This window comes from Toxotes jaculatrix, chromosome 9 (genome assembly GCF_017976425.1).
Source record: "Toxotes jaculatrix isolate fToxJac2 chromosome 9, fToxJac2.pri, whole genome shotgun sequence".
Taxonomy (NCBI): Eukaryota; Metazoa; Chordata; class Actinopteri; family Toxotidae; genus Toxotes; species Toxotes jaculatrix.
Genome location: NC_054402.1, coordinates 4,756,581 through 5,032,986, shown reverse-complemented (window position 1 = coordinate 5,032,986; position 276,406 = coordinate 4,756,581). Strand labels below are relative to the sequence as shown.

The 276,406-nt window shown below is 41.1% G+C and overlaps 6 protein-coding genes across 6 annotated transcripts in view; 4 read left to right on the top strand and 2 right to left on the bottom strand.

The window, feature by feature from the left end:
- slc13a5b (solute carrier family 13 member 5b) overlaps positions 1-6,248 on the bottom strand; it is a 7,504-nt gene extending 1,256 nt beyond the window's left edge. Inside the window, exons 1-12 of the mRNA XM_041047200.1 lie at positions 6,118-6,248; positions 4,901-5,029; positions 4,681-4,817; positions 4,194-4,414; positions 3,874-4,054; positions 3,655-3,777; positions 3,323-3,535; positions 3,094-3,200; positions 2,854-2,975; positions 2,116-2,277; positions 894-1,031; positions 1-171 (exon numbers count right to left, since the gene is read on the bottom strand). The exon at positions 1-171 is cut by the window's left edge and continues 1,256 nt beyond it. Of these exons, the coding sequence (XP_040903134.1) occupies positions 46-171; positions 894-1,031; positions 2,116-2,277; positions 2,854-2,975; positions 3,094-3,200; positions 3,323-3,535; positions 3,655-3,777; positions 3,874-4,054; positions 4,194-4,414; positions 4,681-4,817; positions 4,901-5,029; positions 6,118-6,216 (1,758 nt within the window). The 5' untranslated portion in view covers positions 6,217-6,248 and the 3' untranslated portion in view covers positions 1-45. The remainder of the gene's footprint in view (positions 172-893; positions 1,032-2,115; positions 2,278-2,853; positions 2,976-3,093; positions 3,201-3,322; positions 3,536-3,654; positions 3,778-3,873; positions 4,055-4,193; positions 4,415-4,680; positions 4,818-4,900; positions 5,030-6,117) is intronic.
- Positions 6,249-10,830: 4,582 nt separating this feature from the next.
- On the top strand, positions 10,831-23,403 carry wdr81 (WD repeat domain 81). Its single transcript, XM_041045603.1, has 12 exons — positions 10,831-11,070; positions 11,912-12,416; positions 12,679-16,223; positions 16,308-16,415; positions 16,542-16,741; positions 16,956-17,137; positions 17,293-17,458; positions 17,792-17,957; positions 18,078-18,911; positions 19,026-19,171; positions 19,334-19,516; positions 21,643-23,403. The coding sequence occupies exons 2-12, from the start codon at positions 12,055-12,057 to the stop codon at positions 21,967-21,969; spliced, it is 6,219 nt and encodes a 2,072-aa protein (XP_040901537.1). The 5' UTR covers positions 10,831-11,070; positions 11,912-12,054; the 3' UTR covers positions 21,970-23,403.
- A 569-nt stretch (positions 23,404-23,972) lies between these two features.
- Positions 23,973-27,816, top strand: serpinf2b (serpin peptidase inhibitor, clade F (alpha-2 antiplasmin, pigment epithelium derived factor), member 2b). The gene is made up of 10 exons (XM_041045605.1): positions 23,973-24,124; positions 24,521-24,624; positions 24,824-24,892; positions 25,000-25,074; positions 25,204-25,504; positions 25,670-25,813; positions 25,982-26,170; positions 26,371-26,513; positions 26,650-26,854; positions 27,013-27,816. The coding sequence occupies exons 3-10, from the start codon at positions 24,839-24,841 to the stop codon at positions 27,363-27,365; spliced, it is 1,464 nt and encodes a 487-aa protein (XP_040901539.1). The 5' UTR covers positions 23,973-24,124; positions 24,521-24,624; positions 24,824-24,838; the 3' UTR covers positions 27,366-27,816.
- An 842-nt stretch (positions 27,817-28,658) lies between these two features.
- rpa1 (replication protein A1) lies at positions 28,659-53,447 on the top strand. Its single transcript, XM_041045604.1, has 17 exons — positions 28,659-28,812; positions 29,144-29,191; positions 30,229-30,307; positions 30,457-30,565; positions 30,773-30,861; positions 31,030-31,104; positions 32,343-32,457; positions 33,770-33,872; positions 33,996-34,064; positions 34,394-34,586; positions 36,615-36,751; positions 37,735-37,883; positions 44,347-44,476; positions 47,497-47,673; positions 48,511-48,618; positions 48,910-48,996; positions 52,618-53,447. Exons 1-17 carry the CDS (start codon positions 28,783-28,785, stop codon positions 52,720-52,722), a joined length of 1,803 nt encoding a protein of 600 aa, XP_040901538.1. The 5' UTR covers positions 28,659-28,782; the 3' UTR covers positions 52,723-53,447.
- A 29,537-nt stretch (positions 53,448-82,984) lies between these two features.
- Positions 82,985-208,212, bottom strand: rtn4rl1b (reticulon 4 receptor-like 1b). The gene is made up of 3 exons (XM_041047132.1): positions 207,949-208,212; positions 85,431-85,882; positions 82,985-85,040 (listed from the first exon to the last, which is right to left on the bottom strand). The coding sequence occupies exons 1-3, from the start codon at positions 207,959-207,961 to the stop codon at positions 84,147-84,149; spliced, it is 1,359 nt and encodes a 452-aa protein (XP_040903066.1). The 5' UTR covers positions 207,962-208,212; the 3' UTR covers positions 82,985-84,146.
- A 1,564-nt stretch (positions 208,213-209,776) lies between these two features.
- On the top strand, positions 209,777-259,437 carry dph1 (diphthamide biosynthesis 1). Its single transcript, XM_041047133.1, has 12 exons — positions 209,777-209,877; positions 211,518-211,667; positions 219,230-219,293; positions 236,606-236,727; positions 240,691-240,845; positions 242,297-242,418; positions 245,109-245,177; positions 245,854-246,010; positions 248,578-248,678; positions 254,466-254,544; positions 257,241-257,375; positions 257,755-259,437. The coding sequence occupies exons 1-12, from the start codon at positions 209,802-209,804 to the stop codon at positions 257,833-257,835; spliced, it is 1,311 nt and encodes a 436-aa protein (XP_040903067.1). The 5' UTR covers positions 209,777-209,801; the 3' UTR covers positions 257,836-259,437.
- The last annotated feature ends 16,969 nt before the right edge of the window (positions 259,438-276,406 follow it).

Genomic DNA, 276,406 nt, shown 5'->3' with positions numbered 1-276,406 from the left:
GGAGGGCAGGGTGTGCATGGATCATCTCCTGTGGCAGAACCAGGCTCACACCCCAGTGACATTCGCCCAGACGGGGAAGGAGTCCAGGTGAAACATGGCCTTTCCCCAGCTGTTAATGGCCAGTGTAATGCATAGGATGCCGATGATGTTCATGACTATTCCTGTTCTGGCCTGGTGGAGAAGAACAGTACACAGTGATCTTAAAGCAGTAGTTCAAGATTTTGAGAATTACACTTATTAGTTTTCTTGAGTTAGATGAGAAGATTGATACCCCTGAAGTCATTTTCAATACCTGATGAGGATCTCTGTTGTTCTTCCTCTTTTAAATTAGATTTGCTATCAGACCAGCATGCAGATCTTTCTCCAAGCTTTTGCCTTCAGTTTGTTTATTGATCCAGTACTTAAAAGATTTTTGGATGCATGCACGCTACACTGTTTGTAAAATACATATATATATATCCATTTGGTAAATATAAGACTACAACCAGCAGGCAGTTAGCCAGTTAGCTTAGCATAAAAACTGGAAACATGAGGAAAAAACTAGCCTGGCTCTGTCCAAAGATAAAGTTGCACTGTTAAGGTGTGGCCACACCAGCTGAAATTGTTTCAGACTGAGCAAAACATATGCTTATCCTGATGCTTATGAATTTGCTTTTATAAAAAAAAAGGATATAGTCATATCCGAACACACCTTAAGAGTGGTTTCGATTGTCTAATTGGATATGTGTATTTCCCAAAATGTCAAATTATCCCTTTAATAGTTTCAGGTCACACCCACAAGTGACTGTGCGCGTGGGTTAAGAAATTTTAACAGTGTAACAGTGGCCTTAAAGTGACAGCATCTTCAACATGTAATTTAGTGAATAAGCACAGCAAATCACTGCCAAACTCACCATGTCGGCAACCTTGAGGTATCCATAAGAGAAGACTATGGCGTTTGGAGGCGTAGCAACAGGCAGCATGAAGGCAAATGAGGCACTCAGAGTACAAGGCACCATGACGTACAATGGATTGATTCCAATGGACTGAGACTGCAATAATCACACAGAAAGCTTCAACAGGCTGAGACAGGGATGAACACAGCCTTGATCACAAAATCCTTCACTCCTCCAGCTGACTATTTTTCTTAAACCGTAATCACTGACTCATAACTCAGGGTGAAATGTGTGCAATTCTAAGTGGAGTGAAAACTCTCATTAGGTGGGTGTAATTAAGATGTAATTCCTGCAAGCTTGGGGCTGAGTCATGATATCTAAAATAGAAAAGCACTACATATGTAGCGATAATGGCAGACTACTAAGATTCAGAAAACATTACTCTGTGGAATTTGCGCCTGAATTACATATCCCACAGCACAGTAGCTTACAAGTGCACAGTAATTTCTGGTTCTCAAAATAAACAAAGGTTGAAAAGACTTAAACTTTATACTTAGTCTTCTTTAAACTGTAGGCTGTATATCAGGTCACCACGATGACAGTGTTTTGTCTTGTCAGATGTTTCTTGTTTAAATCAAATGTAAAAGATTCACTTGACAGGTTGACACAAAAAGTGACATGCCACAAGCCATGATCGCCACAAAGTGTCATCTCCCCCCCTTTCAGCTGCATATAACTGAGCTGATGCTGTTCTCTGTATACTTTCCACCTCTACTTTCACGAGGGTTAGACACCCTTGTGCACCCACTTGACTTTACCCTCTATAAATATCTATGTGAATACCCCTGCTTGGCAATATCTTGTGCAACCCAGCTTTGCTGTTCTCTTGAGTGCTCAATTAGTGGGCACAGTAATGCCATTCTTCAGCAGTAGTGGGGTGGGCACTATCACAACTCACTGGGCAGAATTGGTGTGTTTGGCAGGTTATTAATGGGAGGAGGGGCCCAGGGAAGGGGACCAAACATATTCAGCCTGAATGACCAATTAGATGGGTGTCCAAAAAAGGGAAAAAGGGCTTTTTCCCACTGGGAGTGGTTTCAGTCCTGGACACCAATTGGATAGTTGGTTCAAAAGACATTACACTAAGGAGCACTATCTCACTGGACCACTGCTGCTTAACAGCATTGTCTGTTTCCTGTAGTCTGAGATTCTGCCTCCTTCACTCTCTAAGAGAACTTACCATTGAGGCCAAGACAGGTAGAAAGAGCGTCGCAGTGGCCACATTACTAGTGCACTCGGTGAAGGTAGCAATCAGTAGGCACAAAATGATAGCAATTGCCCAAGGAGGGATATTTTGCAGTGGAGTCATTTGATCGCCCATCCACTTTGAGAGTCCCGATTCCTAAAGAGATAGACATGACGTAAACATGTTCAGGGTTAAAGTCTCTCCTTTAAAAGTGCACTGTGTGTGTCTACAGCTATACAGCCAAGTTAACATTTGCTCATTTACTTTGAGTACATTCTAAACCAGGTTTGTGTACAAGATACAGTATCCTATGCAATTTTTTATAATATTTAATAAAACAAAAGCAACACATTAAGAGGAACATCTGAAGTGGCAGCAGGAAATGTTGCATTTGTATTAGCAGTAAATAGTACAGGTCTGATCCGGTGTAAGGAAACTAAACCCTACTAGTAAGTCTGATTTCAATGAGATGACATTAAAAGCAGTAACACTGTATTACAGATTACACATTTCCTATGAATCCCTAGTGCATAGGAAGGCAATCTGAATCTAGTGCCGGAGTGATGGACTCCACCACTAAAAAAAAGGTTCTAACGACGGTAACTTTAAACACAGTCAACTATGAAGTCATCAACACATTTTCCCTTCCAGATACATTACTATGCTTACCATATTGTATGTAAGCGCCTGACCCACTTTCCCATTAACATGATGACTGTCATCGCCACTTACTTCACTGCCCTTGGCCAGAGCAAAACCCCCTCCAAGAAGAAGCACGATGCCCCATGGTAACTTCTTTTGGGCAACTTTCCAGGTGAGCAGAGGTGGAGTTGGGCCAGCAGTTTGATGGGTTACTACAGATCCAATAAAATCAGTGTCAGCCTGGAATCACTGCACAGTCTCCGCATCTCGAAACTTGGATAGAAATATGGCCCATCATCTACAGTATAGTCTTCCAGCATATTGGCTCACCTGTGTCAAAACTTTGAGTCCTCCATGAACAGAAACGTGGTGGCTTAGAGGGCAGGATAAAGAGAAGGACAGCAATGAAGACTGCCACAGTGGCATCTGTCACATACCTGAGAGGTGGAGTGACGAGAGAATAAACAAATCCACTTATATGAAGGTTTTATCCACATAGATCAGTGTATAAGTAAAAACTAAGTGTAGAATTAGAAATACAAAAATTTTATATACAAACTCTGCTTTGGAGTTGAAGATATCTGTCGCCCAGCCATCGACAAAGCCTGGATCCCTTGTGAACCACATCACCACCAGCAGAGTGAAAACACCCAGAACACTGATCTCTCCAAAGGACATGGGCCCCAGCAGACGATGCTGCTCACGAATCACATTATAGGCAGCAATCTCCTTCTCTGTCTTCACAGACCCACAGCCCCACGTCTTCTTAAAGCTAGCGGGATCACACGGGAAAAAAAATCTTCGTGTCACACTCCCTATGCGGCAAAAGTTTCTTGATGTTGATTCAAGTTTCTGTCACTATAATTAGGCTTTAACCATCATCAAACTCACTTGAATCCCATGAAGACAAACTGCAGCCAAAGCCAGGCCAGTGTGAGCATCAGGATCATGTTAGGAAAGGCAAAGCCAAACCAGGAAGCAAAGTTAATCACATCTCCATTTTGAGGAAATAGTCTGGGGAAAACAAGACACAAAACACAAAACAAATATATTAATTAACAAGGTTGTAAATATTGGAGTTCTACTTAGAAATGATGAGAAAACACTCACTGGTTCATCTGGCCCATGAGCACCAGATTGGGACCAGTTCCTGTAAGTGTGGCGGTGCCTCCGATGCTGGCAGCATAACAAACACATAATGTCATCCCTTTACACATTCTCCGCCTTTCTGCTGCCTCCTTATGCCTGGCAGTCTCCACTGCGGCATCTAAGAAAGTCACCACCACTGGGCCTTCAAAGGAAGAGCAAGGAATGAAAAAAGCCACTGGCAGTACAGTTTTATAAGTATAGGAACTCAATGATGCTGAGTTCTTTAAGGTTTTTTTTTTTCTGTCCAAATGTTTAAGACATTGTACTCGGCCATGACTCACCTTGTCCCTCACTCTGTTTCTCTGTCTGTGGAGCCTGTTTGCTGTCAGTCTCTGATGTCTGGACATCCTCCTCTGAGCTGAGGATCTGAGGTATTTCTGCCTCACTGTTGTTCAGCTGTTCCAGCACTGCTTGGACAATAGGCACCATCATGGCTGTGGTAGCCGTGTTACTGATCCACATGGACAAGAAGGCTGTCACACCCATGAAACCCAACATCAAACTGCCAGTAAGATTAAAAAAAAAAAAAATGTTAACATGTTAGTGGCCTTGAATTGAAAGAGGGGACTTTGAGTGTTTCACAACAACCAACAACAAAGAAAGACAAAAACATTTATGATGGCAATGAAAAACTTGTACATGATTTCCTTATCTGTATCAGGTGTTTATGATGCCACAGCTGATTAGAAACTCTTTGAAAATGTAGATCTTAAAGATGATGAGCCAAACAAAGAATCTGCTGTAAAGGCGTGAAGCTGAGCCACTCACAGCGCTGGACGCACACCAACAAAAAGCAGCACCCTCAAGGCGATGCGCTTGTGCAGATTCCAGTGCTCCACAGCAACCGCAACCATCAGCCCCCCTACAAACAGCATGTTTGTGTCCTTCAGGTACTGCATGCACACCTGAAACAGCAGGGTTACACAGAGCAAGATGTGAGTGAACAGATATTAGAAATTCTGCACATTGCTGCGGTTATCTCACTTACGTCTTTGGACTGCATTATGCCAAACAAGGGGAAAAGGAGAGCTGGGAGGAGAGCTGTTACAGCCAGTGGCAGGACCTCTGTGCACCAGTACACAGCCATCAAGATTATCACGTAGGCACATTCTGCCTCCTGCATGAAATGTAAAACATGTAAAAACATACTATCAAATGCACAGACACAAACACTTTTTTTTTTTCAAATTATTTAGTTAAGATCCCTTCTGAAAAGGTGCCATGTAAGGTTCAAAAAAGTTTCTCTGATCATTAAGTATTACATATTTTATTAATGGGATGTTATGATGGTTCAAAGAGTAAAGATAAGAGTATTTTTGGTCCAGTTGTTTCTGGTCACCTGCTTGTACATTTGCCTTGACCATAATTCTGAGCTCAATAAACACTGTTTGTATTATGATTATTATTTTATTGCATAGTCATTTGCCATGTTTTATTTCCCTGCAGCCCGTTTGATTAAATTTTTCCAGCTAACGGGGTGCCTTGATTGCTTGTACATGACACTCATCAGAAATCCTTTATCTTCAGTTTTTGCAAAAACGCAAAAAGAATCATAACCTTTGTCTATTATCAGTCTGAGTCTTCATCTCTCCAAAGAGCCCCTCTGTTCATATTAGACTCAGGCATGCCTCTACTCTGTGTCCTTGTCTGTGCCTATCATAACATGCTTGCAGCTTGCGTGCATGTGTGTGTGTCACATGTAGCGGTAGCAACGTGGACAGAGCCCTTTGACTCTGTTTTCCCACGCTGGACATGACCCTTCATGTTAACAACAAGAAGTTAAAACAACAGAACTTCAGAGTGAACCAGCCTCAGTCAACACTGGACAGTTCTCATACATTTTGCCCCGAGTGCGCTGTGCACTTGTGAGCCGCATCAACAGGTGTCAGAGTGAACCAGAGCAGACTCATTCATTTAAAGAGCATTTTTAGGAAAAAAAAAAAAGTCTATGCCGCACCGAATTTGCGCATGAATTTAATTGCTTCGTGTGACAAAACTGCATGCACACAAAGTGAAATGTTCCCTTGATTGGATTTTAAGATTATAATTTAAGAAATTCTGAGTCGCGTGTATGTTGCCAAATAATTATTAAAAAAAAAAAAAAAATTATGCCAAAACGAAGAGCCGCCAAATTTCTTCACTTTTATCAGTGTGGCGAAGTTGAATCTAAATTAATGTATTGTTTAATCCAAATCATTTACATACCGGTGTCCCGATCACTAAAGGCAGTGGAAGAAGAAGAAATGGAGTTGAGAAGAGGACAAGCTCATTCTTAACGGAGCGAAGATATTTGAAGAATGCCATCCTGCAGGAAAACGGAGAAAAGGAGGCTTTCGCACCACGGATCGCGCTTTTGAGGCGCAGGGGAAAGGAGGAGGGGGAGTCCCACAGCAGATAAAGGAGAAGCGAATCACAATGAGGAGAGAGAGAGCGAGAGAGAGAGAAAGAGAGCAAGGGAGAGGGAGAGAGAGAGGGAGGGAGAGAGATGTGCTGGGGCACTCACACCAAAACAAAAGAACCGATTATTCATGAGATTATTCAGAGAACCAACAAAAAAGCAAACCTCCCAAAGAAATCCCAATCTTGAAAAAAATGATCAGTGATGCTGCCTGGACTGCCAATGAGTAAACTTCAGAAAATTTGAGATTCCTGCAGCTGCCAAGTCATATTGTCAGGTGCTTAACAGCTGAAGCCATTACTTCATTAACTTTTTCAGTATAATGAGGAGGATTCTGTCAGCAGTGACCTCACTGAGTTTACTCATATTGGTTTCCTTCTTTTAATGAGCATATGATGAATACTTAAATTAGATCAGACTATCAGTATGTCTGTGACACACCATAGTGTGAACTAAAATCTCAATGACAAAGAACAGGATTATACAGATCACTGTCAGGAACATATCCGCCTTTGTCTCGTGACACTTTCTCCCACTCAGTTTTCTCCAGAAGCACCAAAGCAATAGAGTTCCACATAAAGGTCACTCATTTGACAAACTATGATTAAGTCATTTGAAGCATTGTTACTCCACTGCTTTTAGTTTTATTAGAAAATAATAAATAATGGGCCGGGATTGCAAAAATACAGAGGTAATGAATTCAGATTATAACAGTGTGATCCCACCCACCAAAGAAAAAAAATATTGCATTAGTCAGCCAGTGCCAAACATGGTTGCTACGGCCCAGTGGATATTCTCCAAACAACTCTCCATCATGTAACATTAATTATAAAAAAATACTAATAAAAATACTAATGATAATAATCATAACAATGATACTGAAATTTCTGCAATAAAACTTCTTGTAATATGTGCACTAATAAAGTAAATTACATATCACAGTTGTTTCTGTAAAGAGTTTCCCCTCTTTCTTCTGTGTTTCTGCTGACCTGAATACCTCACCCCATTTACCCCTCACCAAAAACATCTCTCTTCCGCCACAGCCTTTCAAATATCTGCAACTCCAAGGACACACAAATTATCACCCTGAGTTTGTTGGTTTCAATCAGATTTAAGAGCCATTAAACTGTAAAAGAGATTTTCACAGTACAATGTGATAGGTTCACAATACTTTAATAAATGTGAAACTGGGAGAACTATTGTGAACACGCATGCAAAATCCTCACAACTTCCTAAAAATCATGAGCATTTGAATAGAATAGAATAGAATAGAAATACTTTATTCATCCCAAGCTGGGAAATTTCGCTATCACAGCAGCAATACACAGGCACTCAGCCTCCAAACATAAACCTCTAATGGTAAAAATAAACAGTATAGACATTATTTACAGAAATAGGAATTTAAAATAAGAGTACATTTGAGCAAATTGAACTGACTTCCATTTGTGTGTATTAATGTATTCAAGTGGCTGTTAAAAGATTCTGTAAGAAGCTGACAAATAATTTGAACTGATGATTTTATGTATGGGACATTCGGTAACAATGTAATGTCTCCTCATGCCAGGGGAAAGTGTGGTTTCCTCAAATGTGGTCTACTGCATGCTGTGTAATTACAGTTCTTTACCAGCAGGCTTCGTGTTTCCATATCAGAACAGTAGTGTGGATTTTCCTTTATTGCATTGTGTAAGTCACACAACTGGCCTGGTTGTAAATGCAACCCTGTGGTGTTTGTTCAACATTTTGTGGGACCTAGTTATCTTGGTTTAACTTCATGGCACACCTAACATTTTGTTAATTTGTTCAAATTACTGTGCTCAACTGTCAGTGAGATGATTTTTGGTACAGAAAAATCAATAAAATGGAAAAGTCCTGTGTTGTTTTCTTTGTGCTGGTGAACTTGAACCTCCTACTGGCAAAAATAATCTTTCATTCCACTTCTCCCATCTGAGATTTACCGTTTTGAAAAAAGACCTCAAACCTTTTTGTGCAAAATGTCAATTCTCAGAGTGACCATACACACAAGAGTCTGAGGGTCATCTGAGTCTGTTTGTACCAAAAATTGAAGAATGCTGGATTAAACTTGAACAAGGAGAGGAGAAAATAGTTTCTGTGCTATGAGGGGAAATATAAAGTGTGTGCTAAATGGCTACATGATGGTGCTCTCTGAATGAAAAAGTAGATGAACAGGCAGAAGATATAACCTTGCTGGCACAGGTAATAATGGCAGAGGAAACAACTTTTATCTCAAGGCAATGTGCTGTGAGAAATGGGTTTTCATCATTTACAAAATATGTCATTTTTTGTTTGAAAAATATCTGAAACGTTTGCTTCAACTCTATGAATTGTTTGTTTTTCTTGTTGAAAGGGGTATCAAAGGTCACCTCAGGCTATCTTCAAAGCCAACAGAAAACCATGTAACCCTTATACTAGTGAATTGATAACATGACAATCGCATTATTTTGAGTGATGTGATACAATACAAAAGTATTGCATTGTTTTGATTTCAGCGCTTTTGTAATGCAAAAGCGCTGAAATAGCGCACTGTGCTTTGGAGACATGAAACACATTGTGCCTGGCAGTTCTATAAAACAACTGAGAGCAGGACTGAGAGGAGAACATGAAATGCTGAGCCAAGGAATGTCATGTTCTTTGGCTGTAGCTTTTCTGTAAAAGTGCTGACAGTAATTATGCTGCATTGGTGGTATGCTGAGATGAGAGAAGCTTTTAATTTGTTTCCCTGTAATTGTGAGTCTACAACACAGTGTGGGATTTCAACATGCATGCCTATAGACTCATTTTTAGCAATTTTGAAGAAATGCAAAATTTGTTGAGCTTTGACAATAACTGCTCTCATTCTGCCACTTTGCTTAATCAGTTGTGCTTTTTAAATCAGTTTTGTCCACTTCTTTTGACCCTTCCTAAAATGAATGGCTCACCATGCCCCCAGCTAAAACATGTACATGAAAACATGCATGGTTAAATGCTGTTTAAAATGTCCTTTGTGCACAGCATTGTGGGCAGCATCCTAAAAGTACCTTTTCTGAAATTGAGTATTTTTAATAATCTGTGTATGGCAATTTGCTCTATTAGAAACTAATTTTCTCCAGTCTCTGTTTCACACATTTATTCAAATCACTGCAAAAAGCCAGCTTTAGTGTGAGTTTATGACAGAAAATAATGCAGTATAAAGGGGAACATCAAAGGAAATCACACATGCACATTAAACTTTATGTGATAGAAATCCTGATTACAGTGTTGAGCTAGTTACTCAGTGATCACGTTTGGCTACCAGCCTTCAGTTATGCACATGACAGCACCACATTGTTTCGTGATACACCAGTGGTATACAGAGTTCCTGACGCAGTAATATTTTTGAAAAAATTCTTGTGGATTGAGACAAAGGTGGAGCCACTAAAACAAAATAAACGAAGATCACAAGACTGCAAATATTCATACTGTATACTGTATGTCTGCACAAGACTGCTGAATACTTGTCTGAGAAATTACTGACATTATGCCACCTTGTGGAGATAACTCTCCCTACATCCCAGTCAGACATAAGACAAGTGATTATTTGTACTGCACATAACAGGCTCTGAACCTGAAGAACTGTCATTTTGGGAAGTAGTCTATGATGTGGTGGTTCCTAAAATAAGATGAAGAAGGTAATTTTCTGGCCAGAAAATTACCTCAGCTCAGCGAGCTTAACAGAACTCTGTAAAAGTTTTAGACGCTGAAAGTAAAGTGAGAATGCTTTCAAAAATAATAACTTGAATAGCTTTTATTTATCAACTAATTTCATACAAAGTGCAATAAACAGAAAAAAAAAAAACCTAAATCAAATCAATCAGACCACAGACACTTGGCACGTAGTTTGTTCCAAGCATCTTGGAGAAACTGTCACAGTTCTTGGTTGAATTTAGGCTGTAAAAGCATCTTCTGTCTGTAGTCATGTCTGTCATGTAGTCCCAAACTGACTCAGTAATGTTGAGATCAGGGCTCAATCACTGCTCTCCATTTCACACACTCACTGAAAAACCAAAGGTGATCGAGAATTTTCAGTTGCTGGCCCTAAACTGTGGAATATTTAGCCACAAACAACTAGATCTTCTTTAAAAGCCCATTAAAGACTCTGTTTTCTTTAGTTTCTCATTCATCATGAAGACCTGACCACATTCTGGTATTAATGTGTTTATATTTTATGTGTTGATTGTGCAGGGCTGTTTGTGTTATGCTTTTATCCTGATATTTTATGCTTTTATTTAATTACTGATATCCTCTTATCTGTGTCTGTTTATATTTGATTGTCTCTGTGTCTTTGTTTCTTTTGTAGCCATCAGATAATCAAATAATCCCACAATGTAATCTCTCTGTAAAGCACTACAGTGCTTTATAAAGAAATGACTTGACTACTGTCCGATGTTTTATCAAATGTTTTTGCAGGTCATTGAGCATGTGGAAGTGCTCCTGTCTTGCAGCACCAGTGATCACATGAGATGGGGCTGGTGTTGTGTCACGTGAGGTGTCGCCTCTGAAACATGGCTGCAAGTAACACAGAGCAAAACAACGCCGTTGTGACTGACTGTCGTGTGTCCGCCGGCACGCAGCTGTAAACACCAGAAAACGGAGCGAGTACACGCCGCCCCGCAGCATGTCTTCGTTTTAAAAAGTTAACGTGGTACAAACTCATTATGCGTGAATCCGGCGGTGCGCCGTTAGCTTAACGCTAGCTAGCTGTCAGCTGCTACAAGTGGAGAGAGGTGAGTTAAACATTAAACAGGCAGCGCCGTTGTTCTGCAATTACAGTGGAGTTACATTTAACATATATCACTGCTCTTATTTAATATGTGTCAGTGGTTTCAGTATCTGTATGATGGCTTTCTGCATGCCCGAGTTGGGTTTTGTAACGTTAGCCTCTTCGTTAAGCTAGCTCTTAGCACTAAGTTATCGATACTTCCCCAATTGTCTTTGAGCTTCTTCTTGAAGCTTTTGCCGCTCCGATATTTATAACGTTTAACAGGTCGTCATTAGCTAAATCATATTTACATGTTTAATTTAAGACTTAAAATAGGTACAGTGTTGGTTTAAGTTGGGCCTTATTGCCTCTTTGATGTTATTTATGCCAGCCAGCTAACAACCTAGCTAACGCTGTACAAAATTCATTCAAGACTTTTACTTGCTGGTTCTATATGAGCGTTTTGGGAACTTGTCTGTAGTAAAGTGAGCTGTGCACTTGATAAGAAGTACTGAACAATGGAGTGTACTTAAATGACAGATAAAATCAGTAAACTTAACATGTGAAGCTGTTTGTTAAACTTGCCACCAGGGTGTAATTTTGTTGATAGGGCAGTAGTAGTTCAGTCATGTGAGATAAGCTCAAACTACAGGAACTTGGAGAACAAGTAGTCATGTGCATTCTCGTACATCACATCACATCACATCACATCACATCACATCACTCTTTCATTGCAGCAACCTGCTTTTCTTCTCTGTAAAATACAGTCTCTCATTTCAGCATTAGCAGTATTACTGTTGAAGTGTAAACAAAACGAGTTGTTTCTCATCCAATTGTTTATTTATGCCTTTCATTGACATCCTCAGTGGGAAAGGTGAAAGAGGAGATTTCGTCTGCCCTTGATGACTTTGATTTCTTCCTCCATGGATGTCTGAAAATCATCCTCAGTGGGAGACAGTGAGGTGAACACATCCGGTCAGCGACTCTGGACAAGCATTAGAGACTCACCATGGATTGGCTGATGCGTGCAGTTGAGAAGGACTTAGGGATTGACCGACGGCAGCAAGGCCCAGGTCCTCGCCCCCGAGAGCTCATAGCCCTTGTTCCTACGCGCTGGGTGATGGGCCTGAGGGAACGGAGAGTCATGCGCTGCGCGCGTTTTGAGAGCGTTAGTGAGGCTGAAATTCGCACATACCTTCAGTGTGCCCAGGCAAAGTTGCCTCCTGGCTGGACACGGGTGTGCATTCAGGGTCTGAGGAAAAGCAAGCTGAGCTACAGACTGGCCAGAGACCCGTGTGATCAGCAAATGGAATTCCTGTCGCAGGATTCTTATGTCAAAACCATGCAGTGTGTGTCTCAGCATAATGTCAGGTACTGTAAATATTTTGATGTTCTTAAGTGTAGACTTTGGGAACATGTATAAAAAAGTTCTATCGTCAGATTTAACTGTTTGCCTTTTTAGTCAATTGAATTTTAAGAATAAGTATTAAATGTCTCTACAATGAATTTAAAGTTTACTCGTGTGCGATTTATCAGTTTAAAATACCTAAATGAAGAAAAAAAAGACAGCCACTGAGTAGAATATGTTTTAGATTGTAATGTATCAGCTTTTTGTCTTTTTTGCCTTTTTCAGAAATCTGTGGCGTGAAGCTCATGAAAAACTTGTGCAGCCATATTCAGGAGCCAATGAGCAGATGCATATTGCAGCTGTAGACGCAGTACGTCATGCGCTACAGAAGCTCTTCAATTCCACATTCATCTCATCTGACAGAGTGTCACCATCCCTTTCTCCAGCCAGAGAGAAGGAGAAAGAAAGCTACTTGCCATCCAGTTCAGACCTGTGTCCTAATGTTCTGTCTGCAGAGTGCCTGCTGGAGACGGTAGAAATGCTGTATGTGGTTCTACCATATACTCAATATTCACTCCATGATATTGTCTCCTTCAGCCCTGCCAAGCTCGCTAACAGCCATGCCAAAGTGTTGTTCATTCTCTACCAGTTACTGATAGCTCTGCAGGCATGTCATGCAGCAGGTCTGTCTTGTGGGGAGCTCTCTCTGCAGGACATAGCTGTAGATGAGCAGCTCTGCAGCCGTCTCAAGCTCAACCTAGCTCATTATGAGGAACTGGGGACAGAAGGGGATCCAAACAATGATGTAACTTGCAGACAAGTGCCAAAAAGTGTCCTGCCAAGGGAGAGTGTACGTGTGAGCCAAAAGAACAAAAGTCTTTGCAAAGACTGCTTTGATGAGCTCAAGTCGTTGGTTTTGGACTGGGTTCATGGACGAGTCAGTAACTTCCGCTACTTGATGGAACTGAACAGGTTAGCAGGACGCCGAGAAGGAGACCCTAATTATCACCCGGTGCTGCCATGGGTGGTGGATTTCACTGTGCCATTTGGAAAATTCAGAGACCTCAGGAGGTCAAAGTTCAGGCTCAATAAGGGGGATAAACAGCTGGACTTTACATATGAGATGACCAAAGAGGCTTTGGCAGCTGCAGTGGGTAATGGGGTTGGTGGGGGTGGTATAGGTGGAGACCTCTGTGGCTCTGTAGGTGCTGGCGGTGCTGGACAGTCTGACCACCTCCATGTACCTCATCACATATCTGATGTGCTCTCAGACATTACCTACTACGTCTACAAAGCCCGGCAGACCCCCAAGTCAGTGTTGTGCAGCCATGTTAGATCCCAGTGGGAGCCTAATGAATACCCAGCCAGTATGGAGCGCATGCAGAGCTGGACCCCTGATGAGTGCATTCCAGAGTTCTACACAGACCCCTCCATTTTCCGCTCTATCCACCCAGACATGCCAGATCTGGATGTGCCTTCCTGGTGCAAATCTTGTGAGGAGTTTATTGAGGTCCACCGGCGTCTTCTGGAGAGCAGAGAGGTGTCCCAGCATTTGCATCACTGGATAGACCTCACGTTTGGCTATAAGCTCGCTGGTAAAGAAGCTGTCAAAGCCAAGAATGTGTGCCTGCACCTAGTGGACAACCACACCAATCTGACTACATATGGTGTAGTTCAACTCTTTGACCAACCCCACCCACCCCGCTTGTCTCCTTCTCAGTATGCCCCAGCAGAACCCCCTCTCCTTGGCCTTGCTGCTCTTAATGTGCCTTCTCTACACATCCCTCAAATCGACACTGTGGCTGACACTGTGGATGGGATGGTGCCAGAGTCCACAGGGTGTGAGTCAAGTGGCTGGACAGTGGTAGACAGAGATGAAGAGCTTGAACAAGGTACAGAAGCTCTGGACTCATTAGCATCCACTGGCTCGTCCACTTCTGCATCCAGCTCTGTGCCACTGCCAAACGTCAGTACGGCAGGAGGTAAAATGGGAGAGCACACAGCACTTATTGTATCTCAGTCCCCGAGTTCATTCCCCGGTGATTTTACCGGTGGCTTGGGCCCTGGTTTGCGCAGTGTCATGTTACAAAGAGGTGGGCCAATGAACAAAAAACATGGAGAGGGAAGTGTAGCTGCCCCCAGTGCAGAGGAATTCAAAATCATCCTCCCTGAAGGTTTCAACCCATTGCAGCCTTTGGAAGAGTTGGAGAAGTTGAACAATTTCCTGGTGAAGAGTTTGCACGCTGAAGTGTGTCATCCTGCAGAATCTAGGGACTGCACAAGAAGCAGTGTGATAACTGAATCCCTACCCTCTTTTACACAGCTCTACCAAAGAGACATGCAGGCCCTTGGCGTTCTCATTGCTGAGGTATTCTACTCCTTCAAACTGAGGGGACTGAAACCAGGCACGCCCCTCAAACAGCGTTTCCAGGCTGTGATGAAGCTATGCTCTGCCAGCCTCCGTGACGTGCCGCTGTCTTTGCACCATGCTCTTGGGACACTGCTGCTGATAGAGAAACACTCTGGAATAGCACACAGAGAAGTGCCAGATTGCCCACGTCCACTCCTCTTCAAATATGACCCCATCTGCGATGGCCTCCCTCCTCCAAACCCCTGCCAGTTATTGAACCCAGTCATCACCCCCTTTCCCTTCCCCTCCTATTTTGCAGCACTTCATGATTTTATTTTTTCCTACCACACTAACATGGAGACTACATGTAGCCTTCAAGGAAGAGATGTTGTCTTTCACCTGTGGCAGCAACTCGAGACACTGTTGCGTGGTAGCATCACAGCTGAGGGCCTTGAGATTCTCTTGCCCTTCATTCTAGCCCTCATGCTTGAGGAGTCCACTGCCGTCTATGCTGCTTGGTACCTGTTTGAGCCCATCTCAAGAGTACTGGGTCCCAGAAATGCAAACAAGTATTTACTGAAGCCACTGATCAATGTATATGAAAACCCTCACTGCCTGCGAGGACGTTTCTATCTCTACACCGACTGTTTCATTCTGCAGCTGATTGTGAGGCTCGGCCTGCAGGCCTTTCTGTCTAGCCTACTCCCCCATGTGCTGCAGGTCATCACTGGCTTTGAAAGCTGCATCTCGGGCTCTGGCGGGGAAGCGTGCAAAGGGCTGAGGGCTGGCACATGCAATCTAGGAGAGGAGGAGGAAGAGGACTTTCAGTGTGGTGAGGTACGATCATCATCTGGGTCTGTTAGTGGAAATATGGGTGGTAGCAGCGGAGCCACTGGAGGAGTTGGTGTGGTGGGAGATGCAGGACTGGTCGACTACTCCTCTGGCATCAGTCTCAACGACCAGGTGTTTCTCTCAGAGGCAGAGGACTTTCAGAATGGGTTCTATGTCAACAGTGGAGCAGGAGTGGCTGCAGGGAAACAGCAGAGCCAGAACTCTACATCCAAGGATCAAGACCAGGAGTCTCTAAGTGTGGGGAAACTAAGTGACAAAAGCAGCACAAGTGAACTCTCACTGGGTGATGGAGACTCGATGCGGGATCGAGCCAGTCTCAAATCAGCCGACAGCAGCCAGGACCTGAAACACGCCAGTGAGGGAGAAGAGGGAGGAGAGCTGGAGGAAGAAGAGGTGACTGAGACTAATGAGGGTAAAGAGGGGACAGATGACCCTGCTGTACCCAACCTGGAGCTCACTCTCTCTGGTTGCACAGAAGCTTCAGGAGCAACAGTTGCCACTCTAGAGGGTGATTTTGTGAATGGAATGGCACTGGAAGAGACCGAGAAAGGCATTGTGGGAGAACAGGAGGAGGACGACCATGATCCATCAGAAGACTCTGAGGAGAAAGAGCAAAAGATTCTTTTAGGTGAGAGAATGATGGATGTTTATGGAAAGTATTTGTTGGTTAACTGATAATTTCTAATGTTTTTAAACATGTCTCCACACACAGATACAGTCTGCAAAACAGTTCGTTGGCTGTCAGCGAAGCTTGGACCCACAGTGACGTCTCGATACGTAGCCAGAAATTTGCTGCGATTGCTTACAAATTGTTACATTGGTGCGTACATTTACAGCGTTAAAGTTACATTGCCCCATTTATGCATTTATTCTGCATTTCCTAACCAGTGTTATGCATTACTGCTTGTGTTTTCTACACCTCCCTTCTCATGTTGTCTGCCTGTAGGGCCAGAGAAGCACCAGTTTGTGGCCCCTGCATCTGAGGAGAGCAGTCTGAACAGTGTGGCAATGGGCAGCGTGTATGAGAAGAAACCTGTGGTTGGCGATCAGACAGCAGGACCTGTGTTGGATTGTCTCATCTACATAGCTCAACTTTATGGAGAGCCTGTACTCACCTACCAGTACCTGCCTTATATAGGATATCTGGTAAGAGGAGATATATCATACTAAACAGAAAATGTACACTTGCATGTACATAACCACCATCACCACACCTCATATCACCCATTTTATTTCATTAAGCTGCTTTGCTTCTTTGTGGTGGAAATTAATGTTTGTACCAAAGTTTTAAGGTAGTTCTTTGTTCTGGATCATTACCAGAGCGTACTTTTTAAATTTTACCAATATGCGTGTTTTCTAGGTGTCTCCACCTTCTTCGCAGCGTCTTAACACACGTAAGGAGGCCAGTCTTCTTGGAGCTGTTGCACTTACACAGAAGATCATTGTCTTTCTCTCCGATACTACTCTAATGGACATGCTTATGAAGATCAATCAGGATGTGCTTCTGCCACTACTGGACCTGCTTACCACCCCGAGTATGGGGTAAATATGAATGTTTGCTTTTCCTTTTTTATTTGTCACACACTTTTAACTTTTTGAATGATTTTTTCATTTGTGTGTAAAAATAATCAGAAAATGTGCTTCAGTAGATCTGTCATTCATCATCTGCTTGGTTGTATCCGTTCTGCTGTACTCAGGTTCCCCAGCGGGGTGCAGACACGCTCTGCCGTCTGTCTCAAGACACTGAGCCTGATGGCTCTCATCTGTCTGCGCATTGGGAGGGAGATGGTGCAGCAGCATATGGCTGACACCCTGCGTCGGTTCTTTGCCGTTTTCTCTCTGCTTCATTCTCTGCAGCCCCAGGTATGCACACACACAGACACACTGTACATAAGGACTGACTGATGTCGTGTCATGCTTTCTACCAGCAGATCTGTCACAGAGAGCTTTATGTAAAACAAATGTCACAAAAGAAAATGAAAATATGGATGAAAATAAAAACAGATGACAAACTTAGAGTACAAACTGTCAGGCAGATGGAGAGAGAGAAAGTACATGCGTTTGTGTCTATGGCAGAATGGTTGTTCTCGGTGAATCAGATCATTTAAATGTTTATCTATGTCCTTAACATCTGCTTGTTTGTAAAATGAAATTGTGAGGTACACAGATGTGGTGTCTGTCTCCGTTATGCTGCAGCTGGACAGCGCCCCTCGCAGAGTTGTGGGGGAAGTCACGGTGGTGGATGTCTGTACAACTGGCGAGTCCAGTGTGACATATGAGTTGGGGGTCTTGGAGGAGCTGCAGACTGTATTTAACCCTGAGATGGCCCACGCCTCCTACATCCCCTTCTACTGTCTCATTGGTAGATAATGCTTCTTCTTGCGCCAAATACAAAATATCCTGTGCAGTTGGAGGAAGGCAGTACGCTGTGATAAATTCAAATACATTTTTCACTTACACTGTTTTGTTTTGATTTCTGTAGGTGACATGGCAATTCGTAAGCTGGTTCCCAACCACGAGCTGGTCTGGCAGTTGGCCCAGTCCTACCATCAGAGTGTGAGCCAGGGGAGTCCGGAGACAAACTTCAACACGGTGTCCAGGGCAGAGGTGCCTCCATCCTCTGTGGGTCTCTCTTCGGGTTTCGTCAGACGCGTGGGTTGCAGCCCCTTCCCTGCTCCTTCAAGTAGCTCCACCCCTCTGGGAGACTCCCTCCCTGAGTCAGGCACATTTGGGAGCCACCTAGTAGGAAACCGTATCCAAGTGTCCCGAGACACTGATTATGGTGGTAGCCCTAACCTGGGTTTGGCCAACTCCTGGGCACGCTCCAGTCATACCACCCCCATCATCACCACTGCCTCCACCTTCACCACTCCATCTACTGGCACATTGGCTTCCTTCTCCTCCTCCTGGGTGACAGGCTCCACCCTGGAGGACAGTGCTCTGAAGCAGGAGCTCCCTCGCAGTGGCCGCTCCCTGCAGGGCAACTGGCTGGCCTACTGGCAGTATGAGATCGGTCTCAACCAACAAGATCCACATTTCCACTTCCACCAGATCCGACTGCAGAGCTTCCTAGGTCACTCAGGCACCACAAAGTGTTTGGCACCGCTGGCAGGAGAGGATTACTTCCTTTCTGGTAGTAAAGACAAGACTGTGAAGCTTTGGCCTCTCTATAATCATGGCGATGGGACACAAGAGGTGGAGCCTAGGTTGACGTATACCGACCATCGAAAGTCAGTCTTCTATGTGGGACAGCTCGAGGCTTCACAAGAGGTGGTCAGCTGTGATGGTACAGTGCACCTGTGGGACCAGTATGTAGGTACGTGTTATCAAGCACAGTGCATGTCTGCTCAAGATTAGAGCTGTGCGTCTGGAGATTATCATTTTTTTCAAGTACTTTTCTATGTAACTATATTCTGTCTTTTGTCCTTAGGTAAGCAGATCCGCTCATATGAAGCTGTGGATGGAAAGAATCCCATTACAGCTGTCACTACCATGCCAGCTCCACACTGCAGTGTTGTGTTTGGCAGTGCAGATTCTGTTCTCCGCTTCATTGATCCTCGCAAACCAGGATTGCAGGTAGCGACTTCATTTAGCAAGCTCACCCTGTGGAAACCTGTGCCGTAAAACGTCCAGCAATTATCGGTTGTTACAGTGTTTGCAGAAGTGGTACCGCTGTTTACACTTCTCCACGATATTATTTTAGACTTGACAGTTACAAATCTTCCCCTCTATCCCCAGCATGAATTTCGCCTGGCATACAACAATTTGAGTGCTGGGCTCATCCGCTACCTGGCAGTGAGCCCTTCAGGGCGCACAGTGGCAGCAGGTTTCTCATCTGGCTTCATTGTTCTGCTTGACGCACGCACAGGGCTTGTTTTGAAGGGCTGGCCGGCTCATGAGGGAGATATCCTCCAAATGAAGGTATACTTGGAATGTGTATATATTTGTGTGTGTAGTTTTCACTTTATGTCTGTATTACTGAATAGAGCTTCCTCTGGGTAAGGCCTTAGCGAGTGCTGTTCAATGAATAGAAATAGTTTTATCAACAATTTGGGGACATTAGGAAAATAGTGTTTATGATTTCAAATTACAACAATGACAAACTGGGGGTAGTTAATGTTACTCACAGTGGATTTGTTGAATCCATAAATAAATTAGTGCTTTTAGAATAAGAATTGTTCTTAGGCTATGTATTAAAATCCCTGTTTGATGTCCAACAGTCCTTAAAAAAATAAGGAAGGAAAGCAGGAAAAGAGCACATAAAAAATGTGAATGAAAATTTCTGTTGGCAGCCAACACTTAGGTAGAAGTGTTTTAAATACACAGACAGAAGACTTAAGACGCAGTCCTTCCTGTACATTGCCTTACCACATCATGAGAATGTAGCATACATTTGACATTAAGGAGTCTTTTTCTGTTGATCAGTTTAAAAAAAATCCTAAACACTTCCACGACAGTTTAATGTTGTAATATGGAAAATATGAAAAACTCCAACTCAGTGAAAACTGAATACTTTCTGTTGGTTTTGTATTTCCATACAACATTAAAAGCATGCAGAAATATGTGTGATTTGCTGATTATTAGGTGGAACATGCTGCTTTTTGAGAACTCTTTATAGTGAGCACACACTAACTTGATCCCTCTTAGGACCCGTATTCAACGTGTGTTTCTCAACACTGAGCTGATGTATGGGACTTTTTAACGGTCGAGTTGTTGAGGATGTGGGCTATGCAGTGTGTCACATAAATGGGCTGGTTGCACTCTATCCTCTGGTCAAACTTTGTGTTCTGCCAGGAAAACTTTTTTTTTAACTTTAGGCCAAACACAGGGACAGTTTCTCTTTTCATGGTGTGATTTCTGAAATAACAGAAATCTTCAGGGGGTTGATTGAGTGGTGCACCATCAGATACAACAGCCTAAATGCTTTTGCTGTAAATAAATATAATTTCTTTCTGTTTATTTGTTACTTATTACGCAGTAAACACTTAGACCCTAGTTCAAGTATTTATTGTGTTTCTGTAAGAACCTCTCCATCGAGATGGAGGGGAACAGGAGGAGAATATTTATAGTGTGTTCATTTGCCAGCATCAACCAGCAGAATCTGGTGGGTATGAAATCACAATCCGATTGGAAATTGTTGGACAACCACAAGTGTTCACATAGTTCACAGTGCTGTTTGATGTGCATTCAGCTGGAAATTTGATAGGTGTAGTTGTGATTTAGTACTAATGTATGTAAAGACCTGAGCTATTGCATTACACCAATATAGTCTCAAAAAATCCACCACAAAAGTGTTATACTGTATTCCTGGGCCACATCACATACTCAGACTAGAAGGTGTGGCTGTACTTTTCAGTAGTCATGTGATAAATATTCAAGAAGACAAATCAGCCAAGTGGCTTTTATTTTGACATTCCCCAAATGTAGTGGTGCAGAGATGGTGAAAGTTGTACCCAGACCATCTGTTGTCAACAGAGCGCAAGGATGAGCAAACTTTATTTAACCCCAAATTAGGTCAAGGATTGTATCTCTAGTTTTAAAGGCACAAGTTTAGGCAAATATGGACACAGGTTACTCATTAGAAAGATGATGGTGGTTCTCATTGGCACATTCATATTACTCAGACTTCCCCCTCAGTATTTACCTTTATCAACCAGTGACTGTTTTCATATTAAGCTGAGAAATTAAAAAAAAAAACTCTAATCATTATCTTATCTTATTTGAACTATAATTTATAGTAAAGAAAGATGATCAAACACACTGAATATACTCCCAACTAAAAGTATTAGGTTTGTGGCTGATGTTTTTATTATTTTTCATTAAATCTCAAGCTGTGTTCTTTAGAATGGCATTATTATATTTATTTCACATGTTCCTTTCTCATTCTCCAGTGTCAGGGTATTTACAAGAAAGTTTTAATTGCATTGCTTGGCATTTAATCACAAATCCTGAACAAGGATTTTGGAAAACTTTCACTGGCAGTGTCTGGCAGTGGGATAAACATACATCAGCAGTCAGTGACTTCCTTTCTTTTGTTTTCTTTTCAGGCTGCAGAGGGAAACTTAGTCATCAGCTCCTCTACTGACTACACGCTCACTGTGTGGAAAGATCTGGAAAACAAGCCTGCGCGCCAGTACAAGTCGCAGTCCGACCCCATCCACGCCTTTGACCTTTACGGTTCGGAGATTGTAACAGGAACAGTGGCTAACAAGATCGGGGTGTACTCCTTGGCAGATATCTCCTTGAGCCCCATTAGCAGCACAAAGCTGAGCTCAGAGAACTTTCGTGGCACTCTGACCAGCCTGGCAGTGCTGCCCACCAAGAGGCTTCTGCTGCTGGGCTCTGAGAATGGTGCCATTCGGTTATTGGCTTAAATCAGTGGCTCCCAGCTACACTAAACACTCTTACCGCTGACCTTTAAAGTGTCTTATTTGTGAAGGCACCAGGTGTCTGAGCTCTCTCTGTCCCTTCTCCTGTGCTTGAGGTAAATTGTACCAGTAGGGCAGGTTGTTAGTTCCTCTAAATTGTTCTTTGAACAAGACAGCACAAATAGAGTAATTGTATAAGCTTCATATCTACTGAATCGTTCCACTCTAGCTGTTGGCACTGAATTGGAAGGACAGGAAGTGTGTACCACACTCCTGACATTTATCGTGTACAGTAAATCCCATGATTTTTTTTTAAAAAAGCCTATAGATGTATAGATAGTATATAACGGGAAATTCTTGAGAAGGTCATTTATTCTTTTGACTAGGTCAGTTATTCTGTTGAAAAGAATGAATCAGAAGACGTGCTCAGGAAGGTGGAACCAGACCTGGTTCTTAAGTAGTGTTTACACTTTCCAAATAGATGCATAACAACACCAAAAATACATTGACCTCACCTTTCATTTCCCTTGACGTCAGAATACTTGCGTATCCAAATGCACTGATTAAACTATGCAGTATTTGTGGATCAAATCATTTGTTTCTGTTAGCATCTGTCCATATTCCATGAGAGTTACCGATGCACAGCCTGTACTCTGCTGCACAAGTATGGCCTGAATTGTAACATTTAGATTCTCACTCAGATTTTAAAGACTGAATGTTTTTATCCACTACTAAATTACTTGAAGTTGCTTTGGGATTTTCTAAACCATGTTTAGGGATTCTTGATTTCGCAGTTAAAGCCTGTAGCAACATTATACTGGGAGTATAACTCGGCAGATGCCACTTTGACTGGGTATGCCAGTTAGTAGACTCACAACTTTCTAATTTCTGACTATAAAAGCTAACATTGGAACAGTCAATGCCAAGATAAACAGTTTTGTATTTTAACATTTGTATGTAACTGCATATGAATATGTTGAGAAAAGTTATACATCAATAAAAAAAAATGTTTAACTTGCTCCTTATTGTGTAATGCAAATTAATGTACAGTAGAGATTTTGGTTCCTTAAATCGAGCCCAGATTTCATTAAACTCTTAATCAATCTGAACAAGTTTTCAAAGCCCAGTATTATCCAGCGATCAAAGCTTTGCTCTTTGTATGATTTTACCACTGTCATGTTGTAAAACACAGTTTGCCTACTTTTCTAATTATTTGCCCAAAGCTCAAAATGCTCTGAAAAATGTACTACACTTTTTGATATTTTGTGTTTTTTGTAAACCTGGAGTGAAAGCTCAATCCTAAAACAACCAACTTGGTTTTAAAAAAGAAAGTTTGTAGTTGCACAACGGATGTCGCTACAAACTGATCCAGAATCTCTGTGAACATTTTAAGAGAAGTCCATGAAAATGCTTATTTATTAACTGGATTAATAAAAATTATTCCACGTTTTCTGTGTACCAGTTGTTCTGTGTGATTCACCCGGATTCATCATGATCCCCCATCGTTCCAACTGAGTCACTAGATTGGACAAAGTCCCCTCTTGTGTTTGCAGACGACTGTCATGTGATCTAGAAGTTATCACCTTTGTTTAGTGGTGAAATGTGACCAATTCAGCTGAATAGGGTGTTTTCTTGTTTATTTCATTGTCTTCCTTAAAGACAATACTGTTTATGATGTGTAACTGTGATTTTTAGACCAAGCAGTCAAGTGTTGCCATCAGTTTTCTTGCAGTTTTAGTACAGCAAAGCCAGGGGTTTCTGGGAAACGTGGGCTTGTGTACTGTCCCACATCAAATGTGTAACACTGAAGTCAGCAAGTTGTACCTTTTTGCCCACACACAGTTGGATTAACCACAGTTTTGAAATTAAGCTGTCATGTTTCCTGTCAAAGATATAGTTGTGTCATGATTTTCTCACCTGCCCATTGACGTGCAAAATAACAAAGCGTGTCAGGCTTCAATATTTAACCTGGGAAGAGTCTCAGTAGCTACATTTACAAACAAATAGTGGCTTAAATGAGGCCCCAATCAATGTAAGTTGATATTTAACAGTTTGCTGAGCAAATGCCAATCTTTTACTCTCAGGAATTCTGCCATCCACAGTCACTTAGTCGCTCCTTTTTTGGACAAGGCAGCAAATTTTTTTTCTATTTAAATTCAAGGTAAGATCAAATCTATTTGAATACTTTTATTAGGACTCTGTTGTACACTTGAATAATTTGAAGATTTAGTGGAATGTTCTAGATATTGTTCGGTTATTAATGGATTTTCATGTTTGTGTGGAGTCTGGGCTATACCAGTTAATACTTTTGGACATTAGATGTTGATTTGAATGCTTAATGTCTGTAGACACCACAGTACTCAAAATTGTCTCTGGCAAGACAAGTGGATTTTCTGTCCCATAAAGCGGATAGTCTATAATAGTGTTTTATTAAATAATAAATCTGCTATATTAGGATGTGCTTCAAGACTGCCTGGATAACTGAAAGCACACACTTTGCAGTTTAACCGTCACATTCTTGGTGCACAGCCTACACTATGTATCTTTTATGTTTTAGGTACATTTCCAGATGATCTGGGTTCCTTTACGAGAGAGGGCGACTAAGTAAAGAGAAAGTGTTTAAGACCTGCAGACAATATAGAAAGGAAACAATAAACGAAGGTGAGAACGTTATGTTTGATGACTTGATTTTATTTTTACTAGCTTGTAACTAAAATGGGAGGAGTGAAAATGTGGTCCTCAGAGGGGATATTGATTTATTGCACAATAAGGATTTTTGAACGAGAGAGGTATATTTATTGCTTCATAAAAGTGAACAGGTTAGACGCTTTTAAGCCAACATAATTTTTCTTTTCTGCAGTTACGTTGTAAGGATATGGACCTCCGTCTGACACTCCTGTTGATCTATCTCTGCAGCCAAGGAGTCACTGTAAAGCACTGCAATGACTGATAAATCACCCTCAAGATTATTCCATATGATTGTAATCTGTGCTTATTATATCATTTTTGTATTAATTGTTATTTTCCGCTGAACAGAATGCTGAGGTGGCAGAAGATGAGTCAGTCCCCTTGGTGCCTCTTATTCCTTTGACGCCCAGCCACCCCAGAGAGGTTAGAGCCAAATTAGCAAAGTTTTTTCTCATTGTGCTTATCATATCACAGCAGTATTCTGGTCATCTGAATTCACAGTTTAGTAAATGTGTCCTTGTGTGGGACATTTTCTCCTATTTCTGCCTTTAGAATGTAGAAAATGAAAGTACAGTACAACCAGCAACAGTACAACCAGCAACTGCAGATACCACAGAAGCACCTGTAACTTCAACAGCTTTAACTAATAGGCCCAGCGGGGGCTCATCAGAAGAGGAACAAGATGGGGGTTGTCTGTCTATCAGCCGAAGCCCAGAGTCAAGGGAGGCCATTGCTGCTGCCATTCAGAAACTGGGTGTGCAGCTACTGCAGAACCTGGAAACCACGCCAGAGCAACCAAACGTCATCATATCTCCTTTCAGCATATCACTAGCGCTCTCCCAGCTGGCTTTAGGTATACATGTCCTTCTGCAGCTTTTACATGACACATCATACTTAAGCAGCTTATGTAAATACCACATATGTAAATACCACATTTTATGAATTGAGTCAGCTACTTGGCATAGTTTACAGTCGTCTGGAGACTGTCACTACCCCTCTTTTTTTTTTTTTTTTACAGGTGCCGTAAATGAGACAAAGGAGCTGCTGATGGATCATCTCCATGAAAACATTCTCCCCTGCTACCACGAGTCTCTGCATAATGTCTTAGAGCAGCTCAGAAACAATGACCTGCAAATTGCCACACGCATCTTCCTGCGCCAAGGTTACTCCATAGAAGAACACGGCTTTTGTCAAAATTATTTTTAACTATACTAAAAGTTTGGGCTACACAGCTCCCGTTGCAGGAGCTAGTTACTTATTTTTGGTGACTTAGAAAGCAGGTCTAAGAGAAGCATAGTCTAAGATTATGTGTGTTTATTGTGTGTTGTAGGGTTTGCACCAAAGCAAGACTTTGTCAACGAGTCCCAGCGGCTGTATGACTCAGAGCCAGCAGCGCTGGAGAGCTTGCAGCAGATAAATGACTGGGTAGAGAAGGCAACACAAGGAAAGATGACTGACTTCCTGTCTGCTTTACCACCCAATCTGCTCCTCATGCTTATCAATGCTGTGCATTTCAAAGGTGAATGAGAAGTGAAATGTGACCATATTCATGTAATTTGGCCTGTTTTCTTAAATGTTATGTTTGCTGGGAATACTAATGTCCCAAAGATCCCAGTGAAATTAAACCTTTGTTTCCAAATTCTCTTTTGTCAGAAGCTACCGTATGTTTGAGTTAAGTTGCTGACTAACACCGAGAACCCTTTTCCATGTTTCCTACAGGAGAATGGAAAGCTCGATTTGACCCTCGCTTTACCTCCAGAGGTGTCTTCTACATTGATGACCAGCACATGGTTGATGTTGAAGTTATGGAAGATGCCAAACATCCCTTGAGTTTATTTATTGATAATGAACTGGATGCTCAGGTAAAATGCAGTTTAATCACTTAGTATTTAAGGTTTCATCACATCACATTTCCCAAAATACATCTGCCTCTTATCAAAGATACATTAGAAAGACACTTAGATCCCTTACAGGACTGCATTTCTTCTCCCTGTGCAGGTAGCCAGCTTCCCATTCCAGAAGTCCATGAGCTTGTTAGTAGTCATGCCTATGTCTGGCCAGGTAAATGTGTCTTCACTTTCTGCAAAGCTGAATATCTCAGACCTGTATGATCGTCTGCCCAAGGAGAAAGCTGTTCAAGTTAAAGTCCCCAAGTTCAAACTGGAGTATGCTCAAGAGTTACAGGATGTTTTTACCAAATTGGGTAAGACATTTTTTTTTCAGTGGAACTTTTTGCAGTGTTTTTTTTTTTTTTTCACCACAGATCAAAATGTTTTTACTTGATGAAAATTTTCAGCCTACTTCAAAAACTAACTAAAATTTATCCTTTAAGTTGAACCTGTGCTTTCTTCTCTGTGTTAGGCCTGGGAGAAATGTTTTCCAGTCCTAATTTGGCCGATATTGCAGACGGCCCCCTGCTGGTGTCCAGTGTGATACATAAGTCTAGCATGGAGATAAACGAGGAGGGTGCAGAGGCTGCTGCAGCTACCACAGTGGTCATCTCACGTGCATCCAACCCTGTTTTCCACCTTATCCAGCCCTTCTTCTTTGCCCTTATGGATGATATGACTCAAGTACCTATCTTCATGGGTGTGATCACCAACCCTAATCCTGGAGCTTCTGTCTTGCAGAGAGGAGAACTTGGTAGCAAAGATAAAGTGGGATTCCCAATTGACAAGAATCATGTTGGCTCCTTTGGAGGCCCACCTAAGTAGGGACCAATAACCTCCCAGGCTGTCCCCAGGAAACCAAGACCTTTATGATTGTACAGATTAAATGTACAGTATCACTTAGCTGGACCAAAATCAGTGTGAAAACATATGCTTCATTTGTTTCTTTATTTCGTTACAGGATAAACATGAGCCTGAGAAGTCCAGTATCCCCTTTAAGAGTCAAATATTCCTTTAAAAATAATTATAGTTTTGCTGCATTAGATGACATGCCCTGGTTAGGAAACTCTTAAAATTGTAATTAGATACAAGAAATGGTTTATACCCATAGTAAAATATCAGTTTTAATTTGGTAACATACATTTTTCCAGGGTGTCATCATGTAAAGCCAAATTAATCTGGTGAAATGTCCGTTGATTACAGCATCAGTGTGTATGTAGCTGATTTTTAAAGATGTTATCTAATGGCATAATAAATTGAATCGATCTGGATCACACGTCAAGGTTATGAGTTTTACTGCAAAACATCTTGAATGAAAAATGGGTCGTACCCAGGTTGTACCTTATAAAGGCATGTGGGTTGCTGCCTTCACAAAACATGGGAAAAGCTAAATAGAGGGCAACTCCAGAGAGCACTTGGAAATGTAACATTCTTACACAAGTAATTCCAGCAAACGCCAGTAATCTATGGTTGTAGCTGACAGGGTTGCCTTTGTCAACCCTTTTGTAACTAAATGGTATATGGTCGTCCTACCTCACCAGTTTTCTCCTTGTCTTTGTTACAAAAATAAAGGATTGAAGTTCTTCCATAATGACTGGCAGTAATAAATGAGAAGTTTACACTAACCAAATTCCTTTATTATATAGGATAATTAGAATTATTATTATTTTTTATGAATTGTTATCAATGTATAGCACTGTATTATTGTTTCCACCAACACAGAAGCAGTTATATATATGTAAAAATGTGGATTAATGGTCATTTGGTGCATATCAGCGTGATGGCTAAATTGAAAATGCATCCACTATACCATAATTTTCAAAAGCTGTAATTAAAAAAAAAATACGGCCATCACCGGTTATTTTTGTATCCTTTAAAAAAAAAGAGTTGTATTGGAGTCTGACATCTCCCATTTTCTCGGGGTCTTTGAACGCATCGCAGTATTTTCCTGACGTCACGTTGTGATTTGGCGCTGACTCTCGTGCTGCTGGTCTCCGGTCAGTTTTACCGTTTTAACCAGGCAATAGGACTGACGGTGTTGAGAGACTGCGAACTGAATTCAGATCTGTGACCGGAAACGGAAACTGGAGCAGCACATACGACGCTTGGCGCGTTTGTCCAAGCTGTTGGCGGGATAGAAACAATTATCAGAGCCGTGTTAGTGGAAGAAGCGACGAGTTTGCTGTGCAGCTAATATTTCAATAAATTTGTCTTTTCGGTGCTAAATCACCTCTCGGCAGACATGACGAAGCTCTCAGAGGGTGCGATAGAGGTAAGGTTCATCTTTTCTGCTAAAACGGGATTTTCAAAACCACAAAATAATGACGGTTTGGTGCAGTTTTGCTCGACAGACGTTGTTAAACTGGAGAAGCCTCCAGTCATTTCTGGTTTAACGCTAACGTTTAAGTCACGTTAACGTTTGTATCTTTTATAGTAACGCTAGCCAACAATAGTTAAATTTGAGGTCCAACGTTAACTTTAGCTATGAAGGTCAATTCACTTTGCGGGGAGAAGAGTGATTCTCGAAATGTTTACATGTGAAACATTATGCAAAGTACTCGACGGGAAATGTTTCGACGCTAACAAACGATTTGTGTTTACAGGCTCTGTCAAATGGCAACGTTAGCAACGACGCAGTGCTTCAGTTGGTGGTGAGTAATTAACAACAACAACAACAAAAACTGCCGATTAAGTTGTCGGTTTTTTTTCTGTATCTGGTAACAGTTCAGGTTGACACCACATAAACAGAAAAAAGGCATCAAAACAAGGCTGGGTCACTGATTTTCTTCAGGGTGGAACAATCTCTGAAAATGCATTTCAAATCACGACATAAAACTTTTAATTCAAACTACTACCATATGTTGTATGATACCTTACAATACTCTTTGTCTCCATGGGGAAATTTTTCCATGGGCCCAAGTGATGGCCACAAGTGTAATTGCCTCCATAGTAATAAAAAAAAAACAAAAACACAAGCAACACACTGTGTGGCAGATCACGACCACAAATTACACAGCCGGTAATAAGAACACCATGAGCTATCAAACAGCCCCCGCAGCATCAAGCAGCGTTATTTAAAATTTTAATTGAGGTAGGCTCAAGTGAGTTTTTAAAACAGTTGAGTTTACACTAGGGAACTATATCGTCTGCCAGAGGGTAAGAGCTCATACGTGGCATGAGATGGTTCGGCCAATAATCTCTGTGCTTTCCCGAGAACCGGCTCCTCATAATTTGACTGGAGGGACTGATATTCATTCCTCCGCATGACCTTCATGGCATGCCGTACCACATGAGGAAACTTAGTTTTTAACTGTACAGTGAAATTGCTAAACCATGCTGACATCCCATACCCGACTGTGCTCTCTAATACAGCCTAGTAGAAAAAAATACAATCTTCTGGTCCATCCTGTACACCCTGCATAGGAAGTATAATTTGTGCTGAACACGATTAGTAAGCAGCTATTTAAGGCGGATGCCACACCACACAAATTCAGCAGCAAGGGTGATTCCAGGAAACAGGAAACTGTATGAGAAACTCCATAGAGTTTACGTTTGTACCATACACCAAAACTAAACTAAGTGCTGTCATAAGATGCAGAACCACACAATCAAAGAAATGTAATGCTTGGTGAGACAAACATGTTTCTTTGAATATGCTGAACAGTGTCACTTGTAAATCACCTTTCAGAACATTCGCAAGATTGATGGGGGAAACGGTCCAGCTCGCTTTCGGGTGATGATGAGTGACGGACGGCACACTCTGTCCTGTAAGTTGTTTTATTAAACACTAAATGTAGGAGGGGCGTGGTGGGGTTAAAGATGATGGCCATTGATAGGGGTGGTTATTCTCAAGAGCCCCTTGGCTGAATCGAGCTGTGTGGCCCCTGCCTGATTCTCTCCTTTCTTTTCTCTGCAGCCTTCATGCTCTCCACCCAACTGAACTACATGGCGGAGGAGAACAAACTGGCCCCCAACTGCATCTGTGTTCTGAAGAGGCATGTGACCAATGTACTGAAGGATGGACGGTGTGTGGTGTTTCTGTGCATATCTTGACATTACAGAGTAGATTGCAGAGGAATATGTGACAAAAATTGTGCTAATACAATATTTGTTTTTACTGTAAACTTTAAATATACATACATTTGGAAGCATTTTGAACAGCTAAACATGAGGAGATATCAAAAACGCATACGAGGCTATTCGCTGCTGTTTATGGAGATGACTCATTACAGACGGGTGGTAATCATTTTGGAAGTCGATGTCATCAAGTCTGCTGAAGATGTTGCTGGGAAAATAGGTGACCCGACCCCTTACACTGAGGGTAAGGCTCCAAAGCACAATTCATAATGATAATGTTTGTTACTTGCTGAATAATCAATGTTTAACTTACTGAGCAGTACTCGGTGAATATGTTTGAGGTGCTGTTGATACTTGGATATACATTATTCATACATTTTGGTCCAATCCTAATGTCAAATCTTTCTTGTAGGTCAGGCTAAAGGCCCGCAGTCCGCTCCAACCCATGAAAGCCGCGCTCCACTGCAGCCACAAAACAGAAACGAAAGTGAGTTCAGGTTTTTTATTTTAAATGTTACGAAGTCACACTTTTTGTGGAAAAGCACTGTGCAGAAAAAGCTAATAAATACCCACCAGATGGCAGCATTTCTCTACTGCTTTCCATAATTTAGGTGACCCTTAGATTTACAGGACACAAGTAATTTTGACAGCCCCGTTGAGAAACATTTTCATTTTTAGCTTTCTCGGGCCCTTCTGAAGAGTTATTTTTTTCTCTCAGTGTTATTGACACTCACAATTCTGCAGAGCTCCCTCCCCCACCCCCCACCCTTCATGTGAATGCCTGGAATCATAAACTTTAACCACTATGAGTCTGTGTTGATGGGTAGCTGTCTCTGCCTGTGCATGTCAGTCGTTGTGTTTATTTTTTTTTTTGGAAGCACAGTAGAAGAGACAAAGGAACAAATATACAGCAGCACAGACTACTGGGGGAGTGTATGTTAACCCCATGAACAAACAGATTTATTTTTGAAACACTGGCAGTTGTTCATGTAAAAGATAAGCAGTGGATCACAGCATTGCAAATAACTTGGACCAGAAGAGATGTGCAATCTGGCTGTCAGAAGGGTTTTGCTGTCTTCCAGTGTGTCATAGCAGGTATTCATCCCTCTAATCTGCCATGTGGGAATTGAGGTTGTGGCAAGCACCCTCCTCATCAGCACAGTCATTGTTCATTTCTGTGTGTGTGCTGCTTGATCTGCAGGCTTAATTACCAGAAGTGCAGTGGTTGGCAAAGTGGGAGGACTTAAGTGGACACTTTGAACTCTAATCCTCCGCGTGAGATGCACACAAATCAAATGTGCAGAGCTTGTTCAAACGGAAAATCTCAAAGTCAGGCAGCACCACTCTCTGGGGGAAGAGCAGCTCTAGTTTGTTATAGCATTTCACACTCTGCCCTGATTCTGTGAAATGTGAATCATCCTTCTCGCCGAAATGCTGGATCACACATCTCCGACAACTTGGTTTGACGAGATTTTTGTTTCCTGTTTGAGTCTTTCTTCTCGCTCGACTCGTGTGATCAGCGGTGATAAATTTACATTAAGTCATTAGGTTTTTCTTTGATGAAACTTCCCTCATGAAGTGAGATAATTACAGTGATCACAGTTGCAATCCAAAGAAATTGGATTTTTGTAATTCGTCTCTGAATAATGCATGTGGCTCCCTCTTGACTCCTCTCCATCACTGCTCTTCATGGATCATTTATTTCTCTCTTCATTCCTCCAACAGTGAACAGAGGTTTCAGTAGAGACTTTGGGAAGAAGGCCCCATCTGCTGTGCCCAGTACTCCAGGGGGCAGCTCCAAAGTTGTGCCCATTGCCAGCCTCAACCCATACCAGTCCAAGTGAGTATGTTTCCCAGTCAGTGGGAAGTGTTATGTCAAAAGGTTGTATATTTGCCATCTCTGGAACAGTCACAGCACATTGCTGTAATTTAATAGAATAAAGACGTGCAGCAACAACCTGCTAAGCACAAACAGGACCACATGAAGCATTAAATTTTGAAGCTAGACATTGAAGAGGTAAGGCACAATATCACTAACACCTAAATAATTTAATGCAGTTCTGTACAATAGCCCTACACAGATTCATGCTATATGGTGCTGAATTAACTCTGGCCATTGTGAAACTATAGTTTGTCGTGTTGTATTGGGTTCTATTCTTTTGGAAATGGTAGTGAAAATATTTTTTGCATTATCTGTATAAACCATATCTTTAAATTGGCCTATAGTATCAGCTGGTACTTCCTCACTGCTGACATCTTGTTATTTGTGTATATGTTGCCCGATAAGTAACAGGAGATTGCTGAACAGAAATGTGAAAGATATTGAAGTCAGTGCCTACATAGTTTGTTCACCTTGTCTGACAGTTGCTACAGAGAATTTCCAAAAGGATAAAACTAGCGAGTGAACACAGAAACTTTAAGCTGTGCTGCAAAATGCAGATATCCTGCTTAGTACAGAACAAGGTCACAATTTAAAAAAAAAAAAAAAAAAAAAAAGTAAGAATCCTTACCAAAAATCTTTATTAGTTCGTGTCCAAAAGAGAAAAAAACTCTCTGTTGGCCAATATATCATTATCAGTTTGTGTATCGCAAGAATGTATGGAAGAGGTTTTGGAAGGCGAGATTCCTTAAAATGAATTATCCACAACGATACCGATACCACTGTGAAAGTTTGGGTAAGAGAGTTATTTCTTGCGACATATGTCAAAACCTGAATCCTGCACAGTTCTACAGTTTGGGCCTTTCTCAGAGCACATGTTGAATTGCCAAACACAGGTGTTCCTGATAACATAATTAATGATTCTCTGGTGAGGAATTCAAGTGCAGGGCTCGTCCTGGTGAATCGCTGGCATACTTAACTGTGACAGCCATTGTTAATGTCATTCGCTACACCTATGCTTTCCTCTGCCCTGAGTTATCCAGATGTCCCTTAAAAGCCTGTTGCAGAAGAGACGAGTAAAGATCAGTGTTGTCTTTACACATTGCCATTCATTCAGAGCGCCACTAGGGGGCAGATTATTAAAAGGTTGAGTTTGTAAATAAATGAGTGAATGGATGAATAAACAGATGCAAAGGTTTAAATTCACGAGGGGCCCTGGAAATGAGCGAGCGACACTGACGTGAATAACTTCGGCCTTGTCTCTGTCTGATAGGTGGACCATCCGCGCTCGTGTAACCAACAAGAGCACCATCCGCACATGGAGTAACTCTCGTGGTGATGGCAAACTCTTCTCCATGGAGATTGTGGATGAGAGCGTGAGTGTTAATGTGGTCTCATTATGTATTTTGATGTTATGTAAATAAACTACAAGATCCTGGAAAGCCTGTACTGTGCCTGACCTACTTTTAATATTAACCAAAGACTTTATTTTACGACAGGGAGAGATACGAGTGACTGGTTTCAACCAAGAGGTGGACAAGTTCTACAGCCTGATTGAGACTGGCAAGGTGAGATGTTCCTCCGGATAATGATGCAAGGTGTCCTAATTATCTGCCATCAAAACTTTCTTTCACTGCGCTGTTAAAGATGGATTTGGCTACAGACTGTTCTGTCAACAGCTGCCAGTACTTTGAGTTAAAACCACAGAGACTATGAATGAGTCATCTGGCTGCACTGTACCCATACAATAAGCGGCTTATGATCATCTGCCAGCCTTTGTTGATCCCCCCCCCTTCCCCAACTGTCTGAAGTCGTATCTTGTTTGCACCATTCAGTCAGGTGAAATTCTCCCCCAGATCTCTGATTAACACGTGGTTCATCCATCTGTATGGGCCAGGTCTACTACATCTCCAAGGGCTCCCTGAAGATTGCCAACAAACAGTACACATCGGTGAAGAATGACTACGAGATGACACTCAATGGAGAGTCCACAGTCATCCCCTGCGATGACAGCTGCGATGTTCCCATGGTGCAGTGTGACTTTGTTTCCATTGGAGACCTGGAGAACAGAGAGAAAGATGCCATTGTTGGTAAGGAGCACATGTAATGGTCTGCAGGGGGCATTTCTGAACCCAGGCCTGTGTCATTAAATCACATCAGCCACATGTAAGATTTTTCTCACGTTTTCAGACTGTATTTTGAGATTCAAGTAGTGAACAGCCTGCGGCCTTGACTACCTGTGCAGAGACATGGCATACCGTCTAAAAATAAAACATAAAACCCTGAAATTTAATCAGCAAAAAATGTGCAGAGTCAAGCTCCAGCCTGATGTTTTTATTAGAACATCAGTCTCCTGACATTCCAAGTTATGCTTTTTTCCAGTTTGCAGACCTCTTTCTTGGCTGTTTGTTACACAGATGCTGATAGATATTTATAGAGTGAAACAATTGACTTTAAACCCTCCTCGTACAATATAACAAAGAGAATGGGTGAATGCAACAGTATAAAACTGCCTATGTAAGATGTTTAATGAAGCTAGCCTACAGTCCTTAAATATACGGTGGAGGAATGAAAACATTGGATCTGTTCATCCGTGTTCAGCTTGTTGCCTCTGTAGCTGATTCAAAGTAGTTTTTAAATTTTTTTTTAATGGGGCTTAATAAAGATTTTTTTAGTTACAGCCCTTTCTATTCCTCCAAACCTGCTCTGCCTCCTAACAAAGTCTTATTTTACACTATTAAATACTGTACACAAGCAGCTGGTTAAAACCAAACTCTGATAATCCTGTCCTTTTTAACAGAGCACTTAGAAATGAAGGACTAGCTGGTAAAATGGCCTTGTTTTTCCACTCAATATGTAAGCCTAATTTGCATGACTTGAGAATCTGACTTTTGCTGTTGAGAAACCCATCGAGCCCTGCTACCTACTGTCCCATGTTTATTACTCAGAATCCGGCCGTGTAAACCCTTTCAGGAAAGAGCTTGAGGCTCAGTTTGTTCCTGTGCTGCATTGTTGTAGTTGGATGATCCGTTTAATATGAGCCGTTTGTTCTGTTTGAACGGTGGCCACGTTTTGCCAGCTAATTTCATGAGACATTTGTTTTGATGTCTTATGTATGCTGTGCCCTGAACTAATGTACAGTGAGCAGAGTTGTGTAATACAGTGCATAGGGGAGCGATAACGTCATTGCACATCAGTTAATGCACCGTGCATCAAACTACAGGTGGCTTATGTTTGTGTCTTCTCTAAATCCCGCTGTGTAAGTGCACATTGTTTTTCTTTATGGAGGGCTCGGGCTCCGTGAGGTGTAAATGTGTCATAATTCTCTCAAGCGCTGTGTATTGCAAAAAAAAGCACAAGCACAAACCAGCCAACCGATGGCCAGAGCCCCAACTCCAGATGAGGTGTTCCCAAGCACCCAATAATAAACTATCATAAGCAGAGGATAGAGTTTGTAGTGGAAAGTAGAGCGGGATATGCTGGGAGGTGGAGGTAATTACAGTATACGAGCAGAGAGATAAAAGTGGTATTAATAATACTGATGGCAGTAATAGCCTGTAGCGTAGATTGACTTTGGGCCCTATGGCAGAGCCGATGAGAAAATGAGAACCAGCTGTCACAGGTAAAAAGAAGTAATAATAAGGAGCCTGCTCGTAATTCTTTTAATGACGACTGCTGTTTGAGTAATTTCTCTCACGCATACCAGTCAGCAACAAACCTGAAGTTTTTTGATTGCATTAGTCAACAAATTAAAGCTTATTTCATGGATTCTCTCCTACATTATGGATGCAAGTGCCTGGTATACAGGCCAGTGACCTGTATGAAATGAAGGAATGACTTATTTCCCATGAGGCAATTTGTGCTGGAAACCATGGGACCTAGAGTGACCTGTGGGCATAAACGGCAGAATCAATATTTATGATATGTATATGTGAGACCGATCAGCTTGCCAGGAAGCATGAACCAAATGTAATTACGGGCTTTTTGACAATATCATAAACTGGGTGCGACACAGTTTAGGTGCCACAGCTGTACACAGTGAATCATTCAGGTGAGTAAAGAAAAATAAAGCCAGCTTCCTCTGCTAACGTGCAACACTTATTTGTCTTCCATTACAGATGTGATCGGAGTGTGCAAGAGTGTGGAGGAGGTAACCCGCCTCACAACAAAGACCAACAGGGAAGTGTCCAAGAGGACACTCAGTCTGTTGGACATGTCCGGGAAGTTGGTGACTGTCACACTGTGGGGAGAGGACGTGAGTATAGACATTAGACGGGGAGCAAACGAGTAATGGGGCGGGAGATGTTGTGTCTGAAGCTTTTTAAATGGCTGATTGAAATCAGCCTTACAGAGCAAGGATATGCTCACTGTAATCGTTAAGCCTTCTTCTCAGAACACCTGTCTTTCCAAATGTTAATAATCATCATCTGAAAATGACTGTGTTTGCACAGAGACGATCTGTGAAATTTTCTGATCTTTAAGACCCTTTTTTTATGTGACGTATGAGATTCTGAGGCCATTGAGTCTGGAGTCTTTGAAGCCGAACTAAAGCTAGAGTACACAATCAGGGGGTGAACACAGCGACACGAGCACCTGCTGTGCAAGAGCCTGTAATAGACACTACCCGTGTGACGCTTCTAATCTTCAGTTTTTGGTGATTCTGTCTCAGCAATGTATTAAAAATGTTGTTCAATGCCGTCACCAATCACCGTTCAGCAGTTTCAGAATCAGTGTTTGCAGTGTTTAATGGAGGCAGAAATCGTTGACTAAATTCCTTGTCACTGGGTGATGAAGTAACCGTGCTCCTGCAGTGGATTTTTACCTGTGGCTCAGAGGGACTGTGCAGAGTTTTCCTCCATTTCTTTCCTCCTGACAAGAAGCACAGTGTTCCCTGTTTGTTTGTTTGTTTGACAGATACCCCTTTTCCAGAGGGACATGCTGAGGCACACAAGATGTATAGTTTATAAAGAACAATGGCAATGCCAAACAGCAAGTGCTGGGGATATTTTTCCTCATCTCCGAAGGCTTTACTGTTGCCCCCTCCTCCCTCCGTTATTGTTTTTCCTCAGTTGGTGTCCTCGGGTTATTGTAGTGTTAGCACTGAAGAACTATGAAGCTGAAAATGAAGGAAACAAAAAAAAAGTGACACTAATCTTTGAACTGAACCAATTAATGTGCTCATAGTTTTGTATTTGTTAGAAGTTTTAATCATTTTCTACCCTTTGCTTCTTTGTGTAGGCAGAAAAGTTTGATGGCTCTGGTCAGCCCATTGTAGCCATTAAGGGGGCAAAACTTTCAGACTTTGGAGGCCGGTCCCTCTCTGCATCCTTCAGCAGCACCCTGATGATCAACCCAGACATCCCAGAGGCGTACAAGCTCAGAGGCTGGTAAGTGAACCCGAGGTTGATAGATAATGCAGTGCAGAAAATTGCTTATATGTCCTAGCAATAGTATACTCATGACAAAGTGCTTTTATGGCAGGTATAAAACATGGGTACACATTTAACGCCAGAGGGCTTTTTCTTATTTATTTCACCCAGTGGAAGCCGACTACTCACATGCAAGTATTACTGCTGAAATTTAAGAACTCGAAGGATTTAAACAGCGTGTTTCCATTTCCCAAGTTGTGAGAGTGCATGCTCTGATTCTCATTATCAAGATTAGCTTTCCCCCATTAGCCACAATGTGGGGGGGGGGGGGGGGGTACCTCAATGAAGCATTACATATAAATGGAAATCATACTTAATCTGTGGAAATGCGTTTTTTACTCCTCTAATCGCCTTTCCAGATGAAATGAAATCCAGACTCATTTCAGTGTGATTATGTTGATCGTAGCATTTCTTTTATCTCGGTGTGTGTGGTTGTGTAGTGTGTACATATGTTCTTTCATGTTTGTTTTCCCTTGAACACATAGGATTATGAGGAAATTAGCCAATATATCTTTGTCCTTAAATTCAGAGCAGTTATCTGTGCAAATGCACTCATGCGCACTGCACTATAGTTGAATTTATTAGAAGTACTGCAACCACATTCAGAGTTGCATTGTAATACACTAACACAATCAAGACATGTGACTCTAATTCCTTGAAGATTTTCTGTTGGCTTTTCTTGCAAAGGAATAGAGAAGCATTTAAGACTAAAGCTTTCATCTTTTCTTGGGGCTCCCGTGCCAGTTCCTCGATTCTTCATTTCCTAAATTATTTCTTCTCCCCGATGTGTAATACGACCAGGAATAAGTTTGCACTGTATCTGTTTAATGTCTTTGTGCCAGAGGTGTGGATAAAAGGCATTTTTCAAGTTTTTGTTGTCTATTTTTAAACTGAGACATCACCTGGTCAGTGTCAAGGTTTATAGGGACACATTGTGAAATGGCCGTATGAAGTAGTACAGGTTGGCACATGATTGATAGATGAGGTAGTGCTTACATGGACTTGGGGGGGGGGGGGGGGGGGGGCCTGATACTTAACCTCCCTGCAGGACTGTGGCAAACTGATTGATCCGTCCTCCCTAGAGATCCTGCTCAAACAGGCCATGCCTGCCCTTCCTCTTTGACACGGTGGCTGATGTCTGTATTTTGTGAGTAGAGATCCAATTGATTCTATCCAAACGCTTTCATTTATTTACCTCCCAGTGCCTCCTCCGCCCCGACAAATAAGAGACTGTAAACGGTTCAGATTTATTTTGCGACAGGTTTAGTGCAGTTTTTCTCCTGCCCCTTGACAAATGTGGCTGTTTGTATTTATACTTGATCACAGGACCTGATCTGCATAATCAGAGCAGTGAAATGTGACTCTACTTTGCAGGTGGGAAAGAAGCAAATCACAAAATACACTCAAATGTGCCTCTTTAATCAGATGTCTTGGCTTATGGTAATTTCTTGATGATAGTTTTAGCACTAGCCTCTGGCTTCTCTGAATATATATACACACACACACACACATATCATTTCCCAGCAACTGTGAATTGCTATTAACATTTTTGTAATGGGATTATTTTATATTGTGTAGTGATAGAAAATGTTCTGTTATAAGGACCACTCCTGGGTCTTCTGCTTTCTTTTACCTGAAGACCATTAAGTCCCGAATCAGTTTCCACATCCCTGCTGTAATATAGAAGTTTCACACTTCCTCTGCTCTCTTCTGCTTAATGACAGAAGGTTGTTCCCCACTTCCCCCAGTCGCTTCTCTGTTGGACAGCTAGAGATAATGATCCTTAAATCCTTGTGTTGGTTTATCCACTGCAGAAGAGGGGTTGGCCCATGTGGGTCATCTTTGGACACAGGGTTCCTGCAGGTTTCCAGGCGTCCACTAATGACCAGTTTAGAAGTCACAGATGGAGAGAGGCGAGACTGGACTCATTACTCTCGATCCAAGTCAATCCAAGTGAGGACCATGGTGAGGACAAGATCGTTATGCAGCGTGTCTGAGTGCCGTAACACAGCCAGCTTCATGCTGTGAAGAGAATGGAGAGAATAGCCTCCTCAGTTATTTATCTTTATTTTACGGCTGCATTACCGAGATGATACGTAGTGATGAGAAGTAAGTTGTCAGTGTGTGTTTTCATTGGAAGACTGCTAGCTGTTGAATACATAATGTGTGTTTTGTTGTGTTGGTGATAAGCCTGGGTTTCAGGATGGTAACAGTCCATGAAATGTGTTCCTTTAATAAATGTTCTGTCAGCCGAGGTGTGAGTTATGGAAAACAGAACAAGGAAGCACATCAGTTCAACTCCGAATCCATCTTTTGATGATTATATTTTAATCTCGCGCCGAAGAACCCAAACCCTTTTCTCCCTCAGCCAAACAAAAATATGCCTTTACTGTACAGCCAAGTCTGCTGAAACATCATTGTTTCACTCATGCGGAGGCGTCTTAATTTGATTGTGTTTTGGCACAGACCTTTGGGACTTCCTCAAATGAATAGTCTATCCTTGGTGGGCTGTTGACTCAAACTCATGCACAGCATTAGTGGTGCCGCTCAGCACTTTTCAGTGTTCTGCTATGGAAAGCTGAGTAGTATCCCTTTAATGTCACTCTAATTAATCTTGCAGAGATGGAAATAGCTTTAATTTCCTCAGCTAAGAATGCAGCACTGTGTACTAATTATCTTGATCCTCGGGTTAATCTGGGGTCTTATTGCGCTGTTAGCCTGCGTGTGCTGCATGCCCTCATACCCTGTTTTTGAGATTGCTTGACACAGGCTGCCAACTAAACATCTACAGCAAGTTCTTTATGAAAATTATCAGTATAAAAATCGGATTCACATTTACACTTTCATCCGTCTGGCTGTGTGGAGGCAGTTGTCCATTAGGTGGCAACAGCACATTTAGAGATGGCTGTGCTGCCTTTGCCCAGACTGTCAGGCAGGGCACTCTCTTTCCTTTTAGCGACACTTTTGTCATGTTTATTCTCAGTTCTTCGTGTTATCAACCTCAGACATTCACCATTAATTCATTTAGTCACACAAGTCCAAGCTGACACTTTCTTTCTTATCGTGACTCCAGTATTTCCACATATACAGGCCACGCAGCACATAGTTAGGGCAGTTATTGTGTCAGCCGAGAAGCAAACAAGCTCTCGTCCAGTGAACATGATGCCTCACTATTTAATAGACTGTTATTTTACCCAAATGTTTCACAGTGCCTTACTGATGTGGAGAAAAGGAGTAGAGTTGCTGGCTGAATTACTGAGTTATTAGCAGAATTTAATTAGTAACTGGCTTACTGAATGTCTTGAGCCAAATGTGGCAACAGAGGTGTCTGACAAAGTGAAGAATTCTGTCATTGCTGAATAATAGGAAGCAGCTTTTCTCCTTTCACTCACCACTGTCAAAGTACCCTTTAGCCAAAAAACACTCAGTCCCCAGAGATGCTGTACTGGATCGGCTCAGTGGCATACAGCGCTCTCATTTAATCAGCACTTTACTATATTATATGTTTTGTTTTTGACATTTGATTATTGATTCATTGAGAAAATAATCAGCGGATTAACAACCAATAGTGAAAATGGTTGTTAGTTGCAGTATTTCCGGTTTTTCACGCTCTATAGATAATTTATTCTTCAGCATACACTGCCCAGGAATAGATTTGCATTTTACTTTCAGAAGGTTTACAAAGATTTAAACTGTCACTCTGTCTCACAGATTAATAGCTTTTCCAATACGATATCCTTTATTAACACAGGTATTCTGAGGTCATGTTTATTCTAAAACGCAGCATAGTAACAGTTCGCATCGTGATGGCACCATTTAAATCCCCTTCAGTCAGAAGAATTTTCTGTCTCTCTGTGTTAGGCTTTCTCTGTAGAGCTCTGTATAGGACGAACTCATTTAAATTCAGCCATTGTCATACACAGTCTCCTGTTGCATGCGGAACGGTCCTAAGGTGCTGGGACGACATGTAAACATTGGATTGTATTCCTGCTCTGTTATTCTCCAACACATGATTTTCCTGTTGCAGCCTGTGCGATCTGTCCATTGTACGGAGAAATAAAACCACTGCTGTAATTCTGCCTAAATTAGAATAAAGGAGAACATACCTTTTATCCACTTCAACATTTGAATAAACTATGGCTCCTTGTAAATACGGAACTACTTGCTGCTGCGTCCGTATTTGACCACACGCCCGTCATTGCAGATGAAGTGGCTAACACCATGTCACGCACTACATGGAATAATCGTGTTTGTGGTGCGTTTGCCGCTCTCAGTTGAGGCATTAGAGCCTTAGCCCGGAGCTGAGAGCACCGCTTACTGAGAATTTCCCCTCATCCCTTCATACCTCCTCCTCTGACATGTCTCTGCTCCTGTTCTGTCCTTGTTCATTGACACATTGACATTTGACATGTCTATGGCATGCACGTGCTTGTCTGCCAGAATCCAGTTATCTACCTCTGTTCTCCTGCAGATAGTTTGTCTCGCTGAAGCCACGCTGCTCTAAGCTGTGTTCTGCCTGCTTTCAGTTGACTGTTGCACATTTTCTGCCAGACCTAATTTGTCCTCTTTTTGTCTCCTTCATCACAATCACTGTCTTCTGTGCCATTTCTGTTTCCTGTGCTCCTCGCTGACTGTGATGATGCAGAAGGTTTAAAACCGGATGCTTTCACTCTGGTATCTTGTTGAATCTTTTGCAGTTCTTTCTGGGTATCTGTCAAGTCAGAAGTCCAGAGCAGCCGTGTCACGTTGTGAAGCCCTACTAGTCTACTTGTCTGCAGGTTTACCTTTAAAAGTGTGAAACATTTTTAATCATCTCAGCCCTGTTTCTCCTCCGTAGAACATCTGTCTTAGGAGAGATGTTGAGCTATGACAGAAAATAGTATCTCCATTAAGTCTGATTTGATTTGATCATCTGTTTTTTTTTTTTTTCCCCCTGAAGTTTCTAACTGGGTGCAGGCACAATTAAAGCACCGCAGTGCAGGTACACTGGTGAGGAAATTGGTGCCACCATAAAGAATTGCTCACATTTGTCATTGGGAATGGGAAACTGGCAGCCTGTGCGTTGCTCAGGCCACAGTCTGAACCGTTAATGGGGGATATTTTCAATTAGTCATGCCTCCAGGAGCAAGGCATGCCCTCCCTGTATTTACAGCCCGACCTCCCCATTGTGTGCCACTTTGCCTTGTGGCCAAAAGATTAGTAAGCTGTGTTGATCTCTGTGACCATTTTAAACTGTCATTTTTTTCCCCCTCTACTACTGCATTTTACCTCCACACGTCTTTCCTCTCCTTCTGCCTCGCCTTCCCCCCTTCTTCTTCCTCTTCCTCTTGTCTTCCCTGAATTCTCTGGAACCCTGGGCAAAAATGGGTTTTTGATATCTCCGTAACAGCCCTGACCCCGGTGAGCTCATCTATCCCTTTGCTGTTGATTCATTTCACAAGCCTCTCAGCCTGCCGTGCTCTCAGCTGAGCCGCTCCTGCTTTGACAAACACAAATGGATGCTCTGCCAAGAACAAGAGGTTTTTTTTTCTTTTTAAGCTAACTGTTAATTGGATAGCCTGCAGTCTGTTGACAGCCATGTGAACAGCAGCGTATTGTGCCTCCTGTTTGGGTTCGGATGTATTAAAATTAATAGTGCTGCAGTCCAGAAGTGGACCTCTGCATACCAACAATACAAATCTCTCAAGTGGAAATACAGCTAGCTTAGGTTCTTATTTTTAGTACGTTAATGCAGTGAAGTACTATAGAATTTACTTACTTAAAATGGTGACTCTACTGATTTTACACAGTGAAGTCTCTTTACAGGTGGGAGCACAGCTGCATACATGAAAGAAGTTGTCTAAAGCCTTTTTTTGGCTCTGGAAAAAAAAAAAGTGTGTGTAAAGTTAGAAAGAAGTGAGCTTACCAGTCCTGCTTGAGGTTACATTAGCTGCTACTAGCATGACCCACCCAAGCCTGCGACAGAGATGTTGGCCGACAAGAATATGTGGAATAATATTAGGATTGGAGCACTGAGTCAGTGGAGTACTGTTTTATCTGTATGGAGCTGAAATGATAAGCTGATAAATGGATTGGTCAATTGACAAAAAAGTAATTGGCAGCTATTTAGATTAAGTCAATGTTAAAGCAAAGAGGCCAAATATTCAAATGTCTCTTCTTCTCAAATATGAATATTTTCTGTTTATCTCAGTCCCCTGTGATATTAAACTAAATGCCTGGGCTTTGGGCTGTTAGACAAAGTAAGCAATATGAATGTGTCAAATAGGATGTTGGAAAATTGTGATGCATATTTTTTTTTTTTTGCTTTTTTTCTGGCCATTTATTTATGGAGCATACAGTTAATCAGCAAAGTTAGTTTTACTCAGTTGACTGTGGCTGTGGTCAAATCAGCAGTAAGTGGTTTTCGCTTTATTTCACATAGGTATGACAAGGAGGGCCATGCCATGGATGGGCTGTCTCTGACGGAGTTGAAAGGTGGCAGCGGGGGAGGAAACACCAACTGGAAGTCTCTGTCTGACGTTAAGACCGAGCACCTGGGACATGGAGACAAGGTACACACACGCTCAGCCTTGCCATGCACTGAAACATTCAAGATATGGTAACCCCACGCATATTGTTATTCAAGGGTGACTCTTTGGAGATATTCAAGGACAAGCTGAAAGGCCGGTGTTGAATCCCAATCAACAAATATGAAAGTGCTCCCAGTCAAGCTGCATTTGTTATTTAAAAAACGCACAGTACACAGTGCAGGTCTATATAGGCTGTTGCAGTGTAACCTTGTCACCTCTAGCTCTGCTTTGCAAAGGTATTCTCGGTTGACAGTCAACGTGATGAATCTTCATAATCACTGATTCATAAAATCACTGCGCCACCAGGTATGTGTGCTTAAAATTGGATCCCACAAAGGTTCTTTATCTCCTGCCCATTAATCCTCCTGCATTGTGTGTGTCCTCTCACAGTCTTGGTGTGTGTTCTTGGTAAAAGTCACATTTATCTCTGGTATTGATTACAGAGATTACATAGGCTCTATTCTTTGCCCTCTGTAATGAAATTACTGCCCTCAGATAAGTAAAGTAATACTGGGTGTTCTTTTTAATGTGTATGAATTGACTGAGGCGGATAATGTGACCTGCGCAGGGATCTTAACTTGTGTAATTTACCGTAATTTAACATGCTCCGCACATTAGTAATCATCACAGTGCGATGAAAATATCCCATTAAGACCAGGACAATTAATAGATGCAAGTTTTCATGATAGGGCACCAAAGAGGCAGAAGAACAGCAATTATGCACTGGCTGTAAAAGAAAAGAGCAAGACACTGGAGGTGTGGGACTTATTGTTTAGCTGGAAGCTCAAGGAAGCCTTAAGAGCCCATTGTTACTTACAAAACAAAGAAATGCTAAAATACATGGATTAAACAAGAGCAGCAGTTATCTGTAAGCCTCAATTAAGTGAAAAATACATTTGGTGAGTGAATAATTTCAGCTTTTTTTTATTCTGTGGTTTAACTGTGCGTTCGTGTCAGCTGCCCAAGGCTGTGAGTGACCCCGTCCTACTTCTGGTGCCCTCATAATTCTCTTTTCTATGGCCAGCACTGCAGGATTCCTAGTCACAGATACTAAATGGCTTATTGCACCTCCTTATGCCTCTTTTAATGTAGCTATTCAGCAATTCTATCATCTGGGGGCCTTCAATTTAGCTTAAGCGTGTCATGTTGTTATTTTTTTTCTGTCTTAAATTCCACACCCCAAATCCTGACTGTAGTCATTAGCACCCCCCACCACCCGTCAGGTGAAAGGCTTCTCCTGGCTTTAGCTTCCTGCTGGTCAGGAGGAAAAGGTTCGACCCTGGGCCACAGAGGCTCCTGCTCCTCCTCAGCAAGGCATGTCATGAGGCCTGGTACTGACAAAGGAGCTGAGCTGAGGCTGTCCTCAACCCCTCTGAGACATCCCATACACAGGGGCACGGGGGGTCAGGCCTCTCAATACCCCCCCCCCCCCCCCCCATCCCCCAACCAAAGTCGGTTGCAATTAATTGCCCCTGTCACAAAGTCTTTGTGTCACAATCTCAAGTTTCGTTTCCACACTGCTCCTGTGCCCTCTCTGACAGTAAATAGTCACCCTTCTCTTGTTGGCTTGACACTCATTTGTAAAGGCCTATGACAGAGTCGAGAAACAAGACCCTCTGTCCTCCTCCCACTCAGGCAGTGCTGGTCAGTAACATGCTAACTGAAGAGGTATTTACTTGATTAATTGAACCTCTTTTTTTGGAAAAGAGGTGGATGTTTTTTTTTTTTTGGTAAATCAAAACAGCAATTAAAAAAAAAAAAAAACTATGACTGTGTGTGTTTGAACAGGATGTTTTTCCTTTATTTTGTTTGCTGACATTTACCACATTTATCCGAAGTGACATGAGGTATCAATTGTCCTGTTTTTGAAGTTAATTGGGGTCTAAAATCCTGTCTCACACTACATAATGGTCAGAGAAGAGAGAGAGTAAAGAATGGATTTCAAAGTACTTTAGGGATATGTTCTATTTTTGAAAATAAAATTGCATTCTGGTTTATTTCTTTAGTAAATGTTAGAAATATTAGCAAGAGTGTGTGTCTCTTGACTGTGTAGAAATTCTTAAAAAAAACTGTTCTTGACAGTGGAAATGAAACCGAATGGCCAGAGTGCTGAAATATTTGAAATCTGTATTTTACTTTTTTTTTTTTTTTTTTTACTGCCGGTTTTTCTGCCATTAGAAACTCTAATTACAGATGCCAGTGGCCTCGAGTGACTCTTCACAGTACATGTAATTGCATTTCCATAGCAACATTAATGATTGGCTGATGTACTTGGACACAAAGGCTGCAAGGTGGCAGGCCTGCCGCTCTGCTCCCTGACCCCGAACAGGCAACTTTAGCCTTTGTCAAAGTGTTCAGAGGCCTAGTCTCCTCTCTGTTGTCACAGTCGATGCTGAGGTCGGTAGAACGGGAGGCCTCTGTCCAAAACAATCAGCTGTTAGGGTGTGACAACTATCTGTTGTGTGCACTGGGGCCTGCATGAGGAAACCTTTCCAGATGAGGAGAGGTGATGTGACTCATCTGCCAACATGTTGAAGCTTTTCATCTCTTCATTACAGCACATCCCCAGCATCTTTTTTATATTCATCTATTTCTGTCCAATGTGAAATTCATGACGCTTGCTTGGGTGTTTTCCATGCTGACTAGGAATGTTTCCTGAAGGCTGTTTACATGCAGACGGTCTCTAAAGCTTGCTTCCTCCTCACAAAAGCAGCAGCTACCTCTCTAGTTTGCATTTGTGTCAGAGCCATTGGGATTCTGGTTGTGAGTGTAACCTGTGCATCTACTGCTTTCTGACTGTTCACATACTCCACAACACGCTCCTGAAAATGTCATCTTAATGTTAATTTCATGCTGTTTTATTCCTGGTCTTCAAGAGTCAACATATTTAACATACAAAACACAAAGGTTGACTGCATCTAGTAAGAAGCACATTGCAGTAATTTTATTTGGCACTGAACTTTTGTTGAAATAGATTTTTGTTTGTTTATATTCCTTTTTAGGCCGACTACTTCACCTGCATTGCTACCATAGTGTACCTGCGCAAGGAAAACTGCCTTTACCAGGCCTGCCCGAGCCAAGACTGCAACAAAAAAGTGGTAGACCAACAGAATGGCATGTTCCGCTGTGAAAAGTGTGACAAAGAGTTCCCCAACTTCAAGTATCGCCTCATCCTTTCTGTAAGTGACTCAACAGTGGGTTTCCCAAACCTTCTGACTCTTCTTCAGCTGTGCCAGACATGCACGCACACACAAGCATAAATGCTGATGCACATACCTTCAGTCCCTGCTCTCCCCTGGTAGTCAGCCCTCTAGTCCTTCTCATTGCCTTGTCTTTCTCCTGACTCGCTGTCCTTATTCATCTTCCTGTCTCCTGGGACTCAAGCCATTCTTTTGCCTTATGGTCCACCCCCTGTGGTTCAACATTGCCTCAATTTGCTCTTTGTAGTTAAACATTTAAAGCCAGTGCTGCTGTTTCTGTGACAGGGTGTGATGAGGACTTAATTTTAGATTATCTTTACACTTGCGTCAGAGCTGTGTCGGGTTAATTGCTGCAGCTTTCCATACTGTGCTCCCATACTGTCATTTTACAGATGATCACTAATACAGACTCCTTTTATCAGCTCCTTTGCAAACAAACATTATTTAAAAAACAAAACTAAACATTTAATACAAAAACTCACTTAGTCAGCATCAAGAGCAGTTGAAGCCAGGCATCTGAAATAAGCAGCTTTTGTTTTGTACCACTCAGCAGTCGACATATTGTTATTCTTAACAAGCTGTAGCATAAGCTGTGAATTTGCTTCCACTGTATGTATCACAAGTGCACCACGTTTCTGCCTGTTTTGCCAGGCTTGCAAGCAGGATATAGGCTAATTAGAGGATGTAATGATTTGTTAAATGCGGAGAGACGTGTTAGTTAACAACACATGATATATATAAGCACCCAGCAACAACTCTGTCAAACGGATTAAGACACCTTGACTCTTGCCTTTTGTTTTCTGTTTGATCCATCAGGCCAACATTGCAGATTATGGGGACAACCAGTGGGTGACTTGCTTCCAGGAGGCTGCAGAGGCCATCCTGGGCCAGAATGCGGCTTACCTGGGGCAGCTCAAGGACTCGGTGAGACTCCCCTTCCTGAATATAATACTCTCCTCAGGAAATAGCCAGAGAAAGACCTAAACCTCAGCCTTTGTAACTGCCAAACATCTTATACAAATTCCTGTTAAAGACACCTACTGTGTTTTGTTCCTTCCAGGCATAATTACTTAGAAAATCACAGGAGTCAGTTATCAGTTATCAGACACCTATTTTAGTTTGCACTTGAGACTAAGATGAAACCAACATTTGATTAAAAGAGCGTGTGTGCTTCTTGCAATGAAATTGAGGCAATCATATTTTTCTCAATTTCAGAACGAAGGCGCCTTTGATGAGGTCTTTCAGCAAGCCAACTTCAACACGTTTGTCTTCCGCAACAGAGTGAAGCTAGAAACGTATAACGTAAGTAAACCAGGAACGTTAATTGGTCTGATAAAATGCCACCACAGCATGATTTCTGTCGAGACGGTCGTAAAGTGCAAAATAAACTTGTGTGGGGAGGGATAAAAAAAAGATCCCTTAAATCACAGTCATTCCTTTTGTAATTTAAAAATGCATAGCACGTAAACAGGTTCTTTGTGTTTTAGCTGTTGTGTTTTTTGTCTTTGATAGTTTTCCCATTCATTAACAAAACTACTTAACTTTCATTTTGACTGACAGAACCCTCTCTTTAAAAAAAAAAGAAAGAAGAAAAAACGAGTGTTTGCCCTCGAATGCTGCTCATTTTCAGTGGCTTTGTGAAGGGTGCATACGCAGATTAGTCGCGGTCACCATTTCCTGTAGGCCACACAGATAGAGGTTTGTTTTGAGGGAAGCACATAAAAGAATTGATTGGGCTGGGACTCTGAGCAGGAAGTCTGGAGCTGAGCCAGAGGCTGCATCCGCCTTTAACACACAGAAGAGGCCACTGTGTCTGTCACATTCAGCTCAGCATCCTAACTGCCAGTGGCACTGCTACAAGCAGGTATTGGCTGCAAACCCCGTATTCCTTAAACAGAGACACCTGCAACTCCTCCTTCTGTTTATTTTCTCCTTTTCCATGCAACAAGCCAGCCATTGTGACATGCTCTCGTATGTTGTCGTGTGAACAATGTTGTGCAGGCTTGATGTGGGATAAAGCAGGTGCTTAAAAGCCATCCACCCTGTTGTATCAGAGTCAGACTTAGGTTTTGACAAAAACTCTCTAACAAGGTTTAACAGAACATTTGAGAAAATTATAGTCTTCATTTATATGTGAATCAAGAACCTGCCAGTCACATGAGGAGTCTGAGGTAATTATCACCTTTAAGCCCACTACAGCTTTAGAATACACTCAGTGCTTTTAAATTCAGATTTTTGGCCATATGTATGCACTACTTTAAAACTGACACGGTCAAACAGTTGAAAGGAGATCAGTTAGAAATTTTGATAAGGGTGAACTGTTAGTACTTTCTAAAGCAAGAATACCAAACTTTCACCTGGTTCCAGCTTGAAATGGGAGGATTTTCTGCTTTTCTCTAAATTTAATATCAAGCAATACAAGCAACCTGAAGACGTCAAAATGTGATGGGCCTTTTTCCGCAGTTCTCTGGCATTTTATACAATCATTCAATCAGTGAATTAAAAACAATCTAATTTAATGATTAATTAATAGTGGAAAATAAATTTTAATTGCAGCCCTATTCAGCATATTACTAAGAACTTGTTTTCTGTCATTGTTATGATAGTGAACTGTTAAATAGGAGAAAATGACCCTGCAGTTGTCATCAAGAAAGATCAAGATTTATTGGGCACTGGTGTCCATCAGACTGAGGTGTTGTGATGCATTTGTTGCTCCACATCACACTGAACCACATTGACATGAAGTTCTTATTAAAGCTTAAAACTTAATGGAGGCTACTAACGTCCCATAGAGGATAAAGTCAAAACCTTCAAGTGTGTCCAGCTATAATCAATCTCATTCTGGCATCAGAAAAGTCTTTTTAAGCATAGAAATACAGTGGCACGGAGAAGCTAAAACTGTGTCACTTAACGTGCTTTACTTGATGTTAATGAATCAAAATAGATGATTAATTACAGTTTATTTGTAAAAACAGGTGCGATGTGCAGTTGCTATGTGTGGGCGTGACGCACAGTGTCATTATTTTCCCACAAATCAACACTAATGTTGTATGCAAGCATTCAAAATATTGACATTCATTTTGATCTTGAGCTGCAGCTGTAATATTTAAACTGATGTTATGTTATTAAGGCCTCATTGTCCCTGTAGGCTGTATCGAGACACTGAAACTGATTTACGTATCCATTCCTGTTGCAGTATTTCTCATGCCCCGCTCATAAATCCTGACATGATGCGGCCGTCGCTAATTATCCGATGGAGTCTGTTACACTATTCTTAGGTTACAGTGCAGTGTGAGGGTGTGAATGTCAAAAGGAGTGAAGTACTGCTGGCTTTGTATTCCACCAAAGATCAATTGCACTTAACCAGTTTGCAAGGCTGGGAAAGAACCACTGGTGTAGCAGGGATCAAATATATAGGTTGTATGTAATATAGGGATTTAAGGAGAAAATTTCGGAGTTACTCATTAGATGTTAGTGTGTGAGCGTCTGTGTGAATTTTCACTCTTCATCCCAGCTGCTCTCTTTTAAAGACTATATAGGAGATAAGATGCCTTGTTTTGCTCGCATGAATTGGCTAGTTTCCTTGGCTCTTGTTTGCTGCAAGTGTTTCTGGCAAGTTTATAGTTGTTAGAAAAAGGTCACAGTGCAGCAAATTTGTGTGTTGTTCTTCTCGTTCTCATGTGTATACACACTCGCAGTCATAGCTGTAGGGGGCCCAGCACAGGTTGTCCAAGTGTGGATCAACACCCAACTTGGCTGTGTGATGTTGGATGCTTAGATACACACACACACGCACACACACACACACACACACACACACACACACACACACACGCACACACACACACACACACCTCGTCTAAACTCACCCACTCATCAACTGCAGTCAACATTACTGTGAGTGTATATGGTGGATCTGGATTCAACAAAATCACTAATAATTCTTTGTCCTTATTCAGCGTTGTTTTTTTGTTTGTTTTTTTTTTTTATGTTATGTTTGATGTTGGGGGAAGAAAATCCTGCTTTTATTGTATCAAAAAGCTAACTTTAATAGTGTAATAGTGGGAAACTGGTGGTAGGAATGTGTATTGCATTGCTCACATTCATTTGTTTACTCATGTACCTGCATGACCCAAACTTAAAAAAAAATAATCCATAGCACTGATACTGGTCACGGACTCCACAGGCTATATTTATTTAAGTGTTACAGTTGATTCTTGTTCTTTCTACTGTCAAACTGTGATGATGAAATTCCCCATTATTTCATATTTAGGTCTTTAGCGTGAATACTTCTCTTGCATCATACAAAACAAACAAGAGAGGACTGGTATAGAACAGGCTGTTCTTCAAGAATGTGGGCACCAGTTCAAAGGAAGATGATGTACATTTCACCCACTTCAGCTGCAGAGGTTTAATGGAGACAAAACGAGTGTAACCTCTGTTTAAATGCAGAGAATAATGGCCCTGGTCGAAACGACCTTCCCCTGTCTAGACAGCTGTAGAGGTGGTTATGGCTTTAAAAGCTGCCTTTTTTTTTTTTTTATGAAACATTAATTTGAATGCCAACACAATTCAGATATCCAGTACAAACGTCTCACTTTTACCCATTTTGTCACAGAAGATGGGAAGATGTCCGCATCTGTTTCCAGATGATTATTAATGTATCCGCTGCAAATATGATTTTTTACAATTTGCAGCTTGTAGGATACACACACACACACACATATATATATATATTTTGCATTTAAAAAAAGCTAATTCATACATTCTTTTATGCTCTGCATAGCCTTATACAGGTCAGTGTTAAACACAGAGAAAGCACGTCTTGTTCTGTGACCCTGGGCTTCACTGTGAAAGAAGTGAATTTATGTCATACCCACTGCTTTATTGTTGTTTATTATTATTTATTGTTTTCTCCGACAGGATGAATCCAGGATCAAGGCTACGGTGATGGATGTGAAGCCTGTTGACCATAAGGACTACAGCAAGAGATTGATCATGAACATAAGGAAACTGGCTGCCCAGTAGGAGCCTGTGGTCTGTGTTTTGGTTTTGCTTGCGTTTGCAAGTTTTCTTTTGTTTCTGTACAGCCAACAAACAGCTCTGAATTTTTTCTTTGTGAAATATTTGTGTGTTTTTTTGTTGTTAATTTGCTTCCCTGTGAAAGACTAATTTTCAAAGTACTATCGAAGTACCAATGGAGTGAATGCTCACCTTTCCTTTGTGAAATAATGATTGGTGGCCTGATTTTGGAAACTGCCTTTTTGCTGGTACACATAATGGAAAAGGATATTTTTCTTTCTTTCTTTCTTTCTTTCTTTCTTTCTTTCTGTTATTTAGGGGAAGCAGAGCAAAGAGTGGGTCAGTAAGCCACATAAGAAATTATCACTGTGTCTGTCTTAAGTCAGCCAGTTGTTCCTGCGTATGCTGTGGTCCTGTGGGGGGTGGTTGTGGTGGCGGCTGCTTTAGGCAGAAGACCAGCACAGTAGCGAGCGCTCTTTTCACCCTCTGACGCGCACTCAGAATGGCTGGGCTGGACCTGCACATCCCTGATAAGACCGTTTACTCTTCCACTCTTTCTTGCTCCGTTTCTCTCATACTTGCAAACATAAGCACATATTGGGGAAATGTACTGCATTCTATTTAAGTAGACACAGGGTGTATTTTCAATGCCTGTAACTGTTTGTGAGTTCTTTAGTTCAGTTTTCTTTCCATGATAGTTAATTGTGAGAATAAAGGTTTTGTAAACAAGTTATTGTCTGTTAACAGTGGATACCTGTCTCTCTGTCATAAGTGTATTTGTATTAACTGAAGGACATGGAAACATGTTTAGGTCACAGCACCTGATCCTAACCTGTGCCTATTAAAAGCATATAAAAAAATATATAAAAAAAACATGGGTTTCACTATGTTTAGGGAAATTTATTCAAGGACTGGCACACAATGCTCTCTATCTTCTCAGGTTTTGCTCAGATGTGCAACAGATTCCCCCTGCAAACTTGACTTTCATGTTGTATTAAAGCAGAACATCAGTGAGGCTGCACCTACCCATTTTTCTTCTGATAACATCTCGTTTCTGCTGAGCACTGCATCTGTTGCCTGTAGTGTGCTGAGATGGATTAAAACTGCCTTTAACGGTAAGGAGAGGTAAGTTTTTCTTTAGAACACAAGTCAGATAGTGTGGTAGGTAGTGTCAAAGGTTGCCAGTACTACTTCACCCCATTCCTCCCTTAAACTCCCAGTCAATCATACAGCAACAACAGAAAGGGCCTGACAGGACCCAGTGGTTCTTCAGCCGTCTGAATTGAAAACATGTTATTTAGGGATGCACATAGCACTGCTGAGAAAAAAAGCTCTGTACTTCTGCCAGGGTAAATCTAGCAGTTTCCCCAGGGACTCGGGTCTTGAGAGTTATTTTCTGCCTTTATCTACATCTGGCATCCCATAATCTTTAATATGAAATGGGAAAACTGTAACTTCAAGCCTCGGCTAAAGTGAAGTCACTTGATAATGCAACTCTCACACCTGTTTTCAAGTTCTGATTAAGCTGATTACACAGTTCCTATAAAAGAATTAGATTGTAATGAATTTCTAATTGATTTAGCATTTGTTAGAAATGAGATAGGCTGACTAACGACTGAATTACATTTGTTCCTCAGCAATAGTTTGCTGTTCCTGTTTTATTAGCAGAAGATGAGAATGGCTAAATGATATGGTCACAACTTAGTCAAAATTAAAAATGTGATTATAATTTGAGAGATGGAGCTCTGCTCTGCTGGGGCAAAGGGACCGTTTCCATCCCTTCACCATCCTGAGTATACTGACAATGTAACCTCATTCTATTAAAGGCACTTCTGATAAAATGTTTTGACCAAAGCTCATATCAGTTCACGGATGTTAAGCTTGTTTTGTTATTTTCTAACAGTATGCATTGTACTCCTGGTAAGTATGACATCTGTTCTGAATTTGTTTGCATGTGTGTTTTTTTTTCTCTCTGCTTTTCTGATGGGTAGATGGTCTGAGTCTGTGTAAAGAACATTTCTTTGGGGTAAATGTTGGAAGTATTTTTGTGGTCTGTTTATTCAGCATTATTTGCCAAATGTTCTTACATTTGAGTGTCACCTCATTGTGGTTGTTGGGGGCAGTGGCTCTTTGTAGGGTCACCAATGCAAATTTGATCCCAGATGGAAGGACTGACAAAGAGTGATTCAAGGACCTCCATGGATCCATGGCACAGATGTGAACTCAAATATAACCAATTCCACTCCAGTTACAAACTAAAAACATGGACCCCAAAAAACCCCTGGTTCACTGGGTGTTGATGGATTTTGGTTTGTATTGGGCTAACTTGGTGCATGTTCCTAAATAAAGTGGTAGTTTATCAAATTACCTCAAACTACCTGACAAACTGAAAACCTGGGGGCAATAAGTTTTATTCCAGCATATGAGTAATGACTGGTTTCTGGGTCACTGTGCATGTGGAATTTGGAGGTAGTAAGGTACATACACAAGCAAGAGCCCCTCCCTTAAAAGTAAATACAGCCACAGCAGTTATTATTCAGTTGCAGTTATAAATAATAATAACAATATTTATTGGCCATAGGTAATGATTAAAATAATATATGTGGTATTTCAATCAATCAAACTTTATTTGTATAGCAGTCTTCATACAGATGCGTTGTAAACCAGTAAAAGGATTGTAAAATCAATCAGTCTGAAGCAGACAGGAAGCCAATGCAGAGACTTTAAAATTGGTGCAATGTCTCTGTCTCTGTCTGTCTCTGTTTTGGAGCAGCTGTAGCTGAGATAAATTCTTCTTAGGGAGACCAGAAGGCAGAGCATTGCAGTAGTCACTTCTGCAGGTAAAAGCATGCAGTAATGTCTCTGCATCAGCTTGAGAGAGAAACAGTCACACTCTGGCAATGTTCTTCAGAAGATAAAAAGCATTCTTAATTACATTTCTAAAATGAGGCTCAAAGCTGAGATCTGAGTCAAAGATGAGTCCTAGTTTATTTGTTTGTTTTCTTTCTTTTTTTTTTACGTGTTTACAGGGGTTTAGTGCCAGTGCTTCAGTTTCACATTGAGTTTCTCTCTCCCTCAGCTTCAGTACCAATGACCAAGATTTCAGTTTTGGCCTGATTAAGTAGAAGATTCTGTCATCCATAACTTGATGTCTGATATACAGTTAAAAAGGGCACCGATTGGCCTTGGGTCATCAGGGGACATGGAAACGTAGTGTAAGTGTCAGCATAGCTATGGAAGCTGAGGCTGTGCCTCCTGATGACATTTCCAAGTGGGAGCATGTAAAGGTTAAAAAGTGTAAGACCTAAAATTGAACCTAAAAGAGAAAGTGCCATATTCAGGGTCACTGGCAGAGCTTTCTTAAGGTGTGGGTTAGCAGTTTGGTGGTTTATGTGTGTATATAGATAGGAGATTACTGAAATTCACGCTATAAATTTGTTTGCTATTGTTTGTAGTGTTATGTCTGGCGGTGATGAGAACAGGAATTACTGAGCTGTGAGAGGTCTCAGAGGGTCCGAGTCCGGTGGAGCACGTACAACTGTTCGAGGTGGAACGAACGCAATAGTGATTAGGACCTCGGGGGACATCAGTCTCTGTGGGACCGGTCACCTGGCGCAGGTTGGCAGCGTGGGAAGTTGTGGTCCCTGGTAGATGGAGTTGCCTGAGTGTGCTGTATGTCATGATGGCGCAGAGCAAACGGCTGCCAGATTTAAGCGCAGCCCATCTGCTCCGCAGAGATGCGTCATGTCCCAAAACCATTTAAATTGTCTATGAAGGCCAAACTGTGGGAGTTACAGACGGAGGAGAGCCAGGTGTGGAGGCTGAGCAGCCTGCTGAACCGCCCCATTCCCCGCCAACAGGTGGAAGTTGGGCCGGAGATGAAAACACCGTGGTGAGAGGCCAGCGGGCAGTGGTGCATGGCCGGGTGGAGAAGAGTTAGGATGGGAGCGACAAGACCAGCGGGCTGCTCATCCAGGATGCTGTACCTGTTGCTCTGTTCGAGTTAACTGGGAGGTGGAGGATGATTTTGCCCCGGCTGTTCTTATGGACTACGGAACACGACATCTGCGCTGGAGTAACCCCCTGGAGCAGCCAGCGGTCCACGGCCAGGTGCCGGCCGACCCGGCTTGTGGAATCCAGCTCCAGCTGCACCTTCAGCCGGACCAATGGCAGCAGCACCGGCTGCGACCACATCCTCCCTGATCTGACAGAGAGTGGAGATCCGTCCCTTCAGCTCAGCGATTGTTTGACGGAGACACCTGTCGCACCGGGATGCAGAGGTGAGTGGTGGCATGTTGGGGGTTGAGTTGTCGGAGGAAGAGTGGGGAATGGATTAGTTCTGCAAGTGGCGCGGGTCCAACAAGTTTCGGTTGTTAGCAGGTAGAGTAATGCCACGTGCGTTCTGCGGTCTAACTAAAGACACGGGGGACACACGGGGACATGCTAGCAGCGAGTCTGGTAGCCGCCAGCAAGTTTCTAACTTAAAGTCGGAGCAGCAGATGACTAAAATCCTTTGAACTAAACTAAAACAGATTGGTAAAACAACCAGAGTCTAAAAGCTTTGGCATCCATGGCTGCTTTCAGGTTCCACTCAGCAAAGGTGGAAGGGAGAGTCTCATAAGGGTCTGTTTCATTTTAAGGTTAAGACCATGTTGTGCAGATCAGGGCTTTGTTTGACCGTCTGGTGGAGGCTGGTCTGGTGGCCTGCGTAAAGGTGAGTTTGGCATAGGAAAGGTGACTTACCTGAGGCATCTGGTTGGCTGTAGGGATCTGCTACTGAGGGCTGCAAAAGGCCAGGATATTCTTGAATTTCGTGTTCTCCATATTGGGTATGTGTGTGTGATTTTTGTTGTTGTTTTGTATTGAACTTTGACTCAGTTATTGCTTCCTTGACAGAGTTTCTGATTAGTGCAGACACTTGTGATTTGGTTGTGGGGTGGGAGAGCAACAGGTTCACACTGGGCCAGACACAAAGGTAAACCAGTTCCTTTGTTAGTCCAACAGCCAACACCAGTGTTTAATGTTCACATATGGCTCGTGGCCCAGGGTCCCCTAGACTCTTCACTGCTCTGGCAACTTACATGTTTTGACAGTGTAAGAAGGACATTATACATTTTCCGTGGCTGGTATTATGTATGCGGTTGAAAAACAATTCTGACATTTGAATAATTTTCTAATTAAGTTTTTCTGATTAAGACCCTTAAAACCACTGTCTATGCTATGCAAGAGTATTGGAATTATCTCAATAATAAGTGCACCACTGGCATCAGTTTGACCAGTCTCAGTTTTATTGCTGCTTAAAGTTATTCTAAGCATGGTAGACTTGATAAACCACTTTCATTGTTGCTGCAGTATCAACAGATGCCAGACTGTTGAAGCACTGATTGCTATGTTGGTGAGCTCATTTGTTTTACTGAGGTGTTTATGGGTTTGACATTTTCTGTCTTGGCATGGCAAGATATCATTTGCAAATTTACACGTCTGCCTTGAAGAATGACATCAAGTTTATTCTAATTGTAATTGCCCATAAGATTAATCTACCTCTGTAGATGTGTTGATCTTGGTCTGCAGCTTCCATCATTTCGAGATCAGATGCTGTGTGGTCAAAGCGATCTTTACTTACAGAGACACCTCCCATTTTGATCAGCTGTTTTTCACATTGGCATTCTTCTTCACATAATGACAGATGTGTTCACTGTCACAAAAACCCCATCAGTTTAATTTTAAACCCATTCTCAGGAGGAGTGGAAGGTGTTGGAAACAATAGCTAATACATATTTCAGGTGTGCCGGCTGATTGCTCAATTACATAAATTAGACAAATGATGTCGCACACTTTGAAGATTGAATATTAACACATATACTGTGAATCAGCACTTTATTAGCTATTAGGATACTGTGTAACTATAATATTGACTTTGTGTAGTACATTCTTAGGTTCGTTTATTTGACATGCCAGCTATTTCCCATGTTGCCTCAGCAACAAACTTGTTTTACAGCGTTAGGAAATTCTCCAGGTCTGAATGGTTGCCCTTGTTCAAATCACACACTAGGCGTATTTGGGAATGAAGCAATTATTCCTATACAAACTGAATTTCATTCAGTAGTGAAATGGTGACATTACAGACATTAAATGTGTTGCGGCAGTCTGTATTGCAGTTACCTCAATGTGAACTCAGTCTCACCAAGGGGGCCCAGTCAAAACAATTACCGGCGTAGTCTAACATTATAGAGTGCGTGGGTTCTGACAATGCATTCACAGACTTCAGGATCTTTTGAAATGAGCGTATCTGCACATCATTAAGAGTTATTGTGACCTTATACGATCTGCAGTGCCTTAGCTGTGACCTTGCCCAGTCTGCCGGTTGTTTCGTTTTATTGCTGGTGCTTCTCGATTGGACTTGTGCAGCTTGTGGAGACTTTATGCATTACTGAGTGTAGAAAAGCCTGTGGCCCTGACACCGTGGAGACAAATTGGCAAGGAGGAGGACCCCTGGGGTACTGTTGTAATGAATGGGGGTAAGCAATGTGTGTATTTCTCAAGATTCATAGGTCTTGTTCCTTTCCTGGGCCAGGGGTATTTGCTTATGTGTATGAGAAGGGACAGGTGCAAGACTTGGTTTGTGTTTGAATACATAGCAGCCACGTCTAGTTGAGGCACCTGTTGAACAAAAATTGGTCATGTGGATGCAGCATAGCTTCTTTTTTTTCCCCCATGTATTTATTTTTATTTTTTTGACTGGCCTCAGAGAGCAGTGCTGGTGTGGGAGAGACAGAGAGAATAAGTATGTCTGGCAGGGTCTGAGCTCTGTTTTCAAGTGGGGCACAGAAAATTGCACTGACAGTCAAAACGTCTGGCAGGTGGAGAACTGATTGTTACAATAATTGCTGCAATCAAATAAAGTAATAATCCATTGTTGCTCCTGGAAAAACAGTGTAGATTGAATCTGTAGATACAAATGTGTCTCAGGCCCCTATCCTGTTTCCACCTGAATTGGATTTGGATATAGATAAAGTTCTGTTTGTCTTCTCAAGCAGTAGATTATAAGGCCATGTAGTGAGTTTGTATAGTCATTTCCTCTGCAGTGCCTCCTTGTTTTTCAGGGCTAGAAGCCCTGAAAACCAAACTTTGCTTTGATTCAATTTCCATGAGCTGTTTTCAGTTCTTTGTTTTGTTTCCCTATCACAACTATTGCACTATCACTAGAATAAGGATGGAGTTGCTCTGCACCATTCTCACAGTAGCAATCTGTCTCTAGTCTGTTTATATACTTTCAGTCACCACGATCTTCTTTGCACTAAACGGTTCGGGTAAGAGGATACAAAATGGATGAGATGTAATGGCTTGGTATTTTATAGCCTGATTTGATCTCTGGGTTAGACTCTAAAAAATAAAGTAAGCAGGTGCTTTCTATTGTCTTTTTTCTACTGTCAACCCTCTACTGAAATACACACAGGTTGCTTTTTATTTATTATCTTGTGTAAATCCTTTCGCTTGTGCAATATGAATTGTCAGTTCTCAGTGTAGTTCACCTAAAACATTGCTAAAGGGAAGAGTTAGATGTAATAACAGTTTCAGTTATAACCATACTGAAGGTCCAGTGCATCTACTCCTGGTACTCTCCTAAATCTAAAAAAACATAACAATTTTCTTTTTCAAAATGAACAATACACGTGACACAAGACTCTCTATATACTGTACACTGTATATTTGTGTATAGTTTCTGTCAGGGACATGTGCTTTGTTGTTGTTTTTTTTTTTGTCATTAAATGTCTGTCTGTCCTTTGCTCCATTGCTACTGAGCAACTGGTTTCTTTGGCTGCTGATTAAAGATCCTCAAAGGAGGCTATTTGTGTTGAGTACACAGTCCAGTCTCTTGACATAATTACTGCATATATATATATATATATCTCCTCTGCAAAATTAGGGGGCCAAAAAGCTCTAGAGCACATGTGTTTTAAAGAAGCAACATTTTAATATAATTCAAATACAGTTAGATTTGGCCAAGCTGAGTCATTTTCTCCATATGCTATAGGGCTACTGGCGCATTATCCCTTAACCAGGATTTCCATATGTATTAGGAAAACAATGGTGAGAGTTTGTCCTGTAGCATTTTTTTTTTTTTTAATTTAAGGACCAGAATCAGCACCACAGGGGGGTTTTGAATGGTGCTGGTGTATTTTTTCAGATACTCATTACACTGAAGGAGGAAAATAAAATAAAAGGAGAAACATCAAAGGTTCAGCACGTCACTGAAATTACTATTCCTAGTATGGTTTCCAATATCAAAATAACTTTGAAGTTTCATGTTTCTCTTTTGTAAACCTCACAAAGGAACTGACACCCCATGCTATGAGACTGGCTATTCTTCATTCTGTATGTACAGGTGCGGATGACCTTGTCTAGGTTCTCTTTAATTGGATGACCCATTGCTTTGAATAAGGGCTTCTCATCAGTGAATCCTGAGGAGTGGTATCATCTCTGAGTTCATTGAAGTGTCAAGATAACAAGTGATTAGACAGTGCAAGGAGACATGGTGTGAAACTGTCAGAGCCCATTGCCATACTGAAAATATCCAATGTATGTGTCTGTTTTTCTTTCCCCTCTGGAACCACTTCTGTCTCCCTGAAAGAACAGAGAGAGCATCATAAACAGTAATTTATTGTGATGCTGATACTGTAGAGTTCAGTTCTTGTGCATCATCACTTCTCTACCCTCTCTGTCCAGTTCCTTTCCTCACTCCCTGCCTGTCCACTTTTACACCACTTTGCTTTGCTCTCCTTTCCAGCATCTATACAGAGACATTTTTAATAGTCCCTGTGGTGTGGGATTTGGACAGGCGTTTTAGTTATGTAACTGGGCCTCGCTTTTACTCTTTCTGTGCCTCGCTTTCTCTCCCTTCTTCTTTTTTTTTTCTCTCCCTCGTCTTCATTTTTTTCCATGCATTTGGGCTTTAATTTTTTAGAAATGCTGGTGGAGTTGCCTTCAGGCGTGAGTGTGTGACCTGTACTACATTACATCTGTGCACTTTCGCACGTGCCTGTAGAAAGGCAGTTCTACATCAGTCCAGACTCACTCGCTCCCATCCTCTATGCTTCTCTCTCCCTCTTTGTACACTCCACTCAGTTTCTAAATTTATAGTATTCCTCAGTGTGGAGCTTCACTTTTAGCATTTCCCTTTTTTCTTTTTACATTGTTATCCTATGTTACCTCAGTATCTATCTTCAGTGAGCGCCTGCACATTATCTCCTCGGTGCAATGGGAGTCCAAGTAGAACTCATGCATTCAAGGATGTTTGTTTGAATTTATGCCAAGATCTTGCTGGGAGAGCAAAATTTGCGTACTCCTCTGTTTCTCCCTGGGATACAGATTATATCTCCATGTCAAGTAGGCTAGGCTGGGCGAAGAGTCACCCCTTGAGGGGACGCTGTAGCCTCAGGCCCTGATGCAATATGTCTCAGAAGTCCAGTCCTCTTGATCCCCTGGGTGATGCAGTGCAGTGACAGAGTAATTTTTTCATCTGCACAGTATTCCATTTACACAAACCCTTTTCAAGTTGCCTTCCTCCTACCAGAGTGAAAAGCAATTGGCTTATTTACTTACTGTCAGTGGAACCTTCTCCTGTTTCTGGAACAAGATGAAAAAAGGGGAAGTCAGGGAGAGCGACTGCGCTGTCTCAGGAGCTGACAGACTGCCTGCACAGGCAGCTTTACACGCTTCTTACTGGAGATGATATTTTGACATCTTTTTACAGACCCCTTCAAGACAAGGCTGAATCTGGAGAAACCCTTTAGTCAGTCATGTGAGCGCAATGGAAAAGGAAAAAGCAAAGCTGCCCGAAGAATGAAGGCTGAAGTTAAATGAAGAAAAAAAAAGATCCTTTTGGAACTATTTTCATTGGTTTTGTTCCAGTTCTCCAAATGTGCAGCCCTGTTCATATCATCACTGTCTCATTTAAAGTATTTCTGCAAGAATATACTGTCTAAATTTGCATGGAGCTTAGTACTAAGATGATGTATGTGTTTGCAGTTACTGAAGTGAAACCCACACGCTCCAGACTATAACAATTAGAGCTCTATGGAGAGACACTTGAAAGCTGGAGTTAAGTTGAACACATATGTGAAACTGGCAGATCGTACTATCGCTCAAATAACTAAGTTGAAGAACGCATTAAGGGAACGTTGCTGTGTCACACACTGTGCTGCCACCTCTTTGGTCAAAGGCTTAGTGTGTCAGTTTGACAGATCAATACTGTCTTCACACCAGCACAACAAGCAGAGCCAGCAGTGGGGAAGCCTTGGCAACACCAGTGACTCTTGCTTGTTTCTTTTTTTTTGGTGTGGGACTTCAAAATGATAGTCTCTTCTACCTCTCACTGATTCTCACATTATCATCCTGGAAAAAGTAAAGATACTGTGCCACTACCATGACACACTATCCAGCTGTCAAGGTGTTACGCTTTAATTCAGCAGATGCCCTGCAGCTATCATTTCACATCATTACTTACAAGCCATTGTTCCTCGTGTTTGACTAATAAAATCAACAAACTGAAAATACGGGCAGAGGGAAGCTTTATGGCAATCATTAATGAGGGAAAATTAAGGTAATGTGCAACATTACTCTGAAGAGCTATAATTAAACAAGAACGTCCAGTGCCAACTGTGAGTCTTCTGAGGAGCTCCAGGCAATGCATGCATGTCTGTAGTGGCAGAGATAACGCTTCTGTGTGGGTGGGAATGTCTCCTCAAGCCAGTAGTACCCTGAACTAGCACCCATTGTTTTTGCCTAATTAAAGTCTTGATTTGGCCAAGCAGTGACCTATGTGTTTCCTGGCCGGTGTTTGAAGTTTTCGTGGTGAGGTAGCTGCAGGGTGGGGGGAAAGTAAATGGTCTGTGTGTTTGGGCAGAATTTGGACTGTTTATCCCATCAGCAGCTGCACCATTGAAGCGCACAGGAAACGTAAGGAGTAGATGAGCAGGAGGAAAATATGTCACGTATGAACCCCAGGATATGTGCTGGAAGCTTTGCAGCAGGAAGCAAGGTGGTGGGACAGTGCGGTACCAGGCCTTACTAACAGGCGTCAAAGCCAGGTGGAGAGATGTTTGGGTCAACATTTAAATCCCCTCTTTCATGCCTGTCAGTTCTGGACTCGACAACAACCCCTTAATACTGGGGTTTACACTCGAATAAAGACCCCTACCATGTTCTATACCCTGAGCGATCCTGATAAAGAAATAAGCCCAGGATCTGGTGTCACTAGGAGCAGTGCTTCAATCACTGGGGATTCTGTAAGATTGTTTTTTTTTTTCTTTTATGAATAAACAGTGTAGTACAAGAGCTTATGGAGAGAGAAACAGAGAGGACAGAATGTCATTTTCAGATTGGGAAGTGATACAGTTTCTCTAAACAGTGAGGCACAAATGATAATTTTACAATTATAGTATGAAGTGGGAGGAACTGCTGCTTCAAGAAATGCATTTCCTCATTCTGTATTCCTATACCTATACCTCCGATACCTTCAGTGTTTCTTTATGTGGAAATAATGAGAGTCTTGGGTGATTTAACAGTCACAGGTTTGTGTCATGGCTATCAGTTTCAATTATTTCTTATGTTTTGTTGTTCAATTTACATGGCAGACTCCTCTAAATACGACAGTACCTGTTAGCCCCAGCCACTGTTGCCATGGAAACAAAGCCAGTCAAATACGCAAGTACAAAATACTTTATTGTTGAATTTGTGAACAAAACACAGGATTCAAATGTGAATTAATTTAAGGTTAGGTGTAGATTGTATCTTTGGTTTTCTCAACTGTGTAATTTTTAGCATCTGCCCCGTGTATGTAACAGAATTTTTATATTTGGTGATTGGCTGTTGTTATATACATTGGCTTACCTTTGACTTTTTAATCAAAGAACCAGATATTTTCTTTTGATGATTCAGCTGTCTTGTACCCATCCAGGCTGAAGTGCTCCATCTGTGAGTCTTGTAAATGTTTCTATGGTAAAAATGAATGAGGCTTTCACATCTGCAACCAGGGATACCTGAAATAGCTCTGCCCACTTTGTACCTCTGTTGAATTTCAGTTCATTTCCCAGGTTTCCCTTGACTTTAGTTGCTTTAAAGAGTAACTGAACACCCCCTAAAAACCAGGTGTGGTCAGAAGTGTGAATGTTAAATATGCATAAAACTTTTAACCAGAGAAGGAAGCAAAACACTGCTTTTCAGCCAGGTGTTAAGTTACATCATCAACAGGCATTTTGTTTTTATAGCAGGAGAAACACAGGTGTAACTAATATTAATTAATAATGCCTCTGCCCCATTTAGGTGTGCCACTTCCAGGGCTCTGGTATTGTACATTATGGCTCATTGGAGACGCTGACAACTAATGGAACTGAGTCATTGTAAAGGTTGTTACTCACACGTGCTTTTCTCTTGATCAATCAAAATAGCTGCTGTGGAAAAGACCTTTGGGACCTCAAGCAGTAAACATGTCTCCTGGTGAGATACGGTGTGTTTACTTCTCAATATATTTTTGTAATAAAACTACTGAAATGTTTGCGAGTGACAAGCTAAATAATCTAACAGTAGAAAACTCATAAAGTCAACCAGCTGACTCAGGAATGTCACAATTATATCTAGCCCCCTTTGCTAACATTAGCCACCATAAGCTACTAGTTATACTATACCTCTGAGTGTATGGGACTCAGCTACAGTGGGGTGTGTTTTATAATTTATGAGTTAAACTTTTTAGTATGCCTCTGCACTGGCAACAGCCGTAGCCAGAGGCATTATGCAGTCGTCCGTCCGTCAGTCCGTCCCATTCTCGTGAAGACAAAATATCAGGGACACCTGGAGGGAGTTTCATTACATCTGGCACAAACGTCCACACTTTTTGGTCATAACTCAAGAATTCAGACTGTAATTATGACAACATTTCACACAAATGTCTAAGAGGAAAAAATGATGACGTGGTGACATTTTATATCCAAATGGTCAAAGGTCATCTTCACTGTGAAGACACGATGTCCTACAAAACACTTCTCTGGCCATTATTCAGTGCCATAACTCACGAACAGAAGGGCAGATTGTGACCTTGTTTCACATTTGGTCAGACACTGAACTGGTGCTAATAATCTTGGGTCCCTCCCTTGAAACTGTGGTGATTGTGCTGGCGGGTTAAAGATGTGTGTGAAGCATCATCCATTTGTTTGTTTTCAATTGTCTGCTGTTATTGCTACAACTCTGTGTTCTGTCAGAATCCGCTTTATTGGCCAAGCATGTGAACACATACACGGTTTTTGAAGATTAAAGATTAAAGTCAAGTCAAATCAATTTTATTTATATATATTATATATTAATATATTTATATATATTTTTTATTCACTGGAATCATACATGTCAATATAGTGATAACTTTCATTTTAGCATTTCAGCCTTTAAAATCTTTACTACATATATTACTTGAGTCTGGACGTACATGAATATAAACTTCAACAACCTCAGGGTGGTAATTCTAGTTTGTAAAAGGAAGAATATGCAATTTTTTTCCAAATATTACATAGTCTTGCTTCAAGGCAAATTTACAGTATATGTATAGGATTTTATTGTTTGTGTGTGTCTACAGACATTGCTGTGAATTGTCTAATGGGGGCCGTGTTTTCAGGAGAAAATACTTTGAATGAAAACAGTTCACAGCGAGGTCTGTAGATTAACCAAAGAACCCCAGACATTGTTTTTGGAAATCCGCGGCACTGCTGAGTTTTTTGAATTTCATTGCCAATTTTTTGAGCTACACAGACAGAATTCCGCTCACCTCCATTATTGTGGGGTGAGGCACGAGTCTGAGCGGTGGATATCTTAAAACCTTGGAAATAAAAGGAAAACTATTTGCATGCCTAGACATCACAAAGAGTAAATGATAAAATATGTTTATATGATTTGGTGAACTGACCCTTTAAACACCAGTCGCTGCATATGCAGAGATGAAAAGGAAAAGCACCGAGGAGTCTCTGAGGGAGGTCTTTGTTTTGTTCACCTTTTTTGGAAATGCCAGTGGATAAAATATTAAATGCATTGTAAAATATGCAGTCCAACACAACACTGCAGAGGATAGCCTCAGCAATTACAATTAAATGCCCTCCTTATAGTGTCAAAAAAGAAAATATGAGGAGCTTGATAAAGGGTTTATTTCAGGGCTAAATTTCATTACATTGCATATGCGTAGGTAATACATTGACCACACACTGTATTTAAAAACAACAGTCTATTAATATTTTCTGTAGCTCCCTTTCAGGTAACCTGTCACCTGCAGTAAAAAAAATACCCAGAGTATGATTTGAGAAATCAGTAGCTGCATCTTTCAGTTGTAAACAGCTTTCAGTGAAGGCTTTTGGGGCTTGTTTCAAGATAAATGGGAACCCCACATGCCACTGTGAACGCCCTTACAAATATTGACATATCTGTCAGCCTGTCTAATCCTTAATGATGGCTTTCTGAGCCTATAGGGACATCATTTCTTCACCTAACCACATGTCAGTTTCTTCTGAAAAATACAGCTAAGTAGAACTAGTGGGGTGTGGATTCGACAATATTTTGTGACTAATTTTATTTGCAGGTTCAGTCAAGCAGTGCTAATGATATCAATGGGGCAACAAATTGTACCAGCCATACTGATGCTTCACATCAAACAGGTCTGATGCTATGTCATCTCATGGGGCAACTGCAGAACTGGAAATTTTGCCTGTGTTGTGTGTAAATATACTACTTGGAGAATGCTTACTGGTGAGCCAATATGCCACATGCTGTATCTATTGGAACATTATACCAGGTGTTGCAATGAAGCTATTATTTTGAAGCTATATTTTTATTTACTAAGCTATTATTGCTACCGTACATTTTAGACTTTTGTTTAAACAACATGAATGAAGCTTTTGTGGTTGGAGATGAAGAAGTTTTTGTGTCCTCGTCTCCACAAAACCCACCAGACGCTCTGTATATACTGTATCCTACCAAACGGGTATTGGATTGGCTCGTTTTCTCCTACAAGCTTCATGAATATGCAAGCAAAATCTATTATTTCTGTGAGACACTTGCAGCCTCCATTAACTCATACATCATATTGGCCAAAACCCACATTATCTGTCAATGAAATACTGCAGTGCTGGATACAATAAACAAACACCCTTCCTACAAATATCAGAATTGTTTAATGACACAATTTGAATTATCTTTCTCTGTTTTCCTGGCCTGCCAGTCGGAGTATCATGGACAAAAAAAAACAAAACAAAACATGAAGCTAAACCTCCAGCGGCGAGTCTATGCTGCTCAGTGAGAGTGAAAAGCAAATACATTTTGTATTTTCCATGGTAATGCGGTCGTAAAAACAAATGTCAACATGTGTAGTGGTGATTAAATCGTTTTAAATCACATTTTTTCATTGGTTTGTAAACAGTGTTGACTTTAGAAAAGAGTATCTTGTGTGCAGTGGAGCTGTGAAGTGAGAGTTAATAAAAAGCAAGCAGCGTTCAGGGTGGTACGTAATTAAAATCAGTCTGTTGAGAGGGAATTTTTCCTTGAAAGACCGATATGACAGAGCACTGTGTTGATACAGTTGTGCGTGTTGTGATCATGTGCGTGTTTACTTGCTGACTAGATAACATCAAGCGGCAGACAACAGAGCTGAGCCAGATAATGGGCAACAGAGACTGATAGAGCAAACTGAGTGACAACTCAGTGAGAGTGAAGTCCCCATTTTCTTCTTCTACCAGGAGTTATTGATTTAGCTAAAACTGATTATGACTTGAAATGGCTTTTCAGTGGACTATGGGCTGAGTAGAAATGGAGTGATTGGGTTAAGATGTATTATTGGTCATTAGGTTTGAATAAAGAGAGGGTGCTGCCAAGACAGCAAGTAAGCAAAGGCCATTCTTACTGTCACAGGCAGCGGCTAAGTGATGATGGCAAGACCAAACCTGGCAGAGATTGCTCTTTGCAAACACAGATCAGCACAGGTCAGTGGTGAGAGTTTCTTTTAAAACACAGAATTTCATCTTCCTCATAATACCACCATACGTGCATATGTGTGTGAGCCTTCACATAGTTAGAGCTACTTTGCAGCCTTGCAATGCTCTGTAATTCTTCTGCATCAGTGGTTGTTGTAATTACTCCCTTCTCTGCTTTCTCTTTCTCACAAAAAAAAAAACAGATATGAAAGGCAATCTCTAGTTATGATGGTGCTCGCACACAGTGACCCTGACTATCCCTACTGATCACTGGGCAACTGGGTGCCAGATTGTGTTTATTGGCACTGTACACCTAGATTGGGTTGGCTGCATCTGTATTGTTACTGTAAACGCTCCCTCATTAACCAAAATCATTTATGCACGGGATTAGAAAACTCCGCCAAAGCTGCCCCTTAATTATTGCAGCCATTGATTACTTTGTGCCATTCTTCAGTGGCTTTGGTGTTTGTGTGTGCACGCTTGTGATGCAACATTATACATGAAGTCTATATGACTAGTATATGGATTGATTCTACGCCTCTTTTTCTCTGAGGCATAGAGGCATAAGTTTTACTTAGTTGACAAGTACTTTATTTATGACAAGTATAACTTTACATATGAACACATGCTACGTCTATAAAACCTTTTTTGGCCACTTGGGGGGGCAGCAGAAAACACTGACGTGATCATCTTAAGTTGATAGGGCAGGCTTATCCTCAAACAGTTTCTTCTTTACACATCCAGCAAGTACAGAGCATCATTAGCATTCATTTGGTGCCATGTTTCTGACCACTGGGAGTGTAAGTCCAATATTCATTTTCTTTTTAACTCTGTTTTGCTCTGGACAAACTCTTGAGGGAAATACAGTATTTGCCTCTTCAGCTGCCAAATGCTCAGCTATGTTCACTAGCTAGTTGCTATCTTTGTCTGTGCAGTGGGTGTTTGGAGCCATTTTGCTGAATTAGCTGCCTGCTGTGTCGGGGAAACAACGGCGAAGGGGGTGGTGAGAGTGACTCAAAACAAAGTTATGGGTCGGAAAACCAAAACAATTACCTGAAAGACGCTAAAAAGCTTTGCAGAGTTGAAGGCAGAGTCTGTGACAATTATCTGCGGGTGCATCACTCCAAAAGAAACTCCTTTCACAATACACATAGTCAACTCATCCATTGCTGATATAAAGATATGTAGTATAGCTGTTTTAAAAATACCAGTGTTGTCATGAGTTAACCAATGATATATTTCTTCTTCTGCATGCTAAGTGTTTATCATAAGAATATTTTTTCTTAATGTGCAGTTTGCAGTAAGTTTGACTAAAAGCCTTAAACGCTTGCATACTGTATCTCCACCTTGTTAGTGTCTGTAAGTTGCAGTTGAATTCCATCACAGCTCTTGCTGCATGCTAATGCCACTTACTTGTAAGCAAACCTAAGTAACCATGTTGCGAGCCAAAGTTTTGCAGTGATGGAATTACAAAAAAAAAAAAAAAAAAACTCAAGACCTTTGCCAGTGAGCTTAAAATGTATTACAGTCACATTCAGTGGTCCATATTAATTACAACACACTGCTTCAAACTTAGCACTCCTCAGTATTAAAACATGGGTGAATAAACCACCTGAGCAGCAGGCTTTAAAAAAAACGTTCCCATGGAGAATACCAGACACTTTGTTTTCTGTCACAGGAAACTGAGCAGGGAATGTGTTTCTGTTTATTTTTCATTTAAATTCTCTTTTGCTTGGGGGAAAAAAAAAGTTACTCCTTGTATTTTTGATGTCAAGAGTCCATGAAATAGGTAGAAGAGGGGTGGGCTCCTCTGAAGTCAGTGTAAACTGTCATCTTGTTGATAGTACTTTTTTGAAAGGCCCATGAGGAGAACTGAGGACTCTCTCTTTTGTACACTGGAAATACAAGAGCGCTCTTGATTCACTCTTTGCACATTATTGCCCCTTCTGAGGGAGGAATAATAAGTAAGATGCTGCATAAGCTGTGGATCATGACTGGGAATATAACACAACTTCATAGTTCACAGCATCACGATCATATTTTTGTTTTGAGCCCCTGTCTCATCATGTCAAGTGGCGGATGTCTGATTAAAATTAGCATCGTAGTTAGCGGATATTATACCCTCTTGACCCCATACATCTTCAACAGGGCAAATTTGGAATTATGAGTGGCAGAGAGGAAACCCCTCACCTCTGGGTTGGAGGCCTCTGTCATGTTGATTGTATGTATTTGTGACACATGCTGACAAAATGCTCAGTGCTCTGTGAGGATGCAGAAAGACATCTGACCTGATCTCTGTCAGTATGAGCAGATTATGGCTAGAAAGTTTAGACTTCTTTGATATCGCCCAGGTGTGTCATCCTGTCCTGAGCAGTGACAGGAGAGTATGAATTTTGCTTGGTCATTCAGGAGAGCTCATAGCTGTTGTTGTTTACCTTTTAAGCGTGCTGCGGCATTTCATTTGCTAATTTATTAAAGTCTCAGGAAGAGACAAGAGGGTGTTGCTGTCCTTGTTGGATTCTAAGTCAATGAATTGAACAAACAGCAGATATCAAAGGTTTTTTTGGGGCAGAAACATTTTAAGCAATCCTGCTTTTATTAAACTTCTTATTGTGCACTGATCTCATCTGCCTACCTTGTCAAGATAACAGATGAATCATTATGTGCAATTTTTAAGAATTTATAAGATTTTCATTTCACCATTGTCTGTTATATTCATCTGAGTTACAGAAATTGCTCTCGGTAAATTGAACTTGTTACTAGTCCAGTTCAGATATTTTTCAGATGCACTAAGCTCAGATCAGGCTGGTCTGTGCTCAAGTAAAATCAGTCATTCACACACTGTGACGCCTCTAACAAAACAGAATCATAATGGACAACAAAGCACATAAAGTGCTAAACAGAAAAAGATGATGTTATGTCTGATGAATGTTGACATATGGTACATGCGTGTGCCCATGTAAAATAAGTTAAAGAATTTCAAGGACATTTTGGAGTGAAATTCTGAATCAGAGAAATTGCTCGGTGTTCCATGGAGACCATGAAAGAGTACAGATTACACTTACATGCAAGGAACAGTAATGGTGCAGCAGTAGTGGCGCAATCATGCAATAAAATAGATGATATTCGGCACTGAAAGCAACAGTATGTTCCCATCTTTGTAGTGCAGGACTGTGAGTGCCTATGTGAGCACTTTGTTCTTGCACTCACGGGTGGGTGTATGTATTGTATGTGTGTGTATGTGCCTGCGTGGGTGTTGCACAATAAATGCTGAGCCATGTCCAGGGCATATGAAAGCAGATCAAAGGCTTTCATAGAGCATGTTGTTAATTGAGTGCACTGGACAGCGTGCATGTGCGTCAGAGCATCTCTGAGCAGAACTGACGCTTGTCCACAAATGTCAGCTTTCTTCTCCTCCCCGGGATTTAAAGGCATCGCCTCTCTTCCTTGTGTCCTTGTGGGGGGTTGTTTTGTGTGTGTGTGTGTGTGTGTGTGCGCCCGCAAAAGGGAAAGGCAGAGTAAGGCTGTCTGATCTGACAAGCTTGAATTTAATTGTCTGTGATGGGGCTACAGAGGACATATGAGAAGAAGAACGGACGAGGGGCAGAGGTGGTTCTTTAACAATGTTGACAGGGAGGAGTGCAAACACTGGTGTGGCTCTTGTCACTTTGAACCACAGCAACAGTCTGTGTTTTACTAGCTTTACAGAGGAAAGTATGAGTTATGTAAGTTTGAAATCAAGTTTATCTGCAGCCACAGAGCTCCCAGGTAGGCCTGAAAAGATTCTGTTACCTATCAAAGAGAGCTGGAGCTGTTTTCCACTGCCTGAATTCACAGGAATCTCTGTGTTGTTTTTGGTTTGGGTTCACAAATCATGGCATCACAACCATCCTGAAATATTTTGAAGTCTTTGATCAGAAACCTACCTTCATGAAAAGACCCTGAAAAGATGTATCTCCTGCACACCACCCTCCACGCTGACTGATGTGAAGCTGTACAGAGGTAATAATTTCAATGCATAACACTGCTTTTTTAGATTCTGACAGTTGCCTCCCTAGTGTCTGTGGGATAGAGAAGAGTTACACCAAAGCTGATGGCATAGATGGAATCTCTTAGACTCTCCCTGTTGAGACGACTTAGCGAACGAAGTGATATGGGAGGCAGGTTTTTCGAAGGCTTTAACATCTTATTTTTAGCGGCGAGGAGAGAACGGCACGCTGACATGAGTTGCGGTACCACTAGTCCCCTGTGACGGAGTGGCACTCACACGACTGCCTCACCGTTTGCTGTCAGCGCTGTGGGGATGTGACGTGGGAGCTTGAAACTCCAGCTCAAACCCCCCAGGGAGATGGCAAAGGACACTGCTGGGTACATTTTTACATTTTTATATCACGCTCCGCAAACGTTATTCCAAAAGATGGTAGGCCATTCCCCACGTTAAATGAAAATTAAAAAGAAAATCTTTACCATTGTTTGTTTCCTTTGTACTCTATTCATCCATCTATCTTTCCATTTATCATACCTGTCACTGAAACCTCCCTCGCCTTTTTTTTCACGTTTTCCTTCTAGCCAGTTAACCACCTGTCTTCACTGAAAATGTATGAACCAAATCATTTTTCCTCATTGAGGTTCATAAAAGCTCAGTCAGTCAGTCAGTTTTTCCATTAGGATGAGCTTTGTTTTTTTTTTTGACATTCCTCAAAAATCATTATTATCTTAGAGCAGTGCTTTTTGAAGGAAATGTCAATTAAAAAACACGATGCATCCCCTTATTCTTGTGCAGGAGGTGGACAAAACAATGCAAACACTTGGTAATGGGATCAAGTCCAGAAGAGGAACACCAGAAACTATGGTCTCAAAAAGAGAACATTACAAGTTTTCTTCTATTTCAGCTGATTGTATTTACAACGTATCTGCCTCCATAAACAGACAGTTGGAAGACTGATTGGAGGTATAGAAGTTCTGTGGGATGCTAGCTGTATTAGAAATCCACAGGGCTGTTGATATTCCTCTCCTGTGCTGTTATCACATGCTGCATTAGATAATGGACATTTGGGAGCAAAGAGAACTCTCTCACATGTTGGTTGCGCATCTGTGTAGGCCAGCTGTGCTCTCCCAGAGCCAGGAGAAACATGATAGCCAAGGTCGATAGAGGCTGTTCTATGCAAGGAGAAGCTGTACACTCCTGACTGAGGAGACGTAAAGGTGCCGTGTGGAGTTTTTAACCTTTAGTAAAGGTGCTGAAAAACGATTTAATGAGTGGGCCTGCATTTTATATGTATCTCATGCTCTGCTAGCACCTGCACGTGTACCCAGGCAAAACAATACAGAGTTCTGCTAATGAGTTTCACACTAATACATTGACTTTATTAATGCTCTGAGAAAAGGAGCAACGTGCAGGCAAGACGGCAGCAAAGAAAAGGGATGCTAGCTGCCAAACATGAATGTAAACCATGTAGGTTTTACAACATACAAAAAAAAAAATCACCTTTGCAAAATTTTATGAGGAAAGAAATGCATTCAACTCATTTGTCAGGGCTGATGGATACAATACAGTGTGTTTCAGTAAGCCTAAACTAATAATAAGAAAAACTCCACATGGTACCTTTTCAAAGAGTTATTGAACTCTAGGCTGAAAAGCACTGTTTCACTGTTTTCTCAAGAAGAAAGTCCCTTCCAGCAAGTTAGAAGTGTTACTGTAATTTCAGTTATGTGTTTGTCACCTGTAGCTACACCCAACAGAGATGTCACTGTACTGATAAACCCTGGAGCACAGTGGTGGAGGTCAGCAAGGATGTATGTTTCCAGATGCTGTTAGGTTGCTCTTTAATGTTAGGGTTATTTATTTTCTTGTAACATCTATGGGTTATATCCGTTCTGTGTATATAGTGGGATGAAAACTACCTAAAATTCAATTCTCCCACATCAGTTTGTTCATTATCACCTGCAGCAGCCCACTACTTACTCTGAAACGGATGTTTTTCTGACTTCACACATCAGCTATTGACCAAAACACTTCCCTCCCAAGATGATATTGGCGTTACAATGTTGTCACACCAGAGACACATCAATGATAAAACAGGGCCAGTCCTCTGCCACCGACCTGGGGTGATTATTCTGTACAGAGTATCACACTGGCCTGGTACTAGCAGCAAGTCTTGAGCTGCCATGGCCTTGTGCAATTAGCTTGGTGGACTGAAAATGCACATATCCAATTAAAGCGGAGTCTGATTCACTTGTCACAAAATCAATGCAGATCTGTCCCCTGATGCGAGAGGCAGCGGTGCCTGAGATGGTGTGAACAAAGTGACGTCTTTCTGCCTTCACCATCCTTTTCCCTACCTCTGCTCACTGAATGTGATATAACACCCTCGTAGTATTGAAGTACTGTCAGGGAAAAGCAAATGATTTGTTAGAGAAACTGCAGTGGATCACAGACAAGTATTTTGTTTTTCATATTCTTTGTTGTTTTTGTGCAGTAATGTGGTGTGGTGTATTTTGTAAAAACAAAAAAATCCTCCTTCACGCAGCCTGCTCTCTCTCTTCCTGCCCAAGTCTGCCACATTTCAAGACTAATGAAAAGGTGCTGACAAGCATCTCAAAGGAATATTTCTCTTTGATATAACATTTTGTTTTAACCGCATGCTTACTTAGCTTTTGGCATTAGTTGCCCCATAAGCATATTCAGCTTATTCTGTTTTCTCAGCAAAACCCTTTTATTGATAATAAACCAAATACGCTTTTTTCCCTCTTAAACATAATGACGTTTTTTCATTAAAAATCAACTCAAAATAATACTGGAAAAAGTAAGACTACATGATTCATCACTTAATAGTGGTTGTCTTTACATCCTGTCTAATATCATCGGTACAAGATTTGCAGGGGAATGACGTCTCATCAGATCACAAAATGCACGTTTCATTTTGGAAGGCAGTCACAATTTTTTCGCACTTGTTTATGTGGTTTGTTTACACTGGAAAATGACAAACAAAAATACTCTTTAAAGTGAGTCTGTGTACATTCTGGATGAAGAAATAACATATTCGCCCTAAAGCAAGAATAAAGAATATATCAGCAGCAGAACACACCCATCCTCAGGGGTTTTGCGGGTTGTTGCCTGATGAGGTATAGCCAGTTCCTAATGTTAGCTAACTTATCATACTATTGTATGATAGATGTTACTGAGTAAGTTTTGTTTACATTATAACTCTTCTCTGCTTGTAATGGTAATTAATAAACACCATCTGTGATCATAGTGGACCTCTTCAAAAGAAATTGCAAGCGATCCAACCAGACAAACCTACCGTCTGATATGACCCGTAGGAGCATGTCCTGTGTGCCAGAAATGAATCCAAGCAAACTAATCATGGGAAAACCGAAGGATCACAGTTCAGTCTGCTGGTTTACACTTATCATATATTAAATTCTAAACACTTAAACACTTATCCTATATTCAACTGCAAAACACTTTGCAGTTGGGGAAAGAATGTACTTTGATGTGTACCTTGATAAATTGAACATAGTGTGTATAAATTCAGATATAGCAATAGTGTATGCAGAAGTCTGGCATCTGGCCACTGTCTCTGAGTTCATCAGCGGGGTTTGTTTTCTGTAAACACAGCTGGGGTCTGGTACTTGCGTGGGTGGTGCAAACCCACTTGGAAGCCGCACTGGCACATTGATACACCCATGTACGCTGGTGTGTGTGTGTGTCTCACATAGAAAAGGGCGATGAGCATCCCATGTAAAAAATATGTGCTTTTAAGTGCATGTTTGTGTGAGTATTATTGTGATGTGCAGCGCTGCGTGTCAGTGTGGGTGTGTTTATCTGAGTGATGCCTGTGCCGCAGGGCAGGAGCACGGAGCGAGGGAGTGAGTCAAGCTTGAACTCAACCTCAGACACCCTGCAGCTTCCCACTGAGTGGGAGCATGTGGATGTGAGGGGACACACTTGCGGTGTCTTCTTTTGTTGGGGTGGCAAAACTTTTAGCGACAGTGTAATCTAGAAATGGCAGCCGAGCCGCCTCTTCAGATGGAGACATTCACTCTTGTACTTCCTCTCTTCTAGTAATATTGTTTTATGCTTTTTAAATGTGGCTCAGCTGATGCACAGGAGATGTTTATCTTTGTCTTAGTCAGTTTTGATGTTGTATTCTGTTGTAGTCTTTGAATCAGTGTGAATTGCACTGTTCTAAGGACAAACAGATAACGAAACAAAACCCTCTTTGATTATGAAACTCTATTTTAAGTATGGGCTTTGTGAGTGTTGTCAGTGTGGTATTGAAATGTGTGCAGAATATGATATGATAATTAGACACTGCTGGCCCAGTGATCAGGCCCATCAGCTGCAACTGACACCCTTCATTGCATTTCAAACAGCACTGTGCAGTAGCACAGGGGAGCGTCCTGACTACTCTGTGTTATTTCTCTGTACTTAGAGAGGCTGAGAGGATTAAGTAGGTTTGGGAGGGTCTGTCACTGGCTAGCCTCAAGGTGAGTGACAAAATCACTACAACATCAGCATATTTCATTCTCTTTGTACCCAGCGGTAAGAGAGCCGGAGAGCCATTTTGTCAGTAGATCAGAACAGAGTTTTATTCAAATTAAAAACTGGGAGATATCTGGACATGGACTCCCAAAAAATGTACTGTGAAAAAAAAGCTCTAATTTTCCTTCTCTTGCTGGGTGCTCAACGAGGGCAGCTGTATGCTATTCCCTGTAACTCCCCAAAATTCCTAAAGGTGGATTTCATTTACAAAACTATATATTTGGTGCCAGTTATTGGGAAAATAAAAAAGTTATGAAAAAGTTTTTTGAATTAAAAGTTTTTGTGTTGAGTCTATCAGCAGTTGGTGATTTCCTGAAGAATTTTGTTGAAAAAATGAGTTTAAAGGAAAGGTAATCTGATGGACTAATTCTTGGTCAAGACCAGTAACTTTGTGGAGCCTCTGCTGGTTGCTAACCAACTAGCACTGCCACTATATGAGCTGGACTTAGTATTTCTAACCATTGAATTTTGATAAACTGAGCTTCATAAGTTAAATTATTCAAAGATAATGTCTCCTTTAGAGGTCAAAACAGCATTTTAAAGACTGATAGATGCACATACCGTATCCTGTCATTTTATTTGACATTTTTGTCTCCATGCTACAATTACGGTAACTGAACATCGGCATACATTCAATACAGAACATTAGCAGCCCTGAAGAGGAGTTGTCCTTCTGTCGGATGCACCAGAGGAGTGATTAATGTGGGGCTGGGAGGGGGAGAGTTCTGTGTGTGTCATTAGCCTCTTGACTGGAGCATGGACCCCTCCAGGAGTGATGGGCTCCACGGCTGCTACTCAAAGGGCGATGTCTCTGTTTCTCAGGTGTCCTCAATTGATTGTGTGTGTGTTAATTGTAGGCATTGATCAGAACAAAAGCAGACCAAAGAGGCTGTGCTGCTGTCTTACAGGCGAATTCAGGTTGGATACAGTTTGGGTATTATTTTCATAGTTTTGTCCATTATTCTCACTGGTAATAAAATTGTGCTCACCAAGTTACTTGCTGAGACTTTGATGGACAATGAAGTTCCCATAGCTGTGCATGCAGGCAGTTCTGGGTGTGCTTTCTGTCTGCTGGAGATAATCTGTCGCCACTCTAACCAGTGGGCCAGTGTCCACTGGATGAGCCAGTGGAGCGTCTCCTTTGCAGCTCATGCACAGCTTTTCTTTCTGCTCCACTGTCTTTACATACAGCATCTGCCAGACCAGCTTGCATCTCTGAAGCATAAAATTCACTTTTGAATAAATATCAATGCCAATATTTATTGACAATCGACCTGAAGCTATTAACTGCCTTAATTAGTTGTTGACTTTGTCTTTTGAGTGAATGTAAATAGTTTGTATTCAATATGTCAAAAACAAAAAAATGCTGGCAAATCTAAAACATATAGCAAATGTGGCTGTGGCAGAACAGACAGGTTTTGGAGACGCTTCACTTCTGAAACCGGTAGTTTGAATTGTGATGTTGGTGTAGTGGATCAACTGTATTTACCCAGCAAACGTCGAGGGCAACCTTCAGCTTTACCTCCAATTAAACTGATTTGTCTGGCTAATTTATCTATTATAACCAATAGAAATGGTGACAATAGGTCCCATGTTGTAACAAACAGAAGAATTTTCCTTTTTCTAAAAAAAAAGCTCTTTCCAGAAGCTTAAATTTCCTCGTAAATCATGCAACCATGGGCACTACAGTACAAATAATAGTCAGCATTCACCACTGTAAAATCAGCAACTGGGAAATCCGTTTCATGGAAATACTGCACTAACTAGACCCTCCCTCCTCCACCTACCACCACCACCAACAAAAAGAAAACAATTTAACCTAGATGTATTGTACTGGAGAAACATGCCACACTGACTTTCAGTAATTTTCCTGCATATTCCATCTGACTTAAGGTCAAACACGAGAGGATTTGTGAGTCTCTAATCCATGCAGGTGGTGGTGTGGCCTTGGGCTGCTCCAGTCCTCTCAGTTTAGTATGCAGGCTGGCTGTTTTGGAGGATTGGAGCACACCAGCACTCTGGGGGGATTTTAAGCTAAATAAATAGACAAAATAAAAGAGCTGGAATAAGAAAGGGTTTTACGGAGAAAGAGGTGATATTAGCTTTGTGATTGAGGTGGGAGAGTGGGACTCGGAGAAGGAGAGGGAATGGAGAGTCACACGAGGTGCAAGTGTTGTGGCATTTTGTGGTGTTTCTGCTCTTAATTATCATCTCCTCCAGTGTGCTGTCTCTCTTCCCAGCTCACCCACTTTCTTCATCCCCTTTTCAATTTTCTAATTGCTTGGTTTTAATTAAAGCCACACAGCAGTGACAGTGAGTCAATTAAAAGCCAAGAAATGGGCACAGATAGTCAAAGACTCAGTTTTTTTTTTGGGGTGGTGTGTATTCCTGTCAGAGAGTGTTGTATCCACAATACTGTCACACCTTAGGACGATCCAACAAGCTGCCTCATTCTGCATGAATAAGTGATGTGAAATCTCACATGCTGGTGCTATATGGGGTGCGTTGTGGTGATGTTTAATAAGGTCTTTTGTGTTTGTGTCTGCATACACGATGTATTTATGGGACGACTCCTGGAGAGCAGTGAGGTGGCTCACACCTCTTTTATTTATTTTTCCCTGTTTCTGTTTTTTTTTCTCACTTTTTTCTTTTCTGTTTTATTACTGTGATAACACATCTGGTTTGTGTTCCCTTTGCGTGTCATTTCCTCCGCCATGAATCCCAGCCAATTCCCCTCCCTCTAACTGCTCAATTACTGATGTACTGTAGCCTCCTGCTCTCTCTCCCTGCGCTTCTCTCATTTTCTTAATGATACCACATTCCACATTTTAGAACTTATTTCTCCTCATCCCATGTTTTAATTATGCAGCAGCGTTTTGGCTCCTGCTTCTAACGATACGGTCCGTGTCCTACCTGTTTTTACACAGAGGGGCTTCCAGCTGAACTGGGTCCTGACTGTATGCTGATCACTCCTAGATTTCCTCTGCAATGAGACAATTACATTTACGTCCGTGCCTTTGATGTGCTTTTCACATAAGTGGGTCAAGTCAGATGAGAATATCTATGAGTCAGATTCTAATTTACCTCCAAGTCGAGAAAAATCAAACAACTCTGTGTAAAAACGCTCCACCGACAAGACGAGCTGAAAATGATTGCCACAGAAGAGGTGTGTTCGAGTTCTGAGCGCCATTTATTTACGAGACCTTGAAGTTTCACTGGTTCTTTAGTTCAAAATATGTACAGATTTTCTAAAGGTTAAATTCGCACATGGAAAATTCTGTGTATCAGTGTTTCAAAAACAGTCAAATGTTGTGTGTCAGGTGTTTCGGAGAGGGCTCTTACCACAGACTTTTCAACACCTTAAAAAGAATAGTTTGACATTTTGGTAAATACCATTTACAACCACTAGTTTAATTCTCAGCTTCCACGCAAAGTTAAAAGTTAGTCCTGACTTTAATTTAACCTGCAGTCGGTAAACTGCGAAGCGTGTATTAAAATGTAAAGTGTTCCATTTTCTACTGGTGCGACCACTACAAATAAGCATTTTCATACTCAGATTTATGAAATTCTGTGCACATCACTTTAGTAAGTGCATGTTTCCATGTGTTTTTCTACATTACAGTGATGGATGTTTATGAGCATGCGAAGAAGCTTATTAGAGAATCCACACCCCATCAGCTCCTGCAAATAGTTACAAATGGATGCAGGGATGCTTCATATTTTTCCTGTTGATCATTTAACATCTCACTCAGCTCATTCAAACATGAACATAGAAAATAGAAAATCACTCTTTGGACTTGACCAATATGGATGAGATTACCTTGAAGACCAGAAGAATCTACACAAACACTATATATTTGGAGTCATGTGGTTCCATTAAAACTAAAAAAACTTTCCACATGATAAGAAGTACTTTAACTGTGAACATCATCATCAAAACCAGAAAACTGGCAAGATGGTGAATGTGGGTTCAGGCCAGTATAAGTATTCCTACTTGTTAAAAATTTAGTGTGATAAAATTGGATGTCTCTTTATTAATTTCATTTAATTATTTCATTTTAAGTTTTTGTTCTGAGCCAGGAACAAAATCAAAAAGGAGGGGTTTTAGTGAATAACATAAAGGAAATCAAAAAAGCAAAAGCACTGGGAGATGCAGAGAGCAGTTACACCAGATGCCAGACCTGCTATCAATTTAAATATAATTACACAGCACTCTCATCCATGCATATAAGCACTCCTTCTGTGCTCATTTATCATTTAAAAGAATTTGGGAAAAAAAAGTTAAATTGAACACTTACTTGTGGATCAATTTCTATCACAGTGAGGGATATTTAGAGAAGAGGAAATGGAATTTATGTTCTAAAGGCCCATTAATAATAATAATAGCTTGGAATATCTGCAGATTCCATGTGACACTTTCATTAATATCCTTAGTGCTTTTAAATGATTTATTGAACTGCCGTATATCACACCACAGTCTGCACTTCATCATTGAATTATCTTTTTTTTTCCAGGTGGTCAGAAACTTATTCTATATTTAGCATCTGTGTGTTGTTGATAAAATAGGCTTTTTAAAATCCCATTTGTAGCCAAAATTCTCCCAATATTTACACTGTATAGCGTACATAAATCCTAGATGTGTACAGAAACAGGGGATCTAGTAGGAAGCAGCTATAGTTTAGCCAGCAAGGTCTGATCAGCAGGGACAGATTGCACAGCAGAGCAAAGATAGAGGAGGAAACAGGGTGGAAAAAAGCTAAATTTGCTGACAGAATCAATTTCTGCTTTAAATGAATTAAAAGGAAAGAGAGGCAAGGAAAGGGGATTGAGCATGCCTTTTACTTTCTCCAAATAAGCCTATAAAACCTTAAAAGTAGCAATAAACAGACTCAGACTGCAACGGTAGACATAAGAAGATATAGATTTTAATATCTTTATAAACATTTTTGTACTGTTGTTCTCTGATGATAACTTACTGAACAATTGAATTATGGCAAAGAAAGAAGATGAGTAGGCATACAGTAGAACAAGAAAGGGGGGTGAGGAATTGTGCATTAACAAATAAAAGGTTCTAAAAATATAACATGAAAAATACGTAAATAAACAAATCACCAGAAAATCAAAACTCGAAAGACTCCTCCTGACAGGAGGAGCAGAAAACCCTGTTATCATCATTAATGTCACCGATATTGTTTTTCTCATAGTAATACAGTAAATGATTAATATCAGCACTGCAAGAAGTCCTTGTCTGTATTGTTACTGGTACAGTTCACATCATCGATACAAACACCGTCTTATCATTAGATTTAAGGGAGGCACAAAAGCTCCAGAAGTACAGCAAGATGTCCCGTAATTGTCCATCTGTCATTCTGCACTGCGCTGCATTCCCTTGTCACTTCAGAAGCGATTGTCTTGGTCTTGGATCCCCGCATCCATGGACAATCATATCAGTTAATTAAGAGGCAAAATTCTCTCTGCATGATCCCTGTTTTGCCATGCTCCATTCAAAATGTTTTTAAAATCTTTTTTTTTTTTTTTTTTGATCACAAGTCGTTTAAGGTATGCACACATTTTTTTCTACAGTCTTGTTCTTGTATTCCTTTGAAGTGAAGTGAGTAAGAAAAAAATGTGTTCCTCATATTCCCAATGAGGGAGGTACGTCCTCACTGAGGAGGGATCAGTTCAGCACAACCTCACAGGGAAACTGAGAAAGCCCCCTTTGACCCTTGACCTCTAAGGCTCCTGTTGGCCCTGCAGCAGGGATCCATTTCTAGGTCCATTTTGTGTGTAGAAAAATCAAATGAACAACATCTGACACAAGATATAGACAGACTCTTCAATATTCACAGCTTGATCTCCCAGAGACACACAGTTTTCCAAGCAAATAAAAATAGCGCATGGCAGTCCTCGTCATCTCGAAACAAATTAGCAGCTTAACATTTAGTTGCACAAAAGAAGAAGAGTGGTGTAAATGAAGGTGGAAGCAGATGGGGTGTGATGTGTGAAGAAATGCAGTACCAATAAGAAATACCATTGAATAGGCAGAAAGGTTGGTACAGTACCTGATAAAAGCCAGCAATATAAAGAGAGTAGTTGTTGTGATTTGTTTCACCCTAATACAGTGTATGAGCTAACTGGTTGTTCTGTTTATGGCCTTAAAACATCTGTGGCTTTAGATTTCCATTCACTAATAAGAATGACACATTCCTTTTGTTTGATACTGACGGACAATTTATTGCCACACTGATGAAAACCACTTGCGCCCTGTTCCGACCTGCTGTTAGCAAAAGATGCAACAGAAAAACATGTTTGTTAAGAAAGGATGAGAGCATGAAAAGGACTGACACCGAAGGCTTAACGGGGTCACCGGCTTTCTATTTTGTATCCTCTTGATAACAATTTACAAACTGTGAAGTGAAAATTAAAGCTGGCTGGAGCACTTGAAGACCTAGCTCATCTGTCTCAGAGCGAACTAGCTAGCAAGTTTTACCTCTCTTGCTCCATCATGTCTTACTCATTTGCTCTCTTTTCACCAGAGTGTGGTTCTCCAAGCTCCAGTTGATTGCAAAAACAGAAGTTAAAAAGTATTAGATGCAAATACATATGATGATGAAATCATACAGGCTTAAGTGGCAGTGCAAGCTTGGTCTGTTTTCATCTTTTCATTCTCAGTCCCTCCAAATTTTGTGCTGTGACTCTCTGTTGTAGATGTTTGATGCTTTGCTTCAGTCTGAAGAGTAAAGCTCCCTACACAACATTTACACATATAATCACACTCACACACACATACATAAAAGACACACAGGCCTTGTAGTGCAGGAGCAAGAGAGGGTCTGAGGGCTGTGTTTTTTGTGAGTAGTATTTACTGAACCCTCTGAACGTCAGCGCAGAATATAGTCAATATTTGTTGTTATCAAGGCCACAAAGAGGGCGTAGACGTGTAGTAAGGACTGGGATAAGGTTGCCCTGTTGTTGGCTTGCTGAACCCCACTAGGGGGGCGAACAGTGGTCCGGGGGGTGCACTTGTGCTTCCTCCTTGTGACGGTGCCATCTGGGGATGTGTGATCATGCTTTCCCCCATCTGTAAAATCTGGGGAGGAATCCTCCTTGTCTGCCATGACCTCCTTTGAGTGGTGAACCTCATTGTCACCCTTTCCCTTGCTCACCCTGTTACGAGGCTTTGTGCAGTTCCGAGAACGGCCAGGCCTTGAAGGGTGCACTATGTGGGTCTGCCCTCCAGAGCCCACCGCAACACCACGATTCATAGACGGATTCACCGTGCCAGATAAATTGTTAGTCTGGGCTCTGGACTCAGAGTTAGGAACAGTTGGTGAACAGTTGGGGAAGTCCTCCTTGCGCAACTCTTTAAGGTCTTTCCCAACCATATCAGCTGGTGCCTGGCAACCCACTGAAGACGTTGAACCTCGGAAACGTTTCAACCATTCCCATAGCGACAGGGCCTTGCAGTCACACAACCAGGGGTTGTCGTTGAGGCGCAGGTATTCTAGGGCGGGCAGTGTGTCCAGGCACTGTCCAGACAGCTGTATCAGGGAGTTGTTGAACAGATAGAGGGTGGTGAGACGTTTCAGGTCATGAAAGGCCAGGCGGTCAACCCACTCGATCTGGTTTTGGTGGAGAAGCAGTCGGTCCAAGGCTCGAAGGCCTCTGAAGGTGTTCTGGTTTAGGCTCCACAGGCGGTTACCATGCAGGAACAGGTGGCTCAAGTTGTGGAGGTCCATAAACGTGTCATCCTGCAGGAACTTCAGATGATTATCCTGAGGAGATACAGAGGGCATGCAATCACAAGATTATCACAATGCTTTCCGGTTACGCTAGTGAGCAGGTCTGAATAGATATTCGCAACATAATACCATAGTAAAATCTGAGTAATGGGTGGAAGTGTTTTGAATTTCACACAGATGGAAAAATTATAGATATAGCGAATGTTGTTTGCTGTTGTAAAATGCAACAGCAAACATTTGAGGCAGCAGCAGTACAGCACATAATCACATTCACATTTATTCTATAACGTAGTTTAAGAGTAGGCTACGTGGGTTGTGTTTAAATGAATTCAAACAAATTCAAATGAATTACACCTTAGTTAAAGTTACATCCCTACTAGGGTTTTAGTAGTAAAATGAACAAGAAACAAAATGTGTATAAACCTGCAAGTAGAGATACTGCAGATTTCTGAGGCCTTGGAAGATGTTATTAGGAAGTGAACTGAGTCCACATCGGTACAGGTGTAGCGCATTAAGCCGACTTAGCCCGTGAAAGGTGTCCTCAGCCAAGGAGCGCAGGTGGCGGTTGTCTCCCAGATCCAGCTCCTCCAGCAGTGTGAAGCCGTGGAAGGTGGAGGGCTCAATGTATGTGATGTTGTTGGAGTAGATCCAGAGAGTGACTGTGTTGGAGCTGAAGTGGCCCCGAAGTAAGCGATGGATCTTATTGTTCTGTAAGAAGATGCGCTCGCTGTCAGGAGGAATGCCTTCAGGGACCGACAGGAAGTTGTGGGCTTGGCAGGAGACCGTGCTGGGTGCAGTGTAGCAGATACAGTGACGAGGGCAGGACCAGGAAAACTCGAGCCCACAGAGAACCAGCAGGAACTCAAGCCCACAGCCTACAGCGAGAGAACACACAAACACACACATACACAGTTTGAGAGAGAGAAAGAGGAAGGTTGAGAGAGATTAGAGACATAAATCACACACACACAGAAAGAGACAGGAAAGAAAACGGAAAATGAATTAAGTACAGAGTTCTTTTTAACTTGAAAGTTAGACTTTGTACCTTCTTATCTAGTTCAAAACCTGAAGAGGAAAAAATATATAGGAACAACATTAGGCCTTCAGCCATGTCAACATGCTAACATGCTGATGTTTAGCAGTGAAAAATGGACCCTGTTTACCATCTTCATAGTTTGAAGTATTCATCATCTTAATTTAGCGTTTTAGTAAGCACAGCTGAGGCTGATGAGAATGTCCTTAGGTTCTCAGGCGTTTAAAAAACTGTCAGTAATGTCAACCTGCGGGTGGCACTTGAGGAAATGTCAAAGGATCACTAAAGTCTAATGACTTTAGTCTTCACCCTGAACCACAAATGTCAACTTCATGATCATGTCTGTACAAAATTTCATGTCAAACCATTCAGTAGTTGGCTTGCATGGGTAAAAATGGACATTATGGTATGTACTGGAGTCATACAGATCAGGAAACCGGAATACCAAGCAGAATCCACAATAGACTGAGTCGCGGTTTAGCAAATTAATTCTTCATCTGATTTTGTGCCAACCAGGGACATGTGTCACTCTTCATAGTTCCATTTTGTGTTTTGTTTTCCAAAAGCATTGTCTCTCTTATTGGTTCAACCCATCCACAGAGCACGCTACACATACGGACCTTCTCTATCACAGTTTACAGCCTGAATCCACTGAGTATGTTTAGGCCCACAATGAGGAGTCTATTGAAGAGAGCAAACAATAACAGCTCCAGCGTCTCAGTGAAGCTGATTGGATCCCTAGTACACATATGCAGCTATTTCAGAAATTACTCTTCCTACTATTCTGCCACCTTAGGGAAATGCGCTATTAAGAGTCCAATCCCTTCCCTGAGTCCATTGGCACTATTTTGCAGCAAGCGGAGGCTGTCATCAGTCCGTTTGTGTTGTTAAATGGGGCGTGGAATGCTTATTTAAAGTTGTAGTAAGCTGCTCTGAGGCGCTTTCTGATCGGTGACATGATTCCCCAGATCCTTGAGACGGGAGATGTGACTTATCCACAATCTCATCTAAAATGAGCACAACTCACCCCCATCAGGAAAGTTCCATCTGACAACCCCTGGCTGTCTTCTGCTCAATTTATTATTCACAGCATAGCGGAGGCCTGATTCACTGCCTCTAATCGATATGCCTCTGTTGCCTTTTAACTCACCCTGTAATCCTTGGTCTTTTATGCTGAAAATTCAGGAGCTGCAGAATTACTCTCCACCAAGAGACAGGCGTATTTATCTGAATGTATTTTCTTGCCAAACTGTGGCTAAGCTGTGACATTCAGCGTCTGACTCCACTGACCTTTAACAGTATTTCTGTGTCTAGTTGCAGAGCCAGAGCACAGAGCTGTGTGTCACCTGAAAAGGAGTGTGCTCGGGCACGGATCTAATCCTATTTGTTAAGCCCTGCCACTGGGCAACAATGGAAATGTATGCATCCTCCTAAACCAGAGCTGTGCCCACTAAATGAGGTGATTCTTCACGGTTGAACACTGTCAAAAGGTTGAATGTGAGTGTGCGTTCACCTGTGCTGCTACGGGGTGAAATGTTGGGCTTGAAAACATTACATGCCATGAGAGCACTACAATAGGCCTTGGCTTTATTTAGACTTTTCTTTTTAATGTCATGACCTGCATCAGAACTTAGATCCTTTGGTATATTGCTGGCTACATCCAGATTTGTCACATCATCAAGACCAAACAAGAAAGCTGTGTCATTGTTTTGTCACTGTGCACTCGATTGTCTTTCCACTCACCATTTCCATGAAGATGTATCAAACATGGCACCGACTGACTGAATAAATAGGTGGAAACGTTTTGCTTTACTCTTGGGAAATAAAGGTTTGCTTTATTTCCCAATATATTTATCAGGTAAATAAACAAGACAAGACACAGTAAATTTTCCAGCCGCTCATTGAGGAACATTTGCATTAGGCAGCAGCCACCTGATTCTTCAGATGCAGCTTTCTAGTCCTTTAATTAGGTATTGGATCACATTTTATTAGAATATTGACCCTCACAAAAGAAGACTTTTTTTTATAAAGGATGCACAAAGTAAAAGAAATTGAATCTTTCTTTTGCTTTTACATTTGTTCTGAGATGAAATGATACTTGTTTCAATCACCACCCTTAGCAGAAATTCATCCAGGGGATTCCATTATTCATAAAACTGAGCTCCCGCTCACTCCAGTAGTTATATTTTTCGAGGCCTTAAACTATTTCCATTAACTCTTTATTTCATGCATGTCTTCACTAGAATTAGGTACCAGATTTCTAACAGGAAAATGATCTGAGAAGTCAAGAGACAGACACTGATAAGCGTGATACACAAGGAAAGCGAGGGAATGAGAATGTAGATGCTGCCTAGATAGTGAGACAGTTTGAATCAGTGATCTGTTAATTACGTTGGACACATAAGGATGAGCCTCCTATCCTCTCACTCTTCATAGCTTGTCAGGACGAAGTAATAGATTCTTTACCCAGCTTAATCTATTCTTCTAAAATGTCTGTTTTTACTTCTTTGCCAAATACCTCTTGATTAGTAGGAAAAAACATCAGGAATAAAAGTGTGGTAGACGTGGGGCGTAATGTCTTCCTCTTTTCGTTCCCTATAAACAAAATTTTTTAACGTCATCCCAGATGAGACCTTAGTTAAGACATAAAGTTAAGATGTGAATGCTCTTTAGATGCTGCAAGTATCTCATACAATCTTTTCTGCATTCAGGTTGAGTGACTAGGGAGAAGCATACACCCTTTTCCTTGTTTTCAGCTTCACTGAGGGCATGTGTGCTCGCTTTTGCAGCTGGCATAATATGCACATCCACTGGAGACTTTAACACCTGCCAGCTCACTGATCTCAGCACCCATGTATTTACACCGCCAAACACTTCTTTAATCACAGCTGTTGTGGTAAATAAACACATGCATTCACACAGCACAGTGTCACATATATGTATGTGTGCATACATATACAAATAGAGATATTTACGTTCTCTTTAGGTACACGTAGACATACATTCTGAAGCACTAACACATGCACCAGGTTTGGGAATGAATGGGGCAGACCATGTCAGTGTGACAAGCATAAAAGGCTGAATGATGCTTGTTTGCAGAGCTTTGAATAGAGAGACTGTGTTTTCAGCACAGAGGAAAAAATTAGTATTTTGTGGGAATTCTGTCCTTAAATGAAAATGTAAGAAATTAATGTGTGTCATAACTACTTTGTTCGCTCACACAATGAGCCATTCAGCTGAAATTGTATTGTAAAAATAGCTTTGGACACCACAGAGCATATATATGCCAATAGTGCCTATTGGAATTTGGCAGAATAAAAGGAGAGGCTCTGAAAGAGAGATAATGTGTTTTTGGAAAGGAAAAGGTGCAGCTATTTGTGGTAGGAGTCTGGGGCTGTGTATTAACACTCTCGTCACAAGTCTTTCACCACCAAGTCTCTCACCGCGCAGCTTTCCATCACCCCGTTTTTCCTGCCTACTGGTTACCGATGACAGATGCTATTGATAGCTCTTCACAGGGAGAATCACGTTTGACACCGTGACCCCATCCTCACCAAATTGCCTTTTTTTCTTTGGGGGCTTAGAAAGGAAATAGATAAATAAATGAATAAAACAGAAAGGCGTGGGTCCCCTGACAGACAATGAGAAGTGACTGAGTAGAATATCAATGAAACATAGTTCACACTAGATTTGCCCTCATGAATAACACATCTCTGCTAATAGGAGGGAAATGGTATGTCTGTAGAGCTGCGTGACTCTGCCCATCATTAGACTGGACAAACTCAATTTCCTGTGTCTCTCCAAAGACCCTGATAAGCACCATGGTGTTTTCACTCCCGTTATTGGCTGGTTCTAAATAACGTCTCGACTCCAGACTGCAAAAGGTGTTTACAGTCACGTTCGTGCACACGGTGGTTAATAATGGTAAACTCTGGTGAACTAATATTCTAGCATATGCTTTCGAAATGTAGAGCAATACTATATATCTGTATCTGTATCTGTATCTTAATGCCACAAAAATATCTGTATTCCTGTTTGTATTTAGATTTACACCATACGTGTCCTAACAGCTCAGTGGCTCGCATCATCAGAGGTTACCTGAAGTTTTTCTGCCTTACACTGTTTCTGCAGCCTTTAATACACATTATATGCATAAGTTTAGCTTCCAACAAAATATGTAAAGTGACATAATGTGTTAGCCATGTACTGTGTTTGTCTAAACTGTGTCTAAGGTGTGTAACTATTAAAGGATGGTAGAAATTAATAGTGGAAATAGAACAGGAGGTTTTAAGAGTGGCCATTTTGCATGACTTTTGCGGGGTAGGAGGAGGCCATGTTGGTCTGAAGTGTCTATGAAAACAAGGTAAGAGAGCTATTGATGAAAATCTGAAAAGCTCTTGGGAATTTTGCATGCACATTTGAGAAGGCTCCTAACTTCACCTCTTTTATTTTTCCATCTACCTTCAAGTTATGCAGGGTTATAGACATTAACTGAAATATTGCTGCCAAAAAAAAATAAGGTGAATGCTGTTTGTTTCTTTTCAGAGCGTCTCGTCTGTTTATATCTGAGTTATGTATTTACATTTGTTTACATTCCTAATGTTGTCTTCAGATCTCTATAACAGGACACCATTTAATTTTAATTTCAATTTCAAACACACTGTAATAAAATCAGGCAATATTAACAATACTGATATCTAAATTAAGGACAAACATATGTAAATGGTTTTTACAGGTTTTACACCAAATCACTTTCTATTTACTCTGTTAGTTTATATAAGCTTTGATTTCACAGCAAACTGAAGAGTGCTCCGAACAGAACACCAGCTCCTGACACTTCCAGTATGGGTCAGTGATCGCATATTTATTTTAATTAGCAGGATTGGAACAAAAGCTCAAAAGCAAGTATTTATTCTTAAAGAACAAATAAGCAGCAATAATAACACAAAACTAATACTTTCACTCAAGCTGTTTCTTACCATTTTCAAAGAACGTTTCTGTTGACTTGTTAAAATCAACGATTACTTCCATTATTTTCAGACTGAGCAGCAAACTCACACATGAACGGCTCTGCTAACAGCTGTGACCTGCAACACTTCTGCCTGGGAATATTTGTTTTGTTTTGTTTTGTTTTTTGTTTTGTTTTTCATACAGCCAACTGCAGAATGTAATAGATTTTGTCTCATTTGCTATTCTCTGGCCCTACTGCAGGCAATATTGCCTCATAAGGTTGCCCGACTATTCTTCTAGTGAATGAAAGGAAAATGGGAGAGAAAAATGACAATGCTGAGATCTCTGAGAAATGCAGCAGAATAGAAATATTTCAGAAAAATATCGCTTTGCTGTGATATTCTTCGGGTGCAGATGCACCAGCAAACTGAGACATTGCTTACAAACCTATTGCATGAGTGTGTGTGTGTGTGTTTTTGTCTCTGTTGGATTCATCTCTTATCTCATGATAGCACACTACACACACTGCACTAAATTAGGTCACACAGAACTGATAGTGTAATTATTATACGCAGAGAATTTAGTAAATATCAAGTATGATGATTTGCCAAAATGTTTTCATTTCTTTTTCTTTAGCCTCTCGTTTGTGATTGCCACAGTTTTTAAAAGAGAGATAAATCAGCCTTTACCTCAATTCACCTCATCACTCTTCTTCATAAAGAGACTTTTTAATACTGTGGACATTCAGAATATTGTAAAAATACCCAGAGGCCCAAATAATATTGCAGAGGACCAGAAAGTCTTCTGCTGTTGCTATTGATTTAAAAATTGGTTGTTCCGCTCCATGTTTGATTCCTTTGTTTCGTGGCATGTGTGTCAGCACAGTGTGTGCTGTGAAACTGTAAACTGACAACACTCTTCAACACTGTCATCACTTCCTGCACATAAATTATGATTTAATCATTCCTCTCTCAGTTTGGCTTCACTTCAAGGGACTGAACTGTCTCACGTTGCTGATTGCATCTCTGCCGAGACAGAGGAATGGTAAAGAAAGCAAATTAGAACTGGAGCCCTGTCACATAAGCAGGTTGGCATACAGAGTGCCAAGTTATGTCAGGGTTAAATGGACCAGCGTGTTCCCCACAGTATTGATATTTATGTCTGCTAAGTGCTATTTTATGGTTGTTTGATATTGTGTGCAGCAGTAGCTGGTCAATGAGGTGGCCCTGTCAATAAATCTCTTGAGAATTGGAATGGATGAAGCGAGAGAAGAAGAAAGTTTAAATGATGGTGATAAACTGCAGATAGAGAGAGAATAACAAATTTGTATAGGAAACTGTGACAGAGGTCTCTCTCACCTGAGCAGTGTTCACACTTACAAATGCAGAGAGGATCTCATCGGTTATAGTGCTTCTCAGTACACAAACACATTAAGCAAGTAAGCAAACCAGAGGGAAGTTAAAGATGAAAAAGGCAGAGATGATGTGAGTGACAGCAGCGTTTCTCAGGTTGAGGAATCAGAGGGCCTAAAAATAACTCTTCCAAACAAGCTGCACCATATGGAGCATGTACAGAATAAAGAGGAAAATTTGTGGAGAGTGTGCGTGTGAATAAAGCCTTTTTATTTCGAAGATGCTGAGAAGCCAGGAGAGGTGGATAGCTGATGGCTGAGCTGTCCGCACATGTTTAATACCTACATTTTAATTAACAGACTTGATGGATGCCTGGTAGGTGCTAATTCCACTTTCTTACATTTGGAAGCGCATCTGCACCTGCCTGTCTTTTACTCTTCATGCATTCACAACATTCTGCTAAACACTGACGGATGCTATTGATTTACATTTGAGTGCATGCACACTTGGATGCAAATGCACACACACACACACACACATACATACAGTGCACACACTCAGTCCATGGCCAAATGTACACAGACACACCAGCCAAATCATCGCTGTCGGGGGCAACACTATCAGCCACCAACTAAATTATCATGACAGCACAAAGCCAAATGATTCAAATATATTGCACTCCCTGTGGCTGTATTGCACAGCACTGGCCAAACTAAACTAATGGTTCTGCCAAACCTATATGAATGATCCAAAGTGTATCCATATATAGTTCAAATACTGTAGTCCCATTAAAGTGATAGAGGGCATTTATAATGCAATTCCCGTTAGTGGAGTGGCTAATAATTATCTCTCATGGTTGATGGTCTGCTCTCAGGTGTTTGATATAATCGAGGACATTTAACGCTTCAAATGTAGAGAAATCTTTACAGCCTCTTTCACAGTATACAAGATGGGTCTTAGGTGTCAGCGACATCTCACAAGCTGGTACCACGAAACTGCGTTGTAAATCTGTCTCAGTATCACGACATAAGGCAAGTTAAATTTGTTGCTGAAAGGGCAACGGCGTCTGTGTCAGATTTTTAACAGGACCTCGTGTGCTGATCCAAGTTGTTCTCAGGAATCACATTTTTTTGGCCATTTTGCCAAAGTGCTTTGAGTGACACTTGTAGAAGTAAAGCCATTTTGCCTCTCAGGTCACAAATGAAATAAAACCCTTCACATTTACAGAGTTGTGAATATGAGTCATTCAGCTAACCACTGTAGGATGTTTGGTTAGCAGCAGTTTGATGTGTGGTCTTTGCACCACTTGTACTGCTATGACAGAATGAAAATGAAAGGACTTAGATTTTGTAATTAATGTCTTTATAGAAAAAAATACACAAGTGACAGTAACTGTTGTTCAAAATGGCACAAAAGTGCCACACAAAAATACGTACAACTACTAAAAATTTAAAATTCAGAAAAACTACCTAAATGTTTTGAGTAGTGAAACGTCTCTTTGAGGCTGTGCAGCTGTTTGTTCCCCAAGAATCGGCTACTTATTATGACTGTTCTGCTGCACTACTTTTATATTTGAATGTCACTGAAATGCTGGATGTGTTGGGCAGAAAACAGACTTAATTTGGATTTTTTTCTTACACTGATTTAAACATGAAGAAAAAATAAGGCTTAATGAACTGTTGATTAAGTTGCCTTTTTACAGTAGTTGGATCGAGCCCAGCATTCTGTGTCCTGTTACGCACACTTGCTGTTAGAGTTATATTCTGTCGTGCAGAGTTTGGAGCTGAGGTTCCAGCTATCAGCAGCAGGCTGGACGGTTGTCAGTCTGCCTGGCTCGTCCAGTTGCTGCGTCTTGTTCAATCATGCGCACGTATGTCAATGACAGAGTGCAGCACAGCTAGTCATTGTGAGTCTCTGTCAGGGTGACAGCTGAGTTGTGGTGATGCTGTGTGACAGCGAGCAGACAGAAGGAGAGAAAAGCAGAGAATGACAAACCTCTTGCTCAAAAATGAATTTATTCTGTTGGAAACTATTTACTAACCTTATGTAACTCAATCAGTACCTAAAGGGAGGAAGAGGAGAAAATCTCTTTATTGCACACTTAGGAAAGCGCGTCCATAGCACTGGTACTGTAGTTACTCCATGAACAAGATGACCTGGTTACAAGCCTTGTGCCATCGAGCATCTGCCTTATGAAGAATCTGAGCAAAGCATTGAATCATTACCAGCTCCGGGGCTGCTGCTCTTTAACTGACCCTGTGCTTTGATGTTTCTGTTGCAGGGGCCAAACAAAATAGTGAAATTTCCCCGTGGAGTTAATAAATTAACAAGGTGTTTAGAAAAGCCGAGCAGAATGGCCAGTGCAAGGCTGCAGCCAAAGTAAAAAAAACTAAACAAAAAAGATTTATTCCCCTTTCGGGAGCGACACAGTGACACAAAAATATAATAATCTATTGTATATAGTGTTCCAATCAGTCTAATAGCATGCAGATGTACCCTGCAATTTGTCTCAATCTGCTCTGCGTTTTTAACTTGGTGTCCTTCATTTCAGATACCTGTCAGCTCAAACGCTATAATCCTCACGAGGACAGCCTCAGAGCAGTTTGCTGGATGACTTAACAATGTCCATGTGCTAACATGAATAATTGAATATTTACCAGACAAATATTCAATTTGTTTTAGCTCCTGAGTTGTTATTGTGTTGCTGCTTGGTTATCAACAGGAAATACAGAGAGAAAATTGTGTTGCTGAGTGTTTTGTTAGCTCTGAGACGCGTGTCTCCTGATGTCAACAACTTCTGTTCCACCATCTCGTCCTCAAATTTTCCTTCAGATTTTTTAATGCCTCTGCGTCTGCGACAGCCATAGCCAGAGGCATTATGTTTTCAGTTTGTTCCTCCGTCTGTCTGTCCTTCCTTCAGATTCTTGTGAATGTGTTAGGATATCTTAGGGACAACCTTGAGGGAATTTCTTCATATTTGGCACAAGCGTTCACTTGGACTCAGGGATGAACAGATTAGAATTTGGAGGTCAAAGGTCAAGGCTACTTTGACCTCACAAAACAAATTTTTGGCCATAACTCAAGAATTAATTTGTGCATTATTATTATTATTACAAAGTCTTCACTACAGATACTACAGACAGACATGGATGTAAACTGCAACTTGACTGGTTGGTGGAGGTATACAACCACGAGGAGGTAATTCTAGTTCATAACGCACATTGTTGTGATTCAAAGTCCCTGTTGTTGTTTAACTACTTGAAACTGCTATTTAAAATTGCATCATGTTGACATGTGTAAAAATGACATTCACTAACCTTGGAAACACAAACAACACTTTCTGTCTACAGTGCATGCCTCTAAAAGCTTTTCTTGGATTAATGATTTAGCAGTTGCGTAGCTCTCCTTTGGAACCATCGGGTCAATATAGACCTATACCTGCACTGAGAAGAAGCATTTTCCACCTCACTGGTCTTCAGCTCCTGGTACCCCTTACATGTTTCTCTTTAAAAAAAAAAGAAAAGAAAAACCTGTACTGTAGGTACTGTCCTGCTGCAGCAGCTGCCTTGCATACAAATCTCATGTGCCCCAGATTCAACAGATCAATTATTTATAGCAGGTGAGAGTTTGGTGCTCCATGGATATATGTAAAGGGACACACACACACACACACACGCACACACACACACAGACACAGACAGAGTTTCAACAGTCTTAACTAATGGCTTGAAAGCGGCAAGGAGAAATGTGAAATCAAGCAGAAAAAGTGTGTGAGGGACCAGCAATGCATTGTGGCTCATTAGTTCAAGAAACAGTGGGATGACTAAAAGACCGAGACACCAAGTGGACTCACTGTCTAGATGTGAGAGCTGAAATACAACCTAAGAGTGTGTGTGTCAGAGGCTTGAATAGTATATACAGTGTTACATACGTACATACATACATGCACATATGAACGTACATGTGTAAACTTCTATAATTCATGAAGTAAACAGTGTGCCACAGGTCAATTTTATTGTACAAAGCAGATGCAGTTAAGTTAAGGAATACCTTCACTGAGAACAGCGGTTAGCTTAGATTTGCAGCAGTTACCATAGATTTTTTTTGCTGCAGAAATGGTTTGTGAAGTTTCTGTGGGCATGTTGATATGTTTTGACATGTTTTGTTTTGCCAGTGTGTTGCTGTTAGAATCTGTTGATGTTGTTGTGAATCAGTTGATGCTGCTGCCTGCGAAGGATCAAATCTATAAACTTTTAAGAGGAACATTTCAAACATAAAAGGGTGAAAAGTATCTAATATTCAAAAGACAGGTGTTTGGGGGGGGGGTGGGGGCAGAGTCTCATATTCATAAAGTGATCATTTGACATTGGTTTCTCTCACCCAATCATAGTGCAAACAAATGACATAGAGTACTTTCACATTTCCACACAGGCTTTGCATTTAAAACAGCTGAGTGAGGAAGCCTTGTCAGATTGTGGACATAATTAGAATGTGTGTATGTGTGTTTTGTTCAGAAAGGGTGGGCGAGAGAGGAACGAAAACACAACAGAATACAAAAGAGCAGAAGAAAAGCAGCAGAGGGGGAGAAGAGAAGTGGAAGACCTTGATCTTTAGAGAGTAATCCCTTTTCATTAAGTGTAGTTTTTCAGACCCTGAGAGCTTCAGCATTGATCCTGGTGTAATGTTAATTAATTAATGTATTGGGGCCTCTACAGGGCTTATCACCTTGAAGGCCTCCGACACCCTCCCAGCAAACACGCTCAGCAGTTACTCGAACTTTCTCACAATGTGAGGCGGAAAAAGAATACAATACGTTCAATTCTCATCAGATCGAATTTAGATCTGTTTTGCTCCCGACTGGATTCAATCTTTGTCTTTCCACTTTTTTTAGCCCCACTGATCTGTCTTCATTCAGCCCGTTTTTGGTTTGATATAGTGTAGCTTAAGCTGAGGATGATAACTTATCATTGCATCCGCTCAGTTCTCTGCAGTGTATTAGAATGACCCTTGAGACACTGTTGTGTCTCCATCTAGCAAATGCACATATACCTGTGCCTGTTTATTGGGTCTACACTCCTGAGAAATTTACCCGCCTTCTTTGTGAAATCTTTTTTTAAAGACTAACCAGCAGTAGTCCATGAATGTTACCTGTTACATTTCTATAAACTGATATACTTAATGTCTCTCCGGCTCACTCAAATTGCTGTTCCTCTTTACGACCTGTCTCTGCCATTATTTACTCCTCTCTTCCCTCTTCCTTAGTGTTTAATTGATTCTGTTGTTGTTTCCCCAAACTACAAAGCAGGAGGCTTCGCTGGATAAAACAGTCACTGTCTAGTTGTGATTAAAGAAACCCTGGTCTGGCCGTTAGAGATACTATAGCAGCTTATGGGATTTAGTGAGTCACTCAAAAAGCACAACACCAAACCAAGGATTTGCTTCGAAGTGTTCCATCACCAAAACCTTAAAAACATACAACCCAATAATGAATTTCTTACGCGTATTACTTTGCCCAGATGCTTGCGTTTTATCCATGACGAGGAATGAGAATCATGGCAAATCACTTGATCGTTCTGGTTTTTTCTCATGTTGTGAGGGCTGCCGCTTTTGCTACAGCTCTGCCATTTGAAGTTTCTATTTTACTTTCCTCCTCTCCATTGTAAACCTGAACCCTCTGGAGGCGACCCACACAAACTACTCTTCTTTGTGAGTGCTTTCCCCTCCCTCTCAGCTGCTTGTCTGCATGCAACTACCACTCACTGCTGAGTTCTCCCAATCTCCTCTCTCCTTATAAAGCTAAGTGCCTTGCTGCAGACGTTCCACAGATAAGTGGTTTATTTTTTTTTCCCTCCACAGCGATGGCCTGAGACTAATTTTCGTTGCGTGTAATGACTTGGTCCCTTGAACTCTTTCGACGTATGACCAAAAAAAGAGCTTTCAATTGAATATTGCACCGAGTCATAAACAACAATGATATTCAGACAAGCGGCTGCAAAAGATGATGTCAGGCTCCATCTCAGTTCATATGGCTGGATGATGAAACATGATTCCCTCCAGCCACTTTTCCCCACATCTCTCCTTGAAGATGGATAACGAGAAGTAAAGTCAAGGACGAGAGAGAGAGAGAAAGAGACAGTGAGGGATTTGTTTACACAAGAAATTGTGAGTGTGGCATTTCAAAGACAGAGAGAGAGGCAGGAAAACAAAGGAATGGGACAGGGAGGGAGATGAGATAGAGAAGTCGAGTAAAAGTGGAGGGGAGATGTTGATGAAGACAGAGAAAGACAAGAAAGGAAAACAATGGATACTGAACTGAATTAAGTCAATTTCCGCTTTTAATTAGGATCTAAACACCTTAATCCCCATGTGGTTTTCACTTTTTTGACCCATTAATGGTATACGCCCCCGCGTTCAAGATCAGTATGGAAAGAAAACCTTACATGTAAATACTTGTTAGTTGGTTAATAGAGTACACAATTGCTCATTTTGGATGTACACAGAAATAGATAACAATTACATCATTCAGTAAATGGCATTTTCTTAGAACTAATCTTGTCTATAAATAAAAAAAAAATCCCTCTTTTCTGGTGCTTTCCTAGTGAAAAAAAAAAACGTCCTCAACCAGCCTGAACTTCTCAGGTCAGATTGACTTGATCAACATCAGATATTGTTCTTTACAAAAATGAGCTAAGGACATGGAGTTTCATAATGTCGTTTTCCTTTTAGTGAAGATGAGCAAACTGGCCGATTTGACTCAAACACCACATTGGGTTAAAAGCCCAGGCTCTCACTCAAGCTCTGTATTGCCAAGGGGAGAGATGTCCCATCAGCCAGCTGGGCATGAGTCTCAGCTCTTCTAGCACAGCTCTCACACAATCTGGACCAACCGCATTACAGCCAAAGAAGGACATGCATCAGCCACTGGACATGTACTACAAAAACTCTATGCTATTTAGCACTGAATAGACAATACCATCTGGCAGATTATCTGTGAGCGACAAGAAACTGAGAAAGACAAACAGTGACGGAGTGACCACAGTCTGGCCTTTGAGAGTGGTTGACACAGACAAACCTGGCATTGCTGAGTAAACAGACTCGATTCTGCCAACAGCAAGACAGAAAAAGAGCAACGCTTCCTGCTACACTACAGCCTGTATAAAGACATGAGAAAAAAAATCTTTACTAAAATAAAACTCTATGAAAAAGTTCTGTGACATCAAAAGAAAATCAATATTTCCTAGAAACCCATGTTCAAGAACAAACATCGCAAGGACAAGAAGAACATGCAGAAACATGGGTGTTTACAGGAAGATGATTATTTTATAGCAGTTGCTTAATGTACATCGTGTGGCAATGGGCAAATGATTTGTTGTCTTTTTTTTTGTTAAATTCCGAATCATAATACTTGAAAACATTGTGCAACAAGACTTAATTACGATATGGTCATCCATACAAAACAGATTAGCGTGAAAGGGAAAACGAGAGAGTAAGAGAGAGATGCAAAAGCAAAAAAAAAAAAAAAAAAAAAAACCTGAATAAGTTGAAGATTACTCTTTCAGTTTCAGTGTGCAATGCAGGACTCCTTCACACCAGAGTGACCAAACCTCATAAAGCACCCCTGCCTTGCATATCTCCCCACTGGGGCTATTATCTTCACACCTCTCTGCCCTCACAACCACAAACGTTACCTCCTCACCATGTCACCCTCTCTCACCCACCTACTCTGCTCTACCCTCAGGCAGCATTGTTAGGTGGGGCTGTTTCAGGGTTTAAACTGGGTCCCAGTCAACCAAGAGGGATTCTTTCTGTTGAGCTCACACTGTGGATAAAACAACAAACTTGACTTGTGTTCAGCATTTTAAAGGGGATAAAATGTACTTCAGATCAAGGTTAAACAAGCTAAACACAAACAGCCATCTTTTAGTCACTATGGCTGAGGTTTGGTCAAGCTTAGGCAACTTAAACCATGCTGTTAAAAGATAAGGCAGGGAATATACTGTTATTTTCTTACAATTAATTGATCGTACTAACACGTGTTGTGTGCTTATTACTCCTCTGTGTTGTAGAACTCCATTCTTGTCCAAAAGTTGTTAAAAACACATAAATTAGCCTCACTGTTGCACTGGATGAAATGTTCCTTTATCACTGTGAAGAGTAGATTATTTCAGCTCCAACCCACATACTCAGTCCTGTTGCTGTAAATACTCACTCAAGCACCAAATGCTTCTTAATGTACATTTGCTTTGGGAAACCACAGAACTTTTTAAAAGAATGAAACTATGTGGTACCCGTTTTAAAGGTTTACATTTTCAGTCATGAATGAGCTTTGGGCTGAATGTCACACAGTTGGAATAGGGAAGTCAGGAAATATTAAGTCGGACTAACACATTGACATTTTGGTTTATTCATGGGATTTGTTGGCAGTAAGAAAAATATATGATAACTTAAGTCTTATCCTTCAAGTTTTGGGGAAACTCATGGTCAAACTGTTGCTACAAAACAAAAGAATGTAAACCGCGGTTCCCGGTGTGAAAGTCAGACAAAAGATATTCAAACTACAGTTACAGTCCAGCTCCCAATATCAACATAATATGTGAATCTTTTGTTTGAATCCTGCATTCACTTTATTTTTTTTATCCGGTACCTTTAAACGTTTTTCTGATGTGTGTGTGCCACACTCAATTTGTTATAGGCTAACATCTGAGAAAGGACAGTTTTCATTAAAGGAAACAAATGATAGAACATCCAGCTACTATCTATAAAAAATGTCTTTGGTGAAGTAAAAGATCAAGCAAGACTGTCAGACAAAAGAGATGTAGAGTTCAGTCACTGAAAGCTCTCAGGGCCGTAGCATAGCATGATACAAAGTTATGTGGCAAATCAGCCAATACTTGATGTTCTTGCAGCCGATTCTGGATGTCCTTTCTTCTTCCCTTGTGGAAATGCTAACAATTCTTTACAGAGAATTTGTCTGAGTGGGGAATATAAAGTCACATTTGGCTGCATTGAAAATGAAATGTGTGGGCGGGTGTGTAGGCGGGTTGGGTGTAGAAAGGTGGGCGGGGGGGGGGGGGTCTTTATAGTAGTTCTGCCTCAAGTGATGGCGGGGCTGATTAATATACAGTCTGTGGTTATCTTGTCTAGAGAAACAGGGATTAGTACATTGTTAGAGATAATTAAAGGTAGAGGAATGTGAAAATTTCATGGTATGATAATCTAACAGGAGTATCACACATAATGCAAATTTCAGGCTCTGTGTTGAAAAAGGCTGGGATTCCCTTACAACTGAGGCTTGAAATGAAATTATTTTGCTATTTAAATATACTGTCTATGATAAGCCGACTGTTTTCAAACATCCACACTACAAAAGTGAAAGAATTACATCTCACATTCATGATCGTAGAAAGGGAGTAAAGAAACAATGAGTAAATGAGCGGTATATGCAAATGCTTTTCTGCTTATGGCAAAACCATTTTTCCTTGAAAATGAACTACACTGCTACAGTGTGTAATAATCCTTACGGTTAAAATTACGATTAAACTAAATGTATATTACATTAATGGCTATCACTTTCAATATTTAATACTTTATATCTACTGCATTAATTCTACTTCCCCATTATTTGAAATCTATCACACCACACACCCATCCTGACCATTGCTATGAATGTAATGAATCTGTCTTTCACAGAGACATAATATAATCTTCCTTGTCTTGTTTTCTCCGCTTCAGACTCTCAGTAACCAGTTTATTAGACACCTCTATTTAACACTGTAGGTGGGTGTCTGCTGCTACAAATTCCATTAAATTCAGTGTACTAGGATGAGTTTGTACTGTTGTAGTTTCATCAGTGTCCACACCATAAAACTACATTTCATCACAACAAACCATATCATCCAGTATGCATGAGAAGCTTGTAATGGTAAAACTAACTAATGTGTCTCACTCCAAACTTAAAGCTCCTGAAAAGTTGTTTTCAAATCTTATTTATTTCTCTATGGCGTTAAATATTCATGTCTAAATAAGCAACAGGTTGAATCTTGGAAAAAAAACCCTAATTATTCGTTAAGAATTAAACTCTAAAAAGAATCAACTAATAAACTGAAATTGTTGTATCTTATCAGTATTTGGGAATCTAGTTGGATACTAGACTCACCTTTAAGACCCATGTGGAACACAAGCAAACTGAAGGTCAATAACACAGCACTTATACAGTCACCTGTCCTGTCAGGTGACAGGACATTTTAGCAGTAGCTGTATTGCATGTTCAGACTGAGCGTGTCGGTGGTTGGTTGAAACTATGGTTTATTCTAAGAGTTCAGGATCACAATGAGTCTACCTGTTCAAGTAGAGGATTAAATAAAAAATAATGATATAATATGATAATAATGTGCAGGACTGTGTGGGTGTGAATTTAATTTTCAGTGGTGGTGGAAAAATAAGCAGGAAAAAGAGAAAATAGATTTTTAGGATGTGATCCGTCGGTCAGTGCAACAACCCAGATAGCCAAATTGCTTGTCATGACAACAACCAGCCCAAGATTTTTTCACACCAAGTCTGAAGCAAATTAATATTCCATTAAAACAAAGCAAAGAAACTTTCAAGCCAAGTCATTTTTTTCACATTGTTAGCTAACCATCACTGACTGGAGCTGATCTGGCAGCCATACAGTGTCTGTGCCAGACCCAACTCACAGTTGGTCTGCTGGTGCCAGAACACAGCTGACACTCAGCCTCAGTCAGCCCAACTTGGCTGTTTACCTGGGAACACCTGAATCCCTCTGTTCCTGCCTGCCTGCTTGATATAGAGAGGCACAGCTGGCTGATAAACTGCAGGAGAGAATGTGATTAGTTTAAAATAAGATAACATATCTTATATGCTGCTCTCCTCCGTGCTCTCAGTTTGCAGCTGCTTTCAAGTCCTCTGCATGTTACACATTTTCATTTTGTTCTCAAGTTCAAAATTCTTAAGGTATTCCTTCCAACATCTCAAGGTATTTGTGTGCTGTTGAGGGACTGCCATGAAAGCCAGGCTGTGTGTCTTCAAGTGTGTGTGTGTGTCTGTTTGTTCATGTGTAAAGCTTTTTAAGATGTCAGCTTCTCAAATATGTTCAAGTGAGCACCTTCCTCAGAGAAATACAGTGTGCAAGCGTGAACCAGGCTGAATCTTTAACAAACAAGTGGGTTTATTTAAAGGCGGCATCGTGTCTCTCTCGACTCATCAGTACCTTTTAGGGAACTTTATGGACCATGTCAGTGATTTCATTTGGCCCACTGAGTGCATCCAATATCTTCTAAATTAGTTTGATTACCTAGCTTCCAAAACATGTTAACACTGCTTTCAGATGAGTAACTTTTTTTTTCAAACTATGATTAATGTGTTAAGGTATTGGTCACTCCGGTACCAGTAGAAAACCAAAGAATGTGAGACTCAAGATGAATTTTTTTAGTGTGAGAAACGTGATTTTACATGATGCTTCCAGCACCAGCCATGTTTGCTCATTACACATGACACAAGAATACATTTTTTATCTGTCATGGTCTGACTAGTTTCTAACACATTTTTGTGTTAAAAAAAAAAAAAGACGGGAAAAAAATAGTTGTTTTCCTGTTGTGATGCTCTGTGTCATTGTGTGATGATGAAATAATAAGAAAATGCAATTGCCAATGTGAAATTGGACATGGGTCAGTTTTTTGCGTCGCCATGGATCAAAATAATGCATCATGTGAAATAAACTTGGAATGCTAATTTTGCCGGTGAGCGAGTGAATGAGCGAGTGAGCAACAAATGGCACGGCTTTCATTACGTTCACCGCCCCAGTCTTATTATTCCCATGCTGCTCCTCCACCAATGACAGCCTATGTGTTTGAAAGTGTAAATCTGCAGTGAAATAATGCACTGTGCGCTGTGCACTGAGAGAAAATGAACCTTTTTTTTCCCTCACCCAGAGACTAATGACACTAGGGGGCTTTGAGAAATAGTGATGGAGAAAAAAAATTGTGCAGCAAATGCTTCTCAGTCAAGACGAATTATTCGCAGTTAAGTGTGGGAGATTTTTTTTGTATCCTTCCCCTTTTCCTCTCTCTCTGCCTCTGACTTTCTGACATGTATTTTGGTACTCCGGGAATTCATTCAGTGTATTGCTCCAGTTAGAAACGACAAAACAGAAACTGGAAGCATATTTCTCTTACAGAAATAACTGAGCTGGGGTTATGGAATGAGAGGAATATCACTGATGTGCTGAGGGATGGAGAGTGGAGCACTGTATGGCGTTTAGAGCATTTCAGATTTTTACAGTCCACCTGCCCCACAGACATTGGCAATGATATGCGTGAGACTGATGAACACATTTATATTAAATGGTGTAAAATCAGCAGGACCTCCTTTCAGCTCCCTGTAGCTGGTGAAATAGAATCTGTTATGGACCATTTTGGCAATTTGACATCACAAACTTGTATGTAGAATGCTCTTTGTGTGTTTGTGTAGCACTTGGCATTTTTTTTGTCAATTCCCAAAGTCTGCAGCATCAGGCTTGATGGCTTGCCTCCTTAAAAACAAATCCAGTTTAGTGGGACTGCAAGCAATTCTTATGCGACAAGAAGCAAACAACATTTTTAAGATCAATTTAAAATGTTTTGTTAGAATTACTGCTTGCTTCCTGTTACTTTCCTGATTATTTATTTTTTATTCTTGATTTTTTAATGGTGTAAAAAGCAGAATCAAAATGATTTCTGTTTCAATCAACCACTGTTGTGTTATAATCAAACTCTAACAAACATTTGCAGTCATTCTTTGCAGTGTGTGTAAGAGAACATGTTTGTTCGTCTTGTCTACAACCTGGTCTCATTGGTATCTTGACAAATATGTAATGGTCACAAATGTAAAGCCAACTGTTTTTAGCTTTACAGCTTTTCAGTGTAAAGAAATAATACTGTACAAGCGTGTTTTGCACACCACCACTTTCCTCTACATAAAACCTCCCACAATTCTGAACATGCATGAGGTGGACATAATATTTGAACAGTATAATTCTGGCCAGTTAAACAGTCCTGCAATACTTTGGTGGTTTGTAGTGATGTTTGTAATGGATTTAATTAAACTGTTATTTCAGTCCTGCATTAAAATACAGTCCAGAAGAACAATGCTGCAAACCACAGGCAAAGGAATTTTTCAAATAAACAAAAAAGTTAATGTATTCGCCTACCTTTTTAAAGTAATAAAAGTTTAAACCCATATTCATCCATATAAAATTCCTTTTTGTACTGCCCTTATGAAATGGCACAACAAATTCATTTTCATGTTTTCTAGTCAGGAAACCGCCTCGTCTCTGTGTTGCCTTATGGTCTGAAGATACTTTTAGCTTAAAGCTTCAGATTGTCGGTGGAAAATCTCTGCCTCTTGTTGTGATTTACTCAGAAAATTGATGCAAAATGGTAGCTGTAGAAAGAAGATTTTGTTTTTTGATTCTGAGGGACTCCAAAATGGATGCTTTAGATGGCAGAAATACTTTCTGCTGTCACACTCCTGCTGGAAATAACCCACTGTCTTTACATTGATTTTTGAGCAAAGGGCTAAAATACATAACTAAAAATTGTGCACGTAAGTCCTGAGTACAGCAAGTCCTCCAGATTAAATGATTAAAATATGTAATTTGTCTGTGCCCTCTCAAACAACACGTAGAAGAGTTTTCTGTTCTGACTTGATGTCATGATGTGACAACTCTGTGGTTGAGGTTTGCTTAGGTTTAGGCACAGAATGAACATAATTTGGGAAAGAACATGAAGGCCCTGTTGATAAATGATAACCATTTGGCTAAGGTTTGGGAACATTTGTGGTCATGCTTAAAAAAACAACAACATTGGTTTGCTGTTGGAAACGGGAAACAAACAGGGGTGTCCCGTGTTAACGTCTGATGTTTTATTCATCCATCCACACCGACCCTCTCCCTACACTGTGTTGCTCGCTAGCGACGCCACCTGACTTTCTCCTTTGCTCTTGTCATCATTTCTACAGATGCTGGAGGGCTTTGTCACTTGAATGTAAACATATGTCGTTGTGGGGCACCTCCTGAAACGACTGATGCTGTTGTTCTTGCAGGGTACAATGCCATTTGCAGTGCTAAGTGTTTTGGGATTGATTTTTTTTTTTCTCCAGAGAATTTACTGCCTGTTTCCTGCCTTAAAGAGGGACAGATAAGTGAAAGAACACTCCATCAATCATGCACCCTTTTTTTGCTAAAATGTTAAATGTTTCAAATTATTTTTCACTAAGACTCCTTTTCATTATGTCAAACACAAACTTTTCAATTTCAGTCCATCAGGGGAGGAAATAAGTTACATTTCCTCACATTGCTGTTACGGAGTTGTTTTTGTTGTGTGCTTAGGTGTTTTTAAAAATGCTGGTAAGTCTGCAGCATCATGGTCTCCGGCCTCAAAGAGTTAACTACTCAAACTGTGAGTGCCAAGTTGGATAAATGGAGTCTGTCTTCTTTACCCTGATAAATGCTTAATTTTGCAGCTGCCCGCTACTGTTAGTACTTGCCGAGGTGTCTGCTTTCCAGCCTGAGCAACCAGTCTATGACTACGTTGCCATCTGTCCCACCTCTCTGTCTTCAGTGACTGCTATTTGCTCTGCTGCATCACTCACGCCTTGTCTGGTGTCTGCATCGTCTCAGGCTCACAGTCCGTCTTCTGTTTATCCACAGTATTTGTGCAGAATGGATTATTCATGGGACTTGTAGGAGTTCAGGTTAATTTATCCTTTGTAAATATCACAGTGACATCTGATCCAGTGCATTTATAATTCAACAACTCATTTTAAATACACTTTTTTTTTAGACGTTTGCTGACATTTGCTTTTCTTCTACATTTTAAATAGAACAAATTACACACCTATAAGTTGGTTTAAACCTTGAAAGGAGGCAATTTATTTTAATGAATGCTTGACATTATAATTGTGTGTGTTGTATACTATATGTAACACTAAACTTTATTTGCATTCCCCTTTCCTTCTGATCTGATTTGATCTCTACAAAATTACTTTTCTTGCACAATTTATTTTGCATTCAGCAGCGGGGAGAAAGCAGGGCTCTATGGCAGCGTGATACCCGCGGCATGGTTACTAATATTTATCACATTTTGAAATAGTTTCCCCATGCCATCTATCTCCATTGAGCTGATACTGGATTGGCTTTAAACCTCTAATGCTCAAAAGCACAAACATTTGTATTATCTAACCTTACACCCAATTTCACTATCCATGGTAGTTTATCCTTATCCTCTTCATGCATAAACTGCACCTGCCCTCATGACAAAACACTCACTGATACAACCAGTACAACACTGATACAACCAATAGCATGGCCTCACATTTGGACTCAAAATTTGTTTGGAAAGCACAGATAAGTCGACTCTGAGGACATAAAAACGATCCCTTGTGAACTTGCGGAAATGGTTGCAGTTGAATTAGAGGGTACCTTTATTTGCCCTGCTGTGAAAATATGGCATTACTATGAAATGGCTTCCCTCAAAGCAGCATCATTATGTTCTGACTGATCTGCCCTGAATCCTCTTGCAGCTCCAAACATCCCAACGCATATTTTGAAGCATTTATGAACCTCTCCCTGACGGACCTCTCCTTTTTAGGACTCATTTTATAACCACTCCACCTTTTCTCTTCTCTTCCTCCGACTGTCCATTTTCATTCACTCTCGTGTTGTCACCTGTTGCAGGATGTCAGCAATACTTTCACTGGCAAAACTAACAAGCCAGTCCTGTCGGGGAGACATTGATTGATGACATTTTCCCCAATTTCACACTCACTATTCATGACAGGCAACACTGTGTCAAGTGTAGGTGATACTTACTACCACAGAGATTACATCTGCTGACCTCTGCTGACAGATGATTGTTTGCTCTGCTTAGTTCAACTCACCGCTTGGTTTCTTTATGCTTTGATCACAGGCCACAGGTGCTGGCCACACTATTAATCTGGCTGGTGGGGCATGAGATGTTGTTCCACATCTCCCTACTGGTCACACTCTGATTTGTTTCTTACTGATAAAAAAAAGCTGTGGATCTCACAAGCAGTTCATGCCTTTATAGCACAGACCACACCGGTGAAAACTGATGTAAAAGCAGAGGAAGTATTCAGATCCTTTACTTAACTAAGAGGAGCAATACCACACTAAAAAATACAAAAGGAAAAATTCTGTATTTGAAATCTGCATGAGTAAAAGTACATACATGTTATCAGCAAAATGTACTTATTTATCAAAAGTATTAAAAACTCATTATGCATTATTTCAGTCTACAAAATATACCGGTATGTTTTTTTCTTTAATAACGATACCAAATAAATCAGTGATAGCAGAGCATCAGTGATTTCAGAGTTTGACGGCAGATAATCTGTGTTGTTAGTAAAGATTTTGGTGTCAGCCTCACAGAGTAAAACTGCAAATTAACTTTTCTCTTTTTCTCTCTCTTAACTTTTCTCTCTCAACATTTACATTGATGTTTAAAGCTCATACAGGGTGAAACATGTCATATAGGAGGCAGAGATGCCAATTTGTTCACAGCAGCAGCCTAAAAAGACCAAAATGCAATGCAGCCTCAAAGCATGTTGCCTTTATAGTTGCAGCCATGATGCTCACTTTTCCCCGATTGGAAAAATTCCCTTTTAGTGATATTGATGTTGCTGCTAACTGTCTTTCTCTGAGAGTTGTTGAAAGACATTTTGGACATCAGTATTCAAAGTAGGTGCAGACAGGGCAAAAAAGAGAGAAAGATGATTCACAAAAAAGGGAAATGCAACAGTTGAAGACACTTGGCGTCACAGATTGTTCTTATTTTAGACACTGAACATTTTCATAGTCAAAAATTGCAGACATGTGGGGATAGTAAAAGCCAAATAAGCTTAATGAGGTCAGCCAATTACACCCAATAAACTACTGAACTTAGCTGCAATTAGAAGGGAAATGCAGCTAGAGGTGAAGTTCTCACTTTGAGAGAGGAGAGAGCACCCTGCATGACATTGGGATAATGAACTCATAACATGTATTTAAATGTACCATCTGTTGGAATGCTGTTCATGATTTGGTACAGGTATTTATGATTTTGGCCAGTTTCTCTCTTACCATGCAGTGCTCCATTTTCTGGGGCTTTTATGTAATGGTGATGCTGTGGCATATTTTGTGCTAACCACCAATCAGAAAAGTACTGAGGGAGGGACTGTCTGGCCACGTGAGTCTGTTATTGAGTGACATTCCGCTCTGGAAGCCATTTCAGGAAAAATAAATAAATAAAAAAATCCAAAAAATCTGCATAATTGCTGCCCTAAAATGTGACAGGCTATCATTATCGCTGGACAGCCGCTCTCTTTGAGCCAGGCTCATTCTTTTTTAGAGTATGATGTGGTCAAAATTGAGTGGACACAAAGCCCATACTCTGTTTCAACCCTGGTGCCGCTCACAAACCCCAAACACTTAAAAGCTACAGTGGTGCAGTAATTACAGTCGTATAGCTCTGATCATTTGCCAGTAGTTGGATATTTAATCTTATCAGAAGCAATCAACATGAGAAACAGCTTCCATATGCCTGAAGAAAGACTGTAAAAGCAATATCGCTTGATGTTTTGTTTTTTTTTCCCCCCATTTTTAGTTTGCAAACCATTATATTTATATTTCTTTGTATGAATTAGGTTGGCTGAGCTGAGAAAGTGCCAGTGGCTCTTGCCATGCTTCATTACAGCTAAGCATTCTGGGCAATGACATTTCCAGCTCATCCTCCAAATCGCTATTGTCACATGAACATGCACACACAAACCTTTTAATTCTTTCATGTATACTTATAACAGAACAACTCACAAACTCTGTCCAAGTATTTTGCCATGTTTCAACGCCACAATCTAATGTCCTTATAAGAGTTACAAGGAAAAGATGCAAAAAAAAGATGCATCAAGACCTTATAACTACATTCACTTTTTTCTTAGGCATCACTGATGTCTGCAAACCTCTCACTATAAATCTATGGACATTACTGAGAAATATGAACACAAACAGTCTGCATTCCTAAGCTAGGAGACAGAAATGTCAGTAGGCCTTCCTTTCAGACTACATATAACCACAACAGCGTTCTGAAAGGTAAAAGCTAGGGCAAAAAACTCAGATCTTCTCTCACCTGTACCGTGGAAGCTGGAAAGTTATAGTTGTCACTGTTAAAATGTACCCGAAACAACAAAAGTGAGTGGGACACAAATAGAATTTGGAACATGTATTATCCTTCTATGTAAACCTGATGAAGGTTATTTAGAGTAAATGCATGAAATAGACCATAAAATAGCCAGATAGTGTGTGGTAGCTTTTTGCCTCAAGATCGTAAAACACAGGCTATCACCAGCTGCCATAACGCTTATAGGCATTCATGCACTTAACACAATCAAAAAAACGCACACAAGCATTGTAAGTTTATCACCCTGTTACTTAAACATGTTATAGATCAGCCTGGTTATGAGGGTCTGTGTTTTTAGAAATTGATTTTCTGATTTTATCTAAAAGACAGCAGACATCGCATTTCTGTGTCTTGATCCAGTGAACACTTATGGCAAGCAGCGTTGATGCTGATTTTCACAAAACAACTAAACAAAACATACTGATTTATATACTATTTTCTCTGGTTCCTGGCTCAGTTAAATCACCTGTCACGTGTCAAAAATGGGACTTGTGTCAAATGTAAGCGATGTCTGCCTTTTCCTTTTCTGATGAATCAAGGTAAAGGTTTGAGCTTGACTTCCAGTAGTTGAGTCAGGCATCCAGGGGATCCAACCCCCCCTCCTGCTCAGAGAGGAACATGTGAAACACGGGAGTAGCATAATCACCACATGACATGCATCTCCACTCCCAGACATTAAGGCGGATTAGGGTCCTTCGTGCCAGTTTAATAGCATCTTCATGGGACTGAAATTCTGTGTCGTTTTAAGGAATCAAAACAGCGCTTTCTTCGTGGTCTTTATGGACAGATTTGTCATCTTGCCGTTGAATATTTAATAATGACCCAGGGAGTTTTAAATCAAAAACTCCAAGGCATATACAACACTAACTTTTTTGGCATTACTACAGTAAGAAAACCTTATTCCGTCTAAGCTCTTGCGATCTGCAGTTTCCTCTTCAGCACTGGAGGTTGATTGACTTTGCCGTGGTAGAATCCCGCTCTATAATTACCAGTAATTACATGTTTCTCCTTCCATGCCAGTGTTTACATGTGTTGTGTTTAATTTTAGATTGCACCATTAAACGATTCCCAACTCTCACTTATTTGTGAGAGCTGTAATAATTATGGTGATTGTCAGTGCTGGGTAAAAGCAGGGAATCAGAAGAGGCTTTCAGTATTGTGTGTATGAGAGGCTGGATTTCCTGTTTATTGCCGCTGCTGATAGAAGATGAGGGGTTGGAGGCTGAATGAGGTGGCTAAATGACAGTTTCAGTCTAGAACTGTTATGCCGGCTTGTGCATGTGCAGATCTGTCTGTCTGTCTGTCTGTCTGTCTATCTACCTGTCTCTGCAGTCTCTTTTGGTAGCTGGCAGGTGAAAAGCCTACAGAGGAAGGAGACTGTGTCTTCCCAAATGTGGACAAACACCTGTCTCCCCAGCCTGAAGACTGTTGTTTTTAACAAACTCCAATTATTTTCCCTTAATGAGCTCCCGTAGTGGTAGATGTGCTCCCCCATCATCATTACTGTAGGGACAGCAGTTGCAGTGCTGGGCCTGACTGGCAGCTTACACAGACCTGTTCCCCCTGACTGACTGCAGGCTGCACTCCCTGACAGCTGGAAGCCGGCTTCCTGGAGCACAGCATTCTCACTCACTCGCACACAAACAGAAAGGCACACAGATGCATGAACTTGTATGGCCACACACAGTAACTGCTAGGAATATTGGGATATCCTAAAAAGTCAATATTACTACAGTACCACCACAAGAACCAAACTTTAACCTCTTAACATTTTCCTCTTTTATTTCAAGTTATTTTAGAAGTTGAAGCTCATCGTAAGTGGAATATTAAAACCAAGACTATGACAACAAGTCAGGTGGACTTGGTTCAATTCTATAGCAACAGCTACAATCAACTGGCTTAAGCTTAATATCTTCCAGCCCCTCTTTATTTCTCATTTGAACTATTTTGATCCATGTTTATGGCACAGACATCATCCCTCTGAAGACGATACTGACACTGAATTTGAGCTTGCAGGGGTTTTAACCTGCACATTTGATGAGAGTATTGAACATTTATCAGATAATATCTCAACTCCCATCATTCAAATTCTCTCCAATTCAGTCTCCAAAGAGTGAATAAGAATTGCAGTCATTTGTGATTGCATTACTACACATAGGAGTAAGGAGGTCAACAGCAATATAAAAAGCAGCCGCCATAGCAGACTGCTATTAACCTGGCATTATGTTCTCAGTTTCGCTGGTTGATATAAGCGGTGACATAAGTACAGTGGTAAATTTTTCTCCTTCTTTTATGCGACTTTCTGAGAAAGTATGGTTAGAACTCTTCAAAGTGCAATTGCTTACTTCCATAATGTGTCATTCTGATGATTAATATAACTTGCACAGCTTCACAATAGCTTTCACATCACATTTCACAGCACTGACTCTGCCTGTCGGCGTCGCACACACAGAGGCCTAACAGAAAGAGAAGAGAAGCTGAAATAGAGAGCTGTTGCACTGCAGCGTGGTGTATCTACACCTTCACCTGAGCGTGTAACACACCTGTGGACTTCTTCATCCTCATCAGCTACTGCAGGCCCTATGCATGAAAGTAGCTGAATGGGTGTGACTTGAAGTTGGTGAATGATGATGATTTGCCCCAACAGTGTCAGATGGCAGGAAAAAGCTGTCTGACACACTCATATCATCAACAAAGAGGTACTTTATCTCAGTAGTCTGCAAGCATTGTTTACTTGTGTAGCTGATTATTGTAAGGTTGATAGGGTGAACTATAGTTTGGCATAGCGTAGGCTTATGTTTGTCCATAGGCGTGGCTGGAGGAAACTACTAAAAAGAACTTGGGGCAAATATTTCCTGTTGGGCCACAAATGACTTTAGTGGGGCAAATTCTCCAACAAATTTGCAGTCATTTCAGTGGCCATCAACCACTCGACATGCAGGGAACCTGGAGGTTTTGGTGGTCTGTGCCTGATATCAGCATGGATTTTGTATATTCCATGAACTCATCTGTCACTCTTACTGAGGTTGTCTTAGCATTTTTCTCTAATTTCATTTAGTTTACCCACTAATCCCCAATTTGTTTTATCAGAAGGAAAATCAGACAGACTGTGGAATGTGTTTATTTATAGTTTGTCTCACAGAAACAGATTATTCTCCGCTTTGCCTTATTTAGAGGGAATTGTGGTGACTTGACACTATGAAGAATAATGAACTTAATTTTGCTCGTGTTATGTGTATGCATCCCCAAACGCACAAAAACACATATATATGACATGACACAAGTAGATGTGAATTAGTTTTTTCCCTTTTTTTTTATGTTATTTGTATTTCGTTCATAGCCTTTTGCCGACTGCATATGGTGGAACAAAAACACCTTTCAGCCAGTGATGGAAGTAGTATTCAGGCATTTTACTAAATAAATGTATGCAATAATATAAAAATACTATATTACAAAAAAAGTCAGTTAGGTAAAAGTACAGATGTATCATCAGCAAAATGTACTTAAAGTTTCAAAAGTAAAAGTGCTCATTGTACAGCAGAACGGGCCCTCAGAGTGTCATGCTAGTGTATGTGACATGAGTCCTAGCACCCCCTTTGTTGGTCACAAGACTGTCTGCCTAATGAACGGGCCAGCTGTGATCGGTGGACTCGTGCACTGCCAGCAACATCACATTGAATGAGCCGAACACAGTGACCTTGATATCCAGGCTCAGAGCGGGAAAAGAATGAAGATTGACAGAAATGTAATGAAGTGTTTGGGAATATTAAGTGCCATTCTCACTGACATTGGATTGCACTTTAGAGGGGCTATTACTCCAAAATTGCCCACTGCAACTGTAGAACGTCTATCCAACTCAAAGTCACCCCATAAATGACATAAAGCGAAGAAAGCAAATGCTTTGAGGTGATATTGTAGCCTATGATGAAAAGCAGCCAGTTGCCTATTTTGCTTTGATTTTACATAGTGTAGGTACTGTTACTGTCAGAACAGAAATTGTATCACTGGTAGAAGTGAAGTGTTTGTGTAACCATATAATTGCCCAAGAAGTAAAAGTCATTTAACTGTGCATGTTGCATATCAGCCGACAGTGTAGTGTTTGTCTGTTTTCCAGGACAACCATTTGCCACACACCAAGATCCCCACTCCATCGAACCAAGATTGCTTCTTGATAACACTGTTCTCACTCCTCAATCCCCACTACTCACAGCTGCAAACACTTTGACAAGATTCAGAAAAAGAAAAAAAAAAGAAAAAAAAAATAATGGCAACGTGACAAGGTGTCTTTCACATATCTGGAGATGGAAAGTAAGATTTCTTTGATTCACTCGTACGCTCCATGTTTGCTACATCTCTTCTAATAGTGCTGTCAAATTTGATGGATTTATGGAAGCTTTCCCATCAATATTTTGTGATATGCCAACCCCATCGATTTCAGATAAGTGGAAATTACTCAGGATTATATCTCAAATGTTTTTTCTGAGTATTCGTATGATTCCTGACAGCAGGCGTCAGCATGGACAACACTGCATGACAACTACATCTAACAGAACTTCATTTACATTAACTTTCACTTTTGCTGAGTCATGGATGTCACATAATGAGGGATATCAATTACACATTATCCTCACTGTGAAGAGATGAGGGAATTTGAAAGCTTGTGATTAATCAAAATAAGCATTTTAAAAGGAATGAAGAGAAGAGTTTTGGCCTCTTTACGTCAATATATTTAATTCTTCTAAAAACCTTTATCACTAAGACTATGATTGACCTAATAACAGTGCAAGCAATAGAAGACTAAAAGGTTTGACGATGAAGTTTTCACTATGCTGCGTAACTCTGTATCCTAAACTTTCTGTTGCAATGCATTCCCCCTGGGGACCAACTCTGTCTCTCCAGTCCCACTGCCATTCAGGAAACCGTGTTGATGATAAACTATTGATAAAACTATTGTGTGATGGATGATTCAGGGATGGTGGATGAATCATTTTTGATGCTCCTCCAGGAAATTTGCACCGTCTCAGCCACAAGCTGAAGGCACAGGAAGACTCCTTCAAAAACTCTACAAAGGAAATTGGAAGGGAGTCTCATCGAAAAGCGAGTATGAGGAAAAGTTTTTATTCTATACATCTGAGAATGCAAAATCATTTCAGAGAAGCTCCGCAAAATAAAAAAAACTTTTCATCAGCAGTAACCAGTGGTAGCACCACTTCCATGGTAATGTTTGTTTGTTTGTTTTTAATGTTTTGTTACCCACAAAAATAAAGCAGTTCCTTCTTTTTCAGATGTTTATGGGCATATTCAGTAGCTTGCATGAATAAAAGAACAAGCTCTAATTTGACAATGCGTTTTTCCTGAAAAGATTTTCTCTTTGCCCTGTCTTGGGGACTTCCCAACCCCCTATTAGGGAACCACTGGTCTAGAAGACTTCTTAAATTTACACTGTGGTGTCTTTAGGTGAACAGAGTTATGTTAACATTTGTCTTTTCTCACTAAAATGCACAGTGTGTATCCTTGGGCCATTTTAAATGTAGTGAATGGATTTCCTTTTTCATAAAACATTTGCAGAGCAGAGCCAATTTTTGGAAGAAGTTGAAACCTCCATTGTTTGCATCTTTGTTTGCTTGCTTGGAGTTTTCTTATGTTTTACATTTGTTTGCATATTGCTACATGTCTTGGCACATATCCACCGCCAACTTTTTATCGAATTGTGTATCACATCACTCGCATGTGCATGTGCATACTCGTACGTGTGGTCTAACAAAAATCGGACCCACATCTTAAAAACTCTGCTTCATAGTTCTACTAGTGGTCAAAAACTCCACAAAAAACATTTAAAATGTTTGCAGTATATATCACACTTGTATTCCACTATTTGTAGTATATTGTTTAATTTCTATACTTTCTATGGTTTGTATTCCTTCTTTTTATTTTCTGATATTATTATTTGTTTGATCTCAGTGAAAGCAGATATTTTGCAGACCTTCCTGGGACTGTGAAAACAGTCAGGTTTACACTGGAGCCACCTGTGGTTTCCACTTGCGCTTTGTGCTGTGTTTTCTGTCTCAAAGCTTTGTGCAGTGGCTAGGTCCACTTCTCCAAATTGATTTGTCAGGATTTAAATGAAAGATATCACTGAGGCTTTCTCTGCATGTGAGATGATGAATATGTTACAGACTCCTCAGGAAACTGGTTGCAGGCAAGCGGGGCATTCTTTTCCCATAATGAGCTTGCGACTGATTTAAGTAGAAGATAATTATAGATTAAACGTGTAATCCTAATGCTCCAAAGGCAAAGAAAGATAGATTGCCAGATTAGTTTTTCAGTAGAGTAAGAATTTGGGACTTTGCAGGTGATAATAAGGTTGTGAGACAGAGACCTGCACTGCTCTGATATGCCTTCGAGAGAGGATTGGAATCAGAGGAACCCCCATGAGAGGCTGTGTCCCACAGTGACACAGCCTCTCATGGGATGTCTTCTTAAGAGGAAATGGGTTGCATAACTTGAAGTTATCTATCCACAGTGGTATTCAGGAACAGTCACCTCTTTCATCCCTGTCTAACTCAGCTTCATCACAAATACTTTCTGTGACATGGCCCACTTCAACTGCAACACAACACACACCCATGCACAGTTTGTTTCATTCAGTCTGCGTACTAGTCCGTACAAGCCTGATTCCAATTTCCTAATTACTCCACCTCATAAAAATTCTCTGTGCTCGTCCTTTCCACTCAACCTGACACACTGCAGAGATAGTTTAACTGGCAAGAGTTCAGGGAGTGAGAATAACACTCACCCACCTTCATCTCCATTTATCTATTCCTAATACATTTTGCATTAATGCTAATATTTGTAAATGGTGCGCTGAAATGCAGCTTGATGTTGTTTGCTGAAATGGCTCACTGTTGGTGAATACATCGAGCATAAAACAAGGTTGAACCAGCTCGAGGAGATAATGGGAAGGAGTGTGTGTGTGTGTGTGTGTGTGTGTGTGTGAGTGAGTGAGTGAGGAGAGTAAAGGGAGGAAAACTGCTGCTAGCTGGCACCAATATAGACTGGATGGACAGGCCTGGCTGGTCCAATTATACTTGAGCAGGAAGAGTGAGTGGTAGCAAGCAATGCAGGCATTCATGTCACCTTGAAAAACTAGAACGACATGTCGACAGGATCTATTACAGCTTTACTGCTTATACTGTACAGTACATAGATATGTACAGTGCATTGACCACCACAAATAAAAGTCTGAAAACAGAAAGTCTCTAACCTAAGTGCTGAAACTTAAATCAACTCAGATCTTAAGTATTGCTCAGTACCATCAGTTATTTTGATTCTTAAATGTATGATTCAATTAACAAAAATCAAAGTTTAACTTCAGAGGAAAAAAAACATCTTTAGTTAGTATTTTTATACTTTTAAGAGTTTAAGACTCAAAGCCTCAACTAATCTGTTTCATCTATATTGTGCAGGTATGGTTTGATCTGATTTGAGTGACAGTCCTGGCAGCATAAGCAAACAAGCCCACAGCAGTCATCAGATTTAGATTCAGATGTTGCTAAATCCTAATTAGTGCATCAGAGTTTTTGCCCTCTTCAAAACAGTGGGAAAATCACCACCAAGACAAAAACAGAAGCACAGACCGATCAAACCAAACCAAAACTGCAGTGACTGTGGATGTAGGACTCCATTGCTCATAGAAAGAAACTTGGGAAAATGGGTTTTCAGAGCCTTTGAGTTTACTCTTTTATTTCTCTGTACTGCTAAAACTGGAACAAAATACACATTAACTGTATGAGATTGCCGTTGTGTGATAAATGAATGTGTTTGGCATCCAAGATGACAGAAAAATGGAGAATAAAGTTGTCTGTCTGGTGATTGGGACAATACAAAAGGATCAAGGTGAAAAAACAATTTTTGTGTTTCCTCACAATGCGTTTTCTTTCCTTTCTGATACTTTGTGTTACCTCTCAGGATTTTTTTGGATTTGGTCAGGCCAAGCTCTGAACAAAGAGCACAAAAGACAATAACAAAATCTTGCAGAGCCAGACACTGTTGCCAATAGGACATTAGGGCAATACAATAGAATCATGAGGATTGCAAAACTTATTATATATGCTGTGGTACATGAAAAAAAATCTCTCAGCTACCCATTACATCTTCCAAGGACATTCAAGTTCCCCTGAGGATGAACTGATCGTAGGGCATAATGAACATTGCAGCCTGTAGTGCGACTGGAGATTTCAAGTTGAATACCAGACCCAGAATCTATCTTTTAAGCTTCAAACACTCAGACTTTTAGTATGTTTTGATGCATTTTCCACTGTCCACTGTCCTCACAATTGCAATCAACATAATTTCAAGCTGATCACGGCCTCATTCTTTTCTGAATGAGGGAACTACAAAATTTCCTCTTCCTTAGCCTGCAGTGTGTTAGGGTTGGAGACTTTGATTTGATGGCGTACCACTTTTGTTTATAGTTCTGTGAACTTTACAGAATCACTGGACTATAAAAAATAATTCTTTTGACTGCAGTGATTTCTCTTTATAGTGTGGATAGTAATAACAGGGTGTCCATGCTTGTCCGGGAGGTCTCATCTCTCATGTTTTGGAACATGGAAACAATGCTATAATGAGACACATTAATTTGCTTTTCATTTGTTTTCATATCGCACAGTCTTGTCTTTTAAATTGGAGTATATAGATAATTGTGAACATCCTTGGTATTGGTAATGCGCTATTTTCCAGCAAATTTAAACTCTTGGAGGGCAGCTGATTAGTCCGACGGTGTCACGCCCTCCACCTCTGCATAGCCTGTCCTTGTGTGTGTGTGCATGCTATCCTGTAATCAAGACTTCTCCAACAAGACTTCTACAAATACCCAGGTCTGCCGCTATCACCCTGCCAGATCCCTGTACCTGCTCAGTCAGTCTGTGTTCACTCCAGTCTAAGATATAGGTTGCTCGTTGCCTGTTACGCCTTGCTTAACCTGTTCTCCTCTCCCTGCACCTGGGTCCGCTCTGTTTCAGCTCTTGTCTCCAGCCCTTCGTCCTGTCGACCCTGCTCCTCTGCCCTGCCCAAGCTCAAGTCCCATCCGTTTAACCCTGCAATAAATATTCTTTCATTCTACTCCACTCTGCTTGCCTCTCTGTGTTCTGCAAGTATTTCTCCAAGACCTCTTCTGTCTTGTCTTGTGTTGTGGTTTGCTTATGCGTGCAAGTGAGTGTGTGTGTCGGTGCATGAGTCGACGTCTGCTCTTGTAATCAACCTCTTATTAGAGAGCTGTGCAGTGCATAGGCTTTTTTGTATTACTGTGGGAGCAGGTGGTTTGTCATTTTGGCTGATCGATATTTGATCTTTTTGTTTGTTGCATGGTGGCGCAATAAAAGCAGGAGTGATAAATAACAGGGTGCTCCTATGGGGCACCAGGTAGCCTCTAAGGCATACAGAAAAGTCCTTTAAACTTCTCCCCAGGAGGCACAATGACCATGCAATTGTTGTGACGGACGGAGGAGTTGCAGAATGGATAAGGAGGAGAGGAAATTACAGACCAGGCAAGGTTTGACAGAAGTGATGCTAACTTGTTTTGTGCTGCTTTAGCCTGAAAATGTTGCTCTGTTCAGCTGCTATGTGAAAGCCTTGCACCTGCTGATGAATGTGCTTTTTTTTTCAGTCTCTCTTTAATGAGTATTTTTCAGATTTTTCTTTGGGCCTCTCCTCTGTCTGATTCATCTGTTTGGTATTTGGTGAGTCCCCGAGGGATAGAGCTGTTTAGAAAACTGACTGCAGAATCGCCCTGCGTCAACCATGGAACTTCACTAACTTGACCACTCTCACACTGGCTAATTTAAAGCAAATTTCATTAATTATCTGTTTTAAAAATATCAGGGGTAACTTGTATGCACAGTCTGAAAGCTCTCTACCACTCTGGCTCTCTCTCATCATACCAGCAGAAGTGTCAAAAATATGCATCACAGCAGCCAAAAAGATGACACTGGCGAGCATATACATAACAATTTTGCTGTCTGCAAGATTGGAAAGGTAATTTAGAAATAAATGTCTGCATTCTGCTTCTTTAAGTGGTGTTTATGCAGGGAGATTGTCGCTCAACGTAAATATTTATTTGTAGTCATGCTTCCCTTGATTGATTTCCTGGCAACTCCTTTCTCTGGAAAAACAGCAGAGGGCTTGTACAGCATTGTTAAACACAATCCCCCTGAATAGCTTCTAACCACAGCCACAATCCCATACAAATCCATGATGACACAGGAGTCTATCTATTTAATTTTTTACATGCTGCCCCCATTGTCCTCAAAATATAGCAAATCCAGCATGAAATTGCAGATGCATTACTCTGGCTAAATTACAGCTGGCGGGCTCAGCCAGCGCTTCCTAAAATAGATGAGAGACAAGGGGTCAGTTACACTTTTGTCATCCACTGATAGGAGCTGCTCATTCCAAGTCTGTTCCACCTACTTATGTCACCAAAGACAATTCCCACATGTGTGATGGGCACGAGAGCTGTCGCTTTGATTAATGAGACAATAACATTTCCAGCCATCATCCACTTTATTCTCCCTCAAATGTGTCCTCCTGAACTATCCAGTTTTACCTGCAGATATTTTACTTTTATGTCTTTTATGTCGAGGGTGATATGAGAAAAATAGTAGAGGAAATTCACTTCCCAGGCTTTTTATTTCTTTCACTTACGATTTGCCCTGCACAGACTTAATATGGGGTCATATGAAGGATCAGATGGCACTTTTAGTGCGCTACCAGTTCGGGGCAAGGGTGCGATCAGTTCACAAATAAGTAGCCCAAGAGTTTTAGCAGAGCTAGTTGAGAAGATTCACTCTCATATTTGTTAAGTAAAAGGCTAAAACCAACAGCATACAGACCAAAACAGAAGAGACTTCCTACTTGAATGACCATAGCCTGTAGGTTGTTTGTCCCTACCCTCTGATATGACCCCTAGAAGAAGGAGATATGCCACAGAAACAGCTAAAAATCACTGAAGAATGAATAACTAACCCTTTCATGATGTGACAGTGTCGTGGGAAATGTTTGGTTAGGTTTTAGCATTAAAACAACTTAGGTTCAGGGAAAGATCGTCGCATGGGTTAAGATAAGGACTGATCGTGGTCAACAACGTTAACTGATGATTTGAAATGGTAAACAAGCAGTGGTCTTCTGTGTGTCCATTCACCCTGTCTTCCTCCTTATGAAGACTTTATGGCTTTACAACATCACAGCCCATCAAAGTTTTGTAATTAACAAAAACCCAGGATGAGGTAGAATAGAATATGGAATGAAGCCATAAGACTAATCTAGACATGCCCCCACCTTGAGTCTCACTCTCTGGCTTCCTTGCTACCACACCTCCTGGCATCTAATCGATTTCATTTCAGCACTCTGGTCGTCCTCTTCTGCTTGACCGTATTTCATCCCACCCCTCGATTCTTCTGATCTGTCTGTCCTCAGCCCTAATTCACCCCACACCTTACCTGCCATTTGAGTAAAATAACTTTTAATGGCATGCTTTTTGTCACTGCATCACAGTAGATTCTCCTCCACTCCTTATGCCTTTGGAAATGTGCAAATGAGATAAGTTTGTTCATGTGGGTCGATGTTTTGTGTGTGTGTGTGTGTGGGGGGGGGGGGGGGGGAAGCAGTGGCTTGTGAGCCTTGGTGCACAGATAGTTTATATGTGTGTGTTTGGCTTACATGTTTGATGTGTGTATGCGCATATGTGTGTTCTGGGCTGTCAGGCTGAAAGCAGGGCAGTGACAGGCCCTGACTGTGAGATTGACAGGCCTACTGGGAGCTGGACAAGAGATGGATTTGGTTCCACTAATTGAACTGTAAGAGCACTGAAGCTTTCAAAGGAGCCAGACTGAGCACCATTTTCACTTAAGATATGTTAAGGCGCCTGTTTGTGTGTGTGTGTGTGTGTGTGTGTGTGTGTGTGTATGTGTGTGTGTTTGCACATTTGTATTTTTATTAATGACAATGCATTCTGCCAGGGTTGATGACAAAGCCTGGAAGTGGTTCATGCTTGCCATAGAGAAAGAGTGGCGTGATTGAGATTTTCCATTGTTGTTGTGAATTGTTTTTGACAGGCTGTGCCGAGGCCCCATGCCTCACCATTGACAGCTCTAGCTTTAGTCAGTGTTATGTTACATTTGCTATTTATCAGCAGTGTCAAAAGCTGACTTTATTAGGCCCATATGTCAATCGGAGACCGCAGTGAGGAACGTGTTTTTGTGGAGGTAACACTGTGATATCTACGTTCTAGTTTCTGTAATGCTTAACACCAAAGGACACACATTGCGGGTCACTACATAAGGGTGCACTCACACATACACTTATGCACACACACGCCGTAGCCTTCTTCTGTGACAGATTGATGAATCTTTTATATGTTTATCCATTTTAACTCCACGGCTGGTGTATTATTAAAGTGCTGCTGTGCAGCTTACATTAACCCTCTCAGACAGGGCAGAGACAGGCTAGGACAGGGCAGGCGCTCTCTCTCCTGTATCTCACTGTCTATCATCTATCATCATCTGTTCATCTGCCTCTGTCTGTTTACTAGTCTTGTCTCTATCCATCTCCGTCCTGCCTCTCATCCTCTGCCGCAGCTGCCTTCTTGCTCCTTGCTGCACCTCTGCAACGTACGTCTTTCAGTCACCCCCACCTTCGATCTTCAGTGTGTGTGTATATATATATATATCTATGCTGTCAGAGAGTCCCTATGCTTTCTCTCTGTCTCTCAGGAGCTATCTATCAAGACGAACTGTCTCTGTGTCTGTCTTTTTCTCTCTCTGTGTCTTAGCCAAGAGACCTAGTTTGAGTCTGACTGTGCTTTGGCCATGGAGCACTGACAGAAACTTTAGAGGACCTATCTGGAACAAGACAGTGAGGGGAAATTGAGAGGGCATTGAAGAGGTTATGAATCCCTGTACCAAGTCCTCTGCTGACAGGCAGCTCATCCCTCCTGGCTTTCAGTCAGAGGCTGAGATGGATGGGAGGGCTAGGTGGGATGGACGGGTCCCAGCTGGAGAGACGGCTATGAGAGGCGACACTGGCGAAACACCGACAAGGGATAAACCGAGTGATGAAAGATTTAGGACGACAGTATGAGCATGAGCGTGCATATGTTTGTTTACGGCTACATATTTGTGTTTATTTGTGTCTGTACGGGCCTGGGAAGGGGAGGAAACCAGAAAAGATGTGACTAAAGCTGAGGCACTGCAGAAGGCAGGGCAGATTATGCCTGGAAATCCCTGCATACATGTGTCAGCATTACTGGTGTGTGGTTTGTGAGAGAGAGAGAGAGAGAGAGAGAGAGAGAGAGAGAGAGAGAGAGAGAGAGAGAGAGAGAGAGAGAGAGAGAGAGAGAGAGAGAGAGAGAGAGAGAGAGAGAGAGAGAGAGAGTGCAAATGCGAGACAGGCCATATCAGGCCATGCTGTTTCTGTAAGCAGTGACTCAGTATGGCCTCAGCTACTGTCATGCCTCTTTCCCAACCTGCCTATTGTAATACACCTTGCCTGGCACTGGGTTCTGGTTACAACTCTGTCCATCCCACCTGGGCCTTGGGAGGAACACAGTATTCCCTCCACAGACAGAGCCTATTGATTGCTGTGTCAGAGGCCATATTATACCATCTCCTCATTGGACTCGCAGAGGTTTTTGTTCAGTCTATATTGGGCTGTGTCAACACCAACAGATGACATTTAAACTATGGCTGGTGCAAGCCTGCCAGACTGGAGCTGACAGCCTTTACTAATGGCTACTTTACAGACGGCATTTCACTCTTGGCCTATTAATGCTATTAAAACAGAGCTTGTTCACGTGAGGTGAAGGCCAGTCGCATTGTTTTGGCCTGATACAGTGTCAAGCAAAAAGGTCTGAATATTGCTCATTAGAAGGCGATTTATATAGCCCTTGTGAAATAAAAGCCATTTCTTCTCTGTACTTTCTGGCCTGTAGGCGATTCTACAGCAGCACAGAGGAGGAACGTTAAGGGATGCATAGACAAGCATGTAATTCACATGATTTACAGTACTAGTTACATGACACTTACAGTGAACATAAGAGGTCACACTAGTTCTCAGTAATGCATTACAGTGCCCCAGAGGACCACCACAGCCTAAAAGTTTTACAGTCAGTCCCCAGACACCAGGAGCTGTGGTAACTATTACCTGCCAACCTGCTCTTTTCTCCTCTGCAGATCAGTCAAGCGCACCAGCTCATTTAGATCCCATTTAGAGAGGAATCAGTCATTATTGTCATGGTATTAACCACCTTGATGCACTCTGCAGCTCAAAGACATGTCAGAATTGGTTTAACGTACATTTGGATCCAACTATGTATAGCTCCTGGGGTAATTAGTTCTCTGGTCACGTCCGCAGGCAGATGATATGGTTTCATGTGGAAAGAAAGGATTGCCTTTTAGTCTAATGGAAACCTGATTATTAAATATAAATGGGGCAGAAATGACCGTGGACAAACGCACATGGTCACAGGAAACAGCCGTTTAAATTCTCTTACATGGTGTGGCAATTCAAGACATTTTTTGGACACACTGACTTGTCAGATGGTAGTGTCTTGTTTGTAGAACCATGACTTACATGACAAGCATGTGCCATGAAAGAAAATAAAATGGGAACAGCATCTTATAATTGGCTATGCTGTCAGAAGAGCAGTTATAATGATGTCCTTCAAGCAAGTACAGATACCAACGGGGTGCTGCTTTTATTTAGAGGATTTATTACTATTTGTCAACTAAGCCTCCCAGGTGAGATTTATACAATCCAAAAATTACAAATATCACTAAAAGGCAATTAGATGAATGAAAAGTATGATTGAATAAATACATAATGAGTGATTTTGAATAATGAAAATGGATATTTAAAAATGAAAAGCTTTTAACTCTCTTAATTATTTGCTTTGCCTCAAATCAGTCCATAACATAACTCAGCTTTCTGTTTCTATTTTCTTGGCTCCTACTCTGCATTTAAATCAGTTATCTATTTCCCCATTTCCCTCACGTAACTCTTTAGGTTTTCTTTGTCTTTATGGTAATGCGAGGAGTCTGTCTAAAATGCATGGGCAGTATCAGCTCATGTGTAAAGTAGGTTTTGCCATCGGGGAGTGTGTTTGTCTTTTTTTTATTCCTTTACTTTATGAGACACACAGGCACCTCAGTGTTTTCTAAACCACTCCCCTTTACTATACTTTTTTAGAGATGTAATTTTATGAGCTGTACTCAGTGGCTAAGCTTAAGCTGCAACATGGTAAAAACCTTCCATCCTCCATCCTGGTTTATGGGTCAAATTCAGTTCCAAAACAGCTTTCTTTTGTTTTTTGTGGCTTCTACATCAAGGTTATTGCTAATACTACCAGGGCATTTTAACATACCTCTTATTAGGTATGTGACAAGGAAAATGCTGCTTGATAAAATGGCGGATGATGTAAATAATGATCTAGGTTTAAGAAAATGGGAAAAGTAAAGAATTATTAGGGAAAATGTGGCTGTAAATGATACAAATTCATTTTTAATTTGTTTTGTGGAGTGATTGGAAGCCAAAAAGACTTTTTGCTGTTTTCTATTTACATTATTTAACTCACTCTATTATTTATTTGTGAATGCCATTAAACTTTTGATTAATCAGAAAAGCCTGTTAGTGATGTTTGTCGTCTTTGAAACCCCATGGAGACACTGTGCTCATTTCACACCTTCTCTCTGCGCTAACACCTCTTGAAAGGTGCAGCATTTTCAACAGAAACACCTATGAAAAACAACCGGTGTGTGACATTTTCATTCACATAATTAGGATGGTATAGGCAGGGACTTGGTAAACAAATGCAGTTTAATGTCAGTGCTAATAAGGTGATAAATAGTTCTAGTCATTGTCTTGTCATGGCAGGAAAGGAGGGCTCTCCGTGGGGATGTTGGGGTTGGGGTGAGAGCCGAGAAAACTCACCAGCACCACTGGGAGAAGAAAAAACATGGGGAGTGACAGAGGACAGAGGTGTGTGGCATAGCGGAAAGGAGACATCAAATGTGGGAGAGAGAAGTGGGATGCTGTCATTACCCCTGAGAGGACAGGTGTGGACCACGATTAAGACTGAGTTTCACCGGCAGCCATCTGGAAACAGCCCTCACATCACCCGCAAGGGACAGGACATTTGCACGCATCCACATCGTGTGCACACACATGAGGACACATACTCAGATGCACGTGTTCACACACACATTCACTCACATGGCAGCATCTTTATGAGTGTGCTGCTGGGGTGAAACAAACAAACTACGCAGTGGTGCTGCAGCTGAATTTGAGGCTGGAGGGACGCTTGAAATGAATTATGAATACAATAATATTTCCCTCCATTTTAGATCTTCCTGTTCCAGCTCAGCCTCAAAAGCAGACACCACCCCTACTATAGGTCTCAGTCAGTCTGTCCTTACTACTCTGCTGGCTCAACCCAAATCATTTCCCTCCCTTTCTGAGCTGCAGGGTAATAAGGGAACAGGAAAAGGGAGGGAGAGAAAGAGGTAGAGTCTAAATGAAAAACCAGCCTCGGTTTAACATCTTCTCTTTCTGGGGCACAGCTAAGCTTTATTGGATTTTTTTTTTCCTTCCTACTTTCGTCAAATCAGAAAGAATTTTCTCATAACCTTTTGGCACATGTGCAATGTCAAATTTAATCACTTTCCTTGTCGAAGTACGCTGGACATGAAATTAAAATGCAAAGACATGGACAAATAATAATTTAGTGTCTGACAAGTATTGCATATTATCCGGCTCCACCACCCTCTTCCCCTTGTTAGAAAAAGTGATGCTGCTCAGCAACTTAACACTACTTTAATCAGGAGATATATGAGATTCAGGAATCTCATGAACCCACTTAATACCCATCCTCATTGTTTTTGCACAACACAATAGCTGAAAGATAATGCTCATACTAGTCTTTTTGATTGAAGACAATGCACCGATACAGTCAATTTCAGGCTGCACAGTACGAAGGTCAAGAGTCTAGATGGAGCCAAGGCCTAAAAATGTAATAGCATGACACAGTTCACATGGAGAGGGGCTCTTAACAGCATGTGTCACAAAAACAATACAACATGTTTTTGAGTGATACGAGGCAAAAGGAGTAAAAGGAAGTCTTCCAGCTGTTGAGTGAAGGTCAGATTGAATTTACTTAGTTCCTGTTTCTCAGTGAAAGAAAACATGGAAGTTTACTTTACCTTACAAACGTGTTCAATTCACACACCACCCACCCACCCATCCATTCATCCGTCCATCAATAATGCAGGAATATAATTTGCTGATGAGGAGATTCAATACATGTTAAAAAGCCGGTCATAACTGCGTCTAATGGCCCGTAGACTATCACACATTCTAAAGTGTTGCTCTCTTTATATTTTATTGCAATGTCTGTCTCATTAATTCCACTCTAGTTTTTGAGAGGGCCCCATGTATGAGAGAGTTATTCATTCAATCATTTGAACATTTTATTCATTAGTCATTTCTCTATTTAACTTATAATTTTTAAATGTAACTACATTGATAGACTATATTCTGGTGATTTTGTGGGAAAAACAAACAAACACCAAATGTAAAGATAATTTTAAAGTTCAAGTGATTGAGTTGCATCAGTGATTGAAATGTTCAGCATGTAGTGCAAAATCTGTAGTCCATATTACGTCTTGGTGTTTAAACTCAAACTCCTCTCAATGCGTGAATAATTGATGATAATAACAAAAGTGTCAATAAAAAACATTAAACAGTCTGACCAGTGCATTAACTTCAAAGCTGCATTTGAATCAAGTTTATATTTCGCTCGTTTCCTGCACACCGACCTCCCTCTAATGGATAGTTCATCATCATCCGCTCAGAATCCTTTGTAATAAGGTGTTTGTACTAGTCACTCGCACAGAAAAAAAAAGTAAAAATTAAAACTTAATATGGTGCATATTTGAATGGTCTGTTTTGCACGAAGGAAAAAGGATTCTCACACTCACTGTGTAGCCATATCTGGTTATATGGTGTGTGATCCAACCAAAAGGCAGGTTATCATATATATTAAACGAAAAAGTTCTGAGAAAGTGGAATGAAATTATTAATGTACGTTGGATAAAGTTTTTATGTTGTTAAAAAAGACAAAAATTCACATGGTGTTTTTGTATTTGCTTTCTCCCCCTAATGAAAATAGGAATCACGGCAGCATCATGAAGTAAACTACTCTCAATCATGCATGAACTCAGCAGTAAAGTGAGCTTTGGGCCCCCTCATGATAAATATTATCCTCAGTGAGTTCATAGATTTGCTCATATGTGTTGGTTTGCTGGTGTTAAGATAACTGATATTGTTTGTGTACGGGATTTCTGAAACTACGGCACTCGAAATAGTCTTGCTACTAGCAGCGCCCCCACTGTTACACCTACAGCAAACAATATCTTTGTGCTCTCAACAATTACACTTTTTTCACCGGGAAATACACTCAGTAATCTCAAATATGAGGAAACACTCTGTTTCTCACTTATTACATTTCTTGTTATGTTTCACAGGGAGGATGTCTGAAATAATATCACTCGGCACATCCTGAAGATCCCTGTAGTCTGAGCTGCCCCTGCTGATGAGCAAGTGATTGGTGGCATTGATTTTCTTTAATATGAAGTTAAATAATTATTGTAAAATATAATGATAAAAATAACAATAAAAAGTCATTTATGTTGGCTTTACATGATGCACTTTCTTAACCTATAAATTATCTGATTACATTTACCTAAAAATGTAGATTTGTCGTATTGGGACAAATTCTAAGTGCTTTTTTTCAGCTTGTTTGGGATTTGTAAATCTTGATATAGAGGCTACGTGTTTGGTGACGTCACAAAAACTACATCCTGCGCTTCAGTGTTCTTCCACAGTCTACAAGTTCGATCCTCTATATCAGCCAGCATCTACCCTGCAGAGCTGACCTTGAGCGTGACACTGAATTTATACCAGCTCCAGTGGTACTATTCTGTTTCTAACTTTTACTGCAAAGATCAATATAGTCTCACAGTAACATTATAATAATTATCATGACTGACTATAATAACTTAAGATATTAAAAAAGATAGAGGCAAAAGTAAGCACTTTCATCATATCTTTATCTCCTGCCCATTTTAAAATCATCCTCATTCACTGCTCAGTACTGTATTTCTACAGCATACAGTACCATGCATAGGCCAGAAACGTCTCAACCAAAGTTTAGCCTCGCCCAGTCAGCGAGATGAGCCAGCCAGTTAACAGCCGGTGTGGTTTACGACATGAGCAGGCGTTGCTAATGACCAGTAACTGAGCAGCACTGGGCCGTACAGTAAGAACACTCGGGAGCCTCTTGAAATCTAACCCATGTTATAGAGGAAGAGCATGTAACAGGATGCGTTTCCTCTGAAACATGGCGTCACTGGTGGGCGTGAGTAATAGAGGAGCAAGAGAGGCTCCAAGCACAGTCTGATAGCTCTCTCTCTACACCCTAACTGTCTTACTGTATTTGCTACAGTATCCCCCTATGTCTACTGTTGACCCACTAGCATTGTTGACCAGTTAATAAAATCTGCCCCTGGCTCTGAGATTTTCATTCCAGCCCACATTTATACAAGTCTATTTCAACTTCTCTAAAGTCTCTCCTACATGCATGCGGACGGTTGAGCTGGTCCATTGTTGAAGAAGGGAGAGCAAGGGAGAGAGACTGTACTGATGCTTCACAGCCCCTAATCGTATTGGAAGTCAGGCCTGCTGTTTCCCTGTGTTGGCCCTATCAGTCACACTTAGATGAAGCCTGAGGGGAAGTAATATGGGTAGATTGGGCCTGAGTGGCACAGGGAAGTTGCCAGGGCAGATGGGGGACTGTGGAGTAATACTGTGTGAAGTGCCACAGCCAGGGGTTCAGCTCGCTGTGGATGGATGTGTAATGGTAATGAAGAGAGATGAGATGAATCTGATACTCAGAGGAGGGAAATGTCTCACACACATACACACACAATACTCTCAAGAATGGCCCTATGGATTATGCGCTGAAACGCTTGCTATAGCGATAAACATCATTCGGCACGGTGCTATTTCTGCAGTGTCTCCACTTTTAAATGTTTCAAGAGCGATAGAGAGAAACTTAGAAGAATAGTATGCACTGATATACAGTATGAAAGGAATGTGCTGACATAATACATTGTCAGTTCTCGAATCATGGAGGCCTTGTGATAGCGTACACATCCACACGAGCCACACACTGCATCGGTGGGTAATGGACTTCCTCTGGTTTGCACTGAATAAGGACTGTGGAAGATGGAAAGGGAGATAGGGTGGCATTTTAAAATGTCTACACTCGATCTGGGCTCCATCTAGCTTGGTGGGACAACAGTGTCAATGGGATGATTCACTGTGCCTATTTTTAAGCATCTACCAGACACTTTCAGTGTACGGCTAGCTCATTTTTTTTGCAGAATGTGCTATGACTTTTAAAATATGCAGTGATGGATGTTACATTTGGTCAGAGAGTGCATTTCTTTCTTGTTGCATTTTATGGTGAGTGCTTAAATGAGCTGTAATAAAATCAACAAGTGGACCTTTGACAACGCTTGTTATCTTATTAAGAGCTAAGTAAATACATTCAGTGCTTTCTCAGAACAGCTCTTCTAAAGCCCAGTGAGCTATATAATGAGAAATGAGAGAAAAATGAGAAATTATTTGGAGTCTGTTTTCCTACCTTAGCCTGGTTGCTAATGAGCTCCGAGTGTCTAACAATGTCTCGGAGAGAAATGAAGGGGAGGGGCTGGGGTTGCACTTTTATTCAAATTAGGGTAAAAGCCATCAATAATGCTCTTTAGTCGGTTGCAAGGTGCAGATTAGTGCTTGTACCGTGACTTCAGACCCATCCTTCTACATAACAAAACAGTCCTAAAGAATCAGAAAATAGCTCCTTTCTCTCTTTCCTCTTTCCAACTAATGAAGATTTATGGCTGGCAGTGTCAAATCATAGATGATTTACATAACGCAACGGGTAGCTTGCCACCAGTGGCGGGAGAGCGAGAGAAAGCAAGGGAGGAAGGGCTATTAAGAGCTTTGAGGTTCTCCAGCAGACATGACGCCCCATTAATATGCACACATATGTGCCTGTGTGAGATAATTTTGGGCAGATGATCATATCTGTCAGATTCATGAAGCACAACAACTGCAAACAGATGATATAATGGTGATTAATGCGCTCACACTCAGTGCCTGCAACTAAATAACTAAAAGTCTGAAGCAGTTGCAGTTTTAAAACATCAAACGAGACAATTTGTTTCTGAATTGCATGCTCACAGCTAACCTAACCATAGCTTTAAACCTTTTTAACAGCTCAAAAAACATACTTCACAATGTTTCATCAGCTGGATATTTGATGACTTCCCCTAATTTAATAAAAAATTATTATAAACACGATTTTGAACTGATGACATGTTTCAAAAGCCTCATTTAAATTATCGGAAATTATGGAAAAGAAAAACAGATATTGCAAAAATGTCAGTTTTGAAAATAGGCCAAGTGCAACTCCTCCATTACGTATTATAAACATTAAAAAGGTAGTGAAAAGAATGTAGCCCTCGTCTTTTATACTCGTCAAGACAAGAACGATAGTCATCAAAATCTCATTTCACTTCGCCTTTAAAGGACCCAAGAAGCAGGTGGACATTCCAAAGCCTCGAGCTTGGAAAATCAATCAGGAACGTAAGCGTGAGTTCCACACAGTTCTCTTGTATGGCTGTCTTGCTATGCCCAGGTTAGCTTTAATCATCACTGATCCCTTGCTACTATTCAGAAGCTCACAGCTCCTTCTCCTGCCCTGAAAGCCTTTGATATGGATAGGTGTGAAACTGGCTCTCATTGCTGATCCCTACCACCACCAGGCTCACCATCCCAGTAATTCAGTTTGCAGTCTCCGGTTTGTGAATTGATTACTTTGCTTTGCCTCTTTAAATTGGTGTCTGAAGAGTGGCTCTCCCGCTCTCTCTCTCTCTCTCCTCCAAAAAAACCTCCTATCAAATCAAATGGAAATCTAATCTAGGAGGGTAATGGGAATGGATAGTGGGTGACCTATGGTTCACAGTGATCTGTGATGATTTGACGTCTGCAGAGATGCATCCCACTTGTCCCCAGGGTCTTAAACAAGTCCAGTGCTCTCCGAGCCAGCAGGACTGCCTTAAGGGCAAGAGCAGTGTGATATAGATCCAAGGTCAGAATTCTACCACACTTACCAGAAATCTTCCTGATGGGTAAATAACTACAGTACAACAATACCTCCTTTGATTCTCTCACCTCTTCTCTTCTCTCCTCTCCTCTCAGTCCTTTTTCCCTTTCGCTACCTTGTGTCTACAGGATCAAGCCACTCTAGAGCTCTCATTGATGCGCTCTGACTGTATGTTAAGATTATATGCTTCATGGTTTGCCAGCACTTTGGATTTTGCCAGTGTAGCAGGAGGTTGCGTGAGAAAAGGGCCACATGGTAGGAGGTGAGGAATTGAGGTGACAATGAATAATTATGTAGGTATGTGTCAGTCTCTCAGTCTGACTAAGTAATGCATGTAGAGCTTACAGTACATTTGGACTGTCGAGGCTCGCCTCCTCACCTTAAGCATCACACTTTTGATGTGTCGCTGTTTTGCACATTCATCGCAACTTTCCTCAAGCTTATTTCTTATTTCTCTGATCCGGTCTATCTCTGTATGCCTCACCACATTGCCGTGTCTAGACAGTCACCATTGAGGCAGACGTTGCCATATCACTGATCGATGAATCACCCAGGGTAATACATGCAGCACAGCTGGGCAGTGTCATTTTCCCTGGAGCCACAACTACACAAACGAACACACATATGTACAAAGATTCTGACATTACATAGCCCCTGACTGAGTCTACATACACTGCAATAGATGAATGTCATCCCTACAGGCTTCCCTGTTTGCCAATCAATCCACCACATGCAAAATATCCTGCTGCGATGTTGTTATTGTGTGTGCAGAACACCGGTAGGATGGAATTTCAAGGAAAAGGGCATCTGAAGGGCAACATCATCCCAGTAGGTTAGAACACAACCTATGAATTACTTATGGTGTTGTTGCAGCTGACATGCCCACACTCAACATTCTCACGCTTAATCCATCCTTCCCCTGTCTCAGCTGGATATTGTAAAACATCGCTGACCCCAGACAGGCGGCAGCCTTGCTTCCTAACCCCACAGACCAGTTTAAGTCTGTTGACACGCAATTAAATAGGAACAGAAATGTTATTTAAATATTTCATCACCCGAGTGAAAGAACAGCACGACTAGATGGTGGTGTCAGTTTTGGTGCATGGGCACAGTTTTCTGAAAGCCAAGATGTGTTGTTTTTTTTTTGTGCTTGAAGGAGTGAGTGAATGAAGAATGTTAAAGGGAGGGGGGAGATGGATAGATGGAGCGGCAAAATGTGACAAGACAATGGAACGTGGGAAAACTGAGTGAGAGGGAAGAGAGTGTAAATAGAATGAACAAGTCAATATGTTTTTGCTTCCTGGAAAAAAATGGCCTAAGGGTAGAAGGATGTCTTAGGTTCGCTACACCTTGTAAAATTGTTAAAAAAGATGGCATGGATGGATATACTGAGCAGTGCGTACACTCACAGTGAACATGTGGCAACCATAATCTTGTCCCCACTGAAAAATTTAAGAAGATTGTGCAGTGGAGAAACTTCACTGAGGGAAAGAAAATACAAAGGACTCGCTCAAGGTCATTCCTTTTTTTTCCCCTTTTTTTTCTCCTTTTCTTCTCTCACGACAGCCTTTTCAGAGCAGAATCACTTTGTATGATACAGACTTGAATCACAGTTATATTCCACACACATTTGTACATGTTACCGAAGCAGCAGATGATCAGTTATTCCTAAGGGGTGGGCTTGATTTTAAGAAAAGCAGGTTAGTTTGGAATGAGACACAGAGGCACTTTATATCTATAAAAATATGCTGTCCTATTTACTTTATTAAATAGTTGTGTAATTTGCTCTATCAAGGCTTGACTATTGTATATAAAAAAAACAATAAAATAAAAAACAATGTCCTCTCTATTGACAATAGCACAAGCTGTGATTCGATGAAACAGGGCTGAATATCTTTTCTTCTACGGCTGTTCCTTGAGTTACATTTTATTTTTTGGGCACTTAATAGTGGTGGTTATTGCCTAATTAGATTGTGCCTTGAAACTGAAAACAAAACTGCCAAAGTCAGAGGAAATTACCTTCAGTCCTCTCCACTGCCACATATTACATGAAGATATTTTCTCAATTCTTCTTCCAAGAGAAAAAAAAAATGCCATAATTAATGATTGTCTCAACTCTGAGCTTTGAAAAACCTCTTGATATTGGCGAGGCAACTGGGGTGCAGGCAGAGCCTTGGATCTCTTGTTCTGTGTGCAGCCTACATTTCCTTCTCGTGAGATTGGTGTCTCCCTGGCGACTGTCTGGTCCAATTCAGCCCAGTGATGATGGCCTGTAAAATCCCAGTTCCTGGAGCTCTAGCTTCTAAAACATTCATCAACCCCACCCCCTCACCCCCCCTACTACCCTCTAGATGCAAGCTCAGCCTATATCACAGGATTTGACAGGGGCTTTTTCTTCAGCCCTATTGGAAAATTTAACAGAGCCCCCTCTCCACCCCTTGCTCAAAGAGCAGGATCAGGTAATGGAGAGCTTTCTAATCACAGTTCTTTTCTTCTCACTGGTCAGCAGTCTGGTTGGGTCAAGAGCTATGTGCTTGCTACGTTCAAAACCCAGCTTATGCTGACTCCCCTGGCATGTCTCTGCGTGTACATAGTCTTCTCTTTGGGTGATGTAGTTGTGTTACAGCACTGAGACTGGCTAATTCTATGAGCTCCTTGAACAAGTTTGAATGATCATTACTCACAACATTGTGGAAATGTTCAAGTTTACTTTTTCTTACGGTTCACTTCAGCTTCACTTAAACTATACTAGCTGCATGGACATGAGCCAACATTTTGCTTACGGTACTTGAATAAACATATCCCAGCCTGTTAGTGTGCATGACTGGCTTCAGATGAGGTGATGGAGGGTCATTTTCTAGCTTTGATCCACCACTGTAAAAGCCAGAGCTCGCACAATTATTTGTTGCCATTTAACACCAAGCCGGTCCACTGCTTTACCTACACAGAATGAAATTAGTTGTTGCTTTAAATCAGCCGACAGTGACGAATGTGCAGTTTTCCACCATCCTCACCATACCTCTTCACAGCCAGCTATTTGTTGCTAAATAAAGATCAATACAGAACAAGAGATCCATGCAGATACTTGTACTCAGGGATGTTTACTCATTGGTCTTTGTACACGAGAAAAGACTCTGCTGTCAGAAAGTTACATGCAAACAAAGGACAAATGAGAAAAGGAGTTGAAGCAGGCAACATATAATGTAATCTAAATAATTTATTAATGCAAAGAATGGTGAGGGGTGGCTACAAAGAAGTTGCCTCCAAGTAACACTGCCTTTCTTCGATACAGTACATGAAACTGTGTATGGATATATACACACACACACTAACCACTCTTTGTGCTGTTGCTTTGATCAGAGCAAACAGAACACGTCCTTCAGTGCTATCAGTCTCCACCTGTGCCACAGTCTGTAGGCTGTTCCCATCTTTTGTTAATTCAAACAAGCTTCTGATTGTATTTCTTCTTACTTTTAGACAGTGTTCATTCTCTTTGATTCTATCTACAAAACTGTGATAAAATACATTAAGAATCAGTTCAGAGGCCTGGGCTTGTATATAGTGTTTGTGTAGCCATACAAGGCTGGGTCCTAAACAAATGTATCTCTTCCCTGTTTCTGCTGATGCCATCTGTTAACACATCCGTGAGTGTTCGGCTTTATCACTACTCCTCTGGGAAAGTCCAGCCAACAGAATTAATGGCATTTCACTTTCTGTTTGGATTCTCAGTTGTTACGTTTGTGCTCCTGCTCACTTTGTTAATTCCTCTCCACGGTTGTCTTTATCAAGGCAAATCCTAATATTTAAATGGCCTGCCAGACAATGTAACACACCACACCACAACACAGCACAACAAACCTACTGTTTCCAGTCATCCATTTGCTCTTTGTCTCTCTGTGTGATTGTGACCTCTGCTGCAACCATCCAGGGAAATAAACTTCCTACTGATAAAGGGGAATAAAACACCAAAGGCTTTGCATCTAAAAATCTGTTGTTCTTCTTTAATTCAGTGTTACTCAGCACAGTCAGCCAACCAAGCGGCAGATCGGCTTTTTGGGTGGGAAGTCTAACTGGAATAGTTGCTGATTTGTCCCTGGCACTGATAGTACCCGACGTTACTGCTGCAAGGGCACCTCAAAACCTTGTACAGTATGTCTGCTGATGTCCCCCAAGGTCTGGTAGTGGATATTGTCAGAGTAAAAATAAATTACACACACAGAGACACACACAAATACACACACTGTCACATGGGCAGTGCAGCCACCATTTCCTCTGAATATAAAACAATTTACAATCTTGTCCTTGGTGAAAATTCAAGGGACTATCTCTTATCTGTTGTCTTGTGTTTTTCTATTAAAACCTACCAGTGTGACATGGAGCTGGGGGCTAAGCTAACAGCCTCCTGTGTATGCACTACGTGTTTGTGAGTGTGTGTGTGTGTGTGTGTGTCCACATACATTTTTGAGACATTCGAATTTCGGAGTGCCTTGGTCAATCACCAATCCAATCAACCCCTCCCATTGGCTCCTTTGCAGTCCATTTCACCAATCAGCCTGACGCAGCCTGTTAGAATGGTCTGGTTTAACTTTTCTCATGGATGATATGTTGGAATTCTGTGTGCAGATCAGTGCTTAGGGCTCTTGTAAGGTGGTTTGGTTAATGCCCCTATTTTCCCCCAATTTTGACATGTGTTTCCTACAGTCTAGAGACTATGGTCTTGCATTAGATGGCTGTTAATAGTTTAAAAAAAAAACCTTCTATGTATAATCAGACTTTGCTTAATGACATTTCATTCTGCACGTCACCTCACCAAAAAACAAACGTACAAGAAAAAGAAAAACTAATTCTGAGACAGAATTGTAAATCCAAGTGTGAACTGTGTCACAGAGGGTAAACACAATAAGGAAAATAACCTTTCAAATAACTGATATGAAATTGTTTGGCAGTTATATCAGTAGCATCATCTGCAGCGTTCTTATTTAAAATGGCACAGCCAATACTACTCTTGTATTTAACAGTTTTATAAACTGTAGGCACATTTAATGCCACATTACAGACCGTTGTATTCGGGAATAGACTTCCAAACAGAAGTAAACCTGAAAGGCTTTTGGGAAGATCCCTCAGGAACTGTAGCTACAAAACCTGGAAGGCACATTGTACAGGGGCAGTCAAAAGTGATTGAATACATTCCCATGGAGCACTAGCTGCAAAAGTGCACACAGAGATAAAACAAAATTCAGCATTAAAACAGCTGTTTTAGAGGTTATCCGATTATATGAGTAAGAATGCTGCCATTCTGGAATCTGAATCCCAAAATGTCCATAATGTCTAAGCTCTTTGGTCCTCATAGCAGCATTGTCATGTGGCCAAAATGACTGCTACATTCAGCTATTGTGTAAGTCAAAGCCTATTTGAGAGGGATAAAGGGCTTTCTTATGAAGTTCATGGGGGAGTCAAGTTCATTAGTGGTTTTGATTGAGTGGGAGGTGTGAATCAAACCCGAATCAGAGAAAGAAAGAAAGAAAGAAAGAGAGAGAGAGAGAGAGAGAGAGAGAGAGAGATGATAAGAACCACTGAGGCTTTCACTTAGACCTGAGCAAACCGCAAACGGGCTCCAAAGGGGCAGGTCTTTGGCCTCTCTGTCAATACTGGGTCCCGCACACACATATAAGCAGTTAATGTTACAATGATCACTAGCTTCACATTGTCCCCGTAATCCGATGCTTTTTCATTTCTCATTTTGCTTTATATGTTATTTATGCTATTTATAGGCGAGACAGTTACAGTAAATGGGAGTTGACAGAATTGGGTCACTTCAATACAACAGAGTTCTCACTGTAATCTGGACTAGGTTGGGCTGAGGGCCTAAAAATCTTGATGGGGTAAGGCTGTTTTTTTTTTCTAGCGTGTTAATTTCGACATTCTGAACATTTTTCGATTCCCAAAGTATGTGTTGTCTGAGAAAATGTGCCGTTGCCAACTGCAGTTAATGGAGTGCCAAAACTTGCATCAGTTTTGTAAGTAATTTCACCACTCACTTGCAAGTTTCATCATAGTAAGGACACGATGCATTTAATTGCTGCTGAAATCTACCAGGTGACACAAGCGGCTAAATGACTCTAAACTGTTTTTTGGGTTGTTTTTGTTTTTTTTTTCTTTTTGTTTTTTTAAGACAGGAGGGGGATCATCTGCTCATTCTACAATGACTTACACTTAATGAAACTTGAGCATTGATAGATTCACACCTTTTAGCAAGCAAATCAGCAGATAAGAAGCTAACAGATTAGAAGCTTTGCTAATTTCTTCTACTTGATAGTTTCTCAAAGATGATAAATGAAACGGTTTCACTGATAGATATAAATGAGCTGTCCTGGAAATGAAGGCTCATGGCAACTTAGCAATAAAATCACTTTTTCAACATGTAGGCTTCCACTCACGAGCAGTGGGAAATAGGGCTTACAAGCAGGCCCATTAAGTCCAATAAAATAAACAAGACTGGAAGCAACTAGATGAAACAGTGACAGTTTTATTTGCTGACAGGCCCCATAAATCAGTTAAGTGCAAAACAGAACACAAAAGGCAGCTTTAACATGGAAACGCTCCTCCTTCTCAAGTAACATTAAATAACAAGTGAAGGTCGACCTCAGTAAGGGAGGAATGCATCAGGTCACCTGTCACAATATTCAGTAAGGCCATATGTGTAATTTGTTCATCAAGTAGCTTCCACTCTCTTCTGTTTTACTTTATTTAGCATGAAGGCTGTAGTTTTGCAGGGCTCTGCTGAAGTGTTTCCTTACCCAGTGGTGCAGAATTAGTGTGCATGGCACGGGCAGGAAATTAAAAATATAAAATACTTCCATCCAAGATACGCTGTCCTGGTAAGTCAAGTAGAACCACAGCACTGCACGACCTCAACGCTGACATTCAATCAGCACTGAGGGGGCGTTTGGGTGAGAATAAGCTGCCTGACTGACAGTGCTAAAAGGGGTCAGGAAGTCCAAGGCTATTGATCAATAAATGTGAGCAAGTATACAGGGGATACAAACCCGACATTCACAGGCATACACACTCTCTCTGACTCTGTCTCCACAGGAAATGTACTTCGTTTTTGGCTATTCCTTAGAATTCACAAGACCCTCCACCATTTCCATTCCCTCCCACCTTCTTTCCATGAAGGGGTGCATAATAACGGTGGGAAGACACTCAGCCCTTTGAACACAATCTACACATCTCCTTACTGTGTATTTACTACGTCAGACCTATGATTGGGTTTATGTTATCTCCCCGAAGCCTCTACAAAGCATTTAGCTATCCTCCTCTCTACATTATTAAATGTTCCTGTCATTATTTCTGATGACTTCTCTCAGGCATTCCTCTGAAAATAGAACTCCCTTGTTCTGCATCTGCCAGACGAGAAAAGACAGAGAGAGGAGAGGGTGGTGATGCTGGTAATGCTGAAAAAGAGATGGGTGAAAACATGTGTAGTGGAGAGAGGGGAAATCTGATCAAATGAGCCAATCCCCACATTTGGTGCTAATGATGAGCCTGGAGGAGAAGCCTCTATCCTCTCACCAGATGTGTGTAAGATGGCAGCTAGGGTGATAAAGAGATGAAGAGAGCATGGCCTATTACGGGTAACTGCCTCTACTAAAACTTTAAAGTGATGCACAGAAGAGGCTTTACATTACAGTGAACTATTTACAAAGAAAACCCCAAGTTTCTTGACTGGCTTCCTGACTGACTTCCTGCCTTCCAGGCAGTAATTCAGTTTATTTCAGAGTAAAATCAGTTCGAACAGACTTGATATTTGAGATCCATTACATCTTCCGCTACGCATCACAGTGAACAACTTAACTTCTCTATTTATTTATTTTTTGTTAAAGTTACATTTTTTTGTTGTGTGACCGCACACTTGTGTGCAGGGACCACCTTGTGGCAATGGTGCATTTAAGAAAACTTACATTCAGTCATCTGGCAAAAAGAACTGATGGTGACTGTTTTCAGGCAGTCTAATCTAGAAGACAAACGGAAAGCTAACACTGACACTGTGAAAGGGATGCTGTGAATTTGTTTATTTTTTTATACCAATAAAGATTGCTGATGAGCAGCAAACTATGAAATTTCAGATGTCAGAGAACAGAGGGTTTAAGTTCTAGCATGCAATTGCAGGGACATGTGACTGTAACACTAGACGCTGTCCTCCAAAGTAAAACTTGAGTCATTTAGCTGAAACATCAGTTGTTTCAACAAATGCGTAGGAATTATTACTGTATTTCTGAAAGGTGTAAAGGAGGAAATAGTGTGATGTCGTCACGGAGCCATGAGCACTGCAGAGGAAGGAGGTCAGAGTAGTTAGATGGGTCAACAAAATGTCAGACTTTCTAGTATATTTCTAGTATAGAATGTATTATGAACAAAGTCCACAATCTTTCCCTTGCTGGACTTATATATTCAGTTTCTTTTAAATAGGCTAAAACATTCAAAAACTGCTGATCTGGTCCTTAAAAAGTATCATTTCCATTTGGGGACCAACTAGAATCTTTTTTCGAAATCTTATAAGGTCTGCTTGCAAATAACTAAATTTCTTTGGGCCCAATTACCGTCTATTTATTGAACAAGGCATTCCTGATTGATGTGTGTTCACAGTGGGCGATCCATGATTCACGACCATTCTTTCTTTGAATATCATCATGTATACTCCACATGTACGTTAATGAGTCATGGCTGTAATTAGGTCAATGAATAATTCATATTGTTAGTATTAAAAAATTGATGCCCGCACATGATACATGCATCAGGCACACAAGATGGAGTACGTCCTTTTGCACCATTTGCCTTACAATAGAACAATGAAAGGATGTAATGAGCCCTGATTGTCAGAACTTTAGCCTGATTTCCTTTAAAATGGGGCCAGATAGAGCGAGCCTAGCAAGCAGTATTTGGTTTACTTTATAGGAAAAAATGTATTCATGTTGTATGTTAATAATGATATTAATAACCTCTCAATGGAGTACTTAATACAAACTATGTCCTCTGTTTTCGGTTATAAACATGAGTTCATGGCCAGCCAAAATAGCAACGATAATCTGTGGCTCCAGTAGTTGTTGTATTAACTGTAATTAATTTAAAATCTGCCTACTTATCTTAAACATTGAACGGCTGGTCTAACTCCACTCCAGTCCATAATCTCTGGCTACATGCTGTGTTGTAAGGGCATAAGATTCACGCATTAGCAACATGGTGGATTTCCCTTGAGCCGACTGTCAAGGGAGTCAGAGTAGTGAATACGTCCTGGTCCCAGCATTACCTCCAGCTGTTTATATTACTGATGGATATCATTCTACTTCTCACTCATTCTACTTCCCCTCTTTCTACATTCCCCAGGAGATGCTCGCCTGAGTGTCAATTCCTGAAGAGGACCCATGGAGTGATTCAGTAGGATAGGGCCTCTCTAACAATAATCTAGACGCTGTCTCTTGAGACCTGCTCAGAAACAAGAACGCACACTTGCTCGTGCATGCACGTGCCAGCAGGCGCACAAGCACACACACGCACAAATGCTCTACCGCTACCCTGTTCAAACACAGGGACGGGCACCATTTCTGCCTCATCTCTCCCCCACTCTGCCCTTTGCTCCTCTCATTTTCCACCTGTCTCTGATCCTCTGCCTCTTTTACAATTCAATCCAGTGCCTGTTCCTCCTCGTCCTGACAGGGGAGTGAGCAGAGACAGAGCAGGAAAGAGGGAGTTGTCCCCTTTGGGTAGCTAAGCGATTACCGCTTGAAAGATCCAATCCCTTGCATCATACCTCTCACAACCTCCTCTGCTCTCACATTACTCTGTGGGAACCCGTTTCTGCCTCCTCTGCACGTCTGGCGCCTCCACTCCTCTTTTCTTCATCTCTCCTTATCCTTTTATTCTTACTTCATTTATGACTCCCCTTGTTGTCTCTAATCCCACCCACAAGTAAGCCATTTAATTCACGCTTATGAGGTTCCATGTTTGCGTTGTCATTATTCTGTGTGTATCTAGGCACCACACTGAAATATGCTGCAATCCATAATTTAAAACTGAAGAGTGAAAGAAAACCACAGGACTTACAGTACTTTTTGAGAAAGAATCACCCTGTAAGTATTAAGTATAAAAAATCATTTCTGCATTTCTGTATCTGTATGTGCACATTTGCACTTACATTTTCAGCCTATATATGTGTGTGTGTGTAAGCATATATCCTAGTGTGTGTTAGCATATGATGTGAGCTGCTTCAGGAGGCATTTCTGCCTGCCTTATCAGGCTGAGTGGAGTGCTGGCTGCTCCAGCAGCAGAGCTAGAGCCCACTGCCCACTGCTTAAATGGAAGAGGACTAATCCCTCTTCTCAAAGCCCACTCTAGTAAACACCACTTCTTCAAAGCCAGCCATGCACACGCAGCCTGTCCACTCCAGCCACGGTCCCCAATATTCTGTTTAGGTTATGTGGAGCCTGGGTTACCTTCATGGAGGGGAAAATTATTGCAGGTGCCTGATCTCATATCAAATAATTATCAGCACCATGTCTCATCAGCAGTTGAGGGAAAAGAGCTGTTGCACGCACCAGCACTCTACAGTTATTTATACCTCGAATACAGCGAGGCAGAGCTTGCCCATGTGCACTTCACTGCATCAATATACCAATCTGCCAAATTCATTACTCTTCATCTCCATGATAAAGGGAGGAGATATTGTTATGGAAAATGATGCAACTGGAGTTGGAAATGTGGAGCCATCTAACATCTGGAAAGGGGTACAAAACTACCAGTGAAATGCTCCTAAATGGGGTTTCACATAAACCTCAGGGGTACATTTTCCATATATATATTTATATATATATATATATATATATTTATATATATATATATATATATATATATATATATATATATATATATATATATATATATATATATATATATATATATATATATATATATATATATATAAATTTATATATATACATTTATGTCTAGAGAGAGATATTTTTTTTTTTCAATTGGGAAAATGATCTGCTAGCTGGGTATCCTCAGGGTAAGATTTATTCTAATGGAAAAAGATTACATCTTGAATTAAAATGTACTCAGTGCTGACCAATACACCAGACAGGAATCAGCTCTGAGACAATCAAAAGACCCCAATTTCCTGCTGCAGCTTTTAATAACTTACTCCCAACTACAATATCTGTTTGAATACACATCTCCTTCCAATCCCTGTATAACTACAGTTATGATTACAGTGGTTAATAGCTTACAGCAAGCAACATCATTAGCACACATCACCAAGCAAGGACGCATCATGGGTTGGCTTTGTTTTGTTTTTCTGCTTTTCCTTGCACTTTGTTGTGCACTGTAGGAAGGGCTTGATAAAACAGCAGTTTATAAGAGCTTTCCTGCCCCAGCAGTGCAACTGAAGGCCGTTATGTGCTTAACTTGCTGCTATGAAACAAGGTATTTAACAGGAGAAGGTCAGATGCAAAATAGAGATCTGCCATATGGCGTGGCGAGTATTTGATGAGGAAATTCATCAAAATCACTTCTGTATCTGGCAACCTTGTGATTTTTCACTGTAACTCTTCCGTTAACCGTTTTACGTATGTTTTAAAGGTGTGTGGCTGGATAGAGGGGACAGGGAGGCAGATTGAAATTCATTAAAGTGAGCTTTGCATACACGCTGCACTCTGCTCTGCATGGATGGTTGGCTCTTTACTCAATCAAGTCTGGTAAAAATTGACCCACATCATCCATTCCTCTGCGAGTCAGGAACAGTGTGTAATGCAGCATGCTTTTTCCATTATTTCAGGGTGGTCTTGGTTTTGATAGTTTATTAGATGTAGAGCAATTATACTCTCATCAGTAAGAATGAAAATGTGATCCTCCGTGGTACAACTGGACATCTTACTGTACCATGCAAAAATATTTTAAGCAGCTGTTCCAGTTGTTATTTTCCCTTTTTTTTGTGTTGATTCTTCCTATTCGCAAATGATGGAAACTCATCTACTGCGTGCAGATTCAGTTACCCACTAAAGTGTGAGGGATAACCCTTTTAAATATTTGTCAAATTGATTGGATATCTGGTTTAAAAACATGCACTTGTAAACAAGATTCACTTTAAATCAAAAGTCAATAAAAGCCCACATCAGGCTAAAATTGGCTCATTTATTCCCTGTGTCAACAATTAAGCTAAGAGTTCACTAGCAGATTTTATTAAATGTATTTATTCAAGCCAGCTGACACACACTCACACAGCCTCTGCAGTGACCTTCTGTGGTTGAATTAGGGTTAATCAAAGTTCAAGTCTGTTGAAAGAGGTCAGTGGGGAAACTGGATCGAAGTTAGAATAATCATTATGAAACACATGCTGACAAGGTAGGGCATCACGTTCTACAGCAGTCTGAGTGGAGGAGGAAAAATTAGAAGATTGAACGACATCAGTGATGGATTTTGTTGAGTCAGGACCAGACGAGTCCAGTCAGGATGTGTCTAGATGTTCCATTAGCGGTTCCCTGCACCTGCGAGACTGCTGCACGCTCTGGGTGCTCATCAATCTTTCAGGACTTTGCCTGTGAAGGCAAGGTGGCTCTGGAGCTGGGTCACCGCCAGATGTAGCACAGCCAGATTCTGAGTTGGTCCAAACAAGCAGCGACAAGCTGCAGCAGCCGGCTGGGCTTGGCTGGTCTGTTTCAGTCTGGTGGAAGGGCACACCAGAGGAGCTCAGCCTGTTTGTCTGTCTGCAAAGCAACAAAACAGTCCAGCTCAGCACAGTCAGGGCCAATATTTTGGCCACAGTCAATGCATGCATGTGTGTCGGATGCCTCAGTAACAACAGGGAATGTGGAGAGCTGGGAAGACTCCAGGAGCACCAAGCATGCTGGGTAAAGTGCGTTTCTCTCTGCCAGTGAAACCATACAGCACTTTGATCCCTTTTCACTCATCTAACCCAATACACACAAACACAGAGGCTTTCTCAGACTGTCTGTCAACTGTCAGAGAATACACTTCGACTGAGCGCTAGCTTTTTTTCTTTTTTCAAAGCCGGTCACCCCACAAAAGCTGGGATGTTATTTTCTGTCAGAAATCTGTTATAGGTGTAACCCTCCAATGTTACTGTCAGGAAAAACTAATGAGCATCAATTCTCATTCATCACTTTTCACTTCACACAGACTCGTACCCGCACAAACATCAAATCTTTAGCTGCACCAGCCGAGGACATACTCTACTACACAGCAGGAGCAGACTCTCTGTTTGCTGCTGATTCTGTTTGTTTCTCCTGTCTGATGGAGTTGAGTGTCCCTTGGGCACAGTCAGAATATTGTGGGCAGCCACAGAGCATAAACGATCTGAGGCTTGCTTTTTAGGTTTTGTTCACCATCAAAAAAAAAAAAAAAAAAGTTTACTCCTCTCATAGAGAGGTAGTTTCTAGCCTTTACAAAGCACAGCTTTCCTTGTATGTAGATTTTAGTGATAACATGGCAGCATTTAACTGGAAATGTTTTGTTCTGGAAGTGATTATAATGCATTGTGAATCCTGATAATGATGTTCTCTCCATTAATATGTTGATTTTCACAAAGTTAAATGGGGATAGCATCGTAGAGTGCTATTAAGCCTTTGCATTTCAGAGTGGCTTCAGTTAACCTTTTTAGTGATTGCACTGGAAGACACATTGGAATCCATTGTTAATCCAATAATTATTGTCTGGCGGATGTACTTGACTTCGCCCCGTCAGCCAGCTAATTCACTTCATGTGTTTGTTTGCCGGAGTCAATAATTCTTCTGATTAGACTTGGATTTGCTGTTTAAAAGGGGATGCGTTTATCAGGTCATTCTCCACACTTCAGTTAATATGCCGAAGATGCAGGTCCATGTAATTTAGTAGAGATAGCAAAATGTTAAATACCTTAGACAATGTATATATATATATACATCAATTCTGATCTTTAATTGGACCCACAATTAGTTTCAACACATTATAAATATAATGCTAAATGTAAAACACATCAAACGTTTTGTTATATGCATATAATAATAATAGTTCACAACATCAACAGTTTTTTCTTAAAACATGTTTGCTAAAAAAATCATAAGAGCTCTTCATTTAGTCTAACAGTTTGAGCTGTCTGGAGCCCTACTGACCCCAAACTGTGCACAAAAAAACTCCAATAACAGAAATCCACCATATTTAACCATGTTTTACAGCTGCCAAACACAGGTAATGTGTAATTTTCTGAAGAGGATGAGTGAAACATGAGTTTAACATTGTGTTTATACATAAGTACCCCATACAGAATGTTAAGTATTAAGCAAGTGCAAGTAAGTAATAAGGCAAAGCTCTGGTTGCCTTAAATATGGCAAGAAAAGCTCCACTGTTCTTGAACCAACTTGAAATTTCTTACTGAGTTGGTCTCACTGGCAAGTGATGAGTTCTAAACTACTATCATCTGTCTGCGATGCTCCACAGCATCATAAGAGCACTCACCATCATAAGAGCACTATTCCCTGTCAACTGCAGTATAGCCAGTGAGACTGCAGCTATATTGGCCATCTCTGAGCCTTTAACGACTTGACTAAATGATGCTCCGAAAGTCGTACAACGCTGATGCGTCCCTGCTTACATGCTCATGGAAACCTGACATGTGTCGGGCAGGCAAATTGTTCTTTTCAGTACAGGAACTCAGTGACAACAGGCAGCCACTCATCCCTGGCCTCCTCTCACCATGCCATTTCTCCTCTTTTCCAAAAGACCCATCTGTTGTTAGAAATCTATTTATTGATAACTGTTTGCTTCTCCCGGTTTGCTTTTGTGCCTCAATTCCGCTCCCTGTGCCATTCCAGCATTCCAAGTGTTTGACTATCAATTCAAATGGCCGAGTATAAAAAATGATGGTGTACCCGCGGTGTGTCTGAGAATGTGGAAAGCTAGTTAATATTCTAACCTGCAACAGGAGAGTGAAATTATGAGTCTTATTAAAGTGGTTCATTCAGCTCGTGTGAGGAGAGTCTACCCACACTCTGACACAGTGAAAAGACTTTCAAGGGAAATCCCAATCAAGCATTCAAAGGCCTTTTTTTGGTCATTTGCTAAAAGTAAATTTGTCTCTGTTCCTGCACACTTTGTTCTGCAGAAACAAGCAAAAAATGTCTTCACAACGGCTGGTAATTGTTATGACAGAAGGTGTTTAACCAGAAACGTACAGTGTCTGCCCTGCCTCATCACCAACAATGAGTCCACAATGACTGAAGCAATTTTTTTAACATTCTAGCTCAGCTACAAGCTAGTGAAAGGTTAGAGTCTGACTTTTGATCCAAAAGAGAGGAGAGAATTCAGATCATGAGATGGAACTGAAGTGGGTTTTTATGGGTGACAGTAAAGGTTGAAATTAACAATGATGGAGCACGATGAAAAAAATGGATCTGAAATTCTCTAGCAGTGCAAAATGGCTCTAATGAAGTGAGACAATATCAATTAATGAGAGAGGGAGGAGGGGTGGAGAGGAGCGGGGGGAGGGTTCGTAAGGGGTGGAGAAGGATCAGGAGCAGGAGATAAGAAATTATGATAGTGAAGGAGAAAGGTTTGAATTGAGAATGTAACAAAGTGAAGAAAGTGAATGTTTTAAAAAAGACTGTTTACACTCCATTGCATGGCTAAGGAGGTCAGTTTGAGCACAGGCAACAAACCGCTGTGTTTAATGATTTATCTTCATAATCAGATGCAGATCATTAGGCGGAAGCCCCCGTACAACCACAACAAGGCAAGCATAGAAACATCAGTAAATCTCTTTTCAGTAACAAAACAACACAATTCCCCCATATGCAGTGCTTCCTAAATATGTTTGGCAGCCTGCTTTGACGCATATAGTTGAAGGAGTGGATCCAAGATCTATCCTCTTTTCATTGAGGACTGCCAAAACCTGACTGTACAATGCTGAATATGTATAAGTCCTATTTATTGCCAGCTTCGCCTCTTCTCTTTACTTCATCTCTTTTTGCAGATAGTGGGAGGTGGGGAGGGGTATAAGCCATGTGTGATGGGCTGGTGATTGAATTTTCTTATTACCAGTGACTGATCAGGATGGGTATGTGGCAGCAGGCGGCAAGCTTTGAGGGAGAACCAGCCCAGCTGAGACACAGCTCCACTGCTGGGAAGTCACCAGCAGGGCAGACACACATATGGAGGAATGCATGCTCTCCTGTGGTGTGGAATTTGTGTGTGACTGTGTGTGTGTGTTGTGTGTGTCTGTATGTGGACAGTGGAGTGTGCTAATGCTGGAGCCTGTCACATAAGCTCCATTATAAATGAGCATGGCTCACTGGGGCAGCTGGACCAAGCATGGGGCAGCTGGGTAATTTGGAGAGTTGTGGAGAGTGGTTTGTTGGCCCAGCTGTGTTAGCTGTGGTGGTAAAATGGGTCTGGGTTGCATGATAGAGTGTGTGTGTCCATACATATATGTCCACTGCTCTGCATGTATGCACATGCTTCTGCAAGAATGGCAGCACCAGGGGCAGCTCATCTCAAATCCTTGATGTAGACAGCAGGAATAAACAGGCCTGGAACTGAAATGACACTTCACTGAAATATTGATCATCTTCCACAGCAGAGGGAGAATGCAGAGGGAGAGTACAGACAGACACAAAGATAGATGGATAAAACAGAGTAATGCAGATATGAGGGAATAGGTCTCTCAACTAAATCTAATGGCAGCACGCAGCATTACGTAAACACTCCTTCTTTCTTATACTTTGAACCCCACACTGATAATTTGCTGGGATGTCAATAGGTGCTGCATTATTTATTCTGATTGATTCTGTGTGGAGAACTCATATATGAAGGGTCCTGATATGTAGTATAACTTTAAATAAATAAACAGATAAATAAACAGTGCTGTAAAGGGAAATGTAGCAACCAGTCTGGCTACTCCAAACAAATAAATTATTCAGCTTACAATCAGCTCACAGTCTCTGCTACCATGAACACACGCACACTGCAGGTGGAGGTAGGAACAAAGGAGGAGGAGTTGCTGCACCATTCGCCCTTCCTGTCATTTGGAAAATAAAACTTTGGATTTGTTGTGTCTTGTCACAGCAAAGTCCTTAAAATACCATGAGAAACCAAGTGCCTTTTAACAAATCAATTAGTGCTATCTCCCTGTGATCCAACCAACTGAGGAGTGAAAGGGAGGGGAGAGAAAACTAGAGGCATTGGAATGAGGGAGAGGACATGTGGAGGGAAGCAAAATTGGAGAGGTCTTTGTTTTTCTTTCTCTCTGCCTCACTCTAATTAGACAGGCCAGTGTCAGCAGAATCCCAATGGCAGAATGCAGGGAGTAACAGATGTAGAGAGGAGGAATGAAAAGCGGAAAAGGGGGGTATACCATGGCACTAACTTGTGTGTACACAGTGAGGAAAGCATAGAAGGTAAATATGGTCTGGCGCTGCAAGATGGGATGATAAAAAGCAGGCATATGTAAAACAGACAGATGGGGAGGTTGAGATTTGCTGGGTTGAAAGAAGAAAAAGAAAGAAAAAGACAACTATCAAACTCAGTCTGTCGGACTGCAGACAAAAGGTAATTTAGGAGAGATGCCGCAGAGTGAAGTTCCCATCCTGCGGAGCTATCAAAGACCTTGATACTCTTTGCTAGTTATACTTCTTTCTCATTCTATGTCAGCATCTCATTTACCCTACAATATCTGTTCATGCAAACAAAAGCACGATCATGGTTATGTTTAGGTGACTAAAACCTGGTTAAGGTCAGGGAAACACTGGGGTCACGGCTGCTACAGCACGTTTAAAGTTAAAGGTGAAGGTCAGGCAACTAATCTGAGGAAAAGATTGTTATGATGAAACAGAATGTGAATGTGAAATGAGAAGGAAATAGGAGACAAACACCTGGGACTGAGTCATGCGGTTGTACAACCATCACCCTCACACACCTTTACACATTATATAAACCTCACACTACTTCCTACACTGCCAGTTTTGCCACTGAACATAATTTGCAATTGAAAATTAGTTGCATAAGAATGTAATTTGTGGGTGACAGAGTTGCAACAGAGGTGTCTTTTTAACAATGCACACGCACATCTCTACTTTTAAGATCAGTGTTATCACACATTAACTATCAATATGCTCCCTTTTGAAGCCACACTAAAAGACCTAGAGCAGCTGGAGGGCAGGAAGACTTACTAAGCCAGGTCAGTAATTAAATAACCCTGGATCAAATAAAGCTAATAGTAAAGCAATATGCACACTGAATTATCCCATATCAGAGCCATTATATCAACTTCAGAGCAATTCTGTTTTATTTATTGTGAAATAAGAACCAGTATTTGCAAACTAGGACCAGCAAAGAACATAACTGATTGAACTATAATGGCACCACAATTCAAAAGTACTGATCTATGCAATGCTATAAACTCTGTCTATATACTTGTGAAAATGACTATGCACATCATCAGTTACATCAGACAAAATGTGATTAAAGTTGAAGGCGCGGTATCTGTACTGTCAGAAGAATATATGTATATATGACAAATAAACCTTTGAATTCAGAGACACATGAGCCTTTTATAACTTTTTTAATAAGTGACAACTCTGTTCTTCAACAGAAAGTCTGTAAATGTCGCCGTCAGCTGAGTCAACTTTCAGCGTAACTATGGAGTAGGTATGAAAAAGCATCTCCACGGAGTATTTGGGGAGCAAATGGATTATATGAACCGAGCTCTGCCTCATCATCATAGGCCAGATTTGTCAGTCTGTAGGATTTGAAATGTCTTCCCTAAAGCCCTTAGAATGGCTTTCCTTGATTTGTACCACTATTTGGATACTCAATCCTGCCAATGAGTCAACACAAGGCTAATTTTTTCAGGTGCTGAGAAGAGGATTTCCAAACTGATAAATTTAAGTGAACCTGACTTCAGTTAAACATCATCAAAGACATTTTCAAATCAAAGATTTTAATACCTCAAACATACTGAAAAATGTGAATTATCACATGGCAAATTATATAAAGTATGAAAATAGAGCAGTTCGACTCACATTTATAATGACAGAAGAGAATCGCACACAGATTGTGCAGTTTAATACAATGGGTGCTTACCGAGATCTAAGGTGGCTTCATCAAATATTGAGCAGCGTTTCAAACAGAATTGTCAGACTGTGATTGAGAATAGCACACTTGAAAGTGAGATAATCCATCAACACATTTGAACCTGCAAACACTGATGACCCATTTCTCCCTGACACCTGTTTTAACACTTCAGCTGAAAGATGCATTATTAACAACATTTATCTTTCACTTCCTGAGTGTGTGGGTGCTTGCGTCTGCATCTGTGTGTGCGCTGTTTATAACAAAGAGAAAGAACTTGTGAAAATATGAAAACTGAATTCAGTGACCTCTAACAAAAAGATAATAATGCTCTCTTTTGGCACTGGTTCATTTCATACAAACACAGTGAAGAAAGAATTTTACCTTTTCACTTCTGAAAAGAAAGAAGTTCATGCACAGTTGAATACCAGCGTAGCCAACATTTGATTCTATTAAACAGATCTTTATTAGGTGTATTTGTGGGCTTGTATTTCAGCCCTTTCCACCCATTTACAATGCTCAGATTATCTCTTTCACACGAGAGTTTGGTTACCATGCTTACATGTGGTACTTTAATTCAGAACAATAGTCTCAGGAAGTCTGTGAAGTCCGTATTCCAGCACCACATTAAATGGACTTGTTTAATGGTGCATTTTTGTCTAAATCTTGTTTCTAAATGGAGACTAGCAAGCCTGAACAGTGTTCTGGAAATTTCCTGGAAGCCTCCCACTCCGAGACAAAACTTCATGGCCACTGTGGATAATCCATCTGATTCAAGTTTTTTCAGGAGCTGTAATTAAATTTCCTAACGATCGAGGCAGTATAACAGAGGGGGATTGAACACTGAGTGGAATTGAAGTTCAGAGGAGCGAGACCTCTATAATGAAGCTTATTCATTTAAAGCACATAGCATGCCACCAAGCAGTGCTTTTTCACTTTCACCATGTAATCGCCAAATGACCTGGCAGGAAAAAAAGAATGATATACTGCACTGTATGTGGCAGCAGCAATAATCCAGTTTAATATGAAACCCGGTGCAGATTGCAAAGACTCAACACATGTTTTTTAATGAGGGAGGCAATTAGGCTGTGATTCTGAGGGTCCATGTGTATGAGACTGTTAATTTCAATTACAGGATACATCAGTATCTACCTCAGTTCTCTTTTTCCTCTGTGGGGAAATCTTAGAAGCTCCACTACATTAGGGAGCATAACAGTGTTCAGAATAGTTAGGTGAGCCTGCAATCAAGATCAACAGCACACAGTTGTACCAATTAAAGGAAGAGAAAATGGAGAAAAACGCCCCTGCTTTGAAGATGGGAAAACAACTTATACAAATGACATTTGAACTTTGGGAGCTGTGTGTTTGGCCTGCACACAGAAGTGATGGCCCCCATTTTAATATAAAGGGGACCAAGAGGAGTTTAAATATCTTGGTGTCTTGTTAATGACTGAAGTTGAAATTGAGTATTTGATCGAACGGATCGGTGCAGCAGCTGCTGTCCTACAAACATTGTATCGGTCAAGGTTTGCTGCAAAGGCCTGAAAGCAAAGCTCTCAGTCTGACTGGTGATCTATATTCTACCCCTTACGTATTGCCACAAGCACTGGATAGTGACTGAAAGGAGAAGATTGATCCTTAGGGAGACGATGAATTCGTCTTAACTTTAAAAACATACCAATTGAGGTGGTTCGGGCATCTGATTAGAAACCTTCACAGCTGCGTCTGTTAGGGGGGCATAACTGACAGTTAGGAGACACTGTAACAGTAGACCAGCTTTTATTGTATTAACGCCATCTCATGGGATAGTGTTCAAATAGCACTTCACTTTCACTGACATTTAGCATGTCATTTCCTTAGCGTGCATTTTAAGCTTTTCTTGTGTCATTTAACGGCAGTTTTGTTAACGTTAGGGTTAGGGGTTAGTCAGTGCAGACATCACGTGACATGAAATGACGTGAAAAGCAAACATTGCGTAGTGATAACACATGAAATGACTTGAGGAAATTGGCATGTTATCCATGTGCTATTTGGTGAGACCAGGCTGTAATGTTCTTTTAGATGATGGAGAAATCACGAGAATTTGCTTGGTATCTGACTTTGCTGTGGATTTGTAAAAGGTTCATTGCTTTAGGAGGTACTTGGATTGTTGCAGAAAGTCATCTGGTCCCTGTAGACTTAAGATCAGAGCTGGGTTTGCAACAGTTTGCGATACTTATGGACAAGATCTGAAGGTGCACCCTGAAGTGTCCTATTCAGTGACATTTTGATCGAGCTGCAACGGTTATTTGATGACTTAAGTGGATTTTGATCTTCAGTGTGTGCTGGCACATTTTACTGCTGAGTGTGATGAGTTAGGATGAGCACTGGCACCTAAAAGTGTGAGGTTTTCTGGTTTCTCCTTCCACGTGAGAGGGGATAACATGTCTTCAAAGTCTTACTCATGCGTGACAGTAAGTAGGATCATGGGATTAATGGGGGGTGTCAGCTGCTGTTATTGCAGGTGTTGGGTTGGGATACGGTGATGAAAGAAAGTGTAGTCCACAGATGGAGGCTCTTAATTTACTGCCATTGGTTCACAGTGGTCATCTATGAGATTTAGGTAGGACAAACACAATAAGATAACAATGGTCTAGTTTCACTCTGCATGATAAAATGAAGACATTAAAAAAAAAAACCTCTGAGAGGTACAGACGTTGGAAAAAAGAGAACATCCCTATAGGTCTGGTCCCTATACTGCCATCACAACCATTAAAATGATTACTGGGTAGAAGATAGATGGATTAATGGATAGAAGAATTAAATAAAAAAGAAAAATGGGCAAGAAACATCCACACACCCACTTCCACAATTGGTACAGCAAAGCTGAAAAACATCAACATGAAGGCTTTGCAATGGCAACAAATGACTCAACTCCCTAATCTTTACTGTAATGCCATTATTATTGGTGACATGGTGTCAGCTCAAAAGCCATGATATGGTGCATCACAGAGTCATTTTGTGTTCACATTTCACAATTGGATGGGGAGAGAGTGGCGTGCTTGAAAAAAGGGAAGCAAAATTAATCTAACGAGCTTTTGCTTGTTAAGTACGTGCTCTGTCTGCAGCTGAATGACAACGACGAGGCATCCGCTTACCACAATGCGCATTCCATTGTGAATAAATGAATATGTGAGCACACTGCAAAACAAAAGACAAATGGAGGAATTAATTCAATGAAATGAAAAGCCTGCATTGCCAGATAAGCCATAAGGCTTCGCTGTAGAGGTATGAAATATGACAGCGTTTAGTGAGCCGCATGGATACGGTGACTGGGTCTACATGTTACAATCTGTCCATTCAGTGTCCACTGTAGTAGGCTTGTACCTCCGGCCAGAGTTTCTCGCATCATTAATTCAGCATCTCCCTGGTGTAGTGCTTTGGCTGCTTTCTGTGCATATGGGCAAAGTAAATGCCAGGACAAACAGAGGTAAGAGAGCAGCAGAAAGAAAAAACTTTAACAAGAAGTGTAACTTGCTCTCATAACCTTCACACTCGTCCATACTTTGCCTTAGGGTTTTTGCCATAGGGATCTGTAAAGTGAACCCATGTGTATTTGAAGGCAAGCCATGCTCTGTTCTGAAAGGTTTGGCTGAGACTAGGAGCTAAAGAATAAATATGTATTTTCTGTATATGTGTCTACTCCCAACTACAGTGGGAAAGATCAGAGAGGGAAATCATATGAAGATCCACATTCAGCCAGACCCACAGCAGAGCATCAGAGCCAACCCCTGGCCAGGGGGTGGGAGGCTGCACATCCAGCTCCAGCAAGGCCACTCGGCTATCAGGACAGCTAAAACAGGCACAGTGCTTGGCACTGAGCTACAAAGAGCTTAGGCCTGCAGGGGGAGTCCTGTTTGATGGGGAAGTGATAAAGATGGACAGTCACCATGCCAACTACCTCTGAGTCATAAATAAGTGTTGGGGGTGGGCAATCCTGAAAAAAATAGTAAGACAGAGAGAGCTGGATGGTTAGCCTATAAGCTGTGTTGAGTAGCTCTGAATGCTGGGTAATTAGAATGGGAGAGCCCTTGATGAGAGCTCACTCTCAGAGCTGCGAGGATTCTGCTCACAGCTGAGGGAGATATTTTCCACTGCACATAGTTTATTTCCTACCGTAACTGTCCCGGACTGCTAATGGAGCCCTTGAATTTGCCCTGGCTCCGTGTCACAGACTGGGCTAAAACTGTCACAAAGTACTGCGGTGAGGGCAGCAGGGTGGCATTCAGAGGTTTGTAGCATCCTCACGCCATAGAGACAAAGAGAAAAGAGAGGACAAGAGTTTACGCTATGTGACTTATCTACTGGACAAGCTATGGCAGCATCCTCACAGCACGCTGTTTCGCCTGAATGAGCTCATATGGTGACCAAGATGTGTAGCGTCCTTATCGCTCAGTGTAAACAAAGTCAGCTTGAGAGAGCTTCCAGAAATAAAAGCCTTTTCATGAACACATTAAACTGATGTGAGGTTAACAGCAATGACCTTGGCATTTTTTTTTTAATCCACATAAATACACAGAAATTTATGTGACCTAGGAAGAATCTGATCATAGAGAAAATACACATCATGAGCATTTTAGAAAGTTAAAATAGATTTTTTTGTATTACTGCTCTTCACTGTACACTGATGACTCAATAACAGAAGTATGGCAAGACAAAAACTCAAATGATGTGGACTGGCAAGAGGCCACATTAAAATGCAGCCCAGCAAATGCTCATTATTTTTACACTTGTACAGTAAAAGAGGAGGGAAAAAAACTCACTGCATTATATGAGGGTAACGCTTCAGATTAGTGGACTGAAAAGGGAAAAAAAAGCAGTGAATCTGAATGTATTCCATCTATGGCTCTCTGTTTCTTCCTCTGAAGTGTTTCAAGAATGAAGAGAAGGTACATGGAAAAGGTATTTAAGCATGACAGTGGAGCTGGAATTAGTTAAAGCTACATGATACTGCTGTCAGAATCCCTTCTGTTCAGTCACACAGCCCAAGCCGGGCCTGCAAGTGACCTTGAATACATACATAAATGTATGAACACATGGAGATGATATAGAAATATTTACATTTAGATACACCGGTGGTCCACTCAGGCTTATTCACATATCCCTGTGTCTCAAGTTGACACAACTTCGACATTTCATTTCTCAAGTGTCAGTTGTACATTGGGAACACTGTGAGCTGCGATATCAGGTTTGACTACCTGAGCCATAAACAAGAGATTTTTCCATCAAAAGGTTTAAAAATTGTACAATGAGATATTCAGTAAAACATGTTCAGATCATAATGCCGGAACGATAACAAATCTCCCGCTCTTTAACACTTACAAGGGATAAAACACGTTTTATACAATACAATTAGTGTGTATCAGTTAATGTTCCAAGATTCAGTCTAAATTCCCTGTGTTGCTCATTACTGGCTGAAAGAAAGGTGAGCTGAGGGACCCGCACTGCTGTCGATTTTGAGGGTAAAAGTAAAAAAAAGAAATGTACAAATGACATATGTAATGACTGGATCACTAGCCATGTGTAAATCTGAGGTTAAATTGTCATCACTGCCTCCCCGCAAGGTGATTTTCCAAATTATTTAGGGTTGTAGGCAATGCAGTGCTCCATTTCTCTGTTGCTCTCATTGTACCTCCTGCCATTTTTAAACATTTATTTACCCAGAGAAAGCTGACTGAGCAAGCTTGCCCTCTCTCTCTACACTGCCCTGCTAAACAGTCTTACAGCTACACGTATTCACACCTGGGACCTGCACAGTAAAACTACAGACCTTCACTATTAGTCACTACACCGCTTTGAGGCAATTGTTGGTTCACTGCTTTTCTCAAAGGATCATTAACAGTGATTTTCAGGGCAGGGAGGAAGACACTTGATTCACTACTTGCCCCTTTAGTCCTTTATTAGCTCGTCAGGGGGCGTTAACCTTCTTTTGGTGACAAGTACAATTCTCTAGCTGCTTGGCTACCTTATTCCTCAGTCGTTAAATTTTGAATTGACAGCCTGTGCGCTGACATTGTGTAATTTTGCCGTTTTTTTTTAACCTCCCAACCGATCAGTCCCTTCAATTATTCCCCCCAACATATGACAAATTTTAGTCCGCTCTGGGTCACCTAAGTCATTAATCAGTTTTTGTTATTTGCCTAATGCTTCTCATTAAGTCTCACATTAACATTATCATGCAACCAAAACAATGTAAAGCATTAATGACTATGGATGTGACCTTTCACTATCTCTCCTCTGTCTCTTTTTTTCTCTGCTCTCTCCCACTCACCCATGGCACCGCTTTCTGTCTCTTATCCCCATAACTATGTATCATGTCATATCGTACATTCTCAGTCCACCACCCCACTACATTAACCTTTGCACAGTGCACAAGCAAAAATCCACCATAAAAATCTCGGGGAAGTCTCAAGGGGTGAAAGGCCATTAAGTGATCTACAAGGAGCCTTAAACTCCGCCACCCTTTGCTTCCAAAGCCTGCCTTGCGCTCCACTCCCATAAGTCCATTACAAAAGAAGAGGGGCATTGCAGATACCACAGGCTTTTTCTTCTTGGCCCCAGGAGAGAGCTTTACACTTTCAAGATCTTCACAACCCACTGACCACACAGTCCAACAGTGTTTGTTTAAAGTCATGAAAAGACAGGACCCCTGAAACTATTTGCAGATCAGTGCTTTAGTAAACATTTGCAGTACTGCACAGAGGAAAAATCCATTCTGATTTGGGGATAAGATCCATATGGTTTAGTCCTATCTTTATCGTTGCTCATGGAAAACTAAACTCACCAGATGTACTGTAGCTACTTTCTCTTCGAATGCAGCCCTGCCGGTCACAGGCGTCCATTGTTGTCAGAAATTAATTAGAAACAGCTCGCAGACGCACACTGCAGCTTAGGCCGATGTAAGACATCATGATGAAAGGCCTGCGTACTGCAGTTCAGCTCTGGCAGAAGAGAACCAGTTTTGATACAACTGCAGTCATTTTGAAGTTATGGAGTCATGCAAGAAGAAAAATACACCTTGTATGAGCTTTCACCGTGACAGATTATATTAGTCCAGGGAGTATGCCTCTGTGAGCTACTTTCTATGGATTTTTGACAAAGGTACAAGACTGAGATGATGGTAGGTAGAGGAAAATGCAGTGACAGTGGTGGACTCTGATTGTGTCATATATATTGATACTTTTATATTAATTGGTATTATTAGTATATAATTGGTGTTATTACTATTGGTATTGCTGTTAGGGAAAAGCCATGATCATTTCTGCACTATGTACACAACTAGAGATGGCAGTGGAACCGTACATGTCTAATGTGAGAATCAGTGAGCGTTATTTTTTTAGTTAAAGGAGTGTACAAGTGTTTCTGCATGGGTTCACTTGTTTATGCGTGTAATGTTACGGATCAGATTAACATGCAAAAACACTTAAGCTTCCTTTATTCGTTTTTATTTATTTATTTGTACTCACAACTGAATCCCTTGACAGAAAATTGTGCAACTGCAGTTTTAGAGGGTTGATAGAAGGTGGGGACATCCACCACAGAAAATATTTCAATTCACAAGGAGTATTTCTACGTTTATGTTATAAATTGTGTCTATAAAGGTGCATGAAGCAATGTACATGTATTTGTATAAATCCATTCAAATGAGAAGGAGATTCAAAGACTTTAATGAAGATGAATCGGAAATGTATAAACTTTGGAGACAGCAGATGCTTGTCATTCCCACAAGCTCACAATTAATATCACAGTCAAAAGAAAGCGTGAGTAGCACCGATACGGGGAATCTTGTTTAGGGCTTTTCTTTTCCAGAACTAAAAGCTGTGATTTCTTTCCAAACATCTCCACCCACACTGCTGCAGCAGAAGTAACCTCTAAAGTCAGTGAGAGGGTGAATAGCCTCCAGTATGAGCAGGAAAAACCAAACTTGATCCAGCAGCCCCTCAGGCACTGGGTGTGTGTGTGGACTGGCCTACAGAGCGCTAGTTCTCCCTGGATCATTCTCTCTGGCACAGCAACTCACGGTATATTGTACTTAGTATTTAGCCAGTAGTGGTGTAGAACTATATTCCTTTTCCTCGTGTTGTTTTAGGGCATTAAAGGTTTGTTTGAGTATCCATCTCAATTATTTAAACCGGCCATGGTCAGTGGTTGGCAGAAAGATAATTTATTTATGGCAGAGTGCAGCTGTGTTTTAATCAGTGTAGTGGAAATGAAGTGCGAGGGTGCTTTGTTTTATTTTATTGGTGACAATAAGACTCACAAGGAAATGCTTTGTCTCCATCTCCCTTCCTGTCTCTTATCCATGTCTCTCTGCCTTTCATTACCACGCCGTCTTACAGTGAAAGGAAAAATCCATCCTCAGACGCTCTTACACTGTTACACATCATCAATTTGTGATGTTCAATTTGTGATGAAATGTGGTAATTTTCATTTTTTTTGCTGGGCCCACTTTGTTTCAACTTGCCTCATCAACTTCTACTTCAGTCAATGATTTCCCAGAATGACTTCAACCAGCTGCCAGAGACCAGCATCTCACAACACAAACAACCAATGATTCCCTTCTCTCTAGGTGAAGCAAAGGCTCATTAATTGAAAAACTATTAGATTCATTATCACAATCCGCAATGCTAAATTTAGATTATTATGTGATTGTGAGCCCCGTTCTCTATTTCAACATCATTCAGCAGCATTGTACGGCACTGAAATAAGAAAACATCAGTGCATGAAACAAGGCCAAATGCTTGGGGTGGTCTAAGAAATACCAGAATTTCACAGTGGATGACTGGAACAAAGTCCAATTTACTGATTAATCCAAGTTTGAGGTTTATGGCTGTAAAAGAAGGGTGTATGTAAGAGGATGAACAGGAGAGAGAATGATACCGCAGTGTGTCAAACCAACAGTGAAACAGGGTGGTGGGAATATTCCAGTCTGTCTGTGTTTTTCCTACTTTGGATTTAATTGACTACACCCTCACATGCTATACCTTCTGGTTTGCATCTCTGTGGAGAAAGATTCATATTCAAATATTCAGCTTTTCACTCAGATTAAGTTGATGTTATCATTTGTAATGAAAATGTTGGTAGTACATTCAAAATAAATGCAAAATATAAGTTTCTTGACTAGTGATTTTATACCCTGGCAACCCAAAAGTTTTTATTAATGGTTTGGTTGACCTATAAAATATTTGTACATTTTGTATTAACCATTTATAAAGCCATTAATTAAAACTTACAAACATTTGCAATGCAGGACTTATGAGAAAGTAGTACTATTATATTTCAAGCTTGTCTATATTGACTTAAAAAAAAAATCCTACGTTCATGCAGTTAAAAAGAGGGAAATTACACTCGCTTGTTCAAGACACCTCACAGTCATTGATAAAAGCTGAACGAATACTCTCAGATAGTAAAATGAGACAATTCTGGTTGAAATTGGTTTTCATAATATCATTGGAGGATGCTAAAGTCAGAAATTTTCAAATTCTACGCACGGTTGCTTTAAAACAAAAACCGAGACATAACATATCCACCAGTGACTCTCTGTGATAAAAGGTGGTGGGATGATGCATTTTGGCTCTGAATTCTGACATTTAAGGAAAGAAATACACTGATTGGCCTGATGGGTACATTAAAAGGTCACCGTTTCACATTTTCCAATTCACACAACGAAGCATCTTTTTACTGATTGAGGGAGGGGGGGGCGGTTCTGCATCCTTTTCCTGCTGCTTGGAGTCAACAATAAACCTGTCCAAGTCACTTCCCTTTCTCTGCACACCCTCTCCCACTGCTGCACTTTTCACAGCCGAGAGGACCTTACGCATTGTCAGCAGTTGCTGCATGCATACTGTCCTCATTAAACACTTTTATGATAGTGATGAAAGAAACAAATTGGCATTTAAGGAATACATCAGGACATAAATCAAAGGAGAGCTCTCCAAAAACTATGGTGCGTTACACAGGTGGCAAGACATCATTTATCACTGTCTAGATCCATGGCTTTCTGACGACTTTAGGTTGTCTGACATCACTTTCTCTCAGTGTTTCACCTCCAGCACAGTCAGCCATGTCATCTGTATCCACTTTATCTCCAGCCCTGAGCTAGCCCGTCAGGACAGCATGTCACAATGCATATACAGTCTCAAAAATACCTGTATCTCCTTCAGTGAATAGTAAGAGTGGGGAGAAACTGGAAAAAGATCACGTCTGTATATAACATCTAAAATTCAGTGTGAAGGTACAGATCAAAAGTGATGTAGACTGCCTTATGTTTTCCTGGCCATCGATCACTGAGATGTAGACACACCGGATGATTTATCTCCACACAAGACTGCGGAGACGAGTAAGACATGCCACTCTTTTTCATCCTGTCTACTAGGGACCCAAATAATAAACGCTGCACCATATAAAATGTGAGGCTTTAATTTTCTTCATTTACATTTAGAGGGACATTTATTACTTATGGTGCCACTGTGGTTTGGATAAATTTATTCTGATGTTTTGTAGCCTCTGCAGACAGCAGATTGTCGAAGAGCACAATTAAGAGCAATGTTACATAAAACTGCAATGCCTGTTAGTTTCTCTCTTTCTTTCTTTCTCTCTCTCTCTCTCTCTCTCAGATATACAAAAGTAGTTAAGATCTGAAGATCTTTATTTAATGTGATCAGATACTATCACAGCAAGTGTGACAGACTTAAGTAATAAAGCCTCAGTTAAGGCTTTTGTGTGAGCAGCCACTCAGCGAAGTTTTTAGCAAATTAACGCACAGTATTAATTAAATAGCACTCTGTATTTATGTTTCCCATTCAGTCATTTCAATCCTCACAGAGTGAATTTCCATTTGATGATGCTCCTGTGTATGGGTCAGTGACAACAGTTCTCCGTATAATGTGGATTAATTAAAGGCCCACACCCACCTAGCTTTGTCATGCTTGACATTTCACAGACGCATCACTCCAGTCTTCTTCTCTTCTCTCTCCAGCACTGCAGCTTCCTCTCTTTGTTCACTTCTCTTGTTTCTGATCTAACAATAAACAGTTCCTAATAACACACAGATAATGTTCAGCAGCGCTTCTGTTCTGCATTACAATGTCTCAAATTGCCTATTGTATTTCCATGCATTGTGATATTGTAATCACAAAGGTTAGTAATTACTTCATAGAGTAAATGGATGGCAGAACATCTTGGCAGGAAATCCTGTTTGTCACTTAGATTGTGCACACTGGGTGCGTTGTCCTTAGAAGTGGTTTACATGGCACATTCATGGGAGGATAATGACATGTTGGGTGGACGATCAAAATAGATGTGACATATGTGTAAATTGTGCAATTTATTTCAAAATGGAAGGCACTGGAAAAAATTGAATATTTACTTTATTGGCCTGTAATTGCGGTCCTATTTTGTACACATGAATTTCTAATTTACAGTTAAAATGAAAAAGGTGAGCCCCAGTGCTGCAGTGTATGTTCATTCAGCAAACAAGCAATAACTATTGTTTTACTTTGGAGAATGAAGAATAATAGTTTTAAGTTTTTTTTTAAGTTTAAGTTTTTATTACTTTATTGATCCCTCAAGCTGGGGAAATTTATCTCTGCATTTTACCCACACCAAGTGAACAAAACGCACACACACAAGCATGCACATGCACTAGAGACACTGGGGCAGCGGGCTGCCTAGTAAGGCGCCCGGGGGGCAGGGGTGGATTGGTGCCTTGCTCAGGGGCACCACAGTCGTGGTTGCAGAGGCGAGGGGAGGGCGTGTCTCCTTCACCTCCACACATATCCATTATAATATATGTATAATCTATATATAATATAAATATAAGACATTCACTTTATTTCTCCATGAACTTGTATACTTTTTGTGCAGTGAAAGCATCATACAAAGAAAACCATTACTTGTTCTGATGTTGGTAGAATCACCTCTGTGTGCTCTAGAAAAAAGGGCAACCTTCTTTTGGCGATGGAGAAGGAGAGAGAGAGAGAGAGAGAGAGAGAGAGAGAGAGGCAGAGAGAGAGAGAGAGAGCGAGGGCCATGTCTCCATGAACCCTTCACACCACAATGCTTATTGATTGATTGCCAGTACCAGGGCTAAACCTCCTTCCAAGGACAAGTGGCTTCACACGCCCATCCAGCACTCGCACACACACACACAAGCACTCATACAATTCTCTCCAGCTTTTGCTTTGAAGCCTCTAAAGTACACTGTGCTTGCATTTGTGTTTGATGACAAATTCAGCGCAGGAGCGGCTGCAAACACTGAGCCTCCCTACATACTAAAAGCTGGCTCAACAAACTCAGACCCTACTGCTGCTGGAGGACACACATATTGATGTATGTTTTTAATGTGACCTTTAAATGCTGCAGTCTGACAGTTGAGTACATACACCGTATCGACAGCCTTGTCCTGGGGCTGATTTTCATGGTTTGGGTTTAGTTCCGATTAAGCAAAATCTTAATGCTACAGCATACACTGGCATTTTAGACAACAGTATGCTTTCAACCTGTCCTGGTGACAGTGCCCCTCGCTGCAAAACGAGGTCTATACAGAAATGGTTTTCCCAGTATGGTGTGGAAGAACTGAGCCCTGACCTGAACCCCATTCAATAGCTAAACTTAAACACTGACCGTGAACAAGGCAAGGCCTTATTGCCCAGCATCAGCTCTCTCTCTCTCTCTCTCTCTCTCTCTCTCTCTCTCTCTCTCTCTCTCTCTCTCTCTCTCTCTCTCTCTCTCTCTCTCTCTCTCTATATATATATATATATATATATATATATATATATATATATATATATATATATATATATATATATATATATATATATATATATATATATATATATATAATGTGTACATAATATAACCAGCTTCATTCCACAAGTGTTCTTCTGTCATAGGCGCTGATGAATGTGCCTTTCTGTTCACCAGGGACTTGACTCAGGTACATAAAAACAGTGCAAATCAATGGTTTCCAAGAGAAACAACGTTGAAACTACAGTAGAATTTACTCGGCCGACAGACTTTAAACCTCTGCAAAAACGCTGAGCTACAAAAATAACTAACATTTTTTTCTGACAAGTGAAACAACACAGCCTTTTTTTCAAAGTACACTGTGTTAATGCGGTGCATTAATCTTTGTATCATCAAGCAGCGTTTATTTCCCACTGAAAAACACAGTGTACAAATACACAATGGACATAATGACTTTAACAGCGAGACCTTGAGTCCTGTGAGTGTGTGTGTGCAACTGTGTGTGTGTGTATAACTTCACTCTTAAATAATTTTTTCTCCATCTGTCTCTCTCACCTTTCACTTTTGATTCCTTCCTTTTTTCTTAGTCTTTCTTTTGTAGTCTATCACAAATGGGAGGATTTCTGTCACTGTACCTGTGCTTCCTTGTATCTACAGAAATCTTCAATGCTGTGACCAAGCTTACACATACCACAGCCCAGTCTCAGATATCCCACAGTCTTGTGCTTAACTCACATCCATTCACATGTCTGACAGCCTGTTTGGACTGTACACATGCAGATACACAAAAACCACCCAGCGCCCTTGGGTGCTTGAATATATGAGTGGCAGAAGTGATGGGTAGAGTTATGAGGTTATGGGTGGAGGCTGCAGGACAGGCGGTATCAAGGGGAGAGGGGGGTCGGGGGGTGGGGCAGTGGAGGGACGGACTGCCACCAAGCAGCTGTTAGGCTCTGCTGGCCTGCCGTGTATTATTTATTGCAGTGCTGGTTAGGATCTCAGCGTGGTGTCTGCGAAGTGGGTCAGCATATTATCTACCTCCTTCCTTAACTCCCTCCCTCCTTTGCATCTTTCCTCAGTCACTATCTCACACTGCTCATCATGAAGCCCCTTTCACTAACACTGACTGTCTGACATCTGTTTCACTACATAACTCACATCTTCTCTCTGTTTCCCTTTCTCCCTCTCTCATACCTGCCCACCGAGCCTCTCTTTTTTTTTTTTTACTCAAATACGACTCGCTTTCTTCACACCAAACTACTTCCTTTTATTATCACTCTAATCCCACTTCTCCGGGCTGTCCCCTGATCGTCGCCTCATCATTGGTGCATCTTCTGCAGTATTCCCCATGTAGCCTGAGTGAGAAAGTGAGGGAGAGAGAGTGTAAAATGGGTTGAGGCATCCAGTAAACAGCAGGAGTACACTACTGCAGCCCAGACACCCAATGAGCTTCATTAGCAGCCTTCCACTGTGATTCAGGAATCACATTAAAAATAATAAATGCGCAGTGCTCACAGGAGAGTACACACTCTCACATGCATAGTTTCACGCTGAAATACACACAAAACAAACTAAGTCCCATGTTCAAAGGCTTTTCAACAAACACGAGTTCATGGACTTTTCACAATTAACCTTCCCTGCTGTGTCAGAATATGCTCAGACATGCTCTGAATTCTCTCTCCTGACTTTGCAAATCCTCCTCAGAGCTCATGATCATCAGGCCACGAGGCTATAAGGATATACCTGCTGAGTCATCAAGGTTTCTCTTGAATCGTCGCTGGGTTTGGTTTTGGACCCTCAAGGTTTGAAAGCTGCCAGGTTCCCACAACTCTGAAGAGCTGCACTGATGATTTGCAATCCCCACTCCGACTGGCCTAAAGCCTTAATCAGAATCTCAATCCCAGCAGCCCCTGGGGCATGGGCGGGGCACCAGCCTATTCCCACAGCCAGGTTGCTAGGATACAACACTTGGATCTAATAAAAGCGAGCACCTGTGTATGACTTGCACCTGCTACTCTAAGGGAGAAATTATTAAAATCTATGCCAGCACCTCTCCTCTAATCTTTCTTTCTTATTCATCCTCATTTGAAGAGAGCAGGTTGAATCTTTGAAGTAATTTAAATAGTTCGCGAACACAGTCAATCCTTCCTCCTTTCTCCAGCAGCAACAAAAATAATCCCATCAATCCCAGTGCTACTAAACAAGCTTCATTTAAACAGTTTTTCTCAACCTTTCATGTTGCTGGACTGACTTGAAAAAGGAGCAGAAAAAAACATTGAATCTAGGCCATGCAAAGTCTGAATGTTTCATATTCTGCTTTTGGAAAACGCACATGCACGTGCACTGAGGATATGATAAAGAAAATTAAGACACTCCAGCAACTCTTGCAGCTGTTAGTTTTTCAGATCCTCCTTCTTTTCCCTTTCTTCCTTTACCTTCCTACCCACAGTTCCTCCTTCCCCACTTCCTCTGACCCTCCCCCCTCAGAACAATACAGAACATGTGCTGGATGTGCAGAGAGAAAAGCTTTGGAGGGATTGCAACCAATTAAAGGGAGCAGCGCTACACTTTGAAGAACTACTGCACACAAGACAAAGCGGTGTGTTTGTAATCTAGCCCAGTGTCTCCTCACTGGCTCATGCTCATCAATCCTGGCTACAGCGGGTGGCAAAGGGGCAGGGAGGAAAAGAAGCGGCACTTTGCACCAGGGTCACTTCATCATCACCTTGCACCAACCTACCACTGCATCTCTCGCCCTTATTGCCTCATCCACAGGGTGCTATAAATGTCAGCAGTGCCCACCTCACTCTATGGTCCATGCCCAAATACTGAGAATCAACCCCCTGAGACTTGATACATGTTTCTGTCCTTCCCTGTCCACACTTCTGCTACCCAGGAGAGCACAAGGCTACACACCGCTGCATAAAGGGCACCAGCCATGGAAGCTTACTCATTCTGCTGTGAGACTATGATGGTATTTATGGTGACAACCATTACAGGAACTGGGATTCATACAACCAATCAAAACTGCCTGTGCAAACCTAAGATTTTTGACAGTATCACATTTTCACCAAAAACAACACTTGCTATTCTCTTTGCATTCTTGATAAACAATATTTGTCAGCATTTCTATAGCTTCAAATAAACAAAAACTGCTGTATTTCCTGTGGCGTAAACATGTGAGGTTTGCCTTGACACTGGCTAGTCCTGCGTGCCCCTGCTGTGGATAACAGCTATTGAAATAGTAGACCTGCAGGGCTGTGAAACAGCAAATGAAGCCCACTGCAACAGTGATAGAAGACTGTATCCAGTAAAGACCTACGAGCCATGTGGTACATGTCCCACCGGACCGCTGCTCATCTCCTCCACTCCCTTCCTCTCTGACATTTACTTACCGCATGCCTGTGTCCCTTCCTAATATCTTTAAAAGAAATTTCTTGTCCATCTGTCATTTTTTCATCTCTTTCATTCTCCTCAAGGGCAATGGGTATTTTTATCCTTTTGTTTCTTGCCTGTGTCCTTTTTCTTCTATTCTGCTGAACACCCCTCCTCCCCTACAAAAAGGAGCCTGCTGTTCTTGTTTGGCCTTCACTCATTGTCCAAGTTTCACATTCTATATCAGCATTAACTTTTCTTGTAGGACAGAAAACTTTTGTCTCGATTCAGTTTAGTTTTCGGTGGTATTCTTACTTGTGCTGAAACAATTAGTCATTCGGTTTAGTTGATCGACAGAAAATTATATGATAATTAGTGTTTTGGTTTGTTTTTTTTCAATGCTTGTAAATGAATTCAAACAGGTTAGATCTGACCCACAAACATTAACAGTGTAAACACAATAAGTACTTTATTAAGCAAAAAATCCAAACATTAGCCCGTTTCAACCTTCCCAACGTGACAATTTCATACTTAACATAATTGTACATCACCTACAATCACACACATGCTTACCTTCTCTGTGAAGTCTGTAAAGTCCACTCACACGTTGCATGTTACATTGAACTATGACACACAAATAGACTTGACTTATTTCTCCTGTAAAATCCTCTCGCCTCTTCTCCAGACCAGCTGAGTAACTAACATTGATTTCCTCACTCATGTTCATTCATATGGATGACTGCATGTGTGTGCAAATGATCACATTTGCCTTGCTTGTCCCGTCTAAGAGCCACTGTAAAAGTCTGTGCTTGCTTAGGCAAAAGTAACCTTGTTGGCCAATTGACTTAATGTCATTATGTTACGGGGTGCAGTGTGTGTTATGTAAACTCTGCTGTCAGGCTGGCACAGTGTTTGCTAACAGTGACAGGTATTGAGGGAGAAAGAAGAAAGAATATAAGAGATCAGGGCCCTGCCATCTCTTTCATTACAACCCCCAGTGACTGCATAAGCAGCCATCTTGGACGACCGGGCAGACTATGGACACATAGTCATTCTGATAGCTTCATTTTTAGTCATGCAGGAGCCTCATTGTCTTTGTTGGTACCATGGACAGCTCCACAGAGGATTTGAGGCCCTGTCCTTTCGTAGTGCTGAATAAGAATTGCAATGCTTCAATCTTTATTTCAGTGAGTCAATGTTGGAAAAAAAAATGTGTACGACATAAAAATGAATGTATGAAAGCTTAAACCAGCTGTGGCCTGAATGTGTCAGGTCCAAACGTCACTTTGTGTTTTGAATGAGGAATAGAGCGTAAGCAGGAAAAGCACAGAGACGCTTTATGGAGGCGCCATCAGCCTTAATGGAGTCTGAGAGGCAGCTATGTACACCACGTCCTCTTGGATTGTTCTAGTGCTTTTCTCTCCCTATTTCCCTCATTTTCTCCTCCATCCCTCAGTTGCCTAAACACACATTTCAGAGCTATTAGAAAATGTCAGCTGGGGCAGCTCACAGAATAACGCTCAAGCTCATAAATATTGACTTGACACCCATATTGCAAGCATACTTTACTACTATTATGCTGGCTGTCACATTTGGAGTAATATCATTCTTATATTCATCATAGAATCATGTTTCTTCCTTGGAGCAGACAAAGTCTCAGTCCCCCATTTCATATCTGTTCACATCTCAACAAATGTGAACAAATAAGGCCATTTTCCAGCTTCACGCCACTGCACACTGTCTTCACATTATTTTTCATTGTTCAACAGAGGCCAGTGGTGTCACAACAGCTGCCTGTACCATAATCCACTGCTGTATTTTCTGAAACGGCTCCCTCTTTTCTTTAACTTTACCCTTCCTGTGACGCTTGTCTGACTCCCTCACCATTCATAGCTTTATCCATCTCTCCAACATACACAAACATGCACATACATGCCCTTTCAGATGCTGCCCCTATCACCATGACTACCATAACACACATACACACTCTCACATAGTTTTTCTCCAAATGATGTTGTGAAAATGCACATTTTTAATAGGCCAAACAAATACACGACCAGTGTATTCACATAGCATTTTTCTCATCTCATTAGTATCTCCCTTCCTCTGCCCATGTGAAAGAAAGAAAAGAAGACTGTGTATTGTTTGGTGACCTTGACAAGGCTTGCTGCCATAAATGAAAAATAAACATGTCTGTCTGATCCGCTTCATGCATTTCCAACATCAACTACAAAACCCAAATGAAAAAGGAAAAAAAAAAACTCCTCACGTGATTGTAGCAGTCGAACTGTGGTTTGCTGTTTGCCTTCTGTCACACAAAAAGCAGTTGACTATGGATCATGTGTGATTCTATAAGAGGTCTGTCCTGTGCACCCAAACATTATGTATGAAATGCCGTTGAGCTCCACACAAATAGGCCTATAGATGAAAGACAGACTCTGTCTGCACACCAGGTGGAAAACATGAAAACAGTTGGAAAACACACCACTACTGGCTCGGAGACAATTTGTGAGTGCAAACTGTGAAATAAACAATAGAAAATAAAAACAAATACAGAATGAGTGAAGGATTTCTGTCTTTCCACTGTTGTCCGGTACCAGTAAATTGGCAGTAAATTGGCAGTGCTCGTGATCAGATGAGTCTAGATTGGTCTGATTACAGCTGGTAATCAGTATATTGTTAAAGGAACCAGGATCAATGGTGGAAAAAATAAAAATAAAGAATTCTTTAGTGCTCAACAAGAACATGGCCGCTGCACACAGCACTCTCTTTGATGCACCCAAAGCAGGAGTTAATGTGAATAGCTTATTGGGCTACTGCTGTGCCATTCTTTGAAAAACATATTGGACATGCATTTAATTTAAGCTCTGAAGCTTGGCATGGCTTTCCTCCTGGAGGAGAGGGGCTGGGTTCAGAGAGACAGGGAGATGAGTGGCTGGGAGCAGACTGGGCCATACTAAAGAGCTTCTAAACAGTAATGACTGATTGAATAATATTATTAAATATTTTTTTGAGAGAGAGTCTCAGTGCCCACGCACTTATCTGAATACATCAGAGTATAGTGTCTACTTAACTTTGTATCCTGTATTCATTTATTCCTTACATATTCCTTGTAGATACAGTATGTGTGACAGAAAATTGGATATGTTCCGGCAGAGCTGCATGATCATTATTAAACGATCACAGCCTCAAATAAATGTGATTAATATAATTGACAATATACTGCCATCACATTTTTAAAGAAAACCTCCTCCAAAAGCATACATCTTTACATTTGCTCATGTTCAAGCACATCAGCTAAATATAAATAAAATTAGTCTCACTAATCATTCCTTCACAGCATGCTACCAAATAAAAAGGATTCATCCCTAAATAGAAAATGTGGTTACGACTTGCAGGTTGCCCATGAAGTGAAAATGCTCTCGCCCGCAGCTGTCTGGGAAGCACAGACCGGTTAATCACAGCATGCTCCAGACAAATGACTGCAATAGGTCGGACAGTTTACCTGCTTTGATTCAGTACACCAGATCACGCACTTTAAACATGAAGAGATGTGTCACCACTTGTCATGTAAAATTACAGTAATAATGGAATCCAAAAAGATAATCATGATTATTGTAGCATCAACTGTCAAGCTGAATATTCAGGTAAATAGCCCTCTTTTTACCAACAGCAGCTTTTCTGTGTAGATATTACAACATGTACTTTACATTTGTGAATGTGATTGCTCTTTATGTATTGTACATCAGTGCAGATTTTAAAAAGAGACAATGAATGAAATATAAAAAATAATCTTAGACTGGATGTGAGGAGGAGCCACACACTGTTAGAGATATGAAACATTTTATCCACTGACTATCCATTAGGAAGTGTCACTGCAGACTACACAGAATACTGTATATCATATAATCAGGACTCCACACATGAGCAGATGCTGATGAGGAGCTGGTGCACCGAGGGTCTGATGGAGAGGATTAAAAGTGAGATATATGCATATCTATATTCATGAATTACGGTGCATCACCCCATGAGAGGGTTGCAGAGGGAACAGTAAAGGAGGAGCCAGGGTATGGCTGGCAGATGTGCTATGCAGCAGGAACACAGGTGCAGGCCGGTATAATGAGCAAAGGGAGGCCATGTGGACTAAACTCCCTCATCTGTTGCCATCACACCTATGATGAGTCCATTTTGGGGTCAGTTCCGCTCCGTTTACCCCCCTCCAGGACAAACTAGATTCCACACCCAGCCATATGGAGTCCAAGCCAGGACAGTGGGGCCCCTTGGCAGTGACCTGTTGGAAATGGACCACTGATGGGCAATGCTTGCCTGCGCTTCCTGGGGGTGCTAAGGCTGATATATAATTAGGAGGGTGGTAAAGAGGGTGGGGAATCTATAGCTTTCAAAGGAACTGATTACTGTATTTGCGTTCTCAAAATAAGCAGCAGCAGCAACAGCATTTATCATAACAGGAGCTTAAAGCACTGCACATTTGAGAACATGTGGTACACAGGATCGAGTTCATCGTGAAAGGATGTGGATGTTCCAGCAGGCAAAATTGTAGGCTACTGTCATGTAATCTTGTATAGATAGAACTCTTGGCAAATTATGATTTTTAGAAAAATCAGCACATGGCGTTTAAAAACAGTGGAGACATAGTGGGATGTTTAAATTATAACCAATGATGTTACCCTGTAGGGAAGTTGTTTGTACCCAATCAGAGTTGCCGTTTCCTAAGGCTAGCATTGCAAACTCACAGCCAGTCGAATAGCTGTCTAAGGACTACCTGAGGTCTCACTATCTCACTACATTTTGTTATGAGATCTTCTGCAGACTTTTGTGAGCCTTGCAAGCCAGGTTTCTGGCAACTTGAGACGAACAATCGTTCAATCAGCACTGAGCTTCCGTACTTCTCCATGGGATATAAACAATGTTGCATGCCAAGGAGGGCAGGCAAGAGTGAAAATATACCTGAGCAGGGCTGCTCGGGCTCCCTGGTGTGTGCACTCACTTCTGTGCCAGTCTCTCAGAAGGCCCAGAAAGTAATTACAGAGGTAATGGGAAATATATGTCACACACTCAGCTACGCAGACTAAGGTTTGAAATTTGCAATCACCCTGAATTTCCCATTAGATCCAGACAAGGCTTTTGTTGTGCCAGCAGCTGATGCAAAGCTAAAGGTACGTGGGCACAAGAGCTGACCTGGAGCTATCATTACATCTATTGTTATGCTGGATTGTATGCTATTTGTTTTGCTCTGTTCTGATTTACTGAACAAACATATCAGCTGTAAGATGCTGGTGCTCCATCATTATTCCGCTCGGGGTCACAGGGACAAATGTAGGACTGGTGGTGGGCTTTTGGAAGCAGATAAAACTGAATTTGCGTTTCTGCCTTTTGAAGTCGCTCTTGTCTGACATGGCTGGTATGGATGGGTAGCACGGCAAATAGGCTTAGCCGGGGCAGGGCACATGTGGGAGATCACATATGGGCATGGACAGATGAAAGGTTTTGGTACCCTGCTTGTGACAACAGCAGTCACAGATCTCTGCTTTGATGGTGGCACCCTATCTTCAGCACCTGCCCCACCCTGCTAACCTCCTGGCATTCCTGTAGAGGAGAGAATCACCATCTCACTTCCTCCCTGAAACGTCAGCAGCAGCAGCAGCAGCCCTGTTATTCACCACTGCTTCAGCTAAGTATCAGATTCCTTGTACTGGATACTGTGAACCTTCTGATCCCAAGCATCACTGTTCATTACCATCAGCAATTACGGATATCTGAGATTATTACACTGGGATAGAGCTGGAGAAAACTTGCTCAGCATTGATTACATTGACAGCGAAATTGGAGAATTAATGGCTCTTGGTTATCACAGTCATTTATCAACATCATGTTTTGTGTCTGTGTATGTGTCTGTGTATCAACATCATGGACTGTGGACAAAATATTGTTTGTCTTTTGTTTTTTAATTTTCTGGTCTCTGGTACCACCTAAAAAGATAATATTATAGTTTATTTTCTATGTGGGAAAGGAGGACTAGATTACTCTGAGCTTTGTGAAACACCGCCTTATTTTTCAGTGCTGCCTGGTCTAAATAAGCTGTGGGCCCTTTTATGTAAGCCGAGACTCTCTCTGAGTCCGTTTTGAGAGGTTGAATTTAGTTAGTTTCTATGGATCCAGAGATGCCGATAAGATGCAGGATCACATGGACAAATGGTCCTTCCTTTGACGGGATATGGGGAGTTATATGAGAGGATATGCTGCAGGTCATTTAGGCAAAAGAGATAAAAGTAGCCCAGTGGTTTGCATCCCTCTCTGTATTTGACCGGAGAGTGATAACACAGTATTCACTGCAGATGGCCTGCATGCGCCTCGCTGCTCATTGCTCACCCAGGTACCATCGCTGTCACCTTGTTACCCCCAACTCACACACACCAGTCACATTGCCAACTGACAGGGCTAAGAGCTGGCATGTGCCCAAGAGCCCTGGGCACACCTCGGTGCAGCTGGGGAAGCGCTTACACAGCTCACTTGATAAAGCTCTTGGTCAATATACTCACAACTGCTTCAGATGCAAATGTAAGCTTTAACTGTTTACCACAAATAATGCACGCCTCTGTAGGATTACTGATAACTCACTTTGAAGACCCACGTGGAACACCTGACTTAAAACACCTGACTTGAAAATTGAGGGTGAGAATTGGATTGAGAAACAAATCATGTTTATCTTCTACTAGTTGCAAGGCTGTTGTACAGTCTATGATAAGTCTCTATATGCCCCAATGGAATTATGGTGTATGGAAGATGTATGTTGTAAATTTCAGAATTTATGCTTATATAGTATATCTTTATTTTTTATTCACAGGTCTTCATCTCAAAGATACTATATTTGAATTGATTTATGGTTTGACTGACTGTAAGTCAAATTCCAGTATTAGCTGTCATAGATAGGACAGAAAAATATAGGATGCTCAGATATAGAAGAATTCAGGTTTGTGATAGTGTGATATTTTGGGAAAGATGATCAAAATCAATCATATTGATTAAGACACAGTGGGTAGTGAAATTTGTGGATGCAAATATGCAAATTTACTCATTTAAGATCGGTAGTTTGTGCTGTGTTACTATACAGTGGTCACCTGTGCGCAGCGTAATTATCTGCTTTATCATTACTGGAGGAAAAAAAAATCCTTGCTAGAACATGGTGGTTTATGTTGACAAATGTTATGTTTGCTCTTTTTAAGATCCAAAGCTTTCTGTCACCCACTCACCTCCTCCCTGCCCATCACATAAACACTTCCTATCTGTCTGTCAAATGCAGTAAAACACCCCCTCAAAAGATACATACACACAGTTAAACATACACATGGACACACAAATACATACCAACCCTGCGCCCTGCAGCATTTTCATCTGCAGACTCACAGCAGTGGAGAGAGAGACACTGAAACAGGGAGTAAGAGAGAGCAAGAGACAAAGAAAAAGAGAGAGAGGGAGATACATAGCTAGAAGACGTTTTGATCACAATAACAAGAACAGTGCACTGCTAACTGCAAGGAGCCTCCAGCACAGATAAACACAAAATAAAATGATACGTACACATATGCAGCCACTAGACGGGAAAAAAAGCGTCTGTGAACCATTCCACTTGAATGTTGAGAAACCCAGTGAACTCTAACACGCACTCATGCATATGTATTATTTAAAGCAGCTGTTGTACAGAAATTGACACATACACATAGCAGCCCTTCTTTAGATTTGTAATATATGTAATATAAGACACAACGCTTTTATTCCATGTAGGGCTTTGTCTGGCTCTAATTGGTCTGTTTGTATCAGGGTAGTCTCAAAGAGCAGACGTGATCATGTCCCTTTGTGAAGAGAATACACAACAATGAACTGAAACTGTGGTTGTGGACCACAGGAAAACCTGCCAATGTTAAAGCTTTTGATCAAGGCTTTGTCTCTTTGTCTCTTTTTTTATCAGCTCTCTAATCAGCTTTTTAGTGTCTTTTAGCTCATTGTTTTGGTTTAAAATTTTATGGTTCGCAGAATTGGAAGAAGCATTCAGATGTGTTACTTGAGTAAAACTATCAATAGCACAACTTAAAAATGATAAAAAAGTAAAAGTCCTGTATTCAAAATCCTACTTAAGTACAGGTGATTAGATAATTAGGTGTGAAACTATAACAACCTTGTAAGGTCAGTGTTGTGCTTACAGCTTGTTCAGCTGCCTCTAAGTGGCTGAAGAAATCAGTTACTGCTGCTTTAAACTTGCTTTGCTGTTTCATTGTTCCCATCCCACATGTAAGCCAAAGCTCACCACAGTACAGCTGGTTCTGGCAGACTAGCAGTGACTTCTCAGTGAGATTGTAAGTCTATGTGTCTGTGTATAATTAGTAGTGCATGACCGCATCAGCGTGAAAAAACTGTCGATGTCAACAAAGCCAAGGACCGAATTTGGTGTTGTTTTAGTGCAAATGAAAACAACAATATAACACTGATAAAATATTTTTTCTGTCTGTCATATCATCCTCAAGCTGTATTTTGTGTTGCCTCCCACCCACATCATGTGTTTGCTTCAAAACATTTCCTCTTTTGATATACTCTCCCATCAGTAAAGTCAGCAATAGAGCGACGGAGACAAGAGGAGCATGTTTGTAATCAGGCTCCTGTTCATGGCATGTAAATACACTCAGCTGCTCCCATGTACAGCTATACACAGGTGGGAGGGAAGCAATGGTGTGAATACCTTTTAGGTTATTAATAGTGTCCTCATTGACATTCTTCCAAACAGAGGACATGTGTTAAGGTAGCTCGCATGTGATTGGAGATACATGTGCGTCTGAACTGTGAGCGCTATTTCACGTCTTTGGCTTAGTGGGTGTGCGTGTGCAGCGTGCTAATGCCAACTCAGAGTGCAGTGGGTGAGGCTCATTGTCTTTGAAGACGTCAGAAAGAGATGAAAGGGCTTACTCTCACTGAAGCCCTCCCTCCCTGTTACCCCCTCTACCGTTCTCTCTTTCCATAATCCAATGACGTGCCTACTTCTTTCCCCTCTTCCTCCTCTATGAACACATATTGTCATATTGACATGCACAGGCCGTACCACTCTCTTCTTTAAAGGAAAATGGATTTCGTGGAAGTGAGTCCTGAAGCAGTTTTGCTATGTTGAATGTCCCACGGGGTTTGTGAATGTATAGATCTTTCCTAAGAGCAGGTACAAAGACTAGAAACCCCCTTTAACACACACACAAACACACGCAGTTAATCTTTTAGCTCTCCATCCAGCTACATACATCCACAAGCTTCCCAGCAACAGCTGAACACTGCCTTAGAAAGAAATGTTTACTACCTCCCTTCCCTACATGTAAAGGTAAGGGCCGAGAAGTGACGTAAACAGGTGCTTTTTGGTCTTGGGTTTGTATTGAGGTGTGAATGCGCAGCCAGTTTTTGAGGTGTTGCAATTGCATTTAAAGTCAATGCAAAGACACAAGTGAATAAATATGCAAATTCAACCTAGGAGGTTGAATTAAGGTGAAGATCCACTCATGCTCAAGTTGCTAATCCTGAGGCACTATGACTCCCATGTGTACAGAGACAAGAAGTGAAGAAGAGGGGTGTTGAGGAAAAGAACAGAAACAGAAATAACTGGAGAGCCCTGTAAATTTTAAGATCAGTCAGAGGCTGAGCTGTCACCAAAACGTGGCACAGAGACGCCCAACACGCATGGTCAGTGCCCATGTTGCCAGCAAGTTAATGGCTGTTTGGGGTGAATCAACCCAAACAGTGGAGCAGTCAAATTTGTGTGAACAACAGGAGGTGGAAATTTGCTTTGCTCTCTGTCTGAACAAACTCACAGTTACTGGACTGCTTAATTTGCTGCTACCTAGCATTTAGGTCAGTGCACTGGGGTCTGCCAACAACTCCTCTCTACCTGCTCTACTGGCATTCAATTACTCTATCAGTAAAGAGGTAATGGCACAAGGAGTAAAGGGCTGAGGATGGGCCCTCCTCCTCAATCTCTGCCTGACTCCAAGCTGGGTGTCCTATATTCATCAGCAACAGCATGAATGTCAGAGAGGAGAAGAGATTAGCACAGTGTCAACCCTGACGGAGGTTAATACAGGAGCAGGCCAGCCATTTGTAACCCAAAAGGAGATTAATTACTGTCGGACTGTGCTTGCATTAGCTTGAGCAGTGACTATTTCATTTGCTTTGCTGGCTTTTTTGTTGTGTTTGTACTTGTTTCACGGATTGAAAATCTAGCTTCAGTAGGGATCATCTCTTGCTCTCCTTGCTCTGTCTGTCCTCGGTGCTGATCTCCCTCGCTCCTTGAATCAGCATCCGCAGCACCATTTTTCAAATTAGAAAGGGCAGGCCATTTTATTTTAGTATTTCATTTGTTTTTCAGATACACAGAGAAGACAGACTGGAAGCTCAAGCCAAAATACACCCACTGCTACACACTCTGCATTGTAAATCCATTCTTTAATGTAGGATCTGCCTTACTGGGCAACATTTCCTGTCACAATCTGTTCTGCTTTTATTCAGTATTTACCTTCCCAGCAGTATGACGTAACCATAATGTATTTTAGGCGATTTCAGCAATCCATATCACTGATTCAAGGATTCATTTGCCAGGTACAGACAGTTCGGCCTTTCAAAACTCACTTTCCGCCGCGTATTCTCTTTTTTGAAAGTTTGTAAGTTTGATTTTCCTCCCAAACTCACTCTGCATCCTTAACTGGTGATCAGTGGAAGACAGGGCTATAACTGAGCAACCAGCAAATGCAAGGCTACACTTATTCAGTAATTTGCATATGGAAATCTTCCATCTCTTCCACTGAGGCTATCCTCCTGTAAAACTGAGCCAATAGATCATCTGTTGCAACAGTTTATTGCAACCCACATTTATGTTTTACTGTTAGGTAACCTCTAGTGGGTGTAGTAATTTTGACAGGAGCTAAAGAGGAAGGTTACGTTTGTATAACGAGTGACACGTTTTGTGTTAGGAGTAGGGAGGAGGTTGGTGTAGATGGTCAGCAAAACATGGGACTTCGACGTAGGAGGAGACCACTGTTCATTTCCAGTTTAAAACCAACAGTCATTGTTGTTTCCTTTAACCATGACCGTTCCCCAGCCTTAGCCATGTGTTTATTATTGTAACCATGACAACAAAGGTCATCTAACCTTATGGAAGTACTTATTTTTACCCAAAAGCACAATCTTTTCCTAAACCTAACCAAGTAGGTTTTGTGAAGGGTTGAAGGTTGCACAGAGCTTTGTAAGAGCAAGTCTTCTACCAATTTACCAAATTACTGCTACTCACTCATATAGGGCCCTCAAGAGTTATCTTCAAATGTCAGAGGTTTGGGAGCATGTTGAAACTGCATTTTTACTTGGCTAAAATTTGTTATACTTGTGCTTTTCCATTTAAAATGGGATTTAGAGAACATGGATGTTAGCGGTTGCTCAGTTCAGGGAAAGGGCAGCATAACATAAAAAAAAGTAGACATACTGAGATTACATTTTTAAAAAGTATCCATTTAAAGAAAAGGTTTTATGAGTTTTTCAAGGCGAGATATGAAATAATTCAAAATTCATAATTCACAAACTGCAAACAACAGAGCATTATGATTTCAGTCTGAAGGACAACCAAGTTGAAGACACAAGACTGAGAAAACACAAGCTGCAGGAGGACAGGAGAGTCTAACCCCAGTTTGAAGCTCCAGTTCCTAATCTGATTTGTTTGTGTTGGTAGCCATGCCAGTAGGACGTCGCCAGGTTGCTTCACATAGTGCTGAATTATGTGATGGGTTAAATTAGGCTTTAACATACTATGCAACTATCTCCCCAGGGAGAGTCTGTGCATTTCTATTCCATGAGAAATGGTCTTTTCAGTCTCTACATATAGTTTAGTTTTTTTTTTTGTTTTTTTATGTTTTGCATCATATGTGAAATAGGCCCCTGTTTCACTGAAGTAGAGCTTCCATGTGGGCTTAAGGGACTAAAGCCCTTCAAGGTCATTTAAAAGGCAAGAAGCTAAAGCGTAACAGAGGAGAGATACACAGCGTAGAGCAGGAATATATTATCTTTTCTGCTGCCACTGTTTAAGAGCAAATAATAAATTCCAACCACCCAACATGAGCTCCAGCTATTATCAAGGGAAATCAGGTGTCAGGTGAATTAGAGCTCACAGTAACCTCAAGGTGCAACACATGTTTCTAACACAGTACCTGTAACAGAGCAGAGATCCTGGTAGTGAAGCAATTTGTACCCTGTCTCACGCTGACATTCTCTGTCTTGTGTTATTCAGCGCAGATTCTCTTCAACTGATCCGACTGTGACAAAGCTGAGTCACGTCTCACTGTTGTGGAATAAAAGGTGGAAGATAGAGGAAGCTATCCATCTAAAGGTTCGCATGGGGGACAACTTGGAGAGAAAAGGCTCAGCGAGGTAGAAACGGCTCAGGGAGGTGCAATAAGTTGTGCACTGTCCCTGACCCAGACTGATGAAAACAACAGCTCGGCTAATTGGCCACAGATGTGCCCACACATATGTGCTTTCTAACAGAGAAAATGGGACGGTAACCTCCTCCAACTCGCTTCGTGTTCTTGTATACCCACAGGCTCTATCTATGGCTCTGCAGGTTATCCTGCTATGATCCATCCTGCATTTAGCAGGTAATTGGTTAAGCTACTGTGGCACCCAGTGCAAGCATCCTATCTGGTCTACAATCGTCACTTCAATTCGCACACCCATTGTGATTTTCTCATGTTAACATTCCTAGGAGTCGGCCTGAGCGCGGCTCATTTTCAATTAAGTGTGTCAAAGTTTGTTTAATCTAGAATCAGATACAGCTGCTTTTGAGGGCCGCGTGTGGTTGTAATTAAGACTCAGTGGGAGCTGTGGCCCTGGAGGGAAGCAAGGTCTCTAAGGTCAGACTACAATCACTACCTTCACATGTGGCCTGCCTGCCTTCCTCTATACCGCAGAGAAATCTGAGCTTCCAGCCAGGTGACTTTATTATCAGCAGCCTAATTGGGAAAACATGCTTTTCATTGGCTGGGTAATGACTGCGAATGGTTTTATAGCTTGTCAAACAACAGGCTATTTTCAATTACCTGCAGACCCAAGTGTTCAAATGCCATGAAATTGCGCAGTGGAGGAGTTTGGAAAAAAAAGCCTGCTGATGTGCTTAAATCTGTTCATTTGGAAAATGGACCTCAGGCACTGATGGCTGTATAGCCACTACTGAAAATGTAAAAGCCTGACAATTCCTAGATAAACAATAATGACAGTAACAGGTACATTTTCACAAGGTTTTGTGCACATTTTCGAAGAAACTGAGTGGAAATGTCATAAATTGATTAAAAAATTTTGCAAAACTGGCTGTGGTAGAAAAGTTGGCGCATTGAAAAAGAGATGATTCAACAAAGGCTGATAGAATAATGTTTCTGTACCTGCTTTGTGTATTGTAAACAAAGCATTTATGTCAAGTTGCCAGTTATTGTTACCTGCTTCCACTCTACTAGAAAGCTAAAAAAACAAAGAATGGAGAAAAAGCTGGGTTGTCTGGATTACCTATGTAATCTTGTCACATCGTATTGAATACATTTGCTTATGGGGTAGTTCATGGGAACATGTTAAATCCCTTTTTATTTAGCAAAATGCTGACAATTTTTTTTTTTGTTTTTAATGGAAGCACAACAAATCTTTCCACTCACACTGGTGGCTACCACTGTGAATGGCACAGTGACATATTGGCATGGCTTTATAGAGGTTTAAAACCTGATGGTTAGAGTTTCAGAATGACATTAGAGACTCTGGCTGGCCTGCTTTGATCTACCTGAGGTCTCACCTGAATTCAGTTTTTGCCAACTTGACTCCCAGCACACATGTGAAAATAGATTTGGAGCTTGACTTCTCAAGTGTTGAGAATGGCACAGTTTAACTTCACTTTATCTATGTCTCTTTTGTTTTGTCTTTGCTATGTTATTTTTTTTTTTCAGCTCTGTGTCTTCTGTGCTGTTCAGCTATTCCTCCTTGCCTCATGGGTCTGACTCTCTGCCCTTTTTATCCATCTCCATTTCATTAACCACTCCCAGATTTCTCTCTTTCCTCTGGTCCCATCTACATCTCTTCCACCCTTATATGCTGTCACTCTTTCTATACGCCACTCCTCAGTTTACATTCTCTAGAGGGTGAATTCTCTATTAATAGGGTAGCAGCGTAAGGAGAGAAAAGAAAGAGACAGAAAGAGAGGGATGAAGAAAGAAACAGGGAGAGAAAAGAAAAAAGAAAAGAAAGAAACGTGTGCAATACATAATTCCATGTCTACAGCACAGACATGGATGCCTGTTGCAGGGCAGGCAACCATCGACAGTCTACACTCCGCAGATCCCATTATTACAAAGAGCTGAGCCTCATCCCACTCTGTCAACCCCTAAAGGCAGTCTGTACCACGGCACTCCTATTTTAGCGAACCTGTGTGGGTTTAACAATGTGCACAATGGGGTTTAAAATCCAGGCATTCCTTCTGGACATTGTGATTCACTGACAACAGCAGCTCGCATTGCGTTTGCTTAAAATTCAAGCTACAAGCTCAGATTTGTCTTTTTTAGTTATATAATACTCATAAAGAGCATTAAGAGAGAATAAATGGGAAGCATTCCTACATTATCACCATTCAAGAGGAAAATAGGCTTAATATTCTAAACTAAGAACTAATTGGCACCAATACATACACACACACACACACACACACACACACATATATATATATATTTATATATAATACTTTTGTGTCCTGTGTGGAGAATGTTTACTTCATTAGGCCTTTATCTCATGAAGACAGGCACAGCATTTTTATCCCTTGCTAGCTTACAATGGAGAAGCCATTTGGAGAGCAAAGAGCAGGGGAGGGAGTATGGTTGTGAAGGAGCTGATCAGAGAGACGGCATCTCGAGGTCAGCTCAACTGGGGAGCAGGCTCATTCATTCACTCACTTGAACACTGATTGACAACAGTGAGAACCTGTATTTCTTGCCTTGAAATTAATTGGTGTCCTTTTTTTTCACTTCTAAAAGAAAAATACAAATAAGTGGCTGCAGAGGATCGTGAGTGTGAGGAGCAAGGAAGGGGGCAAGAGGTTCATTTTTCTTCCACTTAGTGTCATGAAGGATAAGTGGCTGGAAGAGAACAATGATAAATACGGCAAAAACAGTGTATCACTGAAAAAAAAAAAAGAGCAACTGGGGAATAAAGGATCGTCTATCTGAGATCGTAATCACAGTATTGCAGAGCTTGAGGCATTACTGAATGCCATATCTATCATGATAAGATAGCAGGAAAATGATCTTGTAAACTGATTCACAGTCTGTGATTGTGATACACAGCAAGTTTGTGTTTGTGTGTGCAAGAGTTTTCTTGACTCAGATGTGTGCAGCTGGTAGTTTGGATGCCATAGCCAAACTACTGGCTACATGACTACGGGCTTGAAGGACAGTAATAGAGTTTTTAATAATAATAATAGAGTAATGTTTCCAGTGACTTGTTAGTGAACAATTTTATACAGCTTTTTAGATACAATATGCATAATTAGTATGTAGTTTTAAGCAGGGGCTCTAATTTAGTCCACTGCCAAAAAGCATTGCATTCATGAGCTATGTTGGTGAAAAATTAAACCCAGAGGACAAAAAGCAGGCAAACATGGACTTTGTGAAAAGCATAACTTTAACTTTTCTGAATTCAAAAAAATTCTCTTTAGCAGAGCTGTCAAATATCTGATGATTGAGCATCCTTGAAAGCACCACCAAGTTTTCAAAGGCTTCCTGGAAGCTTGGACATCTAAAAATGTAAAAAATGAGATGGCTAAAATAAAAAAAGAAGGAAAAGTATTTATTTTGAGTACATGTTGTTGAGGGGCTAGCGTTACCATGCTTTTGTTCAGAAGAGCTGGTGGGTCAAAAAAAGTACAGCTGGTTTTTCCGGGCTATAACATTTCTAAAGGATGTGGAAATAAGAGGATATGTAAAGATGTCATGCTAGGCTCTGGGTCGAGTGTAGCAATGACAGCAAGCTTTTCTGTGTACTCCACCTGCCTGATTACCTGTGAATGCTTGGAAATTACTGTGCAAAGGCCATGCTATCACAAACCCTTTTTGCATTCTGAGCACGTGTGTCATATCGTCTGATTCTGAAATAGGTTGTGAATTATATGTTGGAATACGGAATATGTGGCTGCTGGGACACTTAGAACAGAGCGTGTGAAAAGGTCAGAGAGAGGTGAGATAAAGCAAGAGAAACGAAAAAGAGCATGTTATGTGGAACGCTTTTGGTAATGGACGCAAATTACATCCTGCTAGTCGGAGTCATAACAAATATGAAAAGAGCTTCAGCTTGTTTAAAGTATGGGTTTTAACAGCTAGCGTTACCATGCTTTTGTTGCATCCGCAAACCTATCATTTACTTTACGGGAGTCATGTGTTCGCTTACTAGTTTGGTTTGACAAACAGTTTTGTGTTTTTTTTTTTAATTTTCCCCCTACACCTGCTTATGTTATATGCTTACATGTTTGCTGCAGTTCTAGGTTTATTTTGTTGTTGCTGCACTGCTGCCGTTTCTTATTAATGTCTGTCATGATTGCTTTTCTTTCCTCTCGACAATCTGTGCCCTGACATCCCACCACTCATAACGGCTCACAACCTTACCCTGTTTATACTTCAAAACCTATTAGTCAGCTCGGAGTCATGAGAGGCCATGCTTTCCCTGCAGTAGACTGAATCTGCTATCACAGGTTTATTTCACTTCTGTGCAACTATGTCCAGTCCTCCAGTCCAGTCTTCTGTCGCTATGGCTAACATTGGCACACAGCGTAGATGCACAGACTAACACATAATCACAGAGACACACACAAAATCCAAGAGGGGAAAGGATATGGAGCTGTAATGTATCACCCCCGCTGGCATGGCCTTTTCACACAAGCTGTTGTGGGTCTCTTATCGCCCACACTTCTCTCATGTGCAGTGGCAATATTTCTGCAATGAATGGCCTGGATGCAACTATACATCAGCAGACACTCCGTGGTCTCCGTAGGAGTGTCCTAGAGTTCGGTTTCGGGACTTGCTCGGTTCTCTCTTTCTCTCTCTTTGCTTCTGAACTGTCATGTCGAAAAGCAGAGGGTGAGTCAAGATGGGAGGACAGGAGGCAGGGACTAAAAGGGAAGGGTGAGAGGCAGTGTATGATGTGCATTAGTACACAAGCATGCCTGATTAGACAAGAGAACAACAGCACTTTGTGGCTTCGTGTTTCAGCTCCTCCTCATTACATTCTCATCCAGTATCAATAACAAATTGTACTGTCACACAGTCCGCAGTGCAGGGGTAGCAAGTAACTAATTAGGAATATTTATTGACTCCTAAAATAAAACCACGTACTTTTAGCAAGAATTATGGAGTGGCCATACGTATCCTGTTACAGCACAATTAAGGTGGGGTCAGAGTTAAATTTGCTCCCCATTTATTTCACTGAAGACAGACTTATTCATAAATTGCTGACTTTGACTTCAGTTCATTTTAGACCTGCAAAACTGTGTGAATCTCCAGCATCCAGCATATTTTCCATAGTGGATTGACTGACCTATAATTTAGGAAATATTGATTACATCTTTGTTCATACTGTGTAACTTCACTGCAAAATAATACCAGCTGCAGAGGAGGATGGAGGCTGCTTGGCTGCAGGGAGTGCAAGGACAATGATAGAAGATAATGACAATTAAGTGTTTTATAAGACACTACAGTGTACAGCTTGTGGAAAGCTCCCACACTTTCTGCATACAAACTCAAAGCTTCCACAACAGTGTACAAGTGAATTTTGCCTAAAATAAGCTTGATTTAAATTCTTTTCCCTTAGTGTGCCAGTCTTTAAGAGTACAGTGTTTATTTATGATTATGTAATTAAGCTAATGTAACTCAGAAATTTCTTCAAAAGACCTTCTTTTGTGCTTGTGCATGAGTCATTTACAGCACAAGTTTGAGTCTTCTTTAGAAGTAACATTAACAGTAATTAGCAGAGGGGTATTCAAGCACTCTTCAGACTCCTGCAGCTAAGTGCAAAGCCTATACAGCATACCCACCTGATAGCCATTGCATCCATCTTAACTTCTCTACAGAAAAATCAATATCCATCTCCTCATAGGGTTTTCTATAGTTGTCCTATACATAGCCATGGCCTGCTTGTGCAACCTTATGTCTATCTTTTTCCCTCTTGTTAAAATGACCCTGAGATTGTAGTTCAGAGTATAGAAAAAAAAAGTGACAAAGAGACACTCTTTGACTTGTTCTGTCTCAGGTGTATGCCACTCTTACCTTTGTTCGTTCCCTATCTGTGTTTTAACACAGCTGCCATGTTTCATATCCACCTCCCACTACCCCTCTCTGTGAGCGTCATCTGGACATGCCTGAATCTGGATTTTCTCCTTTCTGGTATCCTCCACAGATTGCCTCCTGTGGTTTTATAGCCAGACATGGACCAGGCCACCACATATGCCATCTGGTTCCTTACTTCCTACAGAGTGAGTAGCTTGTTGGGGTCAACCAGGTAGTCCATTGGAGTCAAGTAATGTCAGTTGCTGGTAATTTTTTTTTTTTTTTTTAAATTTTCCTACATATTTGACATTTCACATGCACAGTGGGACATTGGCCATAGTGGACAGTCATACATTGCTAATTATTAGTTACATATCATCTAAGAATCATACATGGACCTGTATTGATATATATAGCTGAGCTCCCTTATTAAATGGCCAGAAACTCAGCAGGTAAAAGAGACAATGTGCTTCAGGACAAGCTATGAATTTAGAGTGGTTGTTAAAGTATTTATCAACGGACAATGTAGTTTGGTTGCACAGGCTACGACCGGGTGGGAGTACAAGTACCACAACACTGTTACGTTGTTGATCCGTGAAACTCCTCAAGGATTTGTCTCCCTCATAACCAAAGGATATGGAGGAAGGGTTACTGACAAATATATTGCTGGATTTTGTGGATTTCCTGAAAAAATACAATCAGGGGACATTGTCCTATAGCAGACAGGAGATTTGGTATTGTTGACACACTTGGCCTTTTACAAGAGTCTTAAAATTTTGGCCTTCGCAAGAGGGACATGCCTGCGAACATTGTGGAGGGGACCAAAGACAAATCTCTGAATCTTTGTGCAAAGAGTGACTGTATTCAGTTTCACTTGGTATTTTGCCAGTGACAGTGCTATAGAGACAGTCAGTTGTTTCTTATGATTAAACTTATCTATAATGATTAAAATGTGTTAATCATAAGTGTAATTTTCATGCGTACTCTCTAAAGAGGGTCATTAAATTCATACTTGTGAATGATAACAAACTATATAAGCAAAAGAAAGAAAACGGTATGTTTTGTTCTGTCATTGCAAACTCAATCAAAAGTGTAAAAAAAGTGGCCATAATCTTGATAAAATCTTTGGGTGGTCGCTGTTGTGGCAACAACTCCAGCAGAACAGAAGTCTGCGCAGAAAAATGCGATGCTCTTGCAGCAACATGATCCCAAAACTCACTGTCCTAGATGCTGTCCAACCTCTTGAAGATATTAAATTATGAAGTCACAGTGCTTCACATTGCAGACATGCAACTGACAAGTCACTTGTCGTCATGGAAACGGGACAGTGCCAGACCTTCTCCATTCATCAGACAGCTTCCTTTGGTTCTTGTATGGCCCTCCAGTGTCATATCTTTGGCTGTGAAGAGGCACTTGATCTCACATTTCTCACAACAGAGAAAACTGACCAGTCCATGTGGGGAGGCTGCAACATGGGACCACTTGATATCAGTGTCTCTCACAACATCCTGCATGGCCAGCCACAGTTTTTGGTAGCGCATATTTTCTGCCTTCTTCATTTTGTGCAGTCATGTCCGGCTTTGAGATAAAAGCTGGGTAATCATGTCACAAGGTCCTTCAGTGTTGCATCATGAATGGCTAGGTCAAACTCTGAGTTCAGGCAGAAAATAAAGAGCTGTAATCAACAATTTTTGTCAGAGAACGACACAGAAAAGCTGATTCAACTCTGACCCTCAGTGAGTCGTGAAAAAAGCACAAAGTTTGCTCTCAGTGGCAGCTAGCTGTGTCTTGCAGTTAAGATAGAGTCCTGACTCATCTCACAGAGGCGAGCGTTTTTAGTATTCGAAGACACACTGAAGACAATGGTTATGCTTGGTTTCCCTCTCTGGAGGAACATTTCCCATCATTTTGTTTTGCAGCACCTCTGTTTTTATCTGTTTAGTGAAGTGGCTCATTTTAAAAATAGAAGGTGTTGCCAGATTTAAAAACAGACGTGTTTTTTCACACTGATAATGTGATGTCACCTCCTTCCCAACACCTGTTAAAAGTTATGTGTAAACTAGGAGGAAAAAAAAAACTTAACCTGTAACCGATAAGGTGTGTGTGTACCTTCATATTATAGGGACTCATACCTGGTAGACACTCATATTCAGGGAACTCACTTCCATTCAGTGTTCGCATGAGTGTGAACTTGATGTGGGGGGGAAAAAGTTGACAAAATGATCATTTAGGTTAACCTTAAATTTATTTTAGAGTTAACACATGGCCATGGTTAATGTGAGAATTATGCCAAGGTTAAGCCCTTATAATACTTTAAAACAAAAAGCCCTTTTCCAACAACAGAATTTGACAATTTTTGCTACTTTTCTGAGACAATCAATCTGACGATCTTTAAAACAGTAAACAATCCGCGAGCCACCAGATACGCAGACGTGGAATTGTTTGCAGGACGTGAACTTCTCTGTAAAGTTCTCTTTTTTCATTCCTCACATAAATTAATGAGCCAAAAAATTATGACCACTCACACATGAAGTGAAATGGGTAGGTTTAAAGACTAGATTAGAGATTTGCAGGGGTTCTACCTCGCAACTTGCAGGTCTTGATATTTTGGTTCATCGGTACAGTATGTACTGTCATCATTTTTTTGCATGTACAATTGCATAAATGCCTACCGGGCGCTACTCATTTGTACAATTAAGACAGAATTCTTTGAGAGAGATTGGGGAAGCAGTTGGATGCGGTCAGGAGGAAGCTATGACAGCAGGTTGTTCGCCCACACCTTCAACTGTAGCAATATAGATATAAAGGCTTCATTGTGCTTCAGCCAAAGTGCTTTTCTTGCATCCGACAGCCCCACCCCCTACAATTTTCTGAAGATTTTTGTAACTTTCCAAAACAGACAGTACACCAGCCACCCAACATTTGGCCAGATGTGTGGAAGCAGAATAGAAAGTTCAATATCAGTGTTGTCTGATTGTATTCGACCACAGATTGTACCACCTAGTTTTTCTGAAGCATACTGGAGCCTTTACGGTTAGCTATGTAGTTGTTAGGTTGTCAGGTTCATGAGTAAGCCTCCAGGTAATAAATTTAAGTCAATTCAATGTCCTCACAAATAATGAAAGCAAGTGTGTTTTAATGGGAGACAAGCTCTTCAAGGACCACTTGTCTTTCATTTCCAACAACATCCCTGGAGGCAAGATCATTGTACGGTCTTGGATTAATATCCGGAAAATATAACCAAATCGTATCAGCACATTGTCAGTGAATCAAAACAAAACTTGGCGCTGCAATTAATCCTGTGCTGAATGAACTTTTCCTGCATCTTTGACCACCAAGAAGCCATTAACTAAACATTAGGGAAGTCTTTTAAATGACAGTTAATAGAACAGCTCCCCTACCCTCCCCTCAGGAAAGACATCACTGCAATAACTCAAGGCTCTTTTGACTCAAAGATGCCTTCCATCACACCACATTTAGGCCCATGATGAATATTGGAGCACATTAATTCAATATTTGAAAAGGCTGAGGCAATTTCCAACATACATGCCACACATCTCTTCTACATTAGTGTCAGTGGAAATGTGTCTCCACTGCTTCCTGAATACCTGATGACTGACAGATCTGACACTGGTTTTTAATAACAGGAAGGACATGTTTATGTGCTAGTTATCCTACGTAAGTGAAATAATGTATTCTATAGTTGGTCTTTGCCATTAAACTTGTCTCTCATGAGGCATCAAAGAGTGCGAATATTAAACGCTATTATCCTCATATTAAGCCTCGGTTTATGACACTTGCAATGGAGTGCTTTTTGATTGCGTTATTTCATTAATTTGTAGGAATGCTTACATTTGCATGTGAGCAAACAGTGAAAACAAGTAACTGCACAGGCTGACGTCAAAGCATAGAGACCTCATTCATCTTTCTCAACAAGATACCATTTGTAGTTGAGCTCCATGCACACATGGAACTGCAAATTCAAACACACACATGATTGCTCATATATTCACGCTGTCTGAGAAACAGACAGAGGCAAACATTAAGGGACAAACACACATTCAGATTCAAACACACACACACACACACGCTACCCAGCACAGCACACTGTGCAGGGCCCGCCCTGTGTTGTTTCACTCACACACAAACAAAGCAGAGAGTAGGGAGAAGGAGAAAGAAAGCAAGAGCAATGAATTCCAATACATTTAGTCAGTTATCATAGCTGTCAAAACAAGTGTTTTCTCCACTCTGAAAAGCGCAGTAGGTGATGGCGTGGGAGACAAACAAGGAGGGAGGGAGGAAGGGAGGGGGGGATACGTGGAGAGGAGGAAGCACATTTGAGCGCAGAGTGGTGATCTGAATGGTAACCAAACAAAGAGAAAGGAAAGATCAAACAGGATTTCAATCACCCGACAGAGGAGCATTATGCACTATGACACTTTAAAGCACTGAAAGCTGAGGGTCGGCCTCCATGTTTCTGCTATTAATGTTGTATTCTAAACCACTTTCATGCCACACCCATCTATAATTATCTCCACTCCGCGCACCACGTGATAGGTTCTGTACAGTAGTCTCCTCTGAACCGAGGCTGATCACAGACTGCCTCACTGTGGACACATCCAGCCCTGGAGGCATGCCCTGGGGAGGATAGGCCTCTGGATTTCATTGCGTAGCTCTGATTTAGCTGGTCTTCTGATGATCTAGTTTAGTATTCTCTGCTCCTGTCAGGGTGTGATTAGGTCTGTGCAGACAGATTGTATTTACATTAACATGCTGTTGGCAGCCAGCGAGGATAGATGCTATCTAATATAGCTTTGAAAGACTATAGTAAATTCACAGTCGCGTCTGAGAAGCCTGTTGATTATCATTCAGAGTAGAGTGAAACCACAGGTTATCCCCAGAGCAAGATGGAAGTGTTTAACGACAGGACACAGCTCCAAACGCTGTCCTTTATCACATCTTGTTGCCAAGCCCCCGCTGCATCATGACTAATAGTACAGGTGAATAAATTTGGTACTGCAAGGAGCCAGAATCTTTCAATGCTCATTATGTTGCCAGTTCCTTTCTGTAGCTGCCTTAACACACTGTAACTCAGTATTCACTTTCCAATCCTTCTTTTGGACAATGTCCGTTGCCACCTCATTACCATACATTGATCGAAATAAAGGACTTCACTCTGAGTCGCTATGGGTTGTACAGCCCCATGACATCCACCTACTGCCTCATTAAACTACTATTCATAATCCCTGTGGCCTTTAATGCTAAACCCCTCTGTGTTTTTTTTTTTGTAAAATACCTCCCATTGCTAAACACTTGAACAAGTTAATACTTGAAGCAAATGTGATTTCCATTGCTAGCGGTGGATATAATGGCACCATTTCTTTTGACATACGCTGCCTGGTTATGACTCATACAACACTGAAAGATCATATTATGGAGACGGCATGTTTCATGGAATAGGGTCTATGCTGCATATTCTTAAGTCCTCCTGCTTCCCTTTACTGGATAAGAGGTTTGACATGTTTGATTTTTGCTTCATCTGCATGGTTTTATATGGGTGGGTGTATGCTGTATATGTACATGAATGAATGAATGAATGAATGAAAGAAAGAAATTTCTACACTGTCATGCATGCAACTGTGCCAAGCTCACATGGGATTACAAGACAGCCAGATTCAGAGTGCAGCATTTTAAATTTCCAAAAAAAGTGCAAACACAAAGAAAACCAAATCAAAACAACTTTCACAATCAGATTTTCAGACCTTCACTGTTGATAGCAAAATTCATAAATCAATCACAAGAACATTCAATATATAATACTTGTTCAAATTAAAGTAAATCATTTTTAATTAAATGGACCATCTTGCATTCTACATCAGTTTGACATTGCCTGCCCACAGTATGCATAAGTACTGTGAGCTGGGTTTGTTTATGTTTTGTGTGCACTGAGGAAGGAGAGAGTTCTGTAAAGCTCACTGACACAATAAAATATATTAAGGAATCACACTGTCATCCTGAATTTCTGAGCTTTCAAAGAAATGTCATATTTCAAGAACTGAGCAACAAGTCTCATGAATAAAGCCTTGTGTTATTGAAGTTCATGCATCTGTGTGAAGACTATCATAACACGTCTCAGATTTACGTAATAGTGCAGCGTGTTACTGAACTGTGTATTACAGAATATTCAGTTGCAGTACTCATAGCCTTTATGTGCTTTAGAGTAATATTTTTATAAAGAAATTCATTCGTTTTTGATCGTTATATCCCAAACTATTGCAGAGTTTCCACTTAAAGTTCTGCTCAAATGTAAGTTATTGAGCTAATTAAATGGTGAACATCCAGTAAATTGCATGAATAAATCTGAAAGCAAGTGAGAAAATAAAAATAAGTAAATAACCCCCCCCCCCCCCCCCCCCCCCCCAAAAAAAAACACAAAACATTAGTTTGAAGGTGAGATTGTCAGTACTAAAGGTTTTTAAAGAGATACATGTGCACTGAAAGTAACTTGGAAAGTGAGGACGCTAAAGAAATACAGCTGCAAACACAGTAGCTCAGCTGTAGTCAGGAGTCCTCTCAGCTATAAGAGCTTCTTTAGCCATCCGTATCTCTCTCTCTCTCTCTCTCTCTCTCTCTCTCTCTCTCTATCTCTCCTCTGCCTCACTCCATATCTTCCTCTGTTGTGCTCTCTGAGGATCCCTCTCATGTTTTCTGCACTGGCCTATTAGAGTGTACATCCAGCCAGTGCCACATTAAAATCCCTACAACCCAGTGCTTGTGGACTCAGATAAAGATCCCTCTTTTTTACTGAATAGTTTGATCCACCTCAGACAGCACACACTACATTAATATTCTCCCACAGATCAGAGACAAAAGAGCCCCAGACCCATGTGCTGTACTGACTGGTGTGTCATCTGTGCATCATCCAGAAAGAGGGGAAGGAGAGAGAGAGGGGGGGGGGAGAGGATGAGGTGGGGATACTCAAATATATGGTAACACTGCATGAATTTTTCATCTTCCAGCAGCTGTTTTCATAACCTTTTCTCAGGGCAGCCACTGTGGTTTCTGCAATGCCAGAGAGTCACTGGCATGTCAAACTTGGCAGCCATGGGAATCTGAAGGAGCATGAAAAACAGAAGAGGTAGGGTCGTTGGCCATGGTGGCAGGTCAGCTGTGGGGGGACGCATGTGTTGTCTTCGGTTATATTTGAGAAGACAACGGGCGTGTGTGTTGTGGTGAATGGATGTCCCTGGCAGGTTTCCCTGAGAGGGAGTCAGGCAAGAGACAGGATGCTTATCCCTGGAGAAACTGCCCAACCCTCTGTGCCAATTTGGGCCCTGCTGCTGGTGCATGATGGGAAAAAAAAAATATCCCTCCCTCCTTTTTCCCTCCCCTGTGAAAAGCACCCTGACCTGAATACAGATTGAGACGAATAATGCTCGCTCTGTAGACGTGGGCAGACACGACTTTTTGAGCATTCATCATCTAATATCCCCCCACTTGCCCATTCAAGGTGAGATTTTGGGCGTGAGGACTGCAGCATCATGGTCTGGCTTGTGAACCAAGTGAGAAAGTACAAGAAAAGACAGGGAGAACACAGTGAGGAGAGAGAAAAACAAGCAAATGTGACTGCGCAGTTGAGAGCTGCAGCCCCAGATTCACAATCATACTGGGAATCACAACACTTTTTAATAATTCAGGATGAATAGAGGAGAAAAAATTCTGCAGCAAGCAAGGAAGCCAAGGAAATGACAAGGAAGAAAAGAATCCAACAGCACTCTGCACACAAAATCTCCCAGTCTGGAGACAAATCTGAACGACTGCTATAGGATTACGCTATACGTCAGCATATAAGGAATTCTTTTAGTTAAGAGAATTGCTGTGCTGCTTGCTATTTACAACCACGGCTCTCACTCACATATCCTCTAGCAACAGTCTACTTCACCATGATGTCTTCATTTCAAGTACAGCTAGGCTTAAAAATGAGGAAAATTCTTAAATTGACTTACCAAGTTCAAAATTGACCATCAATTTCATGTTGCAAACATATATACAAAATGAGGGTCTTTGTAGGTGGTAGACTATGTCCTGCCTGTACCTGGGGGCACATTTCAAGTACGAAACTAAATGAGAGTTTGTACAATTATCGTGGTTCGATTTTTCAATTTGTCGTGGCACTTGTACGGTTTCTCAGACAATACTTTCCTTTTAGCGTAGACTTAAATTCTAATTGAATTTTGTCTCGAATGAATCAGTTCATTTGGTTGTTCTACTTCTCCCGACCCTGGCCCAAACCACATCTCATTATGTTCCACTATTCTTAATTTCTTACCACTGGCAACAAGGTAGTGAGCGAAAAAACATTTGCCAATTAGTCTGAGCCCTTGTGATTTTGCCACTCTAACAATTCCAATTTACATTAATTATTCATTTTGAGGCCGCACACACAGTTGTCCCTGCCAGAAGGGCTTGAAAGAGAGGAAGTGCTGCGGTGAGATCTAATCGTTTCTGTTGACACTGTTTTGTTTCAAATACCACCAGTTAGCATGTCAGTCCTCCTGTCTTTTATATGTCTGATTATTTTTCTGTGAATAATCTTTTATGAGCGTCATATTTAAATCTCTTATGTACTGGTTTGTCTGAAATGGGACCACAATATCTTCAATATTCTGACTGCAGAATATTTATATCTGTTTACCAGGACAATATTTTTCTGTGACCTTTGCTGCCTGTTTTGTCTGTCCTTATAAATCTGCATTCAAAATGAAACGACGCCAGTCACCCTGCAGCCTTGGCAAGAGGCAGGGGATCAGACAGAAAACACCTTGGCTCATTGTTCATACTTCTATCTCCTTTTAGCAATTCCTTGTTTATTGTTGTGACAGGAGATAAGATGGAGCTCTGTGAGTGTTCATGGGGCTGCAGGGGCCAAACATGCTGAGCTGCAGGGTCACAGAACTGGTGCTGAGAGGTCACAGCCTTTATGTTCAGACATACTCTCCAGGGAACACCACTTTCTTTGTCCAGCATAAGTCTAAACACAAATGCTAACACACACGCACACACACACACACACACACGCACACACACACACTCTTTTTATACATGTCTTATTAATCACGAGCCAAGTAACAGGGAGAGAGTTGGTAATACACACAGCAGGACAGAGCTTACTGCAGACCTGGCTGTGAATCAGGCTGTGAACCAACTCAGACAGATGTTGTATACTTGTTGCTTCTCAAGACAGGAGACTAATTTGTGCAAACAGGGATGGAAGAAGTCCATTATCTAGTTATACCAAAAGTTGCAAACACTGTTCTAATCAAAATAATTGAATATAATCCAACATTCTTTGGTGGATTTTCTGGGATGTTTTAGGTTTTATTTTTAATCAGGAGGAATAAAAATAAATAGATTATCATCTGATATTGGGACTGATTTACATCTTTGAGAGAAGCTAAAACATTCACTGATTTTTTTGTGTTTCTTGTTTTAAATTAAATAAAACTGCCTCCAATTTGTGAATTTGTCAGGGACCCTTGTAATATTTGTATATTCAAGGCATGAACTCCAACTCCACATACTGTAACTCGTTCTCTACATAATCTCTAACACACAGACCTACTTTGCTAGTTTTGTAGTTTTGTTTGGTTTTCAGAGCTGTATTTTTATAAAGGCCTCTCTGCATGTTTTGACATCTGCCATGTCTCTCATTTTTTTCTGCTGTGCCAACTTCAGCTTCTTTTATTTTGGCATTGAAGAATTTGTGAAGACAGAGTTACCGAACTGTGCTACACCTTCCAGGCTAGATCACACAATAATCAGGGATCCATTCTGACAGAGGATTTCTGCAAACATGCATATTGTCTGGTGTGACACAAACCGCACTGACATGGCAGAAGGCTGAAGGGCGCTTCTTAATACGACCCGTCAGCACATTTTCCACTTAAAAGATGACCTTTGTATTGTAATGTCAAGATGTGGAACAAACATTACGGCTCAAAACTTTGAACGTGTTAAAGTGAAGCTGTTGGGTGTTCAACAAATGGCAAACAAATGTGAGTCATCGCATGAGTAAGAACAAACTTTCACTGAAAGTTACGCTTTTACAGATGAAACTCATTATTTAACATAACTGTTTGGTGTCAACAGACACAAAACAGAACTTAATAGTACAAACTGTTTTGTTCCTCACATATGTGATCATAATATCACATTCGTCAGGAGGACTATGTGGGCCATGATGAGTAGATGAGTAGTGTATGGAGTGTGAAAGCTGAAGCCTTTTAGTTCTATAGAAGTGTTTGCACCTGCTAGGTGGGAGGCAAAGAGCTGAAGAGGGCTCATACATACACGGATGTAACAACAATGGCGTGAATCTCCAACAGAGAGGGAGAGACAGAGAGTGTGTGTATGTGTGTGTGTGTGAATGTGTGTGTGCGATCGCCCCAGCTGCTCCCACACAGCGCCGAGAGCTATTCCGATCAGCGGGATAATAGTGCCATCATTGCATGGTTTCATAAGCCGAGGTACTCCGTGCAGAGATGAAAAACCGACTAAATGTATGCATTCTAACAGACAGTTGTGAGCCAGCGCAGTGTGTGTGGTGGGGCCTGCTGTGAGGGGCCCTGACAGATTGGGCTGTGGACGCGCCTTCTTCTCACTGCCACATCGTGTAGCTTGTACTGCATGGAGACTTTGGGACAAGGATGATGTTTACATCATAAACAAGGTGTGAAATTTGGAAATAAACACAGCTGGCCAAAAAGCTCTCCTTCTGTGGAAGGGGAGGGGCTACTGATGGGGTTTCTTTTTAGCTCCATATTAACTTCTGTCTTTCTTTTTTCTTTCTTTCTTTTCTTTCCTTCTTTAATACCTTTTAGAAACACTGTTCGACAGTAAACAGAACAGAATTCTTGTTGTAATATCTACAAGTACTTGAAGCACCAAGAAATAATTTGTAAATTCTAAATCTAATTATCTTTTTAGCCACTAGATAAACCCATTAAAGTGCTTGTTTTTCTTTTCCTCAGATGTTATAATTGTTAAGCATTTTAAAATAATTTTTCTAAGATTTTAAGACTATACAGTAGACTGTTGCTTTCTGTGCAGTGCTGGCAAGACAGACACAGATTAGATGGGATATCCTGAGGTGGTTACTCCTCTGTTATTTTACTCTCAACCAATCAGCCAGTTCGAAGTCGGAGAGTATAACTTATGAAAATAAAACTGCAAGAAAGTTAATTCAAGGAAATATGTCAGCCTGGAAAGTATAAGCATTTCCTGCAGCTGTATTTCCATCATGTCATCTGGTGTCACATGAGCTGAAACCTTTGTGTGTGAGAGTGAATGTGTGTTTATGTCCTGAGTTTGTCTCAGAGCTTGTGCATTTGTAAGTACAGTACATGTTCATAATAAGTGTCTGATTGTTCCATCTCAGGAACATAAATATTCTCCCAGACATCATTACAGCCAGTCTCCTTTCCCTCTTATCCTCCCTCCTCCTGTTTCACTCTCTCCTTTTACCCCCTCTACATTTCAACAACTCTTTGAGGGCCACCTTTCTTATTTTTCATTGTTGACAATGTCATTGAATCTATTAACTTCCCTTTGACCAGTGCGACGCAGGCTCTCCCTCTGCATCACAATCGGTGGCTGTGTTTAGAAAGAGATGTGGTTTGATACCACTGCCATGCATGCAGACATCTACCTTATACCTCTTTAGCATACTTTGTGGTCTCTCAGTGAGAATGTTAAATTCCCCAGAGAGTACAAAACTAATAAGTAAAGGAATGCAGGCAGGGTAAACAACGTCACCTGCCAATTATAGGCACATAAAACACAATAGAACATGCTACTGGGACAGCATGGCCAGGTTATCACAATTAGTTGAAAGTTACAGTCTCAGATTGGTTGACTGACTAATCAGCAGATACAGGAGGGGCTCTGTCTGTAAAGTGGCTCCCTCTCTGTTGCACCCAGCTACCTAACTCGCAGTGACTGTTAACCTCCCCATCCATCAGTGGAGAGAGCAGCCGTGACACAAAAAACCTGCTTCTTCCATTAGAGCCCTGACAGAGCCTAATGCTTGTCCTTGCGCTCTCTCTCGCTCTCTCTCTCTCTCTCTCTCTCTCTCTCTCTCTCTCTCTCTCTCTCTCTCTCTCTTTCTTTCTTTGGCCCTGTATCTCTCTGTCACAGTAATGAAGTCTTCTGTTTCTTTCTGCTCCTGTGAAGTGAGCAACTAAACAAGTCTTTAATAATACTTTTTTGTTACCTTCTCCTCAGTGCCTCTTCGTTCTCCCTTGATGCCCTCGTCTTTGAGGGATGACGGGACTCACATTGGCAATAGTGTGAATTAGCACACAGACACATTGGGATGAAAGACCAGCTCTTATTATGGCCTAAATGCATGAGCACACTTCTGGGAATAGAGATGTGTAAATGAGCTCCACACACCAAGTGCTGTCTTTTCTGGGCTGTTGTTTTGCTCTTTTAAATAATTGACAAGGCTGTGCTTGTGAAGACAGGGACAAATCTGCTGAGTTAATGTCCCAGCCAGAGGAGTTTTAGCAGCAAATGCTACCAATCCCCCCTACATAGAATTGTTACCACCATGGCAGTTCATAAATCTTATGTAACCCCAGCTCAACGATATAACAAGTCTGTATTCCACGAGCGTGTTCTGTTTATTGTTTCACCGGAGAGCTGGCAGCGGATGACATCTGCTATATTTACCCTCTAGATTACGTTCCATTTCCAAACAACACTTTAACGTCAGGCAGGTCTCTGCATTGGGGCTGGGGACATATTAGCGTGATTGCTGAGGGCAAACTGTAGGCTGTTCCCAGCCATCTGGGGAATAAAGAATCTTGTAGTTTTAGTAAGAGTTGGAGCTGTCAGGGGTGCACACATGGCTTAGACAGTGATCTTATGCTGGGGTGTTGGGGCAGAGCCATGGCTGTGTTAACTGTCAGACTGTGGCATCTCTGTGTTCCTGTGCCTCCCATGGGAACTGAGCAGTGTGTGATTGAGGCCTTGACTGGGAGCAGCAGCTTCGAGACACAGCATACATGGTACTGACTATCTATTAGCCTGACAGTTTTTTTTTTCTTGCGTCTTTTCTTTTTCTTTGACTAAAGGCGAGGCAGGATGCAGCTTTCTCTTCAAGAGCCCTTGCCAACCACAACAGATGGGTGGAAACCTCTCTTTGGAATAAAAACAGCTCTGAGCTTTCCCCTTTTGCTCACCATTAAAATCCCAACGAAAAAAAAATACTCCTGCACTGCCAAGAGAAGAAAATCCATATTTGATGGGTTTTTTTTATACAAATGGCCGTAGTCTACCTTTAGACCACACTGCTGTGACATCTGTCCCTCTGTAGTCTCAAAATGATGGCCAAGAACAAGATGACAGAACATTCTGAGAGTAGTTTGCTTTCCAAGCAGTTTCATCTTAAACAGAAAGGCACCTGGATTTTAACCTGTGCAACGAGCAATGGAACGCACCTCGTTAGGATGCACAACTGAAACCCTGCAGGACCAAGGTGACTGGAATGTAAAACAGCCAGCCACTGGTTTCACTACTGTTTCTGCTCCATCCTAAAGCAAGGTCTCCCCAGCCACACCTCTTGCCAAAAAAAAAACAAAACAAAACAGTACAGCAACATCAGAACATCAGATGTGATACAGCACAATACCAGAATACTTTGTTCAGTCTTACCACATGCACCATGTGTTACAATACACCACAGCGTGTCATTTGAGTCAAGCCAGGCCTCTGTACTCTTTACCAAGTACTAGAATAATTAACACGCTTATCTCTGGCGCACAAAACAGCACCTTGCACCTCTATTGTGAGTTTGTTGCCCACTGTTTATGATGCAAGGTCTTAATGGCTCCAATGATTTCTATGAGTGAGGGCCAACAACTGAAGAGCAATGCTTGTTAGAAAAGGAAAACAGACAAATGTCAAGGACTTCACTCTCGTTCAGATCACTGAAATACATACGAAGAGAGTGTCAGAGAGGTCCTTTCTGCACCAGAAATAGATTTCAATTTGATGAAGGTAGGCTGTGAACACAGCAGGACATTTTTGACTCCGATTAAGGCAGATGTGAAAAAAAAAACATAGAGAGTAAATTGAAACTGGTAATTCCAATCCATTCTTATCCCCATTGTACCAGCCTTAATAAGGTCAAAACATGGTTCTGCTGCTGTAAATGACGGAATTTAAGACCATTCTAAGACAATTGTGAGGGATTTGCATGTAAAAAGATGTGTGATTGTGGAAAAGACCTTGGCCTATATTCTATAATTACTACAACTCCATCTGTCTCTCTGTCCTGCCTTTTAAATAATATTCATCCATTCCTCTCTTCAACTATCTTTTGGATTCTATAATAAATCCTCTTGTCCTCCTCAAGCCAATATACAAGACAGCATCTGGTGCCAGCCTGTATCTCATCGATTCACTTTTGAAATATTTATTACAATGAAATTATGCTGCTTTCAAGAAATGGTTGAATACATACCAATCTTTATCCTAAATCCTAAAAATCATATGAATGTAAGGAAGAGTCAGAGCTAACTCTGTTTCAGAAGAGGTTTTTCCTGATCTGCACCCAAAACCCAACCAGATTGCAATGGCACCCCACAACTAGCCTAATCTCCCTGCAGTTAGTTAGAGTGGTTCTGCTGCTGTAATATCACAGGCCACAGCGTGCATTAACATCACAGGGCAGAATTAATCCTAACAGGTTGCAGCAATTACCTGACTGTTCCTAAAAGAAAGTCTGTCTTGGCCGTGACAGACATATGAGCACAGATAACATTTGCCAGAACACAGACAAGGCAGATATTACAAGCACTAAGCTCAGATATGACTGTGACAGTAGCCTGTCTCATTAAAGCCAGGGATGAGGAGGCCAGCTCTTGTGGAGCTGTGGAGCAGGAGGTGACTGGAGTGACAGAGCCAAAGACAGAAGCCTTGGAAAATGGAAAGATGATTGTTGTTCCTTTTTCTCATCACGTTCCCCACTGAGTGTTTTAATTTCACCTAGCAGCCTGAGCAGAAATTTTCATTTGGACGCATCTTTAAACTTGCATACGCCAGAGACTGAATTAGCCATTGTGTTCTCGTCAAACATCTTGAAATAAAGGAGTTCTGACTGTGATATGGATGAAGTGTGAGATTAATCTGAGGCATAATAAATAAGATGAATCAACGCCAGGAGTCAGATCAGTTCAGACTTCATGTCGCACAGGAGAGTATGCATGCCAGTGTGTACCTACCCAGTTCATGTTTGCGCTGATGAGCTTACATGCAAACTGAATTACAAATCTGTCTCTTTCTTTACTTGATGATAAGGACAACAAATGTATATGACAGACGTTCCTTTCTCCCCTTTTCTTAACCTCTGTGATGATATGCCACTCCATCTTGAGGACTTGCTAACTCTCAATGCCAAAAGGGCAGATGCCCAGGTGCTGGTGGAGCTGAATTGCTGTCCTCAGCACACAAAGGCAATGTCGCCTGGGGAGGATGGCTCAGGAAGGGGGAGAGCTGTCAGAGTAACAGGAGAGCACCTGGGATTACTGTCAACAGTCTCCGGGACTGTCTCCCTCTGCCTTTCCCCCACCTCTCTCCTGTCTCCTAAGATCCATGGCATTCTCATTGACATTGACCTTTAAACTCCAATTAGCCACTTAATCAGAAATTAATTATTAATATTAGGAAAACCAACAGGGCTTAGGTTGTTTGTCTCTTTCACCTCATTATCATCCACTAATGACCATCCTTGCATCTCATTTCCACAACAAAGGCTGAGGAGATGGCGTTTGCACAGGAATCAGATAATTTTTTCAAAAGGGCAATCACAAGATGGACAGATTTTTCTATGCATGTTCTGTAATTTTCACCTCCGACTCCTCTTCCAAGTCAGAGTGTCCTGTGGATTTAATCATTAAGATGTCTCTTCAGACTGCATTAATAAGTGAGTGCTCAGCTGCATAAGAGCACTGCATCCACTTCTGAACTCAGAGCCCTCATGCCCTAATTCAGTGTGAAATGGTTGACAGGGAAGTGTGAAAATGGCTCCTGGAAAAAACAACAGTTCATGGCAAAAAAAAAGGGACATACACACACCAGTCAGTGCTTTTTCTCGACACACATGCACTCACTCACACACTTGTTAATCATTTGCCATCTTCGGTTAGGCGTCACATGGCGAAACAATCCCAGAGGCTTCCATGGAAACACTTGTGTGTACTGACCACTAAATAAATGGCTTTTGGATTTCAACAATCTCCTTTGACCAAATGAGATGTGTGAAATGCACTGACAGAACCAGAGGTGCACTGTGTGGTAGCATAATAAATGTGACTCAGCTATCCAATTATTGGTAATGTTCCTCTGTCAATTATGCTTGGCGCTGTGTTTCATAGGCTAAAGCTACAGACTACCAATGGGTCAATTTGTTCAAGTTTTTGGTTGCCTTACTCTGTTAAATCTCAGTTTTGTGCAAAAGCTCACAAACAAGTGTTTGCTTGTGTAATTCATTTTTGTGCGTCTTTTATGTTTTGATCAGCGAGCTCTACCATTTTAAACAGAAGAAGAGCAGAAGGTCTTAAAATTTACATTCTTAAACAAGTGTCAGACAGGAGTAGAAATGTTGTCCTCCTCTCAGATTTGCTTTCTATTTTTCCAGGCGGCTTATAAAGATTTAGGGGATCAGTTTGAGGTTTATATTTTTGCTCTTCTCTACATTATCCTCTTCACTTCTCTTCAAACCTCCTCTCCTCCAAACCCTCAGTCATCAGTCCACGCTGCCTCTCACCCGCGCCGAAACACAAGCCAAGCTGAAAAGTACAACAATGCAGAGTTGACAAGGAGCGATAGCAGAAGGCTGACACTGTGAGAGGATTAGGAAGATGATAATAAGAGCAGGGAATCTGTTCTCTTTAAATAGAATTCTCTCTGGGCCTTGACGATGTCTGAAAGTTTGCAACACATTACAGTGACAGATGGGCATTTATTGCCCTTGTGCAAACTCATGTCGTCATATCAAATCACTTGCATGGGGTTCGCTTCAGGGCGCTGTCTGTCTCTCCTCTTCAGGAAAAGTCTCTGTTTGTCATCTGGTTAAAAAAAAAAAAGACATCACTTGTTTTTATAACTTAATATCTATTAGTCATATCATCCTTTGGTTAAAAACATCTCTCTGACAGAAGAGAGGGGCCCCTTGACATCTGTGGCTATTTGATATTGTAGAGAGCAGAATTGGAGTTTTGTTGGCTGAAGAGTTGATCGGACGCCAGCTTGAAAGCTGAAGAACCCACAGGTGTTTCCCTTGTGCTGCATTCACTGTGCTGGCCTGTCTGCTGGTACTGAAAACAACGAGAGCAGTGTGCTATTTTAAAGTCAATGCTCGTAATTGCTGTTGATTCACAAAATATGATTACTAAACGCTACAGCATTTCATAATAGCTACAAGTAATTATCTCTGCATAGTGTCAATCACTGGAAGATGGAAGATTAAGTTTTGTGGTGTTTTTTTTCTTTTGTTTTTTTTTAGATGATATGTTTATGACAGAATGTTCATTATTGGAATTAATTAGAATTCATACAATTGCCGATGTGTATGCCAGCGTGCACAAACATAAAGCTCACATGATCTGCTCTGTTGTTACAACCCCCTTTGTTCTCTCAGCTAAATTCCATTTTAAAAAATGCTCATCACGTTACATGGAGTCAATGCAAATGCATTTCCCAATTAGTCTTATCTTGCAAGTCTGACAGTTACAAAAAGCAAACCTTTCCATATTTGTGTGTGCATGTGTGTGCGTACAATCATACCTGTGTGTGTGTGTGTGTGTGTACACTCACACTTCTCGGCTTTTGTGAGCCCTTCAGAGTGCTATTTTAGGTTAAGCAGTTGGATTTGTGGTTGATGATGGATTAGCTTAAAGTTCAGGTATAAGGGTTGAGGTGAGGCATATAGCGCTGATGCTTAAAGCTGCTTATCAGTACCTTTGCATGTGTTAGCCTGGTAAGTACAAATTATGTATATGTTACATTACAGCCAAAGTATACGAGTTTCAAGAGCATGACATAGGTTGTGAGTGATTTCCTGTGACTCCCAGGCAGCCATCAATTTCAGTACATGCCAATACAGTAAGGAGGTCTACTTGTAGAGACTAAACTTTCATGAGACAAGTAATCCATCACACTATACATTTAGCTGCCTTCATTTTTGTCACAGGTTACACTGTCACCATGTGGTGAACACAGATGCAGTGAGAGGCGGTTTTGTTTTGCTTCGAAAAGATTGATTTTAAAGCTCTGAAATAATACGTGTCATGTACACTCTGATATGTCTTTATGAGCACCAACAAAAAAGAATTTTTAAAAAATTGTGTCCGCAGATTAATTCATGTTGTCTGTGATATTCTCAAGCAAGATTCAAGTCTTTGCAAACTGATTTTCCTTTTGTTCTGAAATGAATGGAAACCACCAGCTGCCCATGGGAGTGAGAAAATCTGACATCCAGTTCAGTAAAAAGTTTGTAGTAAATGGGCTAAAACATGCAAAACCGTTAGCGCATATGGAATTAATGTAACCAGAGAGCAAAGCATAAGAAGTAACATCACAGGGCAGAAGTATTTCATGATTTGATTTTTGTTGTTATTCCTATTAACTTTTATTGTTTATCTTTTATTATCTTACCTACCCTTCCTGTATTATTCAAGTAAATTGAGTAACAGTTCATTTGTTTTGGTGTGCATCAGTCGCTAAATCCATCGTATGTGTCGTTAGTTGCTTATAAGGCACTTTGAATTGCACTTGATTTGTCTGAAAGGTACCATTTGAATAAAGTTTGATTGATTAATTGACTGATGAAGCAGAAAAAGCCTCATCTGAGCCTCCTCCAATAATCTTGAATAATATGTAGCAGCAATTATAGCACGTCGCAGCATGGTACGTTCAGTGGACATCTCATCTTTTCCATCTCAGAGCTGTTCTGACAGATCATCCCTTGTGCCCACTCTATGGCTGACTGGTTTTGAGAAAAAGAAAGATGGTGAAAGCGAGACAGCGAGATAGACAGAAAAGCCAAGACAGAGATGGAGTGATATGTGTGCTTGCATGGCTAGATACAGTAGATGTACACACGTACCCAGGCACATGTATAAGCCATAGAAAAGACATACACAAACACCATTCTGCCTGTTCAAACAAAGATATGAGGACTATGTTGTCTCACTTGCAGCTGAATATGTCTAGACATGTTTGTGGATTGTATGGACATGACCATACTTTGTAGCAGCAATGAACAACCTGTACAAACTCATGGCCCACAGATGAAGAGATGAGCAGACTGTCGGACAAAGTGTGAACCAAAAGCACATTATCAGATCTACTTGTCCACTCCATTAATGTGGTAATTAGGCCAAGCAAGACACAATGTGAAGTCAACCTGAGAGCTGTTGCCAATGTGTGTCAGCTAAGACACTTTCCTTCTCTGTGTTTGTGAATGGTGGATCTGTCACAGTAAAGGCTGCCTGATGCATAAGCCAGGCTCCCTCGAATGTGTTATTTTAGGTGCAAAAAAATTCAAATTCACCAGAGAACTTCTGCGCTGTTCCTGCCAGTGCTGACGCATCTCTGCCTCACTATTGTAGACTGTAGCTGGCATACTGAGCACTTTTGGCAGACTGGTGAAATCTGTACTTTGAAGTCATTTGTCTTGAATTAAGTGATTTTCTGTCCGGCACTGTGCAGTGGTAAGACAGCTCATTCACATACAAAACCTTGGACAGAGCAGGGATGGAGCATGTTTGGAGTACAAAATCCTTAGATGCCAGTCATTCTGGTTTCAGCTCTCCATTTAACCCTAAGCATGAATGGAAAATGAATGGATGCTATTGAGTCCTTAAGGGTCTGTTCAGAATAACGACACGCTATCAATTGTAATAGCATTTACCGATATGTCCATTAGTTTGACACAAAACAGAGACTCATATATGAGACACATTAAACTCTAAAAAGCCTTGGCTGGAATGCACATCGTGACTCATGCTACTTCTTCCCAAAAAAATCCAGACGCAACACTTTACACGAAGGATAAGAATGAGCTGTTCCTTTCTCATAGAGCCTGATCAGTTATGAGAAGCTCTCAGGATGCAGGTTTAGACAATAGGCCTTCCCTCTAAGCTGTTATGGCCATAAACACTCATCACCGTGGTGTGTTTCATCTCGACTGTTGGAACAGCAATAATCGATCTGATGGCAGCAAGAAAAACATGCTGTTTTTCTCTGCCCCCGAGGCACACAGCAGGAACACACACACTCCAAACAGATGGGTTTTCACAAGATACACTAAATAAATACAAATATAATGCAGGCAGTGTGTGCTGTATGGCGACCCTCACCAAGCATGTGTGTCTCTGTGTTTCTTTGTCTGTGTATGTGCATGTGTGTGGGTTTTTTTTTTTTTTAAGTTTGACTGTCTCTTATTACTGTAGTCTAATATAAATTAGCCTATATAAAGTAACAAAAGTGCAGGCTTGTTAGGGTTAGGGTTAGAGAAAGTGTTGTGCACAGTAAAGTCTAATGCATAGCTCTACAAAGTGGGGTCTAGGGACCTCCAGGGCCCCCTGAGAGGCGCTCCACGGACCCCAGCTAAATGACAAACAATTTAATTTCACTATTGCACTCCCTCAATGAAAGCACAATGGGAACATGTATTACTGCAATCTATTCTCGTTAGTTTTTACTCTTCCCACTGTTGTCAGACATCCAGAGCAGACAGTCACACAACTGTGTGGTCAATTAAAGCCTAGAAAGAACGAAACTCTTCCTTGGGACCAAAGATAATCAAATATGAATCTGTGGTCTAATGTGTATCTTTCTATCTGGGGAATCTTGATATTAAAAGTTTGAGGAGCTTTCCCCCTTTTTTATGAACTGGTAAAAGGTCTTGAGTGTCCATTGTGTAGCCAGTGGAGAATAGCCTTGTGAACTGCTGCTTGATCCATCACATATATGTACTGACACGCAGCAAATAATAAAGCTTCAGCAGAGTGCAATGCTCGGAGAGATAGCCTTGTGACCCGGGTACAACTCATAAACTGCAGTGCGGCATCAGCTGTATTAATATCACATAGTCGTCCCCATGTTTCTTTACACAGATGAATATTTTATTCCCAGAAACCTTCAGCGCGTGTTGTGCAAATTAAAGATGCGCTTCAAATGGCGCATCGTCTGTAAAAACATCTGCGGGGCAACGTGGTGCTTTATGAATATGTCACATTTAAACATCTGTTTTATAACCTTAAAAAAGACCACCACGAGATTTATATTGGCTGCACTACCAGAGCGCAGATTTCACCCGAGGCTGCATAAAACTAATACGCAAAATGGTGAAATCAGTGTGGAGGTTAAAGTTGAGACTTACTCACCCCTTTTGAACATCTTGTAGGCCTAGGTGTATTTCCTCTTCTGTCCTCTGAGAATCATCTATTCTTATATTCCAGACTTAAAACTTGTGCGCTTTAGTTTTGAAGTTGATCCGGAGCCTTCGTGGCTCGTTTGGGTGAATGTCAGTTGTCACTCCTCTGGATTTTCTTGCGATCCACTGTATTGAGTTGCACTGCAGACTGCCGTGGACACTGACAACAAACAATAATCTCCCTTTCCACAAAGTCTGGCGGACCTCGGTCGGACCTGGGAAATTAGGCGGCAGTCATTGCAAAAGACACGCACTAAAATCATCCCCTCAGTCCGAAATAATAATAACTCCAGTGTGTGTGATGAGCACAAACGTACAGTAGTCCGATACAACCTCGGGTACCCAACTCCTTTTTTAGACGCAAACGACCGTAGAGGCTGCAAATCAGTTCTAGGGGCAAGTCGACGGTGAACACAGGCAGTCTCCAAAAACCACAGATAGGCTATTTAAATCCAAGTGGCCAATCTCAGATTCTCCTCTCGGTGCTTCAGAGCCGTTCAAATCACATCACATTCGTTAAAATCTCTAATTAACATAAGTTATTTGGATTCACATTCCGCCTCTGATGTAGGATTATAAACGCAGACTCCTCAAATCCTCCTTAATAATGCAGACTTTGACGCGTTCGGTTTCCTTTAAAAAAAAAACCTTTCTCAGCTCTCCTATCCACTCGTAATTGTTACATTTCTGTGATCTTGTCTGTGTGGATCTCTCTGCTTTCCACCTATGGATCAGAGCTGGTTGATGCGCTCAAGGCGGGAGAAAGTGTGCTGTACTGCCTCAGCCCCTCCACCGGGCAGCATCCTGCTCCATCCCTCTCACTGCCTCAGCCCCTGTCTGCGCCAGCCTGAGACACGCTGCTCCCTGACAGCAGAGGTCTTCATGAAAAATATAATATGGTACAAGTGGACAAAACTTATGTATGACAACAATATTTAAATATATATATTAACCAGCAGACAAAGCACGAGGGGAGATTTGCGATGCTCCTCATCCTGCTTTCACAAAAGACACTGATTTGCTGATCAAATGGTCTGCACCCAAATCCATATCTTATAGATAATGGACTATTGCATTAGATCAACTGAGTCTCTCTCTCTCTCTCTCTCTCTCTCTCACACACACACACACACACACACACGCACGCACGCACGCACACACACACAAATAATAGTAAAATAACAATGATACGTATTATTGCATTGTTTGCCGATCAAAATTTACAAATTATCACTTTTCATTTTTTTGATTCCCTTATTATTCCTCAACGGGGAAATTACTCTCTGCATTTTGTGTTTCGTCGTAAAAGTGAACGTAAAACACATTTTTAAAAATGTTTTTTTTTTTTTTTTTAAATGTATGTTCAGCGTTTTGAAACTCTCGCTCAAGTGTGTAAGTAGGGCTGCACAATATTTTGTTTTCTGTTTGATTTTATCAGTTTTTTTATGCTTTACTTTTTTGTTTCATTTTTGCTTTTATTCATTTATTTTTTTACTATTATTATTTTTTAATCGTTGTACCGTTTTACCTTGAAACTCCCTTAGTGTATGGCCTGAACCGGGCTTTGTTGTATTGTATTGTATTATATTGTACTGTATTGTAATGTATTGTATGTTACATACTACCTCAGCAGATAATGACGGACACTGCACTTTAAACTACAGAAATATAGCGCGGTGAATTGGTCTGGTCTGGCAGTATGGTCCCGTCCTCCTGTCCCGTTCAGTGGCATCGGTTACATCTGTGCTCGATTAGTCTCCACTGTCATCGTCAGTCGATTGGTTTCCCCTTTTTGTTCCTCACATGTTTCATGTTTGGGAGGCAAACATGGCAGCGCCTTCGACGGAAGTCCAGATTGTTCCTGCCAAAAAGGCCACAGGTAAATATTAACGTGGAATGTGAAATGTTCATAACAGGAGGCAGCGAAATATATAATGTCTTTGAGCTTTTTATGTAGATGCCTGGCTTCCACGTCAATGAGGCGTAACTACGCCGACGCTCAGCTGTTTTTAGCACAGCGGTTTGGCCAGGATGCAAACAAGAAAATGAGTAACGGCGTCTAGTCTGCCCGGCGTGTATTAGATATCCAGCGGTGTTCATTATAATCAGCTTACACGACAAAACAGGTGCTTCTTCAGCCTCGTAGTTAGCATCCAGCAAGTGTTCAGTGTTGTCGAGGTGACTCACCAGACTTAATGACATCGCCGTGGAGTGTATGTGGAACAGGCAGGCAGATTAGCTGTGTGTTTGAGAGTGTATGAAAGATGGTGTGTTTCGTGGTTAACACTAGACCACCGTCCCAATGATTGTGGCTTTAGATTTAGTACAACGGAAGAGCAGTATCTCCTTATTAAATCCATAGAAATTACATATTACTCCTGAAATCATGACATTTTCTCTGATTACATGATCGCAGAAATATGTTTTACCATTGAACATAACATCTTAGATAATATAATTACACTCTATTAAACTGAATTGCAGTGGTTGCTTCTCCTATATTGGATTTCTATTGTACTATTGTTTTTCAAACCTTGCGGATAATTTGAACAATTTGCTGCTGAGGAAGAAACAGGCGGTGATTGTATGTATAGTAAAGGAAATGGTTGAGAGCCTGGAGAGAGTTTAGTTAGGCTTCAAGTAGTTTACCTGTGTTTTTTAAATTTATGATCCAAATATATAATTTACTAGGACTGTGCTGTGAACGTAACTCAAGTAAATTTTGCTTTTTTTTTAATTACACATCTGTCATAGAAGAAAGGCAAAACACTGTCATCGGTACCTGGTGGTAAAGATTTATATAGAAAGTAGTTCAGTGGTTACATGAATTATAACTGCTGCAGTTTATGAGTGTTTAACAAGTTTTATTAACATTTTCAGAGAAAAAAATCTTACAAACGAAAAACAAAATACTTTTGAAGGTGCTGAGTTATTTATTGATCTCAGCACCAGAGCAGGCATGTCAATAAAATGGTGCAACATAAAGTAGTGCATAGTGCTGCTGTCAACAGTGGAAGTACAACCCTATCAAAAAGCATCAACAACCAGTAGCAGACAGAACATTGTATCCAAAGTACAAATTATGGCCAGTTGCAGAAGGTTTTAAAGGCAGTAAATTAAAAAAATGTTGGTGCAGTCTCAATTTTTATAGTGTACATCTTGCTTGTCATTGAAATCTTGTCTGAACTATTTTGAGAAGATGCTACAAAGACAAATTCTCTACTTCATTACATGTGACCTATCACTGCAGAGTTGAGGGATGTATTTGCAGAGATTGGATGAGGGAAAACAACTTTTCTGAACTGTATTACACCCCCCAGCCCCCATGAGCTTGTCCAAAATTAAAAATATGTCTGAAAGTGTGATTCTTTTGCTTCATTTGGTAGAGAGTGACCTGTATTATCTGACCATGACTGTTCCTGACGGTCTCTCATGTGACCAGAGTTAGGTCACTTAGATATGGCTTCAGCCTGTCTTCACCACATTGCTAACAGCTCAATCATTTAACCTTCTCTTCAGTCCGAGGACCACGGCGGGTAGCCAATCAAATTCCGGATGAAATCCTGCAAGACTCCGAGTTACAGGAGGCGATCAAAGCCCTGCCTGCAAATTACAACTTTGAGATCCACAAGACAGTTTGGCGAGTGAGACAAGCCAAAGCTAAGAGAGGTAAGCTTTGTTCTCTCTTAATACATACACTTGATTGATTTTGCACACGATAACAAATTTATATTTGCTCTTTTAATAGCAGCAATCACTTTAGTTGCTGTAAGAGAAAATGTCAGATTTCAAGTAATAGTAGAGCTGTGGCAGAATAAGCTTTACTGCAAAGGTAAAATAAGGTCTGGGTGGTCCTCACCTGGGAGAATTGGAGGTTTAACACACTCCACTGTTTCACACATTGAATTCCACAATGTCACAGTGCTCACAGGTACAGTCCAAGTATGGGTATGTGCACACACACAGATACACAGCCGACTTCTGAATAAAGTTATATTTACTGAACTGGAACAGAGGCTGGATGAAGTTACTTGTAAGTAAAGAATCTGTAATAAATACAGTCTTTTACACAGCCTCTATTTATAGTAGAGGAGCAGTTCCCATTTGTCATATTAACTGGCAGAGATGGAGCAGAAATTACACTTTTTGTTGGAAGTTAAAAAAAAAAAAAAACTTTCCACATTGCGCCACCGTGCCCATCGTCACCTTGATTCAACAATATTTTATGTCCTTGTAATGTCAGTGTCACCACAAGAGACTACAGCAGCGAAGTACTTTCCTTTGTACTGTTACTCACACCTCATTAACAGTTGCTTTGCAGGTTTATAGAACATTAGCTTTACACAGTGAATATGTGAACACACAGGATACGAAGCGTTAAGAATCCTTTTCTTAAAGACAGTGTATTCAAGCATTAATGCAAAATGCTGTGCTTTTACCTACTTTGATGACTGTTGTACACCCTGTAACCTGTGAAATTCATACGTGTTTGTCTACTGCTGACAAATCAATAACAGACCCACTTTTCCAACGGTGGGGGGGGGGTGGTTACTTCCCATCATCCATGCAGCACACTGTGTGTTGCATGAATGAAAGGCAGTTTCTCTTTTCTTTGTCCATGTGTTCTAATTTCTGTTTTGATGTCTTTTGTTCATTGGTGTTATTTCAGGATGGAGGTCATTTAAACAGATACAGTATATAGGTCACTAAAAAAATAGTATAGTCTAACAGAATAATCAGATCTGTATAATCAGCAAAAATTCAGAGTTGAGCAGCTCCCCTGCAGTGGGACAGTAGCCTGAGGACTAACAGAGTGTTGACACAGTGGGAGGCTTCACCAACATTAATGCCATGGTGTATGGCAACAGACAAATCATCTTCGTTGCTCCAGAACTGCCTTTAGTAACATTTGATGGTAATATTGCATTGTTATTGTTAGGTGGTCATAAAAACAACAAAAAAAACAAACTGTTGTAGTTACTACCAGGAAGTGTTGAAGTGGTAAAGTGGTACAGCCAGTCCCGTATCAGCTCTGCAATGTTAAGGCAGAGCTGTTTTTCAAAATTACAAAACAAAGGAGCAAAGAGGCTGGATGAGTGTTGATGACGTGATGATCACGTTCATTATCGGTCTCCACAGAGCCGATGATATAGCGAACATATAGCGTTGAATGAATATGTGTTACACAAGTGATCCACAGTTTAGAGGGATTCGTGTGTGTGTGTGTGTGACTGTGAGTAAAATGATATAAAAGGATATTCTTTTATAGCATACCCACTTCAGTTTCTGCCCTCATGCATTGTTACGTGTATTGTTTTTGGTGTTCCCTGTGATAAAGGTCATGAGGTAGTGTTACAGTGGTGGCTTCCAGCCTAAGAAAAAAAAACGTCCGTCGGTATTATAAATGTCAAAATGTGTGGCCTTCCAGTCGTTCCTGCCTTGTGTGGAAATATGCAGATGGCACGCCAAGAGGATTGAATCATTTTTTTAGATGTCCCTGTGGGGAGTGTGTGCTTTACTGCAGCCTGCTGGCTTTGCTTTTTTGTTGTGTGACGTTTTTTTTTTTTTTTTTCAGAGCTCGTCCTCTCTCTCTGAACTCAGAGAGCATATCGCACCTTATCACCCCGTCTCTCTCTGTTCCCCTTTGTGTCCATCTGTTTCTTTGTCAGCCTTTGAACTCCTGTTGAGTCTCAAAGACTGTGCTTTTGAAATCGAGGGCTGAGGAACACACAGTAGAATTTTATTTTAGCTGTCCGGCCTCTTTTGCTGAGTTTATAAATAGTGATGTTTTGTTTCTCATTTTAATCTAATCGGGTTGTTTTGATATTATCTGTTGTGTATCTCAGCTCTATAGAAGAGTAGTTTAGTTCCTCAGACTTTCTAACTTATTGGTGACACATTGTCTTGCTTAATCTCACTCATTCAGCTGAGTTGAGCCTCTGTGTTTGGTTTATATAGGAGCAGTAGCAATGAGTGACGTGCCTGGGATAAGAATTCAGACCTTCAGAAGGGCCAGACAGAGCCTCTTGAGGCTAGCCTATCAAAATGGAAGCAATGTATTTATTCATATTTTGTAAAAAGTTTCTACAAGCCCTGGTTCATTTCATTGAAACTACCATATATGTTTCCAGGTAATTACACCTGCTCTTTGTGTTTAGTAAAACTAATATATCCATAAAAGTTTTTTTCTTTTTTGAACTTTGATTAAATAATAATTATCTGAAACTAAAGCTAGACCAGTCCCATATAATATTGACATCGATTTTTGAGAGAAAGGAAAAAAATCAGATATCATATTGACTGATCTCGGTCTTCATTCATTCCATTTTTGTATAGCCTACAGGATGTTACACAATGTTTTCTCAGCCTTGAAACTACTGAATCACACCTGGAAAAAGAGACAAATTAGACAAGACGTAAAGATAAAGCTAAAGAAGCGAAATAACAGTGCAGCCTTGAGTGTCTTGGAGGACCTTGAATCCAAGAAAGTGTTTCCCGTGGGGGATTGTGGAGTGCTCGGGGAGTTGTTCTGATTCCCAAGGTCCTCTAACAACTAAACTACAGACAATCAAAAGCTTAGCACAGTTGACAGTTTCCTTTTAGAGGTTTCCTTGAGCTTCAAGATAGTAAACATCATGTAAAGCATTTAATTCCTCCTTCTAGTTTCTTTAATTTTCTCCTGTGTTAGAGTTACTTTTATGAGAACACAGGGAAAATAAGAGAGAAGCTATAATGAGAATAAGGTAATTGCAAAATCTTAGAAAGTGAACTTTGAATGGAGGATTGTTCAGTGCCAATGTTTCATCCAACTAAGACACAGATGGCCCACCACACTAAACAGAAGTGGTTAACAAGTCCAGAGTGACAAAAGATCCTTGGCTGGGGACTTGTTTTTTTCTCCAGTGGTCTTTCTTGTCTGAATAGTCTTTTTGTGCCACCGTTAATAACAGAACTACTGTTTCTATCTTTCATCCCCCAAATACAAAATGACTCACCAGTAAGCAATCCAAGATGGCCTTTTCTCCACTGTCTGAACAGCGTGTTCCTTTATACAAAACATGACAGTAGTGAGAGTGCTGGCTGCCAGTGAAGTAAAGTTCAAACAGATCAGAGTCAGTGGTATCTACAGACTGGACACGCACATGTGCAAGTATGTGTTTACTGAATAGAGCTTTATTAATGGTAAATAACACATTTACATACCATACCAGACTTAAAACTGGGTTATATTTACTCATTCAATTCATTCATTAAGTCCCCTTTTTCTAATAATGGTCATTTTGTAGTTCTGTAACATACACACATGTGACCACAGAGGACAGACATGAATTATCATTTGCATACTACTTCTGCTTTAGTTGTTCCTGTAGCAGTTGATTGACTTTTGACAACATATTACATCTAATCCTAAATGTTACTGTATGCATTCACACCCCCAAATTTTAATCTACTACAGGATAAACCCTTCCCATAGGCTTATTCTCGCCTTCCCAGCTACAGCCTCCCTTTTGAAAATTCTGAGAAATCCCTTGGATTTGTCTGGTCAGTCTGCTGTTCACTGATAAATTTTATAGTATTTTATAGTAGGCCTCCTGTCTTTGATTGATTGTTAACATAATCCCACATGTATCTCCCTTGTTACCTGTACAGCTGCTAGGGTCACAACAATAGCTGTGTCATAGGACAACGTCATCAGATGATTGGTGATTGACACTCTGTCACTGTAAAGTGAGAAAGCTGCTCGTATGCAACAGCGGCCCACGTGAAATCATATGTCCTCAAGAATAAGAAACATCCAAAGCCGTATAACAAACTTTTCATCTCTTTTTTTTATCGGCATGATTTAGGCGCTCTGTTTTTTTTTTTTTCCTTTTCCTGGAGCAGTTCTATACTTTTAAAGTTAGAAGCAGCTTTTCATGCTTGTGTGCAAACTCATACATGCATTCAAATAGCCAGTCCCACCTCTAGCATCTGACTCACCTTTTGCTGGGGGCAGCAGATGGAGAAAGCTCTTTGCTTCTGTCAGCTGTGGCAGAGGTGTGCTCTGAAACCTTTCTCTGTTAATAAACTTGCCCTTTTCTAGGTAATGACCTGTCTCTCACTGTCTGCATGAGCGCTCGGTGATCCCTTAACCTTTCATCAGTAAGTAGTGCTCTCGCTCCTCCTCTTCACACCGCTCCATCTATCACTCCATCCCGTGGCCATCCTCCCTCGACCTTCTTGGCCTTTTGTCTGTCCCAGCTTTTATTGTTTAATGCTGTCTGGCACTGAAGTCTTGAAATTGTTTCAGGCTCAGTCATGTGAGAACGTTCATGTGCATTGAATTGAGTGTTTTCAAGTTATAAGTGTCCACCGAGACGTTGATGGATTTATTGAAGTAAGGTGTGACAAAGTTTGACTGGGGGAAAATGTCATGGCTGATTGAAACAAAGCCTTGGTCTCCAGGTGTTTGCTCCATGTGTCTGACTTGGTGACAGGGACTTCACACTGAATGGTCAACACCTTGTGAATGCGTTTGTCATCATTTTAAAATTATACAAAACATAGATAAATGACTTCCCAAAGGTTAAAAGATACTTGTTGACAAGAGACCTTACTCACAAATAAACACTTAGCATGCAATTACAACCAAAAAAACACACTCGCACTTAATTGAAAATCAGCTAAAAATCCATTCTAGTTTATGAAATAATCCTGTAACTGTTGTCTACATTTTTTAAATTTTTATTTTTTAGTTCTTAACTAATCTTATCAAATGTTAACATTGTAGTCATTTAAAAAATCTTTTTTTTTTTTTGCTTTTGGAAAACACATTTGTTCATCGAAATCTTTCCTAAAATAATCAATAAATGGATTGGAAGTGTTTTAGCGAATCCATTTGTTTGAAATTATTGAAAACCGACTTTCCTCTTGAGGGTTTGGGACTGTTGGTCATATGAAACAAGAAATTGAAATGCCACATGGGGCTCTGGGAAATTGTGGTGAACCATTTTCTGACATTTTATAAACCATATGCATAATCACTTGATTGGAAAAAAAAATCAACACATTTACTGATGATGAAATAATCATTAGTTGCAGCCTGAATTGGTATGAAATTTCACACTCTAACTGGATTTTTTAAATTGAGGAAACCAAAATGAGGGAAAAATGTGAACTAGGGAAACTTCTGAGCGTGTGTGGCATTTCACTGCACCAGATTTGCTTTCCTTACTAATCTCTGCTCTGCCACTCTTGTCCTTCTCACCCACTTCATGCTCTGATTCCTGTTCTGTTATTCCTTATGGGGTTAGAGTTGACATCATCAATATCTGAGTAGTCTCTGATACCAAGATGTCATCATGTTTATTTGATGACAAGATGGCAAGATTAATGTATACTAAATCATCGACTTAGGAGCTACCAAATAATATTGGATCTTTAATGCAAAAACCAAATGACATATCGTCAGAAATCCCCAGAGGACATTCAGATTTTCATCTACTTTGAATTCCAAGAAAGTATGATAATGTTATCTTTAAAGGGAAGCTTATATGATACATTTCAGTTTGTCTGAAAAAAGTCTAGCTGCATGCTGTGACAGTATTAGTGCAGTGACATTTTATTTCTGTATGTTATTTGGCTATCTATAACTCATAAAAATGTCTTCACTTACAGAAATATTGTCAAATAAAAGCACTCATAGTCTTCAAATAATCTTTAAATAAAATTAACGTAATTGATGGAATGATGGTACAAACATTAAAATTGTATATCAAGAAATACAAGGCATTACGAAGAGTAGAACACCACGACTGGAGAGGTAGCTGACCCAGAAGGACCAACTGGACCAGCAGACACAGTGGGGCTGTATTTGGCATCGATAGGATTAATGTCCTACCATGAACACCTGGAGACGGATAAAAAATGTGCAGTATCCTGCTTCATATTAATATGTTTTAAAAGAACTTTACAAAGAAGTTCAGAATGCTTCACATTAAAAATAGTAAGAGAACAAAGGGTAAAGATGGTTAAAAAAAAAAAAAAAAATTTTAATAGAAAGCTCTGACATTAGAACAGCAATATATTTTTATAATTAGGTGACAGTTTAAGAGAAGGCATTAAAATGAGCTTTAAGGAAGGATTGTAAAGGGAACATTGTCTCACACTTGCCGATTAGTCTCAAACTTAATGACTGATTCCTTTTCTTTCTCAGGGGCTCATAATTTTTTCACTTGAGCTACTTTATTTCAAATCCCCTGCAGACGAATTTGTGGTGAGCTCACACTTCCCTTGTTATTAAGAGTTCCATAGAAAACATGTTATTTAAATTTCCTTTTCCCATTACAACCTTCCTTTTATTATACCTGCACCAGCTTTTGAGAAGGAGAGAATCTTTCATGCAATGCTGATCCCTGCATTTATATGAGCCTCAAATCCAGCAGAATGTGCAACCTGGCATGATATCTCTAGTCATCATTTGCGTGATTTTTCTTTAAATGAATATGCATAAAGGAAAGAGCTGTACTTCACTGATTGCAGGCAGGGTGCAGTTGAGATGATAGGCAAACTGTGCTTCCAGGCCCTTCTGCCTGTTTGATAAAAAAAACATGCTCGTCTCTTGATGCAGAGTGGGTCTGAAACGTGGCACAAACCACTTAATAAATCCTGCCCTAATCAAGGTTTTCTCCACTGGTTCATCTCAGTCGGCGTTACACATCAGTAGATCAGTAGGTCTGTTGTCAACACGCAACACCATCAGCAGGACCAGTGTTTGTTAATTGCTTGCTTGATTCCAATTTTATAGCAGCTGCATCAGTTTGTCCGTATTAAATTCAAGCTTTGAGACATAAACTTGTGTAAAGCTTGGGGAAGGTGGTGCTTTTCTGTGTTTCAGTAGCAGAGAGAGTCAAAGTGTGACTTAGAGCCAGCGGCAGGCATAGGGATAGAGATGGGGAAAAAGAGTGAGTTTAATGGCTCAGTACAAGCCATGAGCTGTAGAGATAGACCTGTGGTGATTGGTTTGGACTATATTTCCAATAGCCTGTCCTCCGCTAAAATAAACCAACAGTATTACTGTGGCACAGGGGAAATTGCCCTGAAACGTTGCCATTTGCTGTCAGTGGAGCACTCTGAACGAGTAGCAGGGACTATGTATAGTTGCCCTGTCAAAGATTTATTAAACAACACGTTGCTGTCATTCTCCTGCAAGTGTGTAACTTGTCTGTTTGCTTTTGTTCCCCTCTCACCAGTGGCTTTGCAGCTTCCAGAGGGCCTGCAGATGTTTGCCTGTGTCATCGCCGACATCATCGAGAGGTAAGACGGAGAAAGAAAGCAGTTTTGTGTTTTGATTGCTTAAGAGTCTGTGAGTGAGCAGCAGGTGTAGAAGTCAAGCCAGCGGCGTGCAAACGTTAACTGGCACGGCCACTTGATGCTCATTAGGAAGGAAGAGCTTTATCGTAATTCCCCGCCTTCGACTCAATCAGGGATTCAGCAGAAAATGAGACACAATTACGCTGTTTTTTTTTTTTTTTTACAACAGAGCAGATTTCACAGCTTCCCTTGGTCACAGTTGGAGAAAGGAGAGATATTATTCATGTTAATTACATCTTGTTTCAGTCTGCATATGGCCTATCACACACACCAGCATTCCATCACACAGAAGCCACAAAGGTTTTTTTTTTTTTTATCCTGCAGCGAGAAGTGCTTCAGCATTAACGTGCTTCAGACCTAATAGTCTGTGTTTTATACTGTGGTTTGGCCAACACTGTGCTAAATAAAATTTGTACTTCGGTGCTTGTTAAATAGAAACACACACTCTGAAATACACTTATGTGAGGGGCCGCTGTGAAAAGCTGCATTGTTCTTCCACTTTTCTCCCTGGTTGTTGTCTCTGTGGTCACCTTCAATTGACCTTTGTTTCTCAGGTGCACTTTCTGCTAAGTGTTTTCTCAAAGAAAACGGCTGCTATCATTAAACGCCCTGAGTGGATTGCTTTCATAGGTGTTAAGTCAATGCTAACCTGATTACAAGATGGACAAGATTAGAAATAGAGTGGCAGGAGCTGCCATAAACTTCATCACATCACATCAGCTTGACTGTAATATTGTGGTCTTCATGCTTTCATGCGCTTTGTATTACTACGCGGAGACGCATTTATTTACCATATAGATGATAAAACTTTGGTCTTGCTCACAGAAGCATTGGGCAGGTGGTTGTCTTTCTCCTTTGCCTCAACGCTTTTATCTATCTTCTGTTTTTATGCCATCATTTTGTTCATCTTTACTCCAGCTGTATCAGACCTCTATCACTTTATCTTTCTATCACTCTCTATACAGTCATTTCTACTTTTCTTTATCACAAGAAAGATGATAGAGTGAAGTTTTGATGATAGGGTCTGGTCTTATCATTCCTGCTGCTATCAGGCTGAGAGGTACCACTGCGTGCAGCATGGCTTTTAAACCACATACCCATGCAGTACACATTTCTATGTTTGAATAGTCACTGTCCATCATAGAATCTGCTAAATCGGCGCCATCTCTTCTAATGAGAGCAATTAGCGAACACTAATTGCTTTTCTCACTTTCGTCACCTCGTCCTCTCTCCCTCATCTGTCTGTATTTTTCACCCTCTCTTCACCATCCACACACTTTCTCCCCGAGACTGCGGCTGAGAAGATGGTTCTCAAGGTTTCCCTTAAGCCATTTTGCTTCTGTTCGTGCTGTCTCATAATGTAAGAATTTTCTAAGCAATTTCAGTCTTTCCAGATTTAACAGATGGGTTCTTTGAATCCTGGATGAACATCAGAGACTGTGCGAAGTACTGAGTATATTCCATCTTGTGCACCGACATGTTAGTTATCCAGGATCATACAACCAGAGTTTCATCCTTAAAAGATATTTCCAGTTTATTTCGAGTTTTGGAGATTATACCTTTTGGTTAGGATAGCATTTTAGCTGTCAAAGTAATAACAGTGATATGGGCACCTGGCAGTATTGTTACAATAAAGTCAGACAAAGAAAGAAACAAGGGGTCAAGCAATCAGACAGATTGCAAACAAGGTGAGAGTTTCGGACAAATAATCTAAACCACTGTATTTGGAGGGTGATCTGAAAGTGAGCCCACCTGAAATGTCGGCAATTATCCCCGACTTCAAAGGAAAACTATCTGTTCGCACATCTACAGCAAGTGCTGCAGGTCAAAACAGATCGACAGAGGCGGTCTGTAAACTGTGATGTATGTTTGTCAGTTTGGGTAATAATTTTACAGTTCACATATGTGATTTTTTTTTTCTTCCCAATACATTAGGTTGTTGTTGTTGTCGCTTATGTGATGGCCACAAGAGTGGCAGTTGTAGTTTACTGCCACATCACGTTTAAGGGCTTAAAAGAGCAAACAGCAAATCTAAGGTCAGCAGCATCTGGTGGCTCCTCACTGTACGATCTTTTATCCTGATGTGGGGATGAAATTGCTACATTTGTAAAGAGGAACTAAAGGAACTCAAGGTCTTGGTCCAAGTCTGTTTGCGCTTCATATTGTAACCCGATAGATAGTGCCCTGGAAGTCAGAACAGTCTTGATAACAATCTCAACACAAGCACTCAGAATATGGCTGATCCTTTCAAAGGCTTAACCCGCAGGTGGAAACTGTCTGTTTCTGGATGTTTAATCTGATCACCCCAGATGAAACTGCTTGTTGGGGAGAAACCAGGATGTTCTGTTGAGAAGCCTGTCAAGAGTTTTATCTACTATAAAAATGGAAAATGAAATAACTCAGACGTATCTCATGTAAAACTTAACAACGACAACTGTGATAGAAAATGGGAAATATTTAAACCAGGCTTTGAAGCAACTACCACTTCACAGCAACAACCAAGCCAAGTAATGCATCAATGAAAATCTAGCAGATGGGCATACCCATCCTAATGTGGATCTAGCGTAGGATTGGAGGGTGGTGTTTGGAGAGAGTGAATGACAGTAACCTTTGCACGTTGACACAGCAGGCAGCTGACCTTGTGCCACCTAGCTTATGTTGAGGGTTACCAGAGGTCCCAGGAGTTGGGCAGCTCTGCCATCACCATCATTACCACAGTGCCTTGTTCTCTGGAGACAGGGCTGAGGTCCATATCAAAATGGGGATGAAAGGGCTAAGCTGTCCTCAGAGTAAGGAGCTTCAGTGGGATGGACTGCTAAGTCTTAATGAGGACAAGCTGCTCTGAATTATGGCCATGCTTCAGTTAATACACTTAGGTCAAAACACACACCCTTTATGTATGCTCACTTTACAGTCACAGTCTACCATGTGTAATAGGCACTACATTTCTCTTTCTAGCATGGTCTCTCTCTATGTATGTGTCTGTCCATCCATTTATCCATATATCTGTGTATCTTTCTGTCTGGATCTCCCTTTTCCTCACTGTCTTTTTCATTCAGTCACATTCACACTAGCAACCAGAGGAATAGACATGATCTTGCACTCATATTTACACATTTACAACGAAATAGAAATGCTCCATAAAGGTCGGGCTTAGTCCAGGGGTGTGTTATTGAATTGCATTTTATGTAAGCACATGTATCTTATAGGCTGTCAAATGACTTTTTTAACATTTCATTACTAACCTACAGATGTTTTCGTTCACAGTAATCCACATCATATATTGTTTTTCAATGCATTCTGTGCTGACGACAGAAACCTGAGCACTTTTAGACGGGAGCCCACTTGATACTTTAAAGTAAATCTATAGGATCTGTGCACTCAACTCTTCCAGTGCCTTAAGACTAAATATCCATGTAACCAAATGCAAAGCAGGAGTCCCGTTATTACAGTGCCATCCTCCTCTTCCTGATTCTCTCTGTGTCATTTCAGTTCAATCTTTACTGTCCCAGTGTTGACATTGTCATAGGAATTCAAAGACTTACGGACTCTGTTTTCACAAGTAAACAAAAGGGAAAAAGCTTTCAGAATAAAAGAAAAAAATGGTGACTTGTGCAGGCAGGCAATGATGCATGTGCTGTCACTGCACCATATGTTTTATTGCCTTTGATGTATGCCAGCTGTCTCGTTCTAGCTTTAAAAGATACTTTTATGAACTTACTTCAGTATTTACTGCTGCTGCTTTTGTGACAGTGGAGGAATATAAAGAGAGTAGCAGAAGGGAGGGTGTGTGGGGCTGTCGCCATGCTCTAATCCTGAGGAAAGCAGTAGCATTTAATGTTAATCACTGTTCTCCTGGCACAAAAACGCTGGGCCTCTGCATGAAGATGTTGGCCTGTAACCTAATCCGAGGTCTTGTTCTCTGATGTTTGGTGATTGAACGACAAATTCGCTGAGCATGCAAGGTCAAAGGGCTCTTGTTATTGAAGTTAAAAGCAATAATGAAAAATAAAACAGCGCTTTCCCTGACTGAACAGAAATTATAAGACTCTATTTGTCATACATTATAGAAGACAGTGGACATGTTTTAATTGTTCTGTTGTTTTATTGTTTGTTTCAAACATGTAACCAGGACTCCCTGTAAAGCAGTACTGATACTGAAGAGATTATTCTGAAATAAACAAACAGAAATGTTATTTTATTATGAAACAAAACTTCACTGCACTTTAAGAGACACAGACAAGCTTTATACAAGAGATTACATCAAATAACACCATTAGAAATTAGATAATTGGTAGTTTAAAAAGAAAAGTACAAAAGATTGTCCTGTCTGTCCAATGAATGACAGTTGGCAGTTTAATATGTTTTCATATACGTTGATAACGGTTATAAACGTGTTTTAATGTGAATATAGTGATTCTATTTCCATCATTTCTGACTGGGCAGGGACGCTGCTTTGAAAAGACCTATTACGTCAAATTACTAAATTAACGAAATTGCCCTGTCTGTGGTAGCAGTTGTTTACTATATTTGTATTACTGCTAGACTCACTGCTGTATGGATCTTTGTATTTATTTAACTTTTATATTCAGAATCTGTTTGCCAAGAGATACATGATATATAGTCTCAAAAATGTGGTTCAATACAGTGAACATAAAGGAGGTAGAGTTTGATTAATTCAAATGTATGAATAATATCTTACTGAAAGCCTTGACAGTCACCAAAATACTCATTTTTCCTACATCTGGCAGTTGCCCTAAACCCATTCACCAGTAGCAGTATTTACCAATCCCTTTATTTTTTCGGCTTCCCTTTTTTGGGATATTTTTTAGTCAGCAAAAAATATCCCAGGTCTTCAGACAACACTATAATGAGGCCCACATTTTTTGATTAATATAGAAACAAGAGTTGGAAGGAAGCTTTCCCAAAAAAGGCCTTATAAATAAAGATAGACCAGTGACTAAGCCTGTGCATTGACAGAGATGGCCAACCAGCCCCAGCAGTGAGTATACAGTGATGAGTCAGAGATTTGCAATTTGTAAGAATCCTAAGATAGCATGATAAACGGTGTCCAAAGGTATGGCAGACCTGGCAAAATGACAAACTTAGGGATTTAGTAATGATGTTGCTTGATATCAAAATTATAAGCATACAGGTAATTCAAATTCCAATACAGATTTTAAAATGCATTCATTATGCATTATCCCTGAACATGTTAACCAAGTAAGAAAGCCAAAGTCATCGATCAAACAACAGCCAGTAAATTCAACCAAATATTTAAGCACATTATGCATAGAAAAGATCAATTAATCATTAAATCCAAATTAGATTTGAGTAATAATCACTTGATAGACAAAACTAATGGTTTGCCTATCAAAACACGATAGGCAAACCATTATCAGCAATCAATCATCAAAATAACAGTTGATAATGAACAGGCTAAATGATTATGAGCAGACTAAAATACCAAAGCAATCAATCATAATTAACCAAAATCAACCATAAAAATGTTAAAATGCTAAAAATTTCACAAAGAACAAATGCTTTCTAATCAATTAAAAATGTAATCAAAGAAATTGCTCAGTGTTCACACCAAGTTTGAATGCAATCTCGAATCAATCAGAATATATTATAGAAAAGACAAAATATCACATTAAATGTCTAATAATAATTAATCTAAGAAGGAAATTAGCGAAGCTGTCAAACTAAATGTCAAGCAAAGAGAAAAGAAAAAGGCGTTCTCAAACCAATCTCAGACACACAGAGTTTACCCCAGCAATCATCAAGAATCCCCCAACTTCTTGCAGGTAATCAGGACTAGTGGACCTTTTGTGATTCAGGTGTTTAACACTCTGTGGAACTCTGAAATAGTAGAAAAGTGTAAAGGCCAATGTCTGAAAAATGTGTGACCAGCAGTAACATGACTGTCACAACAAGAGCGGGATTCAGTCAGGTCTGATCAGTGAGGCGAGCTGGAGGCAGTTGGTTCTGAGATGCTTGTTGTGGAGCCTTCTGGAGGAGTTGTGTGCTTGTGTGTATGATTCAACAAAACGTGATGGAAGACACGCACTTGGTGATCTCACTGACATACTGTACCTGTTTTCTGTCTCTCTCCATCATGTACTATCCTAGGTAACTGTCAAAGTAGGCCCTAGATGGCTCAACTAACAGTCATGTCAGATGCAGTGTGTTGGTAAATTAAGGTTCAGTATGCACACACAGCCCCCAGACATCTCTAGGATCTTCACTGTAGCCGTCTCCATCCATCAGAATAGATTCCTCTATATTCTGCACGGCAGGTTGAATCATTTCTGTGGGAGCAGCAGCCACAGCCCACAGCCTCCCGGAGTAAATGTCAACTCTACCATTAGGAAGGAGCCTGGTAGGAGCTTTGAACGCCTTCTTGTCCTCACACCGTCAGAGTCTTCACGGCGCCCACAGCACAGCTGAGCTGTAGCAACAGATATGGGCGTGAGTGAGTGAGTGAATGTGTCTGTGTATATATGTATGTGCATATGCGTTTGTTTTTGTGCATATGTGCACCATGGTTGTGTGTCTGTGTCGACTTCAGTCTACTCTTCAGTCCGAGAACCTCATATAGGCAAGATTTATATGAGCTCCCGGCTCACCCATTGAACCATGTGCTGTCTAATTAGGCCTCCTGCCAGGTACACCCTTAGTGCCCACCTGCAAACCCTATAGAAAACTGTCAGTGTCAGCCAGAATTTATTTGTTCCTTCATGTCCTCTCCTACTGTCTGTGGAAAGACAGACAGCGAGACATAGACTTGAAGACAAAATAAGAGAGTAGAAAGGTTAAACCTCCTACTCAGGACTACCTGCCAGTTTTGTTTTTGGAGGGGGGAACTTTGTGTATTTTCTGTTATATTGAAAGAAAGTTCATTAGGATTAGAATATACAGGGCAAAGAGTTGAGAGCGTGGAAAGATATGGCAAGCAAACTCATGACTGTCATTACGTCTGCCTCAGGTAGCTTTGTCTGAGCAGTCACTGGGCGCCTCCACTGATGCCTTCACAGGTGAATTTGTACGGGAGAGTGTAAAGTGAATCAGCCACACCTATGTCCCTGCACATCTCACAGACAAAAGCCGGGAGAAGCACTAAGATACCTGCTGTTTCTGTCTTTGCTAATCTTAATAACATCTCATCTGGGGGACATCATGTCCAGGCAGACTGGAAATCCTGATAGGTGCTGACACGCTGTAATATGATATCTTGGCAGATAGCACCTTGGAAATTGCCTGAGCTGTCTTGAAAATACAATTGATTCTCTCTAGAGATACAGTAAGAAAAAAATGGTTAAAAAAAAAAAATGGACATGACTGGGCAAGTCAGATTTAGGTTCTGATTAGAGGTCGACACAGGCCCAGAATTTTGGCACCGAATCTGAAACAGGCTGTGCTACCTGAACCCAACATGCATAAATTAAGCCAGCCCATATCCAGCACCAACAATAAAACGTATTAAACAGATAAACGTATAAACGTATAAAACAGATTATAAATAGATGGAGAAAAGACAAAATATTCTAACCTATTTAACATCTGTGAATCAGCCGCCAGTTTCTTTGTCAGGACAAAGCTCTGTGAGTGTTTATTTTTTAATGTGTGCCCTTTAACTTCCAAATGAAATGTGAGGATAGTAATGAGCACTTGGGTGAAGGCAGTAGTTGCTCGTTCCACTGGTGAAGAGACCACAGGTGGTGTTGTGTTTGACTGGATTCTTCTTATTTATGAAGTAATGATATAAACACATTTCCCTCTTCTGAGCGGTGTGTAGAAGAGATAAGCAATGTTTAGCGCTGAAGGTTACAGTCCTCCCTTTTCCTCTCTGTTCTCTCTCCAACACAACTGCTGAGAATGGTCATAATCACTCTCATTTTGGGAAGCACAGTGCCCTGCGCATGTCCATGTAATTGCACTCACAGAGAGCCATGTAATATTATGCACAGCCTGGAAAGAATGTATTGGGAGAATATTACATATACTTTTAAAATGTTCTTTCACAGTAATTCCACTGACATTGTCAGTGGAATTACGGCAGTTGAAGGACACAAATTGGAGTTGCACAATCTGCAAAGGGGAAAAACTAAAAATGGCTGAAAAACACAGAAAAGCATAATTTGAAATTCTGCTTTATAGGGACAATGAGAACTGAAATTTAGTTTCTTATTGAATAACAAGTGTTATTCACCCAGCCCAGTGAATGGCTGGAAAAAGATAGACATGTTTCCTAAACCAACAACAGCTCATTTATGGAAACACAAACATCTTTTGTCATATTTATCCATATTTATATATTTTACCCCACTTTGCTCAAATTTCTATACAAATGTTTACATATATGTACCCAAATGAAAGTATACAATATAACTTACATCACTGAAGAATCATGTAACTATACTCAACAATAATCATGTCGGGAGGGGGGGGCTTGTACCACAAGAATGTCCTTTTACGTTAGAGGATAAATGAAGGACAACTCAATCACTGGGACCCACCTAGATTCATCAAGCACTGAGAGATACCCTAATGAGTGGGCGTTCCCAAAAATTAAGTAGGAGATGTAATGACAGACAGCAGCTCAGAGAAATTATGACAAGGAGCATAAGGGGAGAGGCAAGGAGTCAAGAAGCTTGAGAAAATGCAGAGAATGGAGAGAGAGTGTGAAATAACCTGAGGGAGCCAAGTGATAAATGACAGAGGGAAGCCTTAGGGGTGAATGAAAGAGGGATTAGATGATGTGACCTCATCAGTCACAACAAGAAAAGGTTTTTATAATCGTTATTTTTCAGAGTTGACTTTTATGTCTAGAGCATTGTGGCTAGAGAGGCAGTGTAGTGCTGTGTTTGATAAATATGGTACTTATGGTACTTGTTCAAACTGGAATGTGCCGACTAAGCGGCATACAGCGATTGCAAACACAGTATTCTGCAAAAAGTTACAGCACTTTTGATTATTTCACGAGACATGTCTGTGTTTCTGTTTTTGTCTTTTACACCCTGGTTTGAGGTGGGCGGGGCACCATTGGGAAAAGGTGATGTCACTTACCTCCTTGCACCAATCAGAGCTTAACAATGAGCTGAAAGATGCTGAAAAGCTTAATGGAGCTGAGGGGAACTGCAGAGTCTGGTAAAATTTATTTGTGATTTCATCACTAAGTACAACCCCTTTCCCCTTGCACATAGTAATTGCATCCATTGTTGTTATAACCACTATGATAAATGAAGACTAAAACATTTTTGTTTTAAATTAGATCTTTGACTTGTTTATTTAGTCATAAATATTTGATGTTGTTTGAGAAATAGTTCATATTTAAAAATACTTTTTTAGGAGCTTTATACTAGCCCCTAAAAAAAAGTATTCACATGCTGGCTTTCCAAGACTGCCTATGGTATGATTAATTACATAGGACTAAGCAAGAGGTGAATAAATAGTTTCAGTCAGCACCTTCAGAGAAGCTGTAGTGTTCTGCTCTTGTAGCTGCACAACAGCACTTAATACCCCCATTATGTGTCCTCTTTGGTCCCTTATCCTGATTCCTGTCTTTATATCCTCACAGATCTGATAACCACTGTGTCAAACTAGATATAGTTTTCTGTATTATTTTTTTAGTGATCCTTGGAGATTAGATATGTTCTTGGTTGTGGGCCTAGCCCTGAGTTTTCACCTCTAAGAGCAATAATCAGCATGACAGTAGTCACTTGTAACAACTGTTGCCATATCACCATTTTGTTTGGTTTAGTAAATTGGATTGCAGCTTTTTTTTTGAGCGTACACAGCTATGCTGCAGTTTGGGGCTCTATCTTGATAAAGCTGTAGGCTTTTCCGTAATGACCCATGGCTCAGGCTTTTGAATAAATGCCATGACAAATAGATGAGATACACTCACAGAAATAGCAGTAATGATCTTGTTTTTCAGGGAGTTAAAGGATTATCTAATGGTATTACTGAAAACATCTGTCTAAGCGTCATCCCGTACTTGCTGCCTCGCGTCTCTCTGTTTACTCATTCCTGGCAGATGTTCAATGGCTGCAGTTAGACTGTCATATTTTACAGGGGGTTTGTCTCCAAATTTTCTCTGTTGAAGGCAGGCGGCCCAGGATTCCTGTGTCAATATGACAATGAAATGAAGTGAAATAGGAGTGGAGAGGCATCGAGTGGAAAATATATACAACAAGAGAGGGTGGAGATCATTTAATCCTCCTGCCCAATGCCCCATGCCAAATTTATTTTGGAGGGGAGTACTTTGTCAGGATATTTTCTATGTTATACGTGCAGAAAGCAGATTATATATATCAGATTTGCTAATATCACAAACCCAGCAGCAAACAGCTCATCTGTCTTACGTATTCTGTCTGCTCCTCGCGGTCATCCTGGTTTTCTCCTTTTCTCTCTCTTTGCCCCCCTCTCTCTTGGTCTTACATAGAAAACACTCCTTCCCTGTTTTTCAACTCATGTGTGTTTTCCCTGTCATCTCCCACTCAACAACAGCTCTTCCAGAGGACTTTAATTTCGCTCCTTTCTTTCTGATTTAATCTTTTTTTCTCCTCATTTACCCAAATTGAACTCGTTTAAAGAGGAAATAAAAACGGTTCATCTCCACTGAGCTACCCTGCTACCTTTGGGAGAAGCCTCTTTTCCTGGGCCAGTCTGCTCTGCCCCTTGCCAAAGCCCACTCACAGATCTAAAATGTAATGGAATAAAAGATGAACCGACACCAGATGTAGGGAATAATTCACACGTGTATTTAGTTTACAGGGGAAGGTGAGCTTGTGTTTTGGTATGTGCTTGTGCGCGCGCGTGCATGGCTTCACTTGGTATGCAAACGCACTGCATATGCTCTTTCGAGCTGTCTAACCAGAGTGTATTAGTGGCAACTGTGCAAGAGCAGTGCTGCTGCACTTGTACCCACCTTGCTGACCTGCTTGTCACTTCGTTTCCTGTGAGACCACTCGGCTACCTCTGCTATTATTAGACTTCAAATGTAAAAAAAAAAAAAAAAAATCTCATTGGCAGCACAGTTGCATGGACAGAAATCCTACTGTGGAGTTTACTGCAGCCTCACCGTTAGACTACCCTTTTCAGAATAAGAACAGTGCCTCTTGTCTAGCCTCTCCATATATTTGTCAGGGTCAGTCAAGTACATCAAGCTAGACCATATTCATTTCAGACAATAATGTTGAATGTATAAGTAAGTGTGTTATATTCTACAAGTTGTGCCTGTGTTATGGCTGTACTGCTACTGATACTACTTTATTTCTTCCATAAAACCAATATAATATTCAAAACATGTTAAAACTCCTTCCTTTAAATCTGTGGTTTTAATTCTGCTTTTCATCTTGTACCTTGAGTATTTACAGAAGCATAATAAAACAAAAAAACATGTATAGCTAAGGAAAGCAAAAGCTGCCTATATGGCACTTTTCTTACATTTCTTACACCACATTAATTATTTTTGGGGTCTTGAAGATTAGATTTGGAAAGACTTCTCTACTTGAATGAAGACCTACAGGAAGTACAGTAGTCAGACCTTGAACCATTTAAGAGGGAAGCAGTAAAGATCCTCATATGTTCATGAAGTTCTCATAAAAACTTTTATCTTTGCACTATTTATCATTAACATAGCTAAAAGACATTTTATTGAGACATCTGTTTCATTATGAGCTCCGAGCAATGGCAGAGAAGATAGAACTTCTTTGAAGAAGAGCCAGCTGGATCGGAGTAGCTCTGTATATCTTCTGGAAACTTCTGACACCCCTCATTATATAAGAAATAAGCACAGAAGCAGCTAAAGGAATAATCCAACTGTGACCACACAAGTTTGGCACATCCTCATTTGGGGAGGGTCACATCTTCATACCATGCTGTGACGAAGAGGGAACGAAAAAGCGAGCTGAGACGCTCACTGAGGTCCTGCTATGTGTATAAACAGTATTAAAAATAGACACCCACTGGTATTGGCTGAAAATTAATTACAAAGAACTTTTGGGGTTTTGTGCATGTCTGTATAAATACAAAGGAGTACCTGCAATGTTAAAGTGTTGCCTAGCAACAGCTGCTGTAATCTTAACACAGACGAATGCTTGAAGGTGTTGAAAATAATATTAACCCGAATCAGAGATAAAGTTTACCATTGTTTGAGAAACCGAGTTGTTAAAATCCTAAATGTAACGTGAACACTCAGACTATCCTGTCACACATCGTGTATGTGCACCTGTGTTGGATAAACAGCTCGTTTTAGCCAGTTATCTAACATATGCTTATTAGCCACCTGCATCAGCAGATGCCTTACTGTTATAATTTTCACTGACAATTAAGTATTGCTTTGATTTAGTGTAAATGCTATTATATGCATGTGAAAGTGAACTGTTGTCTATTAACAGCTGACAATGATCTATAATGTGAGAGGAATCCAGATCCCTCTGATTGCAGGATGTTCTCTTACAGTTGCTGACTGAACTGGTTTCCATGCAAAGTGTAATTTACTGTATATTACCACATCTTACTGTACATAGAACAGAACTCAGAAAACATAATAGGCTGGCATGGCATGTAAAGGAACACAACAGAGTCCGTCCCAGCATGCACTGGATGAAAGGCAGCGAACAGATTTCCAAACCAACAGGGTCAACATATTCACAATCCCGCTTGGCAACTTAGAGTCACAAATCCATTTACATGTGTTTGTGTGAGTATGAGAGAAAACTCAGAGCCCCATGAGGAAACCCACACACGGCCAGGAAAACATGCAAACTTAATTTAGAGAGAGCTTTGGCTGAAGATTAAAACCAGAACTCTTTTGTGAAAGGACAGTACTAACTGTCAAGCTGTTATGCTGCCAGAGCAACATGTGGTGGGTTGCTGGTATTCCCTGTCATAGCTTTACATAATTTTAATGACTTAATGAGATGGCAGATGCGCATTAGGTACCATGGAAATTACCATTAAATATCATAAAAACACTGTGATGTTAACCACTGACCCAAAAGGATGCAAAACTTTAAAACATGGACAGCTCGGAAAAGCTCTAATTATTTTCACACCCATTTTGCACTTGACTAGCAAAGTTACTGTTGAACAAATTAAATCACATCAGTAGGGATATAATGAAGCATGCAAATTTGCAAATTGGATTAGCCCACCTGATGATGGCGTATGACTGTGAAAAGTTCAGCTGTAGCCAGTGTTTTGTTTTTTTTTTTCTTTGTTTTTTTTCTATTTTTGTCTGACGGGCTCGTTGACCATCCACACGCAAATGCATAAATGCATGACAATCAGCACTAATGCAGATAAACACAGCTTGTTATTCTTCTTAAATGGGCTTGAATGCACTTTGCACATCAGCGTAGTGAAGCATCTTTTTTTTTTTTTAGCCGCTGCTTCCTTGATATTAGCATACCAGTAGGAAAATGGGGGTTGTGAAGTCAAGCAGTGACATTTTCCCTGCATTCTCCATTTTTAAAGTAACACCGTTTGTGGTACAGTGGAGATGGAATGGGAGCCATGAAAACATAAGATTTTACAAACTAAGTCTAAACATAACAAAATCATATCTGCTCAGGACCTCAGTATTAATGTAACTGATGTGTTATAGTGTTTTGAGTCAGACTGTTGTTTGTTGAACAATTATAACAATTTACAATTTAACCTACAAATAGTTATCGATACAGCTAATGTTGATGATTTGGAGTGAAATGAACCTCAGCTAGCAATTATATTTATTCTTTGCATTCAAACATACGCAATTTCAAAAATTTGAAAATTTACAACGTACTGCTTTGGTACTTGTCTCAGTATCGCATATAGTGCTTTTGATAGAGACAAAAATCCGAATTATTACTACTCTAAACATGTCTGTCTCATGAATATGAACGGCATCATTGATCTGTGTACATTCTTATACGCTGCATCAGAGTAAAGCCTCAGACTTTGTCAGAACTCTTTGCGTGACTTTGGGAATAAATGAAACACGGTTGTTGAAGTTGAGGACTGATACTATATTTGACACCTTCCAGTATGAATGTTTGAAATATATGAATATGAAGCACTGTTGGTTGAAGTCTGGAGAGTTCACTTTCCCTGAATAAATAAAGTACAAAAACATCTGGTGTTAGCAGTTATCATCTAGCCTTATTGCTGAACCCACCCAACACTAATAGTATTGAAAGTGCAGCATACTGTAGTTTTTCATGCTTTGAAATGTCCCTGTTAAAGCCTTTTTAAACTGTAATGCTTTCTTTAGCTGATGATTGTAAGAGTGAAGTTGAATGTCAAAGTGAAAATAACCTGCAGCTTCCCGTATCTCAGAACGCTGAAAACCCTAGATCAGCAGTCATTCAGACAGTCAGTGGAAGCCCGTGAGTTAAATTCACCCCAGTAATTTTCATCAACAGATGAGTGTCAGAATGTGATGAAATGGCTTTGTGTGTACTAATGGGATGGTTCGAAGACAGAAGTTTTTCACTCTCTTTGGCTGCTGCAGCCCCTCCAAGCTGCGAGGCACCGGCGCCGACAACACCTTCTTTTACGGCGAAGTCGGAGTAAATTCCTGTCAAAATCAGAAAAGGATATCATCTGCAGAGGACGGGAGCAGAAAGATTAATCTGCTTTCATCCCTACCCTGACACACTACGGCAATAATGGAGCCGACTGAGATGCTATTTATATACAGCATATCAGCAACTTAACCTGTTGATAAACAGTGATACAGTCAGCTGGCAATAAATCCATACTCGTGCTGGCGTGTGTGTGTGTGTGTGTGTGCGCACTTGCATATGTACATTGCAGTTTGTTCCTAGACTTGTATTTGCAGCACACACACGAGCGCAGTGGTTTTTGTAACAAAGATTTAAATCAGTTGGCAATTTCTCACACACATTGAGCTGTATGCTAAAGAGCTAATTAACAAGGGCTGTTATAGAGTTCACAAGCTTCTTTGACATCTTAATTAGATCTTAATGACATTTCAGTTGGAACGGCTGAACTGAGTATCCAGAGATGAGCCAAAACCAGTACTGATATAAGGGGGGAAAGCAACTGACACTGGACTGCAGACAGGGATGGTGGGAAGGAGGGATAGTTGAGTAGATGAAGAGAGGAATAAATGGAAATTAGGAGGGATTGAGGGCATTTGTGCTTTATATGTACCCAGCAGTCATATAGTGTGAGATAGTGTGTGTTAGAAAAAGCATTTGATTAACACTGATGCAGTTTTCATTCTGTCGTTCGCTGTCAAACTTTCTTTCATTCTGTCTTCCTTCTTCCCCTCTTTTCCTCTCTCCCAGTGGGATGTGGGAGTATACGTTGCCCAGTAATTACTCTGCCCATGTCCCAGTAGCATTACGTCTCATATGGGCCTCTTAATCGGATTCTTAGCATTTATTACCATGAAATTTCAGTGTGCTCACTCTGGAAATAACTAGATATGCCTTGCACTGCCAATGGAGATAGCGTGATAATGGTATTTCTGGCAGATAGATGACTGATTAGATACAATAATCTTCTGTAGTGCAGTGTTTTGCATTAGAGACGGTTCTGCGTGGTCTGCAGTGGATTGCAGGGAACAGTCTCGTTTTTTTTCTGGTGGGCTGGCTGTGTATTTTTAGCTGAAAGGTTGATGCACGTTTATGCAACTCCAAACAAAGTCAGTGGACTGCGATGAAAGAAGAATGGGCTATAGTGAATGAGAAAACCAGTGCACAAGTCCACAGTCCTCAAACTACCCGTGTAATTATATCATTTTCAATAACCCATAATTTCCTGCTGTCCTGCTGTCGGCTACATGCATGTGTACGCAGTACAGACAGACACGCAGGTAAAATCAAAACCTTGACAAGAGAGAGGGTAATTGATTCAAATCTTCTAAGCCAAATATTTATTTACCAGATGAGTTGCTCTGTTTATGTTTTCCTGGGCTCAGCTGGCCTGCACTGCCCTTCACTTGAGAGCAGCCATTAGAGGAGAAGGGACAGGGAAATAGGGAGAGGGAGTGAGACAACATAGAAAACTGGGGGGACAATGATGAGGAGCCCAGAGAGAGCACAAACCAGAGATTACATCAGAGAAAATGAGGGAGAAAAGGCTAAATAGAAACTTTGTCTGAGGCCCCATGCAAGGAGCAGAGTGGGGAATAAACAGAGCGAGTGGATGTGGGTTGAAAGATTGGGCAGCAGGAGACACATTACTGTTGGTTACTACAGATGCTGTTCTGTGTGCAGCCATGCCTGTTTATCACTTCCCTCTTCTCTCCCCAGGTCCTCCATCTCATCTCCATTCTGCCCCTTCTGTCTAGCCTACAACTGTCAGAATACAGCCACAAATACCTGGCAACTCCCACCATTTACAACCATTCCCTCATCTACCCATCTTTCTTCCCCCACAATACCTCAAGCTTCTGTTCATTTGCACTTCCCCCCTGTTACTCTCAGCCTTTATTCATTTTATTTAGCATTTATGGGTTTACTTAGCATTTTATTTGCCCATAAAGGGTGATAAAAGAAAGAGCTTGTTTTTCTGTAGTGCGATCAGCAATTCATTCTAATAGATCTGGGTGCACAGATGCCTGGGTAATTTGGTAGTTTTCCTCTCAAGAAGGCCATGAATTTTTTTTTTCTATTACAGCCACAAAGTGGAACATTAGGCCCACATGGCCTGTGCAGTGTTCTCACAACCTACTTGTGGCACAAACCATCTCGTCTGAATAGTTTATTCTCATGCTGCAAATTCAAACTGTTGCTTAGGCTGTTTCTCCTGTTCCCAGGCAGATGCGCTGTAAATCCAGGTCAGACATGGACTGGCCAAGGTCCCTTCAAACTCTAATCTCTTTATGTGTAGCAGTCCTAGCCCTCCTCTCCTACGTCTCCTTCTCTTTGCGAAGCCTCCTTTCTGTGGTCAGACTGACTGACTGGTGACCTATTAACCCTCATCTGGCGGGGCTTTAACTACCAGACAGCTTTTGCCTCGCTCGGAGCGCTGGCTGCCGGTCATGAAAAGCAAAAGAATAGCAGTGTGTCACCGGGGTATGCTGTGAGTCAGTCATTGACTGACATCGCTGTCAGATACTATATAGTGTACTCTATCTGTAGCAAGTGGATAGGGATTGATCTTATTCAGCTCTCTCATAATCACATCGTGCCTGGCATGCTATGTGTATTGATCGCTATGGTAACAAACAACAGGAGGTGCATATGTTCTGTGACTGCACTGATTAGTGCTTCTATGTGTATACATCCCAGGTTCACAGAGGCAGATACCATTGTGATGGGAGACGTGACATACGGGGCCTGCTGCGTGGACGACTTCACCGCCCGAGCCCTGGGAGCTGATTTCATGGTGCACTATGGACACAGTTGCCTCAGTGAGTCCCTTTACCTACCTGTGAGCATCTTTGTCTGTCTCTGTCCTCTGCATGCAGACTGTACCAAACAGGAACGTGAAGTGAGAAGCATCAAGGACTCCCACCTACTGAGAATGGGCTGCATGAAAAAGAAGTCAGACCATAGACAGACAGACAAACAGAGCTATTGATCAATGGAAAACGTAACTAGTTAGTACAGCCTGCCCAGCTCTAGTATGGAAGGCATATCAGACCTTTGGAGCCTGAACATCACATTTACTCAGCAGATCAATGGGGAACATGCATTAGAGCAGTCCTTTGAAAACCTCAAGTAGTTCTAGAGGACCTTCACCCTCGCCCCCGCTGTCTGTCTCTAGCAGAACATGGGAGGAAATGCTAAATCAATAGTTTTGATATATCCCTGCCAGAGCAACCTCACCTCTCCCAAATACCATGAATGACCAACAGAATTCTAATATACAGAAATGCTCTCTCTGTGTTTTTTGTGTTTGTCTTTGTGTGTGGTGTGTGTGCACATTCATTATTTGATAATAGTGAAGGAATTATGTGAGTGCATGCGTGTCTGTTTGCAAAAGAGATAAGATGTGTACACATTCCCATTTAAGCCCAAAAAGGCACCAAAGATCAGTTTTTTTCTTGGTTGTGAAGTAAGATCAAATATTAATTGATGGAAGCAATTTTCAAAGAAAGGGGATGAACTAAAGTTTCCTAAAGAACTGCAGATTCCCAAAGAATCAGTAGTGTGTGACAGTGCTAGTGTGTATGTGTCCCTGACCTTCATCACTCAAACATGAGGACATCATCTGCACTGTTTCCCAAGATGTCAGACACCTGTGGGAGATTAAAGACACTGTTCTGACTGACTCATAGTGAAACCGCCTCCCCTGCGCTCCTTTATTTCCCTTTCATTTCCTCTGCAGTATCTCCTTTTGAATATTGGTGTTGTCTCTTCTTTTGTCATCATAAAGCACCTAGCGCAGGACAATATCGACAACATCACAAAACCATGTTTTTGTATATTTTAAAGTTATAACAAAATATGCTGATATGAGGTATGGGAATTTATTTAACTATGTTGACGTTTAAAGAACATTTTTGTACCCAAATATCGGAGTAGTCAAATAGGAACAAGACAGAAAGTGAAAAAGGGTGAGTGGGGAGGAGGGAGAGGAAGCAAAATAATTCTAAATAAAACTTATTTGCCACTTGATTCATTGTGGTGATTTGCCAAAGCAGAAAAAGCACAGAGGGGAAAACAACAACTACAACAACAACAACAACAAAAAAAGCTAATACCCAGCCAGCTGCCATAGTATTACTGGACCCTCTTCCACATCACGATCAGATCCTTTCTATTTTAGTAGTGTGACTCATTTTAGAGGAGCTTTATAAACTAAACATATCCAAGGCAAACAACTTTAGCTTAAGCTAGTGTTAATGACACTGACCATCATGACACTTGGGTATAAATAACAGGCCAGTTAATTGTTTACATCCTGTTATTCCACTATTCACGTTGAACCCAATGAAAATGTTCTTCAGTTACATTCACACAACAAGCAAGTCACAATTTGTAATCCACTGCTCAGATTATTGTTTTTTGTTGTTGTTTTTTTTTTTTTTAAGAACCTTCATTGTCTGACTTGACCCACAAGGTTAAGGAAGTAATGAGAAAAAAAAAGATAATTAAGTCTGTTGGTGTCTCTGCAAAATTCTCAACACCATTTACTGATCATTTATTTCATTTCAAATGATAGAAAGGCACCACAAACAGGAAGCATATCACTGGTTGAAAGTAAGACCAATGTCATTTGTCATTTACATAACATATGGAAAGCCGACATGGACGTGTTCAGCTGAAGTGTCCTTGTTGACAACAAACATCATACGTGGTGTCATCAGCACAGCTTCACTGGCTCATAGCTGGGTTTATCACATACAACAGCTGAGCAATGTCAATACCATCAGGTAATATTGACCATAAAGTGTTGCAATCTGATATTATTTCTTATATATCATAGATTGCATATATGATATTATCAATGATTTTCTTGTTACATTGAATTTCTGCAGGTTTTAACATTTGGTGATTGCTCAGAATGTGCGTTTCTCAGACAGAGTCCAGTCAGAATACTTTAAAATTCAGGTAGAGTGCCGTCACCATTCGTTAACCTCTGTTGATTGCTTCTGATGTTGTATAACAATGATAATCATGCCAACAATTTTCTTAACACTTCTTATCATGTCGTCACTTGTTTCAGTGCTCTGTTTGCAGACTTAGTGTGTGCAACCCAGCTTTTTTCATATTGTAAAATTGCAAACATTTCACATAATTTTGAAGTTTTAAGTTTTCTATATGTCGTCTATGTTTTTTGCAGGCTCCAGCTCAAACTTAAAACAAATGTTGTGGCTCCAAAGTAGGACTCTGATATGACTAAGGTTGCATTGCCACAAATCAGATATAGATTAGTTCAGCACCACATATTAAAGTTGTAGCTGTATAATTCATGAAACCTTTCACTAGCACTGCACAGAATGGAACCTGTTTTATTGATTTGTAAGCAATCCAGAATACCATTGTGTCCAACCTTTTCTTCGTTCCGCTTGATATGAATGTGCTTGCGTATTTGTTTACATGGGCACTAATAAGCAGCTGTGCTGAGTGACCTTATTGCTATAACACAGATGAATAAAACCACTGATGGTGCAAGTGAGTCCTGTCCATCTCATTGACTGTGTCTCTAATTGCAGCATCTAAGTGCTCTCAGGCTACCATGCTAATGTGAACACAGATCGATGTCACTTTTCTTTGCCCTTTACATTTTGGGAGTGCCTATAAACAACCAACAGACAGCTGTTAGTCTCAGTCTGGATTTTTACTCAACTCCTCCAACCCTTTTTAGCCTTATGATATATTTAACTCCTTGACTTCTCACTCAACATGTGGCTCGCGGCAAAGCCCACCTTTTAAAATCCCCATCCATCCCCATCTCTTCCCTCTCTGCTGAGATGTGAGCCCATTCATCACTTCTCTCGCCAGTTAATTGACAGCCCACCCCCAGCCTTCAAACGCACACCCACACACACACACACATCTCACACACACAGTATCCTATTACTTTTTCCACTTCTCTCTTCCACTTCCTATCTTTTGGAATTTATACAGTACATTATTAAACCACGTAGCCCCACCCCCAAATTGAATTTCAGTGTTTTCCAACCTACTTTCACAGGAATGTCCAATTCCTCACATTCCTCGCTCCTGTTTCCATCCCATCTGTTATTAGTCCTTTGTAAAGATATGTATCTCACAGCTCTTCATTCTCAGCCAGTCCACCCTCTCTTTTCTGCCCCCTTGTCGTGCTTTGCTCCCCTATCTCCCCTCTCTCACAATGTTGCTTTAATCTGGGCCATCATATGAGCTGCACTTGCTCGTAAAACATTTGCCCCATAATGGGCCATTTGCTTAATCATAACAAAAAAGTCCCCTTGCTCCTGATCTGCAAATTAAATGTAACACTGGAGGAAGAATAATTATGATGATCAATGCAAACGATAATTCTTCTTTCTTATCCGCGCCCTTTCCCCCTCTTTTCTTGGACTCTCCCCTACTTTTTCAGCATCTATCTCAGCACGTCTCCAGCTACCTCTCCTAGGCCCGGGTGCGTAGTAAATGGCCTGTGAAATTAATGGCATTAATAGTAATTGCATGTGTCCCTCTCCTTCCCTAAATAATTGAGGTCTTTGCATCAGTTCCTGCGTGTGGTGGAGACTCACACTGACTGAGTTTCAGTTATATCACACGGGTGTCTACTGTGAGCCATAAACGTATGTAGTGAATCGCTGAATATGTGGCGTGTGTTAACGTTTGAGGCACCATCAATAGTGTATATGCTGCAGGCTCACCTGACATAACAGAGTGAATTATTCATCTGTCTTTCCTTTGTCTTTGTTTCCCTGCAGTCCCCATAGACTCCACAGCAGGTATTAAGATGCTGTATGTGTTTGTGGATATCCAGATGGACAATGCACACTTCCTGGACACGGTCAAGTTCAACTTCCCTCCTGGACAATCTCTGGCGCTCGTCAGCACTATTCAGTTTGTGGCAGCGCTGCAGGTGATTAAGCTCTGGGTCTGTCTGATTTTGTGTGTATTTTGTGAGTCAGTTATTGTGCTGAGAGAGGTGAGGTAGAGTGATTCTGTATCTTTATCTAAATGATTATTGTTGATAAATTATTGGAAAATTTTCGATTCACCCAGGTATTTTTGTATGTACAGTATAGGAGCACACAAACACACACACACACAGCCATACACTTCTGTGTGTTTCTACAGTATACTTTTTCTGGTTCCTGGCTTTTATGAACAAGCTCACACTCCACTCTTAAGCTAAGTTCAAGAGCGGGTTTTTGAAATCCGGCAGCAGTTATTTTGGATTTAAAAGGTGGAATGAACTCGGAAGGCCTCTCTGTTCAGCGTCGTGCTCAACTCTGCTCTTTATATAAGCGGTGGCAGCAGCTATAGTATTAAACTTGCACACCATTTTTTTCAGCCTCTGTTCTATAATGTGTTCTGCTGCTTTGCTTTGCTGTGTTGAACCAACACCACTCTGCGCTTTCACTAATGTAACTACTGTTATTTTTAAACCATGTTCTGCCCGTGTGGGTCATATTTTATGTTGGGGTGTTTGAGTGCATCCAAGTGTGCACATGTCTCTGTGTTTGTAGTGATGTATTCTATGTATGTATGCCTCCATCTCACACGTGTCTTATGTGTAGGCTTGTTGAGGTCACACAGTATGGGCGGGAGAAGCTGGGAGTTCATCTGTATTCCCTGTAGGCTGCCTTAAATTAGCCTTAAATCGTTCAGTTTATCCTTCCACCTCCAAGCGCACCAGCTCTTTTTTTTCCCTCTTTTTGCTGTAATTGTTTGGTCTCTCATCTTCTTACTTTGCTTAAATGAATGTAGGAGTTTGGAAGAGGTGAATTTTCTTAAGTATTAGAGCTCTCTTTTCAGTAATATTTATTTCCTTTCTTAATGTTGTGTTGATATTCTCTTTATTTACATCTTTTAAATATTTATTTTTAGTATGATATGCAGGTGGCTGCATTTGAAATTAAATCTCTGGTAGAATTAGTGGCAGGACACACTTCAGTGTAATCTTTTCTGCCCTTATTCTTTGCATCATTGCCTCATCTTAATCTGTTTTATTGGAAGCCACCAGTCGCAGAAAAGTAAGAAAATTAACAAAATCGGTGCACAAATTTGGGCAGCCAGTGTTGTACAGAACACAAAAAGGCTTGTATCAGCCATCTACCGTTTTTCTTGGTCTTAATACATACTTTCTTTTCTCCTGTCAGCTTCTAATTGTATACAAGTTATGAATGGTGTCTAATTCTATGATGAAATTACTTTAAGACTATCCCCTCACAGCTCTCTTTCTAGAGAGCTGTGAGGGCCATTCCAAACGGAGGACTACTCCAACACAAGGGAGAGGGTAAAAGTTGAGCTGGAGAAAAAGCTGTAAATCTCTAACTATCTTTCTTTCTCCCCTCCTCCATGCTGCAGGCGGTGAGTGCAGCCCTCAAGCCAGAGTATGACGTGCTGGTCCCTCAGTGTCGACCTCTGTCACCAGGAGAAATTTTGGGCTGTACCTCCCCTCGCTTGGACCGCCATGTCAACGCCATAATGTAAGAAATAGCCTTCCTCCTGTCTTCCGCCTCGCAGTTTCGACCCAGGCGCTGTCCTTTCTTTCTGTTAGTTAGCAGAAATATCCAGATAATCAAAGACATCGAGCCTTCATCCAGTCACTGCCCCTCCCCCTGTTAGCTACAATAATAACCCCTGCCATTGCCGTGCCCACCCGTGTGACATGAGGAATAATCAGTATGACATCACACCAGTCACGCCAGTAATAGCTAGCTCTGACAACTAGCTATGTCTGTGTGCTTCCAATCAGGCTTCTGTTATATCCACCAAGAAACAACCAGATGCTGATCCAGAACAGCAAAGCTAAAAATACCTTCACACTGTGCAAAGCATTGAATTGTATAAAGCCAGACAGACACAGCCACTTTTGGCTGTTTCAAACCAACCACAACATATCCACATGCTCACCAGTTTTCCATGCTTTAAATAAATATTTCCACAAAGTATTGCACCTCACTGTGCATAAGTGCATGGTGAGAATTGATAAACCGTGCAACGTGTCAGCATTTGTCTGTAAATTAGTTTCAGCTTGTGGGATTGTCTGTTTTAAGTTCTTATTTTCCCCTTCGTTTCCTACAAATGGAAAAAAAAGATGTTTAATCTAGTAGGTAGCTGCATGTGTCCTAAAAAGCTCTTTAGCGTTTTTACATCAACATAAACGCTGTGCATGTGAGACTTGTCAAAGTGATGCTTATCCTCCCTGTGCTGCAGGGAGGAGAGTGCTCTGGCAAAGTAACAGGTCCAGGCAACAAACAACACCTCCGCAGCCACTTTGTGTATATACATCATCTCACACAGCTCTTCAGCAGAGAGAATCCTCTGCTTTACAGAGCACAGTGAGTTGAAGTAATTCCCCGGGTATTATTATGTCTAGGTGCTTCAACATGGTATGCCTGATCCACACACATCTGGTGTTAGTCCATGTGATTAGAACCTCCCAGTGCATGACATTAAAACAGCTATGCAAGGACAGTCTTTGCTATATGCATAAGCCAGGCCCTATGGGAGACAAAAGCAGTGTGCATGTGTCTTTGTAGATGTGAGGGAAGTGGAAGGGTTAGGTTATGCTTCACCTACTAATCCAACGTGCGTGTGAGCTGTTCTTTGATGTGTGAGTTGGGGTGTGTAGGGGTGTGATGGGAGAGAGAATCGATTAGCCTGCCTGAGAGCTGGTGGGCTTCTTTCTCTCCCCCCTTCCTCCCTCTCTCTCTCTTTCCCCCTCTCTCTCTCTCACTCTGTCTTCGCACACGCACATTCAATACACTTGTACATGTGCACTTCACCTTAATGAATTACTAGTAAGGCGTTGACACAAGTGATTATCCGCTATCTCAACTAAAGCAGCACAGAACAAGCTGTTTTTACCAGTGCAGGGATTTGTTCACCACCTTTAATAGTTCAATAAATTAATATTTAACATTGTGTTGTCTTAATTAGGAATTAGTCAGTGCTCCAAAAATGTAAGCTTTGAACTACCTTGGCATTATGGAGAACGAGCAGTGGTCCATTAGTCTTTAAGGCCTGTCTTGAAGCTTTAGAAAGAGCCTGTTCTGTCTCATTTTTAAAATGAAGAAAAGTATTTTTAAAAGCTGAAAACTGCAAAAGAGCTTTAAGAAACGATCAGTTGGCCATTTCTGTCTGCTGCCCCTACTCCAGCTCTCCCTCATAATGGAACAATATGAAGACGTAAATGTGAAGATAGGGTGTTGCTTAATGCAAAGACTCACAGCATTTACCATTATAGTGATAGCACTTTTACAAAGAACAATAGAATATGGATGAAAGGACTGTGATCATAGAGAGAGTTAGAGTCAAGCACATCAGCCTCTTAAAGTTACAGAGAGCTGAGGACAACTGTGGCTGAAGTGCAACCGGCTTATTGTTGGGAACATAATTATACGAGGGCCTTGAATGTTGCTAAGCAAGGAGAAGCAGAAGAAGTACAGTGAGACAAACGTGTACTTTCACACAAGCACACACACACATTTACAAATAAAGTCTTGCCTAGATATGTCTCCAGGTAGTCTGTATGAAAAACCACCCACAGCCTGTTCTAAGCTCCTCTAACACTGACCAATTAGTGGGTTTAATTGCATGTCCTGTCTCAGTAGGCCTACTGAGACTGTACAGTAATGAGTCAGGGTACAGACCTGAGCCCCCTCTCACTAACAGCAGGATTCTTCTCAGCCCTGACCCTGAGACCCTGAGAGGAGAGTTTATGTAAGAGTGCTCTGCCTGTGCTTGTGTTTTCAGGCACCTACATGCCTCTGTGTACTTATGGATTGTGAACTCTGCCTTTGCTAGTGCTTTGGCAATTCCCCAGCACCAGACCCTGGGTTAATTGGAAGGGCTTGCATTCTCTGTAAACAGCATGCTCCAATCGTTGGGGTCATGTTCCTGGACAGCAAAGATGGGCAGACCCTCTACCCCGGCCTCAGGCTTTCTGCCCGGTGAAACTTTGGTCTTTTGTTAAAAGGCTGTAGAGGGGAATAGATTGTTTTAAAGCTAGTGGGGAGAATAGATTAGAATAGGAGAATAATAAGCCAGTATTTATCATGATTGCACATTGAACTTTGATTGTCTGGAGGGGGTTTCCTTGGCACTGATTATTTTTCTTCATATCTTTTCTTCACCTCTAACATTGAATTGATTGGTGTTCTTTTTTCTCTAGTTACCTGGGAGATGGAAGATTTCACCTGGAGTCGATCATGATTGCAAATCCAGATATCCCTGCCTACAGGTATTGTGAAACAAAGTGCCACCATTTGTCGCCAGATATTTTCATTCCTCTGTAATATATATACTGACAACATCCACAAAATATTAGCATTACAGTTATAATTTTATTCACGTAATTTGGGAGCAGCTGAAACAGTAATCTGACAGCAAAAGGTAAACTACGGAAAAAAGTAAACAAATTTACAAAATAGTTTTAAAAGCATATGTCAATACCTGTTAAGATACCCACAAGAATGTTTTATATGTAAAGTTTTTTAAATTCATTTTTTTCTTATTCTATTCATGTTTTAAAAATCTGCAGTCATGATTGCTCACTTTATTTCAGTCTCACGATAACATTTTGTGGGGATAAAGTTCTGCTCTGATGAGGTCTCGTTTGTATGCAAAGTGAAATTGTGTTATTATAGACATATGCACTGTCTCACAGATCACAGGTGTCTCTCATAAACAAGATTCTAATCTCAAGTGAACCCCTTGTACCGAAGAAAAGGAGATTAGATGCTCAGAAATACCTCTATTTTCCCAAAGATACACTGACTCCTGTCATACTCGATGGCTTTTCATGATTGGATTTTTTTCATCTTTTCTTCCTTCTCTGTCCTCATGATAGATACCTGAACAATAGATGTTAATGTGTATAATAAGGTTTGCCTGTTTGTGTCTGTGTTTGTTTGTAGATATGACCCCTACAGTAAGGTTTTCTCCAGGGAGTACTATGACCATGAGGCCATGCGTGCGTTAAGGCTCCAGGCTATTGACAAGGCTCGTTCAGCCCAGAGATGGGGCCTGATCTTGGGTACGCTTGGCCGTCAGGGCAGCCCCAAAGTCCTGGAGGTAAGAGTCTGCACCCTCCTTTCAACATGTCTACATGTCCTGAGGCCTCTTGCGCAATGGTTTGTAATATTTCTCACTGTGAGTTTCTCTGACAAGTGATTTGGTGACATGAAGCTCTAATAAGACAAGCAGTCTTCACACTGGGAGCTTGTTATTTCACATTTAGGATGATGCAGCCAAACAGCCACAGAAACTTCTGTCCTTGATCCCACTGTTGACCTCAAGGTTGGCTGTATTGGAGTGTTACTTCTAGGGATATAAATTTAAGCAAATCTTTGTATCACACAAATAAATATTTAAAAAAACACTTTTTAAAAAATCCATGCTTTTCTTCAGTGAAAGATTTTTACAGCACAGTGTTTCAAATCATAATCAAATTGAATTAATCTGAAAAATTCAATCACTCAAATCTGCTGCTCATGTTGTTACTCAGCAAATTGCCAAACAGGATATTGAAGGTTAAATATAACAATCCTGTTACACCTGCACGCTTTTAAAATGGGTAAGATTTCAAATAAGATAACACTAAACATTCAAGGATGTGATCAAAGTTACTCTTTGTACTTAAGTCATACTTTTACCAACTGTATCAACATCCTGCATAATCTCATGTCCATATGACATAAATATAGTAGAATTCATGGACCTTCACTTGAATGCTAGATGTAACACCACACCTAGGTTTCATCAGTCATTATTCTGAAGCTTACATTGGTGCCCTTCTACTGTTCAGAAATTTAAAAGATGAAATTAGCATTGATGGAAAAATGTCAACCAGAGAGTGAAAAGTTTCATTTTAGGGTGGCAGGAGTCGGTGGATTAAAAAAGCGAATGTGAATAAAAGACCCACCAGCTCTCCCACAGTGATATGTTGAGATTATGAAGTGTCATATCAGATAGCCTCTCAAGTAAGGGGACAGTACTATCTGCGATAAGTGCACAGTCTCAGAAATGTTTCTTGATACTTTCAAGGACAGTAGATATCAGCAAATACTCGTACCTTTATCTCACTGAAAGGCATTAAGAGGTTTCTTCCCTTGGTTTGGCTGCCTTCTGCATCCCTGAATAACACCTCACCAAAACTTCGAAGGCAGAGAAGCAGAGTTCCTTGAACTGGCTAAGCAGTTTCATTTATTGATAAATTATACGAGGCCTGGCGTTTGAGCTTATATCCGAGGGACTTGATCTAGTTCAGCCTGAGGAAGTAAAGTAGGGGCAGCTCAATGTGGGCCCACCACCTTCCAGGGTGGTGTAGGGGTCTGGTGCATTGCGAAATGTCAAACAAAGCTGAGGCCTAAACCCTGGCTACAAAAACCCACTGACCACCACCAGTTTTCTCTATAGAAAAGGTTGGTTACATCTCATGATTGTGTCATGGAGGGCAAGGATCTGTCTGTTGTTTGTTCAGCCTGTTGTTGAACCTCAGTTTCAGAAGGACCACATTGTATTCCCCGCTGTTTGTCAAACAATGTACCAGCTCTTTCACTTGCCAGGAAGGGTCATGGGAGTTTTTTGTGGACTTAAAGGTTCATGATTGTAACCCTCATAATGTCATGTTGGGTACTTCAAGAACAGAGTGAGAGCTGTGTCTCTATTCTCAGCAACAATCCGAAGAAGTGTGTTCTCAGTGGGAGTTGAATAGAGTATCCAGGCACTCTCAAGGAGTAGAGAGACACCAGTTCGGTGACCCCAGGACTGAGTCTTTGCTGATGATGTAGTTCTGTTGGTTTCATCAGACAGTGACCTCCAGAACTCATTGTAGTGGTTTACTGCTGAGTGTGAAGTGACTGTGAGGGTCAGCACCATCAAGTCTGAGGATATTTTACAGGAAAGAACTGGATTCCCAGAATGAAATGCTGTCTGAAGTTCAAGCATCACTTTGGCTTATGTAGTGAGTTTAAGATGTACTTTGAGATTAACATGTGGATTGGTTCAGTGTCAGCAATAACGTAGCCATTACGCTAGACATTCATGAAGAGGGAATTTGAAGCAAAAGCGCTCGAGACTGTAAGAATGGGATTGTGGCTATGAGCACTCAAACTGAGCTTCTTTCAATGCATGTGGGAATATAGTGACAGGTTGAGGTGCCTGAACATTCTCTGTGGAGGCATTTGGCCAGAGCCAACTGGATGGAGACCCAGAGGAAGCAACAGACTATGCTGGAGGGATTTCTTATACAAACTTGGCCTGAAAATTCCAGGAGGAGCTGGAGGCTTGGGAGAAGGATTTGTCTGCCACCTTCCTTAACTTGCGCTCACTGTAATGTAGACATGTTTAAGCAGCAGAAAATAGATGGATAGAAATATGAAGCTACAGAAACAGAGAGCTGAATGTAATAGTCTTTCTGCTGTGACTGACAGTAGAGCAAAAATTCTGGGGTGACCCTAAACAGGATCAGTCAATACTATTAAAGGATTGTGTCGGTGTAGGTGGTATTCATGGGTTATGTGATGTGTAACTTATTATTTGATGCAGTGGAGTTTCACAGTCCTACAGAAATTTGTGTTTGATGTTTGGATTGCATTCCTTTCCACGGGGCCTTTTATTTTACATCTTTCTCTTCTTAGCACCTGGAGTCAAGGCTACAGTCACTGGGCAAGTGCTTCACTCGAGTCCTCCTGTCTGAGATTTTCCCCAGCAAGCTGGATCTTATGGCAGATATAGATGCGTGAGTATTAGGATACACACACATACACTAATGCGCACCCAAACTAAGCCATGTGCTATTTATTGTATAAGAACTGCTTGGCCGTGGCAGATGAAGTGAAAATGACGGTCCATATGCTGCTAGGATTGCAGGAGCCAACCCACATTTTGTAAACTCAGAACAGAACATGAATGGAGAAAACAAATAACGCTGATTATTTAAGTTGTGGCTGCAGCTGGTGTAAGGCTGATCCAGTCGCTCACAAAGGCATTTTGGTCTATTTGCCAGGACAGTACCCCCCACCCTATGCCACAGTGCATGTGGCATTGCGGGGCAGGGCTAAGATTACTATTACTGTATTTGATAGGTTTTCCATTTCCACATGCTATGGCTTCCTGCAACATAAAAGTTGAGATTACTTTCATTGTTTTCCACATATCAGTAAAACACTTGTTCCATGTGCTCTTTGTTTCCTTCATTTCCTAATTCTTAATCACCACTGTGTCTCTTTGTTATAAAGAATGGGTAAATTATCTTTCACATCATGGACCCCCGCAGAGCTACTGTGTCCAGCAGCGAGTAGTCACCTAAAAGTTGCAATCAACAACATTTGAAATGTATTCTGTAAGCATCATTGCACACATAATTGGGGTGTCAGCATAATTTGTGTATACAGTCTGTAACAAGGAGCTGGCAAACAGTGGAGTGCACAGCTTCGTAAACAAAATTGGCATTCATGTCTTAGTGAGATTCCATACTTTTGCCTTCGTAGCAAAAACAAATAGCCCAGCATAATGAATTTGGTTGCTTGATGCAGTTTCCTCATATTTGACACACAGGGCATAGAAAGAGGAATCTTATACATGAATAATCTATTAAAGTGCTTACTTTTCACTCTGTACTTTCACAATAAAGTTAGAGTATAATAAAAACTAAAAGAATAAATTATGCTCAAGATGGCTTTTTAAAATGTATTTATTTTACCTTTAGGTTCCAGATTTTGTTTAATCATGTTAACGAGTCTAGAAATATGTTGACCTACCTGAAACCAAGGAAACTGTGAACCCATCACACATGATGAATACTTAGTCTTTACTTATACTTAGTCATGCTGTGAAATTATTGGTGAAGTGTGACAATATTGGTGCACACCTGGATCTCGTCACAGTGGCAGGTCACATTAATGGGAGTTGCAGCCCAGCAGCAACCATTAATATATATAAAAAAAAAAATTCCAAGTTTCCTCAATGAAACGTCAAGTGCTCAGGCTTCAAGGTGCAGTTTCTCTGATTTACCTGACTTCCAACCAGAAGACCAGAGGTGAAGATGGACAAGGGGTTAGTGAGACACTGATGTGCAACAGCTCCAATCACGCTCACCCGGGCACAGGCACTCACACAGTCACACACACACACACGTACATGCTTCTCACACTCCCTCAGATTGGCCTCTCACTGTGGAGTAATGAGAGGTGTGATGTGTGAGGGAGGAGTGGGTGAGAGAGGGACAGAAGGTCTGAGAGAGACTGAGAGTGAGTTGGAGAGAGAGAGAGAGAGAGATGCAGAGGTAGTTGAGGGGGCTGTGTTTGGAAAGCGAGCGATCATGATAAAAGCAATTTTTTTTTCTTTGTTTTTTGGCTCTCCTCTTCAGACTGACGTATGAGTGCAACTCCAAAATTATGTAAGTCAGGCACGATTCACCCAACCAAAACAAACCCTCATTACAGACAAAAAGCTTTTCAACAAGATCTGTTTCAGTAGCATTGATGGTATTGATGTCAAGCGAACCAAAGTGTTTGAATACAAAATTAAGGCCAATGTGTACATTAATATTAGATAGGAATGCACTATACGCTTTTATACTCTATTGCCAGTTTTTTAGGTACACCTAGCTAACTAACTGCCCTGTAATAAATCCTATATAGTGATATATACATCGATCAGGCATAACATTATGACCACCTGCCTAATATTGTGTTGGCCCCCCTTTTGCTGCCCAAACAGCCCTGACCCGTCGAGGGATGGACACCACAAGACCCCTGAAGGTGTGCTGTGGTGTCCACAGATCCTTTAAATCCTGTAAGTTGGGAAGTGGGGCCTCCATGGATCGGACTTGTTTGTCCAGCACATCCCACAGATGCTCGATTGGATTGAGATCTGGGGTTATCTGGAGGCCAAGTCAACACCTCAAACTCGTTGTTGTGCTCCTCAAACCATTCCTGAAACATGTTTGCTTTGTGGCACGGTGCATTATCCTGCTGAAAGAGGCCACAACCATCAGGAAATGCTGTTTCCATGAAAGTGTGTGCATGGTCTGCAACAATGCTTAGGTAGGTCAGAACTCATTGCAACAGTAATTTTGTCTTTGCACTATTGAAGGCTAGAGCTGCGAATCATTTGAAAATTTTCAGTGCTAGTCGCGACACAATACTTCTTCAAGGAATAAGGACAGCGAGAATCAGAGCAAGCATTTGATGCCAGCTTTTAGTCACTGGCAGTCTTTGATGCGGGATGTTGTGGTCGATACTAAAAAAGTATCGAAGTTCAGTTTTAGGCTTTATTGAAGACCATTACATTTATTCAACATGATGGTGTTTTTGTCTGTCACGTTTAAAAACATGTTTATAGCGTTCCTTAACGAGCCCAGGTTAGAGATGAAAGTGGAAATTGAAAGTATCTTTGGAAAGACATGACATACAGACATCATCATAGGTGTTTATTCACCGTGATATTAGACAGCATTGAGTGGATCTCTTCTGTTAATGCTGTATTTTGGAATATTGTTATTAACCATTTTTTCCTTTTTGTTTTATTTTTTTTTCCCTTCACTTCTCAAAATAGTTTGTGAGAACACAGACATCCTTCACGAGACTGTGTTGAATCCAGCTGTGTTGAAGGAGGAAGAGAAGGAAAGAGAGAGAAGGAGACTGAGCAGTATAGACGGTGGGGTGGTAAAGGATGCATTAGCGCTCTAGCACTAGTGGACACAGCACACTGTACAGAGCCCACCCCCAGGCTTTCTCTGTCATTAGAAACACACATACTCACTCATATAAAGAGAGAGCCACCATTAGCTTATGCTCTTAAGTGTGTAATTAGGCTGTCCCCAAGCAGGTTTTAAACTATTGTACAGATATCTGCACACCACACACACTTATCTCAACTAGACCGCAAATGCCACCCAGTTGATTGCAGCCTTTTATCTTACGGTTTGAATTTTAATTTTTGACTCCACTGAAATTAAATTGTTTGTTTTAATTCAATTAATTTTGAAGGTGAGCACTTTCCATTCTTCAGTGCTGAAAGGTTAATTGTTCTTTCTTTTGGTGGTTCAAGACTGTGAGTGTAATTGAAGCAGAGGCATGCAGGTGGAGGTCTTCCTAACAGTGTCAGGGTGTAATGGGCCACAGCGGGTAATGCAGCAAACCTGGGCTGGAGCTCACATTTCAAAATAGCACTAAATGTCATGCGATCTTACCTTTATATATCACTGCATAAGCGTCGCCAGTTCTGCATCCTGCTCCTCTAATCCTCACGTCTCTTTATGCTGAAGGGTTTTTCTTTCTATTGAAGTAAACAGATTCTTTAAAGAAAGACTGAAGAGACAAGATCTCCATCAAACCTTTATTCATTCATTCTTTATTTCAGTTAATCTTTGCCTGGAAATGTTGTGAAGTTGTGAAACCAGGCTCAACTGCCGGAGACAAAACCCCGCCCTTTTCCTCTCTCTCTACATCTCTTTGCTTCTTCTTTCCTCCAGCTTACTCTTTGTTTCACTGCACCCCATGATGTGGGTTCTCTACTGTGCTGGCCAGATTGAAGACCAGATGAGGGCTGCAAATACAATTTGGGCCACATTCTTGGGGCAGTACCGAGCACGGCACCATGTGTTTTACTGAACTGCATCATTCAGTCAGTCTCTGTGCTAATATTAGAAAAGTCCCCTCTGGCTCTATGTGCCAATCAACTATCTGCTCCTCGGGAGGGATCCTCTCTGCCTTCCCTTTCATGCTCTCTGTCTTAGTTTCCTCTCAGACCCTCCTCTCAGTGCTAGCCCCAAGGATTTCACGGAAAGACTCTTGGTGTCCTTATTAATCACCCTCCCGCTTTTAACCACTCCCAGTGTTCTTTGCACTTTGTACTACAGATGTGCACATACATAGATACAATATACGCAGATACATACAGCAGGAGTGCATATACATGCCCACTCACATTCATGTGCACACAGACATTCAAACTGTCAGACTTTCCTCCTGTAATTAGTTCCCTCTTCTTGTGTGTATGGGCCCAGGCGATTTTGACACGTGCAGTGTTTGGCTACGTAATGGGCTCCAGTTATGAATAGAGGCTGATGGACTTAAAGGTCATATTTCAGATTCCGTTTCTCCATCTAAACTCAGCACATTTAGGTCTGAGGAGACTGGTGCTTGGTGCAAATATCTCCGACTCTCTTGGCTCTCAAATTAGTAGGATGAATAAGAACTCACTCTTTGGCGGGGAGAGGCAGGGGGGGGCTTTTTTTTTTGTTATTTGAAAATGAGAAAATGCCATGCATTTGCCCAGAGGGGGTGGAATATTTCTGTGACAGAAAGCAGAGTGGAGCGAGAGTCAATGGTGCAATCAGTTCTGCAGTTGAGAAAGTGTGTGGAAGTTGGAAAATAAAGAATAGACAGATGGACAATTTTGACGCAGTGTAGAGTAGACATGAGAGTAATCAAGCGACTATGGCAAAAGTTTTATGTGTGGATGAGTCTCCCCATGTATGCGTCTGTGATCACCTGTACTCCTTTGCTTAAATCTCAAGCAGGTGTATTATTATTGACATTTACCTACATCAAGCGTTATCTCTGGGGCTTTTATATGCACTGCAGCTCAGTTCATATTTGTCAATATTTCTGATTGAACTCCGTCATTAGGATTAGGGACAAGGGAGGGTCTGCTCCCTCAGTAAAGATGGAGCTGTGGATAGCATTGATCTGTGAAAGCTAACCCCTGTAGCCCAGGCCGCTTCTGTCCGTCTCCATTTTCCCATTGTTCATTTACCCCTCCAGCTGTTTACATCCACGCCCTCCGCATCCTTCTCTCATGCATTTTCCAGAGTAAACACTTTTCTCCCTGCCAATCTTCCTCCTCTCGTCTGCCTCTGTTCTCACTTCTCTTCTTGCTTGTGCCTCTTTACACCCCCCTCCCTCTGTTTTTATCTTCATCGCTCTTTCTCCCTATCGTTGTATATCTGTGTCCTCCTCTATCTTTTTTTTTTCCCTCTCACCCCCCCCCCCGCCCCCCAGACCCCCCCACCCTGTCTGCCAGCTATGTAGGCTACCTCCTTGGAGACCGGGCTGGTGCGGCTTTTTTATTCACACTCACCTATCCTCTCCCTCTTTTCTTTCACAGCATTTCTTCTCTTTTCACCTCTGTTCACTTCTTTCCCTGTTTTTTTCTGTTTATGCCTCCTGCAGCCAAGCCCGCCCCCCTCCACCAACACAATACCCTCCTCCCTCTCTTTTCAGACCCACTCTTTCTCTGGCTAGCTATGCATTCAGACGGTGTAACGTGGCTGTATTTAGAGCTGTTGCAAATCAGGACAGATCTCTTCATCAGTTGCTGGAGATCAGGTGGAGGGAGGCTCCCTGCACAACCCATTGCATCACGTAGCCACATGCAGCATGGAGTCGCAGATGTGCCCTGCCTGTCTAATAGGATCTTGGTTTCTCGTCCTCTCTGACTGCTTCTGTTTTACACACACATTTGTACTCAGTCGTAGATGCACATTTGAGCTCAGATTTGTGCCTTGTCTTTCCTGCAGGTGGGTCCAAATTGCTTGTCCACGCCTTTCTATCGATTGGGGCACTGCCTTCTCCAAACCCCTGCTGTCTCCGTATGAGGTAAACATGCACCTTATAGTCTTTCAGCAAGATCACAGCTGTCGCTCGCTTATCAGAGGAGCCTCATGCATTGCACACACACACACACACTGTTCTGCCAGTACACAGACTCTCTGACAGGTGTCCTGCTGAAGCCTTCATCAAAGTACAGAAGACAGGGGAACTACTTCAATATTAAAGTATGGGAAAGTGTTTGAAAGTGTGGTGAATTTGTATAGAACTCATCAAGGCCTGCTTCTGCTGGAGATGGAGCAGCACACCTCCCCTCCTTCCTTCCTTCTCCCCATCTATCCCTGCTATAAAGCACACCAGCACACTTACACAAAAAACAGCATCAGCAGCAGACTAGCCCCCCCTACTGGCTACAGGGACACACAGCCCTCCACACCCCACCCCCTGGCCCCCCTTCTGCAGCTGTCTTGTTTTTCTGAAGGGAGAGAGATAGATCGGACAGCAACCCATAAAGATCCATTTCAAAGCAAGTGTTTGTGTGCCGCTGCAGCTGGTGTAGCAAGCCTGCAAAAAAAAAAAAGGCTTGCTCTGTGATGGGTCTGGCCGTTATGTGCCATTATGTGACTTGGCTGGTTAGCATTTGATGTAAACTATTAATTCATTCAATGACTTTCCTCAAAGATATGCTGCTGATTTGAATCCTTGTGAAATGGCTGTGAGGGGAATTGCTGTCTTGAATATTGAATTTTGATTTGAAATGGTTGCTGTTTTTCTCCAGCTACACGTCTTTGTTCACTGCTTGTGCTGCACATATATTTCTGAATGAGGCCATTAAGAATAATGATAGCATTCACCTTGGAAGAAAGAGTGATAATTATTTTGTATTGTTTTTGAGTGAGGTCTGTAATGTTGCATTTGAAGTCTGAAATTTGCCCTGCTGTAATGAGGAAAGAAGCAATCTGTTTTCTTAAGCCCTTTGTGTTACAGCTCACTTTGCTCTCCCCGCCAGCTATTTGGGAACAACGTCTGTGCATTTAAATAATTTGCAGCTGTACTTGTGTCTATATGTGTGCGGTTGTGATAAGTCTTAATTCACCCCCTTCTCATACCTATGAGTGTTATACGTCTCAGTGCACTGTGCTTTTCGCTGTGGCATTTAGAATGAAGATGAAGAGGAATGAGATGGGAGGGTGGAATGAGCAAGGAGAGAGGGTGGAGGGTTGGGGGGGGGCAGCAGCATTTATTTTCAGTGCGTCTCATGTTATATTTATAGTCAATAAGACACACTTGGCTCTCCTGTCAGAGCAGGGATTAGCAAGAGAAGCTAGCTTCCACAGAGGGAGGCAGTTGGTGTGAGAGGGGAGAGGAGGAGAGCAGTGGGTAAAAGCTAGAGTAATGAGAGGCGGGTGGAATAAGGGCAGAGGAACTGAGGAGAAGGATGTTAAGGGAAAAGAAAAAAAATAAGACAATGAAAGATTTATCCCACTATATGGTTGTTTAGGAGGAAATACAGTGGGATTTAGTTGACCCATATATTGTATTTTTAATAGCTAGATATGAAGGAAGAAAGTTATGTTATTATTTGTTATATCTGAAGGACACCTACACAGAAATCAGATATCTGCTACAGTTTACCTTTTCTTTTTTTAATAAACCTTTATGTGTAGCGTTCAGCACAGTACCAGTGTTACAACAGAAAAAACAGAAAAAAGCAAACTGCATTAGCTTAATTTCCAGTTCTTGTTTGAAGCAAAAATATCCATATCTCTATTTCTACTGCTGTCGCTTTTATCCCATAGTGTAGCTTGCTCATATGAAGGTATACATGTTTCTATACATTCCTATGAGCTTGCTCGTATGACTGTATAGAAACATGTATAAGGTGACTGTTGTGTTCCCGTTTCTATTTTAAAATGCAGCTAATATGTAAGAGAACACTACCTTGTCAGTGTTGGTACACACCATTCTAACAGTCTAAACCACAGTAGCTGCACACAAGCTGTGTAACAGTGATGAATTATGTCCCACCAGAACTCACTTTGAAGCTGAATTTTTTATGTTTCCTTTGAACTAAATTCTCCGATGGGTCAAATGACTGTTTTTGGACTTCTATAATATTGATACGCCTTGCTTTCTCTATGCATTTCTATACATTACCTCAGTTATCCAAAATTGCATGAAGCTGAAGGTAAGGTCTTGCCATCGACATAGTTTGAAAGATGAATGAGTAGTTGGGTAAATTAATAATGAACAGTCTCATGATTTGTTCTTTCATTCAGAATGCTTGTTTATTCATCTGTTCAGTCATTCAGCTGCTCTTTCCTTCATTCACAATCAGTATTCATCGGCTCTTCTCTTCCATATGGAGCAGTCTGCACTTAATGTCACAGCACTGTCATGCCAGTACTGCCGCTCTCCTCCAGCAGATGTTGTGTCATGCAGTGCAGCTGCATAGGGATAACATGACAACTCTGCCTGTTATCAAAGCTTAATATTATGACACCTGTCTTGTCTGTATAGGCAATCTGTTGTGTCGCCTCATCACTCTGTGGTTTCCTGCAGCTGGTTTGCCCAAAAAACTGCAAATCCAATACTAGATAACAGAGGAGAAACAACAGAATTATGAACCACAGCACCGCACAGGGAGTCGGTATTGCATTTTTAGCTTGTTGGGTTTCTTGTTCTTTTTTGTTTTTACATGATTTGTCATTATCTGCCCATCTTTCTCACTGTGTATCTCTCAGGCAGCTGTAGCTTTACAGGAGGTAAGCTGGAAGGAGGTCTACCCCATGGACTTCTACTCCAATCAAAGCCTGGGGCCTTGGGCGCCCAACCACCCTGACAACCAGCCTGTGCGGCCCACTCGCAGACAAGCCCAGGTGAGCAGGGGTGGGAGTTAAAAGAATGAATGACAGAGAAATGAGGGGGGGGCTGGTCAAGACTGAAACCACACTGTGTTCAGCATGTGTTCAATAGCTTTCATCAGTATATCACCACACTGACACCCAGTGGCACAGTGACGGCAGGACATGTATCTGGACACCTCTGCTAAAAGCATTGTTATGACCTTGACCTTGATGTGCATCATACATTTCCTGATTTATTTAAAAAATAAAAAAGACAGTTTTATATTAAGTTAATTGCTGATTTGCGCATACACCGTACAGCAGCCATATTGCTCCCTATTACCACTAATCTGTCTGAGGTAGGTACTGTCACTATTCCAAGTGTTAATGCTATTCCACTGCCTGCCTTCAGAAGCAAGGCTCAGAGCCAGCTCTTCCTACCAAGCAGTGTGGGCAGACCCAGTGCGCCCCCTGTGGCTGTCAAGGAGAATGACACATCATGACCACCGCTGTCTTTGACTCGTCTCCTGCCCGCCAGTGCCTCTGCCTCTGTCAACAGCTGGAAGGAGGTCAGACCAGAGGAGGACAGTGGGTATTTGTCCAGACAGTCTATCAGAGAGCAGAGCTAAAGCCAGAGGAGCCCTCAGCCGCTCCTCAAATGGATTACCAGCCATAAATAATCCCTCATCTTACAGCACAGCAGATCAAACCAAATTCATTCCTCTTATTCACATTTTTGGCATGTATGCTGAGCTCAAAATACATGCAACACAGAGAATAGCTTTTGTGTTTGAGATCACACATGTTCGTGTGAGTCAAATGTCCATGAAAGCGCTGCTCTCTGTTGTGCTAAGAAAGGAATTCCTCCTGCACAGGGGAAATGTGTGGGCCCTTCTGTAATTCAGACACGGCTTTTATTATTGTTACAGACACAGAGTGTGCGAGATGCCCTTGAACACGTTGTATAGAATTTGTCTGTTAATGTGGGTGGCCTTAGTCAAATGCAACCCTCTTGTCCTTGGATAAAGCGCTGCATGTTGTTGGACACTTCAAGTAAGTTTCCCTTCATGCTGTATTTCAAAGACAGCCACAGAGATATTGCATGAAGCCCTTTGTTTGATGTACAGTATGTGACTTTTCATAAAAGTACTCTACTGAAATGTGCATAGTAAAAGTGAGATACATTATGACACGACCTTGTTCCTCTTCCTCGGTTTTCCAGCCTAATTCGGAAACAATAAATTGGAAGCAGAATCCTTGTGTGAGTGTTTTTGATAAACGCTGTTCCATGCTGAAGCGAGGAGCTCGTTTTTAAGGCTGAGGAGGATGAATTCCTAGATGCGTGCAGTGCTAGTCACGACTGCTCTCTATCCTCATTATTTATTGATGGAGGAGTCTGTCAATAAATAAATAAATAAATAAACACACACACACACACGCACACTATTGCTGTTCGGTTACCGCAGAAGAAACTGATTGACAGCAGCATACCATGGCCTCAGCTGATCCTGAGAACTTGTGAACCTCCCCCAGGTTGCAGCACATTGTGTCAGGTGTGTATGATTTCCTGTGAGTTTTGTTTTTGCCTACAACTACTAGTCTTCTCTAGTCAGATCCTCTCTCTACACCATCGTATCTCCTTGGCAACAGAGGCCAGTGTGATACAGCCCGTCCCGCCAGATGTCTCGTGATGTTTCTCACGTGTCCGACTAGTGGCTGTTATTATGAAGAGCTCAGTACTTGCCACAGTACAGTGTGTGATCCACAGCAGTCAGGAATATATTATTGGGCAGCAGAGCTCTCAGCTGATGTCAGCTGATGTTTGATTTAGTTTTTGGCGCACTGTTTTAATCTCACAGCCTAAAGATTTGTTTTCCTTTAAGTATTAAATACTGATGTAAGCATCAGTAAAAGAGGATGTTTTTCAAAAAATGTCCTCACAGGAAAGGCACACCTTTTGTGTGGATTTAAACTACTTTAGACTCTACAGATGGAACTAATGGGTATTATCTGAATTTAAGTGAAATAGGGCCCTTATTACATTGCTATAAGACATCTCAATACTTTGATGTATACCACTGTAAAATGTTTTCATAATCATAGCTAATAGTATATTTTTGTCATTATATCTGCTATGTGTGAAATGGAATTAAAATATTTATCGTGGATGTTTGGCAGATCATAATCCTTTTAAAATTATGGCGATCGGATTGAATATATGCAGTTTTGGTTTGCAAATATCTGAACAGTACACCATAATTCTTATTTTAAATCTCATTCTCGTTGCACGTTGTTTATTTGTTGGTTGTTACCTTGGCAACAACATTCTTTTCTAAAGACCTGTGTTAAAAATGTCAATTTAGTCAACAAATGTTTGCTCTTACAATACATAATGCATAATAACAGTGCATAATACAAATAATTAGTACTACTCTGTGTAAACTGGGGGGAAAATCAGCTAGCTAACCCTGCCTTTGTAAAATATGGAAATGGTGGAGTTACACTAAACCTCTTAAACTCTATACAAGTGAATTTCTGAGTAGCTGAGTGGAACTATTTCAAAGCATGTTGCGGTGCCTTGATTTGGCTCATGGAAGCAAACTAATAGGGGAGTTAGACCTGAAACTTAATGAGGCTCTGATCCACAGATCTGTGTTAACTCTGCCAGCTACAGACAGACGGCTGTGGGAGCCACGTAAACCCCAGTCAGTCTGGCCTGTTCTCTCAGATTCTTCATCAGCCATGGCAACAGTTGAGTGACCACTAGGTGGGGCTGTTGGCACGCTTATTGGCATCCCGTGAGGCATTCAAGTCACACACTGTTCGCTGTGGAAAGGCTTTGTTGAGCATGGCAGCATGTGAGTGAGTGTGTGTGTGTGCTTGGCAGAGTTCAAGTACCCAGAATGCTTTGGTAACTTGTGTGTGCAATTGTTTCCAGATGTGGAAGGAATGTGATTCCACTCTACTTCGTCCTTCCTGGCACCCCATCTCTTCCCTTCTCCTCCTGTTTCCGTCGTGCTCTGAATGTGTTTGCCATCACACTTCCTCTGCCATCAGCACCCAGTTTCCTGTCCTGAGGGCACAGCTCGCCACAGAGGGTTTTTGATGTGTTTATTATAGGTGTTATAACTATTCAGAGGCTGCAGGTTTGCGCTTGTTCTTAGCACAACAGGTGCTCGGGTCACGTACTGCTCACAGTGATATCGATATACCCTGACTGCATTGTCAGCTGGTTGCCATTGGTGCCCAGCCCTTGTTTGCGCAGCCTACAGCAGTAAGCAGTGATATGACTCAAAAGCTGTCAGCTAATGCACCCTCAGAAACCATGCATCATCCAAAATCCAGAGGGGTTGATTGAAATAACACATTTTCAGTAAATAGAAACCTTTTGCCTCAATTGATGTTTTTCTGTGGCTTCTGTGGCTGCTACCTGTGAGCAGGAAAAACATGTCAGCGCCCATGATGTATTTAGTTGTTTATTTCTCTGACCAGGGAAAGGCTGAGTCACAGCAGTCTCTCACTGTCCTCTCTTTTATTGTCACTGACCTTGTCTGTTCAACACCTTCCTGTATGTCAGGCATGTTCACACTTAGCCTCATGTTAAAAAACTGCATTTATCATAGTCATTTGCTTCTTATATGTTTCCTATTACTACAACAGAATTTTTTGTCCAAAAGGGTAATCAATCATATGGGTAGAAAATACACAGAGGTTTAGAGATAATCTTTTATGACTCATGGCACTACAATAAAAAATAAACCGAAGCGGAGGAGATTTGTTTCACAAGTTTTGTTTTTGCACATTTTTTTTTTCCATCAGTGTAGCTTTGAGGCAGATTGTGACTTCAGACAGCCACATGTGACTGGGGCTGAGCTGGGGAAGGAGTGGCAGCAGAGGACATGTATATAAGATCCAAACGGGGTGAATAGAAGTCTGTATTTCATTATCAGCTCTGCTCTCTCTTTCTGTATTTCTCTGTTTTTCTTTCTTTGTTCTTTCTGCCATTCAACCTGGATTACATTAGAACTGAACAGACATGACAACAAAAGACGGCTGATTTGGTTTAACATGCCTGTATTTACATCTGTCAAGATACTCTGTAGGTGGGTGAGAAAATGTTGAAGGGAAAAAAGTCAATGCTTGGCTGCAGAGGAATGCTGTTTGAAAGATTTCTTTGAGTCTGCTGTGGCAATAATAATGATGTGACAGTGCATGTGCAATTTCAATTTCGGACGAAGGGGCCAGGGAAGAAGAGCTGCATGTTGTCAGTGTAAGAACTGTCTCTGCATGATTTGCACATTTCGCTGAAATTTGACTGAGGAGCTATAATCCATGCAGGTTTACAGAGAGGCTGTCTTAGCAGTGTCACATGGTACAGCATGGCTAATCCTGAAAATAGTGTGTTCTTGAGTAAACTGGGCTTGGGGAGGGAAAGTTTGACAAGTCTTTGCATCACTGATCTACAGTATTGTGTCCTGCTGCCACATCTGGCTAGACAGAAGACAGAGAAGAGCAAAAGACAGCACCACTTGAGCAGTTAGTGCAGTTTTCAAGTTAAAACTAGTCTAATTCCAAGTGTTTAGTGAATTGGTTTGGTGAAGTAAAATCCAAATAGTGTTGAAAATGAGAAACTACGTATTTAACAGCCCCTTAATCAGCATCCCTGTGGAAATTTGAACAATAAATGATTAAGTCTAGAGGCTGCTGACTCTGCTGTGTGTGTGTGGGAGAGGAGAAGCCTGGGCGGCCAAACAGCAATGTGAAGGAAGGTTGCTAGAAGGTTGAATAAGAGTCTTTAGTGGAAAAAAAAAAAATAAGTGGTGTAAAGAGATGACTAATTCTGCGTGGGAGGTCAGCCTGTCCCTGATCATCCGGCCAAGAGCCACCCCAGCACAGGGCTGTCACAAAGTCACCTTCTTCCTCAACCCACTCTGTCCTGTCGTGGATCGTCAGTGTTTTCCTCTCATTCCGTGATCTGTCTTTTCTTATTAATCTATTTAGTTCTTTTCTGACTCAGTCTAATGGGATGTGGCTGTGTGGAAAACATGTAAACTCAAAGGGTTACTGGTTTTCATTTGTTACTTTAGTCGAAGGCTTTTGTTTCTTTTAATGCTAGAGTGATTCACGTTGTGAGGGCCATTGAAATCCATTAAAAACTTGAGAGAAGTTTTAAAAATGAGTAGTCTGAAAATATAGGTCGCACAGTACAGAATGTTTTTTTCTAAATACTTGAAATTCTTATTTTGGATAACACTTTAAAATAATAAGTGTTTATAGGCCTTCAGTAATCAGTGAATTCATGATTAATTAAAGGCGCTGTCTGTTAGCTGGAGCAGCCACACAGCAGGTGTATGCACTGGAAGCTCTCCGCACTTTGGGCAGTTCAGTCCACTGAACAAACCCGTCTTCTCTATTTATTCTATTTTATCCAAAACTAAATGAACTTCAGTTCCTAAAGGAGGCTATAGTTGATCCTGTAGGTAATGGAGAATAGACTACATCACACTAATGTACCAGTATCTAATGACTGGTTGCTGAATATCAGTGAATATGCATACTGACCCTTTCTAAATGTCTGCATGTAATACTGTTGATTTAGTCTAAGTTCCAATAAGGAGCAGCAGCTACTGACTCATTGGTAAAAAGCTCTGATAACTATGTAACCTTTAGAAATTAAGTTGGTAGGAAAAAAAAGGAAGCAAGGAGTCATTTGACAGTAATGGACTCATAGCTGGATGTCAGTTTACCAGCTTATCATATAGTGTGTCTGTGTTTGCTGATAATATGACATATGGATGTGAATATTAATGCAGGTTTATTTTCCTTTTTTGAGGCTTTAGCTGTCTGTTTTGTATCATTCACAAGATAATGATCCTTTCCCAGTGAAAACTATTATTATACTAACAATGATTAGTTTTTTTGTAATGTGCTTTACAGCAAAGATATTCATTCATGAATATTCATTCATGTATTAATAGTTTAATATGAAGTCATTAAGTCATCATGAGCTCATCGTTTACTAAGGACACGTTAACATTTCTTTTTTAAAGACTTACTAAAGATTTTGAAATGATGATGTTGTAGCAGTTTACCAGAAAATAAAGACACCTTTTTGACAAAACAATGAACTTTCTCAGTTCCAGTGTGAGAGTCGAAAACCTTGTTTTCTCACGATTCTCAGGTAGATCACTCTTACTCTGACAAACTCGGATACCCACCAACACTGTTAAACTTAATCCCTAGTCTTACCAGAAAAGGTCAATGTAAATTGTTTCGCCTAAAAGTTGTGCATTCATGATGCAAGTAATCTCTGAGGCCAGCAGGTTTATACAGTGACGTACTGAAGGAACTTTGTAAACAAGTAAACCTTAGTTTGTTCAGAATTTATGTCATTTACAGTTGAACATGTGCTGACGCTTGAGTTTGAAAAAAAAAAATACAAAAAACGATGAACCAGGGGACAGGGCCAGATATATCGTGGCTTTTGAGACTAATTCAGACCTCTTTATCTGTTCAGAATATTTCTTGTTACATGAAATCTATGGGCTAAAACTATTTATTCCTTTCAGACTACCTTGTAATAAGTGGAGCACTTAGTATTGCCAAACTGTTCAAAGTATCTTTCCACTTGAGAACAGTTTACCATAACGGATGTATTTATTGAGTCCCATTACTAGGTCATTCACCTATTTCATTTCTCCCATTTGCTTTGACACTGAATGTAGAGCTCGAACTTTTGTTTAACTTTTTTTTTTCCTTTTAACAGGCTGCACATTAATTTATTTACCTCTTATAATCTTATAAACCACTGAAAAGTAAAAAAACAAAAAACAAATATAGAACCTTTTTATGATCAAGTCATTTACAGATATTAAAATCAGGCTAATTATAAGCAGCAGTGGTGCCAATTTTATGATCTGAGTCTTGGTCTCTGAACAATAAGAGTTTATGTGCTGCTGGAAGGGAGCATGTAGGGTCTAACAGTGCAGAGACCAAGACTACTCATCTTCACAAGGGCCTCCACCCAAAGGATGGCAACTACATCTTCAGAATGTGGTTCTGACATCTCTGATGATCACTGTATTTAATTCTAAAACCAGTATCCCTGGTTGGCCAGGCTGCTGAGGTGTCCTCAAGTAAGGCATTGAAACTCTGCCAAGTCCAAGATTACTGCTGTGTGGCTTTTAATTCATTGTTAAAAAGCAGTTCATCAATCATTATTACTGACAAAGATACACAGTTTCATGTGTTCATGATTCACTGATTTATTGATAGGAAATTCTACATTACATGAGTATAACTCAAATGTGCATGCACCATAACACTGAAACGGAAAATTACTTTAGCACCAAAACCAACAGCTTTTGTAGGAAAATAACCTGTAGAACCACCCAACACACCGCTGTGACCGCTGATAAGAAGTAGCAGTTTCAGGATGTTCCCTGATCTCATCCTGGCAGAAGTTTTCATCAGGAGTGGACAGGTAGCCTCTGCCTGACACTGCTGTTCTGATAACTCTTCAAAACCCAAGACTTTCATCTACGTCTATGTCAAGGAGTCTTCCCTCCTCCAGGGTGGATATACTGGAATATTCCCTCTCAAATGTAGAGCAGATATGTGAAGCTTTTTTTTTTTTTTTTTAAACGATGTTCAAATATTTAGACCTCTAGATAACATCTCAGACATGTAATCATTTCTTCTGTGCGCCTAATTATGCAGGTTCACATAGTTCAAATATATATATTGTATATATTTGCATTACTTTGACTTATTTTACATGGTACATCATGTATTGCTTAGCACCACGATTCAGGTAAATCTTTTGTTTTCTTTGTTTTTAATGAAATGAATTACATAAATGATACACTCCACATCAACTGCTGTGCAATATGTACTTGTAAAATTACATTCTTTGTGTGGTTAAAACAACATTGCTGCAAATATTTCCTGTCACTTTTCTTAAATGTAGTGTGCCCTTTTTAACTTATTGCTCTTTTGCACCTCTCAGATTCAGATGTGTGTTTTGCCCCCTAGCGACCATGGCTGTAGACTGTTACCAGTGGTGCTGTTGCTACAGTAACAATCTAATGCCACGGTCACCATGGAGACAGCAGGAGAAATATGATTGGCTGGGGTAAGCTCTGACGTCCTCGGTGGTTTGATGATGTTGGTGATGCAGCCTTCAGTAGAGCTGAGCTCCGAAAGGAAACTTCATACAGTACAGCAGCATCTTCCCACTCGTCTCAACTCTTACAGTCACAAAGGTGAATTTTATCACACAGAGCAGAGGTTTGCCAGACGTCAGTAGCCATGACTGTAGACTGTTACTGTACTTTGGAGGAGTTTTAGCAGTAAGCAGTCTAGAGCCAAGGTATTGATGCACTGACTGGTAGAACAGAGCAGTAGCATAGAATTACATCAGACCGCAGAGTATGAAAGCATACAAGCTGGTAACATGCAGAGGGAAAAGCAGGGGGTGCAGAGAAAGAGAGACACCATGATGCTGCCCTTTGTTAACAATTAAATGTCATATATACTTGCATTCCACAAACAAATCAAGGAGTGAAATGCAAAGAAAAAAAGCTCTTTGCCGCTCTTTACAGTTACCTGGCACACGACTCAGCTGTTAGCCAGAACACATCATATAATATGACATAGTGCTCACAACAGGACTCATCATAGCCTTTCCTACCAGAGGCCTTAGGCTTTGTGTTGCCAGACTGGTGGTTACATAGCCCACTTGTTGTGTTTGTAGTATTGATTTCCATGCTGATTATCTATGAGTCAGCCACAGGATATGGACAGACAGGAGCACCGGGTGGATTGGTGGCTTATGCAAGCTCAGCTGAGTAACTGACGTCAGCAGTCAGGAAATTTGAGTGCTCACAGGCACTAATCTCGTGTTTATATACTGGCCGGCTGTTTCAAACTGTGGTTAACGGTGGTGATTTGTGAATAATTTTCATGTGAACAGTTTTCTTTCTCTGATGGAATCTAGAAAGATAAAGTAGTGAAAAAAGGGGCACTCTGAGTAGGGAAGTACAAAAGTTGCTACTAATGTGTCATACGCTTCCCGTACTTTCCTGTGCCTCTCTGTCTCCAGTGGTGTCACTGCAAGTTTCTTATATTAGCACTAACATTCGTAACAGTTAACTAAGTATAGCTTTAACCCATATGCAGAAATACATGTTTAAAAAAACAACAACTTTGGGATCGGAATTCATTAAAAGTAGACCACTTCTCCTGTGACAGAGCAGGTTTCTGGACTCTGGCACTGTCCATGGTCCTGAAAATCATCCACTGGCCGACAAACACTGCTGGCCGAGTTTCTGCTGCTGCCTGAGCCGTAAATATCTCTAGAGATGCGCCTCTCTATTTGTAATAGACGTTCACACGGTGGCTAGAGGTCAGAGAGTTTAGAATATATCTGCTGTCAAATCATCGAACTGAGCAGAAACTCACATGGAGGTCAGAGTGAAGGGTCTGCAAGGCCATGATAAGAAAATTCTCTAGAACAGTTTAGAATATAATATTTTGCGTATGAGGAAATTTCGGATGCTTAACTATTTGTGTGGAAACAAATCAGCTCAAGTCTAGTTGTTGGTACTTGTTTGTCAGAAATCTGCAGCTTCTTGGTTTAACACCATGTTGTTAAAATTCAGCCCCATGATGCAGGTCAGCCCACAGACCAGGCTCAGTACCACGGACAGCGCCACGCCGCTTCAAGGAGCCGCTGGTTATTTCTGCTCTTTAAAAGAGTTTTGCTGATCATTTTTTTTATGGCTCATGTTGTTTCCAGTGCTCTGTCAAGTCGTTTAAAGCCACTGTGAATATGCCCTGCGCAGCCGGACATCAAGGCTAAAAACAGTGGGAGAGGTTGTTGAACCATATATGCTCATTGTAATTCTGGTCAGAACCCCCTCCAGGAGTTACCTTGGGGAGTTTTCATCAGACCTCCAAGCCTTCCCACCCCCTCGCCCCCCCTCATCTCTCCACCTAGTATAGAGACACATCGCAATGCAGGCTGTAGACGCATATAGGCGACTCGCACTGTGTCTTTAAAGCCCTCTGATGGGTGATTGGGAGTCGTCTGCATGTGCGCAGGAATGACGCAAAATTGACTTCATCTCAAGAACGCGTCACGATGTCATTTCAACATGAAAAAAAAAGAAAAGAAAAGAAAAAACTGGCGAACTAGGGAGAAGATCTCTGCCCAAACAATAGTTCGCTTTAATTAAAGTAAGTCTCTCCAATAAGGCGTGCATGGATCGTTTAACTGATGGATTTAAACCTTGATGTTCATGCTATGCTGCGTCCTATAATTTGATTCAGCCTTACCCTAACAAGCAACACATGAGTACATGTTGTCCCACACCTCCCTGACAACATACACCAGTGTTGGCCATGTTACATATTAACAAGTCCAAGAAGGAGCCCGTTAGGATACGTCCCACATAGACTGACTGATACCCTTGGAAAAACAAGAAAAGGACGAAAAAGAAAGAAACCCGTAGCATGTCGTGATTTGCTTACTATCTGCGGGGATGCAGCCTGGTTAACATGCAGTCCGCGTAGCCTACACCCCACAAGACATTCTCTCCTTTTTTCACAGTTGTCACGCATGTGCGCCAAAGTGACTCACACTGCAGTAACTTCCAGCTTCTGTAATGTACCGTAGATTCGTGAAATGGCACGCAGAGGAAAATTCGGCTGACAGGAACAGAGTGAGCTTACACTGATTTAAGATGCTCGTCGTTGTTGTAATGTCTTGCTACACGTGGAGTAAGACAGCTTTTATAATCTTTCAAAATTTCTAGAAGACATAAAAATTGGCACAATGAAAAGGAAAACTTACCTCTTGGTCTTCACCCGTCCAGATGAGATTTCTTCAGTTTACGACTTGATGAAACTATAAAGAAAGCACAGTTGTTGTTTTTTTCTATTTTCCACCTCGTTATATTATAACCCGATGGCAGCAAATTTGTTCATATATAGTCACATCCTGTCTAACCTTAATCGTCAGGACTGGTGCGTAATTTTCGACAAAAGTAGCTCAAATTTTGCTTGATTTTTTTTTCACCCTCGCATCTTCCTCTTGCACGTCGGTACCTCATGAAATTCAGCGGGCTGTCCCGGTGATCTGCTCTTATAGACATCCCGTAGTACTAGTAATGGAGATGGGAGGGGACACTCATTCATTCAGAAGCATCACCTACATGGACGATGTACGTGGGCTCTTACGTCATCGAGGAAATTTAGTCAACAGGAGGACGCTAAGGGTTCCGCGAGGGGAGGAAGGAAGAGAGGGGAGGTGGCGGGGGGGGGGGGGGGGGGGGGGGAGAAAGCATGACAAGGGGTGGGGGAGGGACCGGGTAGGGGTGACGGGGACAATATTTGGCTTTTTATTGGGTACAGTAATGCTACCCCCCTGGCCCAGCTTGTATTTGTCAAGCACGTCTCAGACCAGTGGATTAATGTCCCCCAGGAAATTGCTTTAGAGGTGTACAAGCCAAAGTGAGGCGTGAGCAAGAACTCTCACAGGAGGGAAGCAGAAAAAGTTAACTGAAAAATTAGTCACCCAAACCTAACTGTTGTTGTTGTGTATCAAATTGTCTGCTTGACTTATATGCATAAGTCTCTGTGCCAAAGAGATGATCACTAACTCATTTCCTTCTTTGAACTTCTTATATAATGAGTGCCATCCCCTGCTCATCAGAGAATAATTACAAGGATCAAACACATCTTTGTCTCTCCCAGATCATTTCTGGGAGGCTCCATGAAGCTGCGAGACTCTACTTAATGCGCTCTATCTTGCCTTTAATGGGGCAGCGGGGTGATTTAATATTGTAGTTTTATAAAGCTGGAAAGTTTGTGAAAACAGATTTTAAGAAAAGAAAAGGTCAAATTGAATCTGCAGAGGTAGAGATAAACTCCATTTTAGCCAAGTATGAGTCAGGCCCCAACTTTAAAGCTTCTTTCATCAGACCTTCTTTTTAGCCTCATGTACCCAGTTTGTAACACAGGCTTTCTGTTATAAATTTGAACTCTCAAGGCTAAAATTTCTCTAACTTTAGAAAACTCCTCCAGAGCCACAGTGGACATTATAAAAGTGTTTATCCAGTGCTGTGTAAAAGGCTACGTCTCATGATGAGTAAACTGATCTTCTTGGGTAAAATCAGTGCGGTGCTCCTTTAAAATTCTGATGTATGTGAGAAGCAGTGTAGAACAAATGCTAAATCGAATGTGTATTCATTTTGACTTTAGGCAGACAGTTTATCAATTCAACACACAGTCCAAAACTTTTTGTTGTGGTCTCTGGAGACGTTTTGATGATACAATGAAGCTCAAGAAGCAAGTGAAAAGAGTCTCCAGAAGAGAATAAGTGGAGCCTTTTTGGAGTCAACTTCTGTTTCCAAGGTCTAGATTGAACTCTCAAGTGCAACTGTTAACCCAACAAGTCCTAAATCTGCTCTATTTTATGGAAACTTTGAACGGTTCCATGACAACTGAAAAAACTTTACCTGCTGATGAAGGCTGTGTAATCTGGATGAAAGCTCCAGAACAAGTTGAGTTAGTGGATCTTGAATGGGGATTGTTTGATGAACTGCTATTTCCAAGGTCAAGAGTGAACTGTTGAGCTCAACCTCGAAGCCGACATGAATGAGAATTCCTAAAAGTGCTCAGGGTCATGGATATGGAGATGACATCTTAGCAAAGTTCATCAGCTGATGAATGCTTGGTGAAATTTTCAAAAGCTCCAGAGGAAGTGGATTATGAGCTGAGATTGTTTTATCGACCGGTTTAAGCTGTTTGACTTGTTATTTTTGGGTGAGACACTTTTCTCTCTCAGCAGGCATTTTTGGTTCGTCTTAGCAGGAAAAACACAAGTGTGGCTAATAACATTAACAATGGCTCTGTTCCATTTAGGTGCACCAGTAAGCCACGTACTTTATACCTGTGTTTAACAAGTCTCGCTGTCCGCTGTGAGAAAAGTCTGCAGTTTCTACATAGCCTAAATTTGCTGTCTGTCTTCTGAATATTGAAGAAATTCTTTCTTTAGGGAAACTCATGATTAAGTCAGAACTCACCAGAAGCATTGAGTTCAATAGTTCATGCAGTAATGGAACAATATGACCCGCATAAGAGATTTTCAGCTTCAGTTTCACATACAGCTGCAGGGTCTCAGGGCTGCCAGAGGCGGGCAAGTTTGGATAATGATTCAGCAAATAGAAACACATGAACCAAATCTTCGAGGGAGCTCTCCAGGTCTCATTGCTGCCTCTCTCCCTCTCATACTCTATCGCCGTATTTCACTCTGTCACCACCGTCTTCACTCTCCAGCCCAATCAGTCACCACCTCAAAGAAAATACTTCCTCCACTTGTGACACTTTTTTTTTCACCTGATTCCAGAGATCAGATTTTTTTTTTTCTGATGGCATAGTGCTTGGAAGAGAATGTCCATACAGAAAAATGTCTTTTATGTAGGCCTGTGTGACGGTTCAATTAATGATTTAAAACAATGGTTCTTGAGAATAATTGCACACAAAATAATAGCTTTTTCTGGTTTTGCTTTTTGATCCTTGTTAAATACTGGATACTTTCCCAAATTCAGGGCCCTAAAAATCTTTCAAAAAAAATCAATGAGGGAAAATCAGCCACTGTTTTAAATAATTCAAATATTTCAAATTGACAAATCAGTCAAAGGTACAGCAGTTGATGCATTATCATCAACATGTTATGGCTTTACTGGACAGACATTACTGTAGATGTGTGTAGGATACAGACAGGTGTTGATGACTGATTCAAGGTAAACATCCATCATACAAAAAATGACTTACGAGAAAAGGGTGTGAACGGTACCTGCTTATATAATGATCCATGATAATGCCTTCTCAACATGTTTCTATCTTTGCCATATCTCCCTTTTTCTTTTTTTCTGATTCTTTCACATACATCTCTCCTTCTCATAGCTGGTATTTTTTGATTGGCCACTGCTGGCTGATTTTCCGTGTGTGAGTGTACAAGCGAGAAAACTGCAGTTAACAGAACAGGGAGGGAGCAACAGCGATGATTCACTTGTTTAGCGTAAGCAGCAGAGCGACAAGGAGGAGGTAAATATCTACGGGATAAAGAACAAGAGTTACACAGGATGGGGTGATGAACAAAGACATGCATAGAGAGAGACATGACATGTGTCATTTGTGAGGCAGTTGTGAGGCTGACAGAAAAGCACTGGCCATGGATGCACTATGTGACGGACAGGAAGTCCATGTGTTGATTGTATAGTGTTCTGAAGCCTATAGAATATCAAGTTAGCACTGTTCCCGGATCAGCTGTGTCTTCACCTGAGTTAAATTGACATCTGTAAGCTAGACAAAATGACAGGAACACTGTACATATAACAAAAACACAACACCACAAACTCTGTCTCCAAAATGTGTAACAGAGTTGAATCCATGCCTCACTGACACTGTCTCTAATTTAACATTATGAGCTCCATAAATGGTGATTTATAGTATTTGCAGTTGTTGTTGTTGTTGTTGTACTATCATTACATTGTAGTCTGTGGTGCTCCTGTTATTTTGCTGAGTTTAATAAATTTACGACATGTGGTTAAATTTGTAGACTCTATAATGCTGCTCTTCACTGGTTCCCAAAGACAAGTAGAGATGCACTGATCCAACTTTTTTTGTGTCCATATACCAGTTCTTCTGATTCCTCAACTCTGCCAATGCCAAGTACCAATCTGATACCAGTGCTCTCTGTTTCCCATGTTCAAAATCTGTATACCACACTGTGTAATAATCAATAACGTTTTTTTTATTGCTGGCATTAAAACTGGCACTAAAAACCATGACTGGATGAGTAGACCTTAAAGCAAAAACACTCCATTTTATAACATTCTGAAAGATTCAGTATTTAATGTGGCCATGTTATGCCTGATGTCCATTCCTCTCAATCAGGTCGCTATCAGCCCTGATGCTAACACAAATTATAACAAGATAATCTATTTACAGTCCGAATATTTCTTAGAACTGCTGTATTCCTGTAACATTATAGTAAGCAGTTTATCAAAAACGCACTTATTCATTTAGTGAGCGTGATGTGAAGAACCCACGAATGATTTAATGGTATTAGTAATTTAGCTTTAGGTTTCCATAAGCAATCCCCTCTCCCACACATCTCCCTCCGCACGATCATTAATCCTAAAGCCCAACACTCTCAGAAAGGTCCAGAAAGCCATCTGTAGAAGAGAGACCTAAAGATGTGTTAAGTTATACAAAGTAATGAACCAAACATTAATAAGTCATACAGAATCAAAGGTAGCATTGGTCAGTTCTCTTGCCCACAAAAATGCCAGAACCAGCCATCAATGTTCTCACAGGGGTATCATGAATTAAGTATGAAAATCTATTACGTCACTGGGAGTGAAGATCTCAGTGCACCTCATGTTCTTATGCTCACTTCACCCCTCCTACCCCTCCACCCGCGTTTTCACCCTAAGGCTGTTTCACAACTCTTCGCTTCAGATTCCCTCTTTTCTTACAGTGTATAGGAGTTTCATCTCCAGCTCCCCCACCACAACCCCTGTGCTTCACTTCGTCCTTAGAAAAAAAGAAAATCTGCTCTCCAATGCAGCAGTTGCATGTGTCAGTGAGAGAAAGAGACAAAGAGGCAGATAGCTAGAGAAAAAGCAGGACAAAGAGACTGTGGGGACGCCACTTTGATGTCCATGGAACGTCTCTGTACACACTGTCTGATCCCTTGTGTCATTTTTATTCTGCAAGTGATCCTCTCCATAACGACCATATTTTAATTCTCTTCCTCTCCTTCACACTCCTTTTCTATCTGTTTCCTCATCTCTTCCCATCCGGTTCCTGCCTGTTCATTTTTCTGTGTGCTGGTTACATGAGTATCATTTTGCAGATAGAAAGAGAGGGAGAGAGACCCCACAGGGTTCAGCATTCACCTGCAGAGTGCTGCTCCTACCCACCAACCCACCCAACCCCCACCCCCCCACTCGCACCCCCCCCCCCCCCCCCCTCTCTCTCTCTCACACACACCACTAATCAGTATTCTGCTTTTACCACTCTTCCTCTTCCTGCTCATTCCCCTCACCTCTTTTTTCTTCCTCTTTCCTTCCCACTCAGTCACTCTCTCCTCCCTCTGTCCTCCTCTCTGTCCCTCACTCTACCACAGCTGCATAGTTTTACATGCACTGAGGTTCAACACTGACAGCAATTCAGCCTGGTTTCCAATCTGCAGCTTGTTAGAACTGAGGGCCTGGAGCCATGTCAACAGAGGTGCTAGAGTACATTGTCAAAATAGGGAATCACCCCTTACTCAATGCAGCAAGAAAGCAAAGCAATGAGGGTATTCTCCCCACTGTGTGCTGCCTCACAATCTCAGTCCCTGGAACTATGGTATATGTACCGTGATCCATATGTATTTGGTTCTCATGCATATTTATCAGGGGGCTCATTTGGTTACAGCATCCCTTTCACTTACATTGACATAAAACCCCTATCTTCATTCTCACATCACCACCGCTCATGAATCTTTCATCACACACCCCTCTCCTCCTCCTCAGCTCTCCCTCACCCCCTCCCCGTTGGAAAGCCAATGTTAGTGGGTGAGAATTAATTAAACAGGATTCACCCAAAGGCAGTTTGATTCCACCAGACGTGACTGCTCATTCACCGGTACAGGTGTGGGCTCTGAAGAAGAGACGAAAAAAAAAATGTCTGTGTAGCTCACCCAAATGTGCTGTCCTACCAGCCAGGGCAACGTAACGTCTGATGTTCACTCATTTTCTTTTAAGTCAGACGCAGCATGTAAAGTTGAAGCTGTGCTGCCTTGTGCGCATGGATACAGTACATTCGTCAGTGGTAGTTTTAGGGCAGAGGGCTCTTTGATCGAGGTATAGACCTGGACGCTTCCACTGACTCATTGAGGATAAATCAGATAAATTTGGACACAGTCGTCAGTCTGACTCAGCTGATCACGATTCTTCCAACCAAAGTTATTAGCATGGTAGCACACTTCAGCAAATAGTTGACTTCTGTTGTCTTTCATACTTTCATGCCTGCCATTCATTAGAAACATTCTTTTCTCATGAATGTAAATACCTTATGTTGTCTGTGGTATGTTGTATGAATGGACAGCGTACCATATTGTAGATTCTGAGAATGAGATGGAAAGTGAGAACTGTAGCATCAGGGAAACACATCAGTCTTTGATGTGAACCTTTTCTCTAAGGGATAAAGAAGAAAAGTGTGTGGGGGTGGGTGGGGGGGGGGCGGGGGGGTTGAAAATGAGGGAGTGAGAGGATGATTTCTGAATGAAACTTTGAAACACCGTGTTAGTGAAATGCAGCCATGAAAATTTCCAGGCACCCAAATACTCTGTAGTCGCTTGTCTTGAAAACCGATGGACCTTATTTTTCTTGTCTGCATGCCTTTTTTTTGTGAAACTTTCTCACCGTCTCCAGGCTCTTTCTGTTCCTCTACTGTATAGCTCCCTTTGAAACGTTGCCTCGCATCTGCATATTTAGGGGCCCCCTGCTGGCTGCGAACACGTACTGCAAGCCGGAGCTCATGTGAATGATATGAAACTGTATTCGTCATTCTGTCTCTCTGGAATACATTAAAAATGTATCAGATGGAGCATACAGTAGCAGCAGGTTTTACGCGTACAGTGCGCTTATTTATCCTGACGGAATGATGTCAAACAGCAACTTAACACATCTGTTCTCTTTTAACTACAGTTCAGTTCAGTCACATGGATCACCGTGACACCTTAGCCGTTCCACTGTGGCCTGCACACCCCAGCCTTCCTCTCCCTATCCATCCTTCCCCGAGCTGTCCACACACACAGCACATGACTCATCCAGATGACTCACCCCACTCCCCCCCATGCACACGCACACGCTCACACATCTTTGTATTATCTCCCCTGGCTAACCTTGACAGAGAAACACAGAAAGGTACTGGTATTGTAAGACCTAGCTGTAGATCTGCTGCTTTATGCCACCTCCATGTTTTACATAAGTCCCCCGTGGACCAGGCCCAGTAATATTAGCATTTTTATAAATGTATCTGCAAACATCACCCTTTTAAAAATAGCTTATGTAGTCAAATATACTTTTTGTCCAAGGGCTAACATGGCAGAGTGTGAATCCTTTTATTAAACCAATATGTTTACATAGAGTGTTTTTTTTTCCAGTGATGCATGACTGTGCTTCTGTTGCAGCCATTCCAAGATTTCAGCACCACAGACTGAAATGTCTGTCCTCAAAAATCAAACCTTTTTGATGCTTCAGACCTTTAATAGCAGTGCGCAGTGTGCTTTACTTTGTTCAAGCCAGCAATCTTTCTAACAGAGTGGATTTAGTGCTATTAAGTGTCATTACCAGGTGTCAATTATTCCAAATGTTTCATTCACTCTTACTGTAGCCTGTTTGGGCATCTGTTTTTAGTATTCAGTTTTGAATGAATAAAAGTATTTTCGAAAAGCATGAAGAATACCCTGAGCTACATGCCCCATGTAGCGGATATCACTTGTTTTCTTGCCATTTAAATTGCCAGCAGACAAAGGATGTCCCTGTTATTTCACACAGTTCATGACATTTTGTTTATTCAAAATTATTCATTCACAAATCTAGCAATTTTTCAACCAAACAACCAACATTTTTTAAAAACTCTTGGGATGCTAAATTCGTTCACTGGGTATTTTCTTGTAATAATTATTTAATTTTTGTGTCTTAGATTGAAATTGCTTAAAATCTATGTGACATGTATGTGACTGTTGCTGAAAACTCTTTCTTTCTACATGTTTAGAGATTAGGCCACCAATAGATGTCAGTGTTGGTCTGACAAAATTTTGAGGACAGCTCTTGCAAGCTTTAAAACACCCTGGTCAAACAAATATCCCAGTAAGCACACAGTGAGCAGATACACCTATTTAAATTAGTTGTTTAGTTGCTCAGCCCTCCCTTTGGGAGACCCAAGCCGCATGTCTCTATGTTTCTCCATGACTTTGAAAGCTTCAGTCATTCGTCTCC

What these genes read in the sequence shown, in the direction of transcription:
- wdr81 (XM_041045603.1), top strand. Translation starts at nt 12,055, where the DNA reads ATGGATTGGCTGATGCGTGCAGTTGAGAAGGACTTAGGGATTGACCGA. An exon ending in GTGTCTCAGCATAATGTCAG is followed by an intron (nt 12,417 to 12,678) that starts GTACTGTAAATA and finishes TGCCTTTTTCAG; the next exon opens with AAATCTGTGGCGTGAAGCTC. An exon ending in TTCATTCTCTGCAGCCCCAG is followed by an intron (nt 17,459 to 17,791) that starts GTATGCACACAC and finishes GTTATGCTGCAG; the next exon opens with CTGGACAGCGCCCCTCGCAG.
- serpinf2b (XM_041045605.1), top strand. Translation starts at nt 24,839, where the DNA reads ATGGACCTCCGTCTGACACTCCTGTTGATCTATCTCTGCAGCCAAGGA. An exon ending in GCTCTCCCAGCTGGCTTTAG is followed by an intron (nt 25,505 to 25,669) that starts GTATACATGTCC and finishes TTTTTTTTACAG; the next exon opens with GTGCCGTAAATGAGACAAAG. An exon ending in ACGCATCTTCCTGCGCCAAG is followed by an intron (nt 25,814 to 25,981) that starts GTTACTCCATAG and finishes TGTGTGTTGTAG; the next exon opens with GGTTTGCACCAAAGCAAGAC.
- rpa1 (XM_041045604.1), top strand. Translation starts at nt 28,783, where the DNA reads ATGACGAAGCTCTCAGAGGGTGCGATAGAG. An exon ending in GCGTACAAGCTCAGAGGCTG is followed by an intron (nt 37,884 to 44,346) that starts GTAAGTGAACCC and finishes TATTTCACATAG; the next exon opens with GTATGACAAGGAGGGCCATG. An exon ending in AGTATCGCCTCATCCTTTCT is followed by an intron (nt 47,674 to 48,510) that starts GTAAGTGACTCA and finishes TTGATCCATCAG; the next exon opens with GCCAACATTGCAGATTATGG.
- rtn4rl1b (XM_041047132.1), bottom strand. An exon ending in TGCAGTATCTCTACTTGCAG is followed by an intron (nt 85,041 to 85,430) that starts GTTTATACACAT and finishes GTATCTCCTCAG; the next exon opens with GATAATCATCTGAAGTTCCT.
- dph1 (XM_041047133.1), top strand. Translation starts at nt 209,802, where the DNA reads ATGTTTCATGTTTGGGAGGCAAACATGGCAGCGCCTTCGACGGAAGTC. An exon ending in ACAAGCCAAAGCTAAGAGAG is followed by an intron (nt 211,668 to 219,229) that starts GTAAGCTTTGTT and finishes CCCTCTCACCAG; the next exon opens with TGGCTTTGCAGCTTCCAGAG. An exon ending in AGTTTGTGGCAGCGCTGCAG is followed by an intron (nt 240,846 to 242,296) that starts GTGATTAAGCTC and finishes TCCATGCTGCAG; the next exon opens with GCGGTGAGTGCAGCCCTCAA.